We start from the raw sequence: 217,715 nt of genomic DNA on the forward strand, positions 1-217,715 counted from the left end.
TAACTAATGATCGGAACTTGTTTAACGTTGCTTCCATTTTGTTCATGTGTATTATGAAATGATCTAATAATCATAATGCACACGATTGGTTGTTATAAGTCTATAAATTGTGATTTTAATATTTATATCGATACACATTGGCACGATTTTTGGGCCACAGCACAACAGTGCACACCCAAGTAGCAAATACATTGAAGTGTACACTTTGCATCGCTTTATATTACTTTAAATATATTCCAAAGGTTATGTTTGATTGACTTTAACGAACTTCGTTCTAACAAACTTGAATATAGCCATAAACTGAAATTGAATGCACGGTCATATCATATATTATCAACCGCCTTGCCTGTGCACTCATGTTCAAGTTGGAATTCGTCGTGTACGTTTTTCCTAAACTTGGATAATATTCAATCATTGCCTTAAATTGGTGACGCAGAGCTTGATTACATAGGATTTCACTTAATTTTCAAGGTAAGGATACATTTTATTGTATACGTCGTTTACGAGTTCGTTTATTACGAAGATTTACACTTCTAAAGATAAATGAAGATCGAAATTTGATCTGAACAAGAAAAAAAAAGAGAATAAAACAAAACAATACCATGCTGGACAGTCGTCGAAATGCTAAAAATTCTGTTTGGTTTTGGATTCGTTTGTTTACCGTGTCGACAGACGATAAGAAACCGAGTACAATCTACGTAACTATATATAAATGAGTTGGAAGTTCGAACGGTACTAAGCCGAGTATAACAATGGAATTATTATCTCTTAATATAGCCGATAATCGCTGATAAGTAAAACCCGACGATTTTGTTGTTGACGAATTCGTCGACTTTGCAAATAAGGAACACTTGACCTACGATCTATACTTAAACATTGAAAAAGTTCGTAATCGTCAAAGTTAAGGAACAAGGAGTCGTATCCAACGAATTCGATATAGATAGAAATCAGTGAGTAAACAAAAAAATGAGAGGAAAACAGTTGACAATTAAACTGCTTATTTATAACAAAAACATATTTTTGTATAGTTAAAAGTATAACAGTTACAATCTCTGACGTTTCGATCCTGTCAGGATTTTCTTCAGAGGCAGACCGGTTTAGTCCGCCTGACCGGAGCGTCACGGTCTCGTGCTATGTATTGAAGATAAGTCAGTAATATTGTTAGACTCTAGGACAAAAATTGTTGCCGCATTGTTTAGTATATTCATAGCCGAATGTCAGAAGAATAATGAAGTCCTCCGAGTTAAGTTAAGTATAGCCTTCCTGTGTTTCATATAGATGTTTGGTTCACAGCAATGCAATAGGAGTGTGTACTTATATAACACGCTCCTATATATACCATGTACGGTGTATACGGAATATGATATACCATTTATATCTTAAGTAGGGTACTCGCTGCAGTGATCTTGAGCAAAATCAGAAGAAAAAAACCCCCGAATTAACTGAAACCGAAAATGTTAAATTCACACTAGCGCCTATATGTAATGTCCATATAATGTTTTAGACATATCTCTAGCAAAAACAAAATGCATGCCAACTTGGATATAGTAACTAGTAATACTTGTACTTTGGACCCGGTCTTTTTTTGGCACGTGATTGTTGAACAGCGGGAAATTTAAAGCAAATATTATTCATCGAGTATGTAATCAGTCTATACATATCGGTATGTCGTTGTTACTACTTGCAACACTCACAACTCGTTCTATATTGTCCGATCTCAAGAAGAAGATGTGGTTTACAGAAGCCATCTGGCTCATTGGTTTGGCGTGTTACATTTTAAAGGGCATAATATGGAAAATACTTAGCTTAAACATGATGGGTAAGTTCCATACTTTAGTCTCTAATTATCTCTCATAATAAACTAGCTGGCCATGCACCTCACACTCCTTGAGGTGGTACTATACTGAACTGAAAATCGGTCGCCTGGGTATGTTGCATATGCAGATTTGTTGAAAATGAGTGGTATTAAAATGACAAAGTGGCCGACACCGTCAAACCATGCATGCATATTGGATAGCACACTCACAGTTTATATTATATTAATCAATCTGTGACTATAGAACCCTGGCCAGCTATGTTGCTTCAGTCGCCATCATTCAGTCTTGGCAGCAGCGACGTAGCCAGGAATTTGAAAGGGGAGGGGGGGAGCACTTTTTGCGATTGATATGGATTCTCAAATTTGTAGGCACGACTATCAGAGCCGTATATAGAGATACGGCTCTGACGACTATCTGAGCGGAGCGCCACCATCAGTTGGCGCGGAGCGTACAAGAAAATTTTTGGTTTTACAAACCCCCCAGATGGCCGGAAACGGCCCTTCCCGAGTGTTCATTCTGGTTCCCTGCAGGCCTCTTCCTAACTTGAGACACCTCATTCAATATCACTTTTAAACCCAAAAAACAAACGAGTTAAACTAGTACGTAATTCAATACTACATAATGTATTAAAATTAGCAAGGTACATGTACAGAGTAGTCTTACTTTTCAACTTCTGATACTTGTAGATACAAAGATAGGCCAGAAATGTCTTTGCTACAACTATGGCCAGTAGTTGTCTTTGATACAACTGTAGCTAGTAAATGTTTAAGTTAGCCTAATAAGAGAAGGCGAGAGCTATCCGACGATTGCCATCTGATGCAAATCTCAACTGTTTTCTCAACTGAAATATTATCTGCGTAAACGGGTTCTTAACTACATGTTAAAACACTGACAAGATCGGATCCTAGTCTTTTGCATGAAATGGCACGCGATAGAAATGACAGCCTAGATGACAGAAGAATAGGTCACCTAATTTAGCCATATTCTTGCTACGTTCATTTCAATAGTGTTTCCTGTCTATAGACTCTTAAACTCGTCCAGCAAGCTTATCGATTTGAATTATGGGTAATTTAAAAAAAAAGATAACTTGGCCCAAAAAATGTAGGTCCGGGCCTACAGTGCTACATATATACTGGCTACGCCCCTGATCATATGATATCATTATCAACAGATTTTGTTTCCTGTTTTAATTCTTTTACATGTTCTTTTACATAATATATCGAAAGACAAACATAGTGCTCTTTTACAATTTTTCCAGTAGGATGATTCTTGTTTATTGTCAAATGTCTGGACTTAAATAAATTTGACGAACTTTAACTGATGGACAATATAAACTTTCATATTTTGTAATATAGCCAGATATGGAGTGGCCTAAAAACAAATATCGTTATCGCAGTGTATTAGCAGTGTAATACTTATTACAGGAAGTGCGTATCACGTACGATTGCTAGCTTAGCTTCATAACATGCTGTTCGTGCAACAACTTAGGACGACTCATAGAACGAACGTTGTCGACGTTGTTGTGCATACGGTTCGTGACATTTCATAGAGTGCGGTTAGGTAGGCAATATATATGTATTTTATTACGCAGTGGCCAACTGTAGGCTTGTAATTGGCTATAAGCTAAATTTAGCTAATTGCATCTGCCAAACTAAGTAAGTAGCTGAATCAGTAGGCCTGAATGTTACTACGATTACAATCGAGTTAACGGAGCTGACGAGTATTGAAGATCAAAAGAGCACTGACAAAATACCATGCTAAAAAAACGACAGTTTGTAAAAAAAAAAAAATCAACACTGAAAGGGGGGGAGCGGTCGCTCCCCCTGCTCCCCCCCTGGCTACGTCCCTGCTTGGCAGAATGAGAAGTATAGATTGGTTGCATGTTTCCATTGAATAAACGTACTTCCTTTGCATGTTATATAGGTTTCTATAGCCTGCAGCAATAGTAACCCGTTAAACTCGCTGTTTACAGTCTGTGATGATGAACTAGACAACTGAATAATCTCATTATACCCCTGCAGTCTAATTCAGGTGTGCTATACTCCATATAGAGTCTTTATGTCAATCCCCACAAGTGTTCTCCGTCAGGAAAAGTGCTACCAAGCAACAGAATAACATTTTTCTTGATATATTATCAATCAGGATCTATGTTGGGGAGAGGGGGTTGGGGGGTCAGGGGGATTGGATGCTGATGAGCATGAATGGAATTACATGTAGCGCAAAAATTGGGAGAATTGAGGCAATGTTTGAACCACTATCATGTCTTCCCAAGATTAGCACACGAAAATTGCTAACTGGTGAGTACAAAGAGGCCTTTTTTAGAAGTGACGAAAACTTTGGGCTCTCGTAGCTAAAAATCTACAAGGTCATGTAAGATACGGATGTTGAAGTTGCTATGAATGGCCAACGTGTCAGCAATCCAGGGAAGGGGTATAGGATTAACTAGTGAGAACTGCTACAATAGCTTTACAATAGCTTAGATAACCACATCACTTTGACGGTCTGTGTGTAATTCAATGAGGCATTTACTTGGAGTATGCTACCTTCAACCGCACCGCCTGCGAATGTAGCGATATGTCACTGATATGCATGGAGTACATTGACCTCCTTAAAGACGTTTTTTGTTTTCACTACAGGCCCCAGTAGAAGTATTGTGGTATAAACCTCGTTAAATATACCAATCTGTCTTTACAATATTAAAACTGTATCAGAGCTTTTAAAGTATACATGAAGACATGTAAAAGTCCTGTCAAATTCAAATTTCAATCTTACCAGTTTTATATAGTAGACTAACAGTCCAAAGATTTGACCAGCTATAACCGCTTTACAAGAAAAGTAACCGTTTAAACAGAAAAAATTAAACCGGGTTACGATGTTTTTTACATCAGAGTACACATTTTTTGGTTCCTTTATATTTTACTACTTTGATTTTCCAGGACTACCTGACCATATAGCAATGGTGTTTTTATCTGGGGTTTTTTTCTTTCTGTCCCTCTCTGTAGATCAATATCCGATCCAGTGTACTGAAGATATTGGTAAGAACATTCTTTTGTTATAGTTGATATTTTGTTTTCGTGTGGCTTAACACAAATGTTTACAGTTGGATCAAATTGATACCAACAATAGCGGATAGTACATGTAATTTTTCGATTTTTTTTTTTCATTTGAATCCGATTATTGTTTCACTAATGGGAGTACTTAACTGTTTGGTTAGATTTATTAGTCGTTATTTTATGTCGAGGCCTTTTATCTATTTCCCTTGCTAGAATTATAATTAACAGCTAATCGATAAAAAAGATAATCGTATTGTAATTTCGAGCAGGAGCACAACAACGTATACATATACACAAGTTAGCCCCGCCACCAACTCACATACACACCTGTCACCAGAAGAATAAACCGCGGAGGCTCAGCTTCCGACTCCCCACCCCGACACGCACACAAGATATTAAAACAAAATACAACGTATAGTGCAATAAATATATATATATATATATATATATATATATATATATATATATATATATATATATATATATATATATATATATTAATTTACAGTGTACACTGTAAAAACACTTGGGTCATTTTTTGACCCAAATTTGACCCAGCAACTTAGTGGAATCTCCACCAGCCCAGGTTTGGGTCAATTTGACCAAGGATCTGTGTCATTTGACATCTGACCTAAAACTGGGTTATTTTGACCCATACGCTACTTTGACCCATATGCTACTTTGACCCAGCTTTTGACCCAGTGGTTAGTGCAATCTCCACCAGCCCAGCAGATTGGGTCAAAAAAATTGACCACGTAAATGGGTCAAAGCTGAATTTACATTTGCAGTTGCAGGAAGGCTATACAAGAAATGAAATAAGACTTCGATTCCTAAAGATAAATTAATTTATTCAAAACACAAAGTGGTGTTACAATAAAGCATGCAATTTCTTCTATTTCACACATAATTATCGATATTCATTTTGTTTTATTCCAACTAGAGCATCATAGTAACAGTAAAAATCAGAGTAATGTGATAACCATAAAACTAAACAAACAATGAACGCAAGAACATAGGCTAAGGCTAATGTACCAATTGAGAATCATTGGAAACTAAGCAATGTTCTTTAAAATCCTGACATACTTAACTAAAACAACTGATCATTTTTATTCATGTGCACAAACTTTAGTTCACTGAGGAATATGTTCTGTACTACTTGAAAGACTTTAATTGTTGATCTCACAGCTAGGTTTGCTGCAGTGTTTGTAATATTAAGTTAATCAAGACTGGAGCATGCACTCACTCTCTACTTGTATCCTTAGTCACTGTAGTAATTTGATTATTAGCTAGCATTTCTAATTGTTTTTAAAGAATATAAATAAACAACATTCCATAGTTATCAATTGTATAAAATGTTAGGTATACAAAGGAGACATGTAGTACATCAATGGTGGCTGTAAGAAATCAAATATTTTGGAAAGCTCCATGTTTGGTGGGGGCTTTGTCATGGTCAAAAGTCAAAGACAATATCAAACATATTTTGCAGTGGGTTGGTGGGGCAAGACAAACCCTATGGCCAGCTGCCAATTAATAAAATCTTGCAAGCATATCCCAAAAGTGATAATTTCCTCAGTAGTTCTTGTACCAAAACAGCATTAGATTTGAATGAGGAAAAGCTGTTTATAACATACAGTACAAGACTTATAATCACTGAAAAGTCATCAATAAATGGAAACACTGTGAATAAATATTTTTGCACCACCAATATGTTACAATATGTATTAAATTTTCAGTTGCTCAGGCAAAAAATGTACATCAGTCATGCTTTTGGCTAGTTGTGCATGTATGGTGGAACACTAGTTTTGCACCACTGCTTGTGAGGCAGTTCTGCTTCTTTAGTCCCTCTAAACTTAACAATAACAAATACCAATGAAACTTAAACCTTGTTCAAGGTAATATAACATGCAAACATAAATAGCAAACAACTTTGTCACATTATGTAAATTAAAAACCTCATGTAATCATCCCATCATGTTAATGACCATGAACTAAGTGTTAACCTAATGTTGCACTGCCCAAGGTTTACAGGAGATATGTTCATATCCCTTATATGTGTTTTGAGAAAATTATACGATATAAGGTTACAATGTATAAAAAAAAACAAATAAATCATATTAAACACTACTTTTGACAAAGTTGTTTACATACCTTTTTTCTCTTACTGACTACTTAAAAAAGCACGCAGGCTTCTTACTGACGGGGATGTCGAAACCTTTCCTTTCCCTTCACTAACCTTAATGAGGAATTTGTGTATAAATTCCCAGGTTGTTTGACACTGGCAGGGGTAGGCTATGTCAAACAAGTACAATGATTTGAAAGAAATATCAAAAGCTGCAATCAAATCTGTTGCTGGCAGAGCAACCCCTTTGATGATCACAAATGACTGAGTCGGATACCTTCTATCACCAAATGCAAGGACGAATGGCTGCTTTCGAGTTCTATCTTGCTTAAGCTCATCTTCCATGAATTGAGGAAGATTGGTCCCAACCTTTGGAAGAAAGAAAATAAATTGCTGCTTTCAATGCACACTTAATTCTGTTGTCACTAATTTAAATAATTAGCAAATCTTTTCACTTGAATCATTACCATAGCAGATTTAAGATTCTGTTGACCTTAAATGATCTTGGACCTCCATGAAAAAATAGAGGGATCATCTACTCACAAAGGGCTACCTACATACTAAGTTTAAGGTTCAAGCAACTTAACTTGGCACCTGACTGTTATAAGTGAAAAATCATCATGACATTTTATGTGATTTAATTACATACCAGTAGGAATGACTGAGGATGTAGGAATATCAGTTACTTAGCCTACACAGTTAAAAGAAATTGACCAACATCCCTTACTAAGTATATTGTGTGTAGACTGTTCAAGATAATGGTATTAGTACCTTTTGGATCTGTTTTTATGTTGAACTTTACAGGTGTAGGCTTCTTTACTTCTTTCGGTGTTGCTTCTTGTTTCTTAAAGGCATGGGATCGTTTTCGGGTAATCTTTCCTCAAGATAGTCTGTAGCATAGCCTGTAGCAGGATGTTTCCCATGGGCTTTTGGGTACCATGCTACCTATAGTCCACAGATAAAAATAGGACATATATAGTTAACTTCAACTGTTCAATTACACCGACTATATTCTTGGCAAAGACTGTTTGTTGGAGTATATCATATTTTACTGCAGTGGCATAACCAGTAGGGGAAAAAGCCCCCAATTGGTCACCCCCATCTCCCCCAAATTGACATACAAGTAAATTAGTAAGATAGAAATGATGAACCATTTTACATCTTTTCCACCCCTTAAATACAAAAATTTTATCCCTCCCCTTACACCCCTTCCCCATATCTTGTCCCCTCCCCTTGCACAGACTCCTTGCTACCCTTCAGCTCTCCCCACCCCCACTAAAAAGTCTGATTATACTACTGTTTTACTACATTTAATAGCACACTGTTAACTCTCTGTTCAGCAAGATAGCTATTAACAAGTAACATTATACTAGTCTTAGCCTCTAACGTTATATTTAGTTAAACTTATGTAGTGAGGTTAGGCCTATGCTTTATCAAAGACCAAACGTTAGGTCTAACATTACAGCTATCTATGTATCAGTATCACTATCACTGTATCTGGGTAATTATGGGCTTGTCTGAACCACGGCGCTCGCAGCACTAGTAACATGTTACTGACTTAGGCCTAGCCTATCATCATATCTACAATGGCATACTATCATATAGTATTTAACTAATTAACGTTGCGAGCGCCTGTGGCCTGAACTAGTCAGCATACTTTGGCGTATATTTACCTTTGAATATTGGTATTTACATTGGCAAACCCCAGTCATCAAGGATGGAACTAACAAACGTGTCCATTTTCAGACCCCATCAAAGTTTTTGATTCAACAAAGACTGCCTTCTTGGTCCTGACTTTATGGTTTGTAGATTTGTGTGACGGTGTTCAGCTGTTGTCTACGAAAGGCGTCATGCAAAAACGCTGAAAGTGGTCACATGACATAACTTATCCAATGAGAAAAGTCTTTGAGAATGACCCAGTGCAAAAAGTCAAACTTTCATCGAGCTATTTCACAATTTCAAACAATCTTGCGTAATAACTCAACCAATACGACCCATTTCTGGGTACAGTATGGCTGACTCAGCAGATGGGTCACACAAAATGACCCAGGTGTTTTTACAGTGTATACAACCTAGCAGTTGAAAATTCTTCAATGTTTTTTTGAAATTTTAGTATCTAGTCACTCTTCATTTTAGCAATATTTGACCGAGGTTTACCCCTCCCTGTAGACCCCTCCCAGGACGACAACATGTTTACCCCTCCACCCCCTCCACCCCTTTAAACATATACATGTGCAAAGTTTGCCAGTCAGATTACGAGAAACCGAAAGATAACCAATTCAATTTGGCATATATATAGAAGCCTATAACCTGAATGAGCCGATGAGAACATGGGGAACTGGAGGGGGACAATTACTAGTACATATGACAATTTCGCCCAAAAGAAGCTCGAGAGACTGACAAATGCCAATTCTTTCTAAAACTATAAATATGCCAAACATCTATTAAGTTATTAAAGGTAGGAATACGTACACATGGTTCAAATTTTTGTTTCTAACATAACGTTTATCATGGCTGAACTAATAAGTGTATATGGGAGGTGACCATTGGAAGTCAAAGGTCATTGTGAGATATCACGTAATATATGAATCCATTGGCATGACATTTCAGCGTGTGACAAATCGGATGCAATTTATTGGCTTCCATATTGTCCCTCTGTTTCCTGGTCTCATCCCAGAATACAATCTTGCCCACTGACAAATAGGGTACGCTTTGTCCTTTGTGTTTTTTTCTTTGTCAAGTGATTGTGTGGGAGATTTGAAGCAAATATTATTCATCGAACAGTATGTAATCAGTTTATACATATTGGCATGTCGTTGTTATTACTTGCAACTGCACAACTCGTTCTATATTGTCCGATCTCAAGAAGAAGATGTGGTTTACAGTAGCCAGCTGGCTTATTTGCTCCGCGTGTTACATTTAAAAGGGCATAATATAGAAAATACTAAGCTTTAACATGATGGGTAAGTTCCATACTTTAGTCTGTAATTATCTCTTATAATAAACTAGCTGGCCACCTCACACTCCTTGAGGTGGTACTATACTGAACTGAAAATCGGTCGCCTGGGTATGTTGCATATGCAGATTTGTTGAAAATGAGTGGTATTAAAATGACAAAGTGGCCGACACCGTCAAACCATGCATGCATATTGGATAACACACTCTCAAATTTTATATTATATTAATCAATCTGTGACTATATAGAACCCTGGCCAGCTATGTTGCTTCAGTCACCATCCTTTCTTGGCAGAATGAGAAGTATAGATTGGTTGCATGTTTCCATTGAATAAACGTACTTCCTTTGCATGTTATATAGGTTTCTATAGCCTGCAGCAATAGTAACCCGTTAAACTCGCTGTTTACAGTCTGTGACGATGAACTATAGACAAATGAATAATCTCATTATACCCCTGCAGTCTAATTCAGGTGTGCTATACTCCATATAGAGTCTATATGTCAATCCGCACAAGTGTTCTCCGTCAGGAAAAGTGCCAAAAAAAGCAACAGAAGAACATTTTTCTTGATATATTATCAATCAGGATCTATTTTGGGGGGAGGGGGTTGGGGGGTCAGGGGGATTGGATGTTGATGAGCATGAATGGAATTACATGTAGCGCAAAAATTGGGAGAATTGAGGCAATGTTTGAGCCACTGTAATATCTTCCCAAGAGTAGTACACGAAAATTGCTAACTGGTGATTACAAAGAGGCCTTTTTCAGAAGTGACGAAAACTTTGGGCTCTCGTAGCTAAAAATCTACAAGGTCATGTAAGATACGGATGTTGAAGTTGCTATGCCAACGTGTCAGCAATCCAGGGAGGGGTATAGGATTAACTAGTGAGAACTGCTACAAGAGCTTAGATAACCACATTACTTTGACGGTCTGTTTGTAATTCAATGAGGTATTTACTTGGAGTATGCTACCTTCAACCGGACCGTCTGCGAATGTAGCTATATGTCACTGATATGCATTGAGTACATTGACCTCCTTAAAGACATTACTTGTTTTCACTACAGGCCCCAGTAGAAGTATTGTGATATAAACCACGTTAAATATACCAATCTGTCTTTACAATATTAAAACTGTATCAGAGCTTTTGATATGAAACATGATGACTTGTCAAATGGCTGTCAAATTCAAATTCAATCTTACCAGTTTTGTATAATAGGCAAACAGTCCAAAGAATTGACCGGCTATAACCCCTTTTCAAGAAAAGTAACCGGTTAAACAGACAAAATTAAACCGGTTCACGATGTTTTTCACAAGAGAACACAGTTTTTGGTTCCTTTGTATACTACTTTGATTTTCCAGGACTACCTGACCATATAGCAATGGTGTTTTTATCTGGGGTTTTTTTCTTTCTGTCCCTCTCTGTAGATCAATATCCGATCCAGTGTACTGAAGATATTGGTAAGAACATTCTTTTGTTATAGTTGATATTTTGTTTTCGTGTGGCTTAACACAAATGTTTACAGTTGGATCAAATTGATACCAACAATAGCGGATAGTAAATGTAATTTTTCGATTTTATTCATTTTAATCCGATTATTTTTTCACTAATGGGAGTACTCAACTGTTTGGTTAGATTTATTAGTCTTTATTTTATGTCGCGGCCTTTTGTCTATTTCCCTTGCTAGAATTATAATTAACAGCTAATCGATAAAAAAGAAAATCGTATTGTAATTTCGAGCAAGGGCGCAACCACGTATACATATGCACAAGTTAACCCCGCCCACCCAATCACATACACACCTGTCACCAGAAGAATAAACCGCGGAGGCTCAGCTTCCGACTCCCCACCCCGACACGCACACGCAGACAAGATATTAAAACAAAATACAACGTATAGTGCAATAAATATATATATATATATATTAATTTACAGTGTATACAACCTAGCAGTTGAAAATTCTTCAATGTGTTTTTTGAAATTTTAGTATCTAGTCACTCTTCATTTTAGTAATATTTGACCGAGGTTTACCCCTCCCTGTAGACCCCTCCCTTGACGACAACATGTTTACCCCCCCCCCCGCCCCTCCACCCCTTTAAATATATACATGTGCAAAGTTTGCCAGTCAGATTACGAGAAACCGAAAGATAACCAATTCAATTTGGCATATATATAGAAGCCTATAACCTGAATGAGCCGATGAGAACATGGGAAACTGGAGGGGGACAATTACTAGTACATATGACAATTTCGTCCAAAAGAAGCTCGAGAGACTGACAAATGCCAATTCTTTCTAAAACTATAAATATGCCAATCATCTATTAAGTTATTAAAGGTAGGAATACGTACACATGGTTCAAAGTTTTGTTTCTAACATAACGTTTATCATGGCTGAACTAATAAGTGTATATGGGAGGTGACCATTAGAAGTCAAAGGTCATTGTGAGATATCACGTAATATATGAATCCATTGGCATGACATTTCAGCGTCAGACCGCCGATGACTGCATACTTACTATAACAGCTCTTTACACATGATGGTACAGTTTAACTTAACTGGTTGTAAAGAATGTAACTTAATACTCCGTTTCTCCCATTCACGTGGTTACAAACGACTAACAAGAATTACTTGATTGATAAGGAAGTCATTCTTTTTACAACTTTCAGAGACTCCGCGTGCTTATATTTTAACCATTTTTAAGGATAGGGCCTATAACAGGAAAATGTGTGACAAATCGGATGCAATTTATTGGCTTCCATATTGTCCCTCTGTTTCCTGGTCACATCCCAAGAATACAATCTTGCCCACTGACAAATAGGGTACGCTTTGTCCTTTGTGTTTTTTTCTTTGTCAAGTGATTGTGTGGGAGATTTGAAGCAAATATTATTCATCGAACAGTATGTAATCAGTTTATACATATTGGCATGTCGTTGTTATTACTTGCAACTGCACAACTCGTTCTATATTGTCCGAACTCAAGAAGAAGATGTGGTTTACAGTAGCCAGCTGGCTTATTTGCTCCGCGTGTTACATTTTAAAGGGCATAATATGGAAAATACTAAGCTTAACATGATGGGTATAAGTTCCATACTTTAGTCTGCAATTATCTCTTATAATAAACTAGCTGGCCACCTCACACTCCTTGAGGTGGTACTGTACTGAAAATCGGTCGAGTATGTTGCATATGCAGATTTGTTGAAAATGAGTGGGTATCAAAATGATAAAATGGCCGACACCGTCAAACCATGCATGCATATTGGATAACACACTCTCAAAGTTTATATTTTATTAATCAATCTGTGACTATAGAACCCTGGCCAGCTATGTTGCTTCAGTCGCCATCATTCAGTCTTGGCAGAATGAGAAGTATAGATTGGTTGCATGTTTCCATTGAATAAACGTACTTCCTTTGCATGTTATAGGTTTCTATAACCTGCAGCAATAGAAACCCGTTAAACTCGCTGTTTACAGTCTGTGGTGATGAACTAGACAACTGAATAATCTCATTATACCCCTGCAGTCTAATTCAGGTGTGCTAGTCTATATGTCAATCCGCACAAGTGTTCTCCGTCAGGAAAAGTGCTACCAAGCAACAGAAGAACATTTTTCTTGATATATTATCAATCAGGATCTATTTGGGGGAGGGGGTTTGGGGGGTCAATGTGATTGGATGTTGATGAGCATGAATGGAATTACATGTAGCGCAAAAATTGGGAGAATTGAGGCAATGTTTGAACCACTATCATGTCTTCCCAAGAGTAGCACACGAAAATTGCTAACTGGTGATTACAAAGTGGCCTTTTTCAGAAGTGACGAAAACTTTGGGCACTCGTAGCTAAAATCTACAAGGTCATGTAAGATACGGATGTTGAAGTTGCTATGAATGGCCAACGTGTCAGCAATCCAGGGAAGGGTTATAGGATTAACTAGTGAGAACTGCTACAAGAGCTTAGATAACCACATTACTTTGACGGTCTGTTTGTAATTCAATGAGGTATTTACTGACAGCCTGCGAATGTAGCTATATGTCACTGATATGCATGGAGAAAATTGACCTCATTAAAGACGTTTCTTGTTTTCACTACAGGCCCCAGTAGAAGTATTGTGGTATAAACCTCGTTAAATATACCAATCTGTCTTTACAATATTAAAACTGTATAAAAGCTTTCAAAGTATACATGAAGACATGTAAAAGTCCTGTCAAATTCAAATTTCAATCTTACCAGTTTTATATAATAGACTAACAGTCCAAAGATTTGACCAGCTATAACCGCTTTACAAGAATAGTAACCGTTTAAACAGACAAAATTAAACCGGTTTACGATGTTTTTTACATGAGAGTACACATTTTTTGGTTCCTTTATATTTTACTACTTTGATTTTCCAGGACTACCTGACCATATAGCAATGGTGTTTTTATCTGGGGTTTTTTTCTTTCTGTCCCTCTCTGTAGATCAATATCCGATCCAGTGTACTGAAGATATTGGTAAGAACATTCTTTTGTTATAGTTGATATTTTGTTTTCGTGTGGCTTAACACAAATGTTTACAGTTGGATCAAATTGATACCAACAATAGCGGATAGTACATGTAATTTTTCGATTTTTTTTTTTCATTTGAATCCGATTATTGTTTCACTAATGGGAGTACTCAACTGTTTGGTTAGATTTATTAGTGGTTATTTGATGTAGAGGCCTGTTATCTATTTCCCTTGCTAGAATTATAATTAACAGCTAATCGATAAAAAAGAAAATCGTATTGTAATTTCGAACAGGGGCGCAACCACGTATACATATACACAAGTTAGCCCCGCCCGCCCAATCACATACACACCTGTCACCAGAAGAATAAACCGCGGAGGCTCAGCTTCCGACTCCCCACCCCGACACGCACACGCAGACAAGATATTAAAACAAAATACAACGTATAGTGCAATATATATATATATATATATATATATATTAATTTACAGTGTATACAACCTAGCAGTTGAAAATTTTTAAATTTTTTTTTTGAAATTTTAGTATCTAGTCACTCTTCATTTTAGCAATATTTAACCGAGGTTTACCCCTCCCTGTAGACCCCTCCCAGGACGACAACATGTTTACCCCCACCCCACCCCTCCACCCCTTTAAACATATACATGTGCAAAGTTTGCCAGTCAGATTACGAGAAACCGAAAGATAACCAATTCAATTTGGCATATATATAGAAACTATAGAACCTGAATGAGCCGATGAGAACATGGGAAACTGGAGGGGGACAATTACTAGTACATATGACAATTTCGTCCAAAAGAAGCTCGAGAGACTGACAAATGCCAATTCTTTCTAAAACTATAAATATGCCAAACATCTATTAAGTTATTAGAGGTAGGAATACGTACACATGGTTCAAAGTTTTGTTTCTAACATAACGTTTATCATGGCTGAACTAATAAGTGTATGTGGGAGGTGACCATTGGAAGTCAAAGGTCATTGTGAGATATCACGTAATATATGAATCCATTGGCATGACATTTCAGCGTCAGACCGACGATGACTGCATAATTACTATAACAGCTCTTTACACATGATGGTACAGTTTAACTTAACTTGTAGTAAAGAATGTAACTTAATACTCCGTTTCTCCCATTCACGTGGTTACAAACGACTAACAAGAATTACTTGATAGATAAGGAAGTCATTCTTTTTAAAACTTTCAGAGGCTCTGCGTGCTTATATTTTAACTATTTTTAAGGGTATAACAGGAAAATGTGTGACAAATCGGATGCAATTTATTGGCTTCCATATTGTCCTTCTGTTTCATGGTTACATCCTAGGATTTAATCTTGCCCACAGAGCAGGGCGGACTGGGTCTTAAAACCGGCCCGGGCATTTTTCACCTAGACCGGGCCATTATTTGTTGAAATGTTACTTCTTATATGGGTGATCGCCGTCCTGGAGGATCGGTCTAAGGATTATGTCCCTCCCCATTGAGATTTTATTGAAGTTTAGGAATGCCTAGATGCAAAATGGTACTTTATTTCTCAATTTGTAGGTTACAATATTTATATACTAGGAAATCATGATTTTCTATAGGGTAGTCCCCTATACTTACACACACTTTTGTCGCCCTATTCAATTAGTGTGGGGATCTATTTCGCGAAATCGGTAAACCGGGGACAAATACTCAAAGTCGTCAACTAACCTTCGTATTATATTTGATAACCAAACACCCTACTGTATGTGGGTTATTTTTATTCATACATAATCTCGCAGGACTTAGCCACTGAGTGATATCCAAATAATCTAATCAGATTTTACCTTTTTTTACTTCGTTTTCTGGAGGACGAGGTGCATATTAATAAAATCTGTATTCTCTGCCAATGCTATGTAAATGTCGAATGCATTGGTCACCGTACTTGTATATCTTGTCGTAAAAATATTAGCACAGACGGGTTGCCAATATCACGTTCTTTTGTTACGAACTAACAGGACTAACTATCATGGTGATTTCATGAGCTGATTCCCACAGTTAAAAATATATTTCTACTCAGCCCGTCTGTATGCTATTAACTACTGTGAAAATGGGCTGTAATTTTTTTACCAGACTCCCCAGCCCACCGGCCTACCAGCCCACCGGGCAATGCCCAAAAGCCCGTGTCAGTGGCGGCGGAACCGGGGGGGCTTGGGGGGGCTCAGCCCCCCCAATGAAAAAGTTGAGGAGGCAAATGCGGCATGATAAGCCCCCCCCCCCCAATATTTACCAAGGCTCCGAAACGTGCATCTGTCCAATGCACGCGTATACTATATAGGTGTAATAATCTTAGTAAATGCTGGGGGGACCCTCGGCCCGTCCCCTGGCTATAGACCACATTGTCACCCCAACCGCGTCCGATGGGATAGTGGGATGGTGGTGGTCTGGGTAAGGAATCACAAAAGGGGTGGGGTGGGGTGGGGTAGGGTGGGAGTGGTGGGGAGCAGGGCGAACATGGGGGGGGGGGTAAATAAGAGTAATAAGCTAAACGCTACACTCATCAAAATTTGCGTTTACACTACGAGTACACGCAAGGCGTGGAACATGGCTCTATGTTTAAACGCAATCAATTATAAACGAACAAAACCACGATATTAGCATTTCACCTATACTATATAGGGTACATGCATTCGTGACAGTGCTTGGTTCATAGAAATTTGTTGGCAACTGCACATGGTTTTGGAATTACCCATTTGTTGACATTAAGAAATGCTTTCTGTTTTTTCTTATGACATTTATTTAATTATTGCATTTAATTGCAAGTAGTAATTTACTACACTCAAAAACGTCTTTGCGAGTACACTACGAGTAATAGCTACTCTCTAAAAACACCATCGAATGTACAAATTACAATGTTTTTACAGATTTTTACGTGCAATCTGAGAAATTGCAGGCTTGAGACCCATATTTTAGGGCTAGGTAATCGCAGTATAAAACACTCGGGAAGTGCCGTTTCCGGCCATCTGGGGGTTTGAAAAACCCAAAATTTTCTTGTACGCTCCGTGCCAACCGATGGTGGCGCTCCGCTTAGATAGTCTCCACACATTAGCCCCCCCCCCCCCCAATAATTTTCCCGTTCCGCCGCGCCTGGCCCGTGTTGCCAGTCCGCCACTGCCATTAGAGTATATTAGAGTACCAATTTGTCCTTGGTTTGATAACTCAGTATATAGAATCTCGTTATGTGAGTCTTCTTGATGTTAATGGCCTATCCTAGAAAATTGGATAGTTCGTAATGATCGTATTTCGTATACTCATATTACATATTACTGGTTGTGTGCTCCATATGATTGGAGCAAAAACAGAGGGGAAAAAAACACAGGAAAAACCCAACAAGTTTTGAAATTAAGAGAAGGAATCCAATAACTGAATATTAAATGCACCCTAGCGCCTATATATAATAATAATATAATGTACATATAATGTTTTAGACATATTTATAGCAAAATGCATCAAAACTTGGATATCAACTACCAATACTTGCACTTTGGACCCAGTTTTTTTATTTTTTTTATTGTGTATGTATGGGTAAGTAAGATATAGTTGACTCTTATAATCTCTTATCTCTGGACTGTATAACAGATATCGGAAGGTTCGTTCAAAATGTCAATACTCTGTGATTTGACTAACTGAATTGCCGTATTGCCAACGATGGTTTTTCCCCCAAGTTTCTCGTGCTCTCATTGGCCATCTTGGCGCGCCATACACGCATATATAGTTAGCAGTGAATATGTGCTTTTCCTGACTAACGTGTATACATGCCTAGAACATTTTACTTGGAAAATACACAGGCGTAGCTTTGTGATAAATCACTGAACCTGAGAGAAATGTTAACTATATAAAGACCCACTGGTTACTTGGCAACTCAAATGCAGTAGTACAGCTCTGATAGTCTACGTTATATTAGTCTTTATAACCCATTATAACAAATGGTGTTTAATTGGTTCTACTAGAACATAGGTTCTACCTATGGAATCTTGGTCTTCTAAGCCTCAGTTATTCATTTCGTAAGTAACGATAACCGAATAGTTTCTGCAAAGGGAAGTACTTTGTGACTAGGCCCGGTGTACAGAACAATTTGTGGCGATTGTGTGATTTTAAGACTTGTTATCGCTTGTGATAATAAAAAAAAATTGTTTATCATATATTACTACGGTATCGTCAATGTAAGAATTAGCAATTCTAATGTAAAATTCACAAATATTATAATGGTTTTTATTCATAACAACCGAATATGGTGTTAATAAAGTCAATGTTCGTAGTAATACCAGCATCCCCCACCCCCCCCACAACCCACCTATATCCAATCAGCTGGTATATGGAATATGCCTTTATCAAGGGTATTCTTGTATCTTATAATGTAACTAACCTTTAGGGCAATAGGTGATGTTTGATTCCGATTGCAACTTGAGAATTTCGTTTCTGAGCATTTTTTTCAATGAGACCATAATTACAATATGGGACATACAGATCCACCATATTTTTGAACGTTTACTCGATGCAAATGTATTACCACAGTCACATCCCATCAAAGAACAATTCTGCGCCCTGTGCGCGGAAACCTGCCTATTATTTGTGATACGAGCTGCCTTTGCGATGTGTGCTTTCATCTTCCATTTGGCACACGCATAAAATGGCTGGCAAATCCAAATTCCATCTAACTAGTTTTGTATAACGGACTCATTTCATTTTTTTTTACTTTTGTATTTAGTTGGTCTGAAGAAAGCCGACTGAAGTGGGTGGCGAACCTTACAAGTAGTCTGGTTATCCCAGTCAATCATTATTCTTTTTATTATTTATTATTTTACGTGAATTAGCATACCAAATAGTAACAGTTGAAACACCCGCGCAAATTTGGAGCTACGTGTTTCCAATTCCCTCAAAGGACACTTCAGGTGGTACAACATGTCACAAATTCAATTATCAAGACATTGACATCGCTTTGTAGGAACTATTTGTCAATTTTGTCTCCCACAGGATCTTAAGAATGAGTACCTCTTTCATTCGACAAAAACAAATCTGTAGATATTCTTTTTTAACTATTTAGTGCCAGTAATTTGTCGCTATAATTGGTCTACCGGGGATACTTCTTTTTTCTTTTTCTTTCTTTTTTTCATCATTTTTTCTTTCATTTTTTTTATATATTTTTTTCATGTGTATACAGTATATTTCGTCAAAAGGAGAGCACGAGAGACCGACAAATGCCAATTTTATAAGACATTTTAATAATAATATAATAAACAGTTCGTATATAGCGCAACTTACAATAAGGTCTATCCGCGCTGTACAAAAGAAAGTGAAAGATATGTACACAATATACAATAAGAGTAAACAAACAATTATAACAATGAAAACAGGTGTGTCTTCAAAACAGTTTTGAACATCTACACAGACACGACATTCTTTATGTTGAGTGGGAGTTTATTCCAAAGGAGGGTTGAGGAAATACTAGAAAGATCGCACACCATAAAATTTAGTGGACACAGGGTGCATAGAGAGCAATGATTGGGTGCTAGAGCACAGACGGCGAGTTGGGGTATAACTTTGAATAAGTTCACCCAAGTAGTGTGGCGCAATACCATACATTTAAAGGTTAACAGGAGTACCTTGTAATCAATACGCAGTTTGACAGGTAGCCAATGAAGGTCATGAAGTATGGGGGTGATGTGATAGACAGGGCTAGTACGAGTGATCAGCCTGCAGGCAGCAGAGTTTTATGTATATATTTCACGATTTGAGGCATACCCAAACAGACGGCTCTCATGCATATTATCTGGTTAATTGAGGGAAAATCCTTGTATGGGATCTGACTATTACTATGCAAACTAATCATCAGGATAGGGAAAGGGAAGAGTACATATGGGCAGCAGATGTTGGGACAGTCACTTTTCAAGAAGATATAAATGACATTATCATGAAATTATTTTATTATTGACTATACTTGTATATGTGGATTTATTTTTATGTAATATCACTTTGTTCTGTTATAGGCTCATTATGCAGGAAGTCATCGAACAGTTATAAAAATTGACGACAGCAAGTTGATAAAACAAAAATTACTTTATTTCCTGTTTGATTGTTTATCAAGATACTTAGGAAGTCCGAATGAACGTTTTGCTTCCTTTCTTTCCCAAACAGAAAATGACAGCGCCGGTCTAAATTTCTCCGAAGCAGGATTTCCTATCTGCCACCCATCCCACACAGTTGACGAAGAAGATCATGATTAGGCCTTTCTTGACACATCTTAAACTAACTATGCAAGAGAAGAGGAAAGGAAAGAAAAGACAGACAAAGAAAATATTCTTGCATCTTCCGATTCTCCTCTGTTTCTGCCATCAGACATCGACGAATGTAGAATATGACTCCGCTGAAATACTTCTGAAATGGCCAAAACAATACCATGAAAATGGCAGGATGATTTCTCTTCGACTTGAGAATATAAGTGACCATTCTTTGACGTCCTAGCATATTTACTTATGACTCTTTACCCGAGAGATGGAATTATATTCTAAGAACAGTTTTCCGTCGTTGAAAAGTGAAAATCTCTCAAATCCAATATCTCTGAAAATAACGTTGTATACTATAACAGTGATGGACTGGGGATTTCTTGGAATTTCTAGAAGACAAGTGTCGGAATGGGTACTGAAATTAAAAAGGCAGCAATGCCCACGTGCCGCGAAGTCATAGGATTTATTCGCAATTTGGTAGATTGATTTGAGAGAAAAAGTTATGCAGATTATTCTAACTGCCATAGGGAAAATCCAGAGGGACTGGGGCTGGGACGGGGGAGGGCAGGCATAACACCTTGCGAAACCGATTAAAATTTCGCATATCTATATCACAGACGTCATTATGGCCAATGTAAGTAAAGCGAAAGTGACAGCCTGCATCACTGACCAGGGGTGGCGGAGTTGCCGAGGGACGTACGTGAGGGTGGGGAGGGGGGGGGAGATAGTAACACATTTTTCAATGAAAAATTCCCTTTCTAATTTTCATAATGAAAAAGTTCATTTTATTTCTCATAAAGTGCCCATTTTTGTCGACAAATTACAATACAAATTTAATCAGAAAGAGTTGTAATATTTTCAAGTTAGTACTGGAATGCGTATCGTACAGAAGTTCCAATTTGCCGGCAGGTTTTGAGGTGTTTCGTGATTTTAGCCCTCAAATTAACCTCACAGCCCCTCGGAGTCGCACCTCCCCCATCATTCCCAAATACGAAAACGAAAACTGAACAAAAAAGTAACATGTTATTTTAAGGCAAATATATAACAGATAAGTCTTTGTTTCTTCGTTAAACGTTTATCATGAAATGTAACCAGCAAGTTTAGTTTAGCCAGAAATTGGCATATCTCAATGGCAGCTCCCTGATCAGATGAAGTGATGACGTGGTTATTGCTTGTGGCGATACCTCCCTCCCCCTTCCCTATCCCAAGTCTTGTGATATTCACATATTTCAACTTATTGTGTTTATTCTGCAAATTACAAATAAAAGCAAAATAAGTAGAGTCCTTTTCCCCTGCCAATGGCAGGAGGAATACTTCCAACGCTTCACTTAAAATAATCAACAGTTAGTGGTTCCATAAAGTATCCTGCTCCTCAAAGAATTGTGTTTTATGGGGAAATTCGTTAAAGCTAACACTTATTACTCAAACTGTGATTCAAATTGAAATATCAAAATATATCGACAGTCTACCAACTTAGCCGGGTGGGGTGGGGTACAACAGACTTCCACTGGTAGGTTGTATATTAAAATTTATTATTTAAAAATTATTTATTGAAATAGTAAAAGTGTTTTATGATGCACAACATTTTTTGGTTTAAACAAGATATGTTTATTTTCTTTTATATAGACCTATTTTTCAAAATTTGGGGCAATATTATTTTTTATGTGTTTATTGTTTTGCTTATGGTGAGATAGGGGTTGAAAGTTTCATTTATATTTCGCTGTAATGGACTGTAAGCTTCTTTCTTTATATTATGTAAATTATTAACCTCGATTCTTTCGTTTTGTTTGATATTTAGTTGATCCAATAATGTAAACTTCGATTATACCTCTCTACAATGGCGTGTTATGTTTCAAATTCTTTCAAGACAAAATTACACTACTTTCAATTTCGTTTTCTTCATCGTATACTTGGGACAAACCATCTTTTGAGTTTGGTGGGTTTAATTGACAATCCACGGTGTACTTTCTGCGGCCCAAAGGAGGAGACTACTGAACATTTGTTTTGGGAGTGTAAAATTATTTCTGATTTTATTTTAGATCGTGACTAACAAACCAATCAGAGGCGAGGATTGCAATATGCTAATAATTTATTTTTAATTAATTCACCAGGTGTACCGCACTAGATTAACCAGGCGTAACCAGGATTATGTTGACTAATTTAGGCAATATCCAGGATAATGTTAGCAAATTGTTGACCAGGAGATTTTCACCAGGTTGTTTTTGGAGTGTACACAAGCTATGTCTATCGTGTGAAAACGATCGTAGCCTCCATGAGGATTCGAAACCTCCACTTCCCCCTCCTCCCTACCCCTACTCAATATGCATATGACCTAATCGTCTGTCGAAGAGACCGATCACATGTTTTACAGTCTCAATTTAAAGAGAGTGGATCAATTTGATTGGTTTTTGGCGTCCAGACTCTGTCTTGTGTGAAATTTGCTTTTAACAAATATTTGATTCAGATAATGTAGTGAATAATATAGCAAACAATGGGAATATATAGTTTTTGATATGAAAAATTTAAAAATTTAACAGATGTTTCAATAATAGTTGATTGCCGAAAACATATCCGACTTGGAAAAAATAAATTGTCTATTAAAAAGTTAGGCAGGTTATTAATTTCCATTTTAGGCACAGCAGATCATGAAATTGGTGTAAATCTCAACAACAAAAACTGAACTGCCCATAGCAGGGACTCCTTATGGCATTATTTTCTGAACATTCAAAAAGGGACACATTTACAGTTTTCATTGGAGATGTCACTGCCCTATCATACATCTGTTCAAAGAGGAATGTTTACAACTGGAACACAGATAAAAACTGGTAAGTATTTAAACATGGTACAAAACTCAAATAAAGACCTTTGGAATATTTTTTTTTACTTTTAAATTATTTTCTAACAAATATGACCGGCTTCTGTTAGGTGCAGAAGTAAATAACTCTTTTCTGCTTTTATGTGTCATTTTGTTTTGGCAGATGAAGAATATTTGTCCCAATAGGAGCTAACAGCCATGGCAGAGTATAGTACATAAAACACAACCTTGGGCCTTCCATACCATTGCAAACTACATGAAAAAACTGCTGGCTGAAGTTTACTTATCTCTGGGATGGTTAGCACTGTTCAATGTAATGCATCTGAATAATGTCAAGTATCTACATACCAAAATACTGATATGCTTAACTACAGAAGAAGTTTGCCATTCAAATTTATCTACCATTTTCATATAAAAAAAAAGCAACAAGTGAACATGTTCATTTATGTTGCTGCAATGTTCATGCTGTATACCCTGGGCTGACCCTCTGTTTCTGGAAAGAATCGGAAACGATTACAGAAATCATTTTTCGATACCAGAGAATTCCCGCAAACAACATGATTAATCATGAACAGTGTCATACACATAAAATGTCTATAACTCTTCACTCATTGTTTTTACCAAGATTTAAACTTAACACGTCTTGAGAATGTTTGCGTCCGCTCAGAAAACCGTGCATCCCTACAGACCTCCATGAAAACATGCACTTTAAAGTACCTCTGCAGGAACGCACAATACTTAGATATAATGACCCCTGACAATCATTGGCTTGTGCACACACAAAAATCAAATGATAAAAGCTGTAACTAGTATGCAACAACAAGATTATTGTCAAATTCCGAAGGGCAAAGTTTGCCATAGACTAGTTACCATAGTTACAAAACACCCTTTGTGTTCATTGAAAACTACAGATGCAAGAATGCTTCCAGACCATGAAAAGGGCTATAAGCTAATCGCAAGAAATTTAGAAACCACCATTGAAATTTTTAGCATGAAAATCCCTGTAATGGAATTGTTGTTAACAAAGTACTTGCTTGATTGTTATGATTTATTTGTTTTCAAACAAATTCAATCATCTGTGCAAAGGATTGGAATGTTGGTTCTTTCGAGAAGAAGTTGTGGTTTTGAAAAGAAAGAAAGAAAGATATTCATTCAAAATATTGTTATGTTTGTCAAAGGCCTAGCTGTAAGTGGGTGTACTTTGGGTTTGTTTACCCCAAAATGTAGGAGGAAGTATCTCGAAGGTTTTGCGTCCCTGTCTAAAAGTAGGACTACTCACTAAGGTCGATAGACCTGGCCTGAGTAGCCAAACGTTACGGTACTCACCTACAAGGCTAAATTGATACATTAGAGTATTACTTACGTATGGCTCACGTGCAAGGCGCTCCATTTTATAACTCCCAAGTGTTTGAAAATCGCAGGAAGTACGTAACTATAACATATGTAATAGTCACTGGGCATATATTCAGTAACTTTATTGCACATGATGTGTGCGAAGTACCACTTCAGGCAACTCCAGTAGTATTTTTGGTGCTTTCATTGTACAACCAAACAATCCTTAACATTTTCTTGAAATGAGTCCTGGTTATGAGAGAACCTACAGCTCCGCACAAGTTGAGCAACGAAAACAGTTTTTGGTACAACAAAGACAAGACATGCATGCTTCATGTTGCATTTAATTAAACTATATACAACTCATGCCATCAAGTTAAAAGTTCCACACAAAATTAGTTGCAAGGCTATGGATACCATGTACAAGTTATGCACGTAGAGGTCAATTGAGGTCACTGGTACCATTGAAGTAACTATATTGTCTTACTTCTATACACTTCCTTCTTTTATAGTGTTGATTTGTATTGATTTATTTATGAGAGGAATATTCTTGAGAAAGTGAAATTCAGTTAAATTAAAGTGCATGTATCCTCGAAATTTCAAACCAGAAAAGCCAAATCTGGGGACTGTACAACATATAATTGTACACCATTCTAAGCATATCCTACAGTCTATATTGTAGATGGCAAGTCGCTGATTTCTAGTTTATTTCTCTGTGGTATATGTGAGTCTTACATGTCTTAATTTGTTTCATCTGTTTAAGTCAATGTAAGTACAGCTATCCTTTGTGTTCATGTCATTGTCAGGTAGAGCAAGACTTTGATTATTTGCAACAAAGGTGTAAGAGCTTTCTTTATCAGAAAGGGCCGCTTTGGCACAACAGATAATCACTATGCAGATCGTGTGTATTCCACATGGCCATGACTACTGATTACCTTCTACAGTATCATTCTTCCTCATCATATGTGATTCCTATATTGCTTTCACCTTCTGATACAATATCCAAAATATTGATTGTTACAACAACAAACAACTAAACCTCACTAGTTTTGGTATTTACATGCAAAGATACTTACCTGTCTTCACGTTGATGAGATGCAAAACACAACTAAAAACAGTGAAAAAGTGTAATTCCCAACCAAGGAATTTGTAGATAGAATAACACTTCTTTACTTTGTGAATGTAGGAGGGAGAGGTGATGCATGGGTGTAACCAGACGAGGGTCAATGGGAGTGAAGTTCTAAAATGTTGCCAGTTAATAGGTCAGCTAGGTAAATGGAAAGTTGCAATAGTAGCATTGAGACAGGTGAGAGAGGAGTGCAGTACATTCCAAACTATCAGGAAGCCTGAAATATGTCTACAATTTCACTAGTTCCTGGTGAACTTTCAACAGGTTGTTTTAGAGTGTAGTAGCTTCTTGTTTACATCAGCTTCTATGGCAATTTAATCTACAATCGTTTGAAACCTGCCAGAGTATAAAGTTAGAATCTAAATGGGTTTTTATTATCATTTTTTCTATCAAGTTTAAATGACGTTTGAAAATCATGCATGTTCCTCTTCGATCTTCCGGTAGTCTGAAAGGCGACTTCCTTTAATATTCTGATACTTGTTTGGTTGTTTCTATAAAGTACAATGGTTAATGTTAGGTTTGGTTTTGTATAAAATAACTTAATGCCTTTTAAGTTCAGTTTAAAGTTATGACAGCACAATGTAGTAGCTATGCCTTTTTTTCTGGATTTTTCAGGCCCTTTTTCAGGTCAGGTCAGGCCTGGCCAGGTCAGGAAACGGTAAGCTATATGATAACGTAATATTAAGGAAAGGAATGGATAATGCAAAGTAAGGTAATCTTTGGTAACTTTAGGTAAGTATATTGGTAAGGTATAAGGGTAAACACTACATTACAGAACAAGACATTTCCATAGTGAAAGATTAGAGAACATGGAAACATTCCTTCGTTGAGTAAAGATTTACATTTATTTATTCAAATGACTTTATAGAGAGGAAAACCGTGACAAATTCCTGTCAGACATAGAGAAAAAGTCTAGTCTCGTTGTCTGGAGAATCAAGACATAAGAGTCAACAGACAAGAGAAAATAATATGAATAATAGATATTAAAATGGAAATCAAGTTTGGTGTGTTTAACTTTGGTGAATACCCATGCAATTACATAAACATAAAATTTGTCTGTGCATCATCTCATAACACAATGAATATATATTGTAAGAACGTCTCTGTCAGATATTATACATTTATAAGAATAAATTATCATTTTCGGGGGAAATGAAATCAAGTGAAATGAAAGCAAAAAATAGAGAAATGTCTTATGTAATAAAGACATGTTAAATACAACATTAATGATCGAGACTGTAATAACGGGATCTTGTGCGAAAGAAGTCATGTCATTCCAAATTAGTAATATATAAAATAACCCAAAAGATGACCCCCCCCCCCATTTTACAACCTATAGTTACCTGTTGGAATATAATTAAAGTAGGTATTTAAACAAATATCCTCCATCCATGTTTAGGATTGGGGATTGTTATTTCCGTCATGTCTGCGTGTGTGTGTGTGGGTGTATGTGTGTGTGTTTGTCAGTGTTCTTCTCTAGGCCTCACGAGTGGTGATGAGGAACAAAAGAAATTCCTGTCACTAATTATCGAACAATAGAGAACAATAGTCATCGGTTATCTATACAAATAGTTAGAATAGGTTAGAATGCCGGGTAAGCAAGCACTCCATTGCACAAACATGCAGTTTCGGGGCTGACAATTAGCTACAGTTAATATTAACAATTAATTTAGTAATAATAATAACAACAAAATCATAATAACAATTCATCGCATGCATGGTTTAATCTTTTTCAGAATATCGTGAAATTCAAAAAAAAGCGATGTAGCGAATAGTTACATCGTGTGTCATGTGTAATGACTCTATTACCATCGCAGAAAAAATAAATAAACAGTTCGATAAAAAAATATGATACCTCCGTTCATATACCCCTCAATGTATAGGCTACTAGATGCTATTACCATATCTGTATGAAACGTCTTTGAATACGTCGTGAAATCTCTAACTATAAGCAAAGAGTGATATTGCTCAGAAATGTTACATAAATCATTATTGAAATGAAAATATTCCTGTAATCAATAGATAGCAGTGGCGTAGGAAGGTACTTTTGAGTGGGGGGGGGCTGAAGACTGAAGTCTAAGGGGAGGGGGGCCCCCTCCCCTTTGGAATTTTTTGCATTTCCAGGTGGCCTCAGATGCAATTTGGTGCAATATAGCACACTTCAACACCCACTCCATTTTGTAAACTTAATTTTGTATTTTCACCTGGCCTTAGATGCAATTTGGTGCTCCAAATGAGATTTTTTTTCTCATTTGGAAATGAAAAAGGGGTTTTCTGACTTGCGGAGCGGAGGGGGGGCGGAATGATACTTCCGCCCCTCCACATTTTTCACTGGGGGGCTGGCGCCCCCCAGCCCCCCGGTTCCTACGCCCTTGATAGATAGGGATCAACGCAGCCGTATTGTTTAAACAAATTGATGAACGATGGACGGACGAGAACATACGTGATATCTATGTTTCAGATGTAATCACGTAGCTCGAAAGAGATGGTACTATCGTTGCTCCAGCATGGGTAAAATCATTTGGTAGGCTTTTTCGGAAGCCTAGCTTCAAGAAGCTCCACGCATAATCATAATAAAAGATTAAAACGTTCTGCTGATTTCAAGATGATTTTGTTTTCTCCGACACAGTTAAAGTTTAATTAGACGCAGTAAATTACTTCAAGATATTGATTGGAGGCAAATAGGTATAAAGTGTATGGCCATGACAATGATTGTGAGCACTGGATGATTTCCTTTTCCAGAACTAATTATTCTCTGTAAAAACTCCTCAGAAGTTGCAAAGCTCGGGGTCACACGTGATGGAGCATCTGATCGATGATTGGTTCAATATAACTTACTTCAGAACATCGTTAATATTCATTAAATATATCACTGAATGAACCAATCAATGCGTGAGAAAGAAAACAACACGTGGTCCTAAGTTTTGGTTATGTTGGTCTTTGTCCGAAAATACGGGCTCTTACGCGAGACGTCTGAAAATGGGTCGGACAATTTTTAATGTATTTCTTTATTCAGGAAAAGTGGGTGTTAACGAGGGGAAACTTGAAGGTCAAAAGTGCAAAGGGTTAAAGACCTTGCAGGAGTTTGAAAGAAACTTAAAGGTGGTATAATATCAGTTCATTACACTAGGCATTGATGCTATGAAACACTCCCATGCCACTGGTGTCCACTTACTTGAGTGCGTTCCAAAACTTGGTACCTTCATTATTTCTTTTCTTCTTCTTTTTTTTAATTTTTTTTTTATTAAGCATACTTTTTTAATTTTGTAGTACAATACTATGAGACCGTTTTTACTGGTTAGAACGTTTTCTTATTTTACTGAATCATACTTGTAGCTCCCTGATAGAAATAAATTTATATATTTTCGGTCTTGCCCGCATAAGATCAAGTTCATTTATGATAATCCTCTTAACTGAAGATTATTACCATCTCAAATTTCAGACATACAAAACCAACGATAAAAATTAATAAATTGAACATTGTATTTATTTTGTTAAAGTACAGGTCAATTACACTAAAATAGGTTTAAACACTGTTGATTTCATCTCTTAACCGAGACTATATGAACTCTTGAAGAGATACAAACCCAGTTATTATCGATAGATAATATAACAGAGCTTTATGTGAAAGAACAACTCCCCAAAAATGGCAAGAAAAAAACCTTTCTTCGTTTTGGATGTATCCTAGTTTAGAAATCATGTTTAGAACTGTCATTCTGTAAACTTGCGTTGTTAAATGCCGAAAGGTTATCAAATCAAGGTTATCAAGGTTATCTTGGAGTGTTAGCTCAGTGGTTAACACCGGTGCCTTTCAATTATAAGGTCCCCGGTTCGAGTCACTCCCAGATTAATATATGTAGTCCAGTTATATAGTAGTTGACAATTAACAATTCATAATAATGGACGTTAAATATGAATGTAAGAGACTGACTTCGGTCAGCTTGCGGCTTTGATAAACCAATGAGGCTTCTTCGCGAGTTCCTGCTTGCAGGAGGATCTAAATACAAATCTCCCCCCCCCCCCCCTTTTTTTCTTTCTCTTCTTATTTTCACGGTGAAATGTTGATTTTTTAACTCTGAAACCAATGACGCCATTAGGCTAGGTCATGTTAAGAGATTCAATGAGTTTGATCCAGCATTTTCAAAACAAAACAAAGAAAACATATCGATTACAGAGAACAAACATCGTAGTAAAAACAAAAATGAAACAATGAAGCACATATGGATTAATAAAGTCATATTTAGAATTGATCAAATCTTCAGCCTTGGGAATGAATGAACATTAAACCTGTGGTATATGATACATACGATTCTGTATGATTAATATTATATATAGTATGTGATTTTCTTCTTCGAGTGTTTTGGTGAAGTTGTTTAGGACAATTGTCTTCATATCACAATATCATCAAACCGTTTACCTTCAACTTCAACCCCTTTGTAGAATTATCACCATGGATACTCACAACGACTCAATTCAGACTGTTTAATATTAAGGGTTGACCTGGACGAGTCAACAATGTGTAGTGTTCATTATAGGCAGTAATCAATGTACCTGACTTGATTCAGTAAGATGGAATATAAACAATATGCACAAAGACAAAAACAAAATAACTAAACTGATTTATGATCCTTTGCCGAGAACACGATGTGTACACCCACCCTAGATACGACTGCAAACTATACCCCGCCATCGCATCAGAGAAACAAATCGGGTATACTAACGCTTCCTGCAAACCCATGGACAAAGTTTGTGACTGGTTTAGACGTACTGCTGTATAAAACGGCAGAAAACACGGCGCATTTCTGAACATATTAACAAAGGTTTGACCTGTGACCTATAAACATACTGTTTCAACTTTTACAAAAATGTGACAGAATTTTATTGCCGACAAGTATTTAAAAGCAGGGAATTTAATTCTCATTATGATTCCAGTTATTTCGTCCAAACCACGATTAATTAGTTTATTTCCTTATCGTGCCAAAATACTTGTTGCATAATGAGCAACAAGGGTAAGATTTGCGTGCATGTGTGTGGAGTATTGATTGGGTGGGGGGGGGGGGCGAGGGGAAGAGAAGTATTCCATTATCTACGGTATCTTATTGTGTAAGGTACATGATCGTATTCACACTTTAGTGAGTTTCGTGGTGAAATACCCGCTGTTGATTAGGGTTAATTCCATCTATTTCACCATACATATTCACCGGTGAACTAAAGAAGTTAACTAGCCTATACCTAATTTTTACCTTCCCATGGAGGAGGGGTGGTTCTGCATGCCGTCTATAAATTATATTGTTCATTTGCTAATACGTATGCTAGATTGAACAAAAAAGCGAGTTAAAACTAACACAAAACAAAATAAAATACCTACATGATAATAATAAATAATAATAATAATAATATATATTCTGTGTAAACATCCTTTGCCGGTGTGGTTAATACTTTGAGTTATAAGTTCAATTTTCTAAACGGTTGAAATTAGACCTAATCAGAAACAGGTTCAGTTACCTCCGTTTTTCGCATTGCTATGGTGATTGTCGAAGCTAACACAAAGAATGAACCAACTAAACTATACATATCTGGGGCAACATGCAAAAATATATACTGCAAAGTAAACATAAATATAACGGTTGCAGAACCAACAATTGCCACGTGAAACGTTTTCTCCGTCCACAGGGCGATCATCAAGCATACATTTGCTAGATAACCAAGTACCCCTGATCCTACTAGGAAAAAACGTATTTTGGTCGATTCTGGGAGGGTCCATCTTTGAAAGAACGTACACAAAATACAACTGGTAAACGCAGATACCATAGAAAAATAGAAGATAGCAATCTGTGGTTGAACTTGCTTGATACCTAATACACGTTTAAAGATGGCCGCTAATGCCGCGAACCCTGTGCCGCAGACGGCTGATATAACCCCGTACAGATTATCGTCATGGTAGAGTGCGTGTCCATCGAAGATGATAGTCGGTTTGGACAGAAAGATAATCCCTAAGATACAAGCCACGCCAGCTCCGAGATCCAATAATGTCGGAACCTCCTTAAGGAATATCCAACCTAAGAAACCTACGAAGACCGGTTTCGACGCCACGATGGCGTTAGCGTCTCCAACGTTAATTAATTTGAAAGAGAGAATAACTAATATCATGGAGAGACAATTAACAAACCCAGTTGCAGTTAAGATAGCAAAAATACGGGCGGGAACCTTCATGGAATATCTCCTGAATAGTATAACCGGTATGCAGCATAACATCATTGTAGTCCGTTCAATTACCGCGATCTCCATCGGGTCCACCGTCTCTGTGATGACTTTAGCTCCCAGATTACGAAAGGCATAGAATATGGTCGATAATAACACTAAAAGGAGGGATTTTCGCTCTACGATCAGCTCAAGGGTATGGTGCCAACATTTACAGAGTGCGTTGATCATAGCCTGTAGTCTTGGGCCTCTCGTTTTCTCTTTCTTCCATAGCGGCGCCTTCTCGTCCTGCCTCTCGGTCATCGAGAGATCATTCGCAGAGTGGTTGTTATTCTCCATCTCGATAGTCGTCTGAAATTTAAGGAAGGAAATAAGAACAACTTTTTCTCTGTCATCAAGTTTTGGAATAACTGCTATCGCAAATATTTCAAATGCTGCTTTAGTTTTTATACCATTATACTAGTAGTACAAGATGTCTTTCTAAATCACTTTTATTCTTTGAGTAATGATCATTTGACATCACATGCAATTCAATCAAAACGACTGGACTACTTAGTCTAGCAAAACGTACCATTTGGTCAGCTCCTTAGTAGATCGAGCAAGACAAAGATCAGAAGAAAAACATAAGAAGTTATGGCGCCAACTATATTTGCAATGCATTACAAATTATTCAAGGACAAATGGTGTATACCATATTGTCCCATGGTGAGCGGGTGGTCTCTGTTGTATGAGTGCAGTTAAAAGAGCACATTTAGTTGAATTCATATTTAAACCAGAAGATTAACATTAAACATATGAAGCTTGTACTGAGAAGCGGACGTCGTCATCATCATAGGAATATTCCAGACATTAATGTATGTTCAAGGTGAATATCATAGAAATCCGACAGAGACACATTAGATTACCAACAACCAAATTTGCCCTTGCAGTGCTTGCAGTGCTTGCACACAGGGATTTGTTTACTTAGTGACACAGTGTTGGTAGTATATCGCCAGTGCGGACAAGAGGGCAATACAGTTCGCAAACTTATTAATCACTCTGGTTAAGCAAGTAAGCAACTGAAGGCTACATAGACTACTAACTACAAAAGCAATGTTTATGTAACAAAGGGGAAAACTTTTCTCTTTTTTTTCAACAAATTATATTCGACGACATAGGGAATTACCAATAAATACAGTGCTTTTCCCTAGCGCGCTTAATATTACATTCTTGGGGGGGGGGGGGGGGGCTGGGCTATTTATTAATTTAAAATTGTTCACTTCATTCCAACTGAGCATTTGGAATGAAGTGAACAATTAAACAGTTTGCAGAAAAATGTTGAGTTGACGAGATACAATAAGTGTTCAAGTAAACATTTTGCAGAAAATTGTTCAATTGCTCATTTGGAATGAAGTGAACAATTGAACATTTTGCAGAAAAATGTCCAATTGACGAGATATGAAAGGTTGTCAATTAAACATTTTGCAGAAAATTGTTCAATTGCTCAGTTAAAGCAACTGAGCAATCCAACATTTTTCTGATTTTTTATGCCAAGTTATGGGGCAAAGTTTTTCTTATGATGAAGGCACTTTTAAGCTTCCGTAGATTAGCATTTTGCGTTTTAATTGTATCATACTACTTCTATTAGGCAATTTTTTTTTAGAGTATTCAAGATCATACCAAGTTTTGTATGGTGGAGTATAAGTATCGCGAGATACAATTTCTCAAAGTGGCAAGGAATACGTGGTAAATATGACTGATTAAAAGTCAACTGTGACCAAAATTTTTCAATTTTGGGTCATTCACAACCACAGGAATATATGAATAGGTCTAGGTAAATAACAGTGCGACAGTCGGAAATTCCGACTGTCGCACTCCAATTTTCCAACTATCGTCAGTTTTACCAAGTTTGGGGTGAGATACCCCCACACCCCCACCCCTCTAGAGTCGTTCCTGCCAAGAGCATGCGCGAGGAAGAGATAACTTGGCCGTTCCGTTTCATAACTGTGCATTCTGCTATATGCTGGCATTGAATAGTAATCACTATCGTAGCTCCCCGCCTCCTACGCCTATGTCAGCAAGTGCTACATTGAGCTTATCTTTTTATCCCCGTTCTGGGGAAAACTTGTTTAAGTGCATTAGAATGTTGCTAGTTAACGCTTTATATATATATGGAACACACTTGTCACACTTCAAAGAATATCCAGTGACGTACTGTAAGCATAGACAGTTGCGATCAGCTATATACCTCATCCCAGAACAACTGATGTAGTCAATAACATGGCTTCGAAGCGTAACCCATTGAAATAGGCTAAACAAAGGTGGTTCAAAATCATCCAGTTTGTACATCGTTTCCACTACTATGGCATAGTTACGAGAATAGGTATACTATTGTATGACAGAAAGACCTTCTAAAGCATTTTTAACGGGTGTTAACATTTTTGGGGACCTCTTTATTGAATTGCTCTGACTATAAAAGGTCCCCAAAGGAAAGGAACAACAATGAAATAATAGATTTTTGTTTTGAACTTAACAGTGAAGTATATAAAAAATTATAGATAGACAATTTTTGGTCATTAAATTGATTTTTGTATTGCGCGTATGGACTTGTCATGCATGTAGGGCGGTCATAATCTAAAGATATATAATCTGTTGTCTCCTTTAGACAATAAAAGGCCTTTAAATTCACGAAATTTACATACGCACTTTTATGATAGTACAGAGTTCATAAATATTTCAACTGGTGCCAAAGCTTTGTCAATGATTAAATTCGGCTGAATATTAAAATTATAACGAAGTAAAGCTGACATGAAAAGAAATTATAGAAAGAAATAATTATGACCTGACAGATCATCGATTATACGTCATGAAGACGATATATTTTTATTAGATATATTATTTAGATAGATAGTAGATATTAGATGTAGCATTAAATATATCCCCCCCCCCCTCCTGTATAACAAATGGAACTTTAATGAAGTGAGTCCGAAATTTAATGCATAGTCTAGTCAGGACAGATGAATCATTCAACTTCCTCCACCAAAATATTACATAGCGAAAACCTTTTTTTCAGGGTAACATAATTATGTTGATGTATACCAATGAAAGGGAGAGAGTCACAGCAAAGGGAGGGAGTCTCAAGAAGGAGGAAGGGGGTGGTTCACGTGATACACTTTATTAAATTATGAATCACAATTTGAAGGTTTTTATAACCACATGAAAATTCATCGGAGAGTAAGTAACATGCCACTCAAGTCAACACTATTTTCGCTTCGTGATATGCAAAGAATGAAATATCCGAATTTTTGTTTTTTTATTTATTTATTTTTTAGTTGGGAAATTTAATTTTACTTTAGTCAAGCCGTAGTCAAATACATTCCAAATCTGGCAATCAGACCATATATTACAATGGTAACCCGAATTGATATTATATATCCGGTTACATGGTGATGATAATAACTTGTATCATTTGAAAAAAAGCTGTCGTATAAGTGATGACGTCATCTTGACGTAACAACGATAAGGTCAAATGAGTTTAGGTGAGAGTTACTCGTTCTCACATTTTAAATAAAGTGTGTATACAACAGATGCGCTATGTCCTCAGAATACATTAACAGATCTTAGCCTTTATATATGTAGCCTAGTTCAATTCATAGTTAATGGGAATACTAACAAAAACTTCAAAATTCATTTCACACGTGAACAGCTTTTTTTCTTGCTCGATATGTTTTCTTTAATATATTTTTTTTTTAAATTTAAGTGGATCCTCATTTATATATCAAAAGCATTCAAAGATCTACCATAACCCAATCGTTCAATTCAGAAATTTCAGAAAAAATGGTTAAAAAACAAGCACAAACAAAGAAATATGCGATCATCTAAAAGCCTTGTGAAGGTCGATTTGACATAAATTAGAATTATCTTGAAAGAGGATCTCAATCCGGGACTGTCTTCAACTTCCTCTGGTGATACATAACGATATTACCAGATATGCATAAAGATATTAACTATACATCTGAACTATACACAAGAACCCATATATAAATTATCTGCCAACATGTATGAATGTCGGAGTATCATTATTCTGATAATCTAAAATGTATGGCCTTCACATGCTTCCGCATGCAAGATCGACAGGGTTAACACTTTCGAAGTTAGACGAAATTTCGTAGGCAGAACAAAATCATCGATCAAAACTTAAAAAGTACTTTAAAGTGAAAGAAAAAACGAAACTATAACTTGAAAAGGAATTTTTATTTTTTTTTTATTAATATAATTTCTTTGTCATTAATTTAAGAATCCATTTAATTATTTAATGACAGACGTACATAAATAATAGCGTTATATCTTGAAGCGATTCACGATATCACGCGAAGGTGCAAAGAAAACAATAACATCGCAAATTATATTATTTTGTATGTATATAGCATATAACTGGAGTAACGAGTGTGTTTACATAGGAGAGCCCAGCTGTGGGGAATCAAACGTAATAACATAACATCAACTCTTTTTTGGAATGTGTCAATGTTGCCGACTATGAACTTTAAATCATTTTTAGCTTCTTCGATGCTTTTAATAAAAGTATTAAGATTATTAAAACTGGGCAGGGTCTGTGCGACGGGTGGGAGCAGGAAGGGGAATGATATGGTGCCTTAAACTATTATAAAGGTCTTTCAGGGATGGTAATCAAAGATTTGTACTTTGTTTCCCATGTTTGTACATGTACCGTGTTTGTGTGTTTAGGGCGGGGTATCATTGTGTAGGAGAGGGAATGTGCTTATATGAGGCAGAGACCAAGTGGCTGATGGGGCGGACGGGGGAGAGGCGGAGGTGAAGAGGGCGGAGGGGTGGAGGAGCGGAGGGGCTGACGGGCTGACAGGTTGACGGGATGAAGAAAGATGAGGTTAAAGTTAGAGACGTGACCTTAAAATGGCTTTGCATTGTAGGCGGAATTTGATGCGAACTGTTTCTCCCGATTTTGACAACGCAATGGCTATTAAAAGTCATTTTTTTTTGCCAATAAACTTTTGTTCACAGGATTTAATATTCACATGTAGCGTCGTCCCTCATTAAACATAGAAGATGGCTGATTTTATCTGGCATGGAAATGTCACATTCGTTCCTTTTGTTTCATTTCAATGATTTTCTAAAATGATAAAGTTCGGTGGGTAAATTCGAGATGTAAGACAAGGGTAAATATTGTCTTCATGAATCACGTCAAATTTGACCGAGTTTCTTCAATCTGTTCAAAGGTTTGCATAGTACTCACGAAGTATATACACTGCAACCTTACCAGAAGATTGCGTATAATTATATGATTAAAAAAAATCAAAAAATCATAGTATACATTCTTATAAATTTTAATTGGAGCAAAATATGTTAACATTGTTAGATCAATGGTCAATGAAGAAAGGGGAAAAAATTTCCAAAATTTGAACATAATTGTGACTATATTGTCCAAATTTCTTGGTGACATTTTTTTCTCCATTTGGTATGAAAAATATTATTACAAGCTATAGTATAGTGTTCTTATTGTTTATACTTTTATACCAATATGGTTTCTATTAAATTCATGTAGTATCATTTCATGTAATAACCCCACCATACATTTCCCTTCAGTACTATACCAATGGAAATGCATCTTAACACCAACATATAAATGTTATGCTTCGGTTGTTATATAAGAAATGTGTCCCCAAAACGTGTTATATGTGTAACCTATTGATCTCCTCTCAACCCACCCCAACCACCCTACTTCACCCAACAACAGTGCCGGGTCATCTACAAGACCTAAAATGCCCAAAGTTCGAGGGGCCTCTTTAAACACTTCCATGCTATAGACATACCAATTTTCTATTTGGAGTTTTCCCTACAACAAGTAAAAAATGTGATAGCGGGATTGGGGGGGGGGGGGGGCGACATAGCATTTGGTGCAGCAAGTTGCCAGAAGGTGTTCATCTGGCCCACTCCTTTAATAAACCGCTCAAGCGCATCTATATGGTTTAATAATAAGTACATTCCATAGTACATTCCATATAAACACATTTCCCTATTACCATCTCTCTCTCTCTATAGTCACTGTATATGTATACGGTATATGGAGACTGATTGTGTAAAGGATATTTTCGAAATATACTGGTCAGGCAATAGTATAACCTCACCCATACGATAGCTACACACAGACGTGATTATTAATCAATTAACTTTGATGTCGGTTGATATTAATTAATATACCAGCTGGTTTTTCTTCTTTCATTAACCGTCTCATAGAAAAATGAATATATATATATATAGGCTGAAATGCCTCACTTGGTTGATATGTACCATTCTACCATAGGTCAGAGAATTACAGCTCCAGACGTCAATAGTATAAAATATGACCATATTTCGCATAAGGTGCTAGTTCAAATATTCTATCAAGTCTTCATGTCAACTGATGTGAACTGAACGAACAGGCCTGGTTAGCACTTGAAACGTGCTCATTTTGCTGGGACAAATAGGTGCTAGCAAATAGTGTAGGTGAAAAATGTACATGTTTGTATGCACCTATACGTTTAGCCCCCCCCCCCCCCACATCATATGAGAGAACATTCACACGGACCTCACTTAAAACGTTTCCCTTCCACCTTTAGGCGAGCGCCATCATACGAGGAGAGTACATACTTGTAACATTTTGCACCTCACGCACACGTTTGATTTACCGTGTATAGGATCTACCCTCTGTTATGAATTCGACCCATAGTTTGGTGTAATGGGGGGGGGGGTGAAAGTTTTGGCTGTCTTCCGGTCCAGGGACGAGTATTAGGTACGAGGAGGGTTTCCCCTCCCCTTTGAGAAATATTTTGCTTCTGAAAAGGGGTTTTAGATGCAAAATGGCGCTATCATTTCCATCATTTTAACTTTTTTAACATTACAACTTTATACGTTGCCAGTGTAGGCCTATACGACTTTTCGTGACAGTGTTATTAACTATTTCAGTGGTAGGGGTGGGGCAGGGGAGAAGAAAACACGTGCCCTCATGCTTCTTATGGCCACGGCCCTGTATATATTTACGATATCAAATATTTACAAATAGTAGTACCGTACGTGTTGGTGCAAATGTAAATATGTGCATGTGTGCATATGTACATATATGCATATATGTACATATGCACATATGTGCATGTACACGCATGTATCTTATATCTATATATTTTATTGACCCAACGGAGAAGTGTTTAGTGGAAGGCGCGGCCACTAAGTTCCATGCGGCGCATCGAACTTTGACCAAGAGCGCTTGTCAATCACTGAATCAAACAGTTAATTATACTTTGTTCAGAGAAATCTCGTCCAATGCTTAATACATGGCTAATGAGGAAAGTCGTCTGAGAAATAGATCTCATTTTATACATGTCATAGAAACCATACCATGTCATAGAAACCAAACCATACCATGTCATAGAAACCATACATGTCAAAGTACGTGTTGGTGCATATGTATACGCATGGCTAATTAGGAAAGTTGTCTAATAAATAGTTCGCACTTTATACATGTCATAGAAACCAATGGACAGGCTATCCAGTATTTATATATATCAAGGTTATAGTTAGGTTTTTTTTGCGCATATTTTATTCCGTCCCCCTGTTCATCCCTGAAAATTACTGTGCAGTGCAAAGTGAGCCCCACCCCCCCCCCCACGCCACCTCTCTCTCTCTCTCTTTCTGGATGCTCCAGTGGGTTGAAGCGAAGGGCAAAAATGAACGGAAATAACAATACACACAACTTGTGCAGGGCTAAAATGATAGAACATTAGACTGAGACCTTAGAATGGCCCGCATGCGAATTTTTTCCCCCAAACTGAACTGACGCTGAAATTATTTCCTCGATTCTGATTGGCTCTCAGCGAGCACGTGATATACTTTAGTATTCAACAAGGATCCCTCCATACTCTGTCGATATCAGTATGATCAACACGAACAAATTCAAGATATTCACATTAGCAACTTTCCAGAACTTTTGGTAGGTATATACGAACGAAAGTATATAGTGTTCTTAACACAATAAAGCAACTATTCCCAACCACTGCTCCCATTATAGGCAGTCCTCGATCGTTGTTTACTCGCTTGACTCCGCTCTACACAACACATGTAATGTAGCCTATTGTACTGTGTATAGTATACAAAACAATAAAACACAGTGCATTTGTAATTGTATACATGTAGCCGATGAACATATGTACGAGGTGTTTGTGTACATTCGGAGTTGCGATCATTTTAGTTTTATGATCATAAATTCAAAATGTATTCAGTCAATAAATCATGACAGGCCTAGTCGAATATGCAGTGGTCATGAAGACGGCGAGCGAGTGTGTGCCAGCCAGTGAGTGTACAAAAAAAAGGCATTTGACGATATGTCTGTGTCTTTTGACTTGTTAACTAGTTGTATACAGCCTTATAACCTATACGTATGGAAACACAGATGTTTACCGGCACCATTAGAAGTTCTTGTACATGGTGACCTAGTATAGGCCTTCAGGTGACCTAGTAGGGATTCGTTGAGACTACCATTCCGGTTTTGATCAGCTTATCAGAATCGAGGAAATAATTTCAGTGTCAGTTCAGTTTGGGGAAAAAAAAAATCGCGGCCCGCATACCGTCCGGTTTTTTTAGTGAAATATTTTGGCCGAAAGGCCAGCTGGTCACTACTTCGTATATCGATTTTATCATATGTTTCAACTCACGTCCTTGTACTTAAAAAATAAATGCAAACGTTTTAAAACTCGAAAAATACAAGTGATTGTGTGTCGGTCTGTTGGGAAAATATGTTAGAAGCATCGAAACCCTAATACTAGACGTTAAAAGGTGATGAACAAAATACGGTATACATAAATTAGCGCCGATTGGAAGGGATGCAGACAAATTATGAAAGGAGGGTTTTATATATAATCAACGTTTCAATTAATTTTTCTACTCAATAATATTCCATATTATACCGGTATGAATGATAGGCTGATGCGTACCAGGCTCGGTCAATTCTGGAGTTACTGGCTGTGCATACGTTAACGAATAACGCTTATCATTATGAAAGGAATTTCAACGGTGGTTGAACTTCATTATTTTAACACAGTTTTTGTGAACTTTCTGCATCAAAGCGATTTGTTTGGCAAAGATTTGAGTTTGTTTTTTGCTATTTTAGCGATACATCATTAATGCATCTGCCAACAACAGAATGAATGATGTCATTTTGGAGTGTTAGCTCAGTGGATAACGCCGATGCCTTTCAATCATAACTTCCCCGGTTCGAGTCACTCCCAGATTAATGTATGTCGTCCAGTTACAGAATTGTTGGCAATTGACAGTTCTTAATCATGGGCGTTAAATATGAATGTAATGTCAGCTTGCGGCTTTGATAAGCCAATGAGGCTTCTTCGCGAGGTCCTGCTTGCAGGAGGATCTAAAATACATACATACATCATGACAACTGAGCTAAAACGGCTAGTTGGTTTTCTTGATAAAAATGGCATTCGTCCATAGCAGAATGGAATATTTATACAAAATAGTTGTATTTCGATGAAATTCTGAATACAGAGTTTCATTTGAAATGTAGAAAATATTCAAGGATACTTCCAAATGAAAGTTTTGGAAAAGAGAGCAAAGCCTTTAAAGAAAAAACTTACAGGAAAGATATCACAGACCACATACTATAATTCACACGCTAGAGTTAGCGAGAGGTTATAAATAGGTGACATGCAACCATCAACCATAACTCAGTGAGAGACAAGAAATCATTGAGATGACCTTGACAGCCTATACAGTAAAGGAAAAGCGTCTAATTTATAAGATAAATGCTACATTGCCTGTCATCGGAATAACCCTTTAACGCTTTTTTTATTATTAATAAATAAATAAATGAATATTAATAAAAACTTGCTTGCTTTCGTTTTTACAATATCAATTGTCAGTGTCACTGATTATTGCAATGTTCTCCCAAATCCCATGAAAAATACTAAATACAATGTGCCACGAAATAGAAGTCCATAGAAGGGATTTCACAATGACAAAGTTAACGACGTTTGTCTCGATGTTTGCCATAGAGGTGGATTTTTCTTTGATTTTTCTTCGAAATATGGTATTCATAACTAATAAGGCACTAGCAAATGTTGAAAGATATACAAAATTCACATCAGTAATGAATACTGCTAAAAGATACACAAAATCACACCAGTAATGTACTGCTCAAAATTCTATAAAATCACACCAGTAATGTAAAACTAAAAGATCTACAAAATCACACCAGTAATGTAAAACTATAAGATCTACAAAATCACACCAGTAATGTATCGCTAAAAGATCTACAAAACCATACCAGTAATGTAAAACTAAAAGATAGACAAAACCACACCAGTAATGTAAAACTAAAAGATCTAAAAATCACCAGTAATGTAAAACTATAAGATCTACAAAACCACACCAGTAATGTAAAACTATAAGATCTACAAAACCACACCAGTAATGTAAAACTATAAGATCTACAAAATCACACCAGTAATGTAAAGCTAAAAGATCTAAAAATCACACCAGTAATGTAAAACTATAAGATCTACAAAACCACACCAGTAATGTAAAACTATAAGATCTACAAAATCACACCAGTAATGTATAGCAAAAAGATCTACAAAACCATACCAGTAATTTAAAGCAAAAAGATCTACAAAATCACACCAGTAATGTAAAGCTAAAAGATCTAAAAATCACCCAAGTAATGTAAAACTATAAGATCTACAAAACCACACCAGTAATGTAAAGCTATAAGATCTACAAAATCACACCAGTAATGTAAAACTATAAGACCTACAAAATCACACCAGTAATGTAAAGCTAAAAGATCTAAAAATCACACCAGTAATGTAAAACTATAAGATCTACAAAATCACACCAGTAATGTAAAACTATAAGATCTACAAAATCACACCAGTAATGTACTGCTTAAAGATCTACAAAATCACACCAGTAATGTAAAGCTAACAATTCTATAAAATCACACCAGTAATGTAAAACTATAAGATCTACAAAATCACACCAGTAATGTAAAACTATAAGATCTACAAAATCACACCAGTAATGTAAAGCTAAAAGATCTAAAAATCACACCAGTAATGTAAAACTATAAGATCTACAAAATCACACCAGTAATGTAAAGCTAAAAGATCTAAAAATCACACCAGTAATGTAAAACTATAAGATCTACAAAATCACACCAGTAATGTAAAACTATAAGATCTACAAAATCACACCAGTAATGTAAAACTATAAGATCTACAAAGTCACACCAGTAATGTAAAGCTAAAAGATCTAAAAATCACACCAGTAATGTAAAACTATAAGATCTACAAAATCACACCAGTAATGTAAAACTATAAGATCTACAAAATCACACCAGTAATGTAAAACTATAAGATCTACAAAATCACACCAGTAATGTAAAGCTAACAATTCTATAAAATCACACCAGTAATGTAAAGCTAACAATTCTATAAAATCACACCAGTAATGTAAAACTATAAGATCTACAAAATCACACCAGTAATGTAAAGCTAAAAGATCTAAAAATCACACCAGTAATGTAAAACTAAAATATCTACAAAATCACACCAGTAATGTAAAACTAAAATATCTACAAAATCACACCAGTAATGTAAAGCTAAAAGATATATAAAATCACACCAGTAATGTAAAACTATAAGATCTACAAATTCACACCAGTAATGTAAAACTATAAGATCTACAAATTCACACCAGTAAAGTAAAGCTAAAAGATCTACAAAATCACACCAGTAATGTAAAACTAACAATTCTATAAAATCACACCAGTAATGTAAAACTATAAGATCTACAAATTCACACCAGTAATGTAAAACTATAAGATCTACAAATTCACACCAGTAAAGTAAAGCTAAAAGATCTACAAAATCACACCAGTAATGTAAAGCTAACAATTCTATAAAATCACACCAGTAATGTACAACTAAAGGATCTAAAAAATCACACCAGTAATGTAAAACTAAAATATCTACAAAATCACACCAGTAATGTAAAGCTAAAAGATATATAAAATCACACCAGTAATGTAAAACTACGAGATCTACAAATTCACACCAGTAATGTAAAACTATAAGATCTACAAATTCACACCAGTAATGTAAAACTATAAGATCTACAAATTCACACCAGTAATGTAAAGCTAAAAGATCTAAAAATCACACCAGTAATGTAAAACTATAAGATCTACAAAATCACACCAGTAATGTAAAACTATAAGATCTACAAAACCACACCAGTAATGTAAAACTATAAGATCTACAAAATCACACCAGTAATGTAAAGCTAAGATCTACAAAATCACACCAGTAATGTAAAGCTTAAAGATCTACAAAATCACACCAGTAATGTAAAACTATAAGATCTACAAAATCACACCAGTAATGTAAAGCTATAAGATCTACAAAATCACACCAGTAATGTAAAACTATAAGATCTACAAAATCACACCAGTAATGTAAAGCTAAAAGATCTAAAAATCACACCAGTAATGTAAAGCTTAAAGATCTACAAAACCACACCAGTAATGTATAGCAAAAAGATCTACAAAACCATACCAGTAATTTAAAGCAAAAAGATCTTTACAAAACCACACCAGTAATGTAAAACTATAAGATCTACAAAATCACACCAGTAATGTAAAACTATAAGATCTACAAAATCACACCAGTAATGTAAAACTATAAGATCTACAAAATCACACCAGTAATGTAAAGCTAAAAGATCTAAAAATCACACCAGTAATGTAAAGCTAAAAGATCTAAAAATCACACCAGTAATGTAAAACTATAAGATCTACAAAATCACACCAGTAATGTAAAACTATAAGATCTACAAAATCACACCAGTAATGTAAAACTATAAGATCTACAAAACCACACCAGTAATGTATAGCAAGAAGATCTACAAAACCATACCAGTAATTTAAAGCAAAAAGATCTTTACAAAACCACACCAGTAATGTAAAACTATAAGATCTACAAAATCACACCAGTAATGTAAAACTATAAGATCTACAAAACCACACCAGTAATGTAAAACTAAAAGATCTACAAAATCACACCAGTAATGTATAGCAAAAAGAACTAAAAAATCACACCAGTAACTGCTCAAAATTCTATAATATCACACCAGTAATGTAAAACTTAAAGATCTACAAAGTCAAATCAGTAATGTATACTGCAAAAAAGATCTACAAAATCACAAGTAATGTAAAGCTAAGCTTGACTACGCTTCAAAGGTTTTCAAATGAAAAGCAAAAATTTTCATTACAAGAAGAAACGGTCAATAATTCGCTATTTGGTGTACAGTGCTACCAGTTGAATGATATATATATCTACAGGCATATCCGTATTAGGTGTTAATTATATATGGTTAGCTCTAAGTTACAATCCAACAAGAAAACGCACTTTAAAAAGTAAAATCTAAACACTTGGGGTGGGGTGGGGGGGGGGTAGGCGGGTCCGATTACTGCAATTCATTGTTTTGTCAAAACCAAATCCTTATAGCGTAATCTATCGTAGAAATATCAATGTTTAAAAAAAATTGAATTGTCTGAATGTATATGGCAACAACCGAATGAGTATGTATGTATGTATTTTAGATCCTCCTGCAAGCAGGAACTCGCGAAGAAGCCTCATTGGCTTATCAAAGCCGCAAGCTGACCGAAGTCAGTCGCTTAGTGATGTCACCCTTGCAATTGAGCTAAAATGTCTCTCTTTCCTTTTTGCATTTATCCACTGAGGGAAATAATATTATAACGGTCAAGTTGCATGCTGAAAAATTACTAAATGCAGAGAACATCGACAATTTGTCAAACGTCTCAAATTTTCCAACTTTCAATCAAAAATAATATTTTAATAATGAAAGGAGGGCTATAAATGAATACCTATCCTGATGGCATCAATGTACTGCTCACTGTGATCCACTATCTGGAATAAGCCTATACGGTATAATGAAGGATTAATCTTGGAGGGGGGGGGGGGTCAGTTTAGCTTAAACAACCAGAAGTAGATACAGGGTATCGAGATGGGGATTTGACAATGAAACAAAATTCTGAGCGGGCCGGGGGGGGGGGGGGATTTTCTGCCATCGGAATGTCCCTTTTACTTATGCCAGCATTAATTTGGCAATTTTTTGAAATGAAAATTATCAGACGGATTAAAAGTTTGCCATCATGCAGACATCTGATATAATCTCTGATTTGTAGCAATTTTGTTCACCATGGTACAACACACAAAATCAAATTAATAAAGTTGTATATACTTACAATAGTCTGTTTTGTGTATATAGTGAATTAATGCATGTCAAAAGATAAAGTCCAATGGGTTCCCAATCCACACAGTCCACAGTGTATACCAAGACTCCAATGGAAACAACAAAGCCGTAATTCCTGTAAGAATCTTGAAAAAAAAATATATATATATATACCCGTTTATTTGAAAAGTGTCATCCCCAACTGTGGTGGCTATAGTCGAGTTGCAGAGTTGATATACATATATATATATTATAGATCGATTCAAGATAAATGACCGCAAAATCTCTTCCTCCAACAGCTCAGAAAATGACAGTATGCTCTGCGCATGGCACATGAAAACGTCGTGAGATATTAACTTATATGAGAATTTACCATGTACAAATCGTGCGGTTCATAGCTCAGTCAATTTCCGACCAATTATATGATGCGAAGGGGTTTCGAGATTGCTTCCTTTTATGCACATGCGTAACGCGTACACAAACACACACACACGGAACGTATGAATAGTATTAGAATGAGTTTAACCACGAAGGAAACGAAATGTTGAACGCCATTATTAGTAACTTTTTTTTTTCATGATACGCGGAAGTGCCACAACTACGAAACTAATATGTTCTCTAGTATCTGTATACTGTACACAATACTGTCTACATACTGTACACAATCATACCCACATAATATTATTGTTAGACAAAACCAGACAGATAAATTAAGAGAAAATATTTTGGAATGTTCAGTCAGCAATACTTGGCAGTTGAATGAAAACTACAAAATGTAACACAATGAAAGTATGACGCTAGATAAGTCTAACATTAATAATTCATGTATTATAATAATACTAGTTTTGTTCGATACAGGTGACAAACGCCTGCAGTGAAATTACGTTTCTTCCTTACCGGTTTCGAACCTCTGGACATACACCCTATAGTGGCTAGGGTGTCCGCTTATAAGGCGGGAGGCCCGGGTTCGAACCCGGTGGAGGCTAGAAGTTTTTTCACTGTTCTGGTGTTTCCAATATATATATATAAATATATAAATATATATATATATATGTATATATATATATATATATATATATATATATATATATATATATATATATATATATATATATATATATATATATATATATATATATATATATATATATATATATATATATATATATATATATATATATATATATATATAGGAATAACGGAAAAACTGTTAAACAACTATGCTGCATTTTGAGAAAGGCTGGATCTCGAGTGAGATACAATAATAAAAATAGGTAAGTGATTGGAAGTAAAACAGCCAATGTTTGGTTTTTGCAGAGCTTTCGAGCAAAACTAGCTCTTCTTCTGTGAAATTTTTTCTGCACATAAATTGTATTAAGTAGACGCTTGGGTGTAAATTTTGAAGAAAAAAAAACAATATCAAATTTGTCAGAATGGTTCTATGAATATGCTGGATGCACCCCATTGCTAGTTAGTGTATGGTTTTCAGTTGAAGCATGTCCTCAATTTCCTTCACAGAGCAAACAGAACGTTACCGCGTGTGATCGTGTCTTCAATTTGGCCAGTGATCGCCCGTTATGACATTTTGTTCCACTAACAACTAAATCAAGTACCGCAAATATCCACAAATGATGTGTTTTATACATTCGGAGGAATTTTGACTTAATAAATCTATACGGGTAATGAAAGCGTAAACTGCTTCCCCCGCATTCACCTAATATTACCATCTCCTTAATAATACAGATGCCGTAAGGATAAAACAAAATTATCCAAAATACATTTAAGAATTGCCAAATATGAGAAGGAAATATGATTAGCATTTTCTTCTTTCATCCTCAAGACATTTTGTGCTTTTGTGGTCGTCTGCCTTCCAAATTCGAACTTGCTCCGCCTAGTCGGTCATATAACTTGCTAACATTACAAACACCCTTATTAGACAATGTTAACGGCTTTTCGTCTTTAATCTGTAAAATGGACAATAAATAAAACCGGTCGCCTTTGAATACCCCCCCCCCTAAAATTTGAATAGGAGAGTTATTTTCTATTTATACTGCCTTCTTTTTACACCATTTTAACCCATGTTGTACGAAAAAAACATGAACATTTTTCACAACCATTCCAAACTGTGTTTATTTGTGTATACAATTTACTTTTAAACATTCAGATAACTTTTGTATATTTTACCATAGACACAGTGGCGTACTAAGAGGGGGAGGGGTGGGGCGGTCCTCCCGGGTACCAGTCAACAGATTACCTTTGTATATTTTACCATAGACACAGTGGCGTACTAAAAGGGGAGAGGGGAGAGGGGTGGGGCGGTCCTCCCGGGTACCAGTCAGCAGATTACCTTTGTATATTTTACCATAGACACAGTGGCGTACAAAGAGGGGGAGGGGAGGGCGGTCCTCCCGGGTACCAGTCAGCAGGGTGCAATGCCACATATTGATCGTATAACCAGTTCAAAGCTTTGCCAAAGATAGCACCATTGTGCATCTTAGCCACCTAACATAAAACAAAAATAACTCAAAGGGGACCCCTCCCCAGGACGCGAATATTTTTTTTCCCAAACAGGTTTGCAATTGTGTGTAAATAGTCGCTCATGATTGGTCGGAGAGTTACGTCATCACCATAGAAACCTTCAATTCGAGTCTACCAAAATGTCTGCATCCGTTCGTTTCAACGAAGATATACCCGTTCAAAATTACCCGAAGCTTTTCGTATTTTTGGAATTGGTTTAGACATATTTAGCACACTAGTTTGTAATGATTGTATGAGCTACTATCTATGTTTGGTCGAAGATTTCTGTGAAGGCATTAATCGATAACATCGCACAGTGAAAGTTTCGTACAGGGTGCATCAAACGTGCTGTAGGCCTATATGAATTAAAGCTGTGTACACAGTGCAGTGACGGAAATGTATCATACTGCAGACTATACTGTTATGCATATATTCATTTAAGACACAGTCACAGTCTCGATGCAAGGGGACTGGGATTGAGAGCGGATCAGTCGTTCGGTTGTTTGGTTTCCGTGCCCAGGTTCTTTCCTGGGTGACTTTTCTTAAAAAGTATTCATTCAAGACTGGTGAACTCGCGTCATGAAGTTGATTTTAGCGTACCCATTCCACGAAACGACTTCCGATTTCAATTGAGCGGCCAACGAATCTTAGAACAAGGGCGTAGGAATCGGAGGGGCTGGGGGGGGGGGGCGCCAGCCCCCCAGTGAAAAATATGGGGGGGGGCGGAAGTATCATTCCGCCCCCCCCCCCGCTCCGCAAGTCAGAAACCCCTTTTTCATTTCCAAATGAGAAAAAAATCTCATTTGGAGCACCAAATTGCATTTAAGGCCAGGTGAAAATGCAAAATTCTTTACAAAATGGAGTGGGAGTTGAAGTGTGCTATATTGCACCAAATTGCATCTGAGGCCACCTGGAAATGCAAAAAAAAATCCAAAGGGGAGGGGGACACCCCCTCCCCTTAGACCCCTCCCCCAGGCCGGCCATCAGTCTTCAGCCCCCCCCCCACTCAAAAGTACCTTCCTACGCCACTGAGAGCTATGGTAACATCAACTACATATTATGCTGATGGAATGTACTTACAAGTATTTCAAGTTTGTTAAGTTTTCGAAGATGTTGGAAGACAGTGACTGGAGTTGGTTGTCTTCCAATCGCCTGCAACAAAGAAAGAGAAAGCAAATCATTTATATCTGTAATGCAAACGTAAAGCGACCTCAAATATGTTATTACTCCATTTGAGCGATTGACTGTGCACCTTTGATTTGGCATTCTACAAGGGCGTAGGAACCGGGGGGGGCTGGGGGGCGCCAGCCCCCCCAGTGAAAAATATGGGGGGCGGAAGTATCATTCCGCCCCCCCCCCCCGCTCCGCAAGTCAGAAAACCCCTTTTTCATTTCCAAATGAGAAAAAAATCTCATTTAGAGCACCAAATTGCATTTAAGGCCAGGTGAAAATGCAAAATTCTTTACAAAATGGAGTGGGAGTTGAAGTGTGCTATATTGCACCAAATTGCATCTGAGGCCACCTGGAAATGCAAAAAAAATCCAAAGGGGAGGGGGACACCCCCTCCCCTTAGACCCCTCCCCCAGGCCGGCCATCAGTCTTCAGCCCCCCCCCCCCACTCAAAAGTACCTTCCTACGCCACTGGCATTCTATATATGATCTAGGAGTTGTTCTTAACACACCCACCGGTTTTGTTAAGACACATACAGAGGCGGTAGAAGCGAGGAGGGGAGGGGGTGCACAAGGGGCACGTTACCCTCAAAAGTGCACCCTTATTGTAAAAAAGACTCCATTTGTTGAAAAATTAAATATTATTGTTGTTAAAAAAAATGTTTAAATCTATGAGTGACCTTTTGTTGACAAACATTCAAATACAGGATTTCGCAGTATGAACGCACAAAATGAATTACTTTGTTTGAGGTAACTTTATGCTTTGGTATGTTGGACCGTTCTGCGACTGAGTAAAATAACATTAGCTTCTAGCAACGGGATTGCGAATTGAACCACGTCACGGAAATGAGTAATACTTCCTTATATATGATATGTAATAATAAATAGATATGTGAGAATTGCAAAGCTGTATCCGACTTACAAGGAATGCAGCCAAATATTTGACAATTCAAGGGAGAAAGTTTAGGGATTATACAGAAACGAAATATCAGAAGAAAAAACAACAACAACTAAGTATAGCCGCTGATGAAGCTCCAGAAGGACATGTCTAGGTTTGTTACTGGTTTGATGTAGCTCTGCAATTGCATTGGCCACTTTGCCTCTAAAGGAAGATCCTGATTGATTTAAAAGTCAAACTCTTTATATTTTGTGGACCCGTATAGGCCTCTTTATCTCCACTGTTCCTATAAGTATTTTTGTATATTTAGTTTGTTAACATACGTATTACTTACAAAGTTTCCAGGTTAGGTAAACGTGCAAACACATCAGGGGAAAGAACACGCAGCTTATTAGTTTGTAGTTCACTGCAAGAAAGGTAAACTATGAGATGAATTCACAACAGGATGTGCCTTTCTTTCTAACATAAACACATAAACATGCAAATGATTACTCTAAAGAAATGTATCTGAAAATTGTCTGTATTTCCTCAAAGCGGAATGGTACACAAATCAGTGTTCTTTATAAAAGCAATTATAATGATATTAATATAATATAAATAAATTTAATAGCCAGTATCCGTTTTTGGTTCACTTGGATAAATAAGGAAAGTGTAAAAAGGTTTATAAAACTATAACAATGTTTAAAAATTGCACGATGTGCAACTTTTAATGACATTTCATGAACTGTCAAATGTGTTCGGAAAATATATGAAATACATTGCTTATGACCGTATCTGCATTGCATTTCAAACTTTAACGAGAATGTAATCAACAAGCACAGACAAGTTAACGATTGCACTATTGAAAGATTTATCGTATTTTCATGAATTAACATAATCATTAATTTACTTACGCTGTGCGTGCTTCAGTGGCGTAGCCAGACTTTTTCATCTGGGAGGGGGGCAAAGGGAGGGGGGCGAAGGGTCTGATTGGTGGGGCAGACTAAGCTAGTACAAAAGACATACCAAACAGTTTGCATGACAAACTGTGGCAAATCGGGTATTGTGTCAGCAATGTAGGGCACAGATGGTCACTCTAGTTAGCTGACGTTTTATGTTATTTCCACATAGGTATTATTAACGATAAAACAGATCACTGAAAAAGTCATCGATAGTTCTCTTTAAAAATCTGAATAGACTATGCTCTTTCTGTCAGTATTCAAAGATGATCAGCATGATATCTGACTGGCCTGGGAGTGTAACCACCCCCCCCCCCCCCAATCAACAAAAGATGTTATCATTCCCCCTTCGGGCCCTTCTTTTGCACTGTCTAGGGCTCACTCAAACAGTTTAGCGAAGGTTAATTCGCCTATTCTGATGACTGTCTGCGAACTTATCGACGAATTCGTCCAAATTGATCCCCTCGGACAGTTCCCTTTCGATATGTAAAACTCCGAGATTACTAAGGCGACTGTCTGACATTGTGTTCCGCAGATAGGTTTTGACGAGCTTCAATGTTGAGAAGCTGCGCTCGCATCCAGCACTCAATACCGGAATCGCAATGGCAATTTTACAAAGGCGTAACATCTCTGCAAAGACATCATTATATGGCTCCAGAAACGATGTCAGCGACAGAAGGTTGGGTGGTGGCGTCTCTCCCGTGTTAGCGAACTTGCGCTGGAGGAGTCTCTGTGCTTGCGGAACCTCGTGTTTGAGGTCTTCCATGCTCGCATCGAAAACTTGGACAAACTGTTCGACGCTTTCCATCGAGAGGAAATCCTTATATACTCTCTGGATTCAGTGATTGGATCCCTCTCATGATCTGGCAGTTTTCTGTGGAGAAGCGCTTGTTCATTTCCGCAAGGGCGTAGGAACGGGGGGCTGGGGGGGGGGCGCCAGCTCCCCCAGTGAAAAATGTGGAGGGGCGGAAGTATCATTCCGCCCCCCCCCCCGCTTCGCAAGTCAGAAAACCCCTTTTTCATTTCCAAATGAGAAAAAAATCTCATTTGGAGCACCAAATTGCATCTAAGGCCTGGTGAAAATACAAAATTAAGTTTGCAAAATGGAGTAGGTGTTGAAGTGTGCTATATTGCACCAAATTGCATCTGAGGCTACCTGGAAATGCAAAAAATTCCAAAGGGGAGGGGGACACCCCCTCTCCTTAGACCCCTACCCCAGGCCGGCCATCAGTCTTCAGCCCCCCCCCCCACTCAAAAGTACCTTCCTACGCCACTGTCTTAGAAAACGTAAACACAATGGAATGTAGCGTATGTATCATAAGTAAGGTATACATGTGATCCAAGCATTGAAAGTAAAGTTAGGGGGTTTGAAGGGAAACCCCGTAACTAGACTTAATTAATTGTCAGTGTGTTATTCAGTGTATATGTCTTCGAACTTCCAGGCGATGCTCATTATTGGTGCTGACGTAACGAGCAATCTGATTGGCTGAAAACTCTGTAATTGCAAACCTGTTTGGGGGGAAAATATTCGCCCCCAGGACGGCATCCCCTGCACCTGTGTGACAAAGGAAGGATCCGACCGGGTGCCAGTTCTACTCTAGGTACGCCACTACATAGACTATACCATCGCCACGACGGCGCGGAGTCATATCAGAGCCAAGAATATTCTATGCGTAATAATATTTCATGCTGCTGTATACGTTGGCGAGTCGGTGTGTTCGTAAAATTACAAGGGCGTAGGAACCGGGGGGGCTGGGGGGGCGCCAGCCCCCCAGTGAAAAATATAGGGGGGCGGAAGTATCGTTCCGCCCCCCCGCTCCGCAAGTCAGAAAACCCCTTTTTCATTTCCAAATGAGAAAAAAATCTCATTTGAAGCACCAAATTGCATCTAAGGCCAGGTGAAAATGCAAAATTCTTTACAAAATGGAGTGGGTGTTGAAATGTGCTATATTGCACCAAATTGCATCTGAGGCCACCTGGAAATGCAAAAAAATTCCAAAGGGGAGGGGGAACCCCCTCCCCTTAGACCCCTCCCCCAGGCCGGCCATCAGTCTTCAGCCCCCCCACTCAAAAGTACCTTCCTACGCCACTGTAAAATTATACTGGTATGCTGATGAATGGAAGATCAATACGCCTACTGACGCTTATAAATGGGTTTTTGTTTCTACTGTATATAGATAAACGCTCTCACCATGTAGTTAAGTTATGCATATTTCTACATTTCTAATACAGTTTATATTACACCTTCATGACGCTTTTAGCTGGATACATCAAGTGACACACATATGCAATCACTTAGTGGTAATACATTAGCAAAATATGAACCAGTTTCATCCTAGTAATGTTTGTACGTTTAATAGTTAATATATATATATATATATATATATATATATATATATATAGGCCTATATATATATATATAGGCCTATATATATATATATATATATATATATATATATATATATATATATATATATATATATATATATATATATATTAACACTTTCCTCTGCGAATAGCGCCGGCCAGCCGATTCAGGGTTCTTGGCCTAAGATATAGTATTGTAATTGGCCATATAATGAAGATGAACACGAAATAAATCCAGAGAGGTGATGGTATTTTTAACAGCGATATATAAAGAAAACTTCTTACAGTAAGGTTCAGTGTCTTGTACTGGATGTGTTGTACAAACTTGAGGCTACGTGGTCCTGAAGCCTACCATCAAGAGTGTTTTTGTTTTCCAACAGCAACCAGAGTAGACTGTCCTGTCCCTCCCAGGTACTGCATTTTGTATAAATTCCTCAACACTACTTGGAAATACCACATGTTGTATACAAATGATAAACTTTACCCTACAACTTAGCTTAAGACATAATACACAAATACTACAGTGCATTCCTACCATCCATAAACAAATGTACTCCTTTACAGAGATGAATGTGATCGTATGAGTATCCCTAGAAAATATCACATGTGTTACATCACAATCCCAGGATAAGCCTGATACCACATGCCGATCTATAGGAACAGCCCCAAAAGCCATAATCTGCTAACAATTACAACTGGTTAACTTAATGGCAGGAGAGATAACCCCTATATAATTCCAAGGGGATTTAAACTACCACAATGGTTTCACACCGTCCACACAGAACTCCCATTGCTTCACAACGTTAAAGTAACAGCGTTACACTATATATATATATATATATATATATATATATATATATATATATATATATATATATATATATATATATATATAAATACATTTATATAGATATATATATATATATATATATATATATATATATATATATATATATATATATATATATATATATATATATATATATATATATATATATAGAGGGTGACTAATAGAAAGAGCCGCATGTCAAAACGCTCCCTTTGTTGGGAATTAATGGAATAAACCTCATCAAATCAAAAACAAAAAACCCAGACCTTTTTTTTCAAACCGATATTTTACTTTCCGTCCATTCCATAAGCAGAAATATCTGATTTACCGTGCTTCTAATGATCAATGCAATATTATCGACAGGGTCTTTACCCCTCCCATCAGTTCCCTTCCTTCCCACCCCCCACCCCACTTCCCCTGGAAAGCTTCTAGAAAAACAGAGCCTATACATAGCAGGCTATCGTGCTTGAAAGTTTACAGAGGGAAAGCCACATGAAGCACACTTGGTTCTTGAACTGTCATCCAGGCCATGCTTATACCTCAAGTCTCTCTCATCACACTTCCAACGTAAAATATATTGCCTTTAATAGCAAACTAAGCTAAATTCTCCAAAGCAGGGAACTCACTTGTACAAATCGTCTTTATTATTTGTGTAAGATAATACATCATCGTTGTCAATAGGTTTTGGGAAACAGTACATATAATATGTTTTTTGGAGATTAATTATTAGACGTTCATATTGTTGTCAGGTTTGGTTGCTAGGTTCTCGTTTTTGTGTGTGTCGGTTATACATAGTACAAATTCATCAAAGCAGACATAACCATCCTGTTAATGGATATTTAAACATGTTTGATGTAGTGAGATATAAATTTCAGTGTGCTGATAAACTCCAAAATCTTCTTTTACTGGTTTTGTCCAGCCGTTTGTAACAATAGTCCGTCTTACTGTCTTGTTTTGTATGGGACAAATGCAATGTCAAGGAAAGCATATATTGGGCAAAATACGCATCTGAAAAGAAACAACATGTTGAAAACTTGTATTTTTTTAAATCGCTTTAATAGGACCAGCATTCTAAGGCTTCAGTTCAATATGTTCTAATATGTCACACTGTTACTTCTTTATCAGTATAACTTATGCATTTAGTAACGATGTTCGATATAACTAACACAGTATAGTAAAACTAAGTATATATCAACTACCCAGGACATTATAACACTACAGTGTAAGTACAGGTGCAATAAAGGTATACCGATATAGAAAAGCATAACAGTATCAGTACAAGCATCAGCAGCAATAACAACAGCAATGGCCAATAACAACAGCAGTAGAAGTGACATATATAGCAGTCGCACTAACAACGTAATACAACAATAACAACAGCAATAGCCAATAACAACAGCAGTAAAAGTGACATATAGACCTGGAACAACGTAGCATAACAATAACAGCCAATAACCAATGACAACAGCAGTAAAAGTGACATATATAAAGTAGCACTACAAAGTTCTATAACAATAACAATAACAACAGCAATAACCAATAACAACAGCAGTAAAAGTGACATATAGACCTGGAACAACGTAGCATAACAATAACAATAACAACAGCAATAACCAATAACAACAGCAGTATAAGTGACACATATAACAATATATAGCTATAACAACGTATTATACCAATACAGCAACATTAGTAGTAACATGTATAGCAGTAGCAAATAACAACAGCATTAGCAGTAACTTGTATAGCATTAGCAATAACAACAGCAGTATAGCAGTAATATGTATAGCAGTAGCAAATAACAACAGCATTAGCAGTAACTTGTATAGCATTAGCAATAACAACAGCAGTATAGCAGTAATATGTATAGCAGTAGCAAATAACAACAGCATTAGCAGTAACTTGTATAGCATTAGCAATAACAACAGCAGTATAGCAGTAATATGTATAGCAGTAGCAAATAACAACAGCATTAGCAGTAACTTGTATAGCATTAGCAATAACAACAGCAGTATAGCAGTAATATGTATAGCAGTAGCAAATTACAGCAACATTAGCAGTAACTTGTATATCATTAGTAAATAACTACAGCATTACAATAGTAACATGTATAGCAATAGCAAATAACAACAGCATTAGCAGTAAAAATGTATAGCAATAGCAAATAACAACAGCATTAGCAGTAATATGTATAGCATTAGCAAATAACAACAGCATTACTACTAACATGTATAGCAGTAGCAAATAACAACGACTTTAGCAGTAATATGTATAGCAGTAGCAAATTACAGCAGCAGCATCGTTAACAATGAATAATAGCAGCAAGTACAATCGCGATAACAATATAGCATTGATAGTTTAAATAACATAAGTTGTCGCAATAAAACCCGATAACAAAGCATGGCTGTAACAATCGCGCTTTAACGTAGCAGCAACTACATAGTAATAACAAAAAAAGATAGAAATTTATACAGTAAGCAACAACAGTACAATCGCAGACAAGTATAGCCACAAATACGTAGCAATAGTCCTCGTTTTTAGCAATAATCAATGGTAGTGGCCATAACAACAGTAGGCCTATTAGTGGCAATATACCTAGTAGACATAGCAAAAGCATCCCAAGAACCGAGTGTTCAATGAATGTCAAAATGGCATGATAATCAACAAGATTATTCGCTCAACCTACTCAGATAGATTTTTCAAGAATTATCCAGGAACAAATATGATTTTGCCAATTTTGGCTGCTTTTGAGACCACGTGAAATATGAATTTATAAATATGACTTCAAATGTTGCTGTTTGCATTATGATGATGATAATGATGATGATAATTTGCTGCTACGAATATTTGTCTTTGTAGATGGTCTTTCAAGGCTACCATATCAATTATATCGTCTATCTACAAGTGCATTGTCAGAATCGCAAAGATTCTATTGTTCAGTCAGGCAGGAGGAAACAAGACGCCGGATATGAAGAAAGCCAAATAAGGCCTTTTATGAGAATTGGATGTGCTCAATAAACATGAAAGACGAATGGTTCAATCAGATTGAGATAAAAATATCAAAAGAAGTAGAATCATCAAGAAACAGGGAAGAATGGAGAAAAGGGAGAGAACGAAATGTATTACAGGTGAATAAAGATCAATTTATTCAGAGCTATAGTTTTCAAAGACAGGTTTTTGTCGTACAGGTATAAAGCAAAAGGATTCGAATTTGTCCTCATAATATATCTGTCTATACAATATACATGCATGGTTCGCCTTTGAGGACGATCCTGCTTGAGGAAGGATCGAACAGCAGGTCTTACATATACCATGAGTAAATTGAAAACCAAGCAAATGACTGGTAAAGTTAGAAGCAAACATAAAAAACTGTTTCGAACGGATTAGAACCGGTGAGAAACCATGTTACAAGTCCGTTTTTGCCGAAAATAGTATATATGTATGTATGTATATATATATATATATATATATATATATATATATATATATATATATATATATATATATATATATATATATATATATATATATATATATATATATATACAACATATCACGAAGCGCGCGAACAAGTTTGGGTGTGAAAGTTGCCACACGCCTGCACCCAAGCAAATGTCCCCCCCAAATATTTGAAACAAATCGCCGCCCCTGTATATATATATATATATATATATATATATATATATATATATATATATATATATATATATATATATATATATATATATATATATATATATAGTTGTCTGATGATCGCTCAACGCGTGAAAACTCCGAGTTACAACTACTAGTGTTCCACTAATCTCAACTAGTCTCAACATGTATATATATATATATAAATATATATATATATATATATATATATATATATATATATATATATATTATCCGGCTTTATGAATCACAAATGATTACGAGTTGGTTAGAATCATGTTTGATCTCTAGAGTAAGGCAAATATGTCACCAAAACAGAACTAGTATTGTTCGATACAGGTGACAAACGCCTACAGTATAATTACGACCTTCCTTTCCGGTTTCGAACCTCTGGACATACACCCTATTGGTTAGGGTGTCCGCTTATAAAGCGGGCCGGCCCGGGTTCGAATCCCGGTGGAGGCTGGAAGTTTTTTCACTGTTCTTGATTTTCCAACTCACTACGATGTCAATTATACATACAATGGCAAAAGAAAAGCACTGACAACCTTTTCGACGTCACCATTGGGAGCCTAGATGGTGAGGAATGCTGCAAACTATAGTTGTCTGCTACATGCTATCTATCCCCAAAGCTAAATACGGGAGCAGCATCAGCCTCTACAGAGACGATGGGCTCGGCATCTTCAACCACAACCCCAAAAGAAATTTGAAAATATAAAGAAAGACACCTGTAAGACTTTCAAGGACAACAACCTCAATATAACAGCAGAAGCCAACAAGAAAACAGTAGGTTACCTGGACGTCACCCTGGACCTGCCCACATTATGCCACAAATTATACTGGAATCCGAACAACACACCACTCTACGTAAGCATCAAACCTAACCATCCCCACGCCCCCTCCCCCCCCCCCAGGTACTGAGAAATATACCAAAAGAGCATTAACCAGCACCTGTCGGAAATATCATGCAGCTAAACCCATAAACCAAAAGGCATTGAACGACATCGGATACGATTACAACCATATATATACAAACAAAGAAGACGAAACCGAAGAAGAAATTACAGACAGCGATATATCACGTGGTACAACTCACCCTACGATAAAAACCTGAAGACCAATATAGGCCAAAAATTCATACAGGTCGTCGAAAATTGTTTTTCGAAAACCCAAAGTTGTATGTAAAACATCAAAAGCATCATCAAAACGTTGCTGTAAACAGGATAATCGATCAACAACGCGGACCAAGAAACTGAATTAAATCAGTCTGAAATACGTGTTGAAAGTAGTAATAATAATATTGTTCAGTGTCTTTGAATAATCAGAAGTAGGCCGAATGCTGTTTCAAGAAGTTGTGGTCGCGATCGAGCCAAAAAAAAAGGGGGTGAAGGAGAGAGGGGAGGGGAAGGGAGGGGGACTAATTAGTACCTTTATGGTTTTAGTGGTGACGTTTTTCGTGCTTGTCTTTTACCCACTACATAAACACCGATGTTTCAATGTCAAAGAGATAATGAAGAGTATTAGCAATCAACGCGTTACGCATTCTTACTCCCCACGCTAAAGCACTGATCAAATTCGTAACATATATAGGCAACTTATATATCGACATTTAAGTTACATGTTAGTGAAGAAACAGTATATTGTGTGTTCGGGCACAGCTATGGAGATATTGCTACCATCCAACATAAATATAAAAATGACTTGAACTTTTATCGATAATTATCCCCATGAACGTATAGAAACATCCGTCCACCCATCCATCCATCTATCTAAAGTACCATACTTTCAGTTTCGATTCATTCAAAGAATATTAGCTACAAACTATTCTTTACACAAAATTAAACAAAACAGATTCTCAAATGTGTATTTATATATATATATATATATATATATATATATATATATATATATATATATATATATATATATATATATATATATATATATATATATATATATATATATATATATATATATATATATATATATATATATATATATATATATATATGGCAACCGTAAACACACACGCCTGAAGCCGAGATAGCCTATGTTGTTCAGTTGCCTGATGATCGGTGCGCGAGCCGTACCCGGCTTGGCATAGAGCACTCTTTGTGAATATTGGCCACCATTCTATGTGATATATATATATATATATATATATATATATATAAATAGGAATAACGGAGAAACTGTTAAACATATATATATATATATATATATATATATATATATATATATATATATATATATATATATATATATATATATATATGTTATAATGAAAATGAGACATCGGAGCATTTATTTTGGACTTGCAGCACTAACCAAACAACTCTGGCAAAAATATATCTTACAGATGTGTAACGAACGGCTTTGACTTTAACATCGAGACTATCAATTTTGATTTTATGAAAATAAATAATAGACATCCCATCAAACTTTTCTTCTTATATCACGCAAAATACATGATCTTCAATTGTAAAATTGAAAATAATGATACAATACTTTATTACAAACTTCTCTTGTCTGTGTTATAGAGGTTGAGTTTCATATTTTGTGAAATGAAATGATGACTCACGTGTTTTATTACCTTTTTATGGGTTTAACCTAAATAAAATAGAACGAAGTCAGAACAGACTCCCGCGTGTGTTTACTTGTACACACTTAACTGCAAATAATGATCTGTGTATATATGTCCATGTTACGTAACTTTTGTATGTTCATATAATGTCAATATTACCAAAACCACGTATAAAAATATGTTAATGCTTTGTAAATACTGTAATCACTATATATTGAGACATTGATGCTGGAATATCACGACAATGTTTTTTTTTTGTAGGGAGGGTGGGAGGGGCGGGTGTTGAAACATCTTCAAATATTTACTCCGGCTTGAAAGTGCAAGGAGCAATTTTGCAAGATTGATCATCAAAGTGTAACTAACAATTAATGTGTCTTATTACATTTGACTTTATTATCTCTTTAAATATCTTTGATCATAGACAATCCTACTGGTACCCTTCAACTAACTTATCAAGAGGAAACAAACATTACGTAATATTTCAATTTCGCAAATAAGTAATCTCATGCCTGCACCCATTCCCACAAAAGGGATTGAAATGTCATATATACATGCGTGTAAACCATACACATCTCAAACACCTGTACTGCAGGGATTGTCGTTATAATTAGTATATTCTTAATTAACTCATCTCATCTCGTCTCATCTGGAGAGGGTAGAGAGTGTAGATATCTGATTTTTTTTTAATGCTCATACAACCTCCCCCCACCCCCCTCCCTTTCCGTCATGGTAACATCATAACCTGCATAGTTTACAAAAAAAGAATTGATTTCTTTTATTCTTTTAATTACATATTCATTGATGTAGTTTCTGGCGAGGAAGGGATGAAGGGTGGGGGGGGGGTTCTTTATGGACTTGAGTACTGTGCAGTTCTTTTTTCTTGGGGTGGGGGTTGTTTATGTTACTCTTTACCAACCTTAAGCGAAGTCTTATTTCACAAAATATTTGAATAATCCACTGAACTGTTAAACTTCAATCCCACGATTGGAAAACATTAATGTTCCTTTTCATGTTGACATACGAGAACATTTGCAGCTTTCCATGAACTTACATAAGTATTCATATCGGAAAATAAATATTTTTAACATCGGAAGCAGGAAGGGAAGAAGAACAAGAACAAGAAGAAGAAGGTGTGTGGGGGGGGGGGAGGGGGGCAGATTAGAAAATGAGAAAGTATAGAATTACCGGATGTCTGCCAGTGAAATCAAATTTTGTTTTTAAAGGACATCCTCCGTGCAAAATATTCCCTTAACATTTTTGATCGATATAATTGAAGCGATAATAATGAGCGAACAACTCGGAATTACTCGAAACTAATGGAACGGTTTGTCACGCTCGGCGGGAAGAGAAAAGCAGATATCACGGAAAAATCTAAGTGCCTGAGCTTTTTAGGTAAAGATCAACTAATTGACATTTTGTGAATGACCCATAATTTCCCCCCCCCTTTTTTTTGCCAAATAATCTTTTTTGGTAAATTTATAGATGCTTTGGGGAATCTTTCAATTAAACAAGACATTCTTTAAGTGCTTTGCCCCACATCCACCCATTCGATTTAACACGTAAAGGTGTAAAAAATGCGTACTCGGTCATGTGTTCAAATGTACAGATCAGACCGAACTTAGTGACAGAGTATACGTGGGAAGATGACTAAAAAAGGGCCTTGCACAGTATAATAAAAAAAGTGTGAAAGAATGAAATATGATGTTAACTCCTTTAAATCTTCACAAATTTGACAAGTTAAGTAAGGTTATTGTCCATACCCCAAGATATCTCTTCACATCTTCGCAAATTTACGCTGGAAGAGTTTAATTACAGAACAACAATGTTCGCCATTACTTACATACCAAAATTGACATACTGGTCGAAACCCTCGAACCTTTGTGGTATTTTCGTGCTATGCACGTTTGCAGCTTATTAATTATTGTAAAACGTAAATCGTCACCTGGTGAAACGAGGTCAAAGGTCAACGTTGACCAAGTTTGCGCAAAATAAAAGTTCTTCCCGAAATCTTCCCTAACCGTAAAGCCGACGGACTTTCAACTTGGTGGGTATATGTGGGTCATGGTAGGTAGTCCCTCTTCGATCTATTAGTCTTATTGTGAAGGAATTATAAACAATAATAATAATAAATATGACAATAATAATAGTAATAATCATAATAATAGTAATAATAGTAATAATAATAATAATTATAATTATAACTATCATCAGTATCCTCATCACCATCATCACCATCATCACCATCATCATCGTGATCATCATCACCATCATCATCATCATCATCATCCTCATCATCATCATCATCATCATCATCATCATCATCATCATCATCATCATCATCATCATCATCATCATCATCATCATCATCATCATCATCATCATCATCATCATCATCATCATCATCATCATCATCATCATCATCATCATCATCATCATCATCATCATCATCATCATCATCATCATCATCATCATCATCATCATCATCATCATCATCATCATCATCATCATCATCAATATATTATTGACAAGGTACCATATATTCTCCTCAACATATCGTCTCCCAGACTCTTCATAATTAGTTTTCATTGATTCATTCAAAACTTGAAACAGGACATTTGACCATTAGCTACATACCAAAATGACCGAAACGCTCAAAACCATGTGGGAAATCGGACTCTTCATGTTGACAGCATATTCATTAATGTAAAACGATAAAGCTCACGTGATCCAAGAAGTTCAAACTTGATGGATATGTGCCTGGGCATAGGACGTTAGTGCCGCGTCGGCTTATGACATAATAATGTCAAAGGTCATATGACAACAACAACAACAACAAAAACAACAATTTTGGCAATTATGCAAGTATCAAAATGACAAAATGGTCAAAATATTCGAAACCATAAAAGATATCAAACATAAAGTTTACATTCAGAGAATTAATTCTTGTAAAAACGTCAGAGGTTATTTGGCGAATCGAGGTAAAAGGAAAATATCGTATACACAATGTAGACGGGAATGAATTTCGATGTTCAGAGCGTATTAGTTTAGTTAACTGAAATATGCTGACATAGTAATATTAATATATGAGTTTTGGATGAGATTTGCATCTACGTGTACTCTTGTCTTCTTGTTATTCATTACATTTCGTAGAAAGATTGTTGTAAAATCTACTAAGAAAATCATTTGATTATTAGAGCATGCAGGGAAAAGAATAACGTCATAACGTATTTATATTGGCAAGCAATTAACTCACTTATAGGTCTTGTATATCTGTGCATACAGTAATAAAAATGTTTTGTTGACTAAACCAGATCATTTAGTTTCATTCACCAGAGAGTTCTCGTTGAGCATGAGTTCATATGAGGTTAATTCTATTGGACTGTTATTGTTTATAAATTATATAAATTTGAGAATTTACTACAAAATGGCCCAAAAAACTGGGTTAATAAAGATAACTCGTGATTAATTTTAAAATGAACTGAAATGAAATTATATCAGTAATATATCATATCGTTTGGTTAGATTGGGTCAAACTTTTTCAGGTAGCGTTTTTTAAGACATTTTCAAATTTTGAAATTGTACGTAAGAAGTCAAAAGTTAAATTTTACTTTGCAAAACCTTATTAATTCCATTAATATTATGAACAATTGGCAAAAATGCTGGGTTAATAAAATATAACTAGTGATTAAGTTTTGAAATGAACTGAAATTATATCAGTTATAAATGATATTGTTTGGTTAGATTAGGTCAACCTTTGCAGGTAGCGTTTGATAAGACATTTTCAAATTTTGAAATTGTACGATAAGAAGTCAAAAGTTAAAGCTTACTTGCAAAAACTAATTAATTCCAATAATATTATTTACAATTGGCAAAACTGCTGAGTTAATAAAATAAAACTAGTTATTAAGTTTTGAAATGAACTGAAAATATATCAGTTACGGTATATATCATATCGTTTGGTTAGATTGGGTCAAACTTTGCAGTTAGCGTTTTATAAGACATTTTCAAATTTTGAAATTGTACGTAAAAAGTCAAAAGTTAAAGTTTACTTGCAAAAACGTATTCATTCCATTAATATTATTAACAATTGGCAAAAATGCTGGTTAATAAAATATAACTAGTGATTAAGTTTTGAAATGAACTGAAAATATATCAGTTTTATATCATATTGTTTGGTTAGATTGGGTCAAACTTTTCAGGTAGCGTTTTTTAGACATTTTCAAATTTTGAAATTGTACGTAAGAAGTCAAAAGATAAATTTTACTTACAAAAACTTATTAATTCCATTCATAGTATTAACAATTGGCAAAAATGCTGGGTTAATAAAATATAACTAGTGATTAAGTTTTGAAATGAACTGAAATTATATCAGTTATAAATGATATTGCTTGGTTAGATTAGGTCAACCTTTGCAGGTAGCGTTTTATAAGACATTTTTGAATTTTTGAAATTGTACGTAAAAAGTTAAAGTTTACTTACAAAAACAATGAATTCCAATAATATTATTTACAATTGACAAAACATGCTGGGTTAATAAAATATAACTAGTGATTAAGTTTTGAAATGAACTGAAATTATATCTGTTATATATCATATTGTTTGGTTAGATTGGGTCAAACTTTGCAGGTAGCGTTTTATAAGACATTTTCAAATTGTAAAATTGTACGTAAAAAGTCAAATGTTAAATTTTACTTACAAAAACAAATTAATTCCATTAATATTATTATGTCAAAACTTAAATTTACTTGCACAAAAAAAAAAAATTCTTATAATTAACGGTATTGTCTGAACATTGAATTCGCCAAAATCGTAAGGAACTGTCCTTAGATTTTGTATAAGAATATGTTGACACTATGCACTTGAGCGGGGCTTTTCGAGTTTTATTACCATAGTAACCAGGAATATGACCACACCAAGCCTAAAAAATCGTTATTCTTATATTTTGTCTGCACATGAGTGTTAGTAAAAGCGTTATCCATGAATCTAATCCATTGCCCAGACGCAATTTCATGTTTTTATCAATTATATGCATACATGCAAAAAGCAAATAGAATAATGTCAAAATATTCATGTCCCGCCACCCCCCCCCCCTTTATTGTTTTTGCCTAGGTATTCATTATTTGAAATTAAAAATGACATTATTTATACTAATAATTAGCACTATTATGGAATTTTAGGATCGAATATTATACTAAATTTACCACCAATTCACTTACTATGAATTCATGGGATGCTGCTTAAGTTCCCCTGTCGCATAATATAATATATAGCAACCGTAGAAATATGTCGGTGTGTTTTAGAGGGGTGGGGAGGGGGAGGGGAAGGAGAAGGGGAACGGGTGATCTCTTTGATGTTCTGAAATTACTTGTAAGTGAGTGTAGTGACAAGAATTAAACTGCGTGCAATGCGGTATAAATGTGAGAAAATCGTGAAATAGCCGAGAAGTGAGTAACTTATCCATTTGATAAAATACAGCCATTGATCCATTCAATTTGTCGTTGTAATTTGAATAAGCCGTAAAGAAAATGTTCAACATTTCTGTGAAAGTGTAAACAAATTAATTAACTGTCGCAATTATGATAACTCTGATTTGTTTCATGTGTATTGTAGAGTACGCTCCTGCTGACCGGAATAACGCAAAATAACGAAAAATACAAATTGTCTTCTTTGTTTGTATTTCGTTCACGTTACTTTTTGGTCCGCAACTACGGTAAAGTTAAAGTTAAAGTTGAAGGTTTACAGTCTTGTATGAGGCTAATGCCTCCTCACATGACTTTACAACTTAACCCCTGGTCATTGGTAACTTGTCACACCCACACACCAAAGTGTGCACAATTCAATCAATCTCTCCTGGGGCACCACAGTGCACCACAACCACGTGTCCCCCGGGGGACTTCCCATAGGGTGCAGCCACAAACCGGCGCACGCAACTATATTTACAAGTTACCTCGCAGGTCCCCATTTATACACCTGGGTGAAGAGAGGCAATGGAGATAAAGCGCCTTGCAAAAGGACACAACGCAATGATCTGGCCAGGGCTCGAACCTGTAATCCTTAGATCACAAGTCCACTGCCTTAACCACTTGACCACAACGCCCTCCTACGGTACATATTGGTTTTGCAGTTTAAACGAAATTTAAAATGGCCTGACGTATCGATCCTAGCAGGATCTTCTTCAGAGGCTGAATGACAAGTAACATTAACAGAAGGGACAAATACACACACAGAGCACAGACAGGTTAATGAGCAGGGTGAACACAAAGAGATATATGTAAGGGGATTAGTAGACAAGGGATGGAGAGAAGAAAGCAACAGGGGGAAGAGGAGAGGTAGGAGATACACTGTAGAGGGACAGAGAGAGGATTAATGGAAGAGGGTAGGGATTAAACTGGAGAAGGACAAAGACAGAAAAGTGTGGAGAAAAGGGGTGACAGAAGGGGAAAAGGAGGTTGAAGGGGGTGGGGGAGCTTTTACACACTCTCTTACACAAGGCTCTTTAGTGAATAAGCAGTTTGCTAACAGTTTTATTTTATTTTGACATTTAAAATTGACAACAAAGACACGGATCTGTTAACAGGATTCGGAACTATGTGCAGCAAAGTCCTTCAAAAGATCCATTATGTTGACAAATTCTATGGAAATATGACCAAGAACAGCAAAAAAAAAATTTCAAATGTTTATCTAAGAACAGCAAGAGAAGAGACCTGTTAGACTTTAATTAACGGCTGACTTAGCGTTCATTTCTCATTAAAAAGCCAACATAGGGTTAAAAGCAAAAACGTTGAATCTTTTATCACAGGTATAGGGATAACCTTTAAATATTGATTCGGTTTACTCACTTAGTGTAAACTGATGCAAATAGAGTTTACATTGTAATCTACCGGCAAAAAACATTTGGCTAAAAACCTCAACTTGATGTTAATCGATAAAATTGGCATAGGTAAGAAACCAGAGAAAGAGAGAGGAAGAGAGGAAGACTTCCACCTCCTTAGAGAATAGTCTGCAAATAATGAGGGATATGTGGTAAGATGGAATTGAAGTGCTAAATGGAATTTCTGTCAATATATGCTGCCCTGGGCATTCACCTAATTCTTTATACGTCTGGACATCAAGAACTGAGATATTGTCTTTATAAATCTGTGTGTGATCGGATGTGAGAGCACATAAGCATCGTCGTCATCGTCGTCGTCGTCATCGACGTCATCATCATCATCATCATCATCATCATCATCATCATCATCATCATCATCATCATCATCATCATCATCATCATCATCATCATCATCATCATCATCATCATCATCATCATCATCATTATCATCATCATCATCATCATCATCATCATCATCATCATCATCATCATCATCATCATCATCATCATCATCATCATCATCATCATCATCATCATCATCATCATCATCATCATCATCATCATCATCATCATCATCATCATCATCATCATCATCATCATCATCATCATCATCATCATCATCATCATCATCATCATCATTATCATCATCATCACACAGGGTACCTCTACATGAAATAGCTACTCTCTAGCATCAAGACCATGAGCTCATCCATTTTGTTCTATAGATTTTGTTTTTGTTTTTTACACCTTACTTCTTTTTTTAAATTTTCATATTTAAGTTGAACATTCAAGTTCTTATCTAACCTAGATCAATACTAACATAAATACTATATATATTATAAACTATTTACAGTGCATTGCACGAATTTTCAAAGCCAGGTTAACTGATCTCTGGCGTCCATACCATCAAATTTATAAAATTGTCTAATAGTAAGTATAGGTTAATAGTAAAAATGATGCCTTGAATATGGGGAACCGAATTTAAAATCACATTTACTTTTACAGACGTTGGCATTAGGATTTTAGATATGTTTACATTTACTAAAAGTGGTTATGTTTAAATATCCCAACCGACGACACCCACATGTCGGGAACATGAAATTTTAACATTTTAACGTTTTCTGTCGATTGAAGCTTTTACACATAGACACGGAATTGGACCTAAATATTATTCTCCCTTACTAAATGCCCATACTCTTAATATAACTTCCTATGCCTTCATATATATTATACAAACATTTCGTATAGAGCATTCTAAATGTTGTTGAATGAATTGAGAGAGAACAGTTTTCAAAATGGAATAGGAAAAAAAGGGGTGGTTAACATGAAACGTTAAACCAAAAATTCTGATTGATCTGGACATTTACAAAGAGACACTGAATTATACCTAAATATTACCCTCAAAGGGAAAAAAGAACCTTGTAGGCTTACCTATACATTATGACGTTTTAGAGGGTAGTCATACTTAGCACACGTGACAAATGATAGCCAATCAGCTAGTGACAAATAAGGATGTTTCTGTCACTTGAACAACAATGTATATATATAATATGTCTAAAGTGTGAAACTCAGCATCCAATATTAGATGCGGAATATTCCACTTGTCTTAAAGATAATGAAACTGTTCTCCTTTTACACGCTCTTCATCCGTTGACAAGAGATTTAGAGAGATAAATGAATGTTGCTAATTGGGTGCACTTAACGATACATGTTGGTAATCGATAAAGGAAAAGAGGTGACAAAGAAAAACGGAAAATAAAGATGGTAAATGAAATGATTTTATTTGACAGGTTAATAATTGTAAATAGACTAACAGCATACAAAACCCTAGTAACGTATCCTTTTATATTAACCTTTTCTTTCCCCATCTTTTCACTGTATTTTAAACAACTCATTTTCCTTTTTATAACCGACAATGAAACCTACGTCACAAGGCCAATTTCACTCAAAGCTGTCTCTAAGAGACATCAATGGTAGATTACTATGCCGGAAATTGTTTTAAAGGGATATAATGTATTAGAGAAAAAGGGGACCCAGAAAAAAATAAAACAAAATACTTAATGAAGATATTTTATTTTCTGAAGTTCAGCATTTGGCGGTTATTGACCTTTTCAACTATAACCATTGTTTTCAACTTTTGCTTTGTCATAACAATTGACGGTTTTGTTTCTGTATACACCGTCAGCTATCACATTAATGTTCCCCACAAATGAAGGGAAAATATTTTCTTTCCACCACCCACCCCCTTCCCTCAAGTACCCGTCCATCCCTCTTTGATTGAGTACATAACCTGCATAGAGTGTCGCAATCATTTCATTGTAGAATAGAATTGGGACATTTTTTTCCTTCTTTATCTGGCCAGTTAGAAAACATGAGAGTAAAACTACAATGTTGGTAACAATCCCCGCAAACAGCAAATTACTTGACTTAAACCAGATCTTAGGACAGAATTTGGAATGAAGAATTAAAAAGATATGACTAGTGCTTAACATGAAGAGAAAATTTGGATATGAATATTTCGAAGTCACCTCTGAGAGGAATCAAAGTTTGTTCAGTAGTTTGAGGTTGATTTAAATACATGCTTAGCATCTGAAATCCCCATTTACCTACACTTAATTGTCAATCTGATATGTTCTCTAAGTCCAGGAATGAGGAAAAAATCACGTGAGTAAAATATTAAATTATTACATTAAATATGCAGGCCAGGAGCCAGGCCAGGTATAGGTGGCCGTACCCCCCACCCTCCCCCGCCCTCCTACCCCACCCTACTCGTGTACAAACTACCGTGTCCCCATCTGAACCATCAAGAGTACAAAGCCTTCATTAAGTTAATGACACGAATGTTGTGTCCTTCGTTAAAATTGTTGGTGCCCCTCGAATTCCTGCCTCCGGGCTACGGGCTTGTAAATAACTTGATGTATGAGAAGTTAAAGTGTTTGAAACCGATAAATCCATTAGCCAGACATACAGTGATTGGTTTACATTATATGACTTAAGACGTTGATGCAATGTATTAGAAAACAGCTGAAGAAGCATCGTCGATACAAACGCATTAAAGGTAACGTTAAATTTCTTCCAAGCTGACAATAAGGCGTGAAAGCAAGTAGTAACGCATGTCTTAGTACATGTTTTCTTTTCTGGTCAATCCATCAATGTAACCACACATACATCTATGAGACCATACATTCATAAATATGTCAATGCACCCATCCATCCATCATTCCATCCATCAACCCATCCATCCATGTATCCATCCATCCATGCATCAATCCACCCCTCCCTCCATCCATCCATCCCTCCATCCATTATCCCATTATTCCATCCATCCATCCATCCAGCCATCCAGTCATCCAGCCAGCCAGCCAGCCAGCCAGCCAGCCAGCCAGCCAGCCAGCCAGCCAGCCAGCCAGCCAGCCAGCCAGCCAGCCAGCCAGCCAGCCAACCAGCCAGCCAGCCAGCCAGCCAGCCCTGCCTGCCTGCCTCCCTCCCCCGGTCCACCCACCCACCCATCCAGTCATCCATCCATCCATATATCCTTTCATCCCTCCTTACTTCCATCCATCCATCCATCCATCCATCCATCCATCCATCCATCCATCCATCATTCCTTTATTCCATCCATTCATCCATCCATCCACCCACCCACCCACCCACCCACCCGTCCATCCATACATCCATCCAGCCATCAATCCACCCACCCATCCATCAATCCATCCATCCATCCATCCACCCACCCATCCATCCATCTATCCATCCATCCACCTATTCATCCAGCCATCCTTCCATCCACCCACCCCATCCACCCACTCACCTATCCATCCATCCACATATCAGTTCTTTGATGATGCTTTAAATATCTTAATCAACAGGTCTGGCGCTTTTCCAATCGTTTCATATTGCTCTCTGTGTACTCTAGCTTTTATTGGCTTGACTGATGACTATCTGGTATCATTGAAAACGACGTGTTGAGCATCTGAGTAAGACGAGAAATGAAAAAAAAAATGCAACTCGAAGAAAAAGTATAATCTATAATGGTCTTAAAATACAGTGTGCGTAATGAATTCGATGAGAGATTTGCTGCACTATTGAGGATGGAAAGATACTAATGAATTTACGAGATATAATAATAGTATGCCGACACTAAAGGAAAATGTGATGTGTTGGTGGGTTGGAATTAGGGGATGAGGGTGATGCCTTCTGGGAAAATGATGGCGAAGACATCGATGCTGGGGGGGGGGGGAGGAGTATGGGTATAGAGAAAGATAATCTGACGATGGCTAAGTTTAACGGCAAACGACGCGAGAGTATCTGTACTTGGTCTTGCACGATGCACGTTACTGCTTCCAGCAACCTTTTGTTTTGTGAATATTAATCAATATTTGAAGAACTTATTTGACCAGGACTGTGTGTGAATTATGAGTATATCATTAATGGCCTAATCACCCTTTTACAAAGCGTTTTCTATACCTTTGGACTTTGCTTGGTTGCGATATAAACCCGAAATGTTTATACAAGTGCATTTAAATCCCATATGGGGATGCCTCAAGTAAATTTACCTCTTTTTATAGTTTACAGTAACATACGAAACGATTCAATTAACAAAGATAAGATAGTCTCTCTTTCAATTATTATCGGGAAACGCTACTACCGCAAGAGGAAGCGGTGGAGAGAAATTAAACAAGGAAAATGAAACTGTCTTTGTGATCCCGCTAACGGTTACAGATTATCGATCGAAGTGTACTAACCCTTCCCACTCGATTCCATTTCACGTCCCCTCCCACTTATAAGAAGAAATCACTCTTACATATAAATAAACATCAAGGGGGAGGGGGTGGCGAATTTAACCTAAACCTTTTATTGTCTCTTAAAGAAAATCTTTTCATGATTATATTCTTCACCGAGAAATGATTGATCAATAAAGAAAGAGCAGAAAGGCAAAGAATCAACGAATGATTCATTTTTGATTCACAAATAATGAATCAGCTTTCCAACGAGATGCTTCATAAACTTGATCAAATCAATATGAAACTACCTTTTTGATGTTTTAATATATATGGTGACTAAATGAAACCACGTATCTGGCTAATATCAGTTGCTGTGTCATTGCCTTTATAGTTCCCATTCGACATTATGAAGTGTATTTGTCATTCTGATATGAAAGGAAGAAGAATACTAAACTCATTCATATTCGTGTTTATTAAAAAACATGCGTTATCCGCATGTCCAATGAAGTAACAATGAGAATATTGAGAAAACGTAGTTAAGGTTGTAGGTTAGTATAGATGCATGAAGATGGGGGTGGGGTAGGGGTGGGCAGGTATTGGTAAGGAGGAATCTATATGTACAATGAAGAAGGAAGGGAGAGGTAGATATAGGTAGAGGGGAGCTATAGGTAAGTATAGATACATGAAGAAGGGGTATGGAGGGGGGGAGGTAGAGTAAGGTATGGAGGGAGCTATATAGGTAAGTATTGATACAAGAAGAGCAGGAGGTAGATATATTTAGGGAGGTAGACAAATTTAGGAACATACACAAGAGACAGGGAGAGGTAGACATAGGTAGGGAACTGTAATTCAAACTATGAAGGAAAAGTCGAAAATATTACATAGCTCGGTAATGATTGAAATCTGCAATACCAATATGAAACGAACAACATTCACCTCTTAGTGACGTTAAAAGAACGATCAGTTTACTTCAATCAACTTCCATACGTAGGCTGACAAAATTGACGGGTGGCATAAGTATGCATGCTGCTCATACAACCCTTGTCAGTTACATGAATTGATAACTTGGTCTAGTCGAATTAAACATCCATTAGCGCGCTGTGATCTTTCCAAGCGTATACTTGTCGATGTGAATATGTGAACAAGGTTTTTCCCTTTTCCACACAATAGAAAGATTTGGTAATTATTAGGTTGTAGCAGATTTGCTTCAAATTCAATGAAACGCCTTAAAAATGCACATGTGGCGCCTTTGTTTAGTTCATCTTAATATTCCCGCGTATCAGTAACCAATAGGTGTGACATTGTCGAGAATTAAAGTACTTCGTCCTATCACGTGATCATAACATGAGAAACTCTCCAAAAGTGTAAAAATCCTTCAAATGAGGGAGGGAGGGAGGGGGGGGGGGTAATCTACGCTAAGTGCGTAACCTTGATTAAAGGAGGATGTTTTCTTCAAGAAAAAAAACCCTGACATCATTTCAAATGACGAGAGACATACAGATACAAATACTAGTTGAAAACCACGCACAAACACGCACACACACGCACGCACACCCACGCACGCACACAAACAGAGACACCCAAAGCCGCAAATCCCATTGTTCTTGTTAACTTTTTGCCGACGGAAAGATATCATTTCGCTTCTTCTTAAGCATTTCAATTAGAGAGAACAAGAATTAAGGAAAGTTGTTCGGAATCACTAATATCTGAACCATTTACCAGATTATCGTATCGAATCTGCTCTCCAAAATCCAATAACAAGCTTCCAAAAAACGATAAAAGTTGATATTCGGATTCAATTTGAGGGAGTTTATCGACAATACAGAAAATCTGCTACCGATAATTATTCAAATGAGACGAAAGTTAATGTCGGTCTGAAAATGCTGCAGTTTATTTTTACGATTTTTAGTCAATCACATATAGGCATGGATTTGGGAGAAACCGAATGGCTTAATATACTTTAACTTCACGTCGAGTGGCTTTCCAATTTACAGTTTTGAGATCATGTTGGATTTTGAAATTGACTTGCACTTAGTCGGTATGGTATTTTTTTTAAAAGATATATTAGTCATTCCTACCAAAACGAAGATATATATATAATATGATTGCAATTAATCACTAGTTTACGTCTCAGTATTGCCTCCTAATGATACAGCCTGTTAAAGATGATCAAAAGCTTTCAAAACCACTTTTCTCGGAGACTTATCTTTTCAAATATTTATTCCTTGATACTGGGAGGTTTTTTAGTCAGACGAAATGATGTGTAGTTGAGGGGAAATGCTTTCACGGAGGCCATAAATATTGTGTAAAACATGAATGACCATTACTTAACCCTCCAGCATACTGGCGACAGTAACAGTGACCATTAAAGTAGTATAGGGGTTGCATATTCCATCTAAGCTATTGTCAATTGAATGACTATTTCGTGAGCACATCTCCTCATGTCAATTTCGTGTATACTTCCGGGTCACAGGTCAAGTGACATACATACACTACGACGTTGTCACAGAGTGTTAGCACCAATCAAAATAGATCTCAGAAAAGATTTAGGGTTTCAGCCAATCGCAGGCATTTCCTGGATAAACAACATGTCTGCGCCCTTGTGTAAACTTATGCCGATCCCGGTTTCAGTAGTGTACATTGAATTACGTACTAATAACCAAGACCTATACTAGTTACAGTCACTTTATTACGCTGAACAACCAAAGTGAAGGCTTCAGTTCCTATTTTTGATATGAACGCAATGCATGTGTGCCCGGTGACTGTGCTGAGGACTAGCAGGTAAAAGTGGTCGGATTTTCACAAAGGCCGTGGCTATTCTTACGACGAGTCGTAACAATTATTTATAAACTATTCTTACGACAAAGGCAAATTCAAGCGCAGTAAAGTAAATAAAGCAACTGCGCATGTAGTAGGGGTAACCCTAACCCTAAACATAACCCTAAACCTCAATCCTAACCCTTACCCTAACCCTAACCGGAAATTATTGTTTCTCCTCGTCGTAAAAATAGTACTCCTGGTAACGAAAATAGCAACTGCGCATGCGTAGTCGGGAATTATTCTTACGACTAGTTGTAACAATAGCCACTTTGTTTCACAAAATAACGTTATTGCGTTACTTGACAAATTGACAATTCGTCCATATGAGTCAGTTACACACTGAGACGTGAGACTGGAGTAGGCTAGGCCCTAATAATTAAATAGGCAAAGGCCTAACGTTTACAGCTCGTATGGCACCTGTACCTATTTATCTGAAAACCAAACTCATGATGAGGGACGTGTTGAAGATTCATGTGGATCTTCCAGGCAGGTAGGTCTAGGCCAGGGTTGTCCAACCTTTAGCAGAGGAGGGCCACATGGAATGATTATGATGAAGGAGGGGGCCGCATGGACCCTAGCCTATGCTCGATTTTTTGCCCGAAGCCCAAGGCAACAAAATGTGAGCACTGCGAGCAGAGCGCACTGATTATACTGCTGTTATTCTGCCGATTCGAAGTAAGCTTTCACATTCATATGGTACGGATTCTAAAGTCAGGCCATTACCTGATATCCATTTTGTTCCTCGTATGCCTGTCAAAATCTGACATTCTGAGTCGCTTCGTTTGTTCGCAACGAGCACAGTGTGCAAAGCTGCTATATATTATGTGTGGTGTTTTTCGTGTTTCGCGCAACTGGTAACGACAACTGGACCTATTTTGATGCCCATGGTTTGCGTGTGACGTCACAAATCGCCAGTTGGCCAAACTCTCTCTATATACGGCTCTGCTTACATTTAGAGCTAATTTATGTTCTACTTACATTCAGAGCCATGTATACCTTTTTGTTTACATTAATGTAAGACACATAACCTGTCATATTTCAAAGTTATAAGCCTTAAAGTGTTGAGATTCTTCATCCTATCAGACCAACCTATGAGAGGTTATTGATCCCCCCCCCACTCCCCTTGGCAGTAGTATACTGCATGATGTTGGTGCGAAGAAGAGTTTTGCCTGACCATTGCCTTTTCCAAACTTAAATGATCGGGCTGTTGTTAGCATTATAGGAGTGCTGTTGTAGGTGCAACTTTCCGAGTTTTCCCTACGAAAACACTTGGGTATGGGGGAGGGGGCAAAGTGGAAATGTTATAAATAAATCAGCCTCCCTAGAGAGTCATGGTTTTTGTGGTAACATTAAACATGGACCCTCACACTTGCAAAGTCATTCACATCCAGTGTGAGGGTATGACAGATAGGTGGGGGGGGCCAGGGGAGACACACCCAAAATGTTCTGCTCAGTATCCCCAGCAGTGGCGGAGAAATAGGGGGGGTTGGGGGGTTTTAACCCCCCCACTTTTTGAAGAGGGGGGGTTGGCCCACACAATCAACCCCCCCCCCCCTAGTTTTTGCCAGTAATGTTCTGTTATAGCCTATGTTATGTGCTCCAAATGGCGTAATAAATCAAATTATTAAATTTGAAATTGTTAAAGTCATTTCAACCTTTTACCTGGTAGGCTACATCAACAATTAACGACCGAAAACCGAGTTAGAATTGACCCACACATTATTTCTAGCCCCTTTCCCCCACCTTGCGCATTGGAAGTTGTAGCTCATAGCGCTAACTTCACCCCACAACAGACATACACAAAATAACGTTTTGTTGCTGTTGAATAGCTTTGGAACTGTATACACTTGCCAACTTCAACGAGGTGAAGGAAGGAAAAGAAAAAGAAGAAAGAGAGAAAAGGATGGAGTAGAAAATACGGCAAGAAAACGGGAAGAGAAAGAGGAACAGTGACAACATTATTCGAATTTGTAAAGCAAACAGCAGATATCACATCATATCAGTGAGCATAAAAATGGCGTTCCACGATAAACAGCCTCCAGACCATGGGCGCAGATCCTGGTGAGGACAGCGGGACGCGTCCCCACCAACTTTTTCAGTAGTGGGGACATGATATACCGTGTCCCCACCAATTTGTCTTGACCAAAAGCTGCATTTCAAGTTCCCCTGTATTGAACTTTGGCGCAGTTTGATCCAGCATTGTGCAAATGACATGCAGCAGTTCTCATTTTATTGTATTTTATCCACAGTTGTTAAATATAGGACGGAAATCGCATTTGCGGCAGTCTATATTTGTTTTCTGGGAGAGGACCCCAGACCCACCGTATATACAAAAGTCTACTTGAATTATTTGTCCCCTGATTTTCTTTCTGCAGACGCCCATGTATTTCTCCAAACTAAATTTCTAAGCCATGAGATCTAAAACTTAAGGAGGTTTAGGAGCATCATTAGGTCTGGGAAGTGATATTTCCGGCGACCAGGGAGGTATATTTGCCCCAAAAAGTCGTACGCTATGCGCGAACCCATGGTCGCGCTCCGCTTAGATAGTGTCATAGAACAGACATGCGTCCCCACCATTATCCAAGACTGCATGATCTGCGCCCATGCTCAAAACTGTCGATGTGTGTAGTGTTCGGTTTCTAAAATATCTGCTATATTTTTATTTCCTTCAACGAAATTTTTTAGTAGCCGTCTGAATTTTCGAAAATTCCCTAAACAACATCATACTTCATCATACTCGTGCAATTTGACCCGTCTGTTAGGGTTTGAAGGAGGTTTTTCTATATCGGTTGTCCATAGATGATATTTTGTGCAACATTATGGGTATGTTTTGAAGTGAATTTATTCACGAGAATTGTGAATTTTCAAAGTCTGAACAGTGGGGCTGACGGATATTGTGGGCCGCGATGAAGAATCACCTACAAAAGCAATGATCCACAGGATATGTGATGAAGTCGAACATGATGTGTGACTGGTGACGAAGTTATAGATGAGAAAAAAAGTATTTGGAAAAAACTTGGTTCTCAGGCAAAAGTGTACATATGGTTGGTCAGTTTCAAGCCCGAGAAGTGCCATTTCCGGTGATCTTGGGGTACCAAAACCACAAATTTGCTTGTACGCTGCACGCCAACCAATGGTGGCGCTCCGCTTAGATCGTAATACGCCCCCCCCCCGCCCCGGGTTAGAAAATCCTGCATACGCCACTTGTTAAATGCAGCTTTTCAAGGCCTGGGCAGTGCCATTTACTGCAATCTGGGAGGCAATATTTGCCAAAAAATTCTTGTGCACTTCGCGCCAACTTATGGTGGCGCTTCACTTAGATAGTGAGCCAGCAGTTATGACTTTTTATTTCATCAATGGCCTGCAACCCTCCCACTTCTGACAAGAAATCTCCGCCACTGATCCCCAGGGGAGACACACCCAAAATGTTCTGCTCAGTATCCCCAGGGGAGACACACCCAAAATGTTCTGCTCAGTATCCCCAGGGGAGACACACCCAAAATGTTCTGCTCAGTATGTGCTGTAGACATGCTGGCGGAGTTAGTGTGAAGGCTCGTTGCATGTGAGATAGTTGTCACAACATCAAATGATGTTGCATCACAGGCAATTGGGTTCATCTAATAATTTTAAATTATTTTATGCTAGAGAGCACCTTGACAAGATTTCAGTCCCTTCCGTAATAATAAAAATGTCAAGAATGTGGATTTTTATCCATCTGTCAATAATAGTTAATGAAATAAACAACCAAATACCATTATCAATTGAGACTTGAGTTTATTGAAATCACCAAGTACAGTCCTCTTGTTGCAATGTCACCAGATTAAAGTATTGCCTTTATTCACCACAAATATGCTTTGATATCACTTGAATAACAAAACAAATCACTGCTTTTTTCCAGCAACTAGATCGTAAGTAGAAATAAGCAAGCACAAAGCACACATACTAATTTACATATGAAACACAACCAGCTATGGTATTTCCAAGATACATTTGGCATAACAAGGTACTGTCAACCAGAATGAAAACATTTCATGGTTCCTGCTGCTGCTCATTGATTAACAGGGAACACTCCAAGTATGTAATGATGAAGGAAGATCAATAATTGCCTTACAAAGCCACACCTCCTCATAAATACACACGTTATCAATTGTAACACACATCACCATGTGTAAGCTACCTATCAATAACACACTCACTTTTGATGGGACTGTGACTTATGGTTGTCTACTGTAGGTTTAACCCTGTGACCTCATTAATATTCATGATATGAGCACCAAAATCAATATTTTAATCAACAAATTATGGACCACCCACCCACCCACCAAATATAGCATTGATCAATCATAGCCCTTGTTGAGTTATCGTGCATAAAAACTTAAGTGTCACTCACATACACATATACACACACACCGACCTGATTACAAAGGTTCCTTTGCTTTCAGCAAGGAACCAAAACTACAAAATGCCGTACACAAAATGCACATAAATTTAAGTTAACTGTTGTTTTTGATCCAGGCACAATGCAACATGATATGTCTTGTTAATTAAACAAAGAGGTAATTGCATACTACCTTGACAGCAAGGAAATTTTAATTGACTGAAAAGAATGCTTAACATACAATGGGTGGGTTCATTTACTGCAATGTTCAGAAAATAACATAATATGAACCCTGCTGAAGGATAACAATTTCATGCCACAAAAAATACCTTTTCACAGTGAAAAGAACCTTTTTAGACTAAATAGATCTGTCAATAAAGGAACAGAACATATATCACCTGTGATTTGCAAAGGGCATATATCTATAGCGTTTTAATGTTGAGAATTGTTATTTATTTTAACATTGCTTACTAATTATTAGTCACTAATATAAAATTCTTCTTGATTAACTGTATGATTAGGTGGCAGAAATATGATAATTATGATAGTAACTTGAGAAAAAATTCCTACAAACCATTTCTGCCACACCCCTTTTTTTTATCATCACTGAACAACCATTCTAATTGTTATTCTGCTTGCATACAGTGCTTTCTCAATTGACTTGAATTGTGATCAATCATAGTTATTTGGATCATTTGCTTGATCCTATGAAGTTTTACAGTACCTAAATGAGTAAACATCTAAGAATGTCTGCAAAGGTAAAATACTAACTGTATCCAGGGAGAGTATTTAACTTATCACAATATGAGGTTCAACTGCATTATACCATACTGCAGCTTTAAACAACTACATACACATAAACCTGCAAAACCAAGAAATATGCCTCCTCCCAACCCATTGCCTTTCAGGTATGCACAGTATGCCTTCATTATTAGCAATCATGGCTGGTGAAAGACAGACAAATTGATAAAACTAGTAGAACATATAATTTTCAGTTATGTCCAGCCAAATCAGTCTCTATGTGATTACTGTCATGTCTTTCTGCTACTACTGCACTCATGAACCTTTCTCTATGAGGCTTCTTATGCCCTTCAGCATGTCTCTTGACATAAATAGAATGAAAAGATAAAAAGTTTCAACACAATATGCATGAAAATATGAGTGTGATGTCTGGTATTTTGTGTAGAGTATTTGCCAGTTTTGCCCACTTTTGGCAAAAGTTTTGCAAACTGCCATAGGTGAAATTATTGAATTTCTTCTCATTCAATGTCTGAAAATTTTGCCAACAGATGATTGAACGAACACCGGCTCAGTGACTAAACTGAGAGGATGAACATTTCTAGTTGCCAGAGGAATGCTTGTGGTTGCAATTGTGACATTGCAGAGGAAATTGCATCCAACTTTCACAAAAATCCATCACAAAAAGAGTTTCCAGAGCACTTAAACAACCATAGATAAATGTAATACCACACTCAAGTTGTGAAATTTTAACCCTAAATTTATATAGCTTTTTTAATACTACTGATAAGTTACCAAGTGCTGTAAACTGGTCATATATACCAAAAGACTGATTGATTTGCAAACCCTGAAACTGGCATGTTGTATGATATGCTGGAGATTTCCTGTAAAGAAGGCTCTACTTGATTCATAAATAAGTACTCGACCACATCGTGTGTCAACCTGAAAGAAATAGACATAATTTTTATAGAATTCCTAAATACAAACTGTAAATGATGACTCCTAGGCTGCTAGCACAGATACATGTATGGTGAACAAAATTACCACCTTGATGGTTATCTATTACATGTTAACACAACTAGGAAGCTAATTGTATTTTGCCAATTATGAGCTGTCTACATAAACTTAATAGTTCAATCTTTTGTCAAGCAATCCCACTTGCCTCAAACACAAGACTGCACGGTTTAAAGTTGGTAAAGGATGGCTAAGCCAAAGGCTGTCATACAGTCCCAGTGCTATGAGGGGCTTTCACACCACCCATTCAGTAGTTACTTCCAAAAGGTACTATAGAAAGATGAATAACAGATGGATAACAGCTAGATAGATTGACAGAGTGAAGATTCTGAGTCACAATAGTTCAAGTGGCATAGCTTGTTCGAGCTAAAAGTAACATTCCAATATGGGGGAGTCTTTCGAATATCCAGTTGCTCAGACTTACACCAGTATTTTACATACACTGTGCTTGATCTCCATTAACCAGGTGCCACTCCATTAAATATGGAATAACAACATTTTGCTCCAGAGTCTCCAATCATACAATACCATGATGGCAACTTCCATAGACCAGTCATGGAACCATGCAAAATATTTTGTGTGTCTTTGAGTGCAGCTTAACTTTCCTTTCCAATGTTTTTTGGTTGTGCTTCTATACTGCTAGTACTATCTTTTTTATCAGCATGTTAACGATCATTGACATCTTCTGCCAGGGTGTGTTGTCAGTAAACCATCTTTTGAAATTAAGGCCAGACTGTATAGTCATGCTTTTGAATGACATATCAAGTTCTCTTGGATCTCATGCTGATCACCTGTCACAATTTTATTAAAATAGCTCAACACCTTGTCCAAACAAGGATGTCAATCACTGCAGTTTACAAAGTCATTACAAACTGAGGGCTTCCAATTTCATCCACAAAAGTCCACGAAATACGTACAGTATAGCCTAGTGCTGAAGAACATGTGGAGTGAGTACTTGGTAATAATATTATATTTTTCAAAATTGCAGACAATATGCTGCACATTGTTATACAGTGTACAAAGGACAAACAATGGGGCATTAGACATATTGTGAATCGCCTTTGGGAAAGCACGACACCCCTCCCCTTGGATCCACCAGTACAAAGCTAGGTATTGATCCTAGGGCCTAGGGTACTAATAATTATTAAAATACCAGCGTGAATTGCCGTGCATGACACTGGCAGTACAGTTTGCAGGCCTAAGTAAGGCTAACACAGTTACATTCCTAAAATACAGTTACGCCTAGTAGTAGTAGTACTAGTAGTAACTACAGTAGTTAATACTATGCCTACTACTAGTTATAGGTAGGCTATATCGAAATTCGGACTTTTCCATCACTTCCAAAGCGCCCGAATCGACCGCTCGCCATTTCTCTATTTCTATGCTCCTTCACCTTGACTATACACGCTTGAAGTCGGGCTGGAAGTCGCCATTCTTCTCGTATACGCTTTGCACTTTGTTTACATCTATGGGCGCAGACATCTTGATTTGGGGTACTTGGCAGCGATTGGCTGAAACCCCAAACCTTCTTTAAGATCTATTTTGATTGGTGCTAACATACTGTGACACCGTCACCCTCCATACAGCAGCACGTATAGCATTCGTAAATACCGTACCGACTGTGCCGTTGAAATGTGAGGACTTGAACAATGCGGATGATTGGTGTTTAAAGTATCTCGTGTATGACAGTGGCGTAGCCAGAGGGGGGCCAGGGGCAATTCCACCCCCCAAATTTTCTCTGTGCTACAGTCTTGCCCCCCCCCCCAAATGAAATACAGTGATGTATTCAAAATACTACTTTTTTTACATTTTTTCGAGTTCTAATCACAAGTATTAATACCTCAGGGCTCATATTCATACTTCATATAAGGTCAGAACTTGATATTCAGACCGATATATTACACATTTTGGGCCTTCATCATACCCACATACGGAGACCGTTGATCAATATCGTCCTACAGAATAAGCGCCGATAATTTGGCCACTTGTATAACCATTACAAACTAGCGCTAGCAACCCATGTGCATCACGGGGTTGTCCCCTTAAGAAATATCTTGCCCCCTAACAATAGAATGCTGGCTACGCCACTGGTGTATGATGAATGAGTTGCTCTGTTAAGTTATGAAACTTTACTTCTCACGGATCTGGACTGTACTCTGTAAAAACACAAACTGCCACGTGATTGGAAAATTGAGAATCTAACCATGATACCCTATATCAATGATAAAGAACTACAACGTTATTTTTAAAGGAGAATATTATAATAGGAACAAGAAGAAAAAAGATAACGAAACACAACGTAAACATGAAATATGATTAAAAAGGTAATAAAAAATATAAAGTTATCATTACACAAGGAATCTCATGAAAAAAGGTCACGAACCCCCAAATTATGATTTAACAAGAAATATGATATAAAATATAAATAAATACAACGTTATCATTAGACCATGATATAGATGAAATAAAATAACGTAACAAAACGTTAGGCTACATTGTAAATAGAAATATGATTAAAGAGATAAAATAATCTGAAATTATCATTAGACTGTAAAGATGATGTACATGATAACAGTGATTAATAAACAGAAATATGATTAACAACGTTCACAAAATAGTTAAAAATTGATCTAATATGTTGGATACAGTGGAGAACCAAATTATCAATGCGATGCCCATTAAAACATTTTGTATATAGTATATATGTTGGTTGCGTATATGTAAGTTTGGTGTATAAATTTCATAATTGGGTTGAATTTTCGAAAGATCTCTCACTCACGTCTGTGATAGGCAAAACTATGAATACTAATTAGCGAGGCTAATAGCGATATCAACGTCATAGCAGTTATTTATAAGGTTGATCAAGCAAATCGCCATGGCAACATGCAGTTCAAATGGATTATTGTACTTTATAGCAAATCAAACTATTCCTCAATCGACCATACTAATTTACAAATCAGGCGTTTGTTTGTGGGTGAAGAATGAACATTTTCTGTTATATGTTTATTCTTTATCTATGGTCTTGGTTACTTGAGAGTAAGGTCACGTCCATGACAAATCAGGCAAAGGAAATCTTTCATTTTATCTTTATCTCTCTCCACCTCTCTCTCTTTCTTTCTCTCTCCACCTTTCTGCATCTTAATATTTACTTTCCTTTTTTCGGTGTTAGGAAGTAATGCATGAAAAAAAAAAAAAGTGACAAGGTTTGTTTTAGCATACTCTATAAAAGAAAACAAAGCTATGAAAGGAGCCACTCAAATCTTCATCGCTACAATAAAGAGAGGTGTTAAACCTCCGAGAAAGCTTTAGGGGGAAGAGTTCTCTTGAGAGAGAAAAAACGATAAAAAAAGTACGCAAGAGCCATTTTAAATGGAATGTAACAATGCATATGTCAAAGCATACAACACAGACGGTAAAGTGACACAAGCAATGCTCTCGGGACGAGAGGACAGACAGAGGTTATGACAGGCCACAAAAAACAATCATGTTGTAAGACTAAAAGCGTGACAAGAGAAATCGCAGTGACAAGTGTTTCTTTCGCTTTGTAAAGATTACGGAAAAGATATGACCTTTATTTCCCTTGTAATAAAACGAGAGAGTTCAGGACGAATGTAGGCCCTAATTGAGAAAGAATTGAAAATAAAACGACTCGAAACTCTATAGTCATTCTGTTGAACCGAGTATATGGCAGAGAAAGCGGGATGAATATACAGACAGGGTTTCCATTCTTGCTTGTCGGTGCTAAAAGAAGAAAATTAATCTGAAGAGAACCTTTTCTCATCCTCTCCCCGTACCCCCACCCCACCCCCACCACACTTGTGGTTCAACTTATTGTTCACACGATCCCCTTCCCTTACCCCATCCCATCTTTTCTTACGTACTAAATACGATTCTTTCTCAAACGTAACGATTCTAAATTTCAATGCCACTGAAAGTCACAGACTCGTTCCTATACCGGGGGTGAAATCATCAAGTCACGTGATTGTTGGTGGCACCAGTTAGGACTCATATATCAAACAATTTCAACATTAAATGTTATTAATACATATAATAATTAGACTTGACAGTTATCAAACCTGACACGAAAGCTTTCTCGATCAGACATTCGAAACAGACAAGAATATATCTGTGCATAGTTGATAATAAAGAAAAAAAAAGAGGGGGTGTGTGTGTATGCCGTCAGCAATAAATGTTAAGTATTGTTGATCAGTAGCGGAGCTAGGGGTTTTGGACAGGGGGTCGAGAATGGTCTGTAGGGGCGCTTTCGACACTATCTAAGCGGAGCGCTACCACAGGTTGGCGCGGAGCGTACAGAATTTTTTGAGTAAAGATACTCCCTAGATCGCCGGAAATTACCCTTTCCGGGCCTTGCTAATTTGCAGATAAACGTAGAATATATAGGTGTCATCGCCAACAAAATGTGACAAATGTCAATAGGTAGATGAGAGTGCAATAAAAAAGTCAATAATCGCAAATAAGTAAAAAGTGGTAAAAAGCTGAAAAGGGCGCCAGCAGTCCATTTGAGTCCGTCAGGGGGGGGGGGGGCATCCGCCCCTCTGACTGTATGGACGCTCCGCCACTGTTGTTGATGTTATCTTCGCGCTCAGTACAATAAAAGGTGTCTATAGCACGAGCGCATTAAAAAAAATATATTCCTTTTGACGGTAGGTAAATATTTCTTTGAGTTGCCTCTACATTAATATCAACTTAATTTCTGAACATATTAATTCGTCAATAAACGGATGTGTGCAAGTGAAAATAACTAGAAGGCAAACTTCACAATGTATTTATTTATTGATTTAGTTAAATAGTTATTTATTTATCGTTAGGTTGTAAAAGAAAGAAAGTCACACATTTAGCTTAATTATATGTTGTTAAGTGGAGTTGTTTCCCTCTTTTGTTTTCATTAATCGCAAAAACTCTTCTATTAATCATTACCACTAACAGGATCAATCTAGTCTAATATTGGGATTAGAGTAGCTTATTTCATTGCCTGCTTGGACTTGAAAGTTATATATGTTACGCGTAGTAAACACGTTAATTGAAAATGTGGGGCGATACATTTATTAGAGATGAAGTTTGGTCTTTTAGTTTCTTAATAATTAACGTTCGCTGGGAGAAAGAAAACAAGTTGTGGGAAAATGTTTCAGTTTGATCAGAAAAAAAAATAAACAAACAAACATATTGATAGAAAAATTGGTCGAATTTCTTATAAAAAACAACACTATACCATAATCATTAAAATTCATTTAGAGCCGCATTTTATCTTGGGTTGCTTAACTTTACATCATTCCGATTTAAACAATGCATTATTTGCACACAACTATAGACAGCCTTTGTTCCACACAAGATTCAGGCGCGGTGTACACACCCCGCTCTCGCATTATCATCATCAGTTCGACCTCGGTCGACCATTCTTATCATGAGGGGTAGGAGAAGTTGACCGGACAATAACCTGGCATCGAGATTTCCAGTCATTTCTGTCTTCCATAAGGGTTGCTAGCTCAGACGTACTTTCAGCCATACTGTCCTCTATCAGGAAAACAGGAAGGCTTTATGCCTTGCACCAAGGGTACCATGTTTTGGCTCCCAGAGAATGAACTTGTTGGCTGCTTCTTCTGGGTGTCTATGGTAGTGACCCAGCTGCCCGCTCTCACGTGAGCAGACAATGTTCTTTAGCTATTAATGTTCCTTAGTTATAACTAGTAATTAGCTAGTGGGTTATTAGCTCATTTCATGAATGTAGCCTAAGGGAGGGCGATGATATTATTGTTTCAATGGTAACAGGCCACGAGACCGAAGGTCCGCGAGACTGAAATTAAAAAAGGTCCACGACACCGAAGGTCTTCGAGACCGAGGTCCGCGAGACCAGTGGCGGAGCGTCCATACAGTCAGAAGGGGCGGATCCCCCCCCCCCCTGACGGACTCAAATGGACTGCTGGCGCCCTTCTAAGCTTTTTACCACTTTTTACTTATTCGTGATTTTTGACTTTTTTTATTGCGCTCTCAAATACCTATTGACATTTGTCACATTTTGTTGGTGTAGTTGTCTGACAAAATGGCGATTACACCTATTTATTCTTCGTTTATCTGCAAATTAGCAAGGCCCTGAAAGGGTCATTTCCGGCGATCTAGGGAGTATCTTTACTCAAAAACTTTCTGTATGCTCCGCGCCAACCTGTGGTGGCGCTCCGCTTAGATAGTGTCGGAAGCGCCCCTACAGACCATTCTCGCCCCCTGACCAATACCCCTAGCTCCGCCACTGCGCGAGACCGAAACTATTACTAGGCCCCGCGAGACCGAAACTATTACTAGGCCTATAATAGTGGTAAGACAAATATTACTACCGGTAATATTACGTTGATAAAGCGCGTAATTAAAAAGAATTTACAGCCATTTCATTTCATAGTGGATACCAGTGACTCGCGCAAGGGGCTGGGCGGCTTGCATTGATACTAGGCCTCCACCAGTGGCGTAACCAGAGGGGATTGCAGGGGGCGAAAGCCCCCGCTCTCAAGTCTCGCCCCCCTGCTGCCCTAAAAGAAAGTTTAGAATAAAATATAACTGAATAATTAGATATTGCGATACCCTACTTTAAACAACATTGCCACCCTTGTCAATATCTTTGACCCCCTCTGACGCCCCTCTAATGAAAAAGTCTAGTTACGCCTATGGATGGACCATCGGTCTCGCGGACCTTCGGTCTCGTGGAATTCCCCTGTCTCAAGGTCGTCGAATTAATTGGCTATAAATGGTAATTAGCTATATGTGGTAATTAACTATAGATTAAAATTTAGGAAGAGTTTTACATTTGTAGTACCAGATAAACGAACAAAATAAAACGAAACAGTTGATGAAAGTCATAGTAATGTATATTCAAACGTTTTCGAAGATTTCACATCTTCCTCGTCAGGAAATAGATAATAAAATAATCTCTTATGTATAGTGCATGCGAAAGTTGTAGTATTAATGATGACTATGTATGTTCAAAGATATCTTTGAACATACATAGTCATCATTAATACTACAACTTTCGCATGCACTATACATAAGAGATTATTTTATTATCTATTTCCTGACGAGGAAGATGTGAAATCTTCGAAAACGTTTGAATATACATTACTATGACTTTCATCAACTGTTTCGTTTTATTTTGTTCGTTTATCTGGTACTACAACTATAGATTACTATGAGTAATTAACTAGAGCTGGTAAATAGCTAGTCAAAGCTTAAAACCTTTGGTCTTTTCATAAACAAACGCCCGGGGATCTACCAGAAACTCCATGCTGATGCATTCATTATATGGTACGGCCTTGTAGGGTATATTTAAGTGGGTCTGGTGAAGTCATTGTAAGCGCCCGTCAATGGTGAACATACAAAACAAAACTACCAACAAAGTACAATAGACCCGTGTTGACAGGGGCATGCTTTGCAGCAATATAGTACTAGTACCTTTCAAACGACAAGAGAATAACAGTATGTTTTTTTTTCTTCTTCTTCTTACTAATTCGTGTTGTTTATTTAACCAAATTCTCTGATAAAAAATTTACTTCATGAAAATAAATTCTATTGTACAAATAATTCACCTAATACTAAATATTTCATTAAAATGTGTGACCATGACAATGCAGCAACGTCATAATTACTGACAACATGAATAAACATGTTTTCCCCTTTCTTTTCATACACACACACATATATATATACACCGTATTCAAACTTTGAAAACATTTACCTTTACAGATTAAAGTGGGGGGCGGGGTACTGTTTCTCAAGTACTGATACATATAGTTAATGGTTACATTTCTTGATATGATTGCATCAATATGGTTGATAGAATAGAAACGGTTAAAAAAAGCAAGTAATTTGCACTTTTACAATGCACATTGCCATGTCTGTCTTACAACGATATTGACTGAGTATTTATAAATACAGACACACACACACACACAACAAAGCCGAGGAGAATTTAAAAATATTTTATCCGTATTTGTCTTAAGCTTCGAACTTGCTGTTCGTTAGGTGCAGTATTTATGCAAATTCATAGATATATCAATTACGGTAGGAACAATCAGCAATATTGTACATGAATTCCACGGCGTCTGATGAAGATATTCTTTCCACGACAACTTAATTTTCCCAATGTTCGGCATTATAACCCATCTCGCCCATGAATAAAACATTGTACCTCATTCTACATTGATTGTATACGTCTACTGTATGTTATATTATATTTCCTCACGTATATCAAAAGACCGAGATACAATAAAACAATAGTTATTGTGTTTAGAGTTTGTATGCAGAATAACTCGAAAGGAAGTTTACATAAATGGGTAAACACGAGAAGGCAACAAAGCGAGAACACAAAAACAAAAAGAGAAGAAGCCAAAAAAACAGACGACCGAACGAACGGACCAACGATAATACTCTCTGGGTCAGGCGCGTAGCCAGGAATTTGCCAAGGGAGGGGCGAACCCGTTGGCAAGCTATCAGAGCCGTAGATTCTGCATTGAAAACTATCTAAGCGAAGCGCCAACATAAGTTGGCGCTACGTATTTTAATGATTGTATCATGTTATGATTCTAAATCTTTGATTGATTTTCTATCGTTAAATTAAAAAAAAAAACAGTAAAAGTCGTTAAATATCGTTACCAAAAAAAACAAAAATATAAATTGTCAGAAGTAAAATGTGTTGTTTTAGTTCTGTTATGAGTAGAAGACTGATTAATTAATGTGTAAATTAGCAGTAGCAAGCTAAGCTAATGCTAAATGTGTTAATTAATATTCCCTGGAGTCAGGGTGTAGGTGTAGGAGGGATGAGGTAGGGGGTGGGGGGGGGGAGAGGAAATGAACTTTACCTAAAGACACCTTCTTCGGTATTAAAATACATGTATTTTACTTTCCATCAAGATACGAAAGTTGTAAATTGTTTTTTAAAAGCTACTGAATGAATGGCTCTGACATTCATGTGAGAGTTAAAGCAAGGATGGTGGTGACCTCTTGCATGCAGCCAGTGACCACTGTCAGGTACCTAGATCCATGAATTGGGTTTCAGACAGGTACCACAGAAGTTGTGTGTGTGTGTGGGGGGGGGGGGGCGATTTTTTGTTTGTTTTGAGATATGAATTTATTGGTGGGTTTTAACTGAAATCTCTGTGCAGTGCTTGCATATATAAATGGACTCTTTGAATATTACACATTAACAAAAGATCCCCCTTCCCTTACCGTAAAAAAAAAACAAAGTAAAGAAGCGTAACCTTATATATGATGAATTAAAAAACTTACTTTGGCTTAAGCCAACAGTTTATCCTAGAGAATAAAGCATTATTACAATAAGCTGCTTAAGGTGCACGGTGTCCAGTGTTCTTTTCAAATTCTTTTGTCCACAAAATGAATGTTTTTAAAATAAGCTTCTTAAGTTAACACAGACTCCAATGTGCTTTTCAAATTCTTTTGTCCCCAAAATGAAATGAATGTTATTAAAATATGCTGCTTAAGTTAACACAGTGTACAGTGTGCTTTTCAAATTCTTTTGTCCACAAAATGAATGTTATTAAATAAGCTTCTTAAGTTAGCACAGAGTCCAATATGCTTTTCAAATTCTTTTGTCCCCAAAATGAAATGAATGTTATTAAAATAAGCTGCAGAAACTGTAGAGACATATTTATATGTATATATATTGTTGTCTGATGATCGCGTAATGCGTGAAACTCTGAGGAACAACTACTAGTGTTCCACTAGTCTCAAAATATATATATATATATAAATATATATATTATATTATATATATATATATATATATATATATATATATATATATATATATATATTGAGACTAGTGGAACACTAGTAGTTGTTACTCAGAGTTTCACGCGTTGGGGGATCATCATATATATATATATATATAAATATATATACATATATATATATATATATATATATATATATTTATATATATATATGCGTCTTGCTGTATGCTTTTGCTGTTTCTTTTTCCAATCTAAACTGTGTAATAAATAATAAATTGATATATCTTGACATTTGCAAATACCAAACAAAGAAATAAACAAACAAAACAATTTAAAGGTTAATGTGACAGACATTACAAGCAAAACAATTTTAATAAAGAGAAAGTATGGGATAAAAAACCCTGAAAAAAAGCTGTACACACCTCTTTCATAAATGTATGCCACTACTTGCAAAATTGAAATCAGCTGGGTGAGTAGTCAAGATTAACATAATACTTGACCAAGTCCCTTCTCACATTTCAAAGTGACTTGAGATTTGTCACATAGTCGACGTTCTGTCACAAAAGATTTGTAGCTTTTCCAAACAAAAACCAGCACTGAGCAAAGGCTTACAACCTCTCTAACGCATGTTTCTAAACCTAGGACAAACCTACTTTGCACTTAAGGAACCAAGAGGACATGTATTTGCATTACGTTTCGCGGACGAACTAAAACCTATTTCTTAGCTTTTAGCTTTCGCACTACATGATTTGGTTTTGGCTAGTGAAGAGGTGAATCTAACGCAAAATTAATGACATTGTAGTAAAAGTTCATGAAAGGAAAACGTAACCAGCTAATTCAATATACATTGAGTACGTAAACTCACTTGTTGGCAGCATCCAAATCCTTTATACAGCATTAGACCTGTCTCTTGCACTTTAGGCAACATCGTCTTCAAAAGACAAACTTTGCAGCTTATATTTTGAAAGGTTTAGTACTTTAAGGAGTATTGCAATAATTGGCATCAATCATAATGTACAATAGCTGCATTGATGCTGTAAAAGACTATCGAAATTTTTACAAGGTACCCTTTATTAATTTTCATATATACCCAGTTCATATACCCAGTATATATACCCAGTAATACCAGTGTCTATACCCAGTTTATATACAACAGTATACAGTCGTAATCTCAATGGCAAACACAGTTTTTAATTCCTTTTCAATGTATAACTGTGGGAGTTGATAGCATGCTTGACACCTTATTTCTACAGCATGTTTCATTGTTGCTTCTGTATGTGTAAAATTCGACTGAATCAGTTGCCATGGGAACACATGTTTGATGATCCTAGTTCTGTTCTGATGTGGTTCTATTTGTTTCATCACAAAGTATCTTAAAACTGGATTTGCCATGCCTTAAGTAAAACTCAAAACTTTTTTGCAATAGTAAATTATTTGTTGTGGTGGATGCAAAAAAAACCCACACACAACCAGAAAACTATGATTTACAATAGTTGAAAGCTATGAAGATGGTTACTCTTAGAACAGTGAGATAGATTCCAATCCTGAGAAGGGTTCGAACCATGGCCTCCTGCTCCATCCGAACCAAACACATTAACCTTGCTAAACAATTATACACACTACATTTCCAGTGTTCTATTGTATGCAATCAGGAAAGTTGACTGCTTCTCTGGTAACAATGCCTACCAATTGACAATTCTTAGTCCTGTTTTGTGACACATTTGCTAAACTCTTGAATCTGATATTAAAGGATTCAATCCCAATGAAATCTGTCTCCTGTTAAGAACAATATAATAAACGATTTTAAAAATGTTCCTTTCGTTTACATCACAAATTTTGGAACGATCGTGGTATTCTTTAGGATGGTATATGACTTCTATCAAAAGTTTATCCTTTTTAGCCTTTGAAGAAGATCCTGCTAGGATCGAAACGTCAGGCCAACTTACTTTTACACATTCTCCTACACAGGCTCTCTAGGGGATAAGCAGTTTGCTAACAGTTTTATTTTATTCAAAAGTTTATCTTCTGAGATTGCTGTCATCAGGTCAAACTGATAATTTCGGGTTGACCTTCACTGACTCTGTAACGCCCCACAAAAATGATGTCTGTGCACGGTGTCATCTTTGAATGACGTCAGTTCCTTCGCAAGCCGGTATCTTCCCACTTTTAAGATTCTGTGTATTGCTGAACATCCAATGAGTTTAAAACAAACAGTACATCTCTCTGGGAAAACTTCTCCAACCAGACTTGCAATCGTCAAGTGAGACGTCACTCTGTAGATTTTACGCCAAGGAAATATGTAAGGTTCACAGCCAGAGCATCTCCAACAGATTATCAAACTAAAATCTTCTTGAATGGTTCAAGGTATCTACTGGGTACTTTGCCTTGCTGTTTCTTGAATTCAACTAGCCACCAATTGGTGTTATTGTTAGATAGAACTGTCACCATCTGTCCAAACTCCAAGGATAATTCATCAACATCCTGATGAAACAAATGGAAGAAAAAAGGAAACATTATAGTTTATCAAATAAAGGCACTTCAATGGGAAGAGGGGAAGGGATGAAGTGAGAAAGGGATGGAGGTGGGAGAGGGAAAGGGGGAAGGAAGGTGGGAAAGGGAAGGGAGGTGGGAAAGGGAAGAGGGGAAGGAGATGAAGGTGGGAGAAGGAATAGGGGAAGGGATGGAGTGGGAAAGAGAAAGAGATGGGAGAGGGATGGAGGTGGGAGAAGGGATAGGGGAAGGGAGGTGGGAATGGGAAGAGGGGAAGGGAGGTGGGAAAGGGAAGAGGGGAGGGGGATGGAAGTGGGAGAATAGGGGGAAGGGATGGAGGTGGGAAATGGAAGAGGGAAGTCCTTTTCATGTTACACCCTAAGATATTAAATTCAATGGTATATTAAACGCTTATCAAGAGGAACAGTTTTATCTGATGTGAAATAATCGACTACATTCACATGTTTATTTAACGCGCCTCAAGAGCAACACTTGTTTTCTAACACATGTTGTGAAGTAATCTGCTAGATTTACTGGTATAGCAGATAATTATAATAAACATTTATTTTTACAATGCTGTAGAAGAAACAATCTGCCTGAATTTACAAGCCGTGCAAGATAAACACTTCTCATCTATTAGACTGCTTCTTATAATGTTGGAAAATTTACCCCCCCTCCCCCCACCCCACAAAAAAAACAACTTAAGGATAATAATAATAATGGTGATTTATAACGGGCGCATATCCAGTCCAAGGCGAGGGAGTGAAAGAGAGAAATAGAAAAAAATATCTTGCACACTAAAATATATCTGTATACCGAGTTTTATCCATATTTCTAATAAAAAAAAGAGTATGAAAAATTTTCCTGGTGATTTTTGTTCAACCAATCAGGGGTATAATTTTTTGATGAGACCATAGATTAAAAACAATAGATATGACCTTTTTAAGTACAAATATGGTGCAAGGCAAATGGACAATTTCCCCCGATTTTTCTAATCTTTGGAATCAGTGACTAGGGTAATCCATTAGTCTTAAAAGCTGGTATATCATTTGTTTAACAAGCTTGAATAAACCTGATCAAACATCGTCTTTTATATATAGCTACTGTTTGTTCAAACTTTTTTCTTTTACCTCTTCCACGAAATCTTCCGAGCGTTATCCATAATTTTTCTTTATGAGTTCTTTTCTTTGTTTACCCTTAAAATGCATTAAACCAACCAAAGGGAAGTACAAATAAGGCCAAAACTGAGTCGAGTTGGACCACCAAAGAGTTACTTTAAAAAATACGACTTTATGTGAGCCAAAACATCAGCTCTAAACGAGGAGGCTATTGCAGTCATTAGTGTGAAGTGCAGTTTGGTGAAGCGGAAATGTGCTATTTTATTGCCGTGATGAGTGGGAGGGAATCGCTGTTTATGAATCATTCTCAATTATAAACTATGGAAAAATTGGTGAACATTTCACGTTTTTTTTATTTTGTTTTGTTTTAAATTCATCCATTTCTGTGAGATAGTTCCAGCTGAAGTAAACTGAAGTCGAGTGAAGAGTTATCGTAAATGTGTCGTTCAGACAGTTTTGCAGAATGATAATGTACGAAGAATGTTCTCATTGAAGACTGAAGGACACTGTGTTGCAGACATTATGACCATGTGGCCAAAGGATGATGTTACAAGTCTTTCCCTGGGTCCAATATGACCAAGTTGACTATGAAGGACTAATTGACATTATTTTGCTCACCCTGTTTTCTTTGGTTCTCGATCAACCGTTTCAAAAGTATGCAGTCTTTGAGGATATGCTGTAGCCAACTGTCATAATTTTATTGTGGAGCCAACAGTTCCCACTTTGCATTTTTACCCATCATCCCCTATTATAGTTATATTAAAGATTTTGAGGGTCAGAGCATCTAGAGAGTGAAATCTACTTTTCCAGTATTTTCTTAAAGACACAGAAATTTGTAAAACATATTAATGATATTTTATTTTGATACTTCTGTGAATACGTCCACAAAATTATCTCCTCCTCAAAAAGAAGGATTCTCTTCTAAACAGTGAGTGAAATGTAACTTGTAACTTTGCTTATTTACGCCTATGGTTTGCGGAATGGATTGAATAATAAGTCACTTTCTCTCCTAAACATGTGTTCTAACTGGAGTGAATGTGGACCACAGCAATAATCATTCCCCGATTGAGATGACAACCTAGAGTCATAAAGAAGACAAAATACTGAAGATCGATGATAAAACTAATCAACAAAACATTTCCAAAAGTGTCACAAGATTCAGAAACACTAATCCAATCTTCTTTCAGCACTTATTCGGAACGGCAAACTTTGTTTTCCCCTTTCTTTTTTTGGTTGATTTAAGTCATTTTATGTTTGGTTAACCTACTAATGACTTCTTTAATATTAAGATTATGATTTGCTTCATCTGCAAAAGCTGTAATGCTACATAAAGAGATCCTGCATATAAACTATTAGCCTGACCTTGATCTAATCTAGGGGTGCATGTATTACAAAGAGTCAAATATTCTCTTTCACTCTCTTGTATTTCAAAACCTTAATTCAGGCAAGCAAACATTTCTTATTATCTGTTGTTAACACATCACACATGCATGTTCACATACCGGTTTTATAGCCGTGGGGTAATCTTAATCACGAGTGAATAAATGCCTTTGAGTGTTGCCGAATACCGTTATGTACAGCAGCCTGCTATTCTGGCTTCTTTAAATTACAAACGGTGTCAGGTGTAAATTGTACATTTCGGTCAACTAAACTATGGATGACATAATGGCTTGGGCTGGAGTAAGTATAGGCATGGGGGGGGGGGGGGGGATTGGCCAAGTTACGATTCTCATAATGAAAAGTAATAATTAACAAAAGCAAGTGATTACTAATCCCTTACCTACTTGTTGATTTAATACTGTTCCACCGTGCCAAAAAAAACCTACAAAGATAAATCTCAATTTGATGAGTTGTCATATCTCATGTTTGAATGACAGTCGTTGGTGAGATTGCCAAAAAGTTGAACAATACTTACAAAATGGAATGAATAAATTAATCAACACTATGGCTCTTGAGTTACTGTATATTGCTTGAAGGATTTTTGTTGACATTTTGCCATCTGCTGACCTCAATAACCTTTCACCTCCACCACCTCCACCACAACCAACAGTAAGATTGTACTCAATCTTGGGAAGCCAGATGTCCAAATATAACCATCAGTTAACGGTCTACGTTTCAGAGAGTATGTTAATACAAAGTGTTTTAGATGTCAATACTGTTAAGTTCGACCTCAAATTTTGCAGAATATTAGCAGATTCACACGAGCCATGTACTTTGCATATAAAAGCTTTCAATTCTTGATCTGTAGTAGAGCCTTTTTGCAATTTCACATTTTATGTTTGCTGACGTAAGATGACCTTTACCCCACTAAGGACAGTAGAAACCTCCTACTCACATCTTAAGGACATCTTCAATCACCAGTTACCCACCTTGAGATATTGTGCTTACAAGCTAGAAATTGTACTAAAAAAAGTATACACGCTGACACAAGTGGATAAGCTTACTAGTTCTGCCAACACACAATCAATAGGCAAATAAATCCACATTTTTTTTCTGCTTCATCATCAGTTTCTTCTTTCTTCTTTCAAATCTGGTTTACTTATGTACCATTCATACTTTCCGTTTAAATCCAAAAGTATGTCGAAATATTCCAAAATGTTCCGACTCAATTTTAATCGACTACGAGTGAATTTGTATCGATCAAATTAATACAAGATTAAGAAGAACTAAAAAAAACACAAATAATCTCACTTTGATATATTAAAAAAGCCCATCTATGAAATGTTCAAATTTCGTCAAATTTTCAGACAAGTTCAATGTTAACGTAAATTTTTCTGGCTTCTATTTCAGAAGTTTTTAGAAGCTATTTCATTTACATAAAAATGCAATTTGTGGTTTCAAGGGTACTATCTTCTAGTAGGTTCATTGTCCTTACTACTTAATCTTTTGGTATTTAAAGCTATGGATCTGAATCTGAAATTTTTCAAAATGCTTTGAAGGTCTTTCAAGCAAACTTTTAGAATATTGAACATTCATTTATTTCTACAGTTTAGTCTAATCTGTGTGCAACATCAAACCTTAATACCACAGTTTGGTTTATATTAACAACCTATTTTTCTTAACAAAGCAGCATAGGAAATGAATTGAAATTTAGCCTCAAATATACAAAAATTCCTTTCGATGAAGACGTCAAAGCCAATATTACAGTTCTTTTTTCAGTTGAGTACATTCAAGATGATGACAGGTTCGCTTACATTGAAGAATTGTTTGTTAAGAGTGTATTTGAGTGTGGCACTGAGGCATGAATCTAAAACAACAAATTGTATGGACTAGCTAACACTTTACTGTCTGTGAGAAAATAACATATATCTTCTGTTTTTTTCTTTCCAGTCTTTATTTTAGTTCATTGGCTAACTTAAAGATGGGACTGAACCTTCAAATGAAATTCAGCCCAGGCTCCCATGCTAACTGAGAAGGCTGTGATATGATTTATATTCATTGCTTGCATTGATTACATTCTAAAATACAATGTCACAGAGATGTTGATGCCTCTAATCTCCCCTCTGTTACTACTAACTCACATTACTTACTAATGTCACAGAGATGTTGATGCCTCTAATCTCCCCTGTTACTACTAACTCACATTACTTACTAATGTCACAGAGATGTGGATGCCTCTAATCTCCCATCTGTTACTACTAACTCACATTACTTACTAATGTCACAGAGATGTGGATGCCTCTAATCTCCCATCTGTTACTACTAACTCACATTACTTACTAATGTCACAGAGATGTTGATGCCTCTAATCTCCCCTCTGTTACTATTAACTCACATTACTTACTAATGTCACAGAGATGTTGATGCCTCTAATCTCCCATCTGTTACTACTAACACACATTACTTACTAATGTCACAGAGATGTTGATGCCTCTAATCTCCCTCTGTTACTACTAACTCACATTACTTACTAATGTCACAGAGATGTGGATGCCTCTAATCTCCCATCTGTTACTACTAACTCACATTACTTACTAATGTCACAGAGATGTTGATGCCTCTAATCTCCCCTCTGTTACTATTAACTCACATTACTTACTAATCTCACAGAGATGTTGATGCCTCTAATCTCCCTCTGTTACTATTAACTCACATTACTTACTAATGTCACAGAGATGTTGATGTCTCTAATCTCCCATCTGTTACTACGACCTCACATTACTTACTAATGTCACAGAGATGTTGATGCCTCTAATCTCCCCTCTGTTACTGTTAACTCACACGATTTACTAATGTCACAGAGATGTTGATGCCTCTAATCTCCCCTGTTACTACTAACTGACATTACCTACTAATGTCACAGAGATGTGTATGCCTCTAATCTCCCCTCTGTTACTGTTAACTCACATTACTTACTAATGTCACAGAGATGTTGATGCCTCTAATCTCCCCTCTGTAACTGCTCACTCACATTACTTACTAATGTCACAGAGATGTTGATGCCCTAATCTCCCCTCTGTTACTACTAACACACATTACTTACTAATGTCACAGAGATGTTGATGCCTCTAATCTCCCCTCTGTTACTGTTAACTCACATTACTTACTAATGTCACAGATATGTTGATGCCCTAATCTCCCCTCTGTTACTACTAACACACATTACTTACTAATGTCACAGAGATGTTGATGCCTCTAATCTCCCCTCTGTTACTGTTAACTCACACGATTTACTAATGTCACAGAGATGTTGATGCCTCTAATCTCCCATCTGTTACTGCTCACTCACATTACTTACTAATGTCACAGAGATGTTGATGCCTTAATCTCCCCTCTGTTACTACTAACACACATTACTTACCAATGTCACAGAGATGTTAATGCCTCTAATCTCCCCTCTGTTACTGTTAACTCACATTACTTACTAATGTCACAGAGATGTTGATGCCCTAATCTCCCATCTGTTACTACTAACACACATTACTTACTACTGTCACAGAGATGTTGATGCCTCTAATCTCCCATCTGTTACTGTTAACTCACACGATTTACTAATGTCACAGAGATGTTGATGCCTCTAATCTCCCGTTACTACTAACTGACATTACCTACTAATGTCACAGAGATGTGTATGCCTCTAATCTCCCCTCTGTTACTGTTAACTCACATTACTTACTAATGTCACAGAGATGTTGATGCCTCTAATCTCCCCTCTGCTACTGTTAACTCACATTACTTACTAATGTCACAGAGATGTTGATGCCTCTAATCTCACCTCTGTTACTACTTACTCACATTACTTACTAATGTCACAGAGATGTGGATGCGTCTAATCTCCCCTCTGTTACTGTTAACTCACATTACTTACTAATGTCACAGAGATGTGGATGCCTCTAATCTCCCCTCTGTTACTGTTAACTGACATTACTTACTAATGTCACAGAGATGTGTATGCCTCTTATCTCCCCTCTGTTACTGCTTCTAACTTTGTGACTTTTTATGGCCCCAAATTACATGTTTACAATGTGTTAGAAAGTTGTCGAGGACAAATGTGGTAGAGTGTCAATCAAGGTGAGCGTGCTCTGTTCATTATATGACTTAAAATGCCACGGTTTGATTGAGTTATTCATAATCATAAAATCGATTAATATTATCATTTATCATACAGATCATTTAGATCTGCACCAAGGAGCTGATGTCTTCATCAAGTCAGCCTTAATTAACCTTCCAGAGATTTAGCATATTTTAAAGAGAATATCTTGTTAACTGGAATAGCTATAGAATTTGTTTTACCAAGGCTTGATTTTTTTCCTTACATTATGCCATATCAAGACTAAAATTCTTACTAAAGTGATCCTTCAAGGTCATGAACTAATGTTAAACACAGATTACATCATCTTTGAGAGCAACAAATATGATCTCCTTTTTATCTTTCATGATTGTTCAGCCCTGAAACTTAAACTGTCATCAAATCACCTCTGCAACTTCCCGCTCCATAGGCTGGTGAGATTAGCCATCAAATTACAACTATACAGAGATCCAATTGATTTTTTTGATATCAGCCAACGTGGAGTTGATTCTATGACAAAGTTTTTTCAAATAAATTTCAAAAGAAATATGAAAACAGGAAAATTTTTACAAATACCAAATTATCTATGTACAACCACAAGGAATATACAGGTCAATGGAGACCAATATGACTGCCGCTCAAGAACTTCAAATGAATGAATCTTCAACTAGCATTGCCAGAGACACCTTGGCCTATTAAATCATTGAGTAAAGAATTATTTCCATAATTAGGTATGTGACCACATCTCATGCTAATCTTTTTTTATCCCCACTAATTTTGGAGGTAACTTAACCGTTCATAAAAAAAATGACAAATAGTATGGACTGAGTCAAGGGCTGCTATGACACTGGAAAAAAATGGGATAATATTATTCTATCTTGTTTTTATTACATCCAACGATTGAGTATAACTTAAAACGCAAAAAAAAAAAATGTTCAGCAAACGATACCCTGGCACCAAATTGCAGCTTTTGACAAATGAAGTCAGCTCTTAAATCTTGAGACTGCGATCGATTCAGCAACACCCTTTCTTTGCCTTAAAAGGATAAAAATGATTATTTACAGTATAATAGAGGCAAGAAGCAGTGAGCACATATTGCACCGATCACCATGGTAACGCCCATTCTTCAAGTTTGCTCTTCAAATAAAGTAATTTTTATGATATCTCTATATGTGCATCATGACAGGCACTTTTGACTATGCCAACAGGTAAATGAGGAAACCCAAAAAGAAAGAAAGAGAGAAAAAAAAAATAATACTACTCATGAAAATGTTCCATTCCCGTTATTAACTCATTATTACAAGTAACGTGGTAGCTTTAACCGATTCGGAAATGGCTGACTTGGAAATAGGTTTATGCCTGTGTGATTAGCATATATAGAGCTATACATATAGAGTGCTCAATGGCAATAACAAGTGATTAAGGATGGTACCTGAAGGTCGCTGATGACGATAAAAACTAAAGAATATATTGTTAACAGTTCAATTGGGCACTAACCAGGCTTAATTCATGTAAACGTGAATAAAACCGATGGACAATCATAATAATAATAATAATCTTCGTAGGAAGTGAAAATCATACTCTTTGAACCAGAAGTCAATTTTATTCTCACTTTGCAGAAGAAAACTACGACAGAGTTTGAAAATATCAAGGCAGATGTGAAACAAGTACGGATGGTCTTTAAGATTTTTTTGGTCTTTTAGAGGATTACTGCTTAACGCATAAGCTGAGAAGTGAAACAGATACTGGCAAAACTAATGAAACAGTTCACTGTGTGGGATACAGAGTATTGTACTAGTTAATAGTAGAGTAAAGAATTGGAAAGAACAAATTTTTGCGGCACTAATCCTTCTCAACGAAAAACTGAATATTGAAGCTGGTCCTAATTTTATTCTGACTGTAGGAAGTAGAACGGATGAGCTTACAAGGAGATGGTACAATGGTTGCAACCATCATCTTGATTGAATTAAATATATGCCTCCCCTTTTTGTCCTCTACCCCTCCCCCCCCCACCTCCCTCACCGCAAAAAAAAACCAATTAGAACAAAGGTATTAAGTCCCTGACTGTCTGTAAAACCTTTAAAACCACTGCTATCTGTCCAGGTTTTAGAGCTCTGTACCTCTTTTCATTTCTGAATTTTAAACAATTTAGGGTCGTCATTATATGAAAGTGGCTGGACTACTAAGACTAATATTAAGACAAATGTCATTTGAAGCAATGAGGCTTAGCAATCGGGTAGTTCGATATCCGGCCAGGAGTATTAGGTGGGTTTTTTCATCCAAGAGCAATTTACGGTTTTCCCATCTGAAATGACTTTCTAAATGGACAAGATTCCAAATTTGAGTTAAAATTTTGAATTGGAAGCCACCTGACGACTTGTAAGTTATAATCCATAAGCCCTTGCAGGGTTTCTCCTACATTACGGGTCCCTTAAGCTTCATAAATATAACTGCTGGTTATTACCATTATTATTTAAGACCATTAGATCAGTTCCTAAGATGTAACACAAAACGTAGAAGTAGATACAACTTTTATGGCCTAAAATAGCAAAGGATTTTTACACCATTTGGGATAACCTCTTGACCCCTTGAAGCTCAGAGAGTGAAAACTGATAGGAGGTTTAAGTGTACGTTTAAAGCAAGAGTATGAACTCTGAAGCAGATTTCATTACCTGGATGCCAGATATGTTTTGTTGAAGATCTATAGAACTAAACTAAACTGAACTGAATTTGAGCAAACTATGTTCACCAAAAGAAAATCAAAGCATTGGTGAATTCAGACAAAATTGTAGCTATAATTTTGAAGTTATCATGCTTAAAAGGATTTCAGACTTTGATGCCTATTGACCTCATATGACCTTTGACCTCTAGCAATTTCGATGGGATTCTTGCATTCACCAATTTGGATCTACGCACTAAGTAGGAAGTGCAAGAAAGATGTACTTCTTGTGTTATCGTGTTTCCAAGATTTTCAGGATTTAACTAAATGTTGACCACAAATGACCTTTGACCTCCACCAACTTCGAAAGGGTTCTTGTATTCAACAAGCTGAGTCTGAATACCATGTATGCAGTTCAACAAAGCTGTACATTTTGCGTTATCGTGTTCACAAAGTTTTTAGACTTTGAACTCTGTTGACCCCAAATGACCATTGAACTTCACAGAAAAAAAATATGCTTCTTGTACTGAGTTAGACAGATCCACATACCAAGTATGAAGTTAATCAACAATTACTTTTTTGAGTTACTGTGTTTACAAGCAAGTGTCACATACATACAGACGCACACACAAACCATCACCATTGCATGGATTCGGTTTGCCTTCGGCAAGGAAGCAATTAGCACTTCCCCCTTCCCCAAGCAACCCCTACTATTAACAAAAGAAATAACAACCACAGAAAGAAGAAAATTGGTTTTAGTAAATACAAGCACAAAGGATAATATATGCTATTCAAGCATCATGCACGGCAAGCGGAAATAAATATAGCTAATATTTTATTGATTCTAAGGGTGGTGTTAGCTCTACTTTCTACTTTACGGCAATTCAGGATTGGAATGCTCTTCCAAATCATATCAAATCCATCAAGTCTTCTCATCTTTTTAGAGCTGAGTTAAGGAAGCATCTCATGTAATTTAGGGTGTGGGGGGAGAGGGAGGCACTTTTCAGTATTTTGTGCAATATATACGTTTTTTGTCTCTTATTTATTGGTTTCCTTAGTATTTACCATTGAAAGTGCAATTTGTCGTCTATAGGGCCCCATTGGAAATGGGCCGACGTTCAGTCAGCCTAATGGGTTTAGCTCCTGTTACTCTTTTTGTTCTTTTCAATTCCGTCCTATTTGTCTATTATGTCTTTGTAATATTTTTGTATTTTGAACAATCTGAGTGCGAATAAAATCAAATCAAATCAATTTGGAGAAATCAACACCAGCTGAACCACACACACACACACCCACACATACAAAAACCCTGTCTTGACCACACACACACCCACACATACAAAAACCCTGTCTTATCAACCATAGATGTTTACAGAAATTACAGGTTAGCTATGATCATATTAAAAAAGAACTTTTGGTGCATAAGAACAGCATGCATGGAATAGATAAAACAAAATAATTCATGCCTAGCAACTGATATGAAAGAATACACAAAAAACCCACAGAGGACGACAAAGTACATAAAACATGTTAACAATCCAACACAACAAAGAACATATACCATGCAAAGACACGTAAACAGTCCAATACAACAAAGAACATATAACATGCACAGACATGTTAACAGTCCAACACAACAAAGAACATATAATATGCAAAGACATGTTATCAATCCAACACAACAAAGAACATATAACATGCAAACACATGTTAATAATCCAACACAACAAAGAACATATAACATACAAAGACATGTTAACAATCCAACAAAACAAAGAACAAATAACATGCAAAGACATGTTAATAATCCAACACAACAGAGAACATATAACATGCAAAACATGTTAACAATCCAACACAACAAAGAACATATAACATACAAAGACATGTTAACAATCCAACACAACAAAGAACATATAACATATAACATGCAAAAACATGTTAACAATCCAATACAACAAAGAACATATAACATGCAAAGACATGTTAACAATCCAACACAACAAAGAACATATAACATGCACAGACATGATAACAATCCAACAAAACAAAGAACATATAACATGCACAGACATGATAACAATCCAACACAAACAAAGAACATATAACATGCAATGGCATGTTCACAATCCAACACAACAAAGAACATATAACATGCAAACACATGTTAATAATCCAACACAACAAAGAACATATAACATACAAAGACATGTTAACAATCCAAAAAAACAAAGAACATATAACATGCAAAGACATGTTAATAATCCAACACAACAGAGAACATATAACATGCACAGACATGTTAACAATCCAACACAACAAAGAACATATACAGTAACATGCACAGACATGTCAACAGTCCAACACAACAAAGAACATATAACATGCAAAGAAATGTTAAGAAAAATCCAACAAAACACATAGAAAGCAAACTAAAACTATAACCTGTGCTGTATATTGATATGTGACTTTGGCTTTGAAAGGTGTCAGGCTTGCAGAGCTGCTGGAAGGAACTGAATCTTGTTCCAACAAAGAACCCGCATTACCTCCTGCATATGTGTCTGGTACTGATGAGTAGATATCCTCTTTATCTGTAAGAAAAATCAATAGATCAATACAAAATTAGTATACAAATATATTCATGGAAATATCTGAAGTTGTAGATAGAAATTGGAATGGAAAAGAAGGAGAAGTGAGGGGGTAAGGTGAGAGCAGAAGGTAGTATGTGGAGGAAAGAAAAGCAGAAATAATGATGCACTTAAGATACGCATAACTAATAACGCATCAATTCATCACAAGTTTATATTGCTGCAATCGTAATGTAATAAATAACCTCACAGTATCAACTTCATTTATGGCATACAGGCAAAGATGGCTTAAAGGTGCAAATTTGAATTCGTTTCCAAACAGACTCAGTCGAAGGAAGTTAGTGTCAAAAAGATTGGCAACAGGACCACAAACATTTCAGTAACCTAAGCAGGTGACTCCAAGTGTTGTGGACCCTCATAACACTGCCAGCTATCCCCTCCCTTTCCATCCAACCCCCCCCATTTTTTTGGTCTCCCAACATCTCTATCCCTTGAATTTTAAAGCTGGAATACCACACAGACTTTTCCAATTTATCAATTGCTACATTTTTGTCAATAAACACACATTACTTTGTACATTGTTTGCACTGCACCAACATACAAATCCCACGTCTAAATTTCAATTCACTGACAGATGTTAAGTTGGAGTTCCTAATTTTGAACCCATGGATGCTGAAACAGCAAGATTAGAAAAGCGATGGAGAAAATGAAATTTGTAGAGGACAACTATATTGGTCAGATATAAACTGGTCTGAAATGAACCAAAATTTAGAGGTCTGCCCTATGCTCTACTCCTGACCATAGCAACCGTGATCTTAGAACGCATTGGGAGTTTCGTTCGTCAGAACAAACCGAGAGTACTTTATAAGGCTAGTTCTATACCTTTCAACTGTAAATCAGCTCCTTGACATTTACAGCATTGTGAGAGGCAATGCTTCCTAGTTTGCTGACACCCTTCTCATGACAGGTGTCAAGTCAAATATTTGAAGGGTGAAAATTAATTGTTTTTTCGTCCTGAGATGAGACTGTTACATGATAAATTCAAAATGTCGTTGCCGACGTTAACAACCAGACAGACCATCGTAGGGAAACATGTTAAAAGCGAGTAGTACACATTTTCCAAGTTCTTCTTTGATAGCATTTGGCAGATCGAAAATATCCATTACGTTGACAGTTATTCCTTGGCATGCCATCAGTAGATTATATGTGTGAACTCTGTATATTATTAAACCTAGCAGCAAAATATGAAATTCAGAAAACCATCCCAAAGAAAGAGATTTTGATTGATTAATTTACCATAAAACAGAAAGTAATAGGTCACGGACTATTCTGATCTTTTCAGATGGAATAAATATTAGATTTAGTAGTCTGTCAGTCCCCAAGTGTGTCCTTTGTCCAATAAATTTCCTTTCTTTAATCTGATATGACATACTGTAATCTTCCAAGATACAAAAAATATATAAAAGTACAGTGAAACCTTCACTGAAGTTAATCTAAACTAACCTTTACTTTCCTTACCTTACCTGCCCCCCCCCCAACCCTTACTTTCAACTTGTGATACTAATATTTCTATTCTGGTTTTATATTTTACATCCAGGATGATCCCCTTCATTAGCATCTTTATCTAGTCTGACAAATTTTTCTGTGCCATAGTTCCATATCCTTCCGCTCATCAACTCAATTATTCAAGTTAAGCTTCGAGTAACTCAACAAATTTCGTCGGTATTTGATATGAACAAGTGATTAACATTTTAATATCAGTTTGTATCAAAAGCATCTAAGCGACATCATCTAATCAAGTCATTCAGTAATACATTAACTAATCAAAGTAATTTATTTATGCCATTTCGAAGAAAGCCACTGGGACAAACAAAAATGTGTGATGATTATAAAGTACAATCGCTAAAAGTGTTTAACTTTCTCCTGTCTTGGAAAGTGTCAAAATATTTTACATCTTAAGTACCTCGAGCGAAATAGCGATCACAAGTGATAATTTCTGCCTTAAAGAGACACCAAGACATTTTGCAGTAGAAATGTTACATTCATTAATTTTTTTTCATCCAAGAGCAATCTACGGTTTTCCCATCTGAAATGACTTTCTAAAATGAAAAGATTCCAAATTTGAGTTAAAATGTTGAATTGGAAGCCACCCAACGTGTAAGTTGTAATTCATAAGCCCTTGCGGGCTTCTCCCACATTTGTGGTCGCTTAAGCGTTGTAAAAATAACTGCTGATTATTATTAATACAATGTCATATAAAATAATATTATTATAGTATATTTAACAGAAAATCTTTTCACATTAATAAAGTTTTATTTTCCATCCCTCTTGAAATTTCATATGACATTAAAGAAATTGTAATGGGGAAAAATTTCACACAGGAAAACACATAAATTTATGTATATCTGAAGTGGGGATATGTTCAAACATTTATGGTATCTTTAATATGGCTTTTCTTCACCAAGTTATTTATGTATTTATTCCTACATAAACCTGAAAATACTCATAAAATCCACATGTCAAGTGTTAATGCATTCAAGGTATCAACAAGGCTAAAGAGCAGGAAACTAACACCAAACTCTTGTTCTAAGATCCAACCTTTAGTTATATCAAAGAAGATCCAGTTTTTACCTGATCAAAACAAATTCTCTTTTAGTTCACTCACAGACAGAAGTTTAAAGGAGCTTTTGTTGCAATGATTTATTAACTTGTTTGTCTTATATTTTGATATTTCAAAAAAGTACAAAAGGAAGGAAAAGGAGGACATTTTGGCTATTTTCTGTGGCTGCTTTCACTGACTGTGCTCAATGGTCATTTCTAGTATGTGAGAGTCACAGTAATAAAGTTTGTTGGAGGGTTTTTTTTTTCCCGAGCAGTTGAGCAGTTTGGACAATCAACATTTGCAAAGGAGGCTCAAAAACCTTCTGTGACCCAAAATCTTGAAGGTTGTTTGAAATCAAAACCAGGCAAGATGGGACAAACACAATGTATCTAATTAAGTATTAACACAGTAATTGTTTTAGATCATTAACATAGCAATTATATAGAGTTAGAGAGTATATTTGAACAAACAAGCAATCCTTGTCCATGTTGGTATTGTCAATCTTGGACAATCAACATGCACATTAAATGCACATAGAATTTCCAATTGTTCATGTGACAACTTTGTTTCCTTACACGGAAAATGGATTACTAAACCGATCGTGTGTGTCCTTAAACAAAATGGATTGATTAAAACGATCTTGTTTCCCTTCACAAAATAGACTATTAAACCATCCTGCTTCTTGTTCCGAAGGCTAAGTAGTTTGTTCATAAATCTGTCACTGATGAATGGTGATCCATGTATCATTTTCTTGGAGCAAAAACGACAAGTGCCTATCATAATACTTGCAGTTTCTATTCCACTCAAAATTGAAAACAGATTGCAATTAAGCAGGTTATCTTCCTCTCAATGATACACAGAGCTTTTCTACTATTTAGGCAAGTTTTGTTTTATAGTTTGAAGACCTATCGTGAAACTTCATTGTGTTGTCTAAACCGGCAGTCAAAAATTATTACTTTTAATAATGGGTGCTCCATTGACCTTACAAAGGATGCAATGTTAATGACGATGATTATAGCTACTGTACTAGATACTAACATCTAATCAATCTTTTGAGTCATGAAAGAAAGGTCCAATGAATTTTGACAAAACAAAGTTGAATTGGTCTTTTACAATCAACCTTGAATGAAAAATTATCTGCACAAAACGTACCCTTTTAAGAAGGAAATGGAATTATGCTAATTTTTCCTTTGGTTTTACAAATCTACAATGGTGGAAATATTTTTGGGTCACATTAATATGGTTTGGTTTAATTGATGATCCAAGTGCAAGAGGCAGCTTAAACATGTCAATACACAGGAAGACACCTAAGTAGAGAATATCACCAACATAGGTGTAACTATGACTACAAGTGAGGGCAGTATTTCAGAATGTCACAATGCTTGCACTTTACAAGTCTTTAAAAAGATCACCTTGTAAATACTGAATTGCTTAACGGAGAAGCAAACACAACCGCCATATTTACCTTAGATGCTAGAGATGCTCGTTTTGTACAAAATGATTTTGATTTAAATCAGATTTTCTTTCTTTTATTACCTTTTTTTTATTTTTTATTAATTTCAATCTCTTTGTTATGTCTGTCATGATTGCACAACTTCCTTATCTCCAAGTGATTTTTTCATGATACATACAGGATAAAGACTGGCCACCTTATCTAACCTGCCAACCCTCCAACAGGCGTAAGAACGGTGATTTTCAAGACCAAAAAAAAATGATGATTAGTTCCCGAAAGTTACAAGACGTTCTAAAGTCAAATATATTAAAATTGTGGTCAGCATTATATTCCCTTACAGGTTTAACTCTTTGACTTTTTTAAGTTCTTCATCCAGTTTCCATAATTATGAGAAAAACTATCCTCAACTCCTTCTAAAAATCTTTTATTGTTTATAAAGTCTCTTAATACTGGGCAAAACATTGCAATAACTGCATGGCTTAACAACTTGTAGTTCGCACAAAACATATTTGACGATGATGATGCAAATTGTAAAACCATAAACATTTTCAATCAACATTGCCAGGAGGGATTTCCAGCCTCTGGTAACCACTACCAATGAAATCCGAGCATTTCTATAACATATACATGAAGGAACTGTATGGTAGTCGTTTGATTAGTATGATCCAATGTACACCCTTACATTTGCTTCCAGAATACAAAGCATTAGAGAGGCCAAAGATTGTACTGTACCTTTTTAGCAAAGCAGCTGAAGTTCCATTTTGTTACTGAAATTACATCATAATACACCACTTACCACAGGATAACACTCAGGAAACTGAATCCTTCAGAATATTATTTATGGATACTTCAGCTTCACTTATTTCTATGAGCTTTATTGAACCATCCTAATATTTCTACTCTTATTTGCAGAATTGACAAACCGGTGCAAAGTTTCCTTGAAAACCTGTCAAAAATGCTGGATAAACTGTTAGTACTGCAAAGGTCAATGAGCTATACCGGGGTTTACTCCTGGGGGTGTGTTATCATTTCCTTGTTTCAGATACAGCCTAGTCCATCGCAAGCTTTGTTCTAAGTTATTGGCCGAATAGGTTTCTGTTTTGGCATTTATTAACTGTGTATAAGAGTCATATGAAAGTACAATATTACAATACATTGGGTAAGTGCCAACTAATAAATCATCTTTTGCTAAATTAACACAAATCTCTCTCCCCATTTTCAAATATTTATAAATACTATGACTTTTCACTGTTTACCTATTTAGATAATTTGTGAAGTCATTGTCCGTGAGGTCATGATGATGGTTTTAATTTAGATTGAACATATTACTATTAATAACTACATGGTCATCATGTTAAAAAGTCTTCAATTAAAAGCATGTTTGAAATACAACTACTGGTTTAATTTCAAAAATTGTCACCTAAGATGTCACTGACATACAGTAAAATATCATACCCTTCTAGGACTTTAATTCTATTATCCTCTATGATGTTATATCCTTGAAAGTATTTAGGGATAGTACAAGCTTCAATTTTGCCCCGATATATATTTGGTGCTAACAGAGATGAACTGAAGAACACCATTCACACTTCATTCAAGTCAAGATGGACAACGTGAAAGCGATAAAATTTACCGACTATGATTCACTATGATCATGCACTGAACACACATATCAGGAAATGCTTGTGCATTTATTTGGCTTTTTGCGGTATAACTCAAAAACTATCACGTATGCTTGAGTGGAATATTGACCAAGACTGTGATGATGGAAAAAAAAGGTTTACAAATTTACCCTAGTCAATGTATTAAAGATGAATAAGCAAGAAAGGATTTAAGCTGGGGTTTTTGTTCTAACCTCTGCAAAAGCTTTACTATTAAAACCAGATCCAATGGTAGCTTTGTGTTGTCCTGCAGTACATATTCCAAACACACAGGAGAAAAAACCTATGATTTATACTAAAAGCACAAAGGGATTTAGCATGAAAACGGGAGGTTTTGACACATGGCTGCATGGGAATATGTGTGGCAACACCAGAATACATGAATCTGAAATATTACCTATGGCAAGAATTCAATATCTGAAAATAGGTGAACAAGCCCTAGGAAATGCAAGATTTTGTTGTGTGACTCAGAATTTTCTTCGGTAATTAGACAGTAGTGTACAGTCACTACATGCAGCTACAGTCTATACCCACAGCACAGTGTATAAACAATACAGCAATGGACATCTCAGGTCCAGCTAAAGATAACAAGGTATCACGTTTCATTACTGTCTGCATTTTGTAGCAATAAGAAAAAACTTCACTTGCAAGCAACGGAAAGTTAACTTTTTCACAGGGCGGCACACGGTTTGGGGCGAGTCTTGTGTGAAAACACATGAAAGCAAGCGGTTTTACACGTGAAATTTGTTCCAGAAGCACAAGTTAACCAAGTGTGTTTATGTGTGGTTTCCTTCAGCGATGACCAGGCATGATCACAGGTGGAGGTTACCAGAGGTGTTGTTTGCTTTAGATGAACAAAGCTAGGTATTTACAATTCTCTCACATGCTTTGATCATGTGACATAGAGAACGGTGGTTGGGATTAGTAGCACTTTAAAAACTTTCAAAACTTGATAGCAAGCGTTTGATTCTTTATTATTTTGAAAGACAAAATTCATTGGCTTTTGTGATGTATTCTGTGACAACAAATTGCAATTCTGAAAAGTGAAAGCGGTGATTTTTACCATAATGCTGACATTTATCTGCAAAGTGAAATCAAAAACAGGTGACACATCAATGTTAAATTTTATCAAATTTAGTAGTTAGTAGTTAGTACCTTTATCTACATGCACAAACATCAAAACAACAAATAATATAATCCATTCTCCTTCTATGCATGCTTGTAAAAAGCAAAAATGGAAAATAGCAAAGAAAGGTTTGACTAGAATCAGATATGAACCAGTGTCTTCAGTACCTTGGCACTGTGGCTTCTGAGTGGCACCGTCCCCCCCCCCCCACCCGAACCAAAGAAACAGATGTAGAGGGTTGGCCACGAATGAATGGCTAGATAGCGCCCTTGAAAGAACACAGGGCCTGAAAACCTAAGATCACTGGTTCTCATGTTGATCTAGCCAAAATTCCCCTTTGCTCTTTTCCACTTTATCATTTCGCAGTCGCTTCTCCGTTGCGTCTTTGAAAGCTAACAAGAATTGATCGGTTGAAATTCCAATGTTTGTGCTACCTTGGTGCACATATATTATTAGTTATATCATACATTGTTAATTTGTTGCCATCTGGTTGTCATCATAACTCTTGATAAAGTTAGGTTTACTTTCCCAAACAAACATATCAGCACAACAACCTAATTTCAGACTGTTTTACTTTCATATTTTAATATCGTTTTTCTTTCAGAGACAACATTATAAGCTATATTTTTTTATTAGATTCTGCTAGGTTTCTGCTGGTTAGGCATAAATAAAATAAGCTACAGATTCCCCTAAAATGCTAATCAAAGTTTTTTCCTTGTTTTGCTACTTTTGGTTAGTAAATATGGTTGAAAATCAATCAAAATCACCTGCTAGTTAATGAATCAGTATTTTCTGGACTAAGTTTTGAACAAGTGTTAAAACGTCTCTTTCTCTCTTTCTTGCAATGAAAGACATTCATCCCTCAAAAAAAAAGGAGAAATTCACATGTTTCTGAACCCATCTGATTCTGACAGATATGTCAATGTTATTAAAACACCTACAAATCCAAACATTATTGACAAAACAACATTTTACTCCAATTTTTCACTCTTCCTAAAAGCTTTGGAATAATCCCAACTTGAACAGTTCCTAAAAAGTTGTGTTGCCATAACAATATTGTCAAGGAAGACATTTTTTTTTAAACCACCTTAGATGCTGGTAATTAAAGATCTGCTTTATTGGATCCAATTATAGCACGCTATAGCTAGGAAAGTTTTGTGATTACGTGTTATCGACCTGCCACGGTCATAAATCGACCTCGGGCTTCACAATTAGCCTGCATAGCTTCTTAACGCCATTAGGCTCTGTGTGTTAACCAGTGTGGAAATATGTTCATGTCTACAGTGTAGTTAATCATACAGCGTTCACACAAAGACCCTCATACAAGGAAAAATATGTGGCAGGTATTGCAGACTAATTGGTAAAAAGAGGTCATTTTACCACCTAGGCAGGTCGATTATGTGATATCAAGAACCTTTGCCATGATAGCGTGATTTAGTTGGGGTCTATACAGCAGACCTTTAAGGGATTTCTGACAATGTGGAAACCTACGGTCACTCACCTGTTGCAATTGAAGGTGGTGATGGCAATGGTTCATTGTGGATGTTGTGGTACCCAGAGGTTGCTACGGCAACATGCCTACCGTTTGATAAGTGAGAATATTGTGGTGCTCTTTCATCTTGATAGTAGCTCTCATATTCGATTCGGTCTGTGAAATAAATCCAGAGCAGTTTACATGCAGCTGAGGAGGTGGTGAATTGTTTTAAAAAAAAAAGAAAAAAAAAAGGGGAGATGGTTTTGGCAGTGCAAGACAGAGTGATGATTAAACGAGCATTTCAATCTTGCCTGCTGGATTTAATTGGCTGTGAAGAAAACAAGAGTTCAACTAAGACCATAAATTAATGTCATTGATTTTCATGATGTCATCAACTCTATTGTTAATAAACCACTTTCAAATTTAAATGATTTGTTAGAATTTTGTATTTGTTTTTGAAAAACCGTACTATTTTTCAGACTTTTTTCAAAACATGTCTTAAGATGATATAAGTTCAAGCTTTCTGCTCAAAACATGTTACTTTGTTCAGTTATGGTGTAAAATCATGGCATATTCACTAATGCTCACAGCCAATTTCACTGAAGTAATATTGGTGTTGATAAGTACCAGATTTGAATGACTTAGCTATTAGAAATTTAGCGAGACTGAATGCATATAAATACAAATAAAGCCCGTTTTTTCTTTATTATTTCATGTATTACTTTAATACATTGAACATTACAAGGCTTCTATATTTGTTATGACTGAACTCTTTAAATCTAACACTGTCAAGAATTTCACATAAAGTTTTGGGAAGATTCCTTTTCATGTTGGATTTCATAATTAATGTGGCATAACTAAAATAATTATATTGAGAGTAGACACAAAAGAATTTTTTTGCTTTAATCCTCATTTTGTAATAAAATTTCTATAGTTTTTTTGCAGTACTTCCAAAATTAAATCTTAAAGGACAAAGTGCTATGATATTTTATAGAGCTAATTATTATATGAAGTTACAAGAATTATCTGTATTTCAATTTGTACATTTGTCAAACATATTTCAAAACTTTTCAGTGACTTTTCGGCATATTCAGAAACAAACTAAAGTAAACACACTTGTATGACATTGCCAAGGAATATAAATAATTCATTACAAATTATAGCTATTTTTTAAAATGACAAATGACCTACATTGAATGTTGTTACTGTGAGTTATAATGATTTGTATTAATTTGGATATGTAGAGAATGACTCATATTTTTGTAATCTGCTGACAGGGTTAGATAATAGCATGAAAGTGCTCTTCAAGTACAGTAAATGGTGATAAACTCAATCGATATCCCGTAAAAAAAAAGGAAAAAATAAGAGAAACCAAATGATAACCATTAGGTGGATTCAAGTCATATTCTGAGACACGCAAATGTTAACGTTGATGTTACAAGAGCAGTTTTTTGTGGTGGTGGGAAGGAAAATGAGAGTTTCTAGCACGGCATCTCTTAGTTTTCCAATGTTGTGGCATGCATGGGTACTGACCGTTGACTCTCCGATGTACACGTTCACCGTTCGCATTGTATGGTTTGAACAAAAATGCATCTGGGAGTAAAATCAGCCAACATTTATCAACAAAAGAAATGTAAGTTTCTTATCCAAAGAACTCCGAAAAAATTCTACAAAACAACGGACATTCTGCAAGGAACAAATAAATCTTTGGCCAGGTCAGGAAAACTTTCCAAGTAGGTCTAAATCACAACTATACAGAGACCTAGACAACTGACCCAATCCCTGCCTCATCATCCCCCCCCCCCTGGAAGCTTGTCCGGAAAATTTGACCCACGAGTCACAAAACTTGATCCGATGTAAAGGAAACAGATTGAGAAGACATGTTGCCTGTACCCCACCAACTAACCCCTTCCGTGACCCCATCACCCCTCACTTTCTCACACCTACAATCTTTATGCCCATTATTGCCAAAACAGCACTTTGCTAAAAAAAATTGTTGGCTATATCCACCCACAATCCCCCCTATCCACTCCCACCACATAAACTAAAATAATGGTGGGAAATGTCTCCATTTTGCAAGCACAATACATCAGACCTAGTGACTTTGGATAAACTTGTCCTTTAGTGACATAATGTTAAGAGTTGGAATTATATGTGTGTGAGACCTTATTGTGACCCATGTACACCAACACTTACACATGCTTATAGTGCTTAGAATGTCAATGATACTTACCAGGTCTTCTGGTTCCTGTTCGTTTCTGTTGGACGAACAGGTGAATATCTCTTTCAGCTACGCACTTCTCGAGAACTTTTCTCACTTCCTCTTGCACCTACAAGGTATAGTAATAGAGTAGTATTCATAGACATTGTAACTAAAGGTATGATTGAGATGTACTGTATCTACTTGACATTTTATTTGACCAAAGGAGAGCATCACATGTTTACAAAGAGACTATTAAAAACAACTTCAAATGCTTACGAGGAGTAAAATATTGACAAATAACTGACAACAGTACCACCAAATAATCCAAGTTTTAAGAATTTTAAGTCGCTACAGTATAGAGCAAAAGGGCCAAAACTGCTGACGGAAAGGTATAAAAAAATGAAAAAATAGTCCTGAAAATCATTGTCTTTAAATGAAACATAGAGATACAGCTACGACAAAAATAACAGTAAAGGGTTTGGAACATCTTAAGCAATTTTCACATGCATCAAGCAGCATGCAGTATGTTACTGCTATAAATTCTGTTAGGAATATTGAAGTTCTATGCACCCCAACCTAGCAACAGCAGTATATGAATCAATTCTGGAAAGGGCATATCGGTTATATTTTATGCTAATTCAAAAACAAAATGAAAATGTGTACAGTATTACAATTTCCACAAGAAACGTTTGGGCATAACAAATGAGAATAAACATTCCTTCATATTTCGAGATTTAGAAAAGCATTGCAATATATATATACTGTTCTTATTGAACCTTTCATGTTATAACTTGACTTGAAACAATGGAACATAAAATGAAAATTGCATCTAACAAGCTTGAAATCCTCAAAACCCTCTTTCAACAATAATGAAGACACTTTAGGTGAGAGAATTGTTTCAGCCTTTTGTATGTAATTGACAGAATTAGATTTCTCAAACAATCAGTAATCACTTGATTATTAAAATAGCTTCCATTATTAATGCAGCACAAGACTTTAATCAGTGTTCAATAAAGATATAACAAGATCGAAGGCTTGATTAGACAGAAAGAGAAAGATCGAGAGTAGAATTAAATTAAGCGTTACAAAGTTTACTGATTCTACTTTGAAACTAAAGTTTCATATTATCCATAATCCAATACATTAAATAATTTAGCAAATGCAGCCAGTCGGAACAATTTTGTAAGGTTAGTATACCACTCCCTATAGGGTACTCTCAGGTCAAGCTTTGAAGCCGTGACAGTATGAAAGGTTGCTTCGAACACTTTCCTAATAGAAGCAGGATATTCATATGCACTGTACATCACACTTGTACAATGCTTTCAAGTAGGACATAAGAGAACCATCAACCATCATCCCAAGTGGGTGCAGTGAAATTATTCGTGCAAAATAAATGATTTGTTCTCTCTTCAGAAAGGCACTATCAGTTGATAATTAACAAACTCAAATGAAAATAATTTGGCTCCTTTTTTCGGCATTGTTTCTATGGGATGAGCCTTAATATTGTTGCTACCAAAGTGAAGGTCTCCTATAGACTACATTTATGAAACTTATATTGCAAACATAACTGGCATTGAAGAGGTTTCTTGACAAGTTTTATTCTGACACTAATGTAGAAATCTGAAATGAATGGCAGGAAAAGTGACAAAAGGGAAACAACAGGAGAACATATTGTTTGTAATGTTATCAAACATGATCTGCTTCTATTTGTTTTTGGGTGGGTGGGGAGGGGTGGGGGGGGGCTTGGACATCAGGGTACACAAATCAAAGTATATGTGGTGCAAAAAATGGGTCAATTTAGGCAACTTTAGATCATATTAGACCTTCTTCCAAGTGTAGCAAACTAAACGTTTTTACTGTTGAGTAAAGAGGTTTGTTTACAAGTGTTGAAAACTTCAAGCTCTCATAGCAAAAGAACCTTCTATTGAATGATGGGGAGCTATCCAGCTATTCAATGATGGGTAGCTATCCAATGATGGGTAGCTATCCAGCTATCCAATGATGGGTAGCTATCCAATGATAGGTAGAGGTTTAGCCTAGTGAGAACATCTACTGGGACATAAAGACCACATTACTTTGGACAATTTAGTGTGTATGACAATGGCAAAATAATCTGCTGTATGCTACTATAAAGACCAGGTAAATCTTGTGTCTATTTTATTTTTCGTATTAATGTTTTTAAGAGGTTCTGCCATTTTGTTACATAAATTTACTTAAAACTCACTTTTTTTTTTTTTAGGAATTTCACTGTAAATCTATATTGTTTTTAAAAAAAAGTTGACTTATAGATAAATGTATATTTCTATATTAATATTCAAGCTGCATCCATTTTATTTTTCGTATTCATATATTAAGGGGTTTTGTCATTTTGTTACTTAAATTTACTTAAAACTCACTTTTTTCATTTTAGGAATTTCACTGTAAATCTATATTATTTTTAAAATTATCCCTTTGTTTATATGTATATATATATATATATATATATATATTATATTAATATTTAAGTTGTGTCAATTTTATTCTTCATATTCATATTTTAAGGGTTTTGTCATTTTGTTGTATATTGTAAATCATTTTTGTCATTTTGTTGTCATTGAACATGGTTTAGCATGAAAAGAGCGCTATATAAATTTAGTATATTATTATCATAATAATAATAATAATATTGCCTCCAACTAGTCCTTAGGCTCATTACAGAAGTTTTGTAATTTTCATTGCCAAGGGAAAGTAATAAACCATTTTTCTTAGAAAAAATTTCTTTGGAAAATGAAACTGAAATTTGATTATGATACATAGCCACTAAGAAGATACAACTCTCTCTGTACACAATACTTTCTTCTTTTATGAAATTTCCATTTCCAGTTTGCTAAGACTTGTTACTTACTACTTAAAACTATCAAATTTGAAGTTAAAGTTTAACCTTAAATTTACTTAAAACTCACTTTTTTCATTTTAGGAATTTCACTGTAAATCTATATTATTTTTTTTTCAAGTTTCAAGTTTTTTTCAAGTTTCAAGTATTCAAGTTTAACCTTGAAGTTAAAGTTTAACCTTAAATTTACTTAAAACTCACTTTTTTCATTTTAGGAATTTCACTGTAAATCTATATTATTTTTAAAATTATCCCTTTGTTTATATGTATATATATATATATATATATATATATATATATATATATATATTATATTAATATTTAAGTTGTGTCAATTTTATTCTTCAAATTCATATTTTAAGGGTTTTGTCATTTTGTTGTCATTGCAAATCATTTTTGTCATTTTGTTGTCATTGAACATGGTTTAGCATGAAAAGAGCGCTATATAAATTTAGTATATTATTATCATAATAATAATAATAATAATCTTGTCTCCAACTAGTCCTTAGGCTCATTACAGAAGTTTTGTAATTGCCAAGGGAATTGCCAAGGGAAGGTATTGCCAAGGGAAAGTAATAAACCATTTTTCTTAGAAAAAATTTCTTTGGAAAATGAAACTGAAATTTGATTATGATACATAGCCACTAAGAAGATACAACTCTCTCTGTACACAATACTTTCTTCTTTTATGAAATTTCCATTTCCAGTTTGCTAATACTTGTTACTTACTACTTAAAACTATCAAATTTGAAGTTAAAGTTTAACCTTCAATATGCAATTTAGAAAGATTCACTCAGGTTCTTCTAAACAAAGAGATTGAAACAAAGATCAAAATTTATGGCTGTATATTATACCTCCCTTGAATGGTCCTGACTCAGTTGAAGGGCAATTAGGGTCGGAGAGAGACTATGCGGAAGTTAGCATCCAATTTCGAACATTTACAAAACGGACAAGGAAGCATTTCAACTGAAAGGTTATGCAGGGATGGCCCCTTTTGTCACAAACAAGAAGTGCTCCTTTTTGGTGTGAAAAAGAAGCTTTTATTGTACTTTGATATTTAAAGTGCCCTTTCATTGAAAATGTAAATCAAAGGATCTTAACAAGGTCACAATTGTTGAACTATTGAGAACAAAATGGAATGAAGATATGTCCTTTTTTTGAACAACTTCTAACAGTGAAATTTTAGTACAGTATATACAGATGATTCAGAAAGTTTTGAGGTACCTCTTGGGTTTGCCTCCCCCTCCCCGCTCTCCCTCCAAATCACAATTACAAATCCCACTTCACCCCAACTCTGTCATCCCCCCCCCCCAGAGATTGAACCCTCTTTCACCCACTCCTTAAGAGATGTGCTTTAATGGTTAAAATCAGATGATATTAGACAGACACTTCATTTATAGTTGCAAACCTAAGGGGAACCTACATAACAAATATGAAATGCACCCCAGTTATCCTGCTGAAGTTAGAGCATTTACCAGCAAATGACACATTTACACTCACACCTATACACAGGCTATCACCATCGCATAAATTTCTTCTGCCTTCGGTGAAATCAAAAACCAAAATGTCTCCATCTTGAGATATCTGGAAGTTTCCTAAGCTCTTTTCCAAATTACTGCAAAAGTTCTACTACCCCCAAAATTTTGCCCAGTTTCACTTCATGATTGAACAATTTCATTGAGTTTATAAAGATACTATGAATTCGACAGTAAATCCCAGAGAGTTGACCCATCTTTTCGGGGACCATCTTTTCAGGCTCATTTTGAAATCCTTCTTTATCTTCTTCTACTACTACACTTACCTCATCAATGATTACACAGCTTTGAGAAACGTGGTTCGTCACTTCCCAGAGTTCGTCTCTAAGGAAATGAATTCTATCTTCTTCTAATTTCTGAGCTTCCTGGAGCAGTGCAAAAGGGAAGAAAAGACAACGAGAAAAAATAAAAAACTTACTGATGTCGTGAACGGATCTGATCTACCTACGAGATCAAAGCAAATTGTATGTGTTCGTAACATGACTTCTAGCAAATAAATAATTAAAATAAAATAAAACTGTTAGCAAAACTGCTTATGCACTAGAGAGCCTGTGTAGAAGAATGTGTAATAGTAAGTTGGCCTGACGTTTCGATCCTAGCAGGATCTTCTTCAAAGGCTAAAAACATAACAAATAAATAATTAGCTGGATATTACTTTAAATCATATAAAAACAGTTTAGGCGTTGATCATACAGCGGTCTGGTTTTATCTTTAAGCGCCTCTATAAGCATTGGGCTGCTGTTAAGAATAGATTATACTGTTACTGCATCTGTCAATTCCTAAGTATTAAAAACTTGAAAAAGCTTAGTTAGTTTTTTTTCAATAGAAACACCCAGCAGTGGACCTAGACTGGGCAAAACATATTCATATCAAAAAAAAATATATATTCTTGTCTAACTTGAAAAAAAGTTGCTATTTTTCCTAACAGATGATTGGTCCATTTCAGATGAGAAGAGATGGTGACCAATCAAGAAACTATAAACTAGTTCTCTCAGTGATATCTAATTGGAAGGCTATCGATAGAGGGAATCTGATTTGAAGCATAAATATTGGTAAATTGCATTGAAATGGTTTCAATCAATCGAATACGACTGAAAGTGATTCTTTGAATGTTATTAATCATGTGAATCTGATTGGAAGTTATCAATCGGTAAAATAGTCTGATGGATATCAGTTGAGTGCATCGGATTGGAAGGGTACTTATTAATCAGTAGATCTGATTGGACGAGTATCAATTGTAAACATCCGCTCTAAGGCTACCCCTTGAGTTAAGGGCTACTAGAATGAAATTAATTTTATGTTTCGATAACAGGATGTAAAGATCTGCTAAGTTACTCAAAACAATGTAAACTTGTTTTTAATGTCATAAAATAATGGCTCATACAATATCTCTTACAACTATTGTACTAGTTGATTTTATCACTTCAATATTCAATAAAGAAAGTTATTCTGCTAAAATGACTACATACAGGAAGGGAATGAACAAGAAAGCAAAGCAATACAAATGCCATGCAGGTTGTCATGTACTGTAGGCATAGGCTGGAAATAACACTATTATCTTAATCAGCTTGGACTCGGTACGGATCTCTTACAAAAAATAGAACAGTTATAGTGGGAGGAGTGCAATTATCCTTTTTAGTATGTGTATATAAACCACACTATTTGATCCACGTTTGAAGGTAGTAAAACCAAGTACGAACATTAATGTTGAACTCTAATTAATGACCCTTTGTTTCCTAACAGGAAAAGACAAAAGCATGATATTTGCAGACCATAAAGAGGAAGGAAGACCTACAGACACGATGAAGGAACCACAACCCACAGGAAGAACAACAAAGACAAAACGAAACTACAGCGCATAGAAATCAGCTAATGAATGACTTAACAGACAAGTTAGGCAAATATGGCAAAGATAAAAAAATAAAATAAATAACAATTATAATTAGGAAAAGTGCCCATCTGTGTCCACCTGCCTCAGCAACGTGGAACAAATCCACTTTCGTTTTTGGGGGAGAAATAATTGTATAAATGACTTAATGAGCCATAGTGTTTCACAGCGTTGACATTAATGCGACGATTAAAATGTTTACATAGCCAATATTATTGTAGAGAAGGCGTTAATAGCCAGGAACACATTGCTATTTTCTTTTCTATATTGTTTATCTTGTTTGAGTTGGCTTTTGCCCAGTTTTCAATTGTTTTTTCGGTAATCTCCCGATCTCTTGGAAAGGGAATATTAAACCTCCCTTGTGTTGTGTAAGACAGGTTGGCAGGTCTGTAAATGACAACATATGACGGAGGAAAATTGTAGAAGATGTATGTTATTACGATGATGATGACTCTGGCAACCACATCACCTTGAAACATCAAGTTACCTGGAATGAATTGGGCTACTTTTTACTAGAAATAAATGCCATCAACTCCTACAAATCATCAGGATAATATACCTGACTAAACCTAGTAGCAAATCACTAAAAAGTTAAGAAGATAAATAGAAAACCGACCTACAACTTTTGACATCACTGAATAAGAAATGTAGACTACAACTGATTATGACATATCACGCAACTAGAAATTTTTTACAAAAATCCGACTTACTTGGCAAAAGTTTGTCATACAAAGCTCCCATTTTTTCCTGCTGTCTTCCAGCAGTTCCAGGCTCTTTTTGTAGACATCATCTAGAAAAGGAAGACAAATATTTCTTTAACATTTTATGAACATTTTAATAATAATAATCATATTAATTTCATATTTTTATATAGCGCCTTTCCCACAGGCTCAAAGCGCTTGACAATATTACCCCGGTCAACGATAACCTGTCAAACATAGAGACAATCCCTCTACATGGCAGCAGCTAAACAGCGCCTAGCTTACAGTTTTATCTCACAGGTCCCCATTTATATACACCTGGGTGAAGAGAGGCACTGGAGATAAAGTGCCTTGCCTAAGGACAAAACGCAATGATCTGGCCAGGACTCGAACCTGCAATCCTTAGATCACAAGTCAACTGCCTTAACCACTTGACCACAACAATCCTACATTTTGATCTCATACCTAACCAAATTAAAGACGAAAGCAATAAAATATGACAGCATACAATGAAACTAAAATACTAAACTATTATTATTTATGGGATGACTTCTCTTACCTGCATCCTTGGCAGCCTTCTTTGCCTTATCTCTTTTATTGACCAACTGTCGAAAGACAGAATAAATAAATGATTAAATGGACAGATCTTTAAGATCTTCCACAGATATTGATTGAAAACGCTTTTATTATCCATACAAACATACCATACCCACTCCTCGGATGTAAAATATCAATCAGTATTCCAAACAGTTTTGCGAGTTTTTTTTTTAATTGCTCCTCCTTAGTAATCTATAGATATTTCATTAGCAGTACAAACTCTTAGACACGGCCTTACAGATATTCACCACTAGATGAATTCTTCTTACTGAACGACGACAAAATTAATTTAGCTTCTGAAGTTAGATACCAAATTGTAAGTATCCTTTCTATTCCTATTTTTTTCATTTGGCTGACAAAACTTTCTATCCAAGTGATAAGTGATACAGTTTGTAATTTGGGGATAAATCCCAGAGAATATTTTTGACCATGAAAAAAAACGAGCAAACTGTATTCGTAACTTGGAATGTTTACAGCATTGGAGCATTGCTGACGTAAAAATTACTTCCGACAAACCAGTTTACAAAGCTTGTTCCTTCATTTGTAACATCTCAGCTTGACGACAGTAATGCAATTTTTCTCAATGAATGTGATAATCGCTTCTGCTTTAGAATTCAGCAGATTAAGAATTCTACAGCCAGTGTGATCGCAAATTCCAGGCATACTAACCGTGAAGTATAAACACCAATTCGCAAAGATTTTCATTGGCTTACTCGTCAGACACCACATTGATGTCAAAATCCTGCTCGCTTACCCTTCTGTTCTCAACACGATTCCAGTTTTACTCTTGTAATATTGCCATAATGATATAACCCTGATCGCACCCTGTGCTCCAGTATTTCTCAAGGGGCCTTTACATCTGCAGTAAGTTCCACGACTCGGGAAATTTCTTACCGTTGGACATCAAAACTGCTTCTAATGTTAATTCCATTAAACACCAAAAAAAGGACCCATCTTTTTCTTTCCTATTGTGATATTTCAGCTCCATGAACAGTACTTCTCTGGAGTTCAGTGCATTTAGAAACATATTTATGAATATTTTTACTATTCACGTTGGGCTGACTTTAAATCACAACATTTTATTGAGTGATATAAATATGCTAGTTATTAACCTCTTAATTAATTTCTTGGATCATGAAAAGGGAGGAAAAACAAACTTAACAAACAAAACAATACTCGGCTTCTTTGTTAATTTGTTAGTGTTTGTCCTACTTGCTTGGCTACTTTATTAACTTGTTGTTTGTCCTGCAGCTCCCGATTGAAGCGTACCTTAACTTTCATTGCTGGTGGGGCACCGGGTTCCTCTCGGTCATAAGTATCTATAGCTGCATCTGCATCTCTGCACTTGTTCTCGTATCTATCTTTGTTCTAATTAACGAAACAAACAAACAAACAAATTAAAGCATATACAGCTCAATTTGAAGAACCTAGGGGAAACATCTGTATGCAATGAATATTAATAATTTAATATGTTTATTCCACTAAGTTTTAAATTTCATGCCACATACCGGCTTTGATGAGCCAACTGTCACCAGAGTCTGCATTTACTGACAGAAATGTAACTTTGATACCAACAATTTTAAATATGTATTGTTTTTGTCACAAATTAAGAGAGACTTGAATGCCACAATGCCCCATTTTTTCGTAATAAATGTAATGTTGTAAGAATAAGAATATGATTGGTTGACTTTTAGTGAGTTTTTAATAGGCTAAAATGTTCAACTGTAGAAAGAAGTACAAGAGAGAAAAATGGCGACTGGCAGTATGGTAACTATATAGCTATAATCATTCAAAAAGTATGGAAGGCCGGGAATGTCAAAACTATCACACAAGTAAGTATGGAATGCCAAACAATACAATATCATCAAAATGTGAAGACAATATTTCTTTTACAGAGAATAAGATCCTTCATAAATAACTGCTTTCAAATGTAGATAGAATGTCACAATTGAAAGTATAAGTAGAATTCCATTGAGAATCAATTGCTCTGTGCAAATATATATATATATGTTGGTTAGCATCATGTTTGATCTCTAGAGTAAGGCAAAATATATCACCCAAACAGAACTAGTATTGTTCGATACAGGTAACAAACGCCTACAGTGGAATTACAACCTTCCTTACCCGTTTCGAACCTCTGGACATACAATCGGCATCCATAGCCTAGTGGTTAGGGTGTCCGCGTACAAAGCGGGAGGCCCGGGTTGGAATCCCAGTGGAGGCTGGAAGTTTTTTCACTGTCCTTGATTTTCCGACTCATTACGATTTCAATTATATATATATATATATATGACTACACAAAGCTCTAAGCATCAGTAATGTAATTTTCCACTAGTAACTATGATACCACCACTAAAAGCCTGCTCAAACATGACTACAAAGTTAGCAAACTTATCAGTACTAGTCTGGTCACAACCACTATGCACCCTTCCCTCTCCTTACTGATTTCCGTCATCTCTATAAGCATCATTGCCGTAAGGCACTGGTAATGTACAAAAGAAGAAAACATGGTAAAGTCAGATGTCTTGTTTGTCAACCTTCCCACCTCTGTCCCCTCTCCCCTTCCTAATGCTGGCAACTACAGTACCATCATATTCGACAGTCTTGTATCGTTCCAGATTTCAAAATTCAAATCCTATAACTGTTGATGACTAAAGGTATACATATAAGCATTTTACTCACAGATAAAACTTTATGATAACATTCTCGCTTATTGGATTGCAATCGTTTCACTCCGTCTTCTAATCTGGTCCGTCTTTCTTTCTGATCCAAACGAAACTCTTCCATATTTTTGGATATGGTATGGAAAGCATTTCCAAGTTTGTTGTGGTGTAAACCCTCATTTTCTGATTGTTTCACCATTTCATCCCAAGAATCTTTTAGTCCACTGAAGAATAAGAAGAAAAAATTTTTAAGTATATATTTGGATATGGATATGAATTTGGATATGGAAATATATATATATATATTTATATAAATATTTATATATATATATATATATATATATATATATATATATATATATATATAGATGAAATTAGTCTGCATACAGCCTAATCTAAAGTACATGTTCAGACTTCTTTTATTGTTGATTTTCAGGGATGTTACAACAATTGGGAGTAAATGAATTGTTACAGGAGCAGCATCTGGTCATGGAATTGTCCCTGATCTACCAGGGCTACAATCTGGTGTCATTGTTATTAGGAGACAGGGATTGAGAAATGAAGTGAATATGTATTATCTTTATGTTAGCATACTGTAGATCCATAGGAATTACGAAAACAAAGTTTTAGTTTCACAAGAGCTTCTAAGAAATGGCTAAACTTGGATAATAAGCCAAAACCCTCACAGTGTACAGCTCAAGAATAAATGTGATGCCTGCTGCATCAATCTCAGATTATTGGTATTTTGAACTGCCTTCCACAGCCCAAAATACCTTCTGTAACACACCCCCCACCCACGCCCCATTATACTGTAGTAGATCCTGGGCAGCCAGATCTATTAAGGCAACCATAATTTAATGACAGGTCCCTTCCAAGAATGTCTCTTCAATGTTTATTATAAATACAGTATAGACCACATGAATATTTTCTGCTCTTGTTATACCATCTGTTCTTGGTCTTCTTCTTTTCATTTTCTCTTTTTTTTCGGGGGGGGGGGCAGGGTGGGGGAGGGAGGGAGGGAGGGATGAGAAATGGTAGTTCCCGGTGAATGTGTCTGCTATAATATTCAGTCTATCATTGCACTCATGTTGGTGTACTTGCAATTATGCATGAAATATTCTTTGAAACCGAAACTGAAACCAGAAATTGTTAATAGCTTTTAGTATCCGTATGTGTAAAATTAATATTGCATATTTGATATCGATACAAAACCATCTTGTCATGCCTAAGTTGTCAGAATAGAGCGATATTTTAAGGAGAACACAAAATGAGAGGGATCTAAAACTCCTCGACCAAAAATGTTACGACTTGTTGAAATTTACCTAGGATTTACCTAGGATTCATGGAATAATACAAAATTTTCCAAACTATTTCAACCAGAAACCAAATGCTATATATATGCACGTGTAACCAACAGTGGGAGGGTTAGGGCCAATTTTTTAGTGAATTAATTCTTTATTATAATTAAACTCTTCTAACTACTAAATGCCATCTGTTGTGAAGGTTCCAATTATGCTATCAAGAAATATGCTAGAATTTGATTGAAATTAGTCACCAGCAATCCAACTGTCACATTATCATTATAAGTACTGTAAGCGATATTGAGTTCTTTCAAGTGTAACTCAAGTAATGGTGAGAGAGAAGTCATGGAAGAAAATACCACCTGCTACCCTGCACATCTCAACTCTGTGAGTTTATTTCCACAGCCCTTGCAGGCCCTCTAACTTTAGCATACTTACAAATCCAGCAGATATTACATGAAGTAGATGATCCCAGCTGGTATTCAAACTTTCTTGCTTTTTGTGACCCAAATTTACAAATCGATCATCTTTGCGATAGCCCAAAGGCAACTGTTACGCCTGCCTGGGAGAGGGAGCTGTATGGGTAGCAGGGGATAATCCCCCCTCACAATTGAATGTTTTTATATTGTTATTTGGAGCTTAAAGTTGTTAAGTGATTTCATATTTTTCAAATTTTGGCAAATTGGTAATTCTGTGCAAGTGTTTTCCACATTTTTCTCTGAAACTTTTGACAACCGTAAAAAGGGTTGCAATCCCCAGTTTGAATAGCCAGGATGGAGATAAGAGTGCAGTTGAGTTGCGTAGACAGGTGGAGATACATACCCTATCTCATCTTTCCCTTTGGCTTGCTGACTGCATCTACTTAGTGCTTTACCATATTGGACTTCTGCTTGAGATCTAGAAAGCAAAAACAAAGAAAAAAATCAATCAATCATTCAATCTGTAAGACATTAATGTCAAATATGTATTATAAGATATAATTAATTATTTAATAATTATTAAGAACAAAGGATCGTGTGAGTTATATCTGATCACAGCAAAATAACGTGTGGCAAGTCCGTTTTGTTTGTAACTGAGCTACGAAGTATCACAAAACTTAGAACTCGTGCAACAGGATACTATGGTTGGTTTACAGTAAGATTACTTTCATTTCGAGACATTACTTTAGCAAAGCTTTATATGAAAATATTATGTCTTTCAAACCTGTCAGGTATACTTATGACACTTCCAGGCAAGGAATGCAAACATGATACTTTCTGAGCAGACTTGAATTACAGTCAGCGGATTAACTTTCCAGTAAGTTTGTTTTTTGCCAAGACTGCATCCATCCTAATTTTTTCTCATTGCAATGTGGAACAGATAAATGCTTAAAGGCATTGAAGACTCGCGCACAAAGAAACGTCTCATGCCAGTAATCTGACCTAGTTTCGAATGAGGTGAAACAGAAGTGTTAGACACCACCATCGATCCCAGAAAATCGAACACTGCTTGCTACCGTCGGTACTTAGACACTAGTGTACAGTCAATACATACAGCTACGGTCAATATTACCCACAACACAGTGTACATAGCAGTGTGGACATCTCAGGTCCAGCTAAAGATAACAAGGTATCACGTTACATTACTGTCTGCATTTTGTAGCGACAAACAGAAAACTTCACTTGCAAGCAACAGAAAGTTAACTTTTTCAGAGCGTAGCATGCGGTTTGGGGCGAATCTTCAATGCCTTTAAACAGTAACTTGACACGGGGAGCAGGTAAAGAGGGACAACTAGTAAGATAATACTGTACAGTATGTCGTACTCCTCGATTACGGCCAAGAGCACTATGACAGCAAAACAACAACAGCTGAATACAGATGTAAAGTAAAACTTTTAGGAAGTGTTCGCTTCAAAGATGATAGAACAGTGTACTCAAGGACGCTGGGATCAACATTTCCATAACCACAATTTCTAGTTTTGTTTATTGTCATTCATGGCATGAACATTTTGCAGAGCTTTCAGTTTTAGAAACTTAAACTACAAGTACAATAGGTTGCTATGTTGACTATCATTAATTATCATTTCATGAGCAACACTTCCTGAAAACAATATTTATGGAACTTTGTAGCGGGAAGCGAGCAATGTACAGTACAGTGTCAGACACTACATACAGCATGTCACATAACATATTCTGAAAGTATATAAACATCAGAATAATGCTCTGGTCACTCTTTCAAGAAGCATTAAATTGAGTGTCAGTAGTTTCATACTCTAGCTTAATTGTCTATACTTAAAATCCTTAAGAAAATGTGCTTCATTTATCTATAGGCTATAGAGCCTAACCATGTGCACTGGCTATTGTGGCTCGAGTATCCATGCATGTTAAAGTTTCATTTAAAATAATGAGAACATAAAAATATCAAACTTTCAGATTTGCTGTTGTGAATATAAATTTATATAATGTGAGATACAACATGTCCAAAGTATCACTTGCTAATGAGGGTTCTGCAGGACCTGATTGACCATATAAAACATGAAAGTTGCTTGGCCCTTTCCAGAGACGGGACCAACCAGCCCTCCTCCTTGAAGTTGAGAATGCGCCCAAGTATTTGACTGACTGAGCTGGTTGTAGATGGGAGTTCCATCTGTTGACTAACAATCCTAATTGCTAGAGTAGCCATTCCGTGACCTGAGTATTGTGAGCGGCTTCCTAAGATGAGCCAGTCGGTAATGTAGACGAATAGGGGGATTCCCTTGGTCTGAGGTCCGTAAAGTCTGGTAAAGCTAGACTTCAAGAGGGTGTCCCATTTGGGGAATTCCTCTTGAGCCAATTTTCCGATTTGGCCCCCAAAGAGATCCTCTCGCAACATGGGAAGGTACCGGGGCAAGTCCCTTATCTCCCCTGCCAGCCACTTCATCAAAGCGTAGGACCTTTGTGCGTCTGGATCATACCATCAGGAGGGACATACTAGCTAACTGGTCATATAACAGTCTGACCAAGGGGCCTAAAAACCATAAGATCTGGGGTAGCTTCCCTGTTTAGAATAAGGTACTCGTTTCCCAGGGATTGCTTGTGGTGTCTGAACAGTACCTCTGCTGCGAACAAGAAAGTGGAGGCAAACTTCATGTCTGTTCGAGATACCAGGTTGATGAGCAGGTCTTCCATTTTCTTTCTCTGGGGGAATCTGAAGGTCCCCAATGACATTCCTTGCTCTGCTCTGTGTGTAGATGTCCCTGGAGGCTTTTAAACAATTGCTTCCATGTCTGATCCTGCAGTACTCTCAATGCTCTGTCCTGCTCGAGTCCATTTTCTCTTCTTCTGCGACAGGTCCACTCTGTCAAAGCATACCGTGTCCACCGGTATAAAGGGAGCTGATTCTTCCTTGACTCAATCTTCCCCCTCTAACTGGCCATGGACGTCTTGGGCTCCCATGTAGGTTGCAGGTCCTCAAACCCCAGCCTGATCTTTAAAATCTCAATCGCTCTGAGATGAGCTCCGTTGGGAGATCAATGCCTTTGGTGTCTATATCATCCTCCTGCTCCCTCAAACTCATCATGCCGTCCTCAAACTGCGACCCAGTTTCTGAGGCTCGGATATCCAGTGAATCGGATCTGGGAACAAACATCTACAAAAGAAACATGTGTAGCAACAAGCAACCATGCTTCGCGCAACCCGGACCTATACAACAGAAAACACATGTGAGGGACGATCCTGAAGGGAAAACTAATTTCATTCACAACATTGAAAATGCAAAGGATACTTAAGTAGTGACTCCTAACAGATGAAAACTAGTTGAAATAGCTTCTTCTTGAAGTAGCTCGTAGAACAAACCTATATAATATGTACTGTACATATTATATATATACACTAATATACACAATGATGTAACACAGCAATATACAGTATGTAGTACAGTAACATAAACCGAGACATGTGGAAAGTATAAAGATCCAATAAGGTTCAATTACCACATGTTATAGCCTATCAATACAGTAGATAGTATGATCAGATTCCACCAGAAATTAAAAATGAATTATACTTGTTAAGGGAATTTAAACTGCTCGAAGCAATAAGGAAAACATGTGTGCATGCCTTGATGTTTACTGACATATAATTCCGATTAATCGATACAGTACTTCAGGATAGTGTCTCATATTCAAAACTTTAGTTTTCTTGTTACACTGTGATTTATATGTTGGCGGTTTTCTTTGTTACTTTTTATAATATGGGACTGATACAGTGGTTACACGTTGACTTTGACGAGAGCGTGGTGGCCAATTAGCTAAGGCGTCGGACTCGTGATCCAAGGATTGCTGGTTCGATTCCTGCCTAGTTCATTACGTTGTGTCCTTGGGCAAGATGCTTTATCTCACTTGCCTCTCTCCACCCAGGGGTTAAATGGGTACCTGTGAGGTAACTTGTCATTGGGCGCAGTATGTAACTGCTGCCGACTGGAGGGATTGTCTCTGGGACAGGTTATCATTGACCAGGGGTAATATTACGTCTGTAAAGCGCTTTGAGACCTATCACTGGTATAAAGCGCTATATAAATCGAACATTACATTATTATTAACATGGCAACTGCAGTGTCTATCAGTTCAGCTACAAATGTATAACACAGTTCATGTTAGGTTCTAATGGGGACACAGGAATTCAGTTACAGTTCACAAACATACCGTACTTTCTATTTGCTAATCGATACATTTGGTGAAGAAAGTCCAAACATCAAGGGAAGTTTAAGGTATTGTAAGTTCAATGACTTGAGTATTAATGTTCCAAACTGTATGAGTTGATAAATTAGTAGGAATTTGTTAATTACCCCAGCTGTCTTAATGGTTGCCAGGGTGATAGAGGATATGTGGAAAGAGCAAACATTTAAGTGCATTGTCATTAAAATGATAGGAAGGTGAAATACCAATGCACTTAATATTGGCACAATGTATGTAAATACCCCATATATTCCAAAACTTACTGGGTCTGGTACTGGTTCCAAAACTTACTAGTTCGCGGACTGCTACGCCCGCTAAAAAAACCTAAGGGCAGAAACGCACTAGGAAAAACATTCCCCAAAACCTTCCCTTTCAACAAAAAGGATACTTATCGGGCTGGAAAAGACTGCTAATACTCCTAAGAATCCAAGGAAAGAAAACTTCCAACGATCCCAAATATAACCAAGACGAAATCTGAGGGAAATGTTTCCACAAGAAATCTGTGTGATGACACTTTCAATGGTAGAATGAAGGGAAGGGTAGAATGAAGGGAAGGGCAGTGACCGGGGATCTGGTTCATAGAGGGCGCACAGTGCTATTATTTTACCAGGACTTTATAGGCACGGTAGAACGAGGTGCTAAGGTTGTGAGGAGACAGGTAAGCGAGGAGCGAAGTAAATATAGCCGTATAGGTCTATAGTTGCAGTAGCATGAATCAGATCTGAATAGGGAGCAATTGTTCCTCTTGATCTGTTAGATCATAATTCCCACAGATTATACAATCTTGAAGAAAATACTTGGCTGGTAAAAGTTGCTGCATTTTGCACTTGGCAATAATGTATCATCACTATATACTGTACTTACAGTAGATATATACTGACCAATTATAAAACCACATACATTACTGCATACTCACACCTTATTCTGTATAAAATTAAGCCATTCCGTTAACCAGCGTTATACCAGGAAGTCTGGAGTTCTTAACATTAAAACCCTTTCATACAATAGAATATACTGTATTTTATAAGGACAGCAACCTGTGCAACTGCCAGAGTGTATATGGCTAGAAACCAAAGGTGATGGTTCCATTTATGGTCTATATTCTATAAAACTTTACAACCTAACTTCCTGATGTATATATATACTGTATATACGGTACTCATCTATTTATAAAGATTATAAAATGACAACAACCTCTTTATTTGAACTAATGCTTAAAGCTGTCTCGGGTTCTCCCTGAATATGATTGTAACCACTCGTGCTGTTCTACCTCGATATCAGCACAATTAGATCTTTTAAGATTTATACTAATAAGAAATCAATTGAATAATCAATAATTACAATTGATATTTCTGTTAACTGTTTTCTGCACACACTTTTAACACACGTTTAACCACTACACGTTTAACCATGTGCAAGCACCAGTGTGCGTCTGTGTTGTAGAACGAGGAGACTGATCGTTAATCTTGTACAGCTAATTACATAAATAATTACCGCAGTGCTTAGGTTGTGAGAAGACAGGTAAGCAAAAGACCAAAATTGAATAAAATGTTCTCATATATCATTAGAAATGAAAGTTGAAGATTTCAAGAGCTTTTCTTCCATTTGATCTTGCTATAATTCTATAACTTACTTAATATTAAGCATAAACTTTTAACAAGCATTTACAGGAAATTTGTAAATGATTGAGTTTAAAATGTTAGCAATTGAACTGAGCAGTTAATTTTTCACTAAAAATAGTCAAAGTTCATAAACTGAATGATCTAAGAGAGCTTTCGGGTTTGAGTGTAATACAGTATTACCGATATCGAGTGATAGCCAATATGTACTTACAAGTAGAGCTCTAGATTAAGAACACTAAATTGCATGTCAGAACACTATACTTCAAGACCTGGTTACAGTAACAGGTATTATGAAAGCATGCATGCATGTAAAGGGATAGGGGCAGGCAATGGAGGTAGGCGATGGGAGTAGATGATGGGGGCAGGCGATGGGGGCAGGCGATGCGGGCAGGCGATGCGGGCAGGCGATGGGGGCAGGCGATGGGGGCAGACGATGGGGGCAGGCGATGGGGGCAGGCGATGGAGTAGGCGATGGGGGCAGGCGATGGGGGCAGGCCATGGGGGCAGGCCATGGGGGAAGGCGATGGGGGCAGGCGATGGGGGCAGGCGATGGAGGCAGGCGATAAGGGGCAGGCGATGGGGGCAGGGGATGGGAAATGGAAGGGAAGGAAAATTAGGTACATGGATGGGAATAGGAAGAGGAGGAGGAAGTGATGGCATAGGGCCAAAATTTAAAACTCAAACAAACAACTTATTGGAAACAAAAAGTGATTTTCCAATGGGTGGGGGAACAGTGATGTAATGTACTTCTTACCCCATAATCTATATCTATTAATTATTTGACCCTTAGGTCACAGGTCACAATCAACTAATCTGAATAGATAATATAGACCTTATGAAGATTAAGATAAAGCTTCAATATTTTAAGTAAAACTAAACCTCTGTCCACTACAAAGACATTTTTCACAGTGCTCAAGGTGTCAATCTCAGTGCTACAGTAAGTACTGCATATTAAATAACTGTATGAGTTTGATTCAAAAGTGAAAATTGGATCTCCATTTCCATTGAACACACAGCTTTATGTTTGAAATTAGTTCCACATCATAATGTTTATTACTTAATTAGTGTCAATCTTGAATGCCATTATATCATGTTTATGTTTAGCAGAGCAGGGTGTTAAGTTTCATTTGGCTAAAGTCGTTCTATAATAATTTCATATTTCTCACAGTTCTATTTACTGTATTCTTGTTTTCCCTGGCTGTTTAGTATATATATATGGCTAGTATATCACAGGTACTGTAACTACAGTATTAGGCCGCATTATTTTGTTTCAATTAACAATTTCAATTAACACAAGCCTACAAGTCACCGAGCCAGGTCTGGTCCTGAGGAAAAAAAATATATATGTCACTACTGTAGGTCCCCTTCTTGAATGTATCTTTTCAAAAGAATACAAATGTATGATAATTTGTAGGTTCGGTTAAATACTTTAAGTGTCACATCCTGTTTGCAGGTTCAAATCTGATTTCCCGTTTGGATTATCACTCTTCGGTCTGGAGAGCACATATTAAAATAAATGTTCTGAAACCAAAAATGAGGATACCATGCTCTAATTATGCTGAGTAATATTACCATGTATATACCTGGTTAAAACTACAACATACGCTGTACTAAAATATGTTTCCAGGTTCAAATCTGATTCCCTGTTTGGATTATCACTCTTTGGTCTGGAGAGTACATATTAAAATAAATGTTCTGAAACCAATAATGAGGATACCATACTCTTATTATGCTGAGTAACATTACCATGTAGTACCTGGTGAAACGACAACACACGCCGCCCCCGTACTTAAATATAAAGTTAAAGGAAATTGACTTTTTAAATATAAACTTGAACTTTTGAATTACAGTAGCTGAATTCCTTATTTGACAATGCACAGCTTGTTGTACATGTACTGTGCTGTATGTAGTAAGTCTGGAAACCTTCAAAAGTGTCTGCCATCAATTTTTAATAAATGATGAAGTAAACAGATAATGTTAACATATCAGGCTGGTTTGGATAAATCTAAATAATTCCTTGACAAATTGTGTAAGAATTGTGTACAGGTCCCCTCCCCAAAGACACCCCTTCCCCAAGACAACCCTCCCCAAGACACCCCTACCCAAAGACACACCCCCTCCCAGTCTGTGATGAACCTCAAAAAGTACATAAATGAGAAGTGTCCCTGATCACTGGACTTTTCTTGACTGAATAAGGTGGAAGGGGGGGGTAGGAGGAGGGTTCATAATATCAGATTCCATGGAATTCACATTTCACAGAGATGAATGGATTGTGTTAACATTTACAATTTAGGAAGTGTAGGGGGGTAAATTTATGGAGACCCTCCCACTCCCTTCCTCGCCCCCCCCCTCAACCAATCTCTCTCTTATATCACCATCACTTCTTTCTTTTATTATTCCAAAACTGACCATACCAGGTTTGGATACTTAAAAGTGAAGGGATTTTACCTGTCTTCTCGAGTGAAGTAAACATTAATAGTTTACTGAACCAAGAACTGCTACCAACCAGGTGTTTGGACTACTACGCAATTATGGGCTACAGGTATAGTTGTTGTCTATATTTATCTACTGTAGCTAGACCAATTTTAATTGCAATTTTTGGCATTAACTGATCAGCAGAAACAGTAATTATGCCTAATATCTGATCAATTATCCCTGTGCATGCACTGATACATCCATTCAATATATGCATGACCTTGCTAAGTTTGAAGTTTGTATGCACCTATTCACACCCACTTTTCACATTCTACACAGCATTGTCAACGTCATTTTTGAAAAAAAGGTCTATATAACTATTATTAGCTCCTTTTGTTCCAGCAACAGCCCACCTATCAGAACAAAAGACATATCAATCTAATGTTTAACTCTTTGAATTCAGAACACTTATGAAAATAAATACTTCCTGTATACCTGTGGTCAGAGCCTTTTCATCCTTAAAGGCATTGAAGACTCGCCCCAAACCGCGTGCGGCCATTTGAAAAAGTTAACTTTCTGTTGCTTGCAAGTGACGTTTTGTTCGTGTCGCTACAAAATGCAGACAGTAATGAAACATGATACCTTGTTATCTTTAGCTGGACCTGAGATGTCCATCGCTGTATCGTTTGTATACTGTGATGTGGGTATTGACTGCAGCTGTATGTACTGACTGTACACTAGTGTCTAATTACCCACGGTACCAAGCTGTGTGTGTATTTTCTGCGATCGATGGTGGTGTTTAACACTTCTGTTACACTTCATTCGAAACTAGGTCAAATTACCGGCATTAGACATTTCTTTTTGTCTTCACACCCTTTAAGTAGTTATAAATAATATCTTGAATTTCTTAGATAGAGCAGAAAACTACCGTAGGCTGGGATCAAGTGAAAAAAAGTCCAGATTCTGATCTGACGACCATTCAAATTATAATAACGTCTAACGACATATAAATATACGGAAAACACGTAGCAAGATGGCTTCTTAATCTGTTAAAATTAACCACAAGTTAGGCCAACTAGTGCAACTGAATTAAGTTAATGCAGCTTCTAAATGAATTTGAATTTTCTTAACTTAAAGGCATTGAAGACTCGCGAACAAAGAAACTTCTCATGCCGGCAAATTAACATAGTTTCGAATGAGGTGTAACAGAAGTGTTAGACACCACCATCAGCTTGCTACCTTCGGAAATTAGACACTAGTGTACAGTCAATACTTGCAGCTATGGTCAACACCCACAACACAGTGTACTGTACATCTATAGCAGCGATGGACATCTCAGGTCTAGATAAAAGATAACAAGGTATCACGTTTCATTGCTGTCTGCATTTTATAGCGACAAGAAAAAACTTCACTTGCAAGCAACGGAAAGTTAACTTTTTCAGATGGCGGCACACGGTTTGGGGCGATTCTTCAATGCCTTTAATATCGGACAACTCTTCGTGGCAATGCCAATCATAAAACTAGACTGCAGTCAAAGTGTCATTTCACATAACAAAAGGGAAATCTCACCCACTCATGGATACTAATGATGTAAAAGTTGTTGTTGATGTAGTTACATCACCATACCATGTATGAACTAAAATGGACATATATACAGTTGAAGAGATATGAATTACATTTAAAACAAAATTATGTTAAGTCATTAATATGCAAGATAGCCGCACCACAAACAATAGGGATCATCTAGTACTGACCCTGCATGACCAACATCAAGTATCAAACTCAAACTAAAATCAAACTCAATCACATATTTCCTTCTCGAGAAAGCACAACATTTTTGTTTTCTAATAGCAAACATCAAACTACACTGGCATTTAGCACTAGTGCAGTAAAATATCTCCTGAATTTCTAGGCCATGCATACAATAGACCCCACCTATCTTCATTCAATTTTCTGCATATCATGTGCAAACTTGAACACTCAGTGTATTTTAATAGTGTGCAACTGTATAATAGCACTGTACACTCAATCTGATGTTTACCTGACTGAGCCATTTGTGACTGAATCAGGTCACTTATAAGATTTTGTCACTGGAATAAATTTCCTTCCTACTTCCAACTTGAGGAACGAAGAAAAAGATGAGTCAGTCACTCCTGCAGAGCTTTATGATTGAGGGCGCTTTAGGTATCACACCACAATTGAGTTGTGCACTTCCCGACTCAGAAGTTAACCATCAGAAAATAGCCCTAAAGAGGCCTGCTGCATTGACTTTTTGGGTCATTTTCCGAGTCATCAACATTTTGTTTAATGCTTGGATGTTGAAGATAAACTACTGATGGACTACAAATCTATAGGTCTGAAGGTGATTTAAGGTTTTTTAAAAAATCCTGGGTGAAACCAGAAGATTCTGTAGCAACAGGCTGGCAGATGGGAAAGGGAGCACCATGATAAACTTTGAGCTCTTCTTGCTCAAAATCTAAACGGTCATGGTGGCAAAAGTTGAATGTTCTGTGATAGCCCAAGCCATCAGCTACAGTATGGTGTGTGTGTCAGTTGAAATAATCTATCTACGGTCTAGCAGCCTTGGAAAGTGACAAGTTTAGTGTATAAGTCAATACTGTAGGTGCAGTTAACTGTGGTGCGACACCTTTAGAAATTTGTGGGCGAACCCGGAAGTAATTGCTGAACTTTTTATCTCCTCTAGCTCAAAATCTAACGGTCATGGTGGGTAAATTTGTTTGTGGCTTGATGCTCCAGTTAGCCATCAACTATCATAATACAATGGGTAGGACAATAGGACATGTACAATATGTCAGTTTTAAACTTGGGTCTATTGTGCTACTGTATGGAAACCTTGAGGAAGTGACAAATTTTTTGTACAAGTAAAACCAGTGAACTGTTGTGACACACCTTCTACACTCCTAAAATAAATGATGGAACGTTTTAACTCCATTGAAGGACTCTTTGAATTCAGAACACTTATGAAAATAACTTCAATACTTCCTGTATACCTGTGGTCAGAGCCTTTTCATCCTTATGGCGGCACGCGGTTTGGGCGAGTCTTCAATGCCTTTAATATCGGACAACTCTATGTGGCAATGCCAATCATAAAACTAGACTGCAGTCAAAGTGTCATTTCACATAACAAAAGGGAAATCGCACCCACTCATGGATACTAATGATGTAAAAGTTGTTGTTGATGTAGTTACATCACCATACCATGTACGAACTAAAATGGACATATACGGTTGAAGAGATATGAATTACATGTAAAACAAAATTATGTTAAGTCCCACCAATTCATTAATATGCAAGATAGCCGCACCACAAACAGTAGGGATCATCTAGTACTGACCCTGCATGACCAACATCAAGTATCAAACTCAAACTATAATCAAACTCAATCACATATTTCCTTCTCGAGAAAGCACAACATTTTTGTTTTCTAGTAGCAAACATCAAACTACACCAGTTGGCATTTAGCACTACAGTAGTGCAGTGAAATATCTAGGCCATGCATACAATAGACCCCACCTATCTTGCTTCAATTTTCTGGCAAATATCGGGTGCAAACTTGAACACTCGGTGTATTTTGATAGTGTGCAACAGTATGAGAGCACTGTACATTTGGCCGTCCCACTCAGTGACCTGGTAGGCTATTAATGTACGCATGTTCGACAATTATTATTCTGGAATTCCCATCACCACTGGTAGACACATGCCAGACATGTACCTTACTGCACCTCTGCTTTCCAGGAACAGTCTAAAAGGAAATAACCTTTAATATCCACAAGATGTTATGAAAGTGTAGTTAAGTTACTAATGTGTAGAAGCATGCAGTCAAGGTATTGTATTAACAGAAGGCAATCGTAATGAACTGGAAGTATCACACATCTGAAGTTTGGATCAAATGTTAGGGCCAATATGAAAGGAAATGGGCAAAATGGCGATAAAACAAACGAAAGTTTGAACTATTACAAAATGTTGCAAACACTGTCTCTTTTTTTGACAGATAATGGACGGAGAAATTCGATCAAGTTTATATGAATTATAACAGAGCATTTTGTTAGCTATTCAATTTTTGGCAATGTTGCCACTTAAATATGGCCAAAAAAGCAAATTTAACATTTCTCAGCGACATAAGTTACAAACCTGTTCTTGAGAAAATCTTCAATCTCCTTACAGACAGTACTGCCCTCCTTCAATCGTTTCACCAAAGTTTCAAATCCTTGAGTTCCAGCTATATCAGGATCCTGTGGAACAGAAGAAGAATACACCTCAATGGTCAGCCGTAAAATCACGGACACAGACAACCATATCGAAACGACACAAAATGGCTGAAACTTAAAAAAGTGCAATTGCATCCAGCTCTTTCATGTCTGAAAATATATTAAATAGGTCAACTCAGATTTATTTACACACTTTATGTAACACATACAGGTACACAAATGTTGGAAAGTAAAGTAATATTTTCTACCAGAACTGTAACAATTTAAGCCTAGCTGCTGTCACTCAACCTGTACAAGAACATTCTATTAAACATATATGTTACAACCTACAGTAATCACTCAGTTAATATTTATTTTCCGACAATTGGTTTTGGTGTTCAAAGGATTTTTCCAAAAAACTATTTTCACCGTAATGCTTAAACCAATTTATTCATTCAAGAACAGAAATAAAATCATATTTTTCCCAATGAAGTATTAAATACCCACACAACACTATTCGAACCTCAGAGGTACAAATTTTGAATCAGTTGAGAGGATCATGCCAATGGTCAAAATTTTGATGTCGCTATGTGAAGATTACATCTGATCAGACTGAGACAGAAGACCGCAAGATCCTTAGAATGGTCACCTGTTTACATCAGTCCGAGAGCACGGTGTTGAAGCCAGCGGTCATAGTCCAAATTTGTGGTGTAAATGCGAAACATATCCCAGGATTTGAATCCTGCAATAGACTTTATTCCAGGAGAGACCAGACCCCCAGGCTCGCACGTTTATATTTTTTATGTTAAAATGTGATGTGGGGTTGACCTGGCAATGGGCGGTGACCTTTGACTTGCATTGTTGTTGCTGTTTGTTACATGTGGGATTTGATGCAATACTAGTCAGGTAATTATAGCAGCAGTGCTTCATATCACTGACTTTACTGCTGAACACAGAATACTGGTGTCTGATCCATACAAAACCTGCAGTACAAAACTGCAAGGCTACCATTCACTGGCTTACAATTCAAGTTTGGTGTCAATGTAAATTTCCATGGTCACAAAAGGGCTACACTGACCCCTTTTCATAATTGAACTGCAATGAATGTATCAAATGTTCTTGTGAAAATTCTTGACGACTGTGCCTATACTGTATAAATGTACCATTGTAAGCAATTACTGTACATGGCTTAGCAACTAAAGCAATTTCATGCAAGAAATGTACATGGAAAAGCCGATGGGTAATTTAATATCAGTGTTTCATATATTCCGTAGGTGATCTAGGATTCATGAAAGAGTTTTAGTGAAGAGCACGAAGGTAATAACTTCTGAACGGTAGCTTGGTAACCAGATACAGTGGACGGACGGATAATGCCCCAGATTTGCGATCAGGCCTTGATCAATGCAATGTTTAAGCAATTAATTTCTTTAACAAAATTTAGTAGGTTAAGAAAGTGCATTAAAGTACTGTATAATGGAGACAGCTGGTTTAAAGGCATTGAAGACTTGCCCCAAACCGCGTGCCGCGCTCTGAAAAAGTTAACTTTCAGTTGCTTGCAAGTAAAGTTTTCTGCTTGTCGCTACAGTAATGAAACGTGATACCTTGTTATCTTAAAAGTTGCTCAGCGTGTAATCAGTGCTCAATTACCATCGTTAGAGTACTTGCACCATTAGAGGGTCTGCAATAAGTTGAAACATATCATGCAAGACCCGACACACCCTTTGTTTCAGCACTATAATAACAACCGCTCTGAACTGCGTTTATGTCCACCGCGTACACTTAGGGGCCGCTTCAGATACTCAAATGTGCCTAATTCTATTCATATATTTAATTCACAAGTGAGAAGATAAGTTACTTATTTGTTGGACTTGCTGTATATTTGTTGTATTATTGTATGTGTATCGCAGTTTATTTACTTAATCTATTGCTATTTTTTTTCTCTTTCGTTTACAACCTGTGTAAGCCAAATTTCCGATTGTGGACAATAAATTCAAATTCAATTCAATTCAATTCAATTTAACTGAACCTGAGATGTCCATCGCTTTATCGTTTTTACACTGTGCTGTGGGTATTGACCGCACACTAGTGTCTAATTACCGAAGGTAGCAAGCTGTGTATGTATTTTCTGGGATCGATGGAGGTGTGCAACACTTCTGTTACACTCACTTCATTCGAAACTAGGTCAGATTACCGGCATTAGACGTTCCTTTTTGCGCGAGTCTTCACACCCTTTAAACAGAAGGGCAAAGCTGCAGTAAATCTCTTACATATCCACAAATAATCTACGTTGGCCTTGAATTTACCTACCACCCACGATATAATTAACATGCACCCAATGACAAACAAGCTTCCATTAAATACCTGGCATGTTAAGAAACATTCTGATAGCGTGAGAACATGGTCAGATGCAACGTCTATTTAACACAGATTTCTTGCCACACCTGGTCACAGAGAAGTTCACTTAAATTTACAAAAAACATAATAAATTCATACTTTCAGTGTGTCGAGGCAAAATTTGACAGATTCATAGAACTTTCTGTAAAGTACTGTACATTAAAACTTGATTCAATTGCTGACTTCCTATAAGAAGGAAAATGTTCCCACTTAAAATACTGTACCTCAGGATCGGAAAATAATTTGCCACTGCTTTGCGCTCGCTTCAGTGTGGCCATACCTTTCTCTCCAATCGTCAGTAATTTATTAGCCATACTTTTCCAAATGGCTTGAATTTGGTCAAACTGCAGTTAGATTCCGAAACTTAATATATATCTTTCCGATTTTGTCGTGCAGTCTTTGTTAATTTCAATTATCGACTCTTGTGACTGCCACCGTTGATGTTGGTTTGAGAGATAAATGCTAATCAAAAAAGACGATACCTTTAGTTCCGTACTGTACATCAATCCATTCTACGATCACACCTATTTCTTGCCTCTAAATTTAACACAACTGACATGGACAAAACACTTGCCAATATATAATATATAATATATAAAATGTAAACACTTCTGGTGAAATGAAAGTAGGGAGCTATAATACCTGAATGATCTACAATAAATATGTCACCGTATTATATTGCTTGTGGAAGTAAAAGTACAAGTGGCAACATCAAGTGCTCGACTGTTTAACTTCAAAAGTACAGTACTTTTAAAAATTAAATTTTCACATTCACAAAATGTGAATGTTTTCATATTTTAACAATGTTTTACCTACTCAGCCTTTGACATTTAGCTTTGGCCAGCTTATCTCTGATTCTGAAAGCTGCAGTACGTGTCAGAATAAAAAAAAAAATTTTCTTTGCATCAGTTTGAATTCATCTTTCACGTAGTATCTTCCTGCTCAAAGGACTTTGACCTTAGCTTTCTTTTGTTTCTTTCTTCTGTCGTATCTATAACTTCCTTATTGTCTTCTTTCTTTTTGTTTTACTTCAACTAGACAATGTTTCCTTTTTTTTTATGGGTGGGGGGCGGGGTGGCTGTACCCTCAGGTTCTTACTATTCGGCGCATTCATCCTTAAACACTGAACTTTCTTTTCCCTCTTTTGCTTTTGATTCATTCAGATATTCATCTTCCTGCTCCTCTTACCTTCACAAAATACATAAAGACTAAAGAAACATAAAGAACTGTTAGTGTAAGGCTAAAACAAAAAGTGATATTATATGGTCCAATTCAAATTAATGTTTCTATATATATGGAAGCCATCCAGATCCACTTGATGACTCAACTTAGCTGTGATGTATTTATGAGCTAATTGGAATTTAATCATTACTGTTCACAGTCATCTTATGAAAGAATTTAATACTTAAGGTGACGAATAAACCTATGTACATGATGTACTGATATGAAGTGGATATTGTAAACAAATTCCAGGCTCCACTTCAAAGCTATTTCCTCAAACATCATACATACATATTAGACACTTATATAGCGCTGCTACATCAAGATCGTAGCGCTTTGACAACTTAGCCTTGGTCATTGGTAACTTGTCACACCTACACACCAAAGTGTGCGCAATTCAATCAGTCTCTCCTGGGGCACCACAGTGCACCACAACCACGTGTCCCCCGGGGGACTTCCCATAGGGTGCAGCCACAAACCAGCGCACGCAACAAGTTACCTCGCAAGTCCCAATTTATACACCTGGGTGAAGAAAGGCAATGGAGATACTGTAAAGCGCCTTGCCCAAGGACACAACGCAATGCTCTGGCCAGGGCTCGAACCTGTAATCCTTAGATCACCAGTCCACTGCTTTAACCACTTGACCACAACATCTAATAATCAATCACTGCATCGTTACCGCCGTTAGGAATACCAGAGTAATGATGACTGGCTTGAAATTTTTCCCTTTTATATACAGTACAGTTAACTTTTAGTGAAATTAAACTCAACAATTTAAAATATATTTAGCATGTCCTAAGTTAAGTGGGATGTAACCATGGTGACACATTGAGTTAACATTACTATAATGTAATTTATTTTCATGACAAAATACCATATATGTTATATTTAGGAATTGTCCTTTAAGGCTAAAATAAATAACAATTATGCATAATGTTTATACTGTATTGTTCAAGATCCATGAGTTTTATCAGTCTATGATAAACATTGTTCTGCTCATTCAATCTATCACCATGGTTACATACAGGAACATTGAGTACTGTAAGGGCCTTCCATTAATAAGCCCACACATAAGCCCAATATATTGTATTCCTATGGCAAATTAACCTGTCCAAAATGTATCCATTTGGGTATTCACATGTCAGCATGTCACTTTAAGCAGACAGTATTCATATACAGTATGTTCTTACCAAGGAGTTGTTATGGAACAACTTCCTGCTCTTACCCAAGATCTATCTAAAGTTGGGAATATTCTGAAAGTACAGTTAGCATTGGTGTAAGGATACTAACACGAAAAGTGTTATTGGATTTATATGGTCTGGACCAACCCGTGGGCAAGTTAGCATTCATGACTCTTTGAAAGTAACTTTTTACCTTAATGCAAGCACTGAGTCATCAAAATGGTTTCTCTCCTTTTCTCTCCTTCTAATTGCTCTGTTAAATTTCATTGTCCCTTTAAAAGTATGAATGAGTGAATATAAACATACTGTATAAACAGGATGAAGTGGCAGTGAACAATAGCAAACCGAGGATTATCTAGAAACAAAGCAAGTAGTTCTGCACCACAGAGGTTTATTGTTTTAACGGAAGACATGTATTCTGACTGAAGCGTGGATATGCCTGGTCATAAACTGTGGGAAATGTGAAGCAGGCATCATACAGTATATATACTGTAGAAATTACAATCTGACAGTTTTTCCAGGAGAGAGTCACAGTATTTGTCACCAAAACCACGAGAGGGTGTACTATAAAACTGTTTACGAACTGCTTCCTCTACTGCAAAAAGCCTGTATATGTAGATGAATGTATAAGTTAAAGGGCCTGATGTTTTGATCCTGGCAGGATTAAGTCTACTTTTCATTTATTTTTTATTAAAATTAAATCAAAAAATCTTAAAAAAATTAAGATCAAAAAATAAATAAAAAATATAAAATTTAAATTTAAAAAAAAAATTTACTTTTAACTTTATTTTTTACTTTATTTATTTTGTATTACTTTTTTTACTTTTAATGTTAACTAGCTGTGAAAACTTACTATGGACACGGTATAAGACTATATATCATGAACCGAAAATAATATTGAGTTGTTAGACCATCTGTCTAGTGTTAGTGTGTACTTTCTGTTATCATTTCCGCTTACCTTTGAAGAAAACGTGCAGGCACCTTAACATAGCAAACAACACAGACTTTATATGCATGGCTTTGATGACAAATCATAAAGTTGGTGGTTGAGAGGGAATAATTTATCTGGTATATATCCTATCTCAAGATGTTATGCAAATGGTCAAATTGTTATATCACATGCCAAAGATGTATAGCAGTGTTTGCACTTAGGAACCATATAAGTACAGTATTTTATAATGAGACAAAGTTCAGCGTCTTCAAAACTGGTACAACTTATTTGAAGACTTAACTTCATCAATGACTGATCAATGTACTATGGCATACTGCTGTACATGAGTATAGCTATGTAAAGTAGTTGTGTACATTATCAGATAAATATTAGGAACCACAGGGAGACTCAAGATAAACCACTTAAGAAGCTGCATTCAAAGTTCATAGGTCATGCATGAATGCACTGAATGCACTGAACAAGTTAATAAACACTACAACTAGAAAGAAGAGGAAATTACAAAGGGATGTCCTTTGACATTTAGTTTCAGCAGTTTTAAGATTAACTCCAATTTTAATGACCACTGGTTATAGAAATACAGACTGATCAGAAACAAATATGTACATGGTCATGAGGCTATAATAGCCAGTCTGTTTCACACGTACAGAAGGCTAATTTAGAAAAGGTAATGGAAAAACAGGAAATGGTTAAATCGTGAAATTTCCGCAGATTTGTAAATTTCACATGTATGGTTTTCGTGGTACCATGCAGCTAGCAGTATGAGCTCAAGTCTGAGACTACAGGAATTTCACATGTATGGTCTTCGTGGTGCCATGCAGCTAGCAGTATGAGCTCAAGTCTGAGACTACAGGAATTTCACATGTATGGTCTTCGTGGTGCCATGCAGCTAGCAGTATGAGCTCAAGTCTGAGACTACAGGTATTTCACATGTATGGTCTTCGTGGTACCATGCAGCTAGCAGTATGAGCTCAAGTCTGAGACTACAGGAATTTCACATGTATGGTCTTCGTGGTACCATGCAGCTAGCAGTATGAGCTCAAGTCTGAGACTACAGGTATTTCACATGTATGGTCTTTGTGGTACCATGCAGCTAGCAGTATGAGCTTGAGTCTGAAACTACAGGTATTTCACAAATGGTCTTCGTGGTACCAGGCAGCTAGCAGTATGAGCTCAAGTCTGAGACTACAGAAATTTCACATGTATGGTCTTCGTGGTACCATGCAGCTACAGTAGCAGTATGAGCTCAAGTCTGAGACTACAGGTATTTCACATATGGTCTTCGTGGTACCATGCAGCTAGCAGTATGAGCTCAAGTCTGAGACTACAGGAATTTCACATGTATGGTCTTCGTGGTACCATGCAGCTAGCAGTCTGAGCTCAAGTCTGAGATAACAGGTATTTCACATGTATGGTCTTCGTGGTACCATGCAACTAGCAGTCTGAGCTCAAGTCTGAGATAACAGGTATTTCACATGTATGGTCTTTGTGGTACCGTGCAGCTAGCAGTGTGAGCTCAAGTCTGAGACTACAGGTATTTCACATATATGGTCTTTGTGGTACCATGCAGGTAGCAGTGTGAGCTCAAGTCTGAGATAACAGGTATTTCACATGTATGGTCTTCGTGGTACCATGCAGCTAGCAGTGTGAGCTCAAGTCTGAGATAACATGTATTTCACATATGGTCTTCGTGGTACAGCTAGCAATCTGAGCTCCAGTCTGAGATAACAGGTATTTCACATGTATGGTCTTTGTGGTACCATGCAGCTAGCAGTCTGAGCTTGAGTCTGAGACTACATTTACTGGCTCATAGAAATGATCCTCTTGTTCTTTTGAAATTAAGTACCAATCACTACAAATTACGGCTACAATGCTTTTGAAGTAAATTGGACAACCGGTGTTCTGACAATTTTTATGATGTCATCAACAGCAAAGTTTTGCTTTTTCACACGATATACTGTAATACTGTACGTACACTGCTTACAATACAGTGTTCTTTCTGTAATGTAAACTGTTGAACAGATCAATCTTCGTTCTCCTCATTCACTCTACTGTCTATAAGCCAATGAGATGGTTTTATTTTCATTTATTTGATGGCAATTGTAGAAAGTAAAGTAGCTTCCAGCACTTGAAGAATCTATTACATGTGAATCTACATACATGAACAAGTCTGTATTTAATGCAATTACAAAATATATATCGGTCCTACTATGTCATTACCAATAACAAATACATTAAAAAATGTTCAAATTCATCTGACTGAGAGTTAGAAAGATGAGGGAGCTACAATATTTTCCTTTTAAATACTGTAAGCTTGGCCAGGGCCTGCACACACATACAGTACTGATTTCGCTTAACTCCCGTTGAAAAAAAATCAACGATCGATAAAAAACGTTGAAAATCGATAAAAAAAGTTGAAAATCGGTTAAAAACGAATAATTTCGTTGACAAAATTTAGACTACTGCGGGCATGGGTTGTCAACGAAGTTTCAACGAAAATTCCACGAAAGTTATCGCGATCAAAAACCGCAAAGGCTATTCTAGACATATCAAGGTTGTGACTTGCGTTGAATCCTTAGTTTAACTACAGCCGTTTTCAGACTCTACCAGAAGTTGTACAGTAGAGGAATATTACAAATGTTACAAAAGTTTGATTGTAGATAGAGTAAGTTCTTTACTAGGTGTTTGAAAAATGATTTGGCTAGGATAATAAAAACTAGTCTTGATCGATCGTAATAAGCACATTCTACGACTCTTAAGTTATAGGCTAGTATTAAACTAAGATAAGTTTAGGTTAGCTCACCAAGGAACGCAGCGTCAGAAAAACTAGAAATAAGAAAAATATCCACAATGAAACAGTCGTAGCTGGATATCAAAGAGATCTTTATTTCCAATAAATTCCTGTGTTACTTGACGTACTACAGTACCGTTTACTACAGAACATCACTCACTAAACAAACTTTTCTGAGAGCGCATTCCGTACAAAAAATCTCCCCCAGCTTCAATGCACGCAAAAATAAAAAAACATCCTGTTATTTTCCCCCTAACCCGTTACTGTAAGTTGCCCGCGAATGCAGATGGACTGCCCTGGTATTTAGGTCGCAGCCTGGGTCTGGGCCACCTGCAGTTTGCTGCTAACATGTGTATTCCCTACCCTGGATATCCCCACCACCAAACTTTTTTTGAGAGGCTTAGTCCAATCATAAACCTGGCTTTGTCAAATTCACGCCTACCATCTGTTAATTAGCATAGTATTCATCTGAACCTTTGGCTGGCTGCCTCTAGAAGCAAACATTATTTTACCCCTACTGTTCGTAATGGAATGGATGTTACCTGAAAACCAAATATTCATTCATATTATAAGTAGAACAATCCAGCAGGGATAGAAAGTTTATCTTGAATGAACCAATCAGAAGTCGTGCTATTAATAAAACTTGAAACACCTGGCCAGCAAGAGAGTTGCAAACAATTGTATCCATGACTACTAAGAAAATAAAGCAGTGACTTGGGGCCCACGTGGGGTAGAAATCTGTGGAAAATGAATATATTTTCATTGCTTATTTGAGTATTGTATATTGGGAAGAGCTGATCAAACATTAGTAGGGAGGGCTTTCAACTGGCCTGACGGCTTTCAACTGGCCTGACGGCATGTACATTTAATTTAATGAGAAGGGGGAGTTTTTATGAGTCTCCCGGTATGCGTCACATGAGAAGTAAATGTTTTTGTTTTTCGGTTTCATCATCGTTTTTCAAGTGGAACAGCTCATAAAATCATATCAAATGAAAATAATACATATTTGAATATCCTTCCTTAGTTTTACTAATCAGGAATGTTTAATAAAGCATGCAATGCATCGTTCGAAATAGGTAATTTTAAAGTAGAATTGAAAATGAACGACATAAAACAATATCTGTGAAGCGTGTGGAGCACAACTTTGAATATTCGTTGTGAAAGAAAACATAGCGAACGATGCTTATTGCGTACAGTAAATAAATTTCGCGGAACTGGTATAGAGAAATTACGTACTGCAGCTTACGTCAGAGAAGCTCATAAATGACACAGGTGGATAGAGCGCATCAAAATTCGGTTTAGGAAATCCCTATACAGCCGACAAAAGTCGATATCTCCTTCCGTTTTCGAGTTATATGCGATTTTGTGTTTTTGCGATATGGTTTTTAGTATATTTTCATTCAATAAGGTCGTTTTTGTGTGTGTTTAAGTAAGGGTGTGACCCAACAGATATTTCGCTAACCGTTTCACCGTATCGCCTGCCGGTCGGTTTAACGTTTAAACGCCGTTTCCCGATCGCGGTTTTTTTCGACGCACGGTCACTCGACTTTTAATGAAAATAGGACATAATGAGTACAATAATTAAGGTTTTTTCCCCAGCAGGTAGCAATTCAGGCAACAAGACACTCGATCAATGTATGTTAATTACTAATTAGGCCCAATAATATTGCGAACCTTTCGTGTAATAATTGCTGAAAAGAATAACACACATGATCAGTATTCGTGGTGTTCAGAAGTTCAGATCACTGAATTTATATCACTCGGCCTTCGGCAGCATCGTAACTTTTGAAGAAAAAAACAATATATTTGTCTATCTATCACAAGATTTTTAACAAAAACTCGCCTAAATTAGTAAACTTACCCACCTTTCCTGCTTCCTTATTAAAAGTCATGTTAAGAAAACAAATTACGCACGCACGTGTTGTGCGATGGGTTGTATAAATCAAGTTGAAACTGGTTTGAGCAGCCTCCGATTTCATTTTCTTTCTCTTGTGTCACATACATGATACAGTACCTTACATTAGATACAAAAGTTAATTCAACAACAGCCAAAATTTGTGTCGCAATCAGTGTTCGACTTATGGCCAAAAAATTGCATAGCAACAAATTTCGACAATTGCTATACAATATTTTTGTTGCATAGCAGTTCCCCAATATTGAATAGCAGTTTTGAAATTACCACAAAACGGACCAAATGTTGGCGATCAATGTATTAACTAGAAAATGTTTGTTTATTATGATTATTTATACTAGTGTTGCTACGATAATCGTTTTCAATATCGGTATCGGCCGATATTTGCAATATCGGCAGCATATCGGTATCGGTAAAATTTTGCCTAATTGCCGATAACAGCAAACCGATATTGAACTTTTCTTTTTAACAGCAGAGCTACCTGTACTTATTTATACTTGCAATGATTTGTTAATCTGCCCAAGACGATCCATTTCTTTAGCGTCAGTTAAACTCAGATTCATTTTCGATTAATATCCATGGAAACCTGACTCTCCGTAACATCTAAAAACACGTCTACGGCTCGCGAATATAACCAATGACCTTCGTGAACCTTGGCCTACACACAGCATTAGTGCAGCATATATACACTGTACTAACCATTCATTTCCTCAAAGGCCTCCGTGAAAACCTTGCACATGATGCATACAGTAACTGCACAGTTCAGCAGTGTTGGAAAACCTTGTTCAATTTCCCGCGAACACACTGCCGATTTCCCGCCGGTGTTCGCATGCCTAGCACGCGTAACGTGCGAGCATAAAGGCGTGGTGTCCAGGGGCCCGTCTTAGGGCTATGGTGGGGTCATGGGGTAGAACCCCTCGTGGGGATCCTGGGGGCGAAAGCCCCCGAAAACTGTTGTCATTTTTTGCGATGTCTGGCGATGAAAAAATTCGCAGTTGAGGATGCAAAATACTGACAACTTTTTTTATTTAAATTGTCACGAAACTGATGGAAATTTTAAAATGACAAGTTAAAGTAGCTATATTATGTTATAAAATGCAAAGAGATTTAATCTGTCTTTCAATCTTTAAAAAGTGCAACTTACAAAACTTCCGATATTATGAAACAAACAACGTTCAGCAAAGCCCCGTTTCTAGACTGCCTAACAATGAATAGCGTGCACTATGCGTACATTTTTACAACTGCAGTGTTTAACCCTATACCCAACTACTGTACCACGGTACATGTGCTGCGAATTTGCCCAGGTACCTTCCCAACAACTGTGAGCTCATCCCCTGTGTAACACCTGTTTGTTAACATTTTTTTGGCACGTTGCCAGGGAACCTTTTATTTACGTGAGATCCGTAACCGCCGAGGTGGTTAGGCTATTTGCTTTACACTTAACTATGGTAGGATATTATTTTTTCAGGTTTTTTTTTCGCTATACGGTCAAGTGAATAAGTTGTACATTGAGTATAAACTCAATAAATTATAACTTCTACATTGTGATCGACAGTTCGTAAGTTAAGGTTTGAGTGTTTGCTCCCAAATCAGACTAGGAATTTGTATCGCACAAATCGGCACAATGTGCGATGCTGATTTGGAAACGTCTCGCAAGTTTGTCGTTTTGGATCGCATTTTGCAATGCGATACCGGAAAAATCGAACACTGGTCGCAATAGGTTAAGTTTTAATCGCGCTGCGCAGTACCATTCATAATTTGCATATAACATCAAAATTTACACTCGGCGTCCAGATGGCGGGAGATGTAACATCATGTTCAATCTGTTGTGTTGTTCCCATGGTGCGATGAACTTGGGCAAAGTTCAATGACCTACTTATGTTCTGTGACCAATGTCAGTGGGAATTATGTGTGTAAAATCTCGGGTTTTTCCATGTGTTATATATATAGAAGTTTTACGTAAGCGGAGCGAATTTTAAGGCGGCTCGTTGATTGTGAGGAAGCACTTATCTAAGCATCAATATTTGTGAAAAATATCGTAAGATTTTCATTTTCATTCATTTTCTTTTATGTTTGCCGCAATCCCGCCCGCAATGCATGCACAGCATAATACCATGTGTGAAAAAAATGGCTGTACACGTGCAGACCTGAGAGAGCAAACTGGCCTTGTGTTGTTAATGTTATGACGGTACTTTCTAGAACGACCATTTGCGTCTTTTGGGGTCAACATATTTTCACACGGGATTTCAACATGCCATTGATCGATGTACACGGGTGATATATGTCACAAATATTAACTGGGAAAACGAATTGACGACACTATCATGAGCTTATGACTATTGGCCTACTACTTGAGTTATATTGAACACATTATTCATGCCTAAAACATCGTTTTTCTGTTTTTTTATAGATAGTTTACATTACTAAGTTCTTCACATATTTTTAAATAATTTTCATGTTTAAAATGTAAACAAAATAGAAAAAATAAAAAGAGAAAACGCCTTTTTGAAAAATGGAAGCGTCCTCGCAGAATGGGCGGGGCATCTGTATTTTGCTTCAAGTAACATGTTTTCGCTCGGAAACAAAGTTTCATACTTCAACTCTCATAAAAAAAACAAATTTACATCTCTTAGAAATAACTATTTTTCGTATTCTGCAAGAAAACCAAGTTTATATGTCCATTCACTGTTATTTAAATGGTTAAACAGAACTTCAACTTATTTGGAAGGGTGCCTCGTGGTACATAGCTTTGACTGCAACCTCTCTTAATGCCTGGCGAAGTTAAGACTTATGTCACTGTGTTTGGGGTTCACAGTCAGAAAACGTCCCCCGTCAGTTTAATTACACGTTTCTTTGAGTGTTACTACTCATATAAGCATGAGAATGCTTTCGAAAATATTCCCTCTTTCAAACGACTGAACTAAAGTCTAACTGATATTAATAAACGAAGTTACGCGTTTTCCGACGTTTCGTGTAACCACAAATTGACCTTCTATTTCGTTTAAAAAAGAATTTCAACGTACCGTTGAAAATTCCACGAAGGAAATGACTGAGATAACCAATCGATAAAATTCGATAAAAAACGATAAAAATCGATAAAAATCGCCGAATTTCGATGAAAAACGAAGAATTTCGGTTATTTTTCTTTCAACGAATTTTAACGGGAGTTAAGCGAAATCAGTACTGTACTGTAGCTTGCTTTACTTCACTGTTCACACAAAAGTGTCAGATCAGAATAGGTCATGAGAGTGCTCTAGTAGTGAGAAGACATATGATGTACAGTATGTGAATTCATAGAAATTGAAGTAGAAAGAATGACGTCATATACTGGAGCCACACCCATCTAACTTGTGGCCCTTTACTTATAATAATACAAACGCTACATCTTTGACATTTACTAAAGTGATAAAGACATAAAGTTGACATGAATCAATCGAAATGGTTATACCATGTGCTGCATTTGGGTGACACAAACTTCAAAAATGTGGCAGTGGACTGCAGTTTCACAGGTATATAATTCGTAGGAAGCGAGAGTAGAAGCAACTACATAGGAATCAAATTACTATACTAGTGTTATCTGCTCAGCTGCATTGTTATTCACTGGACCTTGAATTTAGTTAACCTACTGTAGGCCCCTAGACTACTGTAAGGCTGTTCCTTCGAATGTGATATGACTAAAGCCTAACGACAACAATTATCGTCACTTCACTTGACAAAAAACCGTATCCCTAACGATAGATCCACGTTCCAGAATATCATTGGATGACGGTTATGATGTCCTGGGCTTATCACTAACAATTCAATACTAGGAAAATAGGCTCAGCCTAACTTCATAAGGCCTATGTAAGTATACTTGCCTTTGGTCTAACTTAGCTTAGCCTAGATCACAACTTAAGACTAGAGCATTCAAGTCTAACATTTCAGCCTAACATATCTAGAATTGTACAAATATTCAAACACATCCTCCATTTGCAATATGTTCCCAACACTGTAAATGTGGCTAAAAGGGCAGTGGCAGTGGAGGCCTAGCCAGTAATCTGAGTATTGAGGTAGGCCAAAGCCTATACTCAGCCTATCCAGGTATGTTCTGAACAGTAACCTTATAGGCTATTTGCTTGTAACTTTTGCTTGTAACCATGATTTTAAGCCCTAATGATATTCACTAACCACGTTCGGACAAGCTTTGTAGGCAAGACGACACACTCCAGCCACTACTCGTGCTGACATCTTATCCTTTGATGACTGTGACTGAATGAAGAGTATGTTGCATCAGCCTTTTTGCACTGTCACTTCTTAAGGTGAGATCTGTTATTCCGCATTAACTACTACCCACTTTGCAACATTAACATTTAACTGAGAATTACATGCACAGACTAATATGGATGTATTACACAAAAGTAGGTGTGTGTGGGAAGGGGTTTGGAGGAGGGAGAGTTGCTTTTCACAGCATTTTCCTGGGACAACTATGACAAAATTTTAGGTAGAGCCAGCATTGTTACGAACGCAGGATCTGCATCCGGGGACGCAATGTTTTGGCCAGGGACGCAAAATCTTCAAATTTGCTTGCGTCCACTTTTTTTTTTTGAGAAACAAACCCCACGTTCACTCTCACAACTACAGTAGGTCAACGGAAAACATAATAAAACACATTTTTCAATGAACATCTTTATTTCTTTTCAAAAACCACAACTTCTTCTGACAAGAATCAAAAGTTCTCCCACTCCTACAGATCATTGAATTTGTTTGAAAATAAATATATCATAACGATCAACAGCAAGGTACAGGGTTACCAAAACTCCATTACCGAGATTTTCATGCTAAAAATAGACAATGAAGTTTTACCAAAATTCCAGTAATATTATTGGCTAATAGTCCCTACCAATTGTCTGGCAACATTCTTGCATTTGTAATGCTCAATGAATGAAGTAAGTTGTTTAACAACAATTACTTACAACTTACTTTCCCCCTGTGTAGAGATAACAAAGTTTGTGGTATAGGCTATAATATCATAAGTTAGGCCTTGTTGTCTCATATTTTGTTTACGTACATTTTCACAACAATCACTGGTGGTACAAAGATGCACTTGAATTGTTTCTGAGACTATCACGTAATATTTTAATCGCACTTTGATCAGAAAATGTTCTGAGTTGAGACAATCTATGAATTTTGTGGGAAGCTTACATCTCTGGTCCAGAAAAGGATATTCCATCTCACAGAATGTTTCTTCTCTCTGCATTAAGAGTTGGGAAAATTTTTCCCAATCCGAAAACACTATGAGACACTTTGGTGGTAGAAAAATGAAGGAGGTCACTAGGGTCAGTGAGGGTGTACAGTGTTAAAAGATTACCAGGGCATACAGTACTAGACACGGTAGAATGCGGTGCTCAGGTTGTGGGGAGACAGGTAAGTGGGGAACGAAGTAAATTTGCTAATTTAAAATGTGCATTCATACCACAGTAGTTTCTGTTGCAAATTTTTTCGCGGTCCAGTTGACCACGTGCTGCAGTAAATTTTATTTTGGAGCAACATTCGTGTGTAAACTACTGTACTGTACTTTAGAAGTTCCTTGAACTGATTTTTAATCGACATTGCGTAAAAAGCTATTCACATAGGCCTACTGTAATTTTCGTACAGATGATTGTTTGCAAAGAGCACAGGATGAATGTTGGATCAGATTTGGATGATTTGTGTAGTTGAAAATGAAGTTCGAACAGGCCTATGTACATGCAGATTAGTACAGTGAACTGTGTGGAATTTAGCGAGATATATGCACACAGTAGGTACAGTGATTTTTGAAGAGTTGGCTGTTGGAAGCGCTGCAAGGTCAAAGCATGGAGCTACTACAGAGTTGGCGAGTAGGAAAGTAAAAGGGCGGATGAAGGAGGGGGCTGGGGGTAAAAATTGTTTGAAACGGAAGGGTGGGCGAAAGAAGGAGTGACCGGCCGCCCCTGTCAAACAGCAAAGCTAAGACACTGAGCCATATGCCCTATACATTGTGTATAACATTTACAAAGTATAGGCAGTGATACTACACTACCCTACTAACAGTAGGTAATACAATGAACGGTGTTCCATCTGGACGCAAGCTTTTTTTTAAGGGACGCAAACTTTTTAGGGGGCTTGCGTCCCTGGGACAGCCAGGGTCGCAAACTTTTCTTCACTAATAACAATACTGGGAGCACTAAAATAATTCAAGCAAGAAAAATTGTTTCCCATCTGCCTCTCAGATACCGGAAATGACATTTTCCAGACATTAAAGTTGCACAAAACACTCCACTTACTCCAGTCATTAACTCATTATACAGTAGAGGCAATTTTTTTTTCTTAAGTCAGAAGTATAAACTTTCCACTCTAGTCGCTATTTAACATGTCTCTGTTGTGCAAAGTACACTACTCTTTCACGAGAAAAAAAAGCGGAGTTAAATCAAATCAAATTCAAAGGCACAATGTATGTATGAATTAAGACGTACAAACGATCTGGCTTTTTGCTGTGCAATGCAAAGCGCCCTCACTTTTTTGAAGGTTTCACTGCTTAAAGGTAGTCAGTATACAGTAGGCCCAAAATTATAGCACGCTGTAATTGAGCACTACAAGTTTTCAGAAAGTACTTTCCTGGTGGTCTTTACTCTCCAAATAATTCTCATACATTTTTGAGGAACACACAAGATGACTGAATGTCGCAGTGAGGAAAATTTCCTTGAAGGTTGTAATAAAAACAGTCTAAGAATTTTGACCAAAGGTGACCATATTTGAATATCTAGCATACTTAGGGCCAATACAGCATACCTTCAAACATTGTCAGCTTTCTTCCTAGTTCAATTTCTATGATGTGAATTACATCATTTTTTTTAACATGGCTATGAGGCACATATTTACATTAATGTCATCAGTTTTAATGCCATTTACCTATGAACTATATTACAAACATTACTCATAAATATATCATAAAATATATCAAACTTTTCCCTTTTCATTTCAATGATCAAATGATGACTTTGCTATCGCAATGTATCATTTCCTTGTCAGCATATTTTGCAGCTAGGGAAAAAAACTTGAAAAACAAAAAAAAGTTAAAAGTCATAATCAGCTGCAATTTCATAACTTTGTCCAACAGATTGATACCTGGATCAATAACAATTAAATGCACTCGTGCATAATCTTATACACTCGTCATGAAACAAAGTGTGTTTTCATTATCAATGCAACAGCGTAAGTAACATCTCAAGAAAATAAATTCAATACTTAGAGCTCAACTGGTGACACACCAATTGGCAGCAAAATTTGTCATCAAATACACACTCAATTGTACAAACATTCACTTATATCCTGGTTTAGTTGAACAATTTTAACAGAACAGAAGCTTCAACTCTGCAGAGAGCAAAGGACACTTATAAATGCTAGGTCACAGGATACAGTATATGCTGTTATTAACCTATCACCTAGGCTGACCTAGCCTACTTGTAGTTACTGTATATGAATCAGGTATGAAGTTATTTTTCCAAATAAGTCTTGAGGATTATCTTCATTTCACCACAAAGGATGAGCTAAAGTACCATAGAAGGACATAAATACACACCCTATTGTGCTAAAGTAGTTAAATAAAATCTGGTTCACACGAAATTACTGGTATTTTGAAATAGTACAACCAACTGCTTTGAGGCTGTTCAGCCAGTTCTAAAAGGAAATTTGGCAGTGAGGAGTGTTAGGATATGATATGGTAGCCATTTATTGATCTCTAAATCTCTATATATAAGAGGTATATCGAGATGGAGAAATAACACGTACCTCTCAAAATGTGCACAAATACACCACAGAATAATAATTAAGGGGTGCATGGGGTGTGAGCTTAGGGCTCTAGCAGGAGATTATTTATCATTCTCCTTCTATTTCTGAATAATCATAATCAAGTATGAATAATTAGTCTCATTGGTTGACCATGCAGTTACTACACTAGAGCATTATTGAGTGGTATACAATAAGCAACCAAACAAAATTCAAAAACTAATTTGATGTAATTTGTTTTGTTTGTTTAATTTATTTTAAACTACTTAAAACAATTGCCTATCAATCATTTAAAGGATTGACAATAAAACCATATAACTCAGTATTCTTAACAAGTCTGAAAGAGCAAATAGAGCTCTCCTGTCTTCTAGATTAATTGCTTTCTGTATGTAATTTTATGCTGTCCATCAAATAGCTGATGTAATTCAAATTGGAAATTGGAGGGGAATTCCCTGCGGTGAAGATATCATCAGAGCAAGCAGAGTGGGTTGTTTAATTTGAGGAAAAGCTCAACCACAAAGTGTGCGAAGGTTTCCACCTGTTGATCTTATTTACACTTGATCACCTCTTGAAGAGGAACTAGTGGGAAGCACAGGTCTGTGATGATGTACCTGTATAAGTTGTACGTACTTGGGAAGGATATACTGTATTCTAAGAATCTGGAACTGTAGGATAGAAGTACATAAGGATATATTTACTCTAATCATTCCCAATATTCCATGACCTCAAGTAGTATACATATTATATAGACGTACATACAGTACATAAGGATAAATTGACCTCAAGTAGTATACAAAGTTTATAGACTTACATACAGTACATAAGGATAAGTACTGTATTTCTCTAAACATGAATATATTACAAATGTTACGTCTTATACAAATTTTAATGACTTACATGAAATACTCATTTCATTTCAAATATCAATTCAAGGATAACCTCACACCTTCCAATGTAACATGTTTCTTACTCTTATTATGATCAAAAGTCATCTTGGTTTTTATCAAGTTCAAGTACAGTACCACCCAAGGCAATGACAAAATATTTAATTGTGATGAGTCAACCTATCAATCACATCCAATTGGATGAAAGATTATTTATAGAGAGACCTCACAGTGTGTTTCAAAAGTAACCAAGCACCCTGAGAATATATACCTGCATCATAATATTTGGATGCGGGTTAACGACCTAAGCATAGGGCTGTAGAGCTCTTAAAGCCTGATTCATGTATTCAATCTCTAATAATTTTAATATGATACCATTGTGTACTGTGTAATAAGTAAATAATCACATGACATTTGAAGAGTTCTTGGAAATCAAATCTTCAGACAACATCGCATAATTTGTTTGCAAAACAAGCAATCAAGCCGGACATGAACAGTCAGGTGTTTATAATGACACTTCAGTTCATAACCTGTACAATACAGTAGGCAAGGTATGCTGGACTACTGTACCACTGTGTGCCTGGCACCATTTACTGATAGCATTCTAAGGCAATGTCTGGCTCACCCTCTCACATATATATCCCTTTCATAGGTGTACGAGACCGTCCGAAAGAAAATATTAACAAATTACTTCGGACAGTCGTTATTAGACATACAGTACTAACAAACTACTCCAGTCATTAATGAGATATATTAACAAATTACTTGTCATTATTAGACATACTAACAAACTACTTCAGTCATCATTAGACATACTAACAAACTACTCCAGTCATTATTAGACATATTAACAAACTACTCCAGTCATTATGAGATATATTAACAAATTACTTGTCATTATTAGACATACTAACAAACTACTCCAGTGATTATTAGACATACTAACAAACTACTCCAGTCATTATTAGACACACTAACAAACTACTCCAGTCATTATTAGACATATTAACAAACTACTGCAGTCATTATTAGACATATTAAACAACATACTACTCCCAGTCAATATTAGACATATATTAACAAACTACTCCTGTCATGTATATTAACAAACTACACCAGTCGTTATTTAGACATGTACTAAAAAACCTCTCCAGTCATTGTTAGACAAATTAACAAACTGCTCCGTTGATTATTAGACATATTAACAAACATACTACTCCAGTCATTATTATTAGACAATTAACAAACTACTCAATTAGTTATTGGAGTTAATTGGACATATAAACAAACTATTCCAGTCATAATTAGACATATTAACAAACTACTCCAGTCATTTTTAGACATATTAACAAAGTACTCCAGTCATTATTAGACATATTAACAAAAAGTCAATATTTCTTCAATGTACTGAATTCAGCAAAGTATTTTAATGACCAACTGCACTGAAATTTAAATCTGACAGGGGAAGAATAATTCAACGCTCTACTAGTGCTCTACTAGAGTACTCTATCAAGCTATCCAGCCTTTAGTTAGTGACGATCCCTATAATTTCTTTGCTGCAGAGCCAGTCATAACTAAGGAGACACAAACCCAACCGGCCATCATTAATGTTCTACGTGAGAGAGATAGCCGTCATGAGCAAGTACCCAAAACAGAGTTCTGGTCAGTTTATCTTATTCCACTTCTACTTGGATGTATCACAGATTTAACGTTCCTTCACAAGCAAGGCTGAAGACTTGATCTAGTCTCAATATGACATCATCAACCCACTCATGTGCTTGAACATTTTTATTTTTTTAATTTTTTTTTTCTTTATTTTTCTATTTTGAATTGAGTTTGCAATTTATCTAAAATATTTTCAAGGTGGTCAACTGGTCACATGACCTAATGATGGTATCGATTGCAGGGACTAGACTGTTCAGATTCCACCTTGTACATATGAACAGAAAAACCAAAAGAAAGTCAAAGGTTTTAGATCCTACAGGCACTATGACATCACAGATCATCAAAAGGACAGCTCACAGACCTGACTTTTAATTTAAACTAAAAATATATCTCCCAAACAGACTAGGGAGTTTCTTTGCTGTTTGGAAAAGCTGTCCTTCAAAAAGATCTCTGTTATAAGTTAAAGAAGATGGTTGGGTTTGCGTCCCCTTTAAGCCACAGAAATGTACCTTGTGCACAGTCTATTATGATAGATTGCACCTCAGTTTTATGATGCAACTAACACAGAAAACAACAGGGTAGGCATTGTCACGTCAGCCCAGCACACATGTAAAGGGCAACATGTACGTTTGTGTAATTTTGACTGAACCAACGCAAAATAATAGTTACTCTATACCCAATTTTATATAATTTCCAGTACTATAGACATAAAATGTATAGATCGTTAGTCCAGACCCCAGACAACCAATTCAACTATTATGTACAGAAAAGCTTGTCATCAAAACAAATTCTTCTCAAGAAGGAAATAAGGTGGCAAGTTTTTCAGGAGGAAATGTATTGCTTCCTGAATAAAACAGAAAGTTGCGACAAATGATCTCCATTCTGCTTATAAAACTGAAAGGGACAGTGAACCAGTCGGCAAGAAATTGCAAAGCTATTGGCATCGAGGGCAGATTAATGGAAACCTGTACGGAATATCCAATTTTAGAATATTCAAGAAAACTTTCGTGATTTCTTGCCTTATATGGAGTCATCTGCTTAATCTAGAGTAAACTGAGGAAAATGTGTCCTAGAAAGTAAAAGTACTAGAACATCATTGCAAAGGTAACTAGCTTCATTGTTGGAACTATCATGTTTACAAAGTTTTGAGAATTTGACCTCTATTGACATCGAATGAACTTTGACCTCCACAGAAATACACAGAACTGCTACTCAATGGGGTGCAGCCATGTACTACATATGAAGTTTCATCCATTTTCCTGCAGTTTTTCTGCAAATATCGATCTTTATCTGAAAGGAATTGAGGTACTTCTTTCAAGATCACAAAACAGCTAGTACACAACAGTTAGACATGTACTGTACACTGACATACTACACAAAATACCAGACCTGGTTCATTGTGAAAGGCAGTCAACTCTTTAGTCATTTTTTAACTCCCACCTTGCATTCCTACAAAATTTATTGCTGTATGGACAGTAACCCATTTTTTGTGAACAATTGAAGAATAAACATCCGCCAGATTTAATAAATGAAACATGTATCATGTATATGGTGTGTGTATATATTATAATAAGGGGTTAATCAATGGTCTAGCGTGCGTTACTCACAGGATTAATGCACGATCGGGGGATAATTCAAGCGATGCACGAGGGCGGAGCCCGAGTGCATCCAGCGATAGCATTAACACCCGGAGTGCATTCATCATGTGAGTAACGCACGCTAGACCGTTGATTAACCCCGTTCATTCATACACTACCATTTGTGTGGGGAAAAAATCATAAAACAAAACATTTTTGGTCACATATAACCAAAGATTTATTAAAGTGATGCCCCGTAATTTTACCGTGCATTACTCACAGGATTAACCACGGTCAGCTGACCTGAATGGACCAATAGGATTTAGGAATCTTTACTAAGTATGAATGAATATAATATCAACAACTTACGATGCACAGTACCATATATGCTGTATTGATACCCATATACCCTATACTGTATACTGATCATATAAGTAATGGTGTATGTTGTGCAACATACTGTACAGTATATTAGTTTAAAACTTTAATGCTTACCTGTACCAATATACTATGTGTAACCTAACATACTTAACATGTATCCATTGCAGTACCCAGCAGGTCTTCAGCATTATAAAATTATATGTACCATATATGTCATACCAGTCTGTATTTAACATATGCATACAGTATGTGCAGTGTATATATATGCAGTACCAAAATTACATTTCATTTAGCTCTACACCCTATTAATCATAGTTTGCCTGGCCAGCTCAACATACATACATCGATCAACATTTCCCTTTTCCCCTTTTGATATTAGAGTCAGAGCTGACATGCCTACATATGCCTGACAGGCCTATATATCTTTGAAACAATGTAACATAGTGTATATCTTAGCATCATATATTATGCTAGTTTGTATTTGCCACTCTGAGATGATTCTGCAACATACCAGCCTATGTGCATTATGTACAATGCACATAGTATGTATAGAATTATCATATTTGTCTTTCACCCTTCAAATAAAGTGCAGAATTGCTATATTTCATGTCTCGATCTTCACAAATAAGATTCAATGAATTAAAAATCACCGAAAAAAGATCTTGAGCACTTGAAGGTCAATTCATTGTACTATGAGAACAGTACTTTAGTACTTTGATGGGATGTACTATTCCACTTCTTGTCATCTTATTGTACCTGTGATTTACATTGCATTTACTGCCACTTTAGAAATGTAGAGCTGTATTGTGCATGACCATCACACTATAGTTCAGAGGCATGTTTACTTGGTTAAAAGGTTAGGAGAGGAAACTAAAAGCCCCATTAAGCATTCAATCTCAACAGTACTGTCGTAAAAAACAAAACTTTTTTCCAGTAGGTACTATTGTGTAGTAAATAATTACTATCATGTACTTTTTTGTCAACTTTTTGTCCTATTCTGGGAACGAACAAATGAAAAAGTCAGACCGATTTGTTTATTTTGGCCTTGTTTTGGTGGATATGAAAACATTACTAAATCGGACGCATTATTTCATCTCGACCAAACCAATAGTTAAGAATCCGACAGTCCTGGCAGTTAGTAATTTTGTGTTGTTATGTAGGTTGACCACTTTTGGGGATTATTAAATATATTTGAGGCTGATACTCAAAGGCCTTTAAAATTCTAATAATGGTTTCTAACACCATCTGCCAGGGGCAGGCGGGGGGAGATGGGATAACTTAAAAAAAATAATCGCAAGTGGATTTTAACTAAACGTTTATTCCACATGTAATCATTATTGCGCGAAATCCTGTCTTGGCAACTTTTGACATGCGGGATTTAATTTTTATGTGAAATGCGGTTTTACATGGTTTTCTGTTTTCACAATTGTTTCTGTGGCTCTCTTCCCGTACGTGTCTCGGAACATTAAGCAGCCTTTTTAAAAAAAATTGGTTGCTGCCGAGCAACCAGTACGTCACGATTTGACAAGTTTTGATAGCCCGGCAGTTATTTTGGTCGCCTTGGATGACCGCTAAATTTACACGCTGTTGATAAAAAAATCTTCACCCTGCACAGAGAATTCTGGGGGGGGGCAATAATAGTTTAGTTAATTAGATAAAGACATATTGAGATAAGTAGACTTACCCAAAAGTTTTCAGTAAAATCATAGTGATTGGCCATTGAGTACTACAGGACCACAGCACTTGTTGGAGTTGAAATATTTAGCTTTGAAAAACTCACTGGCACTATATTGCATTCCGTCTGCAAAAAGAAAAACGAAGGAATATAATACAAAGTGGCTATTCTTACGACTGTTCGTAGGAATAATTTCCGATTACGCATGTGCAGTTGCTATTTTTATTACAGGAGTACTATTTTGTACGACCAGGAGTAACAATAATTTCCGGTTAGGGTTAGTGTTCGGGTTAGGATTGGGGTTTAGGGTTAAAGTTAGGATTATAGGGTTACCCCTACTACATGCGCAGTTGCTTTATTTACTTTACTGCGCTTGAATTCGCCTTTGTCGTAAGAATAGTTGATATATAATTGTTACGACTAGTCGTAAGAATAGCCACGGCCAATATAATATGCCTAGGCCCTATATGACTTAATTCTTTACCTTAAGTTGTAATTTTACAGCTTACTACTTGGTTAAAATCTGGTTAAGTTTTATACACACCAAAACAGATCTTCACTTGACAAATTAAATACATTAATAGTATAATACTGTCTGACAAAACACAATAGAGTATAGGCTAGGCCAACAATGGTCCATGGTAACGGTGGAAACACTGTTACCGTCACTGGTAAGATACGATTTATTGCAGTTACATATCAGAATAACACAGTCGTACCTGTACTGGTACTCAGCTAGGCTACGTGCGGTAACACGGAATACCTACCGTGCTTTCCCTCCCAAGGAATAACCACTTTCCTTCCTCGAACGTTATTGAAAGTTATACGTGACACTATGGACACCTACCGTTGACAGTTAGCTACTACTTGGCCTTTCCCGTCTTGAGATTATGAAGTCTGGCTTCTGGCTACTTTAACATTGGCAGCTCAAACTGAATGAGAATTTATATAGGTACTTCACATCTCAATGGTTAAATATGCTCTGGTTTAATGGTACCTGAATCGTTTTATGGCGTTTGAGATTAAATATCCACCTCGAATGAGTGTTTCGGATATCAGTCATTGATCAAGGCACCAATCCTAAACACGGAAGTAAACTTCGCGTAGTACTGGTCTGTAAAACCTTACTTGTTTGTTAAGTGGTGACGAGTTCTACGTAACCCGGTTGCTCCCACTTCAACCGTGTGCGCTTAAATTCGAGGGCGCTATTTATATTCACTTCCATAAACGCTGTAAATGACTAAACTTTAGCACGCATTGTTAGGTCTCACATGGTAATTTGAGATTATTTTGGAATATTGAGATCTGAGATTGACAAAGTGAAGTTGTTTATTTTTTTTTTCTAAATACGCGGTCATTCCGTGCAACATGTAGAAATGGAGCAAGAGGAAACTAAGTCAATGTTACTTAAAAGAGCCAGGGAACTAACAAGATATGACGCATACACAGATGTGATGTATTTATGTTACACCAGACCGTCACTTTACGTATAAACAATGAAAGAGGGGAAAGCAACTCAAAGACGAATTGGAGGGGAGGAAAATTGTCAAGGGCAAACTGATGCAAATGATAGTTGTGCCAGAGAAGCAACCGGTTCACATGCAATTAGCAGTTATTAATAAACACTTGCACTATGTTAATAGCAGCACAAAGGTTTTTCAAAAGCACCCTTCATTGTTTTTATGCAAATGCTAGAAGTTTGACCCCAAATATGGATTTCATAAAACTTTATACAAATATAGAAAGAGTGGATCATATTTTTATTACGGAAGCTATAGGAAGGAGAATCAACGTACACCTGGCTTTCAATGTTTGCCAAAGGGTAAGTGGCAAGGAAATAGAGGGGGTGGTGTAGCAATATATGCTAGAGAGACGTTAGAATTAGACTGTAGATTTCGAGGGGTATTGTGAAGAGACATCGCAATGAAGCTGATATTAGAGAGCAGTGTGTTGATTGATTTATAGAAACCCAAGTAACACACATGAGCAGGATGCAAGTTTCTTGAATAGTGTCAGGAAGTTTCATGGAAATGGACATATGTTGGTGGGAGATTTTAATTTCCCAGACGTTGATTGTCATGGTTTGTTGAACAGTGGAACGGAAGCAGCTGTTTGTAGATGATATCATACAGGACTTGTGTTTGATACAACAATGTCAAGTGTCCAACAAGAGATGAAGCTATGCTTGGCCTGTTGTTGTCAACAGAAGAGGAGATGATAGCGGATCTAGAAATAGGCGAACAATTTGGAAATATTGACCACAACATCGATACAACAAGAATCGTTTCGTTCTTCGTAGCGGTCATATACGTCATCAATTTCTGGAAAGCTTGTGAGATATGAAGGTTGAAAAGAAGTTCATTTCAAGCCTTGAACATTAATATGACGTTCATAAGCGGTTCAAAGTTTAGCCTGCAAGCTACAGATATGCTTGAACTTATGACTTGCCGAGACTTGATATATTAATTAAGCAAACTGCAGGTAACGCATAACTCCCAAAATCTCATCTTAAATTAAGGATTGCCATCAGGTAACGTGAGCGGTAACTTTATGTCATCACAGTTACAATTAATCAATTTGTCAGGGACCAGAGCCAGTCTGCTGTCTGTACAAAAGCTAAAGCAAGGCTCAAGCAGAATAAATAAGTAAATATTAGTATAAGTTTGGCCTATATTGGTCTTTGCTTTCATATACGTTAACTTTTGATAACATGCTATATGTAATCATCTTGGAGTTAACAGGCATTCGTGAGATATTTCGATTATCGTGGTAATGTGAATGCTCAAGGTCTGATTGCAAGGAATGGGGAAAAAAAGGGAATTATTCCTATATAGTGATTTTGGTGTTTATCATTATTACTTTCTCTAAGCAATTATGACGATATCGTGCAGGTGATATCCCTTTTCTCTTTTTTTTTTTTTTTTTTGGTAAGTAGAAACTTTGCATTTGTTAGCGCTTTCTATTGGTCAGAGATCATGCGTTACTCTCGATAGTGATTGTTATAATTCCTATAGGTACAGTATTTCATGACATCATTTTCAAGTATATATGCTTTAAAGTGATTATTTTCATTCACAATCTCGATTATACCTCAGAAGTATTTAAGCATACCGGTTAATTGTTTCAAGGCCGGGAGGGGGAGATGCACCATAGCCTACTATATAATGGTTATACCAATTGTTGAGACCAGTGGCGTAGGAAGTTACTTTTGAGTGGGGGGGCTGAAGACTGATGGCCGGCCTGGGGGAGGGGTCTAAGGGGAGGGGGTGTCCCCCTCCCCTTTGGATTTTTTTGCATGTCCAGGTGGCCTCAGATGCAATTTGGTGCAATATAGCACACCTCAACACCCACTCCATTTTGTAAACTTAATTTTGTATTTTCACCTGGCCTTAGATGCAATTTGGTGCTCCAAATGAGATTTTTTTTCTCATTTGGAAATGAAAAAGGGGTTTTTTTACTTGCGAAGTGGGGGGCGGAATGATACTTCCGCCCCTCCACATTTTTCACTGGGGGGCTGGCGCCCCCCCAGCCCCCCCGGTTCCTACGCCCTTGGTTGAGACATACAAGCCAATGTTTTATACGGTACCTTGCACATTCTTCAGGCATATGATATTGCTCTGGTAAACAATGCCCAAATTGGTTATGTAACTGTCTGTGCAATTAACTTGCTGACTATTCATAAGGTAATAATGCAATTTGCAGCAGTAAAGTAGAGAAACGCTCTTAGATAACATTCAGTTGTTGAAGAAAAGTTAATATTTTATCATATTGTGGTAAAATCAGCCCTGAACTATTCTTGTGATACCAGCGAAGTTTGCAATTAAATATGTGGACTATACATTGTTTTATGGCAGTCTACACCCTAGCTACACTGCCTGTTTATGGCATTCTGCATCCTACACTATGTATGGCATTCTACGGTGTACTTTGTGTTTCGCGTTCTACACTCTACAGTTTGTATTGTATTCTACACTCTACACTGTGTATGGTATTCTAAACTATACATTGTGTATTGCATTGTACACTCTGCATTGTGTATGGGCGATATGGCTTTCTATACTCTACGTTGTGTATGGCATTCTAGATTCTCCACTGTGTTTGACATTCTCAGTACGGCTTACACTGTGTATGGCATTCTACACTGTATATTTTGTATTGTATGCTACACTCTACATTGTGTATGACATTCTACACTGTACATTGTGTATATTATTCTACAGTGTACATTGTGTATGACATTCTACACTCTTCATTGTGTATGACATTATACAGTGTACATTGTGTATGACATTAGACAGTGTACAATGTGTATGGCATTATACATCCTACACTTTGTATGGCATTCTACGGTGTGCATTGTGTATTGCATTCTACACTCTACACTTTGTATTGTATTTCTACATTGTGTATGGTATTCTACAGTGTACATTGTGTATGGCATTCTACAGTGTACATTGTGTATTGCATTGTACACTCTACATTGTGTATGGCATTCTACAGTGTACATTGTGTATTGCATTGTACACTCTACATTGTGTTTGACATTCTATACATTTGTATATGTTACGGTATATTCAGTCATATACCCCATCAAAACACCCATTGGAAAGATGTGACCAACCACCAACACATACAACTTGCTAGTCTGTGGTAAATTTCTGTATTAAGAAGACATCAAGACATCAAGGTCACAGCCGAACATCTCAAATATGCCCCATGCACACCCAAACACATAGCAAATATCTTAAATAGTATAGCCGAATCAGGAGATTTCCCAATTGAAATTAAACAAGGAATCCTAACTCATATCCAAAAACCGGGAAAGACTAAAGGCCCACCAGAAAACCCAGTCATTTTATTATCAACACTGAGGAAAATTCTTGCGGTTTGTGTGGCCAGGAGGATTCGTCCGTCAATTGATGAGCATATCCTCCCCATTACCCAAACTGCCTACACTTCAGGACGTTGAACAGCTGAACTTGTCTTCGCTTTTAAAGTGCTAGCAGAAAAAGCTATAACATCCATAGGTTACACTATAAATCTATTGATGCTAGATATGAGCAAGGCGTTCGACACAATTCAAAGAGGATCCTTGCTAACTGACCTAGAACAGGTTCTTGACAACGACGAACTTCACCTGATATCACTACTAATCGATAACGTCTCCTAGACCGTCAAATTAGAGGGCAAACTCGGACTTCTTTTTAACACTAACATTGGTTCACCACAAGGAGATAGTGCAAGTGCACTATTTTTTATAACTTATCTATCCAACTCTTTGAAATCAGATGATAATGATATCGATGCAGTTATCCTGCCATCTCAGTTAGTTGATCATGATTACAGCACTACCACCACTAATTCTTTTTTCACAGTAGACCAACAATACGCTGATGCATGATATCTCTTGGGCATCAACTGGTCAGCATATACTGCAAGATATCGAAAAACGAGTTTCTGACAAACTGGCAGGAAGGAATCTGAAAATCAATTGCACAAAAACTGAGAAATTTTCAATCACAAGAAAAGGAAATGAGAGTTGGAAGAAGTGTAAATATGTTGTAAGCTTGCTGGGGACCGAAGAAGACATTAACCGAAGAATTGGTATAACCAACGGTGCTTTCAACACACTGTCAAGCATTTTCAAAAGCAAAAACATAAGCCGGAACATTAAGCTTAGGATTTTGAGACTTGATTAAAAAGTTAAAGAGTATTTTTTTTATACAATTGCGAACTGTGGGGCACAACGAAGGATCTTGATCGCAAAATTGACACTTTTCAAAGAAAACTACTTCGAAATATTCTCAACATTAGATGGACCAATAACAATTGGTTATCAAATGATGAGCTCTACAACGAAACCAACCAAACACCTTGGTCATCCATAGTCGCACATAGAAGATTGAGAGCAAGACTCCAGGAGGACGCCCCAGCAAAGGTTGCTTTAAGAGAAGCACTGCGACATACTGCTAAACCAGTAGGAAGGCCCGTGACTACCTTGCTTGGAAAAATAAAGTCGCAATTTAAGGACATTAATATTAACAATTTCGAGGAAGCAATAAACCTTGCGCAAGATCGTGATACGTGGCGGAGGTTAATCACTGAGCATGTCGGATAGACGAGACTCAACTTACTACTACTACTAAGAAGACATCATTTGCTATCTGTCCAGGGGCGTCGGAGCCGGTACTGCAGGTCCGGCGAACGCCGGACCAATATTCACGGCGCAAAAAAGAAAAAAAAAGAAAGTAGGACTAAGAAAAAAAAATGGCAATGGCTGGGAGGTATATTTTTCAATAATTTTCAATAATGATGACGACAAGTAGGCTAAATGTGACTACTCTGGCAGGGGTCTTGTTTTCAAGCTCGGGAAGTGCCATTTCCTGCAATCTGGGAGGCATTTTTTCAATGTTTCTCCTTTTCAGTAATATTTGATTATGGATTTATAGGTTTTGTTTATGATCAAACAGAAGTACAACATTGATTGGAGACATTTTTGATATGGGAAGGAGCAAGTTGTCTATGACGTCACTGATAGAGCCACTTGTGTTTCTTCCTGCTTGTCTTTACCGTACTTACATTCGTTGTTACAAATATTCTTTACAATCGTCTTTACTCTCATCAAAGTAACACGGAATTGTACACCTTTTCTTATAAGACGATGTGAAGTTTGTGACAGCTCCAAAAATATGCAATCAGTTGGTTATTAGCCTAAATATTTGAGGAAACTAACATTTGCTAAAAATTAACATACGAATTATTCAAAAAAGCAACGGTACCTGCTGTGAATATGTCGAGAACCTAACGGTTGTATATACTGTGAAACATGAAAATGTTTAATCAAACATAACATTAGCTTTTGGTGTTTTGATCTAGTTATGACACAAATGCACTGAAGAGACTTAATGTTATATATTGTACTCTTTTAATAATTTGCTTGGATGGAAACTGGAACTAATGAATACACAGCCAGCTTGTTTCATTAGAAACAATACTATAATGTGCGGCTATGGCAAGCAATATGGGAGAAACACCGAATAGTTTATCCTCGTATCAATTCGAATTTATACGAGTATTAAATCAGACAACAACTGGCATGTAACTATAGCTTTCACAAACGAGTTTTGGGAGTTATCACTCGCCAGTGCAACAAATGAGAGATTGTAAAGTTAGTCTCTGTTGACGCACACCCAGGCCAGACGTTCTTGATCTAGACAAGAGCATGATTTAATACGTGTATATATATATATATATATATATATATATATATATATATATATATACAGGCGCGTATCCAGGGGGGCGTTGGGGGCGCGCGCCCCCCGGGTAAGAAAAAGAGGAGAGAAAAAAAGAGAAGAAAAGGGGGACAAGAGGGGGGGGGGGAAGAGGAGGAAGGAAGGGAAAAGAAAAGAAAAAGAAGAGAGAAAAAGGAGAAAAGGAGTGAGTAAAAGAAAAACGCCAAGACACCGGGAAGAGAAAGAAGAACAGTGACATCATTACAGCGCTGATCCCTATTATATACACAGGGTAGCCAGTGACGGATCAATGATTTCGGAAGGGGCGTATGCCTCACCCTACCCCTTTCACCGACAACTCCATTTTTGACGTTTCCATTTCTCCTCTCTCACTAATGATCTATGGTCTTTCATAACGCGTGTGTGTGTATATACGCCTTACACAATTGTAGAATTGTGCTATGAAACCAACTGTGGCTGGTCTCGAACTCGACCGTGTCGTCGGGGAACATGACGCATTTCGGAAAGGGGGCGACCGCCCCCCTCCCCTTCAGCATGTTTCTTTATGATATCGCTAGTAATTTCAAAATAGAAAATGCTTAGATGCAACTAACAAGGCCTTGGAAGTGTCATTTCCAGCGATGTGGGAGGCATTTTCGGCCAAAATTTGCTTGTACGCTTCGCGCCAACTCATGGCAAATTCCTCCCTACGCGCCTGTACGAATTTGTAAAGCAAACAGCAGATATCACATCATACAAGTGAGCATGAAAATGGCGTTCCAGGATGAACAGCCTCAAAACTGCCCGACTTGCCCGAAAAAAATAACCAAAACTTTCGCGCGCTCCGCGCGCGTTCAACATGTTAATGTCAATATCATATAAGCAAGCATAGGTTATTACATCGCATGCCATCGTGTACCGTACAGTCCGTGAAAGTTGCTCAGTATACCGCGGGATGCTAATGTAAACAACGAAATGTCCTATGCAGATGGAGAAAAAGCATGGAGGTCCAATTATGTCATAACTCTCTTTAACATTAGTAATGGCGAATTAGGGGCTGCAGCCTCCCCCCCCCCTCCCTCGCCTCCTGCGCCTATATGTGTAGTGTTCGGTTTCGGAAATATCTGCTATATTTTTCATTTCCTTCAACGAAGTTTTACAATAGAAGTTTTAATATTTGTACACCAATAAATTAACTGTATCTGAGTTTTCGAAAATTTCCTGACCAACATTCTTCATCACACTTCCCTCTACTCGTGCAATTTTGACCGGTCTGTTAGGGGTTGAAGTAGGTTTTTCTATATTGGTGTCCATAGATGAAATTTTGTGCAACATTATGGGTATTTTTGAAGTGAATTTATTCACGAGAATTGTGAATTTTCAAATTCTGAACAAATAATGGGCTTAAAACCTTGAAAAATGGTGCTTACGGGTATTGTGGGCCGCGACGTAGAATAGACAAAAAGCAATGATCCACAGGAGATGCGATGAGGTCGAACACGATGTGTGACTGGTGAAAATCTTCAATAAGGTTATGGATGGAAAAAAACTATTGGGAAATACTTGGTTCTCAGGCAAAAAGTGTACATCTGGTTGGTCATTTTCAAGCCCGAGAAGTGCCATTACCGGTGATCTGGGGGGTATCAAAACCAGACATTTTCTTGTACGCTACGCGCCAACCGATGGTGGCGCTCCGCTTAGATAGTAATTCGCGCCCCCCCCCCCCGGGTTAGAAAATCCTGGATACGCCCCTGATATATATACTATATATGGGACCATTACTAGAGGCAACAGATCAAATCGTGAGGACCATTACTAGAGGTAACAGATTAAACCACTATAGGACTCTATTTGGCTGCAGCTATTCAGAGTAGCCTATATATAGCCTATATATAGGCTATATATATACAGGCTGTATAAATGTGCTAGCCTATATATAGGCTCTATATATAGGCTATCTATATGTGCTATATATATATTTATTTACTATATATATATTATATATATATATATATTTATATATATATATATATATATATATATATATATATATATATATATATATATATATATATATATATATATATATATATGGGACCATTACTAGAGGTAACAGATTAAACCACTATAGGACTCTATTTGGCTGCAGCTATTCAGAGTAGGACGACTGCTAATTCTTACCTCAGTAAGCCTAACGTATGAGGAAGAACTTATTACAGTGGCTTTATCTTGTTTACCTTGCAATAAATTAGCAGGTTTTGATGACTTGAAACCTGGCATAATTAGCAAAGTTATTGCATATTTTTCCAAACCCCTAGTTCAAATTTTTAATTGCTCTCTGGCAAGTGGGATAGTTCCAGATCAGGTCAAAATGTTTAAAGTGGCCATGACACGAAAATTTCAAAGTCCTATATTTTTGGGATCCATCAAAGAATGTTCTCTAAAACATGTATCAACCAATCTGCCAGTTTAAAACTTGATTTTTCAAGTCGAAAATTGAGAATGAATTTACCCTTTTCGGCGTTTGAAACTTTGTTTACTCGAAAATTTTCCGATTCGCATGACGTCATGTGACGTCACGTTTTGAACACATTTGTTGTCGCTGCTACGGTACCATTCACGTACACAGTAGACAAGTACACATACCACTAGTAGTTACTAAACAAAACACCGATCACAAGTGCGATATCAAATCAAAATTTCCTGTGAAATGGCGGATCCAGAGCCAAATGCGGCAACCGAAGTTCAAAGTGATAATGGTTCTTCACTAGGCAGTGAAATTGGGCTATAATTAGAGTGCCCTTTCTCATATTCGAAGCAGAGAGTGAAGGCGATGATCATTCCAATATTGAACCGAACGCTGAGGGTGGAGCGGAGGTGTTAGAACCGTATCAGTTCGAGCCTGTTAAACGAGCCGAAATTGAAGCTCCACAACATATCGAAGAAGAAATCCGTTCGAAACCATTGCAAGGAACATACAACGTGGTAAGAATTTATTAACGAAGCATTTAAAAACAAAATCCAGTCCATTTTGTGCATGTGTTGTTGGAATTCGCGGAACACCCTAAACCGTATTGTGCGTTGTGTTACGGTAACTTACAACCCATATGTAGAGTGTGTAGTACTAGTAGGGTTGGTTGCATACTGAAAGTTTGGCTCGGGGATGTAAGTTGCATTATGCAGCCATGCTAGGTAGGCATATGTGTTATTTCATACTCATTATTACTTGGCTAGTACTTTGGCCTGGAGTTTTGCAAATCAATTTTCTGAAACAAAAGAATGTTTCATGATACATGGAAGGTGTAAAATCACAACAAATGTAACCATAACTGTACATTGTGTGCCTGCTTGTTATTGTGGACATCATGGCCAACATTAATACATTTTGAACTTTCATAAATTTTTTCCCAGGCAGTACAGATACATAGCCTACGGTCAACAGGTTCAATGATACTTGGGGTTCCTAGCAAGACACGTCAGGGTTGTGCTACCATCATGTGCAGTCCAAAGGATCAGAAGTGATTTTCCAGCCAATGGTCATTACACTGGATTCAAGTTGCCAGGAGAAAACTCATTGTATAGGAAGCCTTTCTAAACTACGATTGTGTTGGATTATCAATCCGTCAGGGTTCCCTCAGTGTTGATATATTGAAATTCAAGACTTTTAATTCAGGATGAAAAGGTTATTTTCCAGACCCAACATCAACAATAAAAGAAAAGGCATGTTTTGAAGCATTTGGACACAAGTATTGGCATGACCGTGATGTCATATAATATGTGCATAAGGGAACGGGCATTGACCTTTTTAGGGGCATTTACCTCGTTTGATTCGTACCTTTAATCTGGAAGCCAAAATAACCATATCACCAATGATATTTGACAGAAAAGTCATAATAAAGACCAATGGAGGCAGCAGAACTCTTGAATGTTTAGACTGTTTCTTCAGCAGCAGTTGGTTTGTTTTGTAGTCTTTCTTCAAAAACTCAGCAGTACACCCTGTTAATGGTCTTCGATTGTTTTAATGCGTGTGATGCTGTGTTTCACATTGCCCATCAGTGTTGTACGTGTCGTCGTGCGTGGGTAACATTTTTGCATGTGAGTTGCGTCGTGCAGTGTTTCTTGGTTTAAATAACCCTGTATTGTATTTGCTTCTGGATTATTCTAATTAATTTGTCACAACAACGATTGATAGCGATGGACATGCAACTGCTTTGTAGGCTTAAAGCAAAAAAAATCATGTAAGTTGTTTTCTTTTAACCTCCTTTGATGTCACAAATTACATTAGTGTAATTTAAGAATGATAATGTTTATGGAAAGTACAGTTTTACTTTTATGTCATATAATACAATGATTGTTGTTAATGTTAGTTCAGATTGTCCAGAATGACTGTCTAGAACTGATATTGAATAAATTTTGTTCAATGATTTAACACTTGAACTATGTTGTGTGAATTTTTGGCTCTGTGACTTTAAAATAAATCGCTTTGAGATTTAATTAAACAACCTTTGGAATAAAATCTTTTTACCTACCTATTTTGACCCATCCCCATTACCCCCACTCCCTCCACAACATAATAAATGGTTTTCCTGGAATAGGCATAAGAAATTATTGCTATAATTAACTGATCCAGCATATTCCAGAAATAAATTGGGGCACTGAGATTTGTTCACAAGAAGATGTAACCCATCGCCTCTGAAGCTAACCTCATAGCTTATTAGTATACAATAGAGCAATGAAGGGGGTGTTAATTTAGATGATACAGTAAAATCTCTTCGTCTATTGCGACTTCAGTGTAGTAACGCTAATACTATAGGGGAACCATACTATAGTACTACTAGTGCTCGGCGCGCTACCTCCTAAGGATCGCCACTTGCCCCATTGGAGGTTTCCTGTTCCCCGATCTGGTCTTCAGAGTAGTTTTTTGTGGATTACTTGACAGAAGAATGACTCTTTTATGTCGAACCGTTAAAGTCCATTTGTTTTATTTCATAACAAAAAGGAGGGATCGTAGTATGCTTCCGTGAAGTGTTCGCTTCATTCGAACTGCATACTGGCTAGGCCCAGTGAAATCGGCGCTGGTGTTGTGCACTAACTTGGTCATAATCGCCGTGTTTTTTTTCGTCCTTCAGCCATGGATGAAGGCTAATTGCATGGGTAATGATATTTATGCAGCCCCAACAACACAACGGACCGGCATTTCTCTCGGATAGTTTACAACAGTTGTAAAACAAACTTGAAATTTCTAACGATATAGCGTAATACAGTGGTTGTTCTCTCAGTGTAAATGTGCGTGTACTGTATATGGAACGATATGATCGTCGCGCATCCGATACATGCCTGAGCTTTGCACGTGTGTTCCTAACATGACGTCATCATTGTCTTGTTGTGAAATCGCATTCTCAGGTATCTATTTTCGGATGCGATTATTAAAACGTTAATTACTAATTAGTCCTTGAGGTTTTCAAGGTGTTGAGGATAGTTTTGAACATAGATTTTCTCATAGATTCAGAGGAAGTTACTCTCGATGAGTTGGATTTTTCGTGTCATGGCCTCTTTAAAGTCATTCCTATTTACCATATGACAACTATAGACCAGTTTCTCTTTTTGTCAACTTTCTCTAAGATTTTTGAAAGAAACGTGTATAATCGTATGTATTTTTAACTTAATTAACAATCACAACCTATTGTATAATGGTCAATATGGACTCAGGCCTAAACACTCAACGGAGCTGGCACCCGTTGACGCAATTGACAAGTTGTCCAATGCCCTAATAATCATAAGATTTTAACTGGATTTTTTTTCTAGATCTTTCGAAAGCGTTTGACACCACCGACCACAACATTTTGCTTTATAAGCTTAAGTTTATCATTATGGCATTGGATGAAAATGCCTTGAGTGGATAACAACTTAAGTTATTGTTTTAGTATTTGAGTAATGACATAATCCCCGTATGGTTATATTTCTATATATCTACAAAGATTAAATGATGGATTTCGTATAACATATAACAGTAAACAACATGTAACATAACAGCTTACCTGTGCCAGTTGGGGGAGGCCATTGGACGACAGCGCCCAACCGCCAGGGGTGAAGTTCATTTCCTGTTGCCTCTACCATGAAATCAACGGAAATATCTTCCGGGAAAATGAAAGCTGCAAGAAAATAATTTGATAATAGTGCCATGGTATTCTTAGTAGATAATCCGGAATTGTGATGCTTTATACATCGACACAGACATGGCAATCTTTACGTAATTGTGTCTGTCACCCCGCCAAGTTATTATATTTTATCTCAATGATCCATCGACACATACTCATACTACATATCTGTATGAAAATTTGATTGATTCTCCAAAATTAATGTCGAGTGACTACTTTCACATTGGCTTCAGAAACTGGCTAATTACCCCCACCTCCCACCCCCCCCCCCCCTCCATCGATTTTAACATGTTTGTATTTTCAGATCGAAGGACGGTCGCCGTTTCTAAAGATGGTAGTATATACTTTGAAATTAGCGAGTTACTCCATGTGTGCTGAAAGAGGCCCGTTGGGCACCCCTCCCAAGAAGCAATTCTAACGAACAGTATGATTCGAACAGCAATGACCAGTAAACGAATAGAGGTTAAACCGTTTCCGGTTTCCTCCCTTATGATCTGAATTGTTGTATAAACTAATAAATAAATAAATAATAATAATCAGTAGTGATTTTTACGACGCTTAAACGACCACAATAATCACATGTGCTTTTGGATTACAACTAACATGTCGGGTGGCTTCCAATTCAACATTTTAACTCAAATTCGGAATTCTTCAATTTAGAGAAAGTCATTTTCAAATGGGAAACCGTAGATTGTTCTTGGATGAAAAGAACCCACCTTTACTTTGACCTGGCCGGGTATCGAACCCGGAACCTCTAGATTGCTAAGCCTCATTGCTTCAAATGCCACCGCCTTTATCCACTCGGCCACAGCCCCGTTACGACGTTTCCCCTTCCCTTCCCACCCCACATCTTGGTGTTTCGCCCCCTAACCCCACATCAGTCACTTAACTTCCTTACTTAACTACATTTTCTTCTTGTTACACTCCTCCGACTCCCTTTTCATCTCCATTTCTGCACTTTCATCGACCAGCTTCATTTCACCCCACTGCCGATTGTACTTTCCATAAGGTTACTTTATTTAGTTTTCCGTGTTTCAACCCTGGGTTTATCAATCCTTGGTTTAAGTGTGAATTCCTTATTTTCAGTTCGTTCAAACCGCTACTGGATAAGATCCTGTGATGATCTAACTTTTATACATTTACCTGCACGGGTTATCTCGTAGTAGAGTAACAACCAAATTGTTTTTTTAACAGTTGTTTCTCTCTTTCGCTGTATAGAATTCATGAAATCGATATAGTTTACGGGATATGAGTACATCCATATAGTTATTGGGAATTGAGTAAATCGATATAGTTGATGAGAACTGAGTAAAACGACATAGTTGATGGGAATTGAGTACATCTATATAGTTGATGGGAATTGAGTACATCTATATAGTTGATGGGAATTGAGTACATCTATATAGTTGATGGGAATTGAGTACATCTATATAGTTGATGGGAATTGAGTACATCTATATAGTTGATGGGAATTGAGTACATCTATATAGTTGATGGGAATTGAGTACATCTATATAGTTGATGGGAATTGAGTACATCTATATAGTTGATGGGAATTGAGTACATCTATATAGTTGATGGGAATTGAGTACATCTATATAGTTGATGGGAATTGAGTACATCGATATAGTTGATGGGAATTGAGTACATCTATATAGTTGATGGGAATTGAGTACATCTATATAGTTGATGAGAACTGAGTAAAACGACATAGTTAATGGACATTGAGTAAAACGTTATATTAGATCGAAATTTGGTAAACCGCATAGTTTATTGAAATTGAGTAAATCCATACAGTTAATGGAAATTGAGTAAGTCGACATAGTTGATGGAAATTTAGTAAATCGATATAGTTTATGGGCATTGAGTTCATCGAACGGATATAGCTTCGACGATTGGTCAATATCATCGCGAATAGCTAATTTCTTTCTATTCGAGTAGCCACTGTTCCATGAACATATCATGTACACAAGGGTGTAGGAACCGGGGGGCTGGGGGCGCCAGCCCCCCCCCCCCCCAGTGAAAAACATGGAGGGGCGGAAGTATCATTCCGTCCCCCCGCTTCGCAAGTCAAAAAACCCCTTTTTCATTTCCAAATGAGAAAAAAATCTCATTTGGAGCACCAAATTGCATCTAAGGCCAGGTGAAAATGCAAAATTATATACAAAATGGAGTGGGTGGGTTGAAGTGTGCTATATTGCACCAAACTGCATCCGAGGCCACCTGGAAATGCAAAAAAATTCGAAAGAGGAGGGGGCACCCCCTCCCCTTTGGAATCTTCAGCCCCCCTACTCAAAAGTACCTTCCTACGCCACTGCATGTACATCACATAGTATCAAATCTGTTTACAATCGGTTGTACTTTTTGTTTATTTCTAGAGTAAATTGCCTGTCACCTCTTCATGATCATGTCAAATGGACGGTTTTTTTGTCACTCGATTGAACAATGATCACTGCGAGACTGATTTTGAGAAATAAATCCACAGAAAAATGAGGGTGGGGGGTATAAGAATGTCGGAATGTACTTACGCAATTTACAGCACTCCATTCTTGTCACTGGTGCCAAAAAAACGCAAGATGTAAAAGGCGTAATGGTGGCTGAGGTGAAACTTAACCATACCGATCCTATCACAATGAAAGTGAGCCTAACCCACACGTACTTCATATTCGTTGTATACTAAATGGCTCATACTGAAAGGAAAACGAAAAATGTTGGTCGATCGCATCTTTATGATCATTTCAAAAACAAAACAAAACGAAATCTTGGTTGAATTTAAAAAGATGATTTCATTGTTCAACATTTAAAACTTCTATAGGGTGTTTGTAGATTGTATTTTACTTTCAATCTAATTAAAATTGAAATGAACTTGTATACGTCAAATTATGTCAAACCACATTGGAACTTCCGATGGCGTAGGAACCGGTGGGCTGGGGGGGCGCCAGCCCCCCCCAGTAAAAAATGTGGAGGGGCGGAAGTATCATTCCGCCCCCCGGTTCGCAAGTCAGAAAACCCCTTTTTCATTTCTAAATGAGAAAAAATATCTCATTTGGAGCACGAAATTGCATCTAAGGCCAGGTGAAAATACAAAATTAAGTTTACAAAATGGAGTGGATGTTGAAGTGTGCTATATTGCACCAAATTGCATCTGAGGCCACCTGGAAATTCAAAAAAATCCAAAGGGGAGGGGGACACCCCCTCCCCTTAAACCCCTCCCCCAGGCCGGCCATCAGTCTTCAGCCCCCCCCCCCCCACTCAAAAGTACCTTCCTACGCCACTGATTGGAAGTATGCCAGGAAAGCCACCAAAATTGAAATTGTACCGAGAGGGGTAGTAATCGATGACTCAATGGTTGAATGTGTGTCTGAGACTATGTACATAGGCCTAGGAGGCGGGGGGGGGGGGGTGCTGCAGCCCCCAACCAAATATTTTTGAAAAAATTTGGGCAATATGCTGAGAATTTTTCGGGCACCTACTGAAAGAAATATCTTTTGCAATGTGTTTTTCAATGGTTAAACTTATATTATTATTATCATTATTATTGTACCAACTTCCCCAATAATTATAACCAATCATATGGAAGGGTAAAAACACGGCAAATGATTGCATGTTATTGGCAGGCGATGTTATAACCGATGAATGTCTATATGATATACACATTAAGAACAATTTTGGTTATATATTTCGGGAAAGTCGTTACAGCCCCCCCCCCCCTCCCCCCCAAATCAAATTGGTCTCCTATGACTATGTACATTAATAATAATTGGTGTTCGCATTGATGAGATACTAACATTCACCAGTCATATTTTCTAACATATATTGCTGAGAGTTTACTACATTGTATCTACATAACATACCTTGTCCCGTTTATCAAGTTAGAGGTGAGGGAAAACAATATTTGTTACATCGATTCTGTCTCATATACGCTGTTCCTGTTTGGTACCATTATTCATTAACTCGTGATAAACAAAGAATGAGGGCTTTCTTAAAGTATTGTGCTAAGATTTTTAAGTTGGATTATAAGAACATTACTGGTGAGGTCAATGGTGCAGCTAAAAGTGAATTGATCAGACTCACCAGGCACATTCATAGGGATAGTAAAACACCCTCGTAATAAAGAACTGAAATCACTTTGTCTATATTACAAACTAACTCTAATTTACGAAATCGTGCAATAAAAACCAAATTGTAGGGTTCCAGTTTTCAAAAAACTCATTTATATACAAAGCATTTATGTTTATACAAAATGGCAATTTAAAATAATTTGATTTGATGTAACGTGTCTTTATATACTATTTCCTTAATCTTCCCTTTTGCCTTACATTTTGAAACGTGTTGATTGTGTTACGAACCATTTAAATGCCACTGTTGGATTGCCTTTAATCGCTTTTCTTTGAATTGTTATTGTTATTTTAATGTTATGTATCATAACATTTTATACTCCCCTATTTATTAATTGTAATTTAATGTTATTTATACTGTAATAAAAAAAAACTGAAAAAAACTGAATGGATATGTGAAGAAAAGCCGTGAAAAGTTTGACGATGAACTGGTGAAGTCCTCGGCTCTTCAATACATGTATAATTGTTACTGTAATAGTACATTGTGTTATCAGTTGCAATAACTCTGCAATCTTTAAATTTTCGATTAGATATACTTGAACAAGAGAAGATCCTTTGGATTATAATAGGCACCGCCATTTATCTTTGACAAATTATTTTTGGAATGGATTTCCTAGCAAACACGAAAACGTTTTTAAAACGTTATTAAAACATTTCGTCTTTTGTTTTGATAACGTTATTTATAGTGTAATAAATATGTCACGAAAACGTTTTCAGGCTATTATTTCAAAACATTTTTTTGTTAAACTTGAATATAAAATAAATATAACATTAATATCTCATTAAAACTTTATGCCGACGTTTTATATAACACCACATTTAACGTTATAAAAACATATTTTAGAGGCTCTTTTAAAAATGTTATGATAACGTTTTGTGTTTGCTGGGTTAAAGCAATGTGTTTTGAGTTCATAAAAGTATTATGTTATCCTTACAAATGCTTTAGCTGTACTCTTTGTGATTCAAAAAGTCGCTTCAGGAGAACAACAAATATTTGCACGCGCTGCTGCTATACTGCTAAAGTTTCCAGGAACCTCACAAGGGCTTGGAATATACATTCCAGAGACATGGAACTCCTCTTTGTGACATGTATGTTTTGTGCTTATAAGATCGCTTTAGGAACGAGAAGAAAGAGATATATGAGACTTCTGCAGGAGCTACTTGGAGCTTCAACTCACCGTCTCTACTAATCTAATGATCACATCTAATGATTGACAATTTTGCCGCTTGTGTTAGTTTATTTTCGAAACATTGCTCGGCCAATCACCGCAGTCGATCCAGACGAAGCTAGTCTGTCGGCCTCTAAATCGATCCATACCACTTTGAAACATTGGTGAGTGTACGTCGCTGCATAGGCCTACACACTGTGATATAGTAGTATTGGTTGCAGGGGCGTAGGGAGGAATTTGCCAAGGGGCGAAACTGTAGGCAAACTAAGCGTAGCGCCACCATGGACATTCAGTGGCTGAAAATGCCTCCCAGATCGCTAGAAATGGCACTTCCCGGCCAGGCCTTGTAAGTTGCATCTTAGCCATTTTGTCTTTGGAAATTACTAGCAATATCATAAAAAACATGCAAAAAATATGCTCAAGGGGGGGGGGGCTGCCCCCCCGCCCCCCCCCCCCCCCCCTTGAGCATACGCGCCTGATTGGTTGGTACAATATAAAGTGACATCACACATTCAGCCTAACAATAAACCCTTGATTTCACTGATCAGAATTTATATTGTTGAATGTCAGTAGGACTATAGTATACAATATTATCCCATAAGAAAGACCTAATCACAAAAAGTTCAGCTTCTGTGAAAATTTACGACACAAAGATAAACAGAATTACATGCAGTTTAGGCCTATATACTTACACACACTCTGTAACGTATTTTGAAAACTAGGAGATTTATAAAAGGAGCTTTACGATAGAAGAAAAGAACGTTAATTGCTACGTTGATCATGCATTGATTTGATAACACACGTAAACAATATAAAGATAAGATTTAATGAAAATTAAAGCCGAAAGGATAACAGTTTTACGTGTAATACTTACAACAATAAATAACTAGAGAATGCTTAGAAAACACGCAGTCCGTTGGATCCACGAAATGAATGTAAACTATTTACTTTGAAACTACGACACAGGCTAATTTGGAAGTTAGCATATACGGTGTGGTGTAATTTAGAGTTATTCAAGTGTGATGTCTAGGAGTAGAAATGGAACAATTGATATATAACAAAACTTTATTATAGGCATTTGGATATTTTAATGTGCGTCACTGTATACAATATAACCTACGTCAATTGCAAAGTGACTATTCTGCCTGTAAAATGCGTCCCTTTTGTGAACGCACTATGATATATGAATAGAGAGAGAGAGAGAGGTGGGTGGAGATTAGGCACGTATATGCCTTTATATAGTTCTAATAACTATGGTATGAATCATATGGTAAAATTTCCAAAGGCTTTGTGTTTAATAAGCTACACTAGTTTTGTAAAGACAGCACAGGGCAAGATCGTTATATATAATACTCATATAGAACAGAGTGGGGGTATAGTGGGGGGGGGGGGTGGCTGAGAGGGAGGGTTCCAAGTGTGTGAAGCTACAGACATAGGCTAAACAACGAATGTATGCGCAACAGCGCTTACGCACAGCCGCTGGTAAAGGTTGTGCAAAAGTTGGTTTTCAATTGCTAAAAGGGTGCGAATAGTGGAAATGGTTTAGAACCATTGTTTTAGAAGAATTGACATCACCATCCACTATAAATATAAACTTCATTGAATTATGTTGCTTATCATATGAACTAAACCTCTTTATCGAGATGAAGAAGTTTGACTTTACGACAGTGGGACACACTGTTTCGACGTTGAACTTCTTTGAAAGCTGCCAATGGGGTGGTTCAATCTTTGGGCTTTTTATTTCTTCATCTAGTTTTTTTTTTTAAAAAGAGATTACTTTGGAGTAGCTAATTAGGCAAAAGGATAGTGGTATTTTGTTAGGAAAAAATCGTTTTAGTAAAATTCTCTGTTTGTTTAATGAATTTATTTGCATGTTTTAGTAGTTATGTCGCATTCACTTTTTTCTTTAAACAACTCTATATTATAAATGTCACCTTGATACTTCTTCAAGTTCCCAGTTTTCGAAGAGATACTCTTTTCCATTTTAGTAACCTATGAAAGAGCCCTTTTGAAGCTAAAGTAAAGGAAACTGACCTTCAAACAAGGAGGGGGGGGGGGGGTTCTACAATAGTGGATATCAGCCCTCTTCAGTGTGCATTTGAGAGAAGCTTAGGATTAAGAATGTAGTTGAGACACCAACCCCGCCCCTCCAATCAGATAAACCACTAAAAGAAAGGACCCTTCACTCTCAAAGTGGGCTCGTTTAGAAAACCGAAGGGGAGATTCTACCTGTATAGACTAGTGGCATGCACAAGTGGGTGAGAGAGGAAGTGGGCCCAGGGTTCAGTCGGGTTTTCTTTACAATCAGTGAGGGAAGAACTGGACTAGTCCTCCTGGTGTCACCAAAACAGAACTTGTATTGTTCGATACAGGTGACAAACGCCTACAGTGGAATTACGACCTTCCTTCTCGGTTTCGAACCTCCTGACATACAATCAGCGTCCGTAGCCTAGTGGTTAGGGTGTCCACATATAAAGCGGGAGGCCCGGGTTCGAATCCCGGGGGAGGCATGAAGTTTTTTCACTGTTCTGGATTTTCCAACTCTTTGCCATTTCAATTATATATATATATTCATTCGCCTTTGTCGTTTACCTCCAAGAGTCTGTTCAAAGTATCTCTTTCGAGATCCGGCTTTAGGAATCACAAATGATTTCGAGTTGGTAAGCATCATGTTTGCTCTCTAGACTAGGGCAAATATATCACCAAATCAGGATTAGTTGTTCGATACAGGTGACAAACGCCTACAGTGGAATTACGACCTTCCTTAACGGTTTCGAACCTCTGGACATACAATCAGCGTCCATATCCTATAGTGTTTAGGGTGTCCGCATATAAAGCGGGAGGCCCGGGTTCGAATCCCGGTGGAGGCTGGAAGTTTGTTCACTGTTCTGGATTTTCCAACTCACTACAATTATATATATAAATATAGATATATATAAACCTCCATTGCTTTTATATATATATATATATATATATATATATATATATATATATATATATATATATATATATATATATATATATATATATATATATATATATATATATATATATATATATATATATATATATATGAAATAAAAATACAACAACGAATAGACAAATTCATCCAAAATGCTTGGAATCATAACGAAGCAAACACAATAAAACTGATACAATTTTGATATAGCCTACCGCGTTTATTGCGTTGGTGTATGTATATCGTTCACTGAAAGATCTTCCTAACAGGCCACACTGCGGCTATACACTTGCATGCGTTTACTATATTAGTAAAGAAAAAAAGTCAATGGCATAAACAGAACTGCCTAACTTGCAAAAAACATAATAAGAATTTACTATTAAACGTACGATGTCTAGGGAATTTCTATTGAAATACAACAATGTGCGAAAAAAAAACTATAGTGCTTAAGCATTGACTGTGACTTAGTTGGACGAATAAGCTAAACATAAATGCGAATTTTGTGTGAACCATTTACAAAATTGATTTGAGCTTCATTCACTGACGAAACGGATACGATACGTTGAGATAGGATTACTATCATTTAATGTAGTATGTGCTCTACTATTTACCTTTGCCGATACTGGTAGCGTTACCCGTGCGATATATGGGCAATTGTACGGCGCTTGGAATTGCCTCGAAGTTCACTTCGAGAAAACCGTTGAAATTGATAGTAACCACATCACCTACCATAATTGCCTTGTTATGCAGGTTTGTATAAACTACTAATATATTTTAACTGAATATATATATACTAGTGTCCGGGCTTGTTAAATAAGCTGCCGGGTGATTATTTTTTAAATTGGCACATTATTCTCCTCACCACTACACCTCACCACCGCGAAACGCCCAACGGAAACGTCATCAGCCCGATCCTTTACATCTTGTACGTCGGAGACATCTCTCATCCAGACAACGCTTACATTAACAATTCGCAATATGCTGATGACATCGCCATCTGGACCAGCCACAACCAGCCACAACCAGTCACACAGAGCAGAGGAATACCCACAACGCTACATCATCCGAATACACAACTGTTGCGACGATTGGAGAATGGAACTCAACCCAACCAAGTCACAGATTCTCTACATCGCCAAACACAACAGATTAAGAAGGAAACCACATCTTACACCCAGCAACATCGTCATACCATTCGCCAATCAAGTTCGCTTCCTGGGAATAACCATCGATAAACAAAAACTCACCCGCGGGCACCACCATCAAAACACCCACAAGAGGGTCAGTCAACTCGTGAATCTACTACGAAGAATGGCTGGATCATCGTTAAACCCCAGAGCATCACCACTCACAACCATGAAGATTTAAAAAGATGATTAGCAGGCCGCTCTTCGAATATGCAGGTCCTGCCATAGCCAATATCAACTCAGCACAAGCAGAACACGTGGAAGCCTCCCAGGGGAAAGCATGCAGAATCGCCCACCACCTACCTCCAGAAACAGACAGCAACACAACAACCAACATAGCCAACATCCAATCAGTAGATCAAAGAATTCAACAACTATAACGGACAAGCTCCTCTCTTCATTTCATTTCATTTTATTTATTCAATCCAGTATAAAAATAACATATTTATAAAAAGGAGTACAAACATAAAATATATTGATAAGAAACAATGTTAAAGATGTTATAAGATGTTAAGATGATATAAGATTCAAAAAATTAATCTAAATCGAAGGATCCAAAAGCTTAGATTGAAAGAAGATTGCAGCACGATAGATAAATGAGTTTCTAAAAAGCTGTATTCTATATTTTGGCAAGATCTGTCGATTACTTAGACTTTGTTAGCATACTGTTTCATGAAGAATGTAGAGGATGGTTTTGGTCTGCTTTAATCGTATTAGCCATCCGAATGAACTCCATGGTAGCAGTCGCAATTTAACAGTGTCTAATAGGAGGGTTGAAATCTAACCTCAAAATATATACTTCAAAAACTTTGCTATTCTAAGTTTGTTTTTATAAACTATTGACATTTCTATTTTCGCAGTTTGTCTGTTTTTTGTTGTTGACACTTTTACTTTTATGATGTTCATCAGGTTCCCTCCCTTCTTCTCATAGGTTGCTGGTGGACCTTGCTAGAGATTATTATGTCGTCTATCCGTTATGCTGTTTCGAAGCACATCTTCGCTTCTTGGATGTTCCAACTTTTGTTATATACATTAGCGCAAAACGATTGTCCGGGAAACATACATGGAGGAGTAAATCTATGTGATGTGTGCTCGGATGTTGATTGCTGCCTGTATCGTGAGTATACACAACTCTCATATATACTCAGTCATACTCTCATACTATACATGTACACAACTCTCATACTCATACTCGAATAGTTAATTGGAGGGGTCTCATTTTTACCTGCAATCTTTAAGGATGACTGGAGACAGAATGTCTTGTTACTCTGTCGATATGTCATAGCCAAAGAACCAAACATCCTGTGTGCATGGTGATAATGATGATGATGATGATGATGATGATGATGATGATGATGATGATGATGATGATGATGATGATGATGATGATGATGATGATGATGATGATGATGATGATGATGATGATGATGATGATGATGATGATGATGATGATGATGATGATGATGATGATGATGATGATTCTTTAGCTATTTTGGTTTTCAAGATAATACATACGCTGTAAAATATACCAAATCAATGGATTTCTCTGAATTAACGATGACGTCATTTCTTAATTGTTGATGTTAATTCATTGTTTATAAAAAAAAAATAACAAGGCATGTTACTTAAACTTGAAAAATAAACAACGGAGCATCTGTTGTATGATGTTCAATACCATTTTTAGTTGACACAGTTTTAATTCAATTTCAAAGTGTTATTTGAGGCTCTAAAAGTCTTTTTGTTTTCTTTCTGAGTTTGTTTTGGCTGCATCTGAGAAACAGAGAAACCTGGTGCTCTGTGGCTTAGACTAAGTAGTCCAGCCGTTTATATTGTACGGCCCTCAGATGTTTTAAAGGGTAATTTCTTCCAAGATTAAAAGTGGTACCTATAGACTGATAACAGTCTTGTAGCAGTCTACATTATACTTAAATGAACTTTGTGTTTAAAAGTCATTCCTTAATTATGAGGAGTGAGAATTCCATCTTCGCTATTGTTTAGGTTGATGAGAGTTGTAAATCGGTAATTCTCGGTCTTGTCATCCCGCACCTTGATAACTGCAATGCTCTTTATTTGGTCTTCCATATACGTCATTACTACCACTTCAATCCATCCAAAACCAGGCTGCCAACGATAGTGCTAGTGAGTGTTTACGGAGCCTGCATTGGCTTCCCATAGCTCAGCGAATCAAATTTAAACTTATTTGCTTAGTATTCAAATGTATCCATAACCAGGCTCCAGATTATCTCCATACCATGTTGATTACACGTGTCTCCCCATACAGCATCAGGAGCATTTCTTCCCACTCGTTATATATTCCCACCACGCGCACCAAATTTGGTAGCCGGGCTTTCGCTGTGTGTGGGCCCAAAATATGAAATGACTTGCCTTCGTACGTCTGCGGGATCAGGTGTACGGCATGCCATACGTTTCAAAAATGTCCAAAACAATATAAGCATGTCCAAAATAATATAAGCATGTCCAAATTTATATAAACATGTCGAAACTAATATGAGTATGTCCAAAAATAATAAGAGCATGTCCAAAATAATATGAGAGTGTCGAAAGACTATATGAGCATGTCCAACATATTAAAAGAATGTCGAAAAATAATACAAGAGGGACAAATGTAACTGCCTAATTCAATTTTGTATTGAACATTTTGGCGTTTTAAGTTACGCCATATGTTGCAAAATATCCAAAAAAATATAAGCATGTCCAAACTTATATGAGCATGTCCAAATTTATATAGACATGTCAAAACTATATGAGCATGTCCAAAATAATACGCGCATGTCCAAACACATATAAGTATGTCAAAATATAATATGAGCACGCCCAAAATTATATGAGAGTGTCGAATAATAATATAGAAGTCTCGAGTGTAACTGCTAACTTCAACTTTGTTATGAACATTTTGGCGTTTGAAGTCACGCCAAATTTTTTCAAATATCGAACTTTTATATTGGTATGTCGAAAAAAAATTAGCTTACAATACCTTCTTTAGAGGTAATTTGTATCAACTGACACAATGGTTATCATTATGACAATATATTATTGAAACATTCTTCTGTTTTTGTGACGCAAATAATTCAAAATATGTAAAAACAAGACCATCACCTAACATTTTTCCTTTTTACATCCCTACGTAATGTGAGTGGTTTCGCCCTGCCTAGAGGTGCTGAGATTATTCATATATTGTTGCGAAGGCAAAGAAGTTCACGTGCGAAAGTACGTACAACATGCACAAGCGCTAACAACGTACAGTAGTTATCGCACATGCGTACGTTGACAGTGAAAATGAACTACTATACTGTGTTACTTTTTTAACGGAAAATTGTGACACTTAATTACGGTTACCAGGCGAAGTCGGACACTAGCCCAGAATTTAAAAAAAGAAGCCTAGGTTAGGGGTATTCAACGTTTAATCTTCACTCTCAACTTTTAACTAAATTTCAAGATGGAAACGTGGGAAGAACTCGCCAACTACATATTATTGATTAAACCGCGTCACCGCGTGGAATGTTGGACACAGTGGTTCTTCGTATTAAACTCACTGATAGTTACAGCACCTTGGGGCCAGGTTGATCACTCGCGCTACGAAACAACTCAACTAATATTTCCTCGAAAATAAAATCGTTCTTGATCGAAATATCATTAAAATATTAACACACACACTAATACGGTAATGGATGAACTGTATATCGTCTTAAGTTACGCTGGATATGGTGTTTTTGTTTTCAGCATACCAAAATAAAAAGTTTGATATTTGGAACATATGGCGTAAAATTCAAACGCCTGACTGTTCATTACAAAGTTGAATCGAGCAGTTACGCTCGAGACTTTTGTATTATTTTTCAACACTCTTATATTATTTTGGACATGCTCTTATAGTCTTTCGACACTCTTATATTATTTTGGACATGCTCTCATTATTTTTGGACATACTCATATTGGTTTCGACATGTTTATATAAATTTGGACATGCTTATATTTTTTGGGATATTTTGCAACAGATAGCGTGAATTCAGATGCCAAAATGTTCACTAAAAAGTTGAAGTTAGCAGTTACATTCGACATGTTCATATAATTTTTCGACACTCTCATATTATTTTGGGCATGATCATATTATTTTTGGACATACTTATATTAGTTTCGATATGTTTATATAAATTTGGACATGCTTATATTTTTTTGGACATGCTTATATTTTTTTGGACATGCTTATATTATTTTGGACATGCTTATATAGTTTTGGACATTTTTGATACATTTGGCATTCCGTACAGGTGTCTTTCCCTACTTTCAAGAAATCCCCTAAGACACATCTTTTTAGCGAAGCATTTGGTTAAGTCTCTTGCCTGTCTCTGTGGTTGTCTTTTGTCTTGCCTAGTTGTTATTTGTATCTTATCTTCGTATTGCTTACTTCTTTTTGTATATACTTGTGTTTAGCTATATGTTTTGTAAAGCGCCATAGAATATCTTTTTAGTCATGGCGCTATAGAAATATTGTAATAATAATAATGTCTCTTTAGAAGATTTGAATGCAGTCCTTTTTGTCTAAGAGAAAAAGAAAGAAATGTAGCTATACGACAACGCAAATATATCACTCACTACCCTTGCATAACAAAGTGTAGAGAAATAATTCTAATTCGATGATAAGAGTTAAATTCACATCGCTGTGACGTTATTATTCTGGACACTTTGAAAGAGTGAATTCCCATGCACTGATTAGAAACTAATAGTGTTGTGAAGATTCAAGTAGGCCCAATAAACTGCAATGGGTCCACTATATTCTTTTCTGTCCAATTCGGTTCTCATAATTCAAGCTGTCGGTCACGGTTATGATTAAGCACACAACCGGTTAACACAAAAGGTACGGCGTTTTTAGTTGAGCGAAAAGACAGTGTACGTATTTCATATTCGCTGAAATAACTTTAATCCCATAACAACAACAAAATGCACTATTTCAGAGTTTACACAAAATACAATGTACAAGTCCCGTGGAACCGCATGTTTCTTTTCCAATGTGTTTATGCTATTTTCTTGTCACAATTAAAATGATAGATAACAAATGTAGGCAAATTTGGCATAAAATCATTTCCCATGTCCAAATAACAGAATAAATGGATGTAACTTCAATACGAATTTCAAGATGAGGTCAAGAAATGCAGCTTAAAAGTAGTTTTATTTTCTCAATTTTGTTTCTTTATCAGCGATGGTTTCGGAAGACACACTTGACCTACGTTCACGGTGGAATCGACTGGTGATAGCGACAATCCATGGAACGTTAAAGCCTCCTTACGATGGGATCCGCCAACAGGGAATGGTAAGTGAAGAATAAGTCTATGCTACAGTGGTCCTGAAGTGACAGCCATGATGTACACTCACTATGTTAGTATATCAGGACATCATAGCTAACTTGGGCTGGTGCTGTGGCCGAGTAGATAGAGGCGGTGGCATTTGAAGCAATGAGGCTTAGCAATAGGAAGGTTACTGGTTCGATACCCGGCTAGGTCACAGTAAGGTGGGTTTCTCACCCAAGCGCAATATACGGTTTTCCCGTCTGAAATGACTTTCTAAATTCAAAAAGATTCCAAATTTGAGTTAAAATGTTGAATTGGAAGCCACCCGACGTGTATGTTGTAATCCATAAGCCCTTGCGGGTTTCTCCCACATTTGTGATCGCTTAAGCGTCGTAAAAATAACTACTGGTTACTATTGTTATAATTTGTGGGTAAAAATTGACGAAATGTGAAACAATTGTCGATGTGTTATGACTTGTCAAGTTACACTTATATGCCATCTAGTCTAAACATGTCATCTAGTCCAGACACAACAACTGGAACCCCCATGGTCCAAACAAGAACAGTATTAAAACATTGACTTTAGACAGACTTTTTAGTCTTGACATTTCAAAGTTCAAGCGTCGAGAGTAAAAGTGAGCGCTAATCAGCTTTCTATAACTATGGATATTCACCTTAAAAATATGTTAAATCTATGGAATGCTCGGTTTCCATACCAACCTTGACGATGAAGATGGCTCCTCATTGCAGACCTATACTTTAATATTCAGCCAAGGCACTGTTTTACACATTCTAATAAAAAAATAATATGTTTATATGAATTTCATATGAACAACAGAACATTATTGCATGACATTCAACATTTCTCTTTGACAAATTTGTGATGAATTAGAAAGTTACCCTTTCATGATATTAATCTCTTACGTGGTCAAAACCCCGAAAACAAAAAAAAAGCCGTTTTAGTTGAAAATGGGAAACTGTTGGCCCCTTTCCTATCTCCCGTCTCATATATGGGGACAAGAGGAATACGAAGCAAGTGATAACAATACAGACATTATTGCATGTCATTTACATTATGGTTATCTTGTCTAAAGTTGCGATGACGTCACCATGTTCTTTGTTTCTCTCTTTTGTATATTAGGCAATTACAGCTATTCTGTAGACTTTCGTCCTAGTGTCTCACAAAGTGATATTGAGGATATGGACGGTAATAAATCGACATTGAATTATGTAGTAAACTGTCAACAAATACCGACTTCCACCAATTGTCTCGATCGGTTTTTATTCGAGACCGTAACAGTAAGTATAATTAAGTGCCTAATCACTCTATACTCATAGCTATTACAGTAACTACTGTTCATTTTCCAAAACCGTGCATCAGTAACTACTGCGATGTGTTCGTAACACGGTAACATGTATTACAAGTGGCACAATAACTATACTACAAAGCTGTTACACGTTCCCATGTAAGACAAAGAACTGCGCGACTGGACAAGGAGTCTATGAGTATTTGACGTGGTAAACTATAACTATATTAAGGCCTAATTTAGACGTGGAGCTACCCAAAAGGCTAATCTAGGTCCCCCCACTCCCCAACCTTAGGTCCCATTTTGTGTATCTGTTTTGTATCTATTTGAGACTTGCACACACTCACCTGTCCGTGAAGAATTTTTCAATCAAATAGATTTACTGATCCGATTAGAGCAAAGTTAGTCACCAACTGAATTTCGCATGTAGTATAAAACTAGGGAGTAGTCTTCGTTACCCAGCCGCCGCGCATTTTAACCTTTCGGACTCGTAGTTCAACGTGTAACAGCTTTGCAGTAATTACTGTGCCACCTGTAACACATGTATGATGTTACAGTGTTGCGAACACAGCGCAGTATAGTTACCGAAGCACGGTTGTGGAACATGAGCAATAGTTACTGTACTAGCTATGAGTATCGGGTGGCCTCATAGTGGAGATGCATGCAGGTCTTAAGCGGCGCAATGGTAATGGTTATGGTAAAAAATACCAGGAAAACCGGTTACTGGCGCGGCAGCTTCTAATTACTTGTTTTGGTAACTTGTCGACAGGATCCGATACTAATCCTGATCATTCTGATTATTTCCGTTACCCTAATCGATAATCATATAAAAATGCAGTTCATTCGAATTAACGAGGGATAATTACATTTCAAAGATGATAAGAGTAAAAGACACAAATTTGACAAACTATTCATTTGCTTTTGCATGTGACTAAAATACATTTCTAAGAAAAACAAGGGGGGGGGGGGGTCGGACGAAGGCGTGAGCAGCCGAAGTCATCACCATCGAAAAGATTATCCCTACTTATTACAAATTAAAGAAGAATATGATCCAAGCATCTTGGTGAAATTTGCATTCATTCCTGTATATATTGCATTTCTCGAGATATGGATCGAATTGACATTTACACAGAATGTGTCATAAGTGAACGTGAAGCTAACAAGTGAGATTTCATAATTGTACCCATGTATGAAAGCAAAATAATTTCTTCTCTTTGTCCCCCCTTTATTTTCCACTCTACAGATTTGACCTTTATTTGGATTGGATATGTTATCCCAACTTTGCTTTATGGAATGTGAATGTTATCAATACCTACACATGTGTCTGTATTGTATCAATGTGTTAATTCCAACCATAATTTGAAGAAGAATATCTAAAGAAAAATATCAACAACAACAACAACAACAAAATTACAGTGTGAATCTATGACATCACACCCGTTTGCTTCTAGTTCACTGTTGATATACAAACATGTCAACTTTAAATATTAAAATAAAACAAACTGTTGGTTATCCACTAACGAGCCCGTGTAAGACAATGTGTAAAAGTAAGAGGGCGTGACGTTTTGATCCTACCAGGATCTTCTTCAGAGGCTGAATGACAAGTAGCTACAGTTATCCTCCTACCTCTCCTTTTCCACCTGTTGGTTTCTTTCTTCTCTCCATCCCTTTTCTACTAATCCCCTTACATCTATCTCTTTTGTGTTTACCCTGCTTATTAACCTGTCTGTATTCTGTGCGTGTAAATTGTCCCTTCTGTTACTGTTACTTGTCATTCAGCCTCTGAAGAAGATCCTGCTATTGGATCGAAACGTCAGGCCCTCGTATACTCTTATTTTACACAACTTTAAATATTATGAACTCGAAAACGATACGTAGGAGTAGCAAATGGCCCCAGGTTGCTTGGATTGTGTTCTTCTGTCATTAGCCAAAAATTATATTTCTCCGCACTATCCATTTAAAGAATGACCTTAGGCACTAATTCACAATCACAACGCGTACATAGCGCGGCGACCGCAATATAAACGTGTGTTATGCTAACACTGCATGAAACTGTGCTATACATTACGTACATTTATATACATACATGATATATATACACTGTACAGGGCAATATATTACATATACCGTATCACGTGACCAAGACAGAAAGTGGAGTAACGGTGTACCAGCGAAACCTATGAAATTGGCCCGCTGAGAGAATACCTTTAAATGTTGATATATTGCAGAACATTAGACACACTCTTATCAATCCAAGTTATATTTCTACAACACTTTTAATCTATAAAAACAAAAATGACCATTGAAATGAGTGAATGTCATCAACCAAAGCGGCTGGACCATTAAGTCTAATATACACATACCATAATGTCAGTTCCTCTGATGCAACACAAAACTCAATAGTCAAACATTATACTTTAATAATGGCCTCAAATGACATGTTTTACAATACATTTCGAATTTGTCAACGAACATATGGTGTTGAATTATCACCCAAGGGTGTTCTCTTGTTGACATGAAATTAATATAAAATGATTTGGATTGAGTTATTAAAATTTAATGAAAAGTGGATCATCATGTTGAAGCCTCAAAGGAGCATTCCATAGTTTGATCACATTTGAAAATCTATTTCGACAGTCTAATTTTTACCTTTTTCTTGAACTATAACTATCAAAACTAAAATTATGCCTAAAGCCAGCCTTTAAGTGTACAACCGGCCCACCGCACCTCCCGTATACCTTCTCCATCTTGGTTATATTCAGTTTCCTACAATTTCACTCACCTTGGCTCTTGCAAATGTTAAAGCCGAAACATCAGTTGACAATAACAAAACCCTCCCAAAGCCCCTACTGAATTAAAATATTTTAATTAAAAGTATTTTAATTCAATATTATAATAATTTAATATTTTAAGAGCCTAGCAACTGTTACCTTGTTGACCGTGTTAATTCCAGTCATTCTCCCAACTGAAGGTTTCCCTCCTAGGGGTGTCTAACACGGTTACAACGCGTTATATTCGTATTCGTGCTGCAAAGGTCCAATCACAAAATTGGCACATGCAGGCCCCTTTCTTCAATTGGAGGCAACTATAAACGACTAAATAACTCCCATGGATTAGCTTGAATATCCAGACACAATATCCATGGTTATTCTCAAAGACTCACAACAGGTGTTCTAGTGAGTAAAGAAATGAAATATTTCACTTTAACTAATGAACTAATAACATGAAAATTCTGTACTTTATACTGACCATGCTTTATGTAATATTTCTTTCCGTAGCACGAGCCTACGGCTGAATTTGGGGGCTTACTTTCGGTTATCTCTACCACATTCGGGTATGTTAACAATATAGGTTTTTGATTTAGCGGGTTTGTATTTGTTTTATTCCGGCGAAAGATAATTTTCACGTTTCATCTGGTGAATTATTATGTTTTTATTTCCTTTTTTATTATATGACGTGATTTTAGCTTGATGAATTCTGTGTGTTTGTTGGTGGTTATTGCTTACAGCCTATTATAATGATGTACTTTTTTATTAGTCATATTAGTGTGTGCTTCTGATCAAGTTCATTTGCATTCATGGAGAGCTTCAAGGGCGTAGGAACCGGGGGGCTGGGGGCGCCAGCCCCCCCCCCAGTGAAAAATATGGGGGGCGGAAGTATCATTCCGCCCCCCCCCCTGCTCCGCGAGTCAGAAAACCCCTTTTTCGTTTCCAAATGAGAAAAAAATCTCATTTGGAGCACCAAATTGCATCTATAAGGCCAGGTGAAAATGCAAAATTATTTACAAAATGGATTGGGTGTTGAAGTGTGCTATATTGCACCAAATTGCATCTGAGGCCACCTGGAAATGCAAAAAAAATCCAAAGGGGAGGGGGCACCCCTCCCCTTAGACCCCTCCCCAGGCCGGCCGGCCATCAGTCTTAGCCCCCCACTCAAAAGTACCTTCCTACGCCACTGGAGAGCTTGTATTGATAAGTCTCCTTCCACCACCCCCATGCCAATCCCACCCCATCCATAACCCCATTCCCACCCCAGTCTTGAAAACCAATCGACACACTCGACTGCTGAAGTATTTTCTTTACTTTTTAGATTCAATCGGTGGTTAACGGCTCGTTTGCTTCTAATCATCTCTGCGAGACCAGAGAGAATGTTATGTTCGAAGGATTATTAGCACCCTTGATTACTGCTCCAGGTATACACATCATCTTATATAACTTATATATATATATATATATATATATATATATATATATATATATATATATATATATATATATATATATATAACTATGTACATATCATGAGTATATATATATATATATATATATATATATACGTTTATATACGTTTATATATATATATATATATATATACATATATATATATACTTCATGAAATCAAAGCCACATGTTTTCATGTCCCTCGAGGTTTGTGTCACCCCCACCCCCCCACCCATTGAAACGTATTTTAACACCTTGTTTACAAAATGGAGATTGTCATTGGCAGCGAAAAGTTAATGGTATAACACTGCACTTTAAGTATTCCATGTGAATACATATATTTTACATTGTCCCTATGGCTACGAACAATTTTGAGCTACAACAAACATGAATTTTAAGGCGATTATTACAAAATCTTTCTTCGTGTTTTCTCTTTCCTTTGTAGACTGTTTTGAAAGTACTAAGAATATCACTTATTGCAACATGCAACGTAAGTATATATGAGAAAGTATATATTTGGTATATCCACTAAGACAGATTTTGTTATAAGTTCTTAATAATTTCATTGAGCAGTTTAGTTACAGAAGTCATCATTTTACGATATAATGACAATATTTATCCTATAGCAATATGATGTGACGTGCATGTGCGATGTGATGTGATATGACGCGACGACGCAATATCATCTTCCAATCAATTTATATCATATATGGATACAAAAACTTTCTTTTCATAATTATGGTTGCTTACGATCATTCATTGGCGTTTTGTATCTTTTGGCGTTCCATGCGAGCATTGTCACACAGATGTTAGATTTTTTGTTTTGTGCATACATCTTGATTAATCGTGCAAATGACCATTTTCTTAAAAAAAAATCTCATTTCTTATGATCCAACTGATGTTTCGATTCACATGGAAGTTAAAACTGTGTTTATAATCCTTTCCGATACAGCCAAGGTTCCAATAGCTAGCATACCACGTGATCTACATGTGGAATATGACCTATACGCTGACCCCGAATTTGCGTTAGTTAATGTATCGTGGAAGGAACCAATATCTGTAAACGGCGAAATTAAGTCATACAGTGTCGCAATTACCAAAGTTGTTAACGAGGTCCGTACACTGATTGGCGAACCGATAAAGGAAGGTTATATTGTAGAATCAATGTGATGTAGGCCTATAGCAGCAATACCGTTTACTGTAGTTAACGAGGGACACTGGGTGTTGTTATGATGATCTTACTGGTGATGTGGAAAACAATACCTTTAGGGCAAGATGTCACATGTTGATATGTCTCCCCCACCCCACCCCCTCCCATCCACTCTCCTCACCGTATGTTAGGAAAGCTGTGGGAATGAAGAAATAGGAGGGATGGGGGTGGGTTAGGGTGGCTTCAGCGTACCGATGAATCACATGTGAAAACGCCCCGGAATTCATGAAAAAGATGTGACAACTGTATAACGCATTTGCATAGGGTTGTGTAAGAATATATATAAATATATTTTTAAAATCCTTTTTTTTCTCTATGAACGAACATCCCAACCATTGTTACTTTCCTGTCGTCTTTTCCTCCGAGTTCACTGGAAATAAAATCTGGGAGGAATAGGAGGGAATAGCATGGGATGGGATGGGAACAAGGGCGGCGGAACCGGGGGGGCACAGGGGGCACGTGCCCCCCCACTTTTCCTCAGGTTAAAAATGTGCCCTTTTTCTACATAAAAATTGAGGTGTCTCAAGTTAGCAAGAGGCCAGGGAACCAGAATGAACACTCGGGAAGGGCCGTTTCCGGCCATCTGAGGGGTTTGTAAAACCACAAATTTTCTTGTACGCTCCGCGCCAACCGATGGTGGCGCTCCGCTCAGATAGTCCTGCATACAACTTTGCAAATCCTGGCTACGCCCCTGACTTTTAATGAATTTCAGAGGGTCAAACTCAAAGCTATTTCGAATGGGAAAAAATTTGTTAAGATATTAACAAGAAATAAACTCTAATTCGAAAGATATTTACATTAGCAACTAGCATGATTTCACCTCATTTTGTCTCAAAAGAAAACTTGTTCCTTGTATTCCAATTTACACATTGGTTATTGCAGTGCTAGTATGCATATTTTCCTTAAAGGGGGGGGGGGGTGGCGGGACGTTGATAGAGTGATGTGTATACGCAAATAAGTTAATGCAATAAGAGTTATAAAGGGTACTAAATATAACACTGCATCAGTCCAATCGAATTTCTGCAAAGTGCCCTTTGATGTCGGTGCCCCCCCAGATTGAAAGTGCTTCCGCCGCCCTTGGATGGGAAGGAGGGAAATTGGATGGGAGGGGAGAGCGGTTATGGTGTGTTTATAGGTATGAGGGGAGGTGATATCTAGTACTGTGGATAAGTTCCCCTCTCAGCCAGTAAATTAGAAAATAGTCACTGATCTAACCCTAAAAAAAAACTATAAGGAAAACTGTCAACCCAGTAAATTATTGTTAATATCTACATGTATGATACTCAAGGGCGTAGGAACCGGGGGGGGGGCTGGGGGGGGGGGGGCGCCATCCCCCCAGTGAAAAATATGGAGGGCGGAAGTATCATTCCGCCCCCCCCCCCGCTTCGCAAGTCAGAAAACCCCTTTTTCATTTCCAAATGAGAAAAAAAATCTCATTTGGAGCACCAAATTGCATCTAAGGCCTGGTGAAAATACAAAATTAAGTTTACAAAATGGAGTGGGTGTTGAAGTGTACTATATTGCACCAAATTGCATCTGAGGCTACCTGGAAATGCAAAAAATTCCAAAGGGGAGAGGGCATCCCCTCCCCTTAGACCCCTCCCCCAGGCCGGCCATCAGTCTTCAGCCCCCCCATTCGAAAGTACCTTCCTACGCCACTGATGATACTATTAGATGGCAGTTTAAGTTACGCATCCGGCATAAATGAGAACACACAATCAAACCCTGAAAGGTATTATGAACACTTGTTTAAATGCACATGCGCTTGCATGTCATTGTTATCGAGTGGATTTAACTGATGGCGATTCGTTTTCACAAGTTCGCGCTTGGTTCCATGCACAAGTTGTATATTAAGAACCCGGATTACGTTTTCCCTTACGTTTCTCGTTTAATATATATAAGAATCATTGCTTCACCCCATTAATCATGTACTGCATACTTTAACGGATAAAAATGGACCCTCGAAAGATAAAGTACTCTCACATAGTTATTGAAATAACTCCCTGTGATGAAAAATAGCAGAAATTAGGTAACACGGAAGTTTTCCAGACACGATTTCACTGTTTTTGCAAATCTTCATGTATTGATGGATAGGATTCTGACCTAACATGGTACATTACAATATGGTGCTGATCAAGAGCGACACGGTCACTGGAGCTCTCCTGTTTTTACTGTTATTTCATGTCGTCATATCATCTATATCGTCCACTTTCGTGCAATATTCCAGAGAGGAATTATTTTATTACACATGCAATATCACTTTTATATGTGTTTCATCGTTATGCGTTTTCAATTTCATGTCTGTTTTAGAGCTCTTGTGTTTGAACAATTTCCATTGTATTTTTATGCATGTGGCTGAATAAATCATCTATCTATCTATATCTATTATGTTGCAGGTTCCTTCAGATGTCTTTTTTTGTCGAAATCCCAGCTGGATCGATTAGTTTGCAATTTACCTACATTATCATCGTGAGTATTGATACCCTCTCCCTTTAATACATAAATTGGTAATGATAGTCGTTACCTTATCACATGACACTATTGTGCAGGGTACAATTTGCATACACCAGTATTACTGTGACTGGATTGGTTCGTTGTCATTTCTACCTCATCAAGTGACATTACCATAGAGTATACTATTCCATAACAGTCTCCTGTCAATGAAACGGTTATGTAGTAGTTGTTACACGATGCAGTGACATGCGCATGGGCGAGAGAGACAGGGGGAGGGGGAGGGGGAGGGGGAGCGCAAGGGTAAGAGAGATATATATATTTATATATATATATATATATATATATATATATATATAATATATATATATATATATATATATATATATATATATATATATATATATATATATATATATATATATATTCGAATTAATACGCGTGCATATATATTCGAATTAATCCTCATATGTATTCGAATCAACATACGTGTTTATATTCGATTAATTCGCGGATATAATTAAGCCTAATGATTGGCTAATAATACATACGCGTATATATTCGAATAAATATGCGGATATATAATGCGGTGTTTTTCCCACAAGACTTGCCATATTCGTAGCTATTCCTCCAATGCAGTTCTTACGGCTTACGCCCTCATTTTTTAATTATCGTGGGGCCCAAAAGAGGTCAGAAAGTCAAGTGGCTAATAACGTCTGGGAGGATGGTAAACAAAGCAGGAGTCAACTCTGTCTGAGGTTTTACTGCGAATTATGTTGACATTTATTGTGTATTAAAAAAACCAAGATAAACTTTCTGGTGGCACCGGTAGGTGTTGCACTATCTGACGTCACAGCTAGACGCTTTTACATAGAATAGTGTCTCAGTTGATATATTTCAAAGCAGACGCATGCTGCCAGTCAAAACAAATTGGAGGAGTCTTTTTGGTTTCGAGGACAATCGTAACCTATGCAGTTATGCTGGCGGAGAGTGTGTGCGTGCGTGGTGTGTGCTATTGTTTTGCTATCTGACCGAGGACTTGAACAAAAGAATTTAAGGTCCTCGGTTGTGATTTCTAAAGAATCACCACGTCCTCGGAAGAATTCTATTGTATGGGGTATTGTTAAGGTTAGGGTACGTGGATTTGAACAATGGAAAATACGCTGGGGTCCTCGGTCTGAATGTAATTCAAACATGTGTGTAAGTGTGTGTGTGTGTGTGACGCCTCGCTTGTAAACACGATATCTCAAGAAGGGAAGCTTTGACCAATATCATGCTTATTGAATATGAGTGACACATTGAGTAGAAGAACCATATTGTTTTATTGGAAGGTCAAAGGTCATTTGAGGTCACAAGGGGCCAAATAGTGAAACCCTTGTTAACACGATATCTCAGGAAGGGAGGTTTTGGACCAAGCTGATATTTCGGGAGTAGAAGAACCACATTGAGTAAAATAACCTTATTGTGTTGTGGGGAGTTCAAATGTCATTAGGGGTCACCAGGTGCCAAATAGTGAAAACCTTGTAAACACGATATCTCACGAAGGGTGACTTGGACCAATCTCATATTTAGTATGTAGTTGTGACACGTTCAGTTCAAGAAGCATATTGCTTTTTGTGGAGGTCAAAGGTCACTTAGAGTCACCAGAGGCCAAATTGTGGAAACGTTGTTTCATATCTACCGTATCTCCCACCGACCAGCCTAGTAAAAAACACGTGCGTTACGCCTCATAAGAATTGGAGGCTGTTGGCAATTGGAAATTACCTTATGGGCGTCCGTTGAAACAAATAAAATTTCGCAAAAGAAGTCTCTAGGCTTTAGTACGTCGATAAAGTTGCCTACTTTCGCTAATACATTGCATGCAAAACGGTGTACTCAGTTGTACATACTGCAGTGCTATAGGAAGTTTCCGTCGAATTTTGCAATTGTATTGTTCACTGCCAAATACAAATTTCAGGTTTGGATGTAGTTTTCGTGGGGGAAATGACGAAACTTAACTGTTACCTAGTTAGATTTTTGACATTGACCCAAGTCAGAGCGAATTATTTGTGTAAAACGGTAAACGGACAGTGAGTTCACGAGCTGTGTCTGGATTAGCTTGACCTTGAAAGTAATGCCTAGCTGCCTATTTATGATTCTGCGACATGTTTTCCTTTTTTCAACACTTACTTTTGGTGGAATAAAAGTTTAAATGTCATACTGCACAGAAACATAAATTTCCAATGTGCAATTACGTAGCACTATACTTCTTCCTAAGTGCACTGGCGAGTATAATTTGGCCAGTAGAGTTTTAGTCACTGTCGCCAAATCGAATGCTTTTAAAAATACTTGTAGAGGCCTGAAAACCTTGAAAACATGATTTCCCATGGCAGAAATCAAGGATACTTTTCATACATGGTATATGGATTTGCCATATTGAGTACAAGAATCCTGTTGACTCTGAAAACTCTGAAAATCCTTTTACATGATATCTTATGATGGGAATTGTGGATACCTCTCATACTTGGTGCATGTGTGGATGCATAACATTGAGTGCAAGACCCCTGTTTTTGGTGGAGGTGTGTATTACCACGTACAGTAGACTGACCTGTGTTTATCATGCCATAATGTAATTGTATCAAAATAGTGGTTCGGGCTATTTTTATTGTACAGCTAGTTCTGGTTACTAACAAGCAAAATCATATTGCAATGAAGTCATCTAAACCTCAATGCACTTTGCATTCTGTTTTTATTTTTCTTCTTGTTTCTTGCTTGATGTTGGAAAACATGATTGGTCAAGAATGAGTCATTTGTAGTAATGCGACAATGTGAAGTGAGTGTAAGGACCCATTATACAGTAAATTGTGCATGTGCTTACGTAAAACATCACCAGTGATATTCCAGTTGTGTAGATCAAATGACAGTTGAGGTCCAAGTCTGAAGTCTTAACAGTCAAATGATAACTTGAAACAGTCGAAACTTCAACATTATTCTTCCAACTTCAGGCGCGGATCCAGGGGGGGGTCCAGGGGGTCCGGACCCCCCTGCTCTTGGCCAAAAAAAAAAGAGAAAAAAAAAGAGAGAAAAAAAGAGAGAGAGAAAAAATAATTAAATTAAACGCCAATTTTAAACATGTAGGACGTCAGAAGGCGGTTATCCTTACAAGTCAGCCAGGTGTATCTTTTCCGTCAAATGAACTTTAGTGTGCACGCGTGCGACACGTGCAAAAAATGCCTAAAAATCTCAATTTTCAGACCGAAAAGTTTCAGAATTGAGGTGGTGTTCGAATTGTTTTGGGCGGTGAGGTGGCAGAGCGGTAGGCTGCATAGGATGCGCCGACGAATTCTTCATGAGAGATCGTTTTCTGCGGTGAGAAGGCATAAAACTGTTCTCCGATCAACAATGGGCAAGGAACGTCTCACAGCTCTTGTTCTCGTGAACACGTATTATAACACTCCTATCGACACTGACGAAGTGTTCCGAAAGTTCATTGAGAAACATCCACGGCGTTTGTTCTCTCCAATCTACCATGAATAGATCATCAATAAAACTAGCTAACTCGTACTGATGCAGATACATTTCGAGTGAGTTTTTGTAGGTGCTTTGAATGGCTAAATTGAAGGGGGTTCCCTGTTGTACTTAAATATCCAAGAATTTCACAATGGATAGAGGGAAACCCACTCCCCTTAGACCCTAGGATCACTGGAGGCCAAACCCCTCACCCTTCCAGAATCCTGGATCCGGCCCTGCATCAAACAGTGGTGACGGAACGGGCGGGGGATTGGTGGCTAAAGGCATTATGATTTTTGTATCATCTCAACTCATCTGATATGTATTACCATATTTCATAGATTGTTTTTTTCTCATCAATTGAGAAATTGCAGACATGAGATCCATATTCTCAGGCTAGGTTCATGCAGCTTAGAATACTCGGGAAGTGCCGTTTCTGGCCATCGGGGGGGGGGGGGAGGGGTTTGTAAAGCCAAAAATTTTCTGGTACGCTCCGCGCCAACCGATGGTGGCGCTCCGCTTAGATAGTCTTTCGATCAGGCGCGGATGGACCAGTCAGACCCCCCCCTGTCAAAAATCCTGCATCAGTCCCTGAACTTGTCGACTGTTTATCTGAAAATTCGATTATTTCATCTAAATGATTGTCACTATTCTTGCAAAATAGCGACCCGTTATTCTTTTCATCGCAAGAAGGAAGGGGGGCTTAACATATGAATGAAAAACCCTTAATTGTCGCCGCCGCTTCCACCCCCCCCCCCCCACCGTCCCGCTACTGTGAATTATTAAGAAATGCTGTCGGTACTGGCGGTTAAAAAAATTGGCTAAACATGACAAGAAATGTCAAATAAGTACGATTAGGGGTTTATAGAGCTACCGTTGTATAAAACGAGGGCCTAATATAGAACCAGAATAGGATTTCGACGCCATTATGCAAAGTTGATCAGTTTCATAAACTTACAAGCACCTCAGTGCTATTATCCTTTGGTGACTATTCCATCATCAAAAGTAAACAACCGTAAACCTTTTGTAAATTTTAATAAACATATTAAAAGAACAGTCCAGGTCAAAATGTCTCCTTGATATGTAAAAGAGGAACATAATCTAATCATTCTCGGGAAATTTGCATTTAATTCCTGTGAACCGTTTGTGAGATATTGACAGTTGAAGTTGCCACCTTTCATACCAAAAGTGAACTTAGAGCAAACAGGTGTGACGTCATGGTTGCACATTGATAAATAATGTTTTGTGTTTCTTTAAAATTTACGTCTAACGTTATACTCCACAATTGGATGCGTCCATAATGTGAATGTACCACGGGTAATGGTATTTTATAATCTTCACATCCCATTTAGACAAACTATAACCCTATCCAATCAAAGGTCAAATCAGACTGAAAAATGAAGAAAGAGCAAAACATTATTTTGTCAGTGTGCAACTATGACATCACACCCGTTTGCTTCAAGTTCACTTTTGGTAGAATATCAGATAATTCTTTTTATTAGAATAAAAATAAAAACATGGACGAATGTATGCTGAAGAATTGAACGCTGAACATTTATTCAAACGTGTTCATTTCTTCAGTTGCACTGGCCATTTTTAAGCCTATAGCAAAATTTGACACCTTGTCTAGACGGAATCGATCATGAAATTACACATGTGTATTATTAATGGGTATTAATTTAACTATATGGTTGTTAATCATCGGAGACGTAACCCTTTTCAAGAATTTGTAACCAGCAAATGTACATTAATTAATAATTAACAAATGACTCAGTTATAAAGAAAGGAAAAGAGAAAGTTGATATGCTTTCTACTTTGCTTTATTATGATTGATCATTTTGTTGGAAATTAAATTGGACTTAGATCACGATAACGAGCTATAAAATTATCTATATTATATCAGAAGGTACCGAACGTGTATGATCACATCATTGAAAACAGACTATTGTGCATGTATGCTAGATAATTTAAATTTGTGTTTATCTGATCTTCACATGTGAAACTTAATGTTTTAACTTTATCTAATCATTCTGGGGATATTTGCATTCAATTCATATAAACCGTTTGTGAGATATTGACAGTTGAAGTAACCACCTTTCGTACCAAAATTGAACTTGGAGCAAACAGGTGTGACGTCATGGTTGCACATTGATAAATAATGTTTTGTGTTTCTTTAAAATTTACGTCTAATTTTATACTCCACAATTGGATGCGTCCATAATGTGAATGTACCACGGGTATTGGTATTTTATAATCTTCACATCCCATTTAGACAAACTAGTAACCCTATCCAATCAAAGGTCAAATCAGACTGAAAAATGAAGAAAAAGCAAAACATTATTTGTCAGTGTGCAACTATGACATCACACCCGTTTGCTTCAAGTTCACTTTTGGTAGAATATCAGATAATTCTTTTTATTAGAATAAAAATAAAAACATGGACGAATGTATGCTGAAGTATTGAACGCTGAACATTTATTCAAATGTGTTCATTTCATCAGTTGCACTGGCCATTCTTAAGCCTATAGAAAATTTGACACCTTGTCTAGACGGAATCGATCATGAAATTACACATGTGTATTATTTAATGGGTATTAATTTAACTATATGATTGTTAATCATCGGAGACGTAACCCTTTTCGAGAATTTTTATATATACGTATATATATTGCTCCAAAGAGCCAAGTGTCGGAAATATTATTGTTTTGGAAGTTTTCATTTTAGATGAAGCTAACTACAACTTCTAGCAGTCTTTATATAACTGAGCTGGAGAAACAGAATTACAACATCTTCTAGAGTTATATTACCAGTCTGCTGACTATCCTCATCTTAGCCATAAGGGACTTAAAGGAGCTTACTGAATAAAGTAACTATACGCCCAACTAACCTACACGCCTACATGATAGTTGATAACGTTGGAGAATACCTCTATCCTTTTGCATCCTTTATAAGTCAACATTCTTAATTTACTTGTTCCCTTAGTTGATTATTTTCGTATACAATATTATACACAGGGGATCCAATGAAATGAAAAAATGCGGTAAAAACTACAAGATTGCTTTCCTTGAGGGAAACACAACTTTAAAGTGAAATGAACAAGGGAAGGTGACGTCAGATATCTGCATACTGTCTTCAGCAATAAGTTTGGAACCTTCATTCTGGGTACATATATGTCGGTGCTTTGCAGCTATGTCAGATACGCTGTGGAGTTGCGTCGATGTAAGTCCCTAATTACAGATGCACTGGTAGAAAAGAAAAAAAAAGAAATTGATCAAGATTTTCATTTTTAGACTGTTTTGGATTTTTATAGACTTATTTACATTTTTTATGTATGAAAAGATCGACGATCACGTGATCTAAATATGACATGTGTTATAAAATGCTATTTTACAACAACAAACAATAAATGATCATCGCACGGGCATTGATAGTTAGAGAAGAGGTAAAATCCTAATACAATAGCACAACTTCACTCCTGGTTGCAACTTTTAGTAAAACACAGCCAGTTGTTTTACAAATGTTACAGCCAGTTCTCTCAATGGAACATTGTAACTGTCGGAACGTACGTGAAATCTACTATCAAACTAGAGAGAGTTAATTGCATTTTAACTTTGTAAACTGATCTCCCCTTTCTTTCCCTCTCACACACCAACTCTCCTTACCCACCCCACCCTCCCGCAAGAAAACAAAAAACGTGTTATTAAGTGTACTTGAACAAACTGTTCGTTTTTGCTTTGTCTTTTATACAATGGCCTTTGTTTGGTTAGTTGCTTGTGTTTGGCCGATAACTCTGTTTCAAAGACATTCGTAACGTTTAATACATTGAAGTAAAAACTTTAAGAAATGTAAGCATCCCCCCCCCCATTGTATCCTCTATTTTTACTATACTTAGGTTCTACACAATAGTTCTTCTTGTATGTGCGTGTGTGCATGTGTGTGTGAGTATTAATGTGCTTTAACAGAATTTCTTCTTAAAAAAATATGATACAATTTTCGTGATATGCTGAAATTAAGGAATGGATTCATAAAACCGATATATAACACTCACCAAACAAAGCCATACAAGAAGCCACGGGAAGAAAAATATTGATATGATGCAGTGAAGGCAATGGTTAACCTCCCTGTAGAAAAAAAAAAGAGTAAAAATTAAATTTGAATCGTGTTTAGTGTAGAGACTTAGAAAAGGATTATTTATCTAACTCATGAATAGCATAAACTATGAATTACTATATATCAGAGGGACAAATCAAAGCTTATATTTGTAATTCTACATTTGTGAACGAAAATTCGCTAAATTATTTCTCTAAACTTAAATTTATATGAAGTTCATAAACTTATAAAGACAATAGACCTGGTTTCAAAAAAACTATACAACATTACCACACATATTTCTTTGTTTTACCGGTTGGTCATATTACTATATATGTCTTTCATATCATCCCCACCTCATATCACTTACCACTTGTTTTTAAGCCAATATTGACATATGAAGAAAATATAATAAAAACCAGTCAATCAGTGACTCACTTTATAACGTCCTCAAACGTTTTTTTTTTTTTTTTTTTTGTTCTTGTTCTTCTTTTTTTTTGGTTTATACTCTGACGCGCTCAATTTTTATCCCCAGCCATCGATTAAGTAGATAATTAAATATCTCATTGTTAGGTAAATGCTTTGGAGTGCAAGTAAATGCGTCTTGAAGTTTGAGCAGGAATGATGGATTATCTGACTTTATATAGAACACTGGGGCAATAAACCCCTGTAAAACCCTTGTAAACCCCCTGTAAAACGGCCTGCGTGTTCTGTCATGTAAATATTCACACATTGTTTATTGCATATCCGTCGATCAAAACAAACAGAGCCTGCGAGGGTGCAACCGTCCTTGTCGACTCCTTATTAGCTTTGGAACGCCAAAAGAGTAAAAAAAAAAAAATACAATATGCTATTTGTCATCAGTTCTTTCTATTAGTATACGTCATGTAACGTAGTGCATCATTAAATATGTTACCGTTTGGCGTTCCATGACTTTACTGTTCGCTCTTTAGCGATTTCTTACCTATACTGCAGAAAATGATCGTCTTTGACTTTCTACGTCTTTCTTTATTTTCATGGAAAAGTGGTTTCCATACAAACAAGAGAACAAATTATTTGGTTAGCAAGGATTTTCACAGTTAGCTCCAGTTAGCAATTTCGAAACCACTGAACATTGGTCGGACTCCGGCCACAACCCCACCACCCCCCCCCCCCCAAATCTCAAACATGTGTCGGGGTCCCTTAAAGCACGAATAGAGAAGGCAAACGTTATTATCAATTGGGATGTGAAAACGCACTTCTTTTGAACTTGGTTAACGATGACGGTATCAGCGTTATTGTTGGCATTATACACGGTGCCCTGGTGCTGCTGGGATCGCTGGGCGCCGTGCAGTTCAGGAGCTTGTGATGTGTTTCTTGACTGCTCCTATAATAACAAAAGTAAAAACAAAAACAATAGCATTATTGACTACTATGAACAGAATCGCGACCAGAATGCATTCCACTTGGCTCGACTGTGACAGTCAGTGACGTTCGCAAAGGGAAGCCGGGTGACGAAAACACCGCCACTCCCCCCCCCTCCACCCTCACATCCTCAGTCAGGCAGTCGGGAGGAACGTGCAGTTGTTTTTTTATCCAAAATTAAACAGTACCTATAGCACAACCTTGCGTTTTAAGACCTAATTAAAGACATTCCGTGCTCGGAAGTAGTAGGACTCAGATATTTAGTTATAAGCTTGCGATGTTAAACCATCAAGCTCTTTTTGTTTTATTCTTGTCGTTCAGTTTTTGTAATGCTTAGCGCATATGTTTTAAAACCATAGTACTTTCTTTCGTTTAGTCAAGCTCATTGGTTGATCATTTTCAAAGGAATATTAATCGAATAGCTGCGGTGCAATTATTATTGATATATATATATATACCCCAGACTGCATGTCTCTCGGCCTCCATGCATGTGCACAAAGGCCCGCCGAAGAAATCTGACAATGCTGTTTTTTCTTTTTGAATATCTTACTAGTTCAGTTTTCAGAGGTGTTTTATGACATATATGTGTTGAAAGGTCACATGAAACAGTTGAATGCAAACATGGTATAACAAATGAAAGCAAGAGTTAATCCCACAGAAATGTTCAAGGAATATCTATCTCTACTTTTCCTTTAAAATATCTCAGTATATGCAGACGACACCGTCATAGTAACGGATGGCTCTGAAAGTTCGATTCAGAAGATTTTCAATGTATTGAAAAGGTTTTCTCAGGTGTCAGGGCTGAAGGTGAACTTAGATAAGTCATATTTGTTCCCGCTATATGACGCCCTTGCATCCACTTATCCATTCATCCATCTTCTAACTTTAACTGTAGTATCTGCAGTAACTCTATTAAACATCTTGGTATTGTATTCACACATCACGAAGATGATTTTAATTTTGTCTTAATTAATTAGGCTCCAAAACTCTCGAGAATAAAGGGTCTCCTTCATAGTTGGTCGTCACGTGATGTAACTCCTATATGCAAAATTTGAATAATAAAGACGTTTGCAATCTCTCAACTTGTATACCTGCTTGCTGTCTTACCAATATTTACCGTATAACTGCAGAATGAGGGGTTCAGGAGTGACGTATTGGAATTATGTAAGTAAGGGAACTAAAAATTATACAAATTATTAAATAATTATCCCTACATTAATGAGTTATGTGTACTGCACACCCTTTGTATATAACAATGACATGTATGTCAATGAAAATGATAAGAATACATAAATGCATAAGATACATTCAATCCTAATTGTTTTTCATCTTTTGTCTTCCCGACCATAATAAATGAGCAAAAATCCAGACTTGGATTGAAAGATGATATCATTGAAATAATATTGCTACATGACGATAATATTGTATTATCCCTCGTAGTGGGAGGATGAGACCTCCGAAGGCTCATACTAATCGTTACCCCTCATCTTTCATGGGACAAGCTGTTAGAATTTTTAATGCATCTTTTAATCGTTAATCTCTTGCCTTTGCCTTTGTCTTTCCTTCTTTCATTGGGTTCTTATCATATTTACCGTTTGTGATTTGTTTATACTCTTTATTCCTTGCCTTTCTGTGAGCTTCGGCGCATCTGTTCCCGTTCCTTGTTATTAGCGTTTCTTATGCTTTTATTGTCCTACTGTTTGTTCTCTTATTGTTGTATAGTATCGTTTTTATATCTTACTGTTTTATCTGCAAGCATGTAATTTCCCTATCGGATGCAATAAAGTTGATCTATCTATCTATCTATTAACAACATAATACAGCCTGAGCGTTCCATGCCATTTCTAAATAGATTATGGAAAGACACTGTTCTCCAATTGTCGTACTAGTGGAGGGGTGGTGATAGATTAAATCCTCCCTCTTTACCTTTGGTGATACGATGTTTATGTTGCCAACATATAGGCTTCTGAAAAATGAATGCCACGTGTCCCATACTGCCCCTAGAAATATATGCACCTACACCACTGCCACATATTGAATCCGCCACCCCTGTATCTGCGTGCCATTTAGTATATACTTCCTTATTGATGGTCTAACATATATAGTCAGATACACATTCGTCTTTTCAACATTACATGAAAAGTTATTGGGACGACTTTGTGTTTTCATCGCATTTCATTTATTTGTTTCTCCTAATCATACATATATACATATACAGAGATGTACCCACGCTGGGCGGCACTGGGCGGCCCCGCCCAGCACTAAAAATTACCGCCAACCACTGTCTTAAAAATCGGGAATCCCGCCCAGCACTATTTTCATCTAACATCCCGACATTCCTAACAATATATTCAACATAATTTGGGCCTAGCCTATGCCAAAATCATACAGACTAATAATGCATCAGTTATACGCTTGCGAGAAACATAACTTACGGCTCTCAATCGGTCCATTGTAAAATCTCTTTGAAACAAAGTAATAACTTTTACCAGGTACGTATATTTCACTAAAAAAATGTAAATTGTTAGCAAAACTAGTACTTGTGTATGTGCTTACAAAGCTTCACTAGTGCCAGTATTTGGCATCTAAGCACCTTCAAAAATCGAAAAATATCTCAAAGGGGAGAGGGACACCCCTCTCCCTTAGACCCCTCTCCCAGGACGGCGATCAGTGTACCCGGCACTCAGGAAATCCTGGGCACGTCCCTGCATATATACCCTTAGTGGCTCTCAATTCAGTGTACTAAGTTATTTGTTTATTTTGAGAATTTCTTACAATCTACAAAATGAATTGGTCACTTAGTTGCCTAACGTTAATACTCTACGTAAAATAGCAGAGTAGGTTGCCGCTTTTGGGTGAACTGTTGAGCATCAAATTTCTGGAAGCGACAAGTCGGAATTAGCATCTATGTGATCAATTTATGTGTCCTATATACCGAAAACCCCATTCCATAACACAATCATACTGGATTGATCAAACAATCATCGTCCATAGCCTAGTGGTTAGGGTGTCCGCATATAAAACGGAAAGCCCGGAATCGAAGCCAAGTGGAGACTGGAAGTTTTTTCACTGTTCTGGATTTTCCTACTCACTACAATTTCAATTTTATATATGTATATATACAATTTTTCCTGTTGTTAATATGTTTTGCTACTTACTTAACTTCTCTGTTTTTAATTGTGAAGAAACAAATAAATGAAATGATTATGATACATCAATATATATATATATATATATATATATATATATATATATATATATATATATATATGTGTGTGTGTGTGTTTGTAGGCCTATTTATATAAATATACATATATATATATATATATATATATATATATATATATATATATATATATATATATATATAATATATAGATTCATAAAATGTTTGAATTAAGACTGGTGCATTGGCAAAGCCATTCAACATACAACCTTTTTCATTGCCTTGACATGTGTTCATTGTATAAAGCTGTAACTTTGGTTGTGCAACCCCACCCCCCCCCCCCCAACCCCTTATATTTCAGTGCATTGTGAAAGGAAGAACTCACCAAAGAGACGAAAAACAAAGAAACACAGAAGTAAGATAGTTCAAGTAAATCTGTAACCTCATAACCGTATTTTAACTCAATTAGAACAAAACGATAACGCATATCAGATTTGTAAAGGAATTTGGAATTCCCCTTGGTATAAATAAATGTAGGTAAACCGCCATGATACCACTAAGAGTACTCTATAATTAAGTTTTTCTCTCATTTGTTTGTATTTATTAAACAAAAGCCGTAGTACGACAATTTCAAAAGCAATTAAAGCACTAATTAGGACAATGTTAAGAGATTGATATACTTACCATCTTTTGTTTAATGCGTCGAAAAGGTTCGGTGTTTTGTCCAGTATCAACCGTGTCACATGAAGTCCTCTCAGTTTATATGGTATACGTCAGTATATTTATCAAACACGGTATTCAATGGTTTATAATTGCTACATAATATGCACGCAATGTACGCTACTGAGTGTCATTAGCTGTATCGTGGTATATTCTGCTGATTGACATAGTGAGATACCATGACTATAGGAGGTGTGGCTTCCTCATCAGGAACATGTCGATGTATGTAGTACAGTTTCGTTATTGTATTTATTTAGTCTAACTGAACTGCTTTAAATGGTCATTGTATAGGCAAACAATTTTGATGTATTGTAGACCGTGAACAAGCATTACTTAATAATCCAGCTAATGCCGCTTTTAAATTGTGAGAAACATCCCTCTAAATATCTGAGGCTCATTAAATAAAGTGACTGGATTTCTTAGTCTAAATACAGCCACCACAAGGTCAGTTCGCAACACATGACTAACGCTGAGAAAACATAAGAATGTTATGGTGTCAAATAACATTATCGACGCCATATATTACAGTAGGTTAAAGACATAATCGGGTTAAATGTCATCCAGTCATGCTGGGTTGTTCGTTTCAAGTTAATAAACAGGTTTTGGATGCGTTATTATCTCATCTCCAAACATGAAATGTATAGTGAGATGAGATACTGTACTTCACTGTATTATGTTGACACAACCTATAACACTATACATGCAATTAATGTTGTTGTTAAGTTACTCAATGGTGTGTTTACATATACATTCAAATACAAAAAGTAGAAGTCTCTATCGCATATGTGTATTTATAAAAAGCTGCAGTATAGGACGAATTTCAAAGGCAATTAAAACGCCAAGGACTATGTTAACAGAGTTGTGCTTACCATTAATTTGTGGAAAAATTTCGTAAACTGTACATTTTTAATCAAACCTCAGGGCAACCGTCAGTGGCGGAGCGTCCATACAGTCAGGGGGCGGATGCCCCCCCCCCCCTGACGGACTCATATGGACTGCTGGCGCCCTTTTCACCTCTTTACCACTTTTTACTTATTCGCGATTATCGCCTTTTTTATTGCGCTCTCATCTACCTATTGACATTTGTCATATTTTGTTGGTGTAATTTTGCGGTTACACCTATTTATTCTTCGTTTATCTGCATTTCCGGCGATCTAAGGAGTATCTTTATTCAAAACAATGTTTGTACGCTACGCGCCAACCTGTGGTGGCGCTCTGCTTAGATAGTGTCGAAAGCGCCCCTACAGACCATTCTCGCCCCTCCTGACCGATACCCCTAGCTCCGCCACTGGCAACCATCCGTCTTCCGTACCTTATACACGACGCTATACCATTATAATCGTCTGATACAAATCCAGATCTGCCAATCATGGGCGATTATACGACACCCTGGTCCTAGATTGGCTGAGTGAGACAATTATCTATGATGGGGGTATTTGAAGCTAACTCGTGATTGGTCGGGGGAGGGGAGGGGGTGTCCCCCTCCCCTTTGGAATTTTTTGCATTTCCAGGTGGCCTCAGATGCAATTTGGTGCAATATAGCACACTTCAACACCCACTCCATTTTGTAAACTTAATTTTGTATTTTCACCTGGTCTTAGATGCAATTTGGTCCCCAAATGAGAATTTTTTCTCATTTGGAAATGAAAAAGGGGTTTTCTGACTTGCGAACCGGGGGGGGGGGCGGAATGATACTTCCGCCCCTCCACATTTTCACTGCGGGGGCTGGCGCCCCCCCCATCCCCCCGGTTCCTACGCCCTTGGTGTGTTATATTCAACAACTATGGTTCCGAGTAGCCCTGAATCGGCCGAGAGGGAGGGGAGGGGCAACACAAACATGTCTTCTCCTCTCGGGACCAAATTGTACACAGCTGAAGCTGGTCTATTATGCATTGTTCAGTCGTTCCGTATAGTGTATAGCGTGATGCAGGGAGAATAATCCTAATCAAAATCGCACCAAAATTGAAGGAAAGCGTTGTTTTTTTTTTGTGTACATCAGTGCTCTAAGTTATTACTGCTTT

At 36.9% G+C, this 217,715-nt stretch overlaps 2 protein-coding genes and 5 long non-coding RNA genes across 23 annotated transcripts; 3 read left to right on the plus strand and 4 right to left on the minus strand.

The window, feature by feature from the left end:
* Positions 1 to 305: 305 nt before the first annotated feature.
* On the plus strand, positions 306 to 22,534 carry LOC139966143 (uncharacterized). The gene is made up of 5 exons (XR_011792485.1): positions 306 to 471; positions 4,820 to 4,852; positions 11,367 to 11,399; positions 14,394 to 14,426; positions 20,593 to 22,534. It is a non-coding gene; the product is annotated as an uncharacterized lncRNA (long non-coding RNA).
* On the minus strand, positions 5,879 to 9,051 carry LOC139967124 (uncharacterized). The gene is made up of 3 exons (XR_011792898.1): positions 8,663 to 9,051; positions 7,761 to 7,934; positions 5,879 to 7,358 (listed from the first exon to the last, which is right to left on the minus strand). It is a non-coding gene; the product is annotated as an uncharacterized lncRNA (long non-coding RNA).
* Positions 22,535 to 26,783: 4,249 nt separating the features above from the next.
* On the minus strand, positions 26,784 to 54,791 carry LOC139966147 (solute carrier family 35 member G1-like). Of its 4 annotated transcripts, XM_071968877.1 has the most exons (5): positions 54,647 to 54,789; positions 51,391 to 51,462; positions 50,069 to 50,140; positions 46,485 to 46,617; positions 26,784 to 32,509 (listed from the first exon to the last, which is right to left on the minus strand). In XM_071968877.1, exon 5 carries the CDS (start codon positions 32,495 to 32,497, stop codon positions 31,439 to 31,441), a length of 1,059 nt encoding a protein of 352 aa, XP_071824978.1. In that variant the 5' UTR covers positions 32,498 to 32,509; positions 46,485 to 46,617; positions 50,069 to 50,140; positions 51,391 to 51,462; positions 54,647 to 54,789; the 3' UTR covers positions 26,784 to 31,438. The 4 variants fall into 4 exon arrangements, with proteins under 4 accessions (XP_071824978.1, XP_071824980.1, XP_071824979.1 ...); XM_071968879.1 differs by lacking the exon at positions 51,391 to 51,462 and having other exon boundaries at positions 54,647 to 54,791; XM_071968878.1 differs by lacking the exon at positions 54,647 to 54,789 and having other exon boundaries at positions 51,391 to 51,468.
* A 37,121-nt stretch (positions 54,792 to 91,912) lies between these two features.
* LOC139966150 (proline-serine-threonine phosphatase-interacting protein 1-like) lies at positions 91,913 to 185,221 on the minus strand. 14 transcript variants are annotated; one of them, XM_071968888.1, is made up of 17 exons: positions 185,064 to 185,221; positions 181,431 to 181,592; positions 178,783 to 178,896; positions 166,277 to 167,735; positions 165,519 to 165,635; positions 141,042 to 141,142; positions 128,985 to 129,059; positions 126,881 to 127,085; positions 125,468 to 125,566; positions 124,161 to 124,206; positions 123,611 to 123,690; positions 121,279 to 121,377; positions 116,636 to 116,732; positions 114,430 to 114,576; positions 112,866 to 112,883; positions 105,944 to 106,089; positions 91,916 to 94,203 (listed from the first exon to the last, which is right to left on the minus strand). In XM_071968888.1, exons 5-17 carry the CDS (start codon positions 165,552 to 165,554, stop codon positions 94,057 to 94,059), a joined length of 1,296 nt encoding a protein of 431 aa, XP_071824989.1. In that variant the 5' UTR covers positions 165,555 to 165,635; positions 166,277 to 167,735; positions 178,783 to 178,896; positions 181,431 to 181,592; positions 185,064 to 185,221; the 3' UTR covers positions 91,916 to 94,056. The 14 variants fall into 14 exon arrangements, with proteins under 14 accessions (XP_071824993.1, XP_071824985.1, XP_071824983.1 ...); XM_071968890.1 differs by lacking the exon at positions 166,277 to 167,735; XM_071968887.1 differs by lacking the exons at positions 178,783 to 178,896; positions 181,431 to 181,592; positions 185,064 to 185,221 and having other exon boundaries at positions 166,357 to 168,745.
* Positions 175,117 to 177,173, plus strand: LOC139966153 (uncharacterized). The gene is made up of 2 exons (XR_011792488.1): positions 175,117 to 175,729; positions 176,156 to 177,173. It is a non-coding gene; the product is annotated as an uncharacterized lncRNA (long non-coding RNA).
* Positions 185,222 to 187,605: 2,384 nt separating the features above from the next.
* Positions 187,606 to 200,306, plus strand: LOC139966152 (uncharacterized). The gene is made up of 8 exons (XR_011792487.1): positions 187,606 to 187,898; positions 189,267 to 189,452; positions 193,549 to 193,661; positions 194,780 to 194,937; positions 198,224 to 198,279; positions 199,035 to 199,137; positions 199,611 to 199,655; positions 200,118 to 200,306. It is a non-coding gene; the product is annotated as an uncharacterized lncRNA (long non-coding RNA).
* Positions 200,307 to 208,117: 7,811 nt separating this feature from the next.
* Positions 208,118 to 215,827, minus strand: LOC139966149 (uncharacterized). The gene is made up of 4 exons (XR_011792486.1): positions 215,659 to 215,827; positions 211,643 to 211,770; positions 210,364 to 210,436; positions 208,118 to 209,557 (listed from the first exon to the last, which is right to left on the minus strand). It is a non-coding gene; the product is annotated as an uncharacterized lncRNA (long non-coding RNA).
* Positions 215,828 to 217,715: the final 1,888 nt, after the last annotated feature.

Source organism: Apostichopus japonicus, chromosome 4 (genome assembly GCF_037975245.1).
Source record: "Apostichopus japonicus isolate 1M-3 chromosome 4, ASM3797524v1, whole genome shotgun sequence".
In the NCBI taxonomy this organism is placed as follows: domain Eukaryota; kingdom Metazoa; phylum Echinodermata; class Holothuroidea; order Aspidochirotida; family Stichopodidae; genus Apostichopus; species Apostichopus japonicus.

Bases quoted from the DNA above. Each gene is read 5' to 3' on its own strand.
- LOC139966147 (XM_071968879.1), bottom strand. From the start codon at position 32,497: ATGGAGAATAACAACCACTCTGCGAATGATCTCTCGATGACCGAGAGG.
- LOC139966150 (XM_071968882.1), bottom strand. From the start codon at position 143,805: ATGGCTAATAAATTACTGACGATTGGAGAGAAAGGTATGGCCACACTG. The intron at 129,060-141,041 runs GTTTGTAACTTA...TTTGCTTTCTAG, and splicing joins GAAGATTTTCTCAAGAACAG to ATCTCAAGCAGAAGTCCAAT. The intron at 125,567-126,880 runs GTGAGTAAAATG...TTCGTTAATTAG, and splicing joins GTTATCATAAAGTTTTATCT to AACAAAGATAGATACGAGAA.